Consider the following 273,446-nt stretch of genomic DNA (forward strand, 5'->3'; position numbering starts at 1 on the left):
AAAATTCAGTCAGCCCGCATCCAATCCGAAGAGAGTAGTCTGTGACGTCAGTTGGTCTATATAGATTCGCTAGCGCTTGTGTGCAGTCAGTCTATGCGACAGTGATTCAACATGACGGAAATTCAGAAAACGATCCATTGGGGTGCACCAGCAGGGGAGACCACCCAAGGGAACCCGGACTTATTTTCAGAAGAGGTACATTGGGATTTTGTGGATTTTCTTACCTCGCAAGAATTTGTTCCGGAACCTTCGTCTCATTCTTCATTACCGCAAGTGGAGAATTTTAGACAGAGACAGAAAGAAGAATTGGAGAAATTTATGCAACGACAAAAGGAAGCGGAACAAGCTTTTCTCCTATATCAACAGCAACAGCAACAAGAAGAGGTAAGAAGAAAAAAACAGCAACAACAGCAAGAAGAAGTAGCAGCAAAGAAACAAGAGGGTGAAAATCAAACGGCTACGGTACTGTTGGACATTTTAGCGGAGTTAAGAAGTCTGAAACAAATGTATCAGACTTCTTTATCACGACCGAAGAGAATACGACCTTCCCCAGCTAAACACGCCAACCCTGTGACTAAGCCTATCGTACCACCCTTAGTGATTTCAACCCAATCATCAGAAGTAGGCCTTGGCCGTGGCAAAGGCTTAAGGCAGTTAAAGTTGATTGGTTAAACTCACTCCTACACCATAAAGAAAAAGGGCCCTTTTCAGGGCCACCCACATTTCTCGAAAAGAAATACAATTTCAATTTGCCAATAACTCAAAAATAAACCCCACCCATTTTACCCTTATAGTACGTGTCTGTGTATGAGTGCGTGAGTGTAGCTTCTTATTTTAAAATCAAAACTCAAAGACACTTACCTTATATCATTAATGTATTCTTTTATCCATTTTTTACAATCCAATTCACAATTCACAACAGAACACTTTTATTAAAAGTTCATTGACTTCTTCTTTCTCCTTGTTTAGTCTCTCTGTTTTTTGAATTTCTTCACCGTTTTTTCCTCATTTTCTTCCCTTCTTCTTTTCTTCTCCTGTTTCTTTGCCTCTTTTAAATAGAATTGTCTTCTTTCTTCCTCTTCTTCCTCTGAAGAATCCCTCTCTTCTTTCGAAGAATCCCTCTCTTCTTCTGAAGAATCCTTCTTTTCTTCTGACTCCTCTTGTTTCTTTTTTGGGCAATCTGGAGACCAATGTCCTTTTTCTTTACAATAATAACAGGTATCTTGACTTTTGTCTTTTTTAGCCCCTGTTTTTGTTTTTTTTGACGGTCTGGACACTCTGAAGACCAATGCCCTTTCTTCTGACAGATATAGCAAGTATCCTGACTTTTATCTCGAAAGGAAGGAGAGTAGTCCGTAGGCTGGTCTGAAGAGAATTTTCTAATGACCCCTCGCAAAGCTCTGACGAAACGTTCCATCTGGGTAGTCTCTTCCATCGTTGTGCTCGGTTTGAGAGTGAAATGAATAGTGAAAGGACAAGACACACACCCTTTTATATACGCTGGTTTGTCATGACTATAAATTTGTCTATGGTGTTTAAACTTTAGTCATTTGACGTTTTGCACTCAAGATGAAACGATCCTATTCATTCGAGAAGAAAGAAGAAGAAGAAAGTAAGAGGCAGAAACGTGATCTATCGCCTCGTACCAGGGCTGAAATCTTGGCACAAATTCATGCCAGTGATTTTGAAGAGGACATGAGTGAACCAGAATCAGAACCCTCTAAACCAAGTTCACCACCCTTAGTCAACCCTGAAAAGTACTATTCCATTCGAGAGACGGAAAAGCGCTCCTCTAGAAAATTTAGAACCACGGCTTACACCTACACAGTGAAGTTTAAAGATTTCAAGGCCGACGTACCCTTGGAGAAAGCAGAAGGGTTTATCACCGAGATGTGGGATTCTTTGCTCACCGCACTCAAGCGACAATGTCAACCCAAAGAAGACGATCGCTTGACACTATCCATAGATCACGACGGTTTGAAATCCCCTGTTTGGATCGAGTTTAGCAGACCCGCAGAACTAACCCCTTCCAAAGTCATGGACAAGATTCAACACGTACAACAATCTAATGACCAGTTTGACAACACCGATGGTAAAGCCACACTGAAAATGGCCCACGTCTCTCCTCCTCAAGGGACAGGACGCAAAAAGGTCTTATTGGTGGACGACCTTCGCAACACCAAAACAAGTCTCGTCCGAATTAACAACCCTCAAGACCAGATGTGTTTAGCTCGAGCCATCGTGGTGGGACGAACCTATGCCAACAAGAACGACACGGTAGAATGGAAAAGAGCCTGGAAAACTATTCGACAATCGGACCGAGCCAAACAACGAAACGAAGCAGAACTCCTGTTGCAACAAGCTGGTCTGTCCAAAGACACACCCTGTGGCATTCCTGAGATGCAAAAATTGCAAGATGCCCTAGCTCCACGCTACACCTTGAAAGTGCACCCTCAAGAAATGCGCGGACCTCTGTTGTTTCGAGGCCAAGACTTTAAGGACGGAAAATACATTCATGTTTATTATCACGATGACCATTTCGATACCATTACCACTATCACCGGATTCCTGGGATATGTTTATTATTGTGAGAAATGTGACTATGGTTATAATAATCGAGAGCAACACAAACATTGTGGATGGAAATGCCCAGGATGTTTGGCCTCTCCACCCTGTCTGAGCGAAGAACCAGTGCCTTGTTCGACTTGTCTGCGCACGTTTGTCAGCCCTACCTGTTACCAACAACATTTGAAAACACAAGGTTCACAGAAGAAATGTGCTTGTCAACTCCTGAGATTGTGCCCTACGTGTAGACAAGGCATACGTACCAACAGTACCAAGGCACACGTATGTCGAGGAAAGAAAAAATGTCACATTTGTCACCACATCGTCGACTTGGAACACCAATGCTACGTGCAAAAATACCAACCCCCACCAGAGAAAGAGGACGGTCACAAGAAGAAAAGCAATTTCATCTTTTTTGATTTCGAATGCATGCAAGAGACCGGCATTCACATTCCTAATTTCTGCGTGGCTCATCGAGCGTGCGAGAAGTGCATTCAAGAACCTATCTTCGGTCATTGCCCTCACTGCAGCAAGATTCCTGGAGGGCGTGAAAAAATCTTTCGGGGACCGAACACGTTAGCCGATTTTGCCCAATGGGTCTTAGACCCCATCGACAAGACGTGGAGCCAAGAGGACATCGAACGTTACGGAGATTGTCATCGTCATGCCACGGTGATGGCTCACAATTTCTCCGGATACGATGGACAGTTTCTTCTCAGATACTATACGGAACAAGGCACCGAGCGTCCTAAAGTGACTTTGAACGGAGCCAAAATCATTTTCATGCAAGTGGGACAAGTACAGTTTAAAGATTCGATGAGTTACTTGGCCATGCCTTTGAGTCGAATGCCTAAAACGTTTGGAATGACAGAAATGGCTAAAGGGTACTTTCCTCACTTTTTCAATACGGAAGCCAATCAACACGCCGTTCTACCCCATTTACCTGAGGCTCACTATTACGACCCCGACAACATGCGTACCGAACAACGAGAAGCTTTCTACGCTTGGTACCAGGCTCACGCCTCGGACCCCTTCGACTTTCAGGAAGAAATGTTAAAGTATTGTCGTTCCGACGTGGACATTTTACGACGTTGCTGTGGAAAATTTCGAGAACTGTTCATGGAACACGGAGGGGTCGATCCTTTGAAAGAAGCTTGCACCATTGCCAAAGCGTGTTCCTTAGTGTACCGCCAACAATTCATGCCTGAAAAGACCGTGGCTGTCATCAGTCCTCAAACGACTAACTATGTCAAGCGTCAATACTCGGTCAAAGCCCTACGTTGGTTACATTACTTGTGCGACAAGGAAGACAAGTGGATTCAGCATGCCCGCAACGGAGGGGACGAAAAGACCATCGGAACGTATTCGGTCGATGGCTGAGACTTAGAAAACCCCAAGATCGTGTACGAGTTTAACGGTTGCTTATTTCACGGATGTCCCGTCTGTTACCCTGACCGTGACACTAAAAATCAGTTTTTACAACGGACCATGGAAGACCTGTACCAGGACACTTGTCAGCGACGCCTAAAGTTGGAACAGGAAGGATACCAAGTGGTGGAAATGTGGGAACACGAGTACGATCACCGTATGAAAATCGACCCCGAGTTTAAACGCCTCGTGGAAAGTTACCAGTTCATGGACCCGCTGAACCCGAGGGATAGTTTGTACGGAGGAAGGACCAATGCCACCTGTTTGCTGTACCAAGCCGACGAAGAGAAAGGAGAAGAAATTAAATACTTGGACGTGTGTTCGCTGTATCCCTACGTGTGCAAATATTGTCGCTTTCCGGTAGGGCACCCGCAATTGTTCACGGAACACATCGACCTGAAAAACATTCGACAATACGAAGGCTTGATCAAGTGTAAAGTTTTGCCTCCCACGAACCTATACCATCCCGTCTTACCTCACCATTGTCAAGGCAAACTGATGTTTCCCTTGTGCCGTACTTGTGCCGAAACGTGCAACCAAGACCAACCTTGTCAGCACAGCCAGGAAGAACGGGCCTTGACGGGAACCTGGGTCAGCGTAGAATTGTTCAAAGCTCTGGACATGGGATACCAACTGTTAGAAGTGTACGAAATTTGCCACTTTCCCAAGACACAACAGTACCACAAGGGTGATCCCAGTCAGAAAGGCATTTTCGCTGACTACGTGGATGCCTTTTTGAAACTGAAGCAAGAAGCCAGCGGCTATCCTTCCTGGTGTCACACTCCCGAAGACCAAATACAATTCAAAGAGAAATACTACGAACACGAAGGCATCTCTTTAGACCACATCGAAAAAAACGAAAGCAGGCGATCGTTTGCCAAAGTGATGTTAAATTGCTTGTGGGGTAAAATGGCACAAAGACCGTGTTTACCCAAGACGGAATATTTGACACAACCTTCCCGCTACTTCCAGATGATTCACGACAAAACCAAATACATGAAACACGTGGACGTCGTTCGAGAGGATTTGATCTTGGTCAATTACGAAGAAGATCTGGACTTTGTACAAGACGACCCTTTTGGAAATGTCATCATTGCGGCTTACGTGACAGCTCATGCTCGCTTAAAATTGTACGAAGCTTTAGAACTGTTAGAAGAACGCGTCCTGTACTTTGACACGGACAGTTGCATTTACATCCATCACCCGATTCACCATCACCCTGACATCGAAGGAGACCGTTTAGGAGCCTGGACAGACGAGCATCCCGACGACAAGATTCTAAGTTTCGTCAGTGGCGGTCCCAAAAATTACGGCTACGAATACCGTGACAAACAAGGAGAAGTGCACACGACGTGCAAAGTGAAAGGACTGACTCTGAATCATCGCACCAGTCGAGTGGTCAACTTTGGGGTATTGAAAGAAGCCTTGCAATCGGGAGAGGATGGAAACTTTAAAGTGACCACCTATCAACCGAAAAAAGATTGTACGTTTATCCACTCACCACATCGTCAGTCGGCCCCTGGAAAAAGTCTATCAAATCGTCTACCAGAAGCGAGTGCGACTTCCCAATCATTTCACCTTACCGTACGGTCACGTCGGTATTGGTCTGTATATAAAAAGGAACCCTAGGCAAGATCGATAGTTCATTGGGACTACCAAGACCGAGCGAACAAGATGAATACTTTCAGAGAAACACAGAACAAGTTGTTTAGAAAGGCACAATTCAAGTGTGAGGCTTCGGAAGTGGAATGCGATTGTGAGCCTTGCGATGGGTACGATGCTGTACCTTGTGACCTGAGCGATGCCGTAAAGCATCATGGGAACTTTAGTGTCACTACCCCTATCATGGAAAGGGATGCTGTGCGTGTCAAACCTGTGGGATGCGAAAGTGATGCCGCTCGTCCTCTTGGACATTTGACTGAGTTTCGTTTTAAAGGGGAATGTTCACCTTCACGTCTACCCCCCTACGGATGTCATCCAGCCCTGAGCAAACTCCTGTTCATGTCACCCAACCCTCATCGAAACGAACCTGTGAAAGACGAATATTCGTTTCCTGTGCGTTTGTCGGAATACTGCGACTTTGAAAATCGTCTTCAATCGTTCAAAGGAAAATGGCCTAAGTATCTGGGAGGACCGACCCCCGAAGAATTAGCCAGAGCCGGATTTTTCTACTTGGGCGAAGGAGATAAAGTCAAGTGCTTCAGTTGCGGTGTGTCACTTCACCACTGGGAACCGCAAGATTCGGCCTACGTAGAACATGCTCGATGGTCACCGAATTGTCATTACTTACCCTTAGTGGGACCGAGACATTGAAGTAACTTACCATGTCGTTGACGAAGAAGAAGAAACCAGATTGGTTTGGCTTGGATCCAAGAGGTGGCCCAGTATGCACGAGAGTTATTCAAGGAAAAAGTTACTTTTCAACCCGTGTTAGTGACAGTGCCAGAAGAACCCGTCACCCAGGACAGGACTGTCGTGGACAGGCCTGAAAGACCCTTTCGGGAGGACACTTGTGTGACCTTACCCCCTACTATAGAACTGGTTAGAACTTTACCCAAAACATGTGGTTGTTGTACACACACTTGTTTTTATTCCACGTTCATGGTTATCATGTGCCTTTTATTCTTGTACTTAAGCCTTTGGCTTTTATGTATTTTTGTCTTTCGTATTCATGTTTAAAAAAAAACATTCAATAAACGTGTTCTGAAAAAGTATATAAACTCTTGTCTTGTTTGTTTTTCGTGTCACAAGTGACATTTCTCACACAATGGCTACCTCTGCTGTCTCTGCTCCCTCTTCCTCTACTGTCAAAGTCATCGACGAACACTTAGATCGTGCCAGTTGGGAGGCTTTGTATCTTTGCCATCCCTTTAACATGCTCATTGCTGGACCTAGCGGTTCAGGCAAAACCGAATTCGTCAAACGTTTGATCGAACATAAACATCATTTGATCGATCGGCCACCTCAACGGATCGTGTGGTGTTACAAAGAGTGGCAATCGGCGTACAGCCTCTAGCGAGAAAGTCAAGGCGATTCCATCGTGTTTGTGGAAGGCATTCCTAAAGAAGACGACGGCATCGTCTCTGACTCCCGTCAAACCCATTTGGTCATTTTCGACGACATGTTAGGAGAAGACGAAGAAGAAATTAAACTGTGGTTCACGCGCAAAGGGCATCACCGTAATGTCAGTGTCGTTTACATCACCCAAAATTTGTTTCAACAAAGTAAAGCCCATCGCACCATCAGTCTCAATGCGCATTACGTGGTCTTGTTTAAAAGCCCTCGAGATAAATCGCAAGTGCAAGTCTTAGCCAAACAGTTAGGAACGCCTTGGCTGACTCAGGCGTACGACGATGCCACTCAAACGCCACACGCCTATTTACTCGTCGATTTGAAACCTGCGACTCCCGAGGATTTGCGATTTCGTACCCACTTGTTTCACCACTGGTGCCAAGACGGAGGGCCTGTCCTGTACACGTCTCCGTCCTCGACTTCATTTCACTCCCCATAAAAAAATCTATAAAAACCTCAGACCCTTTTTCGTCTGTCTCACACAGTGCGAACATGACGTCCCTTCAGTCGCATCTTCCCGTCAAATTGATTCGTGCCTTGTATGGCATCAGTCGAGAAAAAAATCCACAAACACGAGCTCGTGTCTTAGAAGCTAGTCTCAAAGAAGTCTTACGATGGTTCACGGTGACGGCACGTCAATTACTCCAAGGAATCATTCAGATTCCTCATCAAACCAAACGCTTTTTCGATCGAAACAAAGTCGCTTTGGTCCAACTGGCCGATCCCCGCATCGACACTCAAACCAAAAAACAAATCATTTTGAAACCTGGAGGGAGCGGTACTCTAGGAGGGGTCATCATTCGCTCTCTCTTAAGATGGGATCCTAATGCCCCCAAAGTTATCCCCAAGACAAAAGTCCAACGAAGCCCCAAGAAGAAAAAGACCAGGTCCCCAAGGAGAACTTCTCCAGTGGCAGGACCCTCCTCTTACCAGACACCACCACCCCGGAAAAAGAAAAGAAGCCCCCAGAAAAAGAAACAGAGAAAAAGTCCCCAGAAAAAGAAAAGTCCACAGAAGAAAACTAGTCGCAAGAGAGGCACTTCGGCCAGGACGCAACCTTACACTCGCAAACCACGACCTGCCACGGCAGTGACTGCGACTCCGGCATCCTCACGTTTGTCCACTTCTCCGTTGATGACACCAGGAACTGAAGAGTACTTGGAGACGTTGATCACACCAAGAACTTCTCCGTTGATGACCCCCAAGAAGAACTTCCCCAGTGGCAGGACCCTCCAATTTAGTGGCAGTGGCTGCTGCTCACAAAGTACCTTCTCCCAAAATCAAAGTCCATGAAAGATCGGGCATGTTACAAAGTTTACTGGATTTGTCCAAGCAAGAACTGGCTCGATTTAGTCCGTTGCGTACCCCTGCACGACGTGTCATGCCTGTCCTCAAACTGATACGACGTAAAGACAATCAGTGGCGACGCGTTCCAGTATAAAAAAGGCCTGTGACCGAGTAGGGTATCAGTGTTTTTTTTGGTGCTCCTGAAGACTCAAAGATGTCACCCTCCAGAAAACCCCAAGGAAAGAAAAGGAAAGGACTGCCACCACGTTTAGCCAAACATGGGGACATGTTATCTGTCCTGTCCAAAGCTTCTCCACCCCTACGAAAAAACTCATTCAAACAGCCTCCAAAGAGGTCATCGATACCGTGTGCGAATGTTGTTTGAACGTTTTGAAAGGCACGATCCCTTTGTCCAAACACCAGAAACAATGCTTAGGCAAACATCGTCACGTTCTTCGCCAAATGGTTCAAAAGAAAATTCCCATTCGTCAAAAAAAGAAGATGTTAGTGCAACGTGGAGGTATTTTACCTCTCTTGTTAGGCCCCATACTGAAAGGAGTCTTGGGAACCATGTTGGGAGGACTGGTGGGAGCAAGATAAAAAGGCCCTCGGAAGTCCCAAGATCTCAGAATCGACCGCTGACAACCCCATGGAAGGACGAAAACTAGCTTTAGTGCCTTACAAACGATGGATGGAATACCATCGGTGGCAAGAACAACGCACCCCGCATTTACCTCCCAATCCCAATTTGAGCGAGATGTCCCAGTTACAACACGAACTGCAGTCCTTGATGGATCGCCAAGATTTGTCCGAAACAGAAAAATCGCAAAAGTACGGTCAACTCTTGCAACGACTGCAACTCTTTCACCAGAAAGCTTTAGACGAAACAGCTTTACCCATTCTGAAAGATTTTAAGACCTTGATGAAAAGTCCAGCACCATCATCATTACCACCACCACCACTACTACCATCCCCTGGGGTCACCAGAGATGCTACCCCACGAAGGCCTGAGGAAGAAGAGATGCGAGAAATGTTTCAAACACCGTCAGCAGCTCCCATTTCGAGTAAGATTGCAGCATCCTTGTTGACCCCGTCCCCCACACCCCAACTAGAAGAAATGAAAGCTTGGGTTAAAAAGATGATGTCCACTCCTCCTTCGACAGAAGTGAAAAGGAAAGAAGGGAAACCAGAAGTGAAAAAAGAAAAGAAAACCAAAGCCATTCCATTGCCACCTCCACCATCACCACTACCTTCGACTTCTACTCCCGTAGCCCATCGGACACGTAAATCCGTTTCCAAACCACCCTTTCGACCCACCCAAAGTAGCATCACCGAAGAGTGGGTGACTTATTAACACACCAAAAAAATGGAAAAAGTCTTAGCCAGCATTTACTACGATCCCTCCCATCCTGCAGGTTACGCAGGAGTTCAAAAATTGTATCGTGCTGCCAAAACTCGACTGAAAAGTCTCCGTTTACCTCAAGTGCAACGATGGTTACAAGAACAAGCTACCTACACTTTACACAAACCCATTCGACGCAAGTTTGCCAGAAGTCGCACCCGAGTGGAAGGCATCGATCATCAATGGCAAGCCGATTTAGCCGATGTCTCTCATTTGGCCAGCTACAATCGCGGCTACAAATATTTGTTTTGTATCATCGACGTCTTTTCCAAATTTGCCTGGGTCGTGCCCTTGACTTCCAAATCGAGCAGCGAGTTAGTGCGAGCCCTGCAACGGGTGTTGAAACAAAGCGGTCGTCACCCTCTTCGATGGCAAACGGACAAAGGTACCGAATTTCTGAACCAAGCTTTCCAAAAAGAATTTAAGGAACGTGACATTCATTTTTTTACCACCGAGAATCCCGAAACCAAAGCCAGCATCGTGGAACGTTTTCAACGCACTTTGAAAGAACGCATGTGGAAATATTTTACGCATCACCACACTCTGAAGTATATCGACATCTTACCGCACCTGGTGCAAGCGTACAACCAATCTTACCATCGAAGCATTGGACGTGCCCCGCAAGACGTGACTCCCGAGAACGAAGTGTTGGTGTTTGAGCGCCTGTTTGGTACGTCCCCGACGAGGGCTGTCCCCAAGAAAAGTGGAGAGTTGGCCGTAGGAGATTGGGTGCGCATTGGCAAAACCAAACGCACTTTTGACAAAGGTTACTTACCTAACTGGACGACCGAATTGTTTCGCGTCACTGGACGAGTGCATGGCCGTCATCCTGCCGTCTATAAATTGGAAGACATGAACGGAGAAGTGCTCAAAGGAACGTTTTATTTGCCCGAGTTACAACGTGTCACCAAAAAAGAAGACGACGTGTACGACATCGAAAGCATTCTCGAACGCAGAACCCGTAAAGTGGGCAAACGACGTGTCAAAGAAGTCAAAGTACGTTGGAAAGGATATCCACCCAGTTTTGATTCTTGGATCGACGCTTCGCAAGTCATCGACTATAAAAAGAAGTGACCATCATGCCTTTTCACACAGACGCAGCTACGTCGACCACTCCTCCTTTACCTAGTTCTTCTGTGCAAGATTTACAAAAACAACCCTTGTGGGTGTGGTGTGGAGAACGTGTGCCTAAAACGCAAATCGTCTTTTTCTGCCAAATCTTCGTGGTGTATTGTGTCATCAGGGCAGCCATCGCCAATTTGAGTTTGCAACAAGGAGACAAACAATTGTGGACCATTTTATTGAGCAGTTGCATCGGTTACCTGCTTCCCAATCCCTCCCTGAAATTCTCCTCGAACGGGAACCCCGGGAACCTTGTGTCCAGTGCCAGTGTCAGTCACCACTCCAACAACCACAACCAGAACCCCATTTTGGGCGGAGACACGCCTCTGACGTCCAGTAATATCCCCTCGGACAGCCACAGAACTCTGGAATTATGAGTCACCAAAACCAATTTTACTTAACCTTACCCAGTGACAGTTCCATGGAGGTGTTTCCCAAGAACACGTTGTGCTGTTACACGGACAAATTACCTCAGGCCATCCCCTTAGATCACGAAGCCCATTGTGAAGTGGCTTTAGTAGAAATGATTCACCCGACCCAAGTCCTCGATGTCCTTCCCAATCAAAATTTTTTTGATGTGGAAGTTCATGACGAGCAAATGCAACAGTGGATGGATAGCAATGTCAAATATGACAAGAAAACCCGTACAAAAAAGTACGCCACCTATCACTTGTTCATTCCCCCAGGCTATTATTTTAGTGGTCAACATTTGGTCAGCACCATAACCTCCAGGTTTAATGTCGTGTTTCTGAAAGCTTTGGAGCATGTCAACAAAAGTGTCACCCTGGAGTACCACAAAGCAGCTCGTCGCTTCTTGATGAAATTTGAACGAAGTAAAATCATGTCCATTTTATTTTGTCCTGAATTGTTTGACATGTTGGGCGGAGACATGGACATGAGAAAGACCATGATGAAGAAAAACGAATTACCCATCGTTTACGACAACGAGTCTTTTAGCAAGTTATTTCGTGCCCCAGTAGAACTGAACCAAGGACTGAATTTGATGTTCGTGTATTCCGATGTGGTGGAGTACAACGTGGTGGGACACACCTCCGTACCGTTACTGCGTGTCATTCCTTTCAAAGTAGATTCTGCCACGAACGCTGACGAGGAAGGTGGAAACACTTACCACGTCCACCGCGAATTTGTCCATCCTCACTATTTGCCTGTCAGCAAGTCGTATTTGGACACGGTCAACATTGCTATAAAAGGAGATTTGGGACAAAATATTCCATTCACCAAAGGAAAAGTCACGGTGAAACTCCATTTTCGAAAACGGTTTTCTCACGACTCTTAAGTCATGTATCCAGTGTACCGAGGGGTTGCTCGACAGCGAGGACACGGTTTAGGAGATATGTTAAAATCGGTCTTTCGTTCGGTGGCCCCGGTGTTGAAACCGATGGTGACACGCGGATTGCACGCCTTGAAAGATGCGGCACTGACGCAAGGCAAAGAATTTCTCCAAAATGTCATCATCGACAAACAAAACCCTAAAGAAGCCTTCATGAGGGCAGGCAAAAATGTCTTGCTGCAAACGGGCAAAGACATTTTGGGTCACCGAGAAACACCTATAAATGCTCTGCACGCTACCGAGTCAGGCATTCAGCAAGGACAAGGCAGAAAGAGACGACGCAGAAAACACCCTTTCACCAGACTTCAAGCTAGAAAGGCCAAGAAAAGAAGAACCGTTCGAGACTTAGACGTTTTCGATTATTGAGACATAGAGAAAAAAATGATGCACCGAGAATCTTGCGCTTGTTCCAAGACGGAACTGGACCTGTTTGCCATGCCCCCCACCATGATGACGATGCAAGAATCCCAATGGGTGGAATTTCACCCCGTCTCCTCACTGACCGATTCCGCTCCCATCGAGTTTGAAATCAAAGGACAGCCCGAAGATTACATCGATCTGAATAGCAGTTACTTGTACCTGAAAGTCAAAATTCTAGATAAGACTGGAGGTGCTATAGACGATGAAGCAGTAGCTCCCGTCAACAAAACATGCATTCCTTGTTCAGTGGAGTGGACTTGTACTTGAATAACAAACTGGTCAGTAGCAGCATGGATACTTACCCTTATCGTGCCTACCTGGAAAATCTCTTGACGTACGGAATAGATACCAAGAACACTCATCTCAATGCCTGTGTGGTATGGGAAGCTGACGAACCTACCAAGTTTGAAATATTGGAAACTGATGAAAAGAAAGACAACAATGATGGATTTGTAGAACGAAGAAAGAGAATCACGGGAGTCGACACAAGTTTAGAACTGATGGATCGTTTGCATTTGGACATGTGGTTGCAAGAAAAGTATTTGCTGAACGGGGTTAATGTCCGTCTGAGACTGAATCGGAGCAGTACCGCTTTCCATTTAATGGCTGATAGTGACGGTTACAAAACCAAAATCCAAGAAGCCAGACTCTACGTACGCCGTGTGGAAGTGTTACCTAAAGTGGGAAACGACATCAGTCAGACGTTGAGCAGAACGACCGCCAAGTATCCCATACGACGCGTGGAAGTGAAAACCTTCACCATTCCCAAGGGACAGCGATCCATGATCGAAGATCATCTGTTCCAAGGACAGTTACCCAAACGTTTGATCGTTGGTATCGTCGAGAATACAGCCTTCAACGGAGCTGCCGAAAAAAATCCTTTCTACTTTCAACACTTTGGCGTGTCCAAAATCGAAGTCAGTCGCGATGGCAAGACCTTGTGTACCCGACCTTTCGAACCTGACTTTAAAAAGAAGAATTACTTGAGATCGTACTTGTCCTTGTACGAAGCCACCGAACAGTTAGGAACCAATACTAGTCACGGTATTACGTACGAGGATTATGCAGGAGGCTATGCTTTGTGGGCTTTTGATTTCACTCCAGACCAAGGCAGCGACGAGGGACATTTCCACCCTACAAAATCCGGCCAGATTCGTGTGGAAATTCAGTTTAAAGACCGAGACCCTGATGAAACGGTGAACGTCATCCTGTATGCAGAATTCGATAATACGATAGAAATCAACAGTTTGAGAGAAGTCATCCTAGATTACTAGAAGCCATGGAAGACTGTTATCCCTCTTTACCTAGTGGAGAAACTTTGGACATGAAATGTGAGGAGACTGTGGAAAAAGAAGAAGTGATCATGATGAACTCAAGATGGCCAGAACAAGAAGCTCATTTAGTCTCCTGTTTTGCCAAACACTTGGTCGAAGAAATGACGGAATTGATCAAGAAAAATTGTTATGGATGTCAAAACGATCATCCCAGTCAAATTCAACACGATAAATGCCTGATGTTAAGTCAAGAAGAAAAATTGGACGAGTATCTGGACGAAGCTTGGAGTCTCATCTCGAACAAAGACGTGTTGCACCAGTGGTACAAAGACTTGCGTGAACATTCTTGTCCACCATTAACCACACAAGAGATCCATCGTATCGAAGCTCTCCTGAATCAGAGTGAGGAAACAGAACGAATAACCGTTTATTCGTCAGACATTTTCAAGCAAAAAGTCAGGATCGAATTGACGACTTATTATTACCTGTGAAGAAGAAAAAAAGCACACACAAATCAATGGATACCTGGGAACTTTATTACCTTTTGAACCACAGTTCGTATACGGCTTCTTGGAATCCTGTCGTCTGTGCTAAAGATGAACTCCCTCATCGCAAACCTAAAGACCATCAAGCTTACGTGATCAACACGGACGACAGTCATCTCCCAGGAACCCACTGGGTAGCCGTCTACTTTCCTCAAGAAGGATGTGTGGAATATTTCGATTCGTACGGATTGCCCCCTTTGGAAGACGATATCATCGACTTTATGAGAAGAAATGCTCAAGCCACCCGATTCAATAATGTGAAATTACAAGGCACAGATTCCTTGGTGTGCGGACAGTACTGTGTGTATTTTCTGCATCATCGCAGCCTGGGCTATTCCTTAGAACATTTAGTGACTCATTTTGATCCTCGTTCTTCTACTAGGAACGATGTGAAAGTAGATCGATGGTTTTGTGACCATTATGCTTATCTTTTGTCTCAAGCTAGGAAACGTAGTGTCCATCAATGGCCTAATGATTTCCAACAGTGGAAATCACAATTTCATTCACAACGTTGTCAGCCCTGTTTAAAGTAGATTGTAAAATTGAGAAAAAATGTTTGTGATTTGAAAAAAAATTGTTTGATGTTATCGTGTTGGATTATTGTTAAAAAATGTTAGAGTTGTTGTTTAGTGTTAAGTGATTTTTGAATAAAAAAAATGTTGTGTTTTGAAAAAAATGCCTTTGTATTTTGTTTAGCTATAAGAATGTTGGATTGATGCTCTTTGATTTCTTACTATCCCTCTCATGACACTCACTGAACGTTGCGGCTCGAAAACCGTGTGGGGGATGTTTTCCTTCACGTCCGCGCTTTGACTTTAAGAACCGGGGTTGTTTCCAGTCTAACCATCCATTGTCGACTCATCCTCCTAAGAAGATGTGCTCAAAACTAGCTAAGCTCAACGAAGCCTACGTGAATTTGCATAGGGTCAGACACAGTCTGATACCGAAGCCAGAAGAAATAGAGAATGTGAGAATGTTAAAAATCACTGAAGACCTGATAGAAGAGCTCTTCAGAGAAGAAATGAACAGGGAAAAAGAAGAATGGACAGAGAAGTACAGACTTCAAAGACAGCAGCAACAGCAGCAACCTGAAGCTGACAGAGGCTTTGTCGATTGTCGTATCGACACCAAAGAGTTCTTCTTCTCTTTCCGAAGAAGCAGACCTATCGCCAGAAAGTCTATCCTCAGAGGACATCGCATTCTTAGAAACTAAAAAAAGAATGCCATAGCAAACAAAAAAAACAGCCCTTTTCAGGGCTACCCCAATACTCTAGAAAAGAAATAACAATCGATTTGCCAATGTGTGTAGGTAGAGTAGTGTGAAAATAAACACTAACTCTTTTTTAAAAAAATGTCAGGGTATGTGTTTGTGTGTTTGTGTTTGTAAGTGGTTAAGTAGGTTGGTATGGATAGTAGATTAAAATGATGTCTTTTTTGGTGTTTGAGGTGTAGATTAGGAGTGAGATTGGATTGCTTTGCGTATGTAAATAGTCTTATGAAGAGATTTATAAAAAATTTTAAAATAGTGATGGGTAGCATAAAAAAGTGAGTGAGTGTTTCTTTTAGGTCGGCGCGTTGTTTTATGGTCATGATCTAGGTAAGATCAATTTTATGTTTTTAGGGGATGTTTTCGTTCACGTCCGCGCTTTCACTATAAATTGAAACTCGTTCGGCAGTCCAGCTACCCTTGTTGATTCATCAACACCAAAAATGAACACGAGACTGGAGAAACTGTTGGAACTTCATGTGCATCTGGAATATGCCAGGTGCATATTAAATGAACTGGCCGCGGAAGCCATTGTGGAGGAGAAAAGGATAAGAGAGGAGGAGGAAAGAAGAAACAAAGAAGAGGAGGAGAGAAGATATAAAGAAGAAGAGGAAAGAAGAAGATACAAAGAAGAGGAGGAGGAGGAGGAGGAGGAGGAGGAAAAGGAGAGAAGAAGAAGAAATTTCAGAATCCCAGAAACCGAAAATTGGGATTCTGAAGCCACATATCCTGCCTCTGCTCTCTCCCCCCAAAAGGTAAAAAGTAACTGGGGGATAAGATGTGTATGTGGCGCCAGGCCTGGAAGGTGTCACCATTAACCAGGTGTCCATGAAGTTCCAAACAAAAAAAACAGCCCTTTTCAGGGCTACCCAATACTCTAGAAAAGAAATAACGATCAATTTGCCAATGTGTGTGTAGGTAGAGTAGTGTGAATATAAACACTAACTCTTTTTTAAAAAAATGTGAGGGTATGTGTTTGTGTGTTTGTGTTTGTAAGAGCTAAGGTATGTTTGTGTGAATAGTAGATTATGGGTTTATTTATTGTTTCTTAGCGTATGTGGAGAGTATAGTTCTGGTTTTATTATATGAAATGAGAAAGTAGGGGGATGTTTTCCTTCACGTCCGCGCGTTGTTAGGCCATGATCTAGGTAAGATCAATTTTATGTTTTAGGGGGATGTTTTCCTTCACATCCGCACTTTCACTATAAGAACCCATCACGTTCGTCTTTGGAACCATTCTACGGAATAACCCAAGAAAAATGAGTATTGAACTATTTAATGAGCTAAAGGATAGTTGGTACTGGATGACAGATGCAGCCTATGTGGTGGAAAGGCTAGAGAAGGAATGGATGCATGAAGTTACTAAGGACTTTGTCAAACGTCAAGTGACGAGTCTAAAACTTGCCAGGGTTCTGATTGGGGACATGACTGAAGAGGAGGTTAAAAAGTTAAGAGGCTTCATACAACTTGACTATGTGAAAGTAGGTAAACTGAAAGAGGCCCTTGATTATGCTATTGAAGTGAGGTGTTTTTTAACAGATATTTTGGAGTGGACTGAGTGGTCCTATGTGAAATGGGGTTTAAACCAAATGATGAAAGCAGAGGAGATGATGAGGAAAGTGATGAGAGAACAAGTCAAGATAATAAAAGACATTTGGACTGTAGAAAGGAAAGAAAAAGAAAACCAAAAGAAAAAGGAAGAGTTCGAGAGGCTAAATAAGAATTGGATGAAAGTCCAGGAAAAGTTTAGAGCCTTGGGCCATCCAGACTGGATGCCAGAGGAGAAAAAGAAGAAGAAAGGAATAATGGAAAAAGTGAGGACTTGGTGGAAGAAGTTAAGGAGTTAGAAGAAGAAGAAGAAACCCAAAGGCCCTTTTCAGGGCCAGCCATATTTCTCGAAAAGAGATAGCCTTTCCATTGCCTACCCTTTCTTAAATTTAAATTTAAATTTAAATTTAAAAAAATTATAAAAAAAAATCCCATGTTCAATTCCCCTTGAGGCTAGAGTGGCCCAGGGTTTTTTCTCCATGTTCAATTCCCCTTGAGGCTAGAGTAGCCCAAGACTATTTCCCATGTTAAATTCCCCTTGAGGCTAGAGTGACCCACGATTTTTCTCCATGTTAAATTTCCATTGAGGCTAGAGTGACCCAGGGGTCTCTGTAATGCTAATTCCCATTGAGGCTAGGGTGACCCCATTTACTACTTTTATAGTAATGTCTTGCACTGGGGGATCATGCCGCAGACATGTAGCATGATGTCCCACCCAGTCACATTATCCTGACACCAGGCCGACCAGTCCTAACATCATCATCATCATCATCAGTCTCGTAGTCTGGTAGACCGTTGTGGTACCGCACAAGACTGAACAACCAGCTTCCTCCATTCTTCTCGATTTTCCATCTTTCTCAGTGAGTCGCTCAATGTCAAGCCTGTCCACTCTAGAATGTTATCTTCCCACCTCATTCTTTGCTTGCCTCTTTTTCATCTTCCTTGTACAGTGCCTGACGGGACTGTCTTAGCAAGTCCTGATAATCGTGAGACATGCCCATACCACTGCAGTTTTCGTTTTTTCACTGTGATCAAGAGGTCATGGCTTGTCTTATCCTTGGCTGTAGTTTTTGATCTTTGGATGTGACGCCGAAGATATTTCGGAAACATCTTATCTCTGTGGACTGTATCATTTTCTCCCAGTCAGCTGCTATGGTCCATGATTCGCAAGCGTAGAGAAATATGGAAATCACCAGTGAGTGCATCCGTCTGTCCTTTGAACTGAGTGAGATATTCTTGTCGTTCCAGATGGGCGTCAGTTTTGTTAGTGCTGCTGTTATCTGTGCGATCCTGGAAAGTACTTCATGCTTCGATCCTTCATCTGTTACAGTTGTCCCCAAATACTAGAAGCTGTGGACTGTTTCTAGCTTCGTAACTTGGGCCCTGATATCAGTGATAATGCCCTTGGTATTGTTGGTCATCATTTTGGTATTCTCTATACTGATTTCCATGCCGTAGGTTGCAGTGGTTTTGTCGAGGCTCTCTACTAAGCTAGCTAATTCATGCTCATTTCCTGCTAGTCCATCAATGTTGTAGGCAAAACGTAAGTTGGTGATTGTTCTGCCTCCAATGCTGACTGTCCATTCATGCTTTTCAAGCGCGTCTGCTATAATTCTCTCCATAAAGATGTTAAACAGTGTGGGAGAGAGCAGACAGCCTGGTCTGACTCAGACTGTCGTTCTGAACCCGTCCCCTATGCTGCCTTGAAATATAATGCACTGGTGGCCTTGTCATAGATGTACTATATTACTGTGATGAGGTTGTCATTGATGTTGTACAGTCTCATGCTCACCCATAAGGCAGCATGCCCTACCCTGTCGAATGATTTCTTGAAATCCACGAAGATGTGGTACAGATGTTGCTGGTCTTGGAGGTACTACTCGAAATATCCTGAGGTTGAAGATCTATTCTGTTGTGCTGAACCCTGCCTGCTACTCGGCAATGATCTTTTCAGTCTGTGGCTTTAGTCTGTTCAGCAGTATCGTTAACATGACTTTGCTTGGATGGCTTATAAGACTGATTGTAAGGTGGTTTTGACACTGTTGCAAGTTGCCTTTTTGGGGAGGGTGACGAGCAGTGATTGGGTCCACGGCGATGGCAATACTCCTGTTTGCCAGATACTGTTGCATGTGTTTGTGAGGGCGCTAATCATTGCTTCTTCCCCAGCTTGGGTTAGTTCTGCTGAGGTGTTGTCCACTCCTGTTGACTTCCTCTTTTGCAGCGATCTCACTGCGGCTTCTACTTTTTCACGTAGGATAGGGTGGTTGTCGTTGTTAGTTGCTGGATGGACGTTCAGTACCTTTGGATCTATTGTGGCTCGGTGTTTGTAAAGTTCTGCGCAGTAATCTGTCCATCTTTCCAGAATATCTTTTTCTTCTGTGAGGCATTTTCCGGCTTGGTCCTGTAAGGAGGTAACCCGCCGTTGTTTTGTGCCGGTTAGAACTTAGATCAGTTGGTATGCTTTCCTGTTGTTGTTCCTTTTTTAAGTTTCTCTCAATGTCTTTGGACTGTTCTTCTATCCAGTTCTCATTTGCTTTTTTTTCATGCTTTTTTTTACTTCCCGGTTGACTGCCTTGTACTGTTCTGCCCCTTCTGTTTTGTTCTTTTTCATCTTCAGTGCCCTCCTCTTGTCACACAGGTTCAGGACCTCAGCTGTGACCTAGGGTTTCTTTATTGGGCAATGTCTACCAAGGATCTCGCTGGCTGTTTCGGTCGTTGCTGTACTGAAGGTGGTGATTAATGTGTCCATGTCGGCATTGTCAGCATCGAAGATGGTGAGCGGTGCAAATTTCCCACCAATCATTGCCCGGAAGGCTTTTGCTACTTTGGGATCCTTCAATTTCTCGAGATCAAATTTTATTCTTGTGTGGCTCTCTTTCGTGACCTTCTTTAGGTGTAACCTGAAGGTCATCATCACCAGATCATGGTCACTTCCTATGCCCGCTCAGGGAAAGCTTTTAGTCTTGGCGATGTTTACATTTGACTGTACGCGCCTCTTCAACATGATGTAGTCGATATGACTGTGATGGTCTCCACTTGGGCTGAACCATGTCCATCTTCTGGATACTTTGTGTTGGCCGAAGGTATTTGCCAGCATAAGGTCGATGTAACTAGCGAATTCCGAATTCGTTCGTGTGTGCATTGCAGCAGCGCCCGGATGTTTATTTCCAGTTCATGCAAGCGTCCTCGGCTATCTTGGCATTCCAATCGCCTTGCACAACCAGAATGTCTTTTTTCGGTGTTTTATCCACAACTTCTTGTAGCTGGTCGTAGAAGTTTTCCACATCCGCGTTATCATAATCTGATGTCGGGGCGTATGCCTGTGTTATGGTGATGTTGAATAGAGTTGCCCTGAGGCGGATGGTGATGAGCCGGCTGGAGACTGGCCGACATCCCGTGACAGTACTCACGCTGTCCTTGTGTACAAGGAGCCACACTCCCTGCTCACGTTTGTCTTCTCTGCCACTGAAGTACAGTTTGTGGCCTTCCAAAGTAGATGTTTCTCCAATGTTCTTCCATCGTATCTCACAGAGTCATAGGACGTTTCATCGGTATCTGTTCATTTCATATGTAAGCTCCTGAAGTTTTCTTGTTGCTCTCAGTGTTCTCACGTTCCAGATGTCAATGACTATGTTGTTCTTGACAATAATCGTGATGCTCTGATCACCAGTCATATACTTTCCACCTCCGCCCTGATACACGAAGAAACGCGGGACCCTTGTTTAACCGGGCGACGACGAGCCGGTATGGGATGGGTAATAGCTGTAATTTATCGTGCGGTGTGTCTAGGGCAGTTGGCGCCTGGTGGAACCCAACCTTCTCCAGGCCTGACCACCGCCGATTTCCTCCAACTTGGTGGCTCGCCTTGGTCACGAACACGTAGCCGTTGAGCTGTTTCACAGTCCTAACACTAAACTCTTAATGCTGATGGCCAAGCGAGGCAGCTGTTAGTACCATTTTTAAAAAGAAGTATTTGGTATGAATCGGCCGGGCTTCGAACCTGCGACCTCCTGTATCAGAAGGGGACGCTCTAACCACTAGGTCACATGAGCGATCAGATTAAATAAGAATTGGATGAAAATCCAAGAGAAATTTTTAATATTGGGTTATTAAGATTGGATGCCAGAAGAGGAGGATTAGAAGGAAGAATGGGGAAGGAGTCCAACGAGCCGAGTTTTAGTATTGTGGTCTCCATAAAGACATGGCTTAAACGATGTGGAGCTTGCGGGGCTCGACCACGTACCCAGACTGAAACGTATCCCAGTCAAAACGTACCCAAACCGAAACGTATCCCAGTCAAAACGTACCCAAACCGAAACGTACCCAAGTCAAAACGTACTCAAGTCAAAACGTACCCAAATTAAAACATTTCGTATTTTATTACTGTAACTTTGCGTGCCATATTTTCCACTGCGTATTTTAGTCATACCAGAGCAGCAGGGAAGTTCTACAGACCAGACCCCCAGACCAAAATAAACCTTTCTACGAGAACTTTCTCCGTAGAAGCCTCAGATTTCAAAAATAAGCCTTCCCACGAAAAATAATTTGCGTAAATTCGTCACCGATTGCAATTTTTGTGTGCAAAAATCATTGATTTTGGACAGCAATTTTAGGGGGGGGGGGGGTAGGAGAAATTTATTCCATCGATGAAGTTTGCGAAGATTTGGCTGCCGATCCTAATTTTACCTCGCATTAAAACAATATAGTTGAAAATAATATGAGTCCGAAAGCTAGTAGAGTTGGAGAGCCTCATTCTGCCAGATTAGCGCGAGAGCAATTAGCGGCAGTGAAGAAGCTTATCCCGGCAAAGCAATTATTTAAGAAAAAAGTTCGTGATTACGAAGACTCGCAATATGGAATTACTGAGATATCGTCAAAGTTGTTGAGTCCAGTTACTGGAGCGATCGAACAAGTCGCATATGGCGATAAAAAGGAAGATAAGGAACTCAGGAAGAAGGGGCTTATTCCTATGACGAGAGACATTGAGCAACACACTCGATTATTGCCGGAACGAATAGTACAAACACAAACACGAGCACAAGCACAAGCACAAGCACGAGCACGAGCACAAGCACAAGCACAACAAGAACAAGCACAAGCACGAGCACAAGCAGAATTGAGGACGGGGCAAATTCCTGAAGAATTAGATGAAGATCAAAAATTACGGCAAGAACAAGCGCAAGAAGAAGAACAAGAGCAAGAGGAAGAAGAAGAAGAAAAAAAAGAGGAAGATAAAGATATTCAACCTCGAGATATAATAAAAAATTTTTTTACCGAGGACGGTTGGAAAATACAAAAAATACAAAAACAATTTGACTTATTTGGTAAAGATACTAAAATATTTGCTATATTTGCCGAAGATTCCTTTGACAATAGAAAAGTTTTTTTAACGGAGGAGGGATTGAAAAAAATTAAATCGCGTGAATCTTGGTATAATAATTTATTTCGAGCTAAATATAATTTACCTGAGGCGAAGAAAACAAGTTTTCTTTATAGTGATTTTCTGGATCTCGCAAAAGCAAGAAAAGAGGAAAAAAAATCTTCGGGGATATCGCAAAAATCAACTCAACAAGAGAAAGAAACTGCGAAGTCCGACTATGAAAATCTTCATAAAGCTATCGGAAATGTTTTTACCCGTGATGTGCATGAACAAATCGCAAGGGGAGAAAATTTAGTAGATATTGCCGCGGATTATGATGATAGGGATAAATATTTTAACCCCAGTGTTCGTGGAAAACCTCTTGAAAAAAGCAAATATATCGAATGGATATATTTTGCTAGTAAAAAACCTCCTTACAAACGTGATGACGAATATTTTAAATTTATGGAAAAAGTAAAACAAAAAGAAAAAGAAAAGGAAGAGAAGGACGTGTTAACGGAGTGGTTTAACGAACCATCAACACCAAAATCAAAGACAGGAAGCGGATATACTGTTTGCCCTGACAGTGTTGTCAACGATGTATCTCGCCTTGAGGTATTAATCGGAGGAAAACGAGCCGGAAATAACTCTCGTGAAGTAATCAACGAGGCCTCAGATATTTGTCAGCGATTATTCCGCGGCGGTGTCATCGACTCTCACATTTACAAGGAACTTGTCGATGAACTCATCGATTAAAACAACACAATTGAAATAACATGATTGTTCACAAACATCAGCGCAGACCCAAACAGGTCCGCGTAGTAAACTCTCGATTGCCCGTATACAGATATATCCACGGCAATGGATTCGGCGATATCAGTGGAAGTCTCTTTACGCGAATAATACCTAAAATTGGACCCGTGATCAAACAGCTCGGGTTAAAAGCAATAGGAAAAATTGGCGAGACTGCCATTTCTGGTATCAGTAATTTGGCCAGTAAAGGCTTCAATGTTGTCAAAAGTAAAATATTAAATTTAATGCGTAAAAAACAACCCGTCAAATTGCCTATCACCAGAGAAATGCCACCCGAAATCAGCAAAGTCATAAACGACGCGGCAAATAAAAAAATAAACGATCTAGCGCAGGAAGTTGCTAAGACAAATTTAGCGCAGGAAGTCGCTAAGACAAATTTAGCGCAGGAAGTCGCTAACACAAATCTAGCAAAGGAAATTGCTAAGACAAATCTAGCAAATACAAGCTTCATTTCAGGTAGAGGTCTTCGTTTTAGATGATATTCTTAATAATAAATGTTCGCACAAGTGTCAAATGAAGTGTTTGACATGGACGAGCCTGTAGGCAGAGATACATCCGTGCGAGATTTCCAGTATTTCTCGTACGACGCAGTTGACCCAAATACAAATAATCGCTTGGAAATTCAAGTTCACGATACAACGAGATATTTTCTTCCATCTGAGGCATATATCGAGGTTGTTGGGAGAATTATTAGGACAAACGATACCAACTTTGGCGAACATTTTAAAATCGGATTTGTCAATAACGGCATCATGGCTTTATTCAAGAGCGCCACTTACATGATCGATGGAAGAGAGATCGAATCAATTACAGATAACGTTGATATAGCAACGACGATTATAGGCCTAGCGAGATACTCGGATGATTTTACCAGATCAGCCGGTCCTAGTATGATGTTCGCCAAGGATAATTCTGATCACGCTGATCATGCCCAGTATATCGTCAGGAGACCGAGAAATAACGCTAATACTGCTGACGCTGACGTCGAAAGCATGATAATTAACACCAATGATCATTACAACCTTGGATTTGCCACGAGAAGAGCTATGTTGACTAAGAATGAACTAAGATTTTCCTGTGCAATTCCGCTATCTCACATTTTTGGATTTTGTAGGCATTTCAGAAAAGTTATTTACGGAGCAAAACACACGATAACTTTCGTTCGAGACGCTGCTGGCAGTGACAAAGCCATCTGGCGAGAAGTAAGCGCGGATGTCGCTAATGTCGGTAAAGTAATCCTAAACAAATTTACCTTGTGGATGCCAGCGATAACCCCATCGATACTTGAGGAAGAAAAATTATTATCATTCATGAATCAAGGCGGAAAATCCGTCATGTCCTGGTTGACAACGATGACCGACTCCTGCGATGTTAATATCAACGGAATATTTACCTGGCGAATTGCGTCACAACAAGGTGTTTCGGCACCTAGACACATCTTTGTTGCTCTTCAAGCCGCAAACAGATACGATCAACTTCACAGCCATATGATATTCGATCAATTCGCGGCAACAAACGTTTCACTGAGAATAAACGGCCAGCAAGAGCCATCCGAGGAAATAGCCATCGATTTTGAAAATTTTTCGACAACCCGCGCGTATCATCGCTTGCTAAGTTTCATGGGCCGCGATCAAAATATCGATACCGGATTGCAAATATCACAGCTAGATTTTAATACTCGCTATCCTATCTATTACTTCTCCCTGGAGCATCTCGATTTGGTAAAACAATCCGTTGTCGATATCCATTTCAAAGCCAGAATTAACACAGCCGGAGCAGCAAGAGCCATCGCGGTAATCCTCAGCGATAGAACAATGATCTTGGAAGGCATTAGCGGCAGAATGAGAGTCATCGATGCTCCTGTCGAGAACATGTGACAAATTCCAAATTTAGATTAAGCGATTATTAATATGCCATACGAGCACGTCAGTGTAACTCTGACCCCGGGTCAGATAAAAAAGCTCCAATCAGCGATATCAAAGCGATGCGGTATGAAATTAACTTTGAAAAATGATCAAATTCACGGTGGACCTAACAAACTATCGCTAACTAGAGGTCAACGTGAACGATTTTCCAAGGCCAAATCAGCGAATTCCGGCGTTCATGTGAGTCTCTCCATAGGCGCCATCAGAGACATGGTCAAAACGGGCGGCATTTTCCCGTTAGCTGCTCTTCCGGGACTACTAGCTGGGATTCTTCCGACAGTAGCAAAAATAGTAGGATTAGGTGCGCTCGGAGGGGTAGGTTCCCAAATAGGTTCCACAATAACAAGAAAAATTACCGGAGGAAGATACCGTAAAAAAAGGGAGGATTATTTCCCGCCTTCTCTCCCCTAATCGCGAAAATGTTGCAAAAACAACAAAAAGGATCAGGCCTTTATCTAAGACGACCCCCAATATACGGATCCGGCCTACGTCGAGTCTACCAGCCTCAAATTTAAATCTAATCAACGAAGCAAGGAAAAAAAAAAATTTTTTTCAGAGGTGTATTTATGCGGGATCAACTACCAGAAAAACCAAACCCTACCGAGACAGGAATAATAAATCTCGATAAAAATACCGGCCCTGGCACGCACTGGGTTGCCTACGCAATTAATCCTCGCGAAGTCGTTTATTTTGATTCGTACGGATTAGCACCGCCAAATGAATTTATCAGCTATGTGTCAAAACTAAATCTTCCGGTTTGGTATTCGACACTTCCAACGCAGACATTAGCGGATCCACCGATATGCGGCCCTGAATCAATTAACGTCCTCGATGCAATTTCAAAATCATCCGGTCCGTATCACAAAATTGTATTTGAATACGCCGTAGATAAATATCATGGTTGATATTTACGGTAGATTTATCTACAGGAAGGAAAAGGCAGAAGTGACTGACGTCGATCTATCAAAGTTCGCAACCAAGAGCGATATTAACAATCTTCTATCGCTGTCAGAGGTGGACCCTGGCGAAGTTGCTGTTTTTCAAAATACCGAAGGAAGATTACAAACCAGCAACGTCAAAATAACTGATATAATCAAGCGAGACGAATACCGCGATCATATCAGTCAATTTACTCGTCAATCGGAGATGGTATTAAAATCTATTGCTGATATCGCCGATATTATAGCGAAGTTACCCCTGAAGGCCAATATCGCGGATGTGGAAAAATCCGACAAAGAGTTATCAGCAACGTTGCTTCTGAAGGCTGATAAAGCATTACACGACGATCTTCAGGACAGAGTGACAAAAAGATTTACCAAGCTAACTAACGATCTTAAAAAACTAGACGATACATCAAAAAATCTCAGTAAAAAACTCGACGAGGATATAAAAAAATTCATCGAAACTTCCTCAATTACACACGGCGATCTCAACGAGAAAACAAGAAAAATAAACGAAGATATTACCCAAATCAACAGAGAGATTGAATCGGCACGTGCATTAATATTTCAAAAAGCCGATAGAACATCACATAACGATCTCATCGAGAAAACAAAGAAAATAAACGAAGATATCGCCCAAATCAACAAAGATATTGAATCGGCACGCGCATTAATATTTCAAAAAGCCGATAGAACATCACATAACGATCTCAGCGAGAAAGTAAAATCCATCAACGAGGAAATTACCAAAATAAATACCGCGATGGGTCAGAAAATCGATAGAACATCACATAACGATCTTACCGAGAAAACAAAGAAAATAAACGAAGATATCGCCCAAATCAACAAAGATATTGAAGCGGCACGTGCATTAATATTTCAAAAAGCCGATAGAACATCACATAACGATCTTACCGAGAAAACAAGAAAAATCAACGAAGATATCGCCCAAATCAACAGAGAGATTGAATCGGCACGTGCACTAATATTTCAAAAAACCGATAGAACATCACATAACGATCTCAGCGAGAAAACAAGAAAAATCAACGAAGATATCGCCCAAATCAACAAAGATATTGAATCGGCACGCGCATTAATATTTCAAAAAGCCGATAGAACATCACATAACGATCTCATCGAGAAAGTAAAATCCATCAACGAGGAAATTACCAAAATAAATATCTCGTTAGGTCAGAGAGCAACAATCGACGATATCAACAAGGAAATTAATAAACTCAACGATCTTGTTGTTCCCGAATTTACCAAGGGGTTTAACGCGATACGTGAATCGACAGATGAGAAAACAAGAAAAATCGACGAGGATATTACTAAAATTAACGATGAAATTAACGCGGTACGTGAATTAGCGCGTCAAAAGGTTGATACATCAGCGAACGATGGAAAAATTCAAGAAATCAACGCGAAACTTCTCGAAGCAACTACAAAAATTAACGATATTAACTTACAAATATCATCGTTGGATATTCCTGCGTTGGCGCGTATTTCGATACCGGATGAGGCGGTAACAAATAATTTATACTGCCCTGTGATATTTCTTGCTAGATCATTAAATCCCATTTGGACCCCCGATAATGATTCTTTTAAATTTACCGCGTCAGTGTCTGGTATATATCGAGTTTATGTTATATCCAAGATAAAATTCAATATAAAATCGACTTTTTATGAAATTTATGAATTTTACCCGGGAATTTTCTTTATTATGTTAGATGATGGTAACATCGCAAATTTCACACTAGAACCACTAGACAGAACCAACATGGGACCAGAGTATTATTTTGTAATTTTCGAATATTTACCGACTGGGGGTACAATCGGTCAACCCAAGCCGGTCGCAGTTGACGAGGAAGAGAATCACGAGTCAGTTTAAAACGGAAAACCTCGATTTTACAAAGAAATTGACTAGATAAATAACTAATAAATGACCGCATCGGATTACCGTTATAATCAGGCGCGATCATGGCAGGATTCGCTAAAAAAACTACTAGACGAATATCAAACAAAAATAAAGAAATACCAGCGTAGATTAGTTATCATTGACGTTGCTGTGTACACTGTATCCGCGGTAGTCGCCGGCGCGGGAATAATTTTATCCGCGGTAACAACAATCGCGCCGATCGTAGCAACGATAATAATCTCGTCAACAACGACAATCGCTGGTGTTCTCAATATCGTAGCGAAAAAGATATCCTCGTGCACGAGTGAGAAATTATCGTTGTACAAAAACAAACTATCCAAGGTCAACGACGCGTATTCGAAATTATCATCGCTGCTTTCGGAGAGTCTCAACGACGGCGTTATCTCCGATCTAGAATTTTCGGCAATGATCGGTATTTACTCCGAGATTGAACAAATGAATATTAATAATGTCCGAGCTAGCCCAGATCGTGACAAACACGACACCGCCGACAACAACGTTAATATCGTTAAGCTCAACTAAGCCAGAATTTAGCATCAATTTTCCAACACCAATCAGCGTCAAAGAAATTGCGTTAACACAATTGCGTGTCTATAACAGCTGGCCTAATGTTAGATCGACATCATTCGGTAAATTATCATCGAATAATTCGCTTGTTTTTGCCAACAAAAACAAACCCGATGGAACGCCAGATTGGATATATGTCGGTATACCAACAGGTAGTTACGAAATTGATCAGCTGGATAAGGAATTTACTACCAGAATATCAAATATAACCGGCGATGCTACTCCGGGAATAAAAATATCTGCGCACGAACCAACACTATCATCGATGATAGAAGTGAAATCACCTTACATGGTAGATATTTACCAATCATCGATTAGGACCATATTAGGTTGGCCCGAAATTCCTCCTGTGGAAACATCGGATGATACAACTCCCGGGTTTACCTCGTTGGATTTACCAAGTACATTAGAACCAAAAAAATCCGACTTTGTCACCGACGAGGCTTCGGGATCATTCCCTACATCTAGCTTTGATATAATCAATAAGGCTGTTGATCTCATGGAGCAACATAAACTTGGTCGTATTGTGTTTTCTTTTAATTTTAGGGGGGGGGGGATATATTTCATGGTTGGCTCTTCCCAAAATTCTACCCGCGGATACAGTGGTAGATATTGGTGAATATAAAAAAATTATAATAACCCCAATAGACGGCGATTATGTAAAAAAAACCATCAGTGAATTTAATAGAGTACATAAAATGATGTTTTCTTATTTTCAATCATTTTTCAATGAATGTATCGAAAATAAAACAGGCTGGTGTGATTTACTCCCAAGGCACGTGAGACGCTTGAATCGAATTGCGAACGATCTTGAATATTATCATAAAATGCTCATTCAGGCGATAATCGACGATGTATCAATCGGCGATTATATTCTTCCTATTATCAAATTTACATTGATCAAAAATTCAGGAAATAAGAAAAAATTCATGGAATTACATAAATTAACCGAGGAAACGCTTCCAAATTTCAAATTTCCTGGTTATGACATTGATAAACTAAGAAAATCAGTCACTGATACCATCGATGAGTTATTTCCAAAATTACATGCCGCGTGGGCAGAGAAAAAACAATTAGCGCTGTTTCTCAGACACGATAATGATCCGAACAAAGGCGGGCGACATATCTCGCCAGGTATCGTCAATATAACAGAAGTTATCGCGATTTATCTTCACGCGGATGTTGTCGAGGGGAGTTACAATGTTGATTCGTCAGAGTCAAATCAAGCACAGCAGGGATTTATCTTGTATTCGTTTTCACCTAGCGCATCTCCGGGGTTTTTGATAATAAAAGAACCAGTAAATCCGTTTTACCTAAGATGTCATAATCGATTATTGTCGAGGATAAATTTCAAACTAACAGATCAGAAAGGAAATTTGCTTGATATACGCGGAGAAACGATAAGTATCAATCTGCTGGTAAAATCGTGAGAGTCTCTGACTCTTGAATTTTCAAATCTGTCCACCAGGGAAAAATGGGCCAAAAAAATAAATAAAAACCGGGGAAATTTTCAAAATTAGTAAAAATTTTTAATTTTTGTTTTTTTTTGTTCACGGAAATATTCAGGAGGATTCAGGAATTTCCTTGGCCTTGCTCTCATCGACAAGTTTTTTCAGTTGTCTGACGCGTGAGCTTGTAATTTTTCTTGATTCATATGCGTCTGATAAAATCAACCTAGCTTTTTCCACCAGCGTCGATAATTTAACAAAATATTCGATTTGACCATCGCTGACTGTAGCTAGCGACTGATACATCGCGATTTGGATTTTCTTTATTAATTTGTATTCGGATGGTAGCGTGTATTTGTATTCAAGTTTCCCCTGAACAATCGTCTCGAATTCGGATCGAATTTTATTCGTGTCTAGATCCGATGGGAGATTTATATTTTTTCTCAGGTCATCGATGGCTTCGATGATGTTATTTATATTTTCTTCGTCCATTATATAATTTTTGTAATATTCAATTATTCTTCGTCGGATATTATCGGAATATAGTAAAACTCAATCCACTCGCAAAATTTGTAGGAAAATGCTGCGTTAATTTTTTTTTCTGCCGCGAATTTCACCGAGCGTGATTCAATACTGAAATATTTTGCGGCGGCGCTCATCGACGTGAATATAATTTCTTCATTTGTCTCTTTATTTATCGACTTGACCGCCTTCGCATACTTCGGATATTTACCGGTATTACCAGATCTGGAATTTTCACTCTGCGTTACCGCGCGAAGATTGGATAATTTGTTATTTAGTTTATTTCCATCGATATGATCGATAACAAGGCCTATCTTGATAGGTCCTTTGTGACACTCGTATATAAACCTGTGACAGAAATAAGTCGTACATCTTCGTTTTTTATTCTCGCCGACAGTAAATCTGAGATAACCCGTATTATCAACCTTACCAACATTTTTCTTCGTTCTGATATGTCTGACAACACCATCCGATGAAGCCTCGTAACCCTCGATAGTTGGATGCGATTTATACTCGTGTGTGATTGTCATTGCAGGAATCGTCTATTTCATTTCCATATACAATATTCTGTTTGTTTAAATCGTAATTTGCCTTGAATCGATTAATATAATCTTCTTCGCAGGTTATTATCGAGGAAGATTTCTTTTTGTAATATCTGAGCAATTCTCGATAATTTTTCCCTCCACAGGACAAACACAACCGTGTCTTTCCTCGAGTGCCAACTTGACAAACTAAACATCGCTGTGGTCCTTTACTGCCTCGTCGAATCGCGTATATATGAGCGCCACAATAATCGCCTCTGCAGGATTTGTCGCATGATTTTGTTGATCCGATTGGTATCCACGAACATTTATTCATTATAATTTAGATATTTGTCTAAAATATAATAATGGATATTTTTGATCTTGATGAGGCAGAATATATCATTCCTGAGGTTGATCGCGCCAAGAAGGAATTCTTCGATGATGGAGCGGTTCACACTTGGTCGACATGGAAAACTAACTCTGTTGATGCTACGATGAATCTGGAACGGGCCAAAAAGATAATCGAGCACATAAAATTCGAACACAAGGAAGAACGGTTTATCTTTGGAATAAAATTCATCGCACAAATGCCTGACGACACTTGGATTATTCGCGATAAACGAGATCCAATACGTGGCAGTAAGAAAAACGTCATCCTTGATAAAAATTCGAAGCCAGGATTATTATTGGGAATCGATGGTCCTTATTATGCCAGGGCGTATCCTTCTAGCGCTGTTGTCTATGGAATTTATCGGCTGAATAATAATCCTGACATGAAAAATCTACCTGCGATGAAAGAATCGCCGATGATAAATTGCGTTGCCGAGCGTGTTATCGAGCACATGAAAAACGCTCGTCGTGGATCTGGTCTGACTCAGTTGAGGTTGGATAAAATTAACGCGTGGGCGAAGACAGTTGTTGATGGCGCATCGATTGACGATGTTGCTGTGTTGAGCAAGAAACTTAAATTTCCTATCACGGTGAAAACGCTATCGGGAGAAATATTATATTCATCGCCGTATAGATCTCGAGGAGTTCCAATCGAAATTGTTGATCATAATTCACATGCGTGGTCGCAGTCGGTAATGATATTTCCGCGGAATCGGGTTGTTAAATTTTATCCCGTGGAAGGCGCCGATGCCATGTTCCGATATATCAAAATATTAGCCGCATCTGATCCGATATCAGTTTGGTTATTCTCGAGTGAAGAAAAATATGATCAGTTTATATTGCCACGAGGAGATATTTACCGAGATGAAAAATTACATGAATCTATGAAAAATATCGCGGTGAAATATTCGTCAAATCCTGATCAGTTATTAACGAATTGTTTTACTGTTCCATCTGTTGCTGCTCATGCTGCCAGAGAAAGAAATTCGTGGAAACCTACAAGGAATGAATTTCTCACTGATATTCAACTTAGTTGTATCGAATACGGCCATGGCGGATTGTGAATACCAAGTATTATTTCGAAGACATGATATCCGTTGATATGAGCGCGTGCTATCCTGGAAGTTTCCTCGGATACGGCGATTGTGCAGATTATTTTGCTAAATTTGGTCATCCCACCAGCGAGATGACAAGGGTAGCAATTAACGGGCCGTTACCTGATTTTGTCATGACCGGATTCGCTTGTGTTACTTCATTTGAGTTTGCTGAAAATTTACATAAAATTTGTTATATTTGGTTTGGTCGGCATTTATCGCAGCGTCGTTGGGTCCCTATAGTGTTGTTGAGGTATATGCTGGATTCGTCAATGTTAGTATCGTTGACGGTGAGCGAGGCGATTATATCATACAGGAAACAAACTAAGGTGTGGTTGCCGACGGATTGTGAAAACGCGAAGGATATCGGAAGAAAAATAATTGGCAAATTTACTCAAGGAGGATCCGTTGATCATAAACATCGACACGCTAGGTTGTTTATCAACGATGCCGAAATGGACTTTATTATTGCCGATACGGTATCGCGAGGAATATTCTGCAACAGAGAGAATATTATCATTGACGGAGTAAAGTTGGGTACCGTAATTAGTTACCTTGACGGAGAATCAGCGCAGTATACGCATTTGAGATCATCGATGCTCGCTTATGTGAGTATAAATTTACTGTCGATGATAAATAAATTTTCTGATATCGCGGTAAGGGTCGCAACGGACTCGTTTTATATCGATAAGAAATACCAGTATAGGCTGGATAATTTAATCGCCGATGGTTCTTGGGGAACTTGGAGGATAAAAAACGAGGATATCCTAGATTACTGTGAGGACGCCGATGTCGAAGATTGCGATAAATTTCATCGAGATAAATTTGAGGAAATATCGACGGCTGCATCTGCATTTGACCCGATTTCACGTAGTAAATTCGTTTACATGAATGGTCCTGGTGGTAGCGGGAAAACAACGCGAGCGATAAATTTATTTGCGAAATCTGATATGATAGTGTTGACTCCAACTCACAGATTAGCGCGAGAAATAAAGCAACGCGGCGTTGATTCTTGTACGTATCAGTTATTTCAAATACAGCGGTGGATTGTGGGATTCGGCTCGTATGGGAAATAAATATATCAACAGAATTATAATATTTGATGAAATTTGCACAGTAAATTTAGTTGTATTAAAATCGTTCCTAACCTGGCTGGAGGAGAAAAATACCGCCGTGATAATGTGCGGAGATCATGGCCAGCCTGATCCGATTGATGGTGAATCTCCTCACGAATGGCTCAGGAACTTTGTTGACTATTATGAGGAAATCGACGCTGATTATAGATCCGATGATATTTTACTGACTGAATTTAAGAAAATAATTCGATTACAACCGAATAAAATTCAATGCGATGTGATGAGAAAAATAATCGACGAGACTCCGATGGATATTTTTCTAAATTTGTGGCGTCCCGATCATTTGATCGTTGCTAGTAGGAAAATTGTTCGCGATGTTATTCAGGAAATGTTATTCAAACTGCATTGCGAGAAATTTCCAACATTACAGGTGCCGTTGTGTTACAGGCCCGCTGATACCAGAAAACAAAATATCAGTGTTACTTTACCCTGCGGAGAGGAAAAGATTTTGGTACTGAACGATATTATTCTTGTTGATATTAATCTTGTCAATGGCGCGATAAACGCAGAAAGATCGCCATGGAAATTAGGCTACGCAACAACGATACACTCATCGCAGGGATTGACCGTCGATGGACAAGTTTGGATCTTCGATGATAGAATTTCCTGGTCAAATTTGGTGTATTTAGCCGTGTCAAGAGTAAGAAAATTATCTCAGTTAGGTAGAATTCGGTTTCACATTAATGACGCTGGCGGTAGTTGAGTATCTTTCGGTATTATTTGTAATTCCTCCTTGGTAAATCCGCGTTGTGGCGCTAGTGAATCTAGGAAATAAATTGCTGGTCTTCCTGACGATCTTGTTACGGCTGATATTTTATGTGTTGTTACGCTCCAGGTTGGATCGGTTGCTCTTTTTCTTCCTCCTTCAGCCTCGCCTTCTTTATATAAATACCTGACCGTGACGCTACCTAGCACAGGCGGAATTGTGGAACCTCGCTTTAGGGGTATATTCGGTTTTGTAATTGCAATTGCGGGTTTCATTGCTATTGTTCGAGTTACTTCGTTATTTAGCGCGTTAATCACGTGAGGTAATCTTGTTACCCAATCATGAGATCGATTATCTTGAATAAATTCGCGCGCGTACTGATATCCGAATAATCGTTCTGCAAGAGTTTTGTTGAATCTCTCAACGATAGCTTGATTGTGATGAACACCTACAATACCGCGACGGATTTTAACATTATTCTTTTTCATCAGTGAAGTAACCGCGCCAAGAAATTCTCGACCTGGATCAACCTGGAGAAGCTTCGGCCATGTTAATGGAGATCGTGAATAAATTTCGCTAAACGCCTTAGCGATCTCCGTTGCTGTTTTATTCGATAACGGCTCGGCTTCCTTGTATCTGCTAGCGATATCAACGACTGTCAAGACATATTTATATGTGACTCCGTCGACGGTATCGTAAGGAAGAAACATTAAATCAGCTTGATGAACTTCATTAGGGACGCTGACTGAGAAACTCGCATACGGTATTCTCTTAGGCGGAGGAAGATAAATTTGCCAGACTGCCTGTTTCGATAACCACGATTCAGCGGTGGATTGTTTTACTTTTGCTGCCTTGGCGAGTTTGGCTATTGCTGATTTTCCTCGCCAAAAACCTCGCGGAGAATAATATATTTGCTCCATTATTATTTACCAGCGCCGAGTACTAATTTACCTTTCATCGCGCCTTTTATCAACCAAGTTGCCAATTTTTCTTTGAAACTTTTGTCAGGAATCGCGTTTAGTGCGTGAATTAGCCTAATATCAGCGAGATGTCTTTGTTGTAAATCCCCACTGCGATACGCAAGATCGTGATAGTAACACGCGTTATCGATGGCGTTTACTGGATCCTCGCCGGGATTTGGTTGATCATTATCGTTGAGTCTTATATCGAGCCTTGTGCCGGGTCCGCAGTAATTGTATCCTGGAAGATGTTTTTCTCCGGGATATTTTGCCCAAGGCAGTCCAGGTAGATTTTTCAAGGAGGCGGCAATGTCTCCTCCGGTTCTTCTATTTTTTTTTTTACAAATTTAAACTTGCGTGTCTTACAAACTTCGCATTCACCTTTGATTGCGTTCCTGTTGTTGCGTGTGACAATTTCGATTAGATTTATCGTAGCTGTGTGAGTGCGACACTTAACACAATATAGATCCATGTATTTTAGTAACATGAATGTAATTGATTTTTCAGCCACGAAGCGACGCGAGCAGGTGAAACACAACGCGGTGTTACCGAATTCGATAAGGATGATAATCATTGGCCCGTCCGGTTCTGGAAAGACGCAGTTGTTGCTAAATTTGATAATGCGATGGTTAAAATGGGATAAATTGTATTTGGTTGCACCGTGCGTTGATGATCAGCGTTGTTATCAAGTACTAAAGGAATTTAGCGACAATACCGACGAAGGCACAATCGAATTCATCACAGACATCAATGAAACTCCATCAGTGGAAAATTTAGATGGCGATGTTAATAATCTTGTTGTTTTCGATGATGTTATGCTGGATAAGCAAACTAATCCGGCTAGGATATTCTCGCGTGGCCGACACAAGAACACCGATGTGATTTACGTGACGCAGCGATATACGCAAATTCCAAAAGTAATTAGGGACAATTGTAACATTTTGTCGGTGTTCAATGGCGTCGATACTCACACGTTGAGAAATATTCATCAGACTTGGTGCAACGGCGATATGGACATAAACAAATTTAAAAATTTCTTCAGCCGCGCTCAGGCAATACCGCATGGTTTCATCACGATTAATCTTCATGATCCGCGTAGTAGATATCGAATCGGTCTTGATCAAATTTATTCATGAAAAGGCAGCCAAATCTTCGCAAACTTCATCGATGGAATAAATTTCTCCTACCCCCCCCCCCTAAAATTGCTGTCCAAAATCAATGATTTTTGCACACAAAAATTGCAATCGGTGACGAATTTACGCAAATTATTTTTCGTGGGAAGGCTTATTTTTGAAATCTGAGGCTTCTACGGAGAAAGTTCTCGTAGAAAGGTTTATTTTGGTCTGGGGGTCTGGTCTGTAGAACTTCCCTGCTGCTATACCAGTTTGAATCATCGTTAATACTTTTACTTCTTTTTGTTAAATATTATTGATTTTAAGGAGTAATATAAATTTTTTAACTGCATTAAAGTCCATGTATTCATGCCAAGTTTTAGATTAATGATATCAGCTGAACTTGATCCAGTGGATCGTTCGGTGAGATGCTAACTATCATCAAAAATCTCATTGTCCGACAATTTTCTTGCATCATGTGCTCTTGCATCTGTTTGCACGGATGTCCATAAAATGCAGTTATTACATTAATCAAATCTATCGCTTACGGGCAAGTGAATTGGAAATAGGTGCTGACTCACATGAAAAAAATCACCTAAATCCAGTTTAATTTGTGGTGATTCTGTTCTCGGTATTTTTGGGGTATTTTCTTTGTATCATGAGCAGTTAATTGTCACAGAAAACGAGTATTACTGTACACTCACATAGCTAATGACCTTCAGAAAATGTAGACAACGATGAAGGAATGTTTATGGCATTATGTCTGAGAGTAAAACTTGAAAGAATGTCAAAGCTGTGAAACATTTAACATTTTTGGAAAACTGATGACTCAGTGACCTACTTTCGATTGCATGTGCATTCCAATCAATCCCAGCTGTACAATATTTGTACCCAGATACTCTCGTGCGAGATTAATTTACGCTAACTACACTACTACGTTTTAACGTACTTAATTCGGATTAAAGGCGCTTATCGGCAATAACTGTCAGGTGCGCCTATCCCCTATCAAAGCCAGGACAAACTACTTGCTGCATGTTGTCTATCAGTTTCCTTGTACCCTGCCATCTGTCACCTAATTAGATTTTATCAAAGCTATTCACCGTTGCTAATTTTGTGAGTTCGGTCCCTGAAATAGTGATAGTCATATATCCGAATCGAATATTTATGAGTTTGAATTTTACTGTATAAACAGAATTTTATTTGTGATACACTATACTTATTTATTTGTATTCCGTAAACGTATACCTACGATAGGGGCTTGAAGTGGCCGATTGATTTTAATAATCTTAATCTGGGCTCACGGTCGCCGAAATCAGAGTTCACCCTTCACCAGCATGCCGTTTACTTATATATATATATATATATATATATATATATATATATATATATATATATATATATATATATATATATATATATATATATATATATATATATATATATATATATATATATATATATATATATATATATGTGTGTGTGTGTGTGTGTGTGTGTGTGTGTGCGTGCGTGTGTCCGTGCGTGCGTGCGTGCGTGCGTGTGTTTCAATGGGATTTGCGTTTAAAGGCGTGCAATGCGTATGCTATATTGATAGAAGAAAGCTCAGATGTGATGTTTTCGGACTAAATTTTTCAACCCGTTTTCTTGTAGGCATGCTATAAGCTTATGCTGTGTGTATATATAAATGAATGTTTGTGCTGTGTGTATCAACATTTATAAGAACCTTTTTTAAAATTGTTCCTGTCGAATACCCTCTTCGTCTTCACAGCTCTTTCGTCGTTCCCGCTGTTTTTTGTTTTTTGTTTTTGTTTTCCTTAAACATATACCTTCGTCGATGCCTGTGAAAGCGTCTACCGTCTATATTGGTGCCGTGAGTGGCCGAGTGGTCTAAAGCGCTCACTGTTACGGATCACTGCCATCTCACCTCTGTCTGCGTTCGAGTCTCAGGTTCGGCCAATGGGGGTATGTGAGAAAGCTTGCTACTAGCTACTAGCTTCTCGTGGGTCGGTGGTTCTTTCCGGGGTTTTCCCGGGTTCTTCCTCCACCAATAATACTGGCTGTCATGTATAGCCTATCTTGTGCTGAAAAATGGCTTTAAGCCTACAGGACACACGGTACTAATGGTATGGAAAAATGGGAAGCAGCCTGGAAATGGATGAACATAAAATAGAGTATATATGGGTTAGGCTGACCAGGATTGGTTAATAATGTAAGTTATGGTGTAGAAAAAAAAAAGAATCTTTTGAGAGCTTATCCTAATTGTAAGTGGGGAAAAATAGAGACATTTTTTATTGGTGGAATTTCAGTCCTTTAAACACTCATTACTAAAATTAGCATCTGACTCTTTGGTGCGGAATTGAAGGAACATGTTTCAAACACATGCAGGTCCAGAAAATGCCGCGGCTCATATCCTTTCCTCTACACAGAAGCTGACATCCAGATTTCATCTATACTGATAAATATAGGTTTGGTCATGATCACTCAAAAATTTTAAGTTATTGAATTTTTCATATAACTGTGTTTGCATAGGTTTACTATGGGAACTGAATTAGTACCGTGAGTCCTACAAGAACAACAACAACCGTGTGTATTCAGGTGTGTCTTTTAGTTCACATTTAATTCGCGATTAGGGTGTGTTGTTAACCTTGGTAATGATTTCAAAGAAATTGATCTTACGTGTGCGTAGATATTAGCAAAACGTTTCGGTGGTGCTTTAGGTCGAAAAATATTCTGGTCACAAGCCTAGAAACCAATATAGCTTATCATTCTAGTTAACGCATGGGCGTCCGCAGGGTGAAGAGAAGTCCAATCCACCCTGTGCAGTATATACGGACTCTCATGATCGCATTTTTTTCTGTTACTGAGTATACACATGCATATTCAATGTAAATAAAATCGTGGTTGGATACAAATAGCCCTGACGTGTATTTATAGCCTATTTTTTATATCCCACTGATGGGGTTTCGAATCCCGCCATAAGATTCACTCGGAACTGCGACAACTGTGTTTCTGGGCAAGGTGTTTTGCTCCAATTGCCTCTTCACTAAATGAACATACAGTGCTACTGTCCATTTAAAGTCATACATAACCAATTGTTGTATATAAACTATATAAATGTACTCTCTAAAGCAACCATCTTATACAACCTTATCAAATGAACTCGGATTGTGTTACTGTCTGACTTATCTCTATGCACATCGCAGAATTAAACATGTTCGTGTGCTTTAAAACTCAATCACATTTATTAAATCGTGTACCCACTGATTGACCTCCATTGCATTAAATCTAATTCACTTCGTTCATCCAAAGAGAGATCTCAGATTATAAAGGGACAGAAACAGATGAAGATAAATTACAACACAGGAAAACGTCAATTATCCAGACGCCTCTGCAGACGTTTATTTTATGTCCTGATTTAAAAAAAAAAAAAAAAAAAAAAAAAAAAAAAAAAAAAAAAAAAAAGCATTATACAGGTTTTAGGAAGTATATTAGGAGAACACTTCTTTTGCTGTTTGATTTTTTTGTACCCTGTGTTCTAACAGTCGAGAAAAGAGACATAATGGACAATTTGTTGTAAACTTCTACAGTTTTGTGATGGTGCAGCAGAGAGAGAGAGAGAGGGAGAGAGAGAGAAAAGGAGTTGGTTGTTTGGTTAGTTGGTTTGCTTATCGGAAGTTGGAGGGAGCGGGTTGCTTTCCGGATGTTCAACGAACAGTCACCTTCTAAAGTTCAACCCTCAGAAGAAGAATTACATGTATGTAGGTTTATGAAAAAAAAAAAACAATCATAAATTCAAGTTCCAATTATTTTGATTTATTATCTTTGTGTTTTCTCTTCTTGTTTATCTTTCCGTACCGGACATAAGAATGCCCCCCAAAAAGCATGAACTAGGTAAATGATGACTTCATTTCTAGGTCTAGGACAAAATCCGCTGCAGTTAGTCACTTATTAATGAATTCATTTACGGTAAGCAGTTGTTCAAATATAACTGCGCAAGATGCCAAGGGAAATACCCTTCAAGTTTCCCTATGATTTTGTGATGGCATCAATGTGTGTGATCCACCTGTTGACCCGTGTTGTATGCTATTGTGCGAAAAATCTGGGGCATCCGGGAAACCATATCATTACTTATTATTCAGTACCAAAATATATGTTTGTTTCATACAAAAGCTTTCAGTGAATGAGACTTTATTTCAGAATGCTTATCTGCCTCTAAAGTGGTTTATGTAAAGGTATCTCAACACCCGTTCTCACCCCTTCCCAGTTTATGATGTAAAGTTATACAAGTTTACTGTCTGAAAATAAACAGGCTTAACACGAATTAGTCTTTCAAGTTATCAGCTGTTCTTAAATCGTAATTTTATTTATAAATTTTTTCGCAGATATTTTTTCCTTTCTCAAATATGAATCGCTACTAATAATCATATCTGTCTGGGTATTTAGTATGCTGGACACGTGACCCAAAGGTGTGGGATCGAATCCTACCATAGAATCAGACAGGCCCGGACCTAGGGCAAGGCGAACGAGGCAACCGCCTTGGGCCCCGCGCTAACTCGCAATGCACTTTTTTTGCTTGGGGCCCTGCGCTCATCGCTTGCTGCTTTGGGCCCCGCACATACTAGGGCCGAGCCTGGAATCAGATCGGGTCAGCTACGGATGCGTGTCCCTAGGCAAATCATTTTAATTGCCTTGGCACTAAATAACCTTCATGTGCTGCTGTGCCGTAAAACACCAAACCAAAAGAAATTAACTATTTGTTTCTTTTATTGAAGGATTTGTACCTGCATGAACACCACCTACCTACCAACCAACCTATTTGCCCATGACGTATGTATGTATTTATGTATGTATGTATGTATGCATGCATGCATGCATGCATGTATGTATGTTGTTATTGTTATTAATGTTTTAGGGTTTAACGCCATTTTTTTTAAGCACAAGGTAGGCTATATATGGCGGCAAGTGTAACTGGTGGAGGAAGAACCCTGGAAAACCCAGGGAAGAACCACCGATCCACGAGAAGCTACTGGCAGTCTTTCTTACGTACCCAAGTTAGTCGAGCCTGAGACTCGAACTCACGCAGACAGAGGTGAGATGGCAGTGATCCGGAACGGTGAGTGCTTTAGACCACTCGGCCCCCATGTATGCATGTATGTATGTTTGTATGTATGTATGTATGTATGTATGTATGTATGTGTGCGTGTGTGTGTGTGTGTGCGTGCGTGCGTGCGTGTGTGCGTGTCTGTATGTATGTATGTATGTATGTATGTATGTGTGCATGCATGCATGCATGTATGTCCGCCTGCAAAACGTAACTCCCAACTCCAACATAAATAAAAGAAATCCATATAAGGTGTTTATTTACCAGCTTTTACCTTTTAAGTTAACTCGATTTAATTGCCTCATTTCCAAATTAAAATTTGGTATTTGTTATTAGACTTGGTGAAGATTTCCCCCAACACAGGCTTTTTACTTTAAAATGGCTTTTTATAAAGGTGATTTACACAACTGGGCCCAAATACAATTTACAGTTGTTTTCGGCGATATTTTTATTTGTAATCTGAAGAAAATAATCCTTTATACATTTTAAGAATCTGGAATTAGTGAATCGAGATTTCAGATTAGTAAACCAAGATCTCGAAAAGAAAGAACGTGGAGCGTGTCTATTCAGGGTTTCCGTACAGCACAACTGCACCCAGATTTTCATTCCCAACGTACTTTGCACTTCGTTTTTTATGACATTGAAAACAGCTGCACCGTAAATAAATTTACGGAAATTGACTTGGTAACTTTCGTCAGAATAAAAACCACAAAATTGATGCGTTTCGGGCTAATTCATCAATCACAGATACAATTAGAGAGACAAGTAGATAATCAATCTAGATAATCAGATATACATATCGATAGATAAACAGTCTGTATGATTTTTCGAATAACTCGATGCTTTAGTGTTAATTCAAAATTATTGCATTGTGCCGTATACCGTATACATTGTACATAACAGAGTGCCTCGTGAGAGATTATAGTTCGTTCGTTCAGCTCAGCATCGCGAATGATCTAATTATCTGCATGACAGTTAATGTCTTAGTGAGTGTCTCAAAATTTAGCTAAAATTACATCAAATTCACGATGAAAAAGATTGATTGTCTACATTTACTCCGTAATGTTGGTCCTGGTTGTTTTGGAAAAATTCATATTTGGTAAAGGACTGAATTATGGGAACTGTCGCGTGACACTGGTAAACAAACATTGTCTACTCATTATGAAATCGTAAAATAATAAAATCATTAAAAAAAAAACATTGAGTAGAAATTTAAAATAGTTTAGTGACAACTAGATTATACAGACTCTTCCATAACTCCAGGACCAACATGGCGGGCATACATGTACATAAAACACTCTTATTCAGAATTTAGAGAGTGAGCGATGTTGGACTATATCTCGACACAAATGATGTTGACATTATTCGTGCGCGATACCAAATTTCGGTACATTTATCAACATTTTCAGTTGCTAGTAGTATAGTAAAAGCGGTTATGAAAACACCATATTTTTGCCATGGTCAATTTGCACTTTTTCTGTATAATCTGAGGGCGCCGACCATGTTTGCTTTCTTAGGAGATAGGTGGCGCTGCAAGGAACCCACACAGAATTAAAATAAATGTCTGCAAATTTTGTTATCGGAAATAGCTTAGAGGAGCCCATGAAGAAAGAAAAAAAAAACACCCAAAAAAAATAATAAATAAATAAACGCGCCGTGTTTTCAACAGTGGATTTTTTTTTTTGTCCACAAGAATGATAGCAGTATGATAGTCACAAAATGATTACAGGAAAAAATGAAGGTCAGGTAGGTCTGAGAGATGGCATATGGTAGTTCTGTAATGATTTTACATAAAACTGAAAACTTGGCTAGCCGAAAAGATGGTGACAGATGGCAGCTATATATTTATTTTACATAAAACTGAAGGCATAGCTCGTGGATTGACGATGGTAGCTTACACTGATTTTTGCATTAAAATGCAAGTGATTGTGCACTTAGACCGAGAATGATAATTATATATCATGGCGTGGGGAGCGCACCCAGTCTGTATATAGCTAACGAGAATGGGTATGGCACTCGCGTCTTGCAACACCAACTTCTAGCAAACAATCAGAAGTAATCGCGTTTATATTCCGATAGCTATGAAGATCTCTGAGGGTATTGAATACACATCGCTTTATTTATGAGTGTTGGCCTTGGTATGATAGCAAGAGACATCCTTATGGATCATGTCAATGACAACAAGTTGGATAACATGATCGAGAACTTAGAAGAGGTACAACGACATGCAAAAAATCTGAGTGGTAAAGTAGGACAACAGGCGAACAAGAAACAAATCAGCTCAATGTTTCGCGCAGAAAACGCTCTTGGGACCAGCCAGAGTACTAACATATGGTGTTGCTATGGGTATGCGAAATTAATCTCACGCTCCAGTTCACGATTTCTGTTTTTAGTTTTCGTTCACAGATGCGGCATAATTTTTTCTTTGTTGTTTTGTAATATATCTCTACTCTTTATTTTATTTTAGTTTTTGCTTTGTACCAGATTCAGAACGCTCAATCAGAGACCAGATTGTATTATGTAATGGCACGTAACAAGCATCCCGTATTTGAGAACTACAACGCAATTAAACTTGGTACAATAAGGTACCTAAGACAATGCAGGCGCATAGGTTCGATACAAAGTTTACCATGTGACCGCATCACACATATTTGTTTATCTGTAAGCAACCTTTTCGTTAAAAACCTCATCTTTTCAATCCATGGATTTTGCAACTGCTATATTTCAAGCCGTTTTGTTGGCGACACCGCAGTAAGATCCAAATGAAATATTTTGATGGTGGGATTTCTATGTAATTTTATTAGTCTCGAACAGTATTTCTGGCTTCTCCAAGTAGACGTATTATGACCACACGATCTATCATAAATTAGCTTACTGTTTGCAAAGATTACTCAATACAAACTTGTCGGTGTTCAAAGTTAGCATCGCCCTGAATTCGAGTAGAATGTTTAGCGCGGATTTTCCTTGGCATCGTGATCTAATAAAATAAATACAAACATGACCGCCGTTTGAGCTATCCGCATGCTGAATTTGTGATGAATTATAAATACAAGTTTGCTTGTTGTCTGAAACATATGTTCTTATAGCGTCAGATGGTGACAGACCAAACCAGTTTAAAAATTCGAAGTCTTTAGTATTTTGCTTATAGACTATGGCGACCCAGTCTGTTCCAAAAACCTTCAAAACAATTTTCTATTTTGATAATGCAGTTCGCTTGGTAGCTCAGAATTTGAGAGTATGTCGCGAAATGATTTGATACCACTGAGCCCTTTCTCTGCGTCATAGTTACTTAGCGGCGTTGTGATCCAGAAAGTGTCAGATCAGCGCCATGCCATCGGCTCCAGCAGCAAGCAGCGGCAAAAAAGGTATGATGCCACCTTGTTTTTTTTTTAAAAACTGAGCTTCATACAAATAAGTATGGCGCCTTTGCCAGCTGCACTTTTGTTTACTCATTTTGCCATAATGGCTCTTTGCCACCATAAGCTTGTCGCAGGCAGATGACAACTGCTGTGCTGAAAGTTGTATTGATAATGGGCTGCCTCCAGAAGCTACATACGCGATTTTCGTACATTGCACTTCAGAGAGAGAGAGAGACAAACAGACAGAGAGAGAGACATTTTAATACGGCATTTCTATGTAGAATGTTTATGTGTCTATGCAAAACACTAACTAAAACTATTTTGCTTTTTTCTGCGTCTACGACTGCTGCGACATACTCCTTTATGCATGGCACCTGGTATTGAACCAGAAGCGGCTGAAGCTCCTAGCCATTCAAGTGCTGAAAAAAAGTCTTGAATCCCAGGCCGCAAGCAGAGGTTATGCTGTTGGAAAATATTTCCCCATGCCAAATATTTTCTCGGCAGACAACTTTAACTTTAGCCCTTTGTCAGTGATCTTAGCTTTGATAAATTTAATGTGATGATTATGTTTCGGTTAGCGCGTGAACATGCCGTCCTTGGCGTAGCTGACTGCTAGTTAGTTTGCTCGACATACTTAATCATTTTTTATGGGCTGTCTTTGCTGACTTATGCTGTGCTAGCACGAAAATAAAGCGTAATGGCATGTAGCTCATTACATGGTAGGTTTTGATAAATTTAATGAAATCAAACTGTTATGTTTTTAACAAACTTGTATGCGCTATTAAGCAATTTTATATCTTGCACCATCCAGTCGGCGTCTTCAACATTCAAGCCTATTAGAACTTTTACTTGGTATTTTGTTCGCGATCGTTGGCTGCGATTATTCTGCTTAAGTCCAAATTACACGTTATATTCTATGCATTTTTTTTTCTTTAACAAATTCAGATACAATTTTGTCGCAATTCCGATATCGCGCGCTGGGATGTCTTGTCATAGCTTGGCACGCGAGTAAGATAGTTTTACGCGCAACTAGCTTACTTTCAGGATATATTTTTTGTGACGCCATCTTTTACAGTTATAATATAATTTGGTTGTTCTTGGACACTCTTCATAAAGCAGTTGTATTCTTATGGAAAACATTTCTTCAGAAACAACGACTGCTCCGCTTCAACAGATTCGCCTAAGTCAACAAAATCATTTTAGTCACCAAAGAATCCTATGATACAGAAAGATATCAAGTCCTTTTCATAGAGGCGGTATTCTTTGTTATGATATTTCCTATCATACTCCGGATAAAATCTGAGTTGACCCAGAGAGCATTTGCAACAAATCTTGATTATTCGCAGGCTGCGTGATGTAATAACTAAGACTTCTAAGCCGGATAATGCTTGTGGCGAGTAAATATCAGGAAGCTTGATGACGTTTCTTACAAAGGGACCCTTAAAATCCAGAAGCAAAAGTGTACTGTCCACTACTATGTAACCATCTAGACTGTATCTGAAGCTGTCGACATTTCTGATGCAAATATCGTTGCTTACTTTTTAGCCTGTGGCAATCTTACATATACTTTCTGATCACGGGCTCAAATTAAGTTCTACAAAGGCAAAGCAAGGTTACTCGTGATTGCTTCTTGCCAAGTGTTTTACTATATATGCCTTCATGTGAACCAAATGGGCAAATACCAAGAACTGTTGCAAGCCGTTACCGATTAAGGCCATCTCATCTCTGTCTGCGTGCTTTCTAGTTTCGGGCTCGGTTAATGTGGTATGTGAAAAAGCTTGCCAGTAGTTTCCCGTGGGTCGGTGGTTCTTCCTGGAGTTTTATCAGGTTCTTTCTCCACCAGATGTCATGGCTGCCATATATAGTCTATCATGTGCTGGAAAAAGGCGTTAAACCCACAATAACAAAAGACTAATATATAAATATATGATGGGATCATAGGTAGATATAATGATGTATGCCGTGTATATATCAAATACTTTTTTATAATGAGGATTCAATTTTGACATGCAGTTTTCGTCAGCGAATAATAAAAATGGATTGTTCTTTTGATTCAGCTTGTCTTTTCGTGTATGTTTATTTCTAACACGCATAGTCTTCGCGTCATAAATACTGCAGTAAGTACAAGAAAATATTCATAAAACAATGCAGTGATTGCACATCAATAAAAGGCATATATTTGGATTGGGATAAAACTAAATAACACAGTTATTACAACTGAAGAAGAAGAAGAAAAAACAGATATAAAGGAATATGTAAATCAGACTTTTACAATGTCAAACATTAGATAAAAATAATTTAAAAAGAATATCGTAATTGACCCCACCCCAACTCAAATCTTTGTTAACAACGAAGCCTAAAAATAAAATCAAACTTTAGAATAGTACATATCTCATGAGACTGTTACAGTCTCTATCTGAGCATCATGATTTCAAAAGCAAACATGATGTATATAAAACAAGGTAATATGTAACAAAGAAAACAAAGGACTAAAATATTTAGAATGATGCATCTAAAGTACAAACTGGAGTTCATACCAAAGCAATGTAGACAATTCTCAAGGATTATTTTGACTTGTTCCTGTTTAAAGAAGCAGCTTCCCTTTGGAACTCAATATGTTCAAAAATTATTTCATTGTTCTACATAATGCCAGATATATTACACTTGATCTATATGTAGTTTATATAGCTAGAAAAAATAGTCAAGACCCCAGTAGTAGGAGGTCATCTCTGCTACATAAATTATCTTGAAACAACGGTAAAAATCGAAAAGTTTTTTTTTATTAAAAAAAAATGCTCTAGGTGAACTTCTCCACATGTACTGCATACAAGTCTTAATTCGAGTTGTGGCTAAAGCGTGTGCTCTACCTAGTACGATGATTGCCCTCTATATAGATTGCAACGGATATCGCAGATTTAAAGAAAAGGCGAATAAATACATTTGATGGAAAAATAATCTAGAATTACATAGAAAATTACCACTTTTAAACCAGGTGTATTGGTCACATTCCTTCATTTAGTATTTTAACTCTTCTGACGCGTGAAATGCTTCAAAATCGATAATCTATTCATATTTAATATTTACTTAACTATTTTATTTATATTTAATATTTACATAACAATTCTGTGAGAAAGTGTGCCAGTAGCTTCCAGTGGGTCAATGGTTCTTACCGGGGATTTTCCTGGGTTCTTCCTCCACCAATTGGCCGCAGTGTATAAGCCTATCATGCCTTGAGAAATGGCGTTTAATCCAAAACAACAACTAAATAACCATTCTAGTTATATTTAGTGTTTATAAAACCATTTTAGTTTCAGGATTGTTATGTTCTCTGAGTAAAATACCAAGTTGTGACGTGATTGGTAACTATATGCTAAAAGGACAATGGCATGCAATCTTGAGACTGTCATTTTACTCTTTTGAAGGGAAACAGCTGCTCATTCGTTTACTTACGAATTAAATTAGATCAAACTGTACACTATGTATTTATAGTAACTCAATCTTTGATTCAGTTTTTGAAACTTTAAATTAAGCTTCGTTATGCAGACATAACCATAAGAACACTAAAACCCGTTGTGGTTGTGATTTGGATTTTTAACGTAGCTTTAAAAATTTTTCAGTGATATCGCTACGATGTCTGCAATGTGGCAGTTTATAGTGATGTCTATCACTGGGGCATCATGCCGCAGACATGTAGCATGATGTCCCACCCAGTCACATTATCCTGACACCAGGTCGACCAGTCCTAACGCTAACCTCTTAATGCTGAGCGCCAAGCGAGGCAGCTGTTAGTACCATTGTTATAAGTCTTTGGTATGACTCGGCAGGGGAGCGAACCCACGATCTCCCGCTTCAGAGGCGGACGCTCTAACCCAGAGGTGGGCAAACTTCAAAGTGCAAGTGCCGCATACACAAATTTACACCTTGTCGCGGGCCGCATAGTTCATTAGGTAAAATAATTAATATTTGAAATAGCAAAAACAAAAGGTTTTTCTAAATAACATCTAAGTAATTTTCAGTTGTTAATATGTTGTTAATAATTGAAAACTTAAACTTAAACTTCAAAAGAAGCACATTTATTTGATAAACAGAGTAACATAAACAGAGTCAGTGCGAATGATGACTTGTTCCTAGGCCGCATGATAGCCCTTGGCGGGGCGCAGTTTTCCCACCCCTGCGAGTCTAACTACTAGGCCACCGGAGCGTAGTCCAAATTCGTTCATTGCAATTATAAATTAAAAAGAGGTATTTGTTGATTATTATTAATTTTTTTCAGGACAACTTCTCTATAAACAAGAGTCACTCGAAGGGACTGGCGCTCTACTGGGCGAAAAGAATTTCTAGGAATATAAGATAGGAACATTTCTACCTTTTAAATGATCGGTGAAAATCCCATTTCAATATAAACATTCATGCAACTGAAGTAGTTACAGCAAGATTTTCAGCCATATTGAATAACCATTGACACCATTTTCTCTTAGGACAAAATTCGTATCATAAGAAGTCTATTGGTGAAAATGATTTAACAATTCATTTAAGAGATGCAAAGATAACACTATCTGTAAAATGGCCACCATGCTGGCCATGTTGAGGGTTAACTTGCATCACTTTTCATTTACACCAACCAGACACCACAAGAACTCTTCTTACGAAAACATTATGTCAAAATAACTTTCCATGTAAGTGGAGTAGCCACCACAATATTTTCAAGTTGACCACCGAAGTGACTAAATTAGATATCAGATCAGAACCATTTTAAGTTATGACTAACAAGATATTATCAAAAAGCTTCTAGTGAAAACCCAAATTGATATAACTAACCTTTAGACGTGTAACAACAAGATTTTCAAGATGGATGCCATGGTGGCCATATTGGATATCACATGTGCACCATTTCCATTTAGGACCAACTGGACATCATAAGAAATCTTCTAGTAAAAGCAAAATGTCGATAAGGCTTTCCATCTAGAATAATTAGCGATAATACAATTTTCAAGATGGCCGTTGTGGTGGCCATACTGGCGATCAGATTGGCAGCACTTTCATTTACGATCAACTATACATCATAAGAATTAATCTCAGTCAAAACCCTGAACTGATAAGATCATTGATTCAGAAGAAGTAGTGATAGCAAGATTTTCAAGATGGCCACTGCAGTTGACATATTGGCTATCTGAACGGCACCATTTTCAATTAGGATCACCTAAACATCGTAAGAAGTAATTTAGTTAAAATATAGTTTGATATAATATCTATTCCGAACGAGTAGCGAAAGCAAGATTCTCAAGATGGCAACAGTTGTACCCATATTAGATGTGTGAGAGGCACCGTTTTCATTTAGCACCAGATAGACAACATAAAGTCTTCTACTGAAAAGCCGATGTCAACATGTTTAGGTGTGTTTTTTTAGGATAAGAAGCAACACGATTTTGTCAGACGTCAGATAGGGATGTTTTCCATTCAGGATCAACTATATACATCATATAACGTCTTTCAGTCAAAATCCCATGTTGGTATGAATATCCATTCAGGAGGAGCAGCCATTACAAGATTTTTAAGATGGCCGCTGTGATGGTCATATTAGACAACAGATCGACACCATTTCCATTCAGGAACAACTAGAGATCATTAAGTTTATGGAGAAAAATTAAATGTCCATATGAATTTCAATTCAGAAGGAGTAGAGCTTCTGGCGGAAAACATGTCAATATGACCTTCCGTTTTCAAGATGACTACAGTGGACGTTAAATAGGCACCATTGTCATTTAGATCCAACTAGACATCGTAGGAAGTCTTTTAATGAAAACCCCATATTGATATGACTATCTATTCAGAATGTGTAGCGATAACAAGATTTTCAATGTGGCTGTTGTGGCGATCATATTGGATGACCAAGCGGCACCATGTTTATTTAGAACCAACTACATGCATGGGATGAATGAGTGTGTAACGTTTCACGGCAACCCTCCAAGTAGTTTAAGAGGAGGAGAGATAACAAACTTGTGAGAATGGACTGCCGATCGACGTAACTCCATCCCAGAAGCTCGTCTGATCTATGACCACTGGATCTAAAAATACTTGAAAAAAAATGGTATATTTTCAAGGAGCAGGATATGAGAAGAAGAGATCGATAAGGAGTAAATCTAAAGAAAAACACGGATTTTTTCAGCTTAAATGTAGATGGAACCATATTTACGTTGTCAAGTAATCATAACAACCACTTTATTAAACTTATTTTCAAATGTATTTGATACATGATGACAAATAAATAATAATAGTAATAATATGAATGTAAATATGAATATGGTGGTTAAGAAGCAAGTAAATTAATGGTAACATCCGGAGTTTCATCGCATGAAGTAACCTTTTCTTACGTATTCCTTAACTGCTTAAGTTTAAAATAGATTTATCCATGGATTTCAGAAGTAATCTTTATACTGATACGAATATCCTTTTTCTGCTGCTTAGATCCCTTCATTTTGGCCAAAATGTCAACCTTTTTAACCTGGCACTTTCCAAAACATGATCGAACCATCAACATGATGCTTTTTGGGCCGTTGCGATTGTCAAGATATTTAATGACTTGTAGAAAGTGTTCATGCTCTCATTTTATGACTACTCCATCTCAAGTAAACCTCGATGGAATCCATCCGTTCTCTCGTTGCAATTACGTTTAATAAGACTGTATATTCCAGTCCCACAACAGACTGGTGCATCAAAGACAACAAAAACAAAAAACGAAAAAAGGGGAGGGGCAATGAAAACTACGAGTATGATATATTAAATGTTTTATGCCAATCAGGACCCAAATGGATATTGATTTTCCCAGACACTGCTCATTGATTGTCCCACGAAATCCTTTAGAATTTTAGCTTTATTCGGTTCTAATCATGCTCTGTGTTATGTGAGATCTGGTGTCCCATCTGCAAAAGAAAATCAATAAAAAATAACTCATAGTAAATTATCAAGGGATCGATTAATCAATGTAAGTAATTTGTCTGTTCAAAATGACAATCACTGAACAAGCTATATATCTGGCATGACTATGGCAAATAAAACTGTACTTTATTTTATTCATCAGTTATAGGAATGTAGGACGCAACCAGAGACTTTATTGTGGTAATACATGACCGATAACGCACGCAATGACCAGACTAACAAATAGATTACTTAAGTGCGGAAACTAATTCATGAAATTCAAGGACATTTTAAAGAGTTGTCCATAGGCTTAATGATGTCGACAAATTGTTTACATTTCATAATTTATTACTTAATCCCCACTCATTTCTTGCTACTAACTATAATAAAATGGATATATATATATATATATATATATATATATATATATATATATATATATATATATATATATATATATATATATATATATATATATATATATATATAGATAGATAGATAGATAGATAGATAGATAGATACACACACACACGTGTGTGTGTGTGATAAACTAAAAGTAAGGGTTTATGGAATAATCTATTGTGCCTGCTGCACTGTCTGTAATCTTGAACACTAGACATATGCAACACTTGCACATAAATAAATAAACGTCTTTGACTTATAGTTACGATACTATTATCATGAAGACCACCACCACCGTCAATTAAAAACCCAAAAAACAAAAAACAAACAAACAAATGCGTCTTCAGTATATGGAGAGAGAGAGAGAGACAGAGACCCGATCGATCGATCGATATATATATATATATATATATATATATATATATATATATATATATATATATATATATATATATATATATATATAACACAAGGGGCCGACAATTTAACTTCTGGAGGAGATTACTGGCTCTTTTTTTAATCAAAATTGCTTTAAAAATAAGTTTGCAGTAATTCGTACAATAATTAACGTGCTTTATACAACAATTTTGTAAAAGCAAAATTATTTTGAGATTTAAAAAGAATACTCCTGGTCCGAGAGAAAACCTTAGCTTTCCCCTCCATTAAATGGTTGGTCCCTACCAGACACTACACTGTCCCAGCGCTCTATACCCATACCCATAAGTGAACCATCACCCTTAAAACGATCAGCAGCATGTTAGTAACTGTTGATATGATAGCAATATGGTGTCGTATTTATATTAAATAGAGAAAGTCATTTTATCGAGCTTATTAAACAGAATTCAAACAGGTACAGAAGGCAAAGTATGCGGTACTTATACGCTGTTTGCGGCTAATGTAAGAAATGGCTGACCCAAATCAAGGCCGATAAACCAGCCTTTCACCCGTGATGATATCGATTTTCGGGTGAGGGGATGATATCACCTATTCATTAAAAGCTGCAATTATCTGCATCCAAATTTGGCTGCACACATCGGCGTACATTTTAAATACTTACTGGTATTTTTCGTGGCTGTGCAGCTACCGCCGGCTGAAGGGTTCTTTTGGTGACATGTAGATTATATTTCCTGAGCAAATCATATGTTTGGTGACTTGTAAAGCAATCTGGAATAGCTTAACCATCTGTCCTGTGGCCATTTTGAATTTCGCGCTTGATGTGGCTATTTACAATTACCGTTATGTGTCTAAAGTGTACGCGGGTTTGTTCCGGAATGATCTGCATGCAAGAAAATTGCACATATTAATGAACAGGTGACATCATACCCACAACATCGTCCATCAGTATCACAACACAAATTTGTGGGATTGATTTATCAGACTAACCCAAATCAACCAGACATAAAACTTTTGCATCAGTAAATTTTCGCAAATCTAGTACATTCTGCGTAATTTTGCGACGTACAATCTTCGCTAACAAATAATAGACCAGTTTTGTCCCATAATGCATTACATTCTTCACGGTGAATATTCTTCTGCTCCCCCAATTCTGCTAAATGTTATTAAGCTCGTCAAAAGTTTCTAATTTACAATGGATTCTTTTGAGTGTACGATCCCATTATACAACTTAAATAACGTACCTAGATCAATTTGATGCAAGGACGTATATAACACATTCATACAATATTTGTCAGCTGTCGATCTTCGATACGCTATCGAGTATCGTCAAAGAAGTTTATTAAAGGGTCGTATCAACGGAAGATAACGTTTTTGGGGAGGTGCGGGGGCATTATTGGAAGCAAGAATGGAAAAGGTGTATATATTGCTTTGGTCATGTGTGCAAATGAGGGGTTTGAATGTTAAATTCCTGTTCTGACCCAGATTTATGAAGAGACGATAATTGTTATGAGAACTAAATGAAAATATGTTACAAAGAGGTTTGCCAAAAAATTGCAGCGAAGAGAACTCAAACAAGAATTTAAAGGTCAAGGTGCAAATTAAAATAAATCAATTTTTTCATAACCGACGGTTATCGAATTTCTCAGTAAAATATACAGTTTTGAAGAAAAGAAAACAAATTTCGGCAGTGCACATGAAGTCAGTGTTCAGTGTGGTTCAGTGAACCGTCTCCCGAAAAAATACTAACATCCATGGTGCAACCAGTACCATAAAACAAAATTTGCTCAAAGCTTGTCAAATCCTATCAAATAGTGACGCAGAGTTCTGTACAAAAGTGCCGAAACTGCCAACACATATGGTCAAGTAATTTTGTGTATATACATGAAGAAAATGTCCTTTAATAATTGTAATTTTCCTTTTTTTTTTCCTTCCATTTTTAATGATGGATAACTTTCATGACCGATTGAGTACTCAGTGAAATATACATGCATGCTTATTACATTCGGAGCACCTCGCATGAAACCGTGATACAATAAGGTACGAGCTTGTTCCATTTATTCAAGCTGCTTAACATAACATTGCTTTCGGTTTCCCAAAGACAAAGCTTAACGGTAAGGTTGGATTCCACATGAAATGTTACAACTGTTATTTTGCCTGGATCATGTATAATGTTTACCTGAATGCGACTACTGGTACTCGGGTTATCATACTTTTCGGAAGTATTACTTTACCATAAAATCAATGTGCAGAAATTATTGAAACCCAAATTCCACAATTTTCTCAATGGAAAACCTCAATGAAGTCCTAAAAGAATGAATCCTCTCCTTCCTCATCCTCATCGGCCTCCTCCAACAGGTTTCTCCTCTGTGCGAATGACCTAATAAATGGGCTTGAAATACACATGATACAAATTATCTAATGCCTATGTTTTTGTACTCGCTTATAAGCCAAGTCAAACTGCAAACAACAAAGATCCTAATCTGCTTTATCATAATGCGCTTGCAGATTAGTTCAATGTTTTTGTTCTAATGATTACTCCAAACAAACTGCACAGACTCAGATCTGCGGGTGTATTATGCGCAGGCAGAACTGTACTTTGGAGTTAGACTCGCCTTATAAGCGAATAAAGATGGTACTGCATACTATTTATCATTATCGCGATAAAAGACCACAACATTCGAGGCGGCGAGCAAGTTGTTTAAATACGTTTTTATTGCGTTATTATACAAGGCCAAAGGGTCACACTCTAGCTCCAGCAACTTAGTCTGGCACCCACCCACGCACCCCAAAAATCCACCCCCACCCTATCTTAATAAAATTGATATTAATATACAAAATGTCGATATGATGTTTATATGGGAAGGACGAGCGTACTTGTGTAGACTAGTGAGACGGAGGCGCAAAGTGTAAAATGCTTATTTGAACGTTTAATAGCTTTTTTTACACCGCACTTCTGGAAAAAAGTAAACATTTTATCACTGTCTTTTTCGACGTTGACCAATTTAGAAGAGTGCTTTTTATAATATTTATACATCATTTTAGTATATGATATATTCAATACTTATGTTACCCTTAATGGATGATGGGTTTTCGCCCTATAAAATTGGCGAATCACCTAAATTAAAAATTTAAAAAAAAAAAAAAAAAACAGATGTAAGAACCGTCCCAAACGTATTATTGTAAATTAATGTAGAGTATGACTGGTAAACAAAGATTTCCTCCACCACCGAAATCTTACAGCTTTGAGAAGAGAAAAATATATTACAGCAAAGGATGACTAGACGAAGAGAACACAGAAAAAAGAGGGGTGAAATTTTGCATATACAATAAACTGGGGCAGTTCACGCCATCATTTGTCTAGTGAAGTACCGTCCTCGTTTGTAAGTACAGACCAAGTGAAAACTGCACAGACCCAGACCTGCCGTCACACAATGTAACATAATAACAACTGTTCGGAGTAATTTGTAAAACAAACAACATAGACCCTAATCTGTTGACGCATTATACAACGCTAAATCAATTGCTGTTTACATGTGGAAATGCAAGATCTGGCCATTCCCGTTATTATTGGCTGTGTGTTTAATTTCTATTAGGTTGTGATGTTTTACGTCCAAAGATGTTCGCCTGCAAAAAATCATGCAACAAAAAAGAAATAAATTTTTTTAAAAATATATTTTAAAAAAATACAAATGTGTCAATATAACACGGATGACTCCGCCAAACTGGCGAAAACTTATTTTGACAAAGATCATTTTAATGTAAAGGCTTATATACATTTTTGTTTTAATCTACGCAGTCATTCAAAATTAGAGACGGAAATTTGTGATGAACGTGACGGGAGGATCAGACATGCATTACACAACATTTGTGATGAACGTGACTAGAGGATCAGACATGCATTACACAACATTTGTGATGAACGTGACTAGAGGATCAGACATGCATTACACAAAATGATCCCGCGGTAGCATACAAAATCCTCTATACTTTTCCGGTTTATGTTGAAAATTTCAGCTTAATGATAAACACGTCAAACTGTTTTTCTACGTTTGATATACTGGAAATATTACGTAAAACTTGTGACCAATTTGAATTTTTGTCAGTTTATATGCAGGTTGCACTAAAATGTAGTCGATAAAACTGTTGAACCACACTTAGCAAAAGTGCTCCACTTCAGCTTCAATGTGTAATAGAAAACAAAAGCTGGCTTATGAAATTATATCGTTTCTCTTTTTAAAACGCATTTTGTCGGTCATACTTGGATCTTTACACAGTACAACTCAATCTTTGTATCATGTTCCATCTTTGCAATGACAGGCAAATTGCATGCTTAATATCATATCCTGATTTAACAAAGGAGAGCTCAAGTTTCCAATGGAAAATTTTCGAAACTTAATATTTTACTTTCTGACACTTTTAACTCTGAATACCTGAAATCACCACAGACACGAGATGCGTATAAAATATAAAACTAGTGATTTGTACTGTGTCATACAAATGTGTCATTTAAAAAAGTACGGACAAATTAGGACGATTGTTACTTGTATAGTTAATACTATATTATTTCTTTTTAATTTGCTGACTATGGCGTCAATGTTTGATTTTTTTAATATTAATTCAAAGAATATCATTAGATACGTGAATCGTTACAAACTGACATGCAGTGTAATATCACCGTGACAATTAACTTTGAAAACCATATAATGAAAGAGTATCACTTTCATTCTTTTTGCCCTACTTAATACGTAAAAAGGAAGTTCGGAAAACGTAAGATCTAAACGCTGTTATTAGTGGATAAATTTTTGGAGCTGTTTTACTGCATAAAAAGGAAGACTTAAAAACACCCAAAAAAAAAAATCGTGGGATTTATGCGCAAATGTTATGCGCCTGAATATGCAGTTCCCTCATAAAAGTTCACCCAATAGTTCGAGAACCAGCATGGGTATGTGAGTAAGCTTGCCAGAACCGTTCTATGGGTCGATGGTTCTTCCCGGGTTCTTCCACCAACAAATATACTGACTGCCATGTATAGACTATTATATGGTGAAAAAATGGCGTTAAACTCAACAAAAAAATCAACACTTCAAGTAGCAAGACTTAGAAATATTCCTCGAAATTTACATCCTTTTGATTGGGCTGAATATTTTCGAATAATACGGAGTCCAACAGACTTTTATGTCGGAGGGTCATGGGCACTTAAAGATTTTACAATTAAAAAACATGGGACAATGTTATAGATTTATCCTCATTCGCGCCAGTTGGAAAGTGAAGTATTTCAATGCGAAATTACAAGTCCAATCTACGAGTCTTATCATTCCTTTGGTACGTTTTCTTTATGCGTGGCCTCAACCCAAACATGCTACGGATAAAAAAAAATTCTGATGTAATCGGTGTCACGAGAAACTGTCCCAATATAAAAGGCAATTTCTCCCATTTCATTCTGAAGATAAATGTGCATTAATGGTGAGGATTATACCCTTCTTTGTACACACACGTGTGTACATGTATGTGTGTCTATGCATTCACGTGCATACGTAATTACGTACATCAATTTTTAAACATAAAATAGTTCATAATTGTTTTCCGTAATTCTTCTTATATAGCATTGTAAAACTTGAATAGTGAGGTATGATTCAAATTTAGATTGTAATGAATAATTCAAAAGTGAATGCAAGTGTTTAAGTTCCAAATCAAGCAAATATATCCATATTAGTATTGTATTAATAATAATTAATACTACCTTTACCAGAAAAACAAAATACATGGTTGATTATGTCATGTTCAGATAACTTAATTCTTATAAAGGTAAATTCAAGTGAGTGTTAGTTAGGAAGAGTTCAAAACCGAAACTATTAGTCGTAAAACGAGAGACGTCTCATTTTCTAGACGGATTTATACCTGTATCGTTATCGCTTTAAAAAAAGAAATGCGAATAAAATTAACTGTAAATCTTCAAACAGGCGAAAAGGGTGAACAAATAAGAGTATTGTGTGGATGTAGTATAATTCACTGGGTTAATGTGTTACTACAGCTGGTCTTTTAACTGGCCAGATAACTTCATTAATATGCGCAGACGGCGCTCGTTACAACACCTGCGACTTATTTGATAAAAGCATATACACGAAGCCTATTCAAAATCTCAACAACAAACATATACAAATGCTAAACGTGATTACAATATCAGAAAATCAGATGCAGAGATCATGACGATAAAAGCTTACATACTAAGTTGTATCCAAGATATTCAAATTCATGATTTTAGAATGCAAAAAGAGTCAGTCTATCGATGCCAGAAAAAGACCAATCTTTATTTATATTCGCAGATGTCTTTTGTAATCGAACTTATATGAAATCCTGATATACTAGACTATTTGTCAAGCTGAGAAAAAAAAAACATGTTTGTAGATAAAGTCTCTAGAGACTTTTGACGGACGGACGACGGCGTACGCAAGACGCATGCCAGATCCAAACTTAGCCTAAAATGGAAGGCTCTAAAACTCATAGCTTGGTGACTCACCAAATGTCCATATTTCTTTGTAATGCGATTGTGCCAATAAAAGGATGCTAAAGTGCTAGTGTAACTAATAAAAATTTTCATGGTTCTAGACTTTTAAAGCACGACTCAGACGCTAAATTGCTCCATAAAAATAGAGACTATGAGTATCAACACTAATTCTTATTTGTTTTTTGAAAATTCATATTTACTTATGAGAATTACAGGTCAGTACCTCAGGGTAAGGGGAAAGTAATGCAATTACCCTACACACATACACACTAATTATATGTGAAACTTCGTACAAAGTGTAATTACTCTACACACACACACACTAACTATATGTGAAACTTCATACACAGTGTAATTAGCTTGTACACATACACACTAAATATATGTGAAACTTCATACACAGTGTAATTAGCTTGTACACATACACACTAAATATATGTGAAACTTCATACACAGTGTAATTAGCTTGTACACATACACACTAAATATATGTGAAACTTTGTACAAATTGTGGATTGTCTTTTCTACTTAGAATTATTGTTAGATGAGAGCAAAGCAAATATTGTAAGCACTATATGATATAATGAACTAGGAATTCTTATAGCTAATTTTTACCTGTCTCCTTCATCCCTGCTTAAAAATAGAGATGATAATGATTCTAAACATGTACTGACCAAACACAATGTCATAATTGTCATTTTTAAGGACGCTTTTGGAAAAAAAAACAAGTTATCTCTTTTGAATACTTGTAAAATGGGGCAATCAGTTTTAATTATGTCTAAAATAGAAAAATTGTTGTGAAAAATGAGTACGGTATTGGGTGTAGTGAAAATTATAGGATTGTAAATATAAAGACAAAGAGTGAAATTGATACGACATATCAACATAGGCAATCTCTTTTGCAGATTTTTTCGTGGTTGGTGATATCGTAAAAAAACTTTTAAAAATGGATATATATATATAGAGAGAGAGGGAGAGAGAGACAGTGAGACAGACAGACACACAGAGAGAGACAGAGAGACAGAGATATATTTGGATTTTTAATGTAGCTTTAACAAATGTTCAGTGTGACAGTTTATAGTGACATGTAGCATGCTGTCCCACCCAGTCGCATTATCCAGACACCAGGCCAACCAGTCCTAACACTAACCTCTTAATGCTGAGCGCCACTGCTAGTACCATTTTTATAAGTCTTTTGTATGACTTGGCTGAGGTTCAAACATGCGAACTCCCACATCTGACGCGGATGCTCTAGCCACTAGACCACCGGAGCAGTCAATGGATGGATGGATGGATGGGTGGGTGGGTAGACAGACAGACAGACAGGCAGGCAGACAGACAGACAGATAGACAGACATTATGCTACCTATGTAAGAATGACTAATGAAATTACCCTATGGTTCCACACTCCCAATTTGTATACTATTTATGCTAGTATCCTATGGTCCAATACTCAGTTTATATACTTTTATGTTACAATTTGTGTACCAGATAACATAAAAATATACTGAATGATGAAAATTCTAAGTACCAAAAACCACTTTTATGAACTTCTATCTTTTTATGTGTACCAATTTGTAAGTTTGATGTTTAGTCTCCAAACACATGTGCAAGTACTACAAACTGCAAATAAATAATAAGACCTGGAAAGGAATAGTGGTGATATTGGTACCTGAACAAGTCCAGTACAGAATAATTTGAGAAAGAGTAAAGATAATAGCAAGGATAATTCTCAATACGAAACTATGGGGTGTGCAAGCATGTTCCTGAGAAGACTGGTCATGTACAGATTATATGGCCACTACAATCATCATGGAACAAATTCTTAAATGAAATTCCTCCCTCTTCATCACATTCATTAACTATGAAAAGCACTTGATATTGTAGATCGGAATGCCTCATTGAAGCTTATGGTACTTTATGGGATATCAAATAAATACATCAGTATAATAAGAAACACATTTGAACACTCATATGGAGTGGTACACACAATAGGTCACTCAAAGAAACATTTAAAGTGAAGACAGGAGTTGGACAGTTTTGTCTGCTATTTTCTCTCATGATTACCTTTGCGGTAGACTGGGTTATCCAACAATCCAGTAAATGACTGAATGTGCCTTTATAACAGACTTAGTGGTCACAACCAACCAAATGACTTAGACTTTACAGGTAACAGTTCTTCTCTCTCTCTCTCGCAACATCCACCAGATTCAGAGCAAGATCGCCATACAAAGCAACGCAGTGGCTGAAGTAACATCAACAAAAACAAAGTTGTGCCCATAAAACAACAACAAAGAAGACAGAATGGTGTTGGGCAGTAAAACCCCTAGAGCTGAAAGGTTTACATACCTTGGAAGTATCATGGGTAAAGATGGAGTTACAGAAAGGGATGTATAAACTAGAGTTGGGAAAGCAAGATTAATCATTCCTAGTTTTTAATCGATAATGGAATTCCAGTGACATTTCAACAGATAAAACTCCGAATTTTGACACAAATGTGAAATGTGTACTTTTACATGGAACTCGAGCATGGAGAACAACAAAGACCATAAAGGAGAAAATTAAAAAATTTGCCATTAGTTGTCATGGACAAGTCAGAAAATCTTCTGGCCTGAAACTGTAGGTAATGAAGTCAGAGAGAAAATAACAGATGGACCAACAAATCAACCCATGTAGGTGGAGCTAGATTGGAATACACTTAGAAGCAGAAATTGGTACAGCAGGAATAGATCAGTGGATGCTGAACTAAATCTGATTGGATGTAACTGGAAAGAGAGAAGGTTGCCAGGAGCAGAGTGCAATTACTGAGATTTGTAGCTGACTATAGCGATCCACAGGAAGTGAAGAAGTTCAAGTCAAAGTTATTAAAATGGATTCCTATATTCCACAGGAAGTGAAGAAGTTTAAGTCAAAGTTATTCAAATACATTCTAATAATCCACAGGAAGTGAAGAAGTTCAAGTCAAAGTTATTCAAATGCATTCCAATAATCCAGACAGGTGTGCATGCATATGTCATGTCAAATAACTCCTATGTTGTTCACATCAGAAATTTCAGACTTTGGAACATGACTGTAGATGTGCACAACAGATTTAGATTGGCAATGCTACCTCTGAGAGTTGAGTTAGAAGGGCTGGGACACACACACACACACACACACACACACTACAAATATTAATGTTTAAAATTGTGAATTGTGGGGGATAATATTGCCTTGTCACATAACTGATCAATCAATTATCATTTAACAGAAATTGCAATGGACCACTGACCCATTCTATTCCCAGCTAGGTTTGAATCATTGCATACTTGGGTGTCCAGATAAAAACTTGCATGACCAAGTAGGGCAAACAGAGGACTTGTTTCAATCAATGGGAAATTGTTCAAAACGTAAAAGACCCATTTTGAAGAACCACACACCAATGAGTAGGCGGAGCATTCTCCATTCCTCTCAGGGGTCTAGTCTAAAATACAAAAATATATCAATACTCTTGAAGAAAAACTGTTGAAACCCCATGACTGCATAGATATGACTTTCAGTCTGGACGTACTTTATAATGACTAAACGTACATGCAGCTCTTCTAAAATGGCAAGAAAGCAATTACTGCATACTACTTGTTGTAGCAATCAATCTGTACTTGTTAAAACCCACTCCTCTGCTACCAATCGCTACTGCTTGCTAAATAATATTGCAGAATGGTTAAAACAAATTAATTTAAATTCAAATAAATTTAAAGTTTCCTTCTAACTTAAACTCAAGGCATTTGAATGAAGACTGTAGTCAAATAAACTTAAAGGTTCCTTTTCACCTAAACTCAAATAAACTTAAAGGTGTCTTCTTGTCTAAACTCAAATAAATTTAAAGGTTTCTTCTTACCTAAACACAAATAAACTTAAAGGTTCCTTCTTACCTAGACTCAAATAAACTTAAAGGTTCCTTCTTACCTAAACTCAAACAAACTTAAAGGTTCCTTCTTACTTAAACTCAAATAAACTTAAAGGTTCCTTCTTACCTAGACTCAAATAAAATTAAAGGTTCCTTCTTACTTAAACTCATGTAAACTTAAAGGTTCCTTCTTACTTAAACTCAAATAAACTTAAAGGTTCCTTCTTACCTAGACTAAAAAAAAATTAAAGGTTCCTTCTTACCTAGACTCAAATAAACTTAAAGGTTCCTTCTTACCTAGGCTAAAAAAAATTAAAGGTTCCTTCTTACTTAAACTCATGTAAACTTAAAGGTTCCTTCTTACCTAAATTCGAATAAACTTAAAGGTTCCTTTTTACTTAAACTCAAATAAACTTAAAGGTTCCTTCTTACCTAGACTCAAATAAAATTAAAGGTTCCGTCTTATCTAAACTCATTTAAACTTAAAGGTTTCTTCTTACTTAAACTCAAATAAAATTAAAGGTTCCTTTTTACTTAAACTCAAATAAATATAAAGGTTCCTTCTTACCTAAACTCATGGTTTTTAAATGAATACTATTTTCTGATACTTAGCCCACAATACTCTAATGCTACTTTCTGGCACAATATGAGAGTGGGGATAAAAGTCACATGGAGTATATTTTTGTAGATGTGTGCACTGTTACAAAAAAACTGTTACCTAAATTAAAGTAACTGTTCATTTTATCAGTCAGTAACTGTCTTGACTCCATGTCAGAATTGCTTCACCCATTGACTTCACACATTTATTTCTTCCTTTTGGCTTTAACCAAGACATCATTTAGTAGATCTGCAGTACCTTGAAAAATGAAATTTATCTTGTTGTTTTTCCTTCAAGGCTCTGGTCACACAATAAGGAAAGGGACTGCACCCTTTCTTTAGTCTAAACTTGGATTTCATTATCCTGATCTGATTGGTCCCTAGACATTGACAGCTACCTGACACAGTGATTGACAGGTGAAGCATAACAGTTTCATGGACCATCTGTCAGCACTAACCATTAATTGACCATACCATTAATTGACTATCCATAAGTGTTAACCATTATTTTGACCATCTGTCAGTGTAAACCATTAATTGACCATACCATTAATTGACCTTCTGTCAGTGTTAACCCTTAATTGACCATCTGTCAGTGCTAACCATTAATTGACCATCTGTCAGTGTTAACCCTTAACTGACCATCTGTCAGTGTTAACTGGCTACAGAAAGAGACTGATTTTCCTGGTAGTATTAAGTAGAGAATGAGATTGACCAATAGGTGTTTTCTTATTTACACTTAACATATATCTAAGTTCCTGACCAATCAAAAAATCTGTATGCAGCCTAAGCTACCTACCCACTAAAAGCAATCAAATGGAATCGAACTATAGCATTTAAATATAATAATCTAACAATACAGAGAGTAGCTATCTGCTAACAAGCTGGAAGAAGTGTATTCTAAATTTATTAATATGCATATGCATGATGCACTTGGTCCCCTTTTGACTAGGATGCTTAAACAAAATGAGAAAAATAAATTTAGAAACAAAGACTGCAGCTCATGAGACACTTTCCTATGTCGTAGTAATGAAAATATGTATCTCATTAACACGGTATTTTTGTCTGGTACGAAGAGGCTGGCATCTTGTAAAGTAAATATGGCTTCCTACATCATTTCCTTCTGTTTCGATGTTCTACTTATACCCTATATAATCATTTACAAGCCAGATCCAACTGCAAACTGCACATACCCATTTCTAATATTGCATCATGTGCCAGCAGATTTGGGTCTATGCAGTTTGTTAGGAATAATAAGTAGTTCAAACAGTGAAGATCCTGGTCTCCTGGAATAAGCAACAACAGCTCTGAGTCATTGTTGATTTCAGTTGCAAGGCCGTATTATCCAATAGGCCCAGTAAGCACTGTGCCAAGGGGCAATATTATCAAATAGTCCCAGTAAGCACTGTCCATAGGGCCATATTATCCAACAGACAAAAAAGGCACTGTGCCGAGGACTATATCATCCAACAGACCCAAAAGGCAATGTGCCTAGGGCCATATTATCCAACAGATCCAGTAAGCACTATGCATAGGGCCATATTACCCAACAGATCCAGTAAGCACTATGCATAGGGCCATATTATCCAACAAAGTAAGCACTTTGCTTAGGGCCATATTATCCAATAGATTTAGTAAGCACTGTGCATATGGCCATACCATCCAATAGACATAAAAGGCACTGTGCCTAGGGCCATATTATCCAATAGACCCAGTGAGCACTGTCCCCCAGGGCCATATTATCCTATAGACCCAGTAAGCACTATGCCTAGGACTATATCATCCAAAAGACCCAAAAGGCACTATGCCTAGGGCCATATTATCCAGTAGACCCAGTAAGCACTATGCATAGGGCCATATTATCCAATAGACACAGTAAGCATTATGCCTAGGGCCATATTATCCAATAGACCCAGTAAGCACTGTCCCTAGGGCCATATTACCCAATAGACACAGTAAGTACTATGCATAGGGCCATATCATCCAATAGACACAGTAAGCATTATGCCTAGGGCCATATTATCCAATAGACCCAGTAAGCACTGTCCCTAGGGCCATATTATCCAATAGACACAGTAAGCACTATGCCTAGGACTATATCATCCAATAGGCACAGTAAGCACTATGGCTAGGGTCTACAAAACCATATTACTGAAAAGTGTATACACAAAGAGGCACAGTCATGTCATAGTCCATCATTTTATTCAAGACATGCCTATGGCCTACAAGGACCTTAAACTGGCCATATGCAGATGGACAAACCTGATTTATGTGTGAGTATAGAAGGTATGTATTTTTGTCTATAGGAAAATTGTATGTTATTGCAAAAATGCTAGAAAATATAATGTCGTCAATTCATAAAATGCAGTTTTAAAATACACATTATGTGAATGAAAGAGAATTAAAATGAAAATGTATACAGTTAAATTGATTTCATCAGATACCATATTTTAAACGTTGCCTGGAAGTTTGAAACTTTTGTATTAGAGGCATGGAATTATAAGATTTTGGCATCTTTAAAATAAAAAATCTTTAAGCTCAGCCTTCCCCATTTTGTCATAGGAAAGTGATCATGTTACTATGTGGGATTCAATATATGATTTGTCATCTATTCACACAGCTCTGAATCGAGTTCTACATTTGCATTTTCAAAAGATAAAGAGAAAAAGAACCTGCTGGGAGACATACTCATCCAGTTTAATTTGTCTTTGATTTCTTTAAAGATGTGAACCTAGAAAATACATGTAGATGAAATCAAAGACAGATTTGAGCATTTCTCTGACCATTAACTTTCATTAACCTTGTGCTGTTATAAAAAAAAAAACATTTAATTATTTTATCCTAATTAGCAGTAGTTCATAACATGCTGAAAGCTTCTCCGAGATCCAACCCTAGATTTGTGTAAAAAATATTCACCCCAAACATGCAAAGTATCTCTCCTGCACACTAAAAATATTAGATTTTCATGTGTTTGATTACAAATTAAGGCCTATCTACATTCCATTAATGTCCTTGGTTCTTAATGTGTGCATGTGTGTGTGAACACGTGTTTTATTTTTCTGAATATCTTACTCTTTTTATTGCAGTAAGCCATTATATCTATTTCTGCTTATTTTTGAGCATCAAAGACTCTTATTATTAAAAAAGGGAAGTAAAAATACATGCATATTGTTGGAGTATGTGAACAGTTTCTTAACCGCTGAAAAAAAAGACTATTTTATGTAGTCCAGTTTTCACTTAATTCTATCTAATATGAGAAATAATAATTGAAAATTGGGCTAAAGATATACTGACTCTAGAAACTTAACGTGTAAAACTTCTGAATATTCTGGGCATCATGGGAATTAAACTCTGAACTTGAGAATTTCTGTTTAAAAGATTCCCAAAAATTTCCTTACAATAGATTTTTAAGACTTTTATTGTAAGGGCTGTAGATAAAATTTGAAGTATGGAAGTCTTTAAATTTATACTTATATAACCGAATTAAATGTAATTAAAAATAATAATAATAATAATAAAGCAAGACCTCTTGAGACAATAGAACCCCCTATGGACCAAAAGTAGTTTGTTATTTTTTGCTTACTGTGATGTTCAGTTGTCACCTAAGAATGTGATGTGATTAGTTGAACTATTAAATATAAGTAAATATTTTTTTGTTTTGACAAATAGGAATAGCCAGTACATTTTTTAAATTGATATTACCGCATATACTCACAAATGAGTTGGATACAACTGCAAACTGTACAGACCTAGATCTACCATTGCATAATGCACAGGCAGATCTGGGTCTTTGCAATTTGTTAGGACAAGCAACACAGATTCTGATCTTCTGGTACATTATGTTATTGCAGATCAGGGTCTATGTTGTGTACAGTTGGATCTGTCTTATATGCAAGTAAATATGGTAATTGTAATTATGATTTCACTGCATTAGTATACGTTTCTATACTTTAGTTTATTTTACTTTGTATAGCTATAGTCTGTTCAAGACTTACAAAATTGGCACTAACAGCTACCTCACTAGGTGCTCAGCATTAGGAGGTTAGTGTTAGGACTGGTCAACCTGGTGTCAGGATAATGTGGCTGGGTGGGACGTCATGCTACATGTCTGCGGCATGATGCCCCAGTGCTAGGCATCGCTATAAACTGCCACACTGCAGACATCGTAGCTATATGGCTGAAAAACTGTTAAAGCTACGTTAAAAATCCTAATCACACATACAATGTAGTCTGTTCAAAGATCATTGGTAATGGAACAGGCTCTCATCAATTTTCAGTTTTATGAGGTCAATTTTATTGTGAAATTGGATACAAGGGACTCAGTTTCTTGTTGTTTAAAGAGTAAAAGAATTTTGGTTTACTGAGATTATGTTTATTGTAATTAAAAATGGAAAATTTTAGAACAAAAACCATCACATCGTCTCACTGGGATTTTATTTTCCTGAGGTCTTGAGAGATTTCACTGTATTTTCTTGAAATCTATCAATGCATGGTTTGCTGGGGACTTGTCATAATTTTTAACTCTGCGAACCCACATAATACCTTTAAATCATTTGCAAAGAAATGCGAGGAAATTATATAGACTTAAAAAAGTAAATGGGGCTTAATTTATATGTACAAGACTCCTGATAATGAGTAACAGAACCAGAAAATTTGGACAATATAAGATATAAAGTACCAGTAGTTTTAATTACTTGAGCTTGAACCATCTGATCGTAAATGATAGTTTAATTCAAGTAATCCTCACATCAATTTTTTAGGATCAATTAAAACAAAGAAAGCTGAGGATAAATATTGTGGAAAAGTCTTCTGAAATTGTTTATGATTGGTAACTAATGACAGTTTTCTAATGGGGTTGCTTAGAAAAAGAGCATGTGTGTGTGTGTCATCTGGATTGTTAACATAGCTTTAGCAATTTTTCAGTCATATCACTATGATGTCTGCAGTGTGGCAGTTAATAGTGATGTCTAGCACTGGGGCATAATGCTGCAAACATGCAGCATGATGTCCCACCCAGTTACATTATCCTGACACCAGGCCAACCAGTCCTAACACTAACCACTTAATACTGTGCAACTAACATTGCAGCTGTTAGCACCATTTTTTATAAGTCTTTGGTATGACTTGGCCAGGGTTCGAACCTATGACCTCCTGCATCTGAGGCAGATGCTCTAACCACTAGTCCACCAGAGTGGTCACTTAGAAAAAGCACACTGTGGGAAACTTGCCATGTATACTTACTTATAAGTCAAGTCCAACTGCAAACTGCTCAGACCCAGATCTGCCATTGCATAATGTGCCAGCACATTTGGGTTTGTTCAATTTGTTAGGAGTAATCAGTAGAACAAACAACACAGACCTGGTCTTCCAGCATCTTATGCAATGGTAGATCAGGATCTATGTTGTGTGCAGTTCAACTTATAAGTTTACATGGCAAGACAAGTTATTTCTGGCATACTGATGTTTTATCCAATAATAATATATAGGAATTCTAACCAGCATTTAAAATCCAATGAACTATGACCAAAATTAATAAGCAATCCAAGAGTATGCCACATGAACTTATGGTGGCCCTTACTGGCCTATATTTTTGTGTACATGTCAAAGTTGAATAAATTTCCTTCCAAGTTTCTAAAATCAACCCCTAAAAATAGTCCATTTCAGCTCTAAAGCTTGAACATATTTTTAAATGGGCAATGTGAATGCGAAACAAATTCTATTTAATTATGCTACGTTCGGTCCTTGTTTGTATTACATGTTGAAGTCCTATTTAATAAACTGCTTGCATGAAGGTACCAGTCCATTCTACATGCATTCATGTGTAAATTGTGTATGTTTACTGGCTGATACATTGGTGCTATATCAAGACATGGACAGCTATACTGTACTGAGGTGACTTGAGTCAAGCATCTGGCCCAAAGACATGACACGGCCAACTTGACCTGGTCTGGGGAGGAGCTTAACCTGAATGCCTCATGTCATGAACCCTATGCACAAGAACTGTGCAAATGCAGCTCCTACATGCACACTTAAATTATGAAAGTGCTAAATATGTTGATTAAAATGTATATTAGATTTCTATGTAATCCATGAGTTGTCATGAAGTATGACTGAAACCAATGAAAGTAAATTTTACATTCTCTTGACCAAGTCATCAAAATCATTTGAGATCTTGGTGAATACACTCTCTTTATCCAGTTTTGTCTATAATGGAGTAGAATATATGCTACTAAGTGACAGAAACAGTTGCCTGTGGAAATCAGACAAATACTGATTTGTGATTGATCATGAATACAATGACAACTGCATGTACGAATCTGATCTCAAAACTATTAGTGCAAAAGAAAACAAAACACAAAAAAGACAGACAAACATTAATGAGCAAATTTCCCCATGAAAACATGGCTTTAACAATATAATTTCAAATATTTTTTCAACTGGCAAGATATATGTTCATAACCATTTAGTCATTTTTTGACATGTGATAACAAATCAAGCATGAAAACATATATAAAAACAGTTATCATAACAGATGGAATGAACTTTGAAGTAACTTTGTATCATACATAACTTGACTGGATTTCTAGTAAATTAAGACATAAAATTCATTATACAGGTAAAGATAAGTATATTTAGAAAGCACCATGCTGAGTACAAGGAACATTAAAAAGATAGGAGGAATACATGAAAGATTTAAAATAATACAAAGTACTATAATACAGAGAAAGAAAATCTACAGCTTCTTGCAAAAACAGATGAAAAGACAAACATTTAATTGCTAAATGAAATGAAATTGTTATCATGGGCAAGAAATTTTCAAGAGTACAACAAAATAAAACCAGTCTGAATGTCAAGAATAATCCATATATATTGTTAAATTCAAGTAAAGGTATTCACTGTTAATCTAGTGTGATTATTCTTTTGTGACTTTTAAATAATCTTTTATATTTTTTACATTCCTGGTAACTCAAAATGAAATCAATTTAAATTTTTTCAGATTAAGCCATTCTTTTTAGTATTTCAGTATAGATGCAATTTTACATCAATTTCATTCTAATCAAGTCATGACCAATTTATCTATCTTTTGTAAAATATAAGTTTTATAAAGGATGTGCAATATGCTACTTTACAACAACAAAATCAGCAGTAAATCAGTATGTAAATTTGAACAGAAAAAAACAGTCACATGTATAAAAGTTCCCATTCTGTGTATGATATTCAACAAAGAATGTAAGAAGCACTACTATTGAGAATTTAATTCAAACAGATGCATAGAAGCACATAAGGTCTTTGTAAAGAAGAATTCTACATCAGTTGCTTCAGACATGCATCTAATGGTGATGTTACACCATTCCAAATCTGAAATCACATTCAACTTCGAATCTCAGTTTCAATGACAACCCCTCCCTCCCCATTATGTTATAGATACAAAATCTAAGAAGTTTTATAATGACAGCATATCCACCTTATACAATAAAACCTACATTAGCAGATACAACCACAGAGAGGACACCTCACAGAGGACAACATTGATGTGTTTATTTTCTTACATCAATGATAATTTTTAAACTCAATGTAAAGGACATCTTTCCCGTCATGTAATCTGCTACACTCTTTTATCATTTGTGGTCACCTGACCAGAGATTTTTTTAATTTCTCATGAATATGCATAAATCTGCTTATTTAATCACCATGAGTGTGAGTCAGTTTTCATGCCATTGTAACCAAACATGACTTTTCATGCTGTTTGAATAAGCCAATCAAAGTTTTTCTTCAATGCACAGTCACTTTAATAAAACTGGCACTTTCATTATTGTGTTAGAGATTGCTGCATTGCATTGTCTATGACATATTTTTGTTTATGTTACTCAAACAAAATTGAGGAAATTTCAGCAAAGATGGCCACAGATGATAAAAGAGTGTAGGGGATTATTACCCATGGCATTCAATAACATATCTGTCCATACAGAATTGGGCTGGTCTCTGGAGTGTCCATTATTGGCAGGATTTGATTGTACTGACTAAATATTGAATGGATGAGATCATGCTGTAAAACATTTGTTTTGTGCATCATCTAATTCTGAAAAAGGTTTGTGCTTTAGATCTTGTGATTTTCAATTTTAGTGCTAAATCAAACGGGGCAAACTTTAATTTTAATATAAATTATACATGTTTCATTTATCTATTTCGTAATGTCATACTTTGTATACAAAATAGATGTTTTAATACGACATGTAAATTTCTGCATTTACAAATAAATGCAAAAAGTCCAAAAATGTAATATTTCTCATAGCTTTTCAGTTGTAGCGAATCAAAGAGAATGATACATTTGAAGCTAATCAAAATAAAAAATAATAAATGATGTGGTTCCAGATTTTTTGAGATGTTATTAAAAAAAATCCACACAGTTTTTGTTAGTAGCAAAGCGATGTCACATCACATACTTTGGTTTTGGCTCCTTTTTCACTTTTTCTCTCTTAGGTTTCCTCAGTTTTATGAGCAGGAATGCTGGGTCCAGGTTTCTTTCAAGGAATGGTGGGTTTGTCACATCATGTACTATTAACACATAGTCACCTGAAAAATAATGCTGAATAATCATCTTTCAATCTAGGAAGCATAAACAATTATCATAAATAAATAAATATCCAAAAAATTGCATGTGATGACTACAAGAAGGGTACCCTTATAAAACTTGAACATTTTCATTGACACAAATTCAACTTTTGTGTACAGTGACCATGAATTCTAAAATTCTGACCCAAAACCAATAGGGATCTGCCTTCACTAACGGGGGTGGGGGGGGTGAGGGGGGTGGCTGAGTGGTTGAAAGCACTCTCCGTTACGGATCACTGCCATCTCACTGCTGTCTGCATGGGTTCAAGTCTCGGATTCGGCCAATGTGGGTATGTTAGAAAGCTTGCCAGTAGCTTCTCATGGGTTGGTGGTTCTTTCCGGGGTTCTCCTGGAATCTTCCTCCACCATTAATACTGGCCACCATGTATAGCCTATCATGTGCTGAAAAATGGAGTTGACCCTACAACAACTACAACAACAACAACCTTCACTAACAGGAACTCAACTATGGAAACTGATAAGAAATAGCAAGAGAAAATGTATCTATAATATATTTTGTATATATCAAACTTTTCATACCTTTAGTGACCTTTGAATTTTTAACTTTCAAATCAATATGGACTGGCTATACCTAGTTCTTGGCATCCATACAATTTAAAAACAAAATGTTTTTTTGTGTGGCAACCATCCAAATAGTATAGGAGTCATATCTATAACATGCATGAGTTGAAGGAAAAATACACAATGTGCAAATGGACGATGGACAACAGACCATCCCATAAATTTCTCAAGCCTATGACCAGTAAAGCTAATAAGCATCCACCATAGACATTTATCTGAACCTTGTTGACCATAGCAATCCAAATCACATACATATGTTTCTGGCTTTAGACCAATGTAAAAGTAAAATGATCAAAAGAAACTCCTCTACAGACACATTGGTACTGTAGAGAAATGTCATATTTGTCCATGTAAAATGCAGACCCAAGTGCAAAAATTTGAGACCCAGATCTGATTGTTACATAATGTACTGGCAGAGCATGGTCAATGCTATCCATTCATGATTTCAAGAGTAGTGCAGACCCTGACACATTATATTTCAAACGATGCTACAACTCCAAACTTTAGTCTGGGATTGAGTTTCCACTATCTGCCAATCAGAAATGACCTTACCAATGCAACTTCTGCTATGATTGGTCAAAAGAAATTTCAGGATCAAACTCAGTCTCAAGAGTTTGATGACTTCCAAGGCCTGATTCTATATTGTGTGTAGTTAGATGCATTTTATAACATGATAAATACAGTAGCAACTCATTTTCTGACCCTTCTAGACTTTATCAGTCCAAGCCACATATATGTCCCTGGCTAGAGTAGATTATGCAGATCTGATTTAACAACAGTCCTTGATATTTATCATGTTTCACAAGGACTTTGGATAAAGGGTTGTAGCAAATAAATCCTGATGATATTAGACATCATGGATACTTCATTTACAAAGACCAATAATAATTTTAATTTAAGGGAAAAGAGGAAGAAAATAAATGCACATTAAACTGCATTGAAGACTAAAATTTTCATGGCATCAATTTGTTTGAAACAGTTTTAGGACTTTGTCACAGAATACAGGTAAAACCCATTATAATGCGATTTGTTATAATGTGACGGCAGCATAGCTCTTATTTTTTAATTTAAGGTGACCTCTCTTTTAAACATCCTAAAAACATACTCTTGGAAAAGCCGATTATTCATATTGATAGCAGATTTTTAATCCCAGCACTGCAAATTAATGTTGCCTTAACTTCACTGTGCGCCATTTCCACCATATTGTCATGTATACAATTCAGAACTGAAATATATCTGATGTCGGATGAAACCCGTCGAAGAAAACAAACAATATTTGATCAAGGGATTAGTTAAAACTGATGTCATTGAAATTTCAATGCACATTTTCTATTGGGAAGTTTTTTCGAAAAATTTGTTAATGCAATCCTGCTTATACCGCAGTGTTATTCTTTGGACCCCGAGCATCACATTATAACGGGTTTTACCTGTATTTTTTAGTGACAGAGTGTCATAACAATAAACTATGTTTGTTAGGGGGATATCTTGGACTGACAGAGGGTCACATGCATAGATAGCTCTTTAAAAGTAATAGTTTTTAAGCTCTTGTATTAAAATTCAAGTTCCTTCCTATTGGTAAAAAAAAGACTGCTACTTGCCTCTATGTTGCAGCAAATCTGACCTTTATTATTTAGGCTTTCATGTTTGACCTTGATGATGTTAAAGTGCATCTGCAGTGGATGGCTAACAATATGGGAACTGAGAAAGGAGGTGGTGAATTTAAGTCAGTAATTCAAAAATAGAGCAAAAGTTTTCATATTTTTAATCATATTTTTAAATATGAATGTTCTGTATTATAATAATCCATTAGAGAACTGGAAAATTTCATTGGTTTTGATACATTAGAAAAAATCTTTTGTAATCATGCCACCCAGAGTCAGATCCACATGAAATTTTATATTTTGACTAACAACACTCCTACATTCACACAGATAGATTTAATATTGATAAATTGTGCAATCTGATTCAACTGCAGTTTCAAAAGAAAAATGTCTGAAATTTATTTTGAAAATGTTCTGACCTTAGATAACAGAACTCAAGCAGTTCTTCCTTAAATTTCCTTCTTCCCTCAGGTAATTTACCCAATGGTGTGGCATACAACATACTTCCTTCTTCCTCCATAATACTTCCTCCATAACACTAAATTCAAACCATTCTGAAACTTTCAATTTAGTTTTAGGGTTATTGATATGACTGTTGCTAAATAAATATTTTAAAGGCAGATATTTTGGGATTTTAATAACAGTGGTTTATACACTGTCCAATAAAAGAGATCTGCATGTACATGCAAGAATTTTCAGTACAGAAAACAAAAAATGGAAGAAATGTTACCTGTGTTAGATTTAGAGGTCGTTTTGTGGTTCAATAGCCCCTCACTTTATCAAAACATACAGTGCACTTTTCAATGAAAATAAAAAATATGTTATTCATTGTAAGCAAAACAATCCATTCCTCTGAAAAATCAAACTTTTATAGATAAAATTCTGGATTTGGCCCTCCAAGAATCTTCAAAGAAGAAAAATAAAATTGCATAAATCCTTAAAATAATGTCACTACATATTATTATTTTGCATCTATAAATGGAAACCATAATGAAAACCAAATATAACTTTACACCAACAACAAAAATGGTACCTGAATTTACAATGCCAGTACTCACCAGTTCTTGCAATTCTTGCATCATCTATCTTCTCCCTGTTAAGTCTTTTAGCTTGCACTGTTAACCGGGAAACAAAACTGTCAGTAAATGTTGTTTATGAAGTGCTGGACATTATTTCCAATAAAAATCATAAAGTATGCTTTTTATCTAAAAATATCTATAAAATCTGAATATAAAGATGTCTGGTAAATCAATTAAAACAAGGCATATGACTGATTGTTCAATTTTCAAATTAAATCTTGCAATTAATTGAAAATCTTTTTTTTAAGCTTCAAAGTGTTACGAAATAATTTTTCCCTCTCAAAAAAATAACTTGGATGTCAGTTATGCTTATGATGAAAATATAATTAGGGACAAGGAAAGATGCTTTATTTTGACTGTTTAATTAAAACAAAATAGCAATACAGAAATGAAGAGAGTTAATACATTGTTACTTTTTCTGTGAAATTACTAAGCTAAAATTGAAAGAAGCTTTACATTTTCAATTTTTAAGTATCATTAACAATTCATTTTAATATACATACTGAAGACAAAACTCTGTATTTCCCATGACAATTTACAAATACAACTTGTTTACAATCCTTGATAGCTAGTGCATTCACCATTTGTGTCTAGTGCAAGTGGCACAAATGTCACCATCACCTTCAGCATTACAGACAGTGCTGTACAATTCCAGCAGTGCTTAACAATTTTCAGAAAATGTAGATTTGAAAGTACCATAACACCTTACCTTATCAGAAGGATACAGTTTAAATAGACATTAGCTTTTTGTGAAAAGGTAAGCATATTTGAAACAAATGACAGAGCAAAGAGGGTAAACAACTCAAACCATGATGGTCAACTATTATAACTACTGTTTTATACAACAAAAATATGAAGGAGAGACAGTGAGTGATTTCCATAAAATTAATTTGATTATAAGTTAGAATTTGCACAAATGGTTTTGAGTCCTCTCGGAGTAAACAACTGCATAGATGTGTTTAGAAAATTTCTTAAACATAAATTACAGATGGTTTCAACTGATAAAATATGATCATAAACCATATTACATTTACATCTACATGTACCACCATTTCAATTACCAGATTTTGTAAAAATAGAACTTTAATATGCTATATTGCAGGAAATGTCACATAAATATTTAACATGCCTAAGCAAAGATTAGCAGTTACAAACCATAAATTACCATACTTAGGATCTTGGGAGTGTATTACTATCAGGATATGAGAATGGATTTCTGCTATTAAGGATTGAACCCAGGATGCATAATACCAAAGTCAGGCAGATATGACTGAAACAGACCTATATTCTTGCTGATTTCAAGCTTAAGGCTCTTTTGTTTGAATGGAGAGTGTTCATCATAAATATTTGTTCAAGTGAGTTCAGCAATTAAGCCTTTATGTCTATAGTATGCAGCCTTTTAACTAAAAGGTGAGCCAAGGTCCCGTGGAAGTACCCACTTGTGCCTTTTTAGAATCAAAAGTGGGAATTTAAATTTGCCAGAAAGGGGTAAACCCTATAGATAGCTACTGAGACCAAGGTTCTCAATATAAAAGGGGAGGGGGACAGACCACCCACTATGTTTCCTAGCAATGCCCTGACCCTTACTAAACATCTCTGAAACCACTTTTAAAACTGTAGCCAAGTGAGGAAGCAAAAAGAGGTCTGGTCTAAAGTTAGCCTCAGAAAGTTTCTCCAGGCTGGAAAGAATTTTAGTGTCATTGCAGCCTGAAGGCTTGTTGCACATAGCACAGGGCAAAAGATGGTAAACCTTGTTAACTTCTTTGTCAAAAGAAGACATCTCTTCCTCTTCTGCTGCCTTGACTGACAGATGGATGGAGGCAGGGGACCTGAAGGGAGAGGGTTCCACCTAAGTCTATTCTGTATCAAACTTGTGCAAATTAAAGAGAACAGAACGGATCATGCACTCCATCCTGATCTCACTCCTACAAGACAGAACTATGTGACCTAATGTCTCTGATGTGGGCAAGACATGCAGTAAGAGGGACCTTTACTAATAATTCCTCTCACAGAGATAACATTCTGTCCCTTTTTGACCCCACTCTTTTAAGATGAATGACCACAAACTGCAGCATTGACCTCTCCACCATGTGGCCAAAGACCCTGAAGTCCATGGCTGCATGCAGGGCCAATCACTTCCCTGCAGTGGAAGGTCCCATTCCCTTCCCTAGTCTGGCATCTGTACACTGATTCTCAATCCACATCAGGATGAAACTACATCCCAAGAGAAGAGGTCTCAATATGATCTCTAACCTCATATCGTAGGGGCTCCAATGACTGCTGACCAGTACACATAAGCTAGGGACTGCTCATTAACCAGTCAGGAGACTCATATCTGTACCAAGGCCCCTACTAAGAGCTGATAGATTTATGTCAAAGCTCTTTCCTTACCAGGTTCCCAATCCCTCTTCCATCAATGGATCCCACTGACTAAGAAGGAACTGCTCCTGGTGACCCCAAGGGTGGGACACAACTCTCTTTTGGCCAGCACCAAGTTGCAAGCGAGTAGCTCGTCCCACACTTGGCAGTGCAATTCACAAGGGGAGGGTGTGCAACTCAATCTTTTCACTTCTGAATGGAAGAGGGTATTACTCATCCATCAAGGGATGGTGGAACTAACTCTCTGTCTTAGTGGAACAGAGTGGGTCTTTTTTGCTAATCTTTAATGGGAGGGATCAATTCAGTATCTGCCCTCATGAAATGGGGAGAACGCTACACTTCTCTAATGGGCAGGAACGACTCCACCCAATTATTACCTTCCTTTGGAGGGGACCTACTAATCCTAAGAATCTCGGGAGACAATGATAATCCTTCCTTGTGACCCATGGGACTCAGAGAAAGAAAAATCCCACAATTCTGAGGAAGACATGGAAGGAACTTTTTTACTTTCTTTTTAATTATGTCTGTGTTCAGTGTAGTCCTGGACCTCGTCTGACCATGAGCTGCACAAGGGACAACCATATATCCTTTGCAGCCTGTACAAGATGGGCAAGTGGGGTGGGTGTCCATAGGCCTTCCTTTGACTACATCTACCCACACCCTGCTTAGCCATTGTTGCAAGAAAACGTTGCAATGAAGATTTACAAAAAGTTCTATGTAAGTACATGTATTATATAAGAATGTATTTACATGTACTAAGATTACAATGGCAAGACCCCATCTTTTCTAGGTGTTGTCTCAAAGAATACAAATATTTACTTATGTTTAAATGCAAAAAGGTAAACAATTCTAAGCTGAATACTGAATATTAAGCAAAAGGACTGAAGATAAATTGAATATAATGTAAAACAGGCTTATTCAAGAACTATGCAAGATGAATAATTAGCAAACATAAACCGAGCTTGGCAAGATTGTTCATAGTAAGAATAATATCAAGGAACACTATCCTATACTAACTTTTGGGAATAAACTGAAGTTTGATCATTAATGAAAAACATATAAGGAAAAACTGGTGCACAACCTGCTTTTCCAAGGTAAAAGTTGCACAAGTCACATTAAAAGGAATGTGAATTCCAATGACTTGTTACTGTAATAAAACCATAAAACATGATCAAGATGAGTCCACAGACCATTTTCAGCAATCATGATAGTGATAACAAAAGCTAGAAGATAATTTTCAAATGATAACAGTTATACTAACACTCCTGTGGAATAAGAATCTAAATGCAAAGTTATGCAAAATGAAATCAGACAAATTGCAACTTGATACAGAGCTAAATTTGGACAGCAAGAGTAATTCCATGCTATCTCTAAATGACGCCCATAAAGAAAATGCCAGAATAGTGTCTTTTACATATGATGCAAAAGTGATTTCTTTTTTATGTAAATTTAAGCAACAGTCACATCTGTGACTGGAAAAAATATGAACGATAGTGATCATGGGCAAGCTGGCTATAGCTTGGACTACGAGAGATGTGGAATTCTAGAACTTACAAGTTACCCAATGGAGGACAAATTCTCGTCATAGGGTCAGAAAAAAGAATGAGCTACACAGTAGCAACAGGTTACATATTACTGCTATTAATAGACACTATATCAATACAAATAATAGAATTTCTGGAAAAACTATTAAAATTTGCCTGACTACCACTGTGATGTCAACACAAGTATTCAGGGATGAAACCAACCTAGTATGACCTTTGTAATAGTGCTGTATAGTTACAGACATATAAAGTAATTAAGTTTCATGGTTCTGTCTCATAGGATATTTAAGTAAAAGTGAGGGGAAGAAGCTCATTTGTTACCTTGACCTTGTATACGGAGCCTTAACTATAATACATGACATGTCATCAAACAGATAACCATAAATCTACTATGGAACAATCATGTGACACAAACAAATTTTGAAGACATAATGCAGAAACTAAAGCAACCATAAATTTTAGATCTCATAATACTGAAAAGCACTGACAACAATTCATTTTAAGGCCTCCTGGCAAACATATTTTTACAACTTGGAAAAAATATCTTCTGACTGAACTTTATCACTTTAATAAATGTTAAAGATTTGATCTGATTGGTCTATTGATAGGTCAACAGAACATGACCTTGTATTGGTGTCCATCAGATTTCTGTTACGTTACAGACCTTAGTTATAATTTGTGTGCAACTTCTAGTAATAATGTATAAGTTTCCCACATTTGATCACTAAAGCTGATAGAGTTCTAATGTTACAGAGTGAAAGGAATGTGTGACAGAAAATTTAAACTATTGAACTGTGACCTTGACATTGGAGATTGAGCTGTGACCTTGACATTGGAGATGAGGCCCCATTTAATGCGACTCCTCTTCTAATGATGATATTTAGGCATACCAGGCTTAACCCTTAACCTCTGACAGCCTTAAATTTAAACAGCAAATGGAAAAAAAGTGTCATGGAAAACTTCAAACATTAACCCATGACCTTGGCACTGAAGACAGGACCCTCAGTGTGGTATATTCCACACCTTCTAATGATGATGTATAAATCTGAAAAGTTTTATTCCATACAGTTCTAAAGTTACAGTCGAACAAGAAAAGTATATGGGAAAACTTCAAATATTGTTCTGTGACCTTAACCCTAAGGACAGGGCTAGCAATGTGATAATGCAAAACATCTAACAATGACGTTCAAGTAAAAAAAACTTTCATCCCTAAATCTAAAATGGCTTAAGTTATAGAATGGAACTAAAAGAGTGATAGGAAAACTGTTTTAGAAAATGATTGATCTTGACCTTGAAAATAGGATTGCCACTCTAATGTATGACACACCTTATTAGGATTATGTATAGTAAGTTTCAATTCTTAATCTCAAAATAACTTTATAGTTACACAGTGGAAATGAACATGCAATGGATGGACAGCTAAATAAAAAAAAAACAGATGGATCCTGCACTTTACATAAAATACATGGGAGAACTAAATTTCAGACATAGATCAGAATTGAGATGAATTTTAAAAATTTGGTAAAGTACCCACTGTCCACTAGAACAGATGTAGAATAAAAAGCTTTCCTCATTTATAGATGACCCAGAAAAAAGTTTAAAATGAGCTATTTCTTAATCTTATAAAAGGTATAATCCATATCCCAGGTTTACAGTTAAGGCTTAGCTAAATTAAACTAAAATAGGTCATACATGAAAATAAGAAGGGTTTACTTCCTATGTAAATTTCATTGTCTACTTCTGGACCATCATTTGTTGAGGCCTCACCATCTATTGCTGTAATGGATATAGATGATGAGGATTAAACATTCATATTACTCTCTGAATAGTTACTTAACAAACTATGGTACCATATTTCTCTGTGTCGTGTTGTTGTTGTAGGGTTTAACGCCATTTTTCAGCACACGATAGGCTATACATGGCGGCCAGTATTAATGGTGGAGGAAGAATCTGGGAAATCCCCGGAAAGAACCCCCGACCCTCGAGAAGCTACTGGCAAGCTTTCTCACATATCCACATTGGCCGAATCTGAGACTCGAACCCACGCAGACAGAGGTGAGATGGCAGTGATCCGGAGAGCGCTTTAGACCACTCGGCCACTCGGGTCCCTGTGTCATGTAACTCAATCTGTGAACAATGTAGAACCCAAACTAAGCCATGTAACTCAGTCTGTGAACAGTGTAGATCCAGATATGTGTTATGTAATTCAATCTGTGAACAGTGTAGACCCAGATCTGTGTTATATACATGACCAAAGGTATTTTTAGTATGGGAAAAAGTAAAATATACAAGATTGCTTCACTCACATCCATCCCAGATATTCATATATTTCCCAAATTCTCACACCCAACATATTACTGGTTAGAAACCTGATATTGGTGCTGCTATTCTATTATTTCCTGCCCATACTAACTTGTATATTTTACTTTTTCCCCCACCCTAAAAATCTATTTGGTCATATATAACTCAATCCGTGAACAGTGTAGCACCATTTCTGTTATGTAATTCAATATGATAACAGTGTAGACCCAGATCTATTATGTAACTCAATCTGTGATAACAGTGTAGACCCAGATCTATTATGTAACTCGATCTGTTATAACAGAGTAGACCCAGATCTATTATGCAACTCAATCTGTGATACCAGTGTAGACCCAGATCTATTATGCAACTCAATCTGTGAACAATGCAGACTCAGATCTGCAGTCACATACTGTGAATTCACTGCTATTTATAGGGTACCAATTTCATGATTGTTATAGAAATCACCAATTTAAAGACCCGACGAACACCAATGAACAACGACCCTTCTGTAGAAATTTCAAAACAAAACTTTCCCTAATGCACTAATTTAACTGCAGTCAAGCCTGCCTTAATGGTCACCATTGGTGTGTGTGTGTGTGTGGGTGTGCTTGTGTGAACTGATTACTATACTAAATGTATTCATCTGAAAAGATTAAAAGAGATCTAATTTTACCCTGAATTTGCTTTTGTTAATCAAATCTGACCTATCCAACAATTTCAAGAAGTTTATATTGCATAATACTATTATGCGGACTGTGGTAAGCTCTTCCTGTGTATTGTTTTATCATATGAAATATGAAATTCAGGTTTAATATGCTCATTTCTGCCAGAAGGGTTGTCATAATCGTAAGTAAAAAAAAGAAAGAAAGAAAAAGAAGCAAAACAAGAAACCAGTTGAAGTATTGTAATAGCTTGGAAAGGCCTGGAAATAAGTTTTATGCTTAAAATGCATTGTGGTCTGACAAAAGCAAACAGATAGTTTTAATGTACATACCAATCTTCATTAAATAGGCATGTACTCATTAAGTTAATTATGCGTATTTTAATTCAAGAATTGATGATGGACAAACACTAGAGTCACTATTTCATTTAAGATACTACATATACTTGCTTATAAGTATCCTGATCTGCTGTAGCATAATGCATTTGCAGATCAGGGTCTATGATGTTTGTTCTATCGATTACTACTAACAAACTGCACAGACCCAGATCTGCCAGTACATAATGTGCCGGCAGATCTGGGTCTGTGCAGTTTGCAGCTGGACTCAACTTACAAGTGAATGCTTATGGTGATCTATTAGTTCCAAATTTTCAGGATATGCTATGACAAATTCTGAAGGAACACTGAGCTCATGAAAAAAATACTCCTGCACATTTGAAATTAAATACATGTGGGAACAGTGTTTCAGCATAAAATGAATTACAAGTCTTTGAACCATGGTGACCTGTCAATCATTGGGTTGACATTTTCCATATTTGGCCAACAAGAAATACAGTCCAAGGGAATGCTAGATGAATCTGAATAGGAAATTAGTCTACCTGGCTATTTCTGTCTGGTAATATCTGCAAGTATGCTAATCTATCAGTGCATTTCTGTGACAGCAGATATGGATCAATACTGTTTGCAGTTGGGTGTGCCACATATACAGGCATATATGGTATTTATGAGTTGTAGATGAGTCAATCACTTTATTTTCTAAAAGTACACATTGATATCGATGTCTTGTCAATTTGTTCATAGAATACATTATCTAGACATATATCAAATTACACTGTGCAAGAAAATCAAATGTATACTATAAAACAAGTCAAAATACATTCCTCAGTAAGAGCAAGAAATTAATAAAAATCAAAGTAAAATCAACGATCATGTCTTGAAAGCCACCAGCACAAGTCCCACTAAAGGCACACAATATGGCTGTAACTGCTTCAGTAATAAGGCAAGAAATGTGCCTGTTATTACTAATTTAATTATATTTCACCTGACTGAACCTTACAAGGCATTCAAGAATGCAACTCATCACTGCTTTCTGCCTTTCTGTGATCTGACACTCAAACTAGGCACGTGTATCATAAGTGATTTGCTGATGATTCATTACTTGGAAAATAATTACTGAATTAATGTATCGCATTTACTCGCTTATAAGTCGACTCAAACTACAAACAACAAAGATCCTGATCCTGCAGATCAGGGTCCGTGTCATTTGTTTGTTAGGAATGATTATTATTATTTGTTCTCCTGATTACTCCTATAAAACTGCACAGACCCAGCTCTGCTGATGCATTATGCGATGATCAATCTGGGTCTGTCTGTACAGTTTGCAGTTGTACTTGACTTATAAGCAAGTATAGATGGTACATAGTAAGTTGTTGTTGTTGTTGTAGGGTTTAACGCCATTTTTCAGCACACGATAGGCTATACATGGTGGCCAGTATTAATGGTGGAGGAAGAACCCGGGAAAACCCCAGAAAGAACCACCGACCCACGAGAAGCTACTGGCAAGCTTTCTCACATACCCACATTGGCTGAATCCGAGACTCGAACCCACGCAGACAGAGGTGAGATGGCAGTGATCCGTAACGGAGAGCGCTTTAGACCACTCGGCCACTCGGGGCCCCGTACATAGTAAGAAAAAAAAGTAATGAATGGAGTTGAATGCTGTCAAGGTTATACATAATCTTTATGTGGCTGTGACCTTTGAGATATACAAATGAATGTGGAAATTTGTATTGCTTGTTTTATCATAATGCCTCTTTCTGTTGCCTCTTTCTGTTACTGCAATTTACAAATACAGGCCGGAAATTTAATTCTACTTTTCATGTGACCTTAACCTTTGAACCAGAACAGACATCAATACCATACTTATCCAATGATGAGATCATGCTTGATCATAAGTCCCTCAACCCAACCCCTTCTTTTTACAAAAGATTTTGACAAATATTTACAAATATACTCACTTATAAGTTGAGTCAAACTTCAAACAACAAAGATTCTCATCTGCAATAGCATAATGTGCCTGCAGATCAGGGTTTTGTTATTTCTTTTACTTATTACTCCTAAAAAATTGGACAGACCCAGATCTGCTGGTGCATTATGCAATGGCAGATCTGGGCTGGGTTTGTGCAGTTTGCAGTTGGACTTGATGTATATGTGAGTATAGACAGTATCTTTGTTGGAAAAAAAGCCCACCCCCTACTATTTGATAAACTTATTTGGCTGACCACCTGGTCCTATCATGGGAAACTATTTTTCATTCTCAGGACTCAAATTCTTTGGCAAAGTGACTTCTCTTATCCCTGCATGAACAGGGTGAAGTGCATGGAAAACAGGGCAAAGTGAGGATAGTCAAAAGTTAGAATGTTTACAACAGTTACTTAAAACTGAAGTTTAATCAAACTTTCAAGTCATTGATTATAAAAACAAAGAAATGCTCATGAAACTGTAGTTTACTTTAATAAAATTGTTATGTACTTTGTTATTGCAGAATAAGGTAACCTCAAAAATGGGTTACAATTGAAACTGGGTGACTTGTATCCAGTTTCAAGTCCTTTTAATAGTTCATATATGATATAAAATTATTTACCTGTGCCAGCAATCAGTCTATAAATAGCCACAGTATTAATGCTATCATGACTGGGATGTAAATGCATGAAATTTCACCTGCATCTTCAAGTTTATACAAATAAATCTTTCCCATACAAAGGTTTCCAAAACTCAGAGTCCATTCCCCATAAGGGAAACATAGGAAAAGGCAGGGTATTGAGTTGGTTCCAAATTACTGTAGACTGGTTATCGGTGCCTAAAATCAATGCATGGTACCCAGTGCTTGGTGACTGGTAACTGTCACCTGTGCATGGTATATGGTCACTTGTGACTGGCACTTGGTAAATGTCATTTGACAAATTACACTGGTCAACAGTGAAATCATTACTGACTTGAAAAGGCCCTAATCTGTAGTATTTTGGTGTGCCGAACACGAATATAACCGTGAAAAATTTGTATTGGCTCTCGTTTTGAAGATATTCATATACCTCATTTTCTATGTTTCACTGTGTAAATTTCTCCAGTAGGACTGCAGCAACATCCGGAATAATGATGTAACATTGCATAATACCATCATGCTCACATCATCCACAGTTGATTGCATCATTTTCTGATGCAATGCAATACTAATGCCATGCGGCTGCTGAAGTAAGTTGACGTCAGCAGTGTACTATACATGTGTAGGCCTATTATACTAATGCCAGGCGGCTGCTGAAGCTGACGTAAGCAGTGTACTATATAAAGCCCAATCAGATAGGTTCAGCATTTAAAATATTTTAGACGTTGTGCGAGACAGTTCAAGCTACTGTTACATAAAACTTATTATTTTATCCATTTACGTACAATAAAGAACAGTAATGCCTCGAAAGTGTGTTAATACCGCGGACAATTTTTGCTATATTTGTGGGGAAGTGACATTTGCCAACCAGAAGAAAAGTATCAATTCTCAAGTGAAGAAGGCATATCATCTTTACTTCGGATGCAAGGTTGGTGACCAAGACAAGCCTTGGGCTCCGCATATATGCTGTGCTACATGTACAACACAGCTTTCACAGTGGTTGAATTGCAAAAGGTCATCAATGCTGTTTGCAGTCCCAATGGTGTGGAGAGAGCCAAGCAACCACCTAAATGACTGTTACTTCTGCTTGGTTCCTCCTCTTTCCGGCGGAATAACGAAGCGAAAGAAGTCGAGAATAGTCTACCCAAACATTCCGTCTGCATTGAGACCAGTTCCACATGGTGAGGGACTTCCTATTCCAGAACCTCCAGCAGAATATTCTCTTGATTCATCTGACGAAGACAAAGGTGAGTCGACCTGTTCTTCTCCTGGTCCATCAGCATGCAGTGATCCAGATTTTCACTGTGGTGCATCATCAACCCCACACAGAATAACACAGGAAGAACTAAATGACCTGATTCGTGATTTGGACTTATCAAAGAACAAGGCAGAATTGCTAGGATCAAGACTCCAACAATGGAATCTTCTAGAAGAAGATGTCACAATTACTGCATATCGAAAGCGCCACCAGCAATTGGAGCCTTTCTTCAGAAAGGAAAGTAATCTGATATTCTGTTCCGATATTGAGGGCCTCATGAATGCTTTAAAAATCACTCATGACCCACGAGAATGGAGACTATTTGTGGACTCTTCGAAACTGAGTCTCAAGGCTGTGCTTTTGCACAATGGAAACATTCTTCCATCTATTCCAGTAGCGTATGCTGTCCACATGAAAGAGACATACGATAACTTAAGGCAGCTACTGAATTCCATTGAGTATAACAAGTACAGCTGGCACCTCTGTGGTGATTTGAAGGTAGTTGCCCTTTTAATGGGACTGCAGCAAGGATATACAAAATACATGTGTTTCTTATGCGAGTGGGATAGCCGAGCAAGGGAAATGCACTACATGAGGAAGGAATGGACTCACAGGCAGAATGTAGCCATTGGAGAGAAGAATATCCAACACCCAGCTCTGGTTGAGGCTCAGAAAATCTTGCTACCACCCCTTCACATCAAACTAGGTTTGATGAAGAACTTCGTGAAAGCCATTGACCGGACTTTGCCAGCATTCCGATACCTGCATGAAAAATTCCCTCGACTCAGCGAAGCAAAGATTAAAGAGGGAGTTTTTGTGGGTCCTCAGATTCGAGAGCTTTTCAAAGATGACCGGTTCAACAACTTGCTGGAAGGTGACGCGAAACAAGCATGGAATGCTTTTCGCCTAGTTTCTACAAACTTCCTCGGAAATGTTAGGGCAGAAAACTATAAGGAACTAGTAGAAGACATGTTGATGAAGTATAAGAAACTTGGCTGCAATATGTCTCTAAAGATTCACTTCCTTCATTCCCATTTGGATTTCTTTCCTAGCAACTGTGGTATTGTTAGTGATGAACACGGCGAACGTTTTCATCAAGATATCGCAACAATGGAACAAAGATACCAGGGAAAATGGTCCACTATAATGCTGGCTGACTACTGCTGGACACTCCTCAGAGATGCTCCCGAACAGCTGTACAAGAGACAGGCGAAGAAATCTAAGATGTAGTCAATGACTTGATTTTTTATAGGTAGGCTATTACAGTTGACCTTTTACTATTGGAATGCATTTCGTTATGTAAACATTAATTTCTTGCAGATTACAAAAAAACTAGAGCCAATTTTGCAATTTGACTGTCATATTCGTGTTCAGCACATAAAAATTGATAAGAATTGACTAATTTTATTTCAGTAACATGACTTTTGTAAAAATTTGTTGTCCAGTGTTATATGGTGACTAAACCCAGTGTCTGTTGACCAGTTATGACTTTAATTGACTATCACTTGACACACTGTATGTGACTGCTGGTACCTGGTGCCTAAGTAGCCAGTCAACAGGCAATGACTGGTCAAACAATCTCAATATTAATTGGGATTCTGTTCCTAAACCTGACGTCTGACAAAAAAGATCCCATCAAATTAAAAACAGGCACACAGTGAGAAGAAGTCAGTGCTTCCCTTGCATTAGGTAGGGTTATAGCAACTGCCTTCCATTTATTTTAGTTATCTCCCTTTTGTGGCAGTGGGCAACTTCCGTGCCCATTAAGAGCCATGGACCCCTCCGTTATGGAAGAAAATGTCCCTGGAAATGGAAATGTCTTACGCCCCTCCTGTGAATAGATGGTCTTCCAGTGATGACAAGGAAAATGCAAATCCCTTCTTTTTGGTCCTAAGGGCATGGCATTACTTCCCTATATCCCATCTGGTCAAATCAAAGACAACTGTGTACTCATGCTATGCACACTAAGCAGGTGGGGCATGTGCCCAAAACTAGCATTTTATATAAAAAGACCACCTTTACCCACATCTTGCAGCATACAGGGAAAAGATAAGGCAAATAGTATAGTAGGACTGGGGAGAAAATATCAAATACAATGAAATAAAACGATACGATTGACAATGGAACTGCCAAATGACAACATAGATGAAGAAAACATTGAATGCCCAAGAGATACATGAAAAATTAATATAGACTAAGGAAGAGAAGGGTGATATTCTGAATGATGGAAATTGACTAAGGTGTCAGACTAACTTCCTGTTGTTTTGTATTCAAGACTTTCAAATACACAATAATAATTAGAAGAGGGAATAATTACCATGGACTGGGGACTAGAATCTTCAAAAGAGACAGCAGTGCAATAATGGCATGTAAAGTATTACTGACATTAAATACCATGTTTCATTCCTAAGCCTCAGACAGCTTTAAATTCATTGAGCTGACAAGAAAACATGATGGAAAACTTAAAATACAGAGCTGTAATCGTCACTATAGAGATAGGACACATAAAGTGGTGTGCAACACACCTAGTTCAAGTCAACGAAGTTTCATCCATTAAGTGGCTTCATGGTAGGGAAATAAAATTATTATATGCTCATTTTGTTCCCCATTAACTTTACATTGTCAGAATTGTTCAGTATTCCCCAATACTGAACGCGTGTGACAATACACATATAGCATTCAAGTGCATAAAGGAACTACTTTCTAATGTAAACAAACAATGGACGTTTACATTGCTCATTGAACAGATAAAACAGACAGGAATTAATTTTGTGCTCATTAAAAAAGAATTCAAAGTCCTGATAAAAAAAAAACGTGTGTCAACTTGAAAATAGGCACAGTCAGTTTGCTTTCTCTACATGTTTGGGTAAAATGAAAAGCACTGGAATGACTATTTCACCTGAATCACCCCCTTGCATTGACCTTGGGAAGAAATGTATCCTATTTATCTAACTTTGACAAAAAAAATGGAGAATCTACATAAATAAAATGATTAAAACACACACACACACACACACACACACACATATATATATATATATATATATATATATATATATATATATATATATATATATATATATATATATATATATATATATATATATATATATATATCGTAAAGCAATGTTTCCTGAAATATCTCGTCCTGGACAAATTAAGTAATGGGGAAATGGGGAAACCAAATATTTTATTTATTTATACTATAGATGGACAGGATTGTTTTATCAATAATAATTGACTTTATTTGGATAATCGATTTTTAATCAAAATCTGGAGACTTAAATTTGGGGCCAGGGTCATGTTGGAAGTCTGTAGAAGTGTTTAAGAATGGGATAAACAGCAACTGGACATCAAGTATTCTGCTGTACCCTCCAGTTGTACAGCAAAGGACACTGAAAATGGCTTGCTCTTAGCTGGCTTATTCCATGTGAACATTATGAAGTTACTTACATATCTAGTCTGACGATATCCATGCATTTCTCAACAGGGCCTTGACAAGAATTAAAAATATGGCTGCAGTGTTTACATGTGTTAATGGCTGGGTTCATTTACTGCCTGTAAACGTTTACAAAATTTTATGCTGTGTACATGGTTCATCCAGAGTTAGCCAGTGTGCATCATTGACTTTTTCCATCATGTACATACTGTCACATGTTATCAATAAAGCCTTATGAAGTGAATGTTATCATATTAAGAAGTAAAAGATGTACAACAAATGGAACAATTGCAAGTGAAGTGAAGTACAGCATGCGTTGCTTACATATAAATAACTGCCAGGTCTAAGTATAACATGCAGCACAGGGAAAAGTTGAGATTTGAATTATTTTGACTAAACTGCATTATTGATGTTATTGTATACACATAAATGCATATAAATTTGGGTAAATGTTGTAGCCTTATTACAAATATGATGACGTATGAAGGAATGCAGATTTCCAAGAAAAATATATTACATCAAACACTTTGTAGTCTCAAATTCCTGTCAACAGAAAATAGTTATTTTATCAAAAAGTTAATTCTAGTAGATGGCTGGAACAATACTGCATATGTACCAAACGAAAACAAGAAGTACTTTTTTAATCTTTCTCAGTTATAAAATACATACACATTAAGTAGCTTATAGGTCCAGTAAAACTGCAAATAACAAAGATCCTGATCTGCTGTAGCATAATGCACCTGGAGATCGGGGTCTGTGTTGTTTGTTCTACTTATTACTCCTAACAAACTGCACAGATCCAGATCTGCTGGCACATTGTGCAATGGTAGATCCGGGACTGTGCAGTTTGCAGCTGGACTCAATTTATACGCAAGTATATAAGGTACATAATGGTCTTCCTCAATTAACTTGTACGTCTAATTCTGCGAGTTATTTTTACATTTTGTGAATTAACTAAAGTATATACAAACCTGTAAGTCAAGTTCAACTGCAAAAAAAACAGACTTTGATCTGCTGTTGCATAATACACTGGCAGATAAGGATCTATGCTGCTTGTTCTACTGGTTACTCTTAAGAAACACCCAGATCTGGCACATTATGCGATGGCTGATCTGGGCCTGTGCAGTTTGCAGTTGAACTTGTAAGCAAGAATCAATGGAATTCTGGTACCAATTATCTTGGATTTCATCATTATTACAAACTGTGAATTTAAATATGCAACTAACAATGATCCTTTCTTGCAAACAATAGCATCCTCCCCAAATCCTTGATCTTAATTACCAACAAACACATAATTTTTCACAAAAATAAGAACACTGATACCCATGAAAATAAATGTACTGTATCTGCATATCATAGTTATAAGCAGTCTAGGCTCTTCGTCTTTTGTATAATGTCCCTAATTCACTATTCCCTTTTAGTGTTTTTTATATATAAATATTATATGTTCTAATCTGTTTTAAGCTTAATCTACACTAGGCAGGTGGTCTGACAATATCAATTTTTTAAAATTTCTTTTGTTTTGGGTTTTTTCCTCAAGTTTCAGTCAGTCTATATGTACCATTGTACTTCAATACTCAGGATGTATGTGCTTAGGGTTAATGGGTCATGGTGAAAAAGACAGTATTCATTCTGCCCTACCTATGCCCATCTGGAAATAATACATGAATGCACCTTGCATTGAAAAGGAAAACAATTTATTCCTGAATGCAAAAAAAATGTTTGTAATATATTGCTGAATATATTTGCTTTTACATGTATTAAAAAACTTTGCAGCATAAATTGTTTTTAAAACAATTTACTGAGATTTATTATCCTTATTATTATTATTTCTAAATTAATTGTTAAAGAAATTACATCTTTTACTGTTAGTAACTTCAAATGGAAATTTTGAGAATTTAATATATTACAATTAATTGCATTCAGAAAGGGCATTACATATTCAAGAAATGAATGTTAGCAATATAGTTTTGGATTCCATCACCATGAAATCAAAAAGGTCAAAGGTTAGTATGAATATACATCCATGTAGATGATTTTGAAGTTATGATAAAAAAACATACAGTAGCCTGCAACTGATCGTTTGTAACCAACATCAAGGGAATCTGAAAATTTTCACAAGAGTGTTTATTTTTTAACTAGTAAGAGGCCCAAGAGTGTCTGAGATCACTCACCTGGATGACATATGACTAACAGCAAATACAAATGCAATTGACCAGGAAATCTGAGTCAGCAGAATGTTTTCTATTGAAGTTTCTTCTGTGTTGTTTTCTGCGTGTTATTAAAAAATTGTTTCAAAGTTTTGTTATATTTGTATCTTCATCTATATTTGATAGCACATAAGTTCATTTGTCCAATGCTGAAAGGCCATTTAGGACACTTTGTATCAAAGTTGGTAAAAATCTATTAAGCTGTTGTTTTTTTCTTTTAAATGAAGTTGTGTAAAAAAATGTTGTACATTTTACAAGTGCAGCAGCAATATTTGATTCTGGAACCACATCATTTGTATAAATCTGAAAGATGTTCAAGCTAGAAGACTTTTGTCCAATATAATCAAGTCTGTTAATTGGTTTTTTGAAGAAGTTATTCAAGATTTTTCTATCATTGGTAACATCAGCCATATTTGGCAGCAGATTGACATCATTTCTATATTTAAAGACCTTTGTACCAGAATGTTTTCTCTCAAATGGTGTAAAAATCATATTTTATGATAAATCAGAATTATTGCAAAATGTTGAAAGCCTTTATTTTCTGTCAAGCATGGCTAATTTCAGTTTTTCTGTTTCTGAGAAGTCATTTAAAGTTTTTCTATTTTTAGTAAAGAGAGTGATATCTGATGGTTGGTAATATTGATACAGATTTGAAAGCTCTTTACACCAAGGATACTTTCTGCAAAGTTTGGTCAAATTCTGTGGATCAGTTTTTCCAAAGAAGCTGCTAAAATATTTTTCTTTTAGCAACAGTGGCAATATTTTAAGCTGAGTCACAGTGGCAATATCTGAAGCTGAGTCATCACCATTTGGAAACCATCTGTGCATGGACGCTTTCTATCAAATTTGGTAAAACTCTACTCGGAGGTTTTTGTGAAGAAGTTGTGTAAAAGTTTTATATATTTAGAAATGGCAGCCATGGTTGATGGCAGATCAGAGTCTGTTGTAAGTAAGCTGCTACATCATGATGTCTCCTGTCAAATTTGGTCAATTTCAACTGACAGATTTTGAGAAAAGATTGTTCAAAGATTTTTATTTTTAGAAATGGCAGCCATACTTTTGTGACCAAATTGGCATCATTTGCATAAATCTAACAAACCATCATGCCAAGATATTTTCTGTCATGTCTGGTCAATTTCTATTCAGTAATTTTGCAGAGAAAGTCATTTAAAGGTTTTCTATTTTTTGCAATGGTGGCTATATTTTACAGTGGACTAGTATCATTCATAAAACAATGAAATGCCTTCCAGCTAGGATGGTTTCTGTCAAGTTTGGTCAAGATTAATTCAATTGTTTGAGAGAAAAAAATCATTTAAAATTTGTTCTCTTTTTAGTAATGTCAGCTATATTTAATAATGGATTCGCATCATTTGTACAAATATGATAAGCATACATGTCTGCAAGCTATCAAGCATGACCAAATTTGGTTCAATAATTTTTTTGGGAGATGTCATTCAAAGGTTTTATGTTGTCAGCAACAGGGATGGTGGATCTGTCAGCATTAGTTGCACATATTTTGTAACAAATTTGGTTGAATTCTAGTCAGAGGTTCGGGAGAAGAAGTTGTTTAAAGGTTTTTATACATTTTGTAATAATAGTTTTACTACTTTTAGCAATAGTAACTATATTTAAAGGTGAATCAGCATCATTTGTAAAAAAAAATATTAAAGGTCTTCAAACCCAATATGATTTCTGTCAAATGTAGTCAAATTCTTTTCATTAGCTTTCATTAGCTTTTGAGAGGATGTCACTTCATGTTTTTTTCTTTGATATATAGTGACAGTGACCATATATGATCGCAGATGAAAATAATTTTGTACAAATCTGAATCACCTTCATGTCAGGATGCTCTTTGAAAAATTTGGTCAAAATTGGTCTATTGGTTTTTGTGAAGAAAAATGTATAACAGTAATTTTTTATGGACATGCATGCAGGACCATGCCATAAATTCACATGGTCTTACAACCAGGCAAGCTAAAATGAAACAGTGACAACAGAAGAGCTGACACTACTGCAAGCACTTATTTCATAAGACATTTATGAATCGAGTTCAATAACATTAACATTTTGCCATAAAGACCGAAATTTAAATTACCCATTTTTGAAAACTTCCAAGGAAATAAAAGCAAATGTAAGGTTCTAGCTATCACATGATAAAGATCGATTTTCAAAAATAAACACGTTACAAAATTAAATAAAAAAATCTGACACTAAACCTTCGCATTATGTGACATCAAGACTTCATGCATGATGTCCCAACATGATTTTATATGCTACAATAGATACTAATTCAATAATTTCAGGTGATAAATGTATCACTGCTGAAAATTAAATTCCTCATGAATTAATTACAAACTAATAAAATCTGTACCAATTTGTAATGAGATGTGGTAGATACACAAGACTTATCACATATTAGTTCTTTGAGTTTAGGCTAAACACTTATTATTGTATTAAAAGCCAGTATGTGTTGCTCAAATTTCTAAAGCAGTGTTAATCGAAATGATCTGACTAACCATTGGTAAAAGTGAAAAAATGCATACTTTGTGATTCACATTTCCAGATGAGATTCCTAAATTATATATTCTATGTCAGCTGAAACAATACAGAATTCTTTAGCAATGGACTAATTACTTGAGGACATTTTTAATCTGAACTGGCATATGACACATCTGTGGATTGCATCATCTTTACTAGTCAAGTGATGAATGTTAAAAATGGAACTTTTAGAAATATAACCATTTTTTGGTCAATTGAACTTTCTGACATGAAATTTGTAATGTAACAATGTGTGATCCTGGAATTCTTAGGAGACAAAAAAATATGCAGTAAAAATTAGTATAAATCAAGAAATTCTACAGTGAAAAACACACACTGCTTGAAATTTCCTGCAAGCTTGAACGTCAGAAGTTTTTTTTTTTAAGCAGCTGATGGAACTTGAGCATGCCATATAATCTAGAAAAAAATGATGAACATGAACATATACATGTAATATAGAGTTGGTGTACACTAAATAGCACTAACAGAAGCATAGTGGAATCTATATGACCTCACCCCTGACTACGGCCATAAGATGTACTGACTGGATGATTGATTGTTTAATGAAACATCAATATTGTCAGTACTTGGTAATATTTTGAGTTCAACTGCAAAGAACACAGATCCTGATGTGCCACTGCATAATGTGCTGGCAGCTCAGGGTCCATGTTATTTGTTTCACTGTTTACTCCTAACAAACTGCATAGACCCTGATCTGCCAGCACATTATATGACAGTAGATTTGTGCCTGCTCAGTCTGCAGTTGAACTCAACTTTTAAGTGAATATATATGGTATATGAAAGATGGTATCATGGTGGGGCATTTGGAATAAAAGAGACAAAGAAACTGTCCAAGTCTGGCCTGTGCAGGATTTGATCCTGCAACTTAATGATTGTGAGATTGGCATGTCTACGAGTTCAAATTAGTCACTTATAGTGGATTCATTAGAGAACCATCTAGCTCAGTGTCAAACAGGTGATTTGCCACTTACAAGAGTTATGTCTCTTACGAACATTATGTCAAGAGTGATTTCTCTTCCATTAGGATAAAATGGTTCCTATCTTTTTGAGTTATATGACTGAATCTACCATTGAAAGGGTTCACCTGCATCAGCCTTTGTCAAAATTTGATGGCAAATTTGTTAACAGTGTACTACATGAATAAACTTTTGATAGCATTTAATGACAATGATAAATTGTTTTCAGTCAAAGAGCAAATTTATGAAAATGTATTGACCACTTTTCAAAGAGAGGTATTTTAATCTCATGAAATATTGGCATCCGGCTGGTAATTATAAGTGGTCTAATGGGCTGCATTGTATATGTTCCACTGTATTAGTTAAGGTTATTGTTATATTGGACCGCACTGTCTATGTTCCAACATATCATATAAAGATATTGTTATATTGTGCCAAATTGTATATGTTCCATCATATTAGATAAGGATATTGTTATATTGGGCCACATTGTCTCCACATTATCTATGTTCCATCGTATTTGATAAGGATATTGTTATACTGGGCCACATTGTCTATGTTCCATTGTATTGGATAAGGATATTGTTATATTGTGCCAAATTGTATATGTTCCATCATATTAAATAAGGATATTGTTATACTGGGCCACATTGTCTATGTTTCATCTATTAGAAAAAGATATTGTTATATTGGGTCACATTGTATTATGTACCATTGTGTTGGATAAGAATATTTTTATACTGGGCCACATTATGTTCCATCATATTAGATAAAGATATTGTTATATTGGGCCATATTGTCTATGTTCCATTGTACTGGATAGGATATTGTTATATTGGGCCACATTGTATATGTTCCATTGTATTGGATAAGGATATTGTTATATTGGGCCACATTTTATATATTCCATTGTATTAGATAATGATATATTGGGCCACACTGTATATGTTTCATTGTATTAGATAAGGATATTCTTATATTGGGCCACATTGTGTATGTTTCATTGTATTAGATAAGGATATTGTTATATTGGGCCACATTGTGTATGTCCTATTGTATTACATTAGGATACTGTTGCATTGGGCCACCTTGTGTATGTTCCATTGTATTAGATAAGGATATTGTTATATTGGGCCAAATTGTTATGTTCCATTGTATTAGATAAGGATATTGTTATACTGGGCCACATTGTTATGTTCCATTGTATTAGATAAGGATATTGTTGCACTGGGCCACATTGTTATGTTCCATTGTATTAGATAAGGATATTGTTTCATTGGGCCACATTGTGTATGTTCCATTGTATTAGATAAGGATATTATTATGTTGGGCCACATTGTATATGTTCCATTGTATTAGATAAGGATATTATTATGTTGGACACATTGTATATGTTCCATTGTATTAGATAAGGATATTGTTGCACTGGGCCACCTTGTGTATGTTCCATTGTATTAAATAAGGATATTATTATGTTGGGCCACATTGTATATGTTCCATTGTATTAAATAAGGATACTGTTGCACTGGGCCACATTGAGTATGTTCCATTGTATTAGATAAGGATATTGTTGCACTGGGCCACATTGTATATGTTCCATTGTATTAGATAAGGATATTATTATGTTGGGCCACATTGTATATGTTCCATTGTATTAAATAAGGATATTGTTGCACTGGGCCACCTTGTGTATGTTCCATTGTATTAGATAAGGATATTGTTATACTGGGCCACATTGTTATGTTCCATTGTATTGGATTAGGAAATTGTTATAATGATAATGATATGCTCAGGTATTAGATAGCAGCATATCAATGATACTTACCCATTCTGTCTTGTTTTTCCTTTGACTTCTTACTGTCTTCATCCAGTGCCACAAAAGGTCTGTACATTGGAGGTGGAGGGGGTATGAAGAGACTTCTGAAGTGGCATTCCCCAGCCTCTGTCCTGTGACTGGGTACTTGAGGAGGAAGGGGTATGGCCTCTTTGTCATCTGTATCTCTTGCATTTCCTGCCATTAATGGAGGAACTGTAAAATTAAAGTCCACACAGACTTAAATTACATTAATATTATTTTTTTTTACTGCGATTTCACCACATTTTGTGGTGTGCCAATTTTGTGTGGATTTTATGGTCATTACAAAACTAAACAATTAACGATCCACAAACAATGACCTTTTTGACCCTTTTGTGAAAACAATAAGAGCCCTTTGACAAAACATTAATTTAAGCACCAACAAATATGCCATACTATGCAAAACCATGAAAACTGATAACAATAAAAATGAATAAATTCACAGTGTTTGTTTTAAAATGCTATTGAGTCTAGAATAATGAGATGGTAACACAATTGTTTTACACCTCTGTGGTATAAGTTTTGATCCTTCAATAAGTGGTTGCCAATCAAAGATTGCTGGTTTCTTTTGGGATCAATCATTTTCATGCAGGTAATTTCATAACAAGTTGCATCTTTGAAGAAACCTGTGGGTGAAATAGAGTAAACACAGTATGCATCTTTGAAGAAACCTGTGGGTGAAATAGAGTAAACACAGTAAAAATACAGGTTATGAAAATTAATTAATAACAAGCAACATGAGGTAATCAAACTCTATACAAACAACCTGGAGGAGGTGGAAAAATTCACTCTTGTCAGCCTTCTGTCAGTAAATGAAGAGCAGAAGATGTACAAATCAGGATCAGAAAAGCCAGACATGCTTTTAATATGCTCTCTAAAAACAAACTACAGTGTCAAAGCAGTGGATCTGAGACATAGAGTCTCAGTTGATTCAACCAGTGGTTCAAGCAGACTGCAGTAATTTGTCAACAAATGCCTCCATATATATTCAAAACCAAATGGCCAGAACAATCAGGAACACAAAACTCTAAACTAACCTACCAGCAACATATCACCATGGAGACAGCCAAGAGAAAGTCAAGTTGGACAGCACACACACCAAGGAAACCAGCAGATAACATCACACATCATGCCTTATAGTGGAACTCTCAAGGCAGGAGTGTGTGTGTGTGTGTGTGATTTAGATTTTTAATGTAACTTTCAAAAAATTTCAGTCATATTGCTATGATGTCTGTAGTGTGGCATTTTATAGTGATGTCTAGCACTGGGGCATCATGCCACAGGCATGTAACATGATGTCCTACCCAGTCACACTATCCTGACACCAGACCGACCAGTCCTAACACTAACCTCTTAATGCTGAGTGCCTAGCACGGCAGGTGTTTACCATTTTTTTATTATGACTCGGTTGTGGTTTGAACCTGCAACCTCCTGCATCCATTAGGCAGATGTCGCTATAACCACTAGGCCACTGGAGTGGGTGAGAGAAATGTGGACAGGCCACAGAAAACATAGAAATGCTCAAATGAGTAAGAGATAAAGATGGCAGGAACCACCTGGGAGAAGTCAAGAAGGCAGCACAAAATAGAGTGCAATCGTGAAGTGTTGCCAGGGCCCAATGTTCCAAGAGGAGCCCTCAGGCTTGATGCAGGGTTCATGCTACCAGGCAAAGTGGGCAATTAAGTCACCTAAAATTGTAAACTTTAGCTTCTTCTGATAGAAATGTGAAGAAAACTCTGCCCTTATGATCTTATAGACCTTCATTGAGTGACAGTAGTTTAGGACTGTTGAGATGCTCCTTGACCCAGCCAGGAGGTTACACTGTTGTGGTATAGCCTGAAGCAAAATGTATTGCATATATCTATAGCTGGTATTGGTATCAACTGTACTGACAAACTCTTGCACATTCACAGGCATGTGTGTTAATAGCTGAATAGTCCATTAGCCCTATCCCCCACAAGTTATCACTACCCAATTTCTGCAAGTTATCATTTGATGATGAAAACATACCAACTTGTGTTTCTAAATTTAAAAAATCAATATTTAAATAGGAATCTGTTTTTAAAAAATAAAATTGGTGAAGAGAACTTTCTAAAAAATACATTTTGTAAAGATTTTAAGATCAGTATTTGCATTATTTTCTTCACAAAATCAGTTTGAAATCATAAGTGAACTTGTCATGTAGTAGTAATGGCAAATATCGCTGTATCATTAGAGTGTCTGTTTTTGTAATTCATTGGACACTTAAAGTAAAGCAAGGGAAAAATACAACTCGTAGAAAGCAAAATCTAAATATTTTGTGATAGAAGATAAACCTAAAATTAAAAATATGTTGGTCATAAATTTATCTGACAATGTCATGTTGTGGAATTCAGAAAATTCTGTACGGTAAGGTTGTTTTCTTATGGCACTTATTTTTTTACAAATACAAAAAAAAAGCAGTGAAGCAAACAATATCTAACCAATACACAATGTTATCAGTTGTTTTCTAATATGGCACTTATTTTTTTACAAATACAAAAAAAATCAGTGAAGCAAACAATATCTAACCAATATACAATGTTATCAGTTGTTTTCTAATATGGCACTTATTTTTTTTAAAAATACAAAAAAAAGCAGTGAAGCAAATAATACCTAATGTTATCATGAGTATGTAGACAAATATCAAAACCATAAATAAGCAGTTGTTTCCAGAGATAGTTGTAACAAAGCTTGCAAGTGAGTGGTCATACTAAGAAAAACTCTTGGCTGTGTGCCAAATTGATTGCAAAGAAGAATCTAGTTCATTCATATATCAACTTTAATGCTTCAGTTTAACATCAGTGAATAGTTACAGTGATGTTTTATAAGGAAGAATAAAATTCCATATTAAAGCTTTTATGTTATTATACCTTTCTTGGTCTCTACACCCTGTATTTTGGCCATATAACTTTACAAGAGCACATTAGAAACTATATACAGTAGAACCTGTCTTGAATGACCACCTCTTTTGCCAAAAAATTATGGTCTCTCAGAACAGGTGGTCTCTCATAACAGGTCACAATCTATATATAATCAATAAATTTGTGCATTGAGAATGTGGTCTCTCAAGACAGGTGGTCTCGCATAGCAGTGGTTTTTCAAGACAGGTTTTACTGTATTGTAATTAATTCTAAGTAATAGGAGTACATGGTTTACATCATTGAAATTAAAATTTTATAATTAATTCATTAACTGCCACTGCCACTAGAACAAGCAATTCGATTTTTATTCTTTTTGAAACATGTAGTTGTAAAGTTCAGGTTACTCATCTATACCATTAGTGACCAATTTGGTTTGAATGGATTAACATTATGGTGTAAGGACACCTGTGTACATGTCCTCATGTGCATGTTATAACGGTGGCTTCAAACTAGTTTAGAAATGTTTCTGACAGCCATTTTCAAGTAAAGATTTAGAAAGTAAACAAAAAATAAATTGTCTTGTTTAAGTAGTACATGATTAAGCAAAATTACAAAACTGTAATCAGGTACTCATATCAATTAAAATTAATTACAATGTATAGTTTCTGCTGTGCTCTTCTGTCATATGGTCAAATACATTGCATATTTCTCACCATCCAAAAACTCATACACTTTCAACTTTGAATACACTGCATATAAATATGATGAATTCACACATTTACTAAATGTTTTTATAATATACATACAAACAAAGAGAATTTTCTATTTGAAGATAAAGTATTGCTTAAAACCAATGTTAACTCATTAACCCCTGGCACTGCGTTTACATGGCAGGAGGTAGTAGCCTACTGCTGAGCTCTGTAACATCAAGGTCATGTATGATACACTGAAGTGGGTGGTATTATAGAAAGGTAGACAGATGTTGCTCTAAAATGATAGCAGATAATCTGGAAGTTCTAGTTGCACTACAAAATACAGAGGGAAAAACCTAAAAAAATATACCCAATTTTTTTCCACCCAAAATTTGTCTGTGGTCGGAATCTGATTTTGTGTCCGGATTTTAGACTTTTTGGTCTCAGATCTAAGGCAGAATGGTCTGAACTGCATACAAACAGATGAACCTTTGCAAAAAGTAGGACAAGATGGGCATTTGGAATAAAGAGTGGTCATGTATGCAATATATTCTATGCAAGCTGCAACAATAACGCATATTATTGACTTTGGAAAAAAATCTACCCTAACAGAACTGACTGAATTCTCACAGAATTGACTAAAATCTCACATGAAATTAAGACTCAACAGACTAATATACCCTTCTGTGGAAACAATGACCACTTCATTCTACAAAAACCATGAACAGTCTGTACAAACTATGAAATTAAGACCATACACACTAATACCCTTCAGTGTAAACAATGTACAAACCATAAAATTAAGACAAAACACACTAATACCCTTCTATGGAAACAATGACCACTTCATTCTACAAAAACCATGAACACTGTACAAACTATGAAATTAAGACCAAACACACTAATACCCTTCTGTGTAAACAATGTACAAACTATGAAATTAAGACCAAACACACTAATACATTTTTGTGTAAACAATGTGCAAACCATGAAATTAAGACCAAACTCACTAATACCCTTCTGTGAAAACAATGACCACTTCATTCTACAAAAACCATGAACACTGTACAAACCATGAAATTAAGACAAAACTCACTAATACCCTTCTGTGGAAACAACATGCAAGCCATAAAATTAAGACCAAACACACTAATACCCGTCTGTGGAAACGATGACCACTTCATTCGACAAAAACCATGAAGACTGTACAACCATGAAATTAAGACCAAACTCACTAATACCCTTCTGTTTAAACAATGTGCAAACCATGAAATTATGACCAAACACACTAATACCCTTCTGTGGAAACAAGGTGTAAGCCATTAAATTAAGATCCAACACACCAATACCCTTTTTGGAAACAATGACCTCTTCATTCTACAAAAACATGAGCACTGTACAAACCTTGAAATTAAGACCAAAACAACTAATACCCTTCTGTGAAAAAAATGACCACTTCATTTAAAAAAAACCACAAACTTTGTCAAACCAAGAAATTAAGACCAAACACACTAATACCCATCTGTGGAAATGACGACTACTTCATTCTACAAAAACTATAAATAACAATAATAATAATAATGAGGACTTTGTATAGCGCCTAATCTTTAGAAGCTCTAAGCACTTTACAACATTAGACAACACCGATAAGATAAAAAATATATAAACAATATATTACAAAAACAAACACAGTGAAATTAGAAAACATATTTTTTTTTTAAAAATTTAAAAATGTACAAACGATGAAAGTAAGACTAAACACACTAATATGAAACTAAAAAAAATATTTTCAATAACTAAATAGTTCAATAAAAAAAATTAGAATAAAATTAAAAAGAACAAAACCTGGCAGAAAGAAAGCTGCACCCATAAGCTATTGTGATGTATAATTTAAAGTCAAGGAAATAGTTACTTTTTCCCTACTTAAATGTCTTTAACCATTGATATATGGTCTTGACTACTGCATGATAATGTGTGGCGAACCTAGGTAAAATTACATCAAAATATCTATTGGTGTTAATGAGTGACAGACTGGATGAGTAAACAGGCCACTCTCATATATTATCCTTTTTATGACCTTGACATTCAAGGAAGAGAGCATGGCTGTGAATATGCAATTCACTGTCAAGTCAAGATATATAACAGGCAAAAGTTACAGTACCATATCTTAGTTGGTTCAAGGTCAAACCAAGACAGGGGCAGAGGTCACTGATTTAAAGTTTCAGTTGATATGGGCATGATAAATACCTGGCTAAAGCTTCATTCAAATAACTTAATTGGTTCAAAGGTTGTACTGTAGACAAGGAAATAAGTCAAAGAATTACTGATTGCTTTTGCCTTGACCTTCACCTTGATGCATATAGCTTGGCTAAAGTAGCTTATACACTGTCTAGTCCTAATATATATATCTTCAGGCAAAGTTCCATTAAATTATCTTTTCTGGTTCAAAATTTAAGCATCCAGACAAGGATACAAGTAACAGAACTGCATTTTCCCTTGATGTGATCTTGACTTTAAAACAAAGATGTAACAATGGAATTGATTAGTCATAATATATCTGCGCAAAGTCTCAAAAAATCTCTCCAAACAGTAAAAAGTTATTGGTGGGACAAGTCAATTTAACAGATGCATGAATGGATGATACTATATCATAATATGTGCAACTAATAAAAAAACTGCTTACCTTTTAACTCAATGGAATATGAGTTAGCATAACTTATAAAACACTGGGTGTAATCAAGGACAGAAATTTGCTCAACGTACAGCTATTATGATGAATATTCTTTCTCTGACCAGACTTTATGAAACCTTCTTAATTATTAAACTCATGCCAGATTTTATTGGCCAAATTTGGGAAATATAGAAAAAGGAATTTGATATGAAAGTGTTGAAAAAAAATTGAGTTGCATACTCTGCGTAAATGAAGGACAGTGACTCTAATAAAGATCAAGAAAATTTTCTTAACTATTATTAGTCTCATCCAAGAATATGCTATGATAAATCTTCCAGCAATGTTTTTATCAAAATTGAATAGATAATGTACATGCCAGAGTTTGGCAAGCGCTAACCATCTGACAGGCCAATGCAGTCATGCCAGAGTCTGACAAGCATCATCTTTCTGACAGACAAATGCATGCATGCCAGACTTTGACAAGCTATTTGGCTGAACCAACTATCTGACAGACAAATGGGTGCATGCTAGTGTTTGACAAGTACAAACTATCATACAGACAAACACATGCATGCCAGTGTTTGACAGGTACCAACTATCAGACAGACAAATACATGCATGCCAGTGTTTGACAAGTACCAACTATCAGACAGACAAATGCATGCATGCCAGTGTTTGACAAGTACCAATTATCAGACAGACAAATGCATGCATGTCAATGTTTGACAACTACCAACTATCGGGCAGACAAAAGAATGCATGCCAGTGTTTGACAAGTACCAACTATCAGACAGACAAATACATGAATGCCAGTGTTTGACAAGTACCAACTATCAGACAGACAAATGCATGCATGCCAGTGTTTGACAAGTACCAACTATCAGACAGATAAATGCATGCATGTCAGTGTTTGACAAGTACCAACTATCGGACAGACAAAAGCATGCATGCCAGAGTTTGACAAGCCATTCAACTGCACCAACTATCAGACAGACAAATGCATGCATGTCAGTGTTTGACAAGTACCAACTATCGGACAGACAAAAGCATGCATGCCAGAGTTTGACAAGCCATTCAACTGCACCAACTATCTGACAGACAAAAGCATAAACAAAGGGATGGAAGGACAAGTTGATGTCTATTTTTTCTATTTTTGCCCAAACAAGATAAAGTGAAGAGAAAAAAGCAGTCATGAAAATAAGGTCAAATCAACTTAGGTGCCAATTGTGTCTAATACCTCTTGTAAAAATGAAGACTACCTAGACCAAAAACTTGCAGTAAGAATGAAGATTGCATGGCACACTAATTTGCAGTAAGAATGAAGATTGCATGGCACACTAATTTTCAAAAAGAATGAAGAATGCATGGCACAATAATTTGCAATAAGGATGATGAATGCATGGCACAATAATTTGCAATAAGGACAATGAATGCATGGCACACTAATTTGCAATAAGAATGAAGATTGCATGGCACACTAATTTGCGATAAGAATGAAGAATGCATGGCACACTAATTTTCAATAAGAATGAAGATTGCATGGCACACTAATTTGCGATAAGAATGAAGAATGCATGGCACACTAATTTTCAATAAGAATGAAGAATGTATGGCACACTAATTTGCGATAAGAATGAAGAATGCATGGCACACTAATTTTCAATAAGAATGAAGAATGCATGGCACACTAATTTGCAATAAGAATGAAGACTGCATGGCACACTAATTTGCAATAAGAATGAAGAATGCATGGCACACTAATTTGCAATAAGAATGAAGAATGCATGGCACAATAATTTGCAATAAGGATGATGAATGCATGGCACAATAATTTGCAATAAGGATGATGAATGCATGGCACACTAATTTTCAATAAGAATGAAGAATGCATGGCACAATAATTTACAATAAGGATGATGAATGCATGGCACACTAATTTGCAATAAGGATGAAGAATGCATGGTACACTAATTTGCAATAAGAATGAAGAATGCATGGCACACTAATTTGCAATAAGGATGAAGAATGCATGGCACACTAATTTGCAATAAGAATGAAGAATGCATGGCACACTAATTTGCAATAAGAATGAAGAATGCATGGCACACTAATTTGCAATAAGAATGAAGAATGTATGGCACACTAATTTGCAATAAGAATGAAGAATGTATGGCACACTAATTTGCAATAAGAATGAAGAATGTATGGCACACTAATTTGCGATAAGAATGAAGAATGCATGGCACACTAATTTGCAATAAGAATGAAGAATGCATGGCACACTAATTCAAAACAAATTGTAGAATACCCAGACTACTAAGTTACTATAAAATTAAAGAATCCATGGCCCACTAATCTGCAATAAAAATGAAGAATAAATACCTACATCATTAATTTGCAATAAAACTGAAGAATACCTGGAGCACTAATTTGCAGTATAAATAAAGAATGCATAGCCTGCTAAGCTGCAATAAAATGAATAATGCAGGGTCAACTTATTTGCAAAACAAATGAAGAATGCATGGCCCACTAATCTGCATTAAAGATGAAGAATTCCTAGCCCACTAATTCATCCTAATATAAAGAAGGCAAGGTCACAGTGGCCCTTTAATTTGCAATAAAAATGAAGGCCTTGTCCATTAAATAGCAATAAAAAATGAAGGCCTTGTCCACTAATTTGCAATAAAATTAAAGGCCTTGTCCAATAATTTGCAACAAAAATGAAGGCCTTGTCCACTAATTTGCAATAAAAATGAAGGCCTTGTCCAATAATTTGCAATAAAAATATAGGCCTTATCCACTAATTTGCAATAAAAATGAAGGCCTTGTCCACTAATTTGCAATAAAAAATGAAGGCCTTGTCCACTAATTTGCAAACATGTTTCTTGAAACCAAATCATGATGATTCACAGAGGTCTTTAATGTGCTGAAAATTTCATGAAAATTGGAGAAGAGATGTTGAGGTTATCAAGATTTAAAATTATAGTGGTTAACAGTAAATAATCGCAATGCCAGTAGCTGGTAAAGGAAAATAACATTTCCATTAGTCAGAATGTTACCATGTGATCAAAATGAATTGCATTTATTTCTGTATGAACTGTAAGGATAACTACTTTTCTAAGAATACCCACTTCTATAAATAGAGTCAGGTGTACAACATAAGATAAACACTGCCAGTGAAGGCAAACATGAAGTAAGCATTAAAGGGAAAGAACATTCTAACAATTTGTAAAAAAAATAACTGAATACATTTGGCTACCATTGGATGAAGGACTAGTATTATGATGACTTTATTATGATTAAGCAGGACAATCCCAAATGCTATAAATAGCTACATAACAGAAAACCCCAAACATGTATTACTATGCTCAATTAAGATTTCTTTTTTAATGATGCAAACAAAATAACATAATGAATAACTTAAATTTCAGTTATAAGAGTTTAATGTTTTTTCTGAGTTTATTGTGTATAAACTGTCAGTTGCCGACTCACACAGATTATATTATGCCCTTCAGGCATCATTTTTGCATGAGTCGGCAACTGACAGTTTATACCACGATAAACTGAGAAAAAACAACGTTAAACTCTTAAAAGCCCGACAGTGTGACCCACTGGGATCCTGTCTAAGTGTCTCACTGTGCAATACGAACTTATGAAGCAAAAGCCTGATAGGTGACCAAATGGGATTCTAACCATCTCACTGACCAACCCAAATATATGGAGTGGAATTACAATTAAGTAAATATTCACACTTACCTGAATGATTAGACTTGTTAGCAGGCAATTATGATATCTGTTATGCAATAGCTGACTGACAGCTGCCATGCTTGACCATAAGGTCAATTACTTATGTTGGAACCCCAATTATTCCAGTCCTTAAAACAATGATACAGACAAAAATTAATCTTTCTATCTGCAGCACCCAGATAAGTGAATTCCATAAATGCAGATTTAAGTGACTTGTTTCTTATTTGTAGTTGTGGTAAAATAAATATTTTATGTAATTTCTAATTACATATATTAAGTACCTGTGGAAGTTGAGCTAACACTGTTTCCTGGTTCTTGTGTGTTCCCCGTGGAGTCTCTTCCCTGACGGTTTCCTACAGGGCCATCTGTTGTCTCCTCAGCTATTGGTTCAACTTTTTCGGTATCATCTCCATCTGCCGTCTCCTCATCTTCTGGATATACAAAAAGAAACCTTTTTGTATTCTTTTACAAGTACAATATATATATATATATATATATATATATATATATATATATATATATATATATATATATATATATATATATATATATATATATATATATATATATATATATATATATATATATATATATATATATAAAGAGCAAGGTATTTGCTCAAAAAATAGTTTTAATAGGTGAACCTGTGTAGAAAGACCTCTGTATAGAAAGACCAGCTTTGTCTTTTCCCATGGGTGGCCACTTGACAGCTTTGATGAGCACACACACACACACAAACACACACATACACACACACACACACACACACACACACACACACACACACAAATGGCATAATTGAATCTCTCCTTGAAAAGACATTAGACCTGCCTTGAAAATGTCTTGAAAAAAAAGACTTGGACTTTTCCCTGTCAAAATATTTATATTATGAAAACTGAAGAGAAAAAAATAGATAGTCTTTTAATGGAAGAATTACACAGTCATATAGTTAGTGACAACTAATTTATACAGTAAAATGTAAGTAGAACCTTGAGCAGGCATACCTATTTATTTTGATATGGTGGTCAGTCTTGATGATTTTATCTATACTATCATAATACACAACCCGTCTGAAACTTTTTAGATGTTTTAATTAATATCATCACATTGCACAACCAGCCTGAAACTGTTTACATGTTTTTATTGATATTATCACACTGCAAACCAGTCTGAAATTGTTTAGATGTTTTGAATGTAACTTTTAGACATCTATAATTATACAAGTCTTAAATATGCATAATAATATGTAAAACATGAAAAATACATGCCTTCTACAATATCAGCTGAGTTCTTCTGCATTAAGCTGATTGAGTCTCGATGCATCACACTCCCTTTTGTTATGTCACTTGAGCTCCGATGTACGATGCTTTCCCTGTCATCATCATTGTCTTCCTGCTTGTCTGTCAAATCCTCTGACTGATTAGTCAATGGATACGACACAACCTCATATCCACTGAAGTGATAAGGAAAACAATACTGAACAATAAATGTTTACATAAAAACAAATAAAACAGGGCATATTGAATATGACAAACCTACAATTATTTTCATAGAAGAACTAAGTGAACAAAAAAAACACAACAAAGTTTGGGATATAAAGCAGAGTTCATGTTACCAGGCAAAGTGGACAACTAAGTCACTTGAAATATGTAAACTTTGCCTTCTTCTGTTAGGAAAATGAAAATGACTTCGCCCTGTGATTTCTTTTAGAGGTACATTGACTGTCAATACTTTTTTAGATGCCCCCTCACCTTTAAGTCAGGTTAGTTCTAGTGTTGTGTTGTAGCAAAATGTATTCATCAAGCCATCAGCAGCTAGGCTGCCTAGTTTTTATATCAATTATGCTGACAAACAAACTCTTGCACATTCACAGGCATGTGTTTTGATAGCTGATCATTAACACTTTCCTGAGTAAGTTAGCAACTATTACTGCCCGATTTCTGCCTGTTATCCTTTGATGTTAAAAATACAAACTTGTATTTCGAAACTTTAACAATAGTATGTAATTAGCAATTTGTGTTTTAAGATCAGAATCGGTGATCTGGATATTTTAACTGCCTCTTGTACACTATTTCATCATAAAATTAGTCTGAAACTATAAGTGAACCAGTAATGGGGAAATAACGGTGGACATTGCTAGTCTGGGAAATACAAGGTTATTAGATTGTCTGTTTTCGTAAATCATCGGGCAAATATATTCAGAAAAATATACAATTCATAGAAAGCAAAACCTAGGTATTATATTATTTAAGATTGAACTTTAAAATACAAATATGTAGATCAAAAACAATGCTATGTTGTGGAATTCATGAGAAGCATTGTAGGCCCGAGGTCAAAGTTTTCTTACTTGACTCATATTTGTTAAAATACAGAAAAAAGCAGCGAAGCAGATACTATTTAATCAATGCCTAAAATTACTACAAGTACACTGACAAACAAAAAACCATAAAATTGCAATTCTATCAATGGACTATTGTAATGAAGCTATAAGTAATTACATTATGAAAGCCCTTCCTTCTAAAAAAGTAAATGAACTCACGTCTGTGTTGATTTGGTTGGAAAGAAGAGTTTAGTTCAAATACTGACTATATAGGAGCCATGTCTATAATTTTATACATGTGTGTTATGTATGAATAGTTACAATAATGTTTTATCCGCAACAAAGAAATGAGGATGAACAGTATGATCTGAATACACATGTGCATTTGCCCTCATGTACAAGGTACACGTTTCAAACGGGTTTAGAAATCTTTGAAAGTGCCATTATTGTGAACTTTAAGAAAGTATTGTAAAAAAATTAAAAGAAAACTTCATTAAGGGTAGTTGATTAAGCATTTTTACTAACTTGCAATTACAATAATGTATTCTGTTTACTCAGTTAAAATTTGTTACAATGTAGATTCTCTTATTCTCTTTTAGGGTCATATGGCCAAAATAACTTCAAAATAAAGTATTGCTTAAATCCAATGTTAAATGCAAATATGAATACTTGGAAATAGAGGGCATAATTCAAATAAGAGAATACACATTGTGTGTATATATACATATATATATATATATATATATATATATATATATATATATATATATATATATATATATATATATATATATATATATATATATATATATATATATATATATATATAGATTGTGATCCTCCATGGCGCAATAATATGCATATATAAATATTCTCACAATCGTGTTGATTCTAGATCAGTTATGAATTTCCACACATTAATCATTAGTTACACATGAAAATAATGATAAAAAGTATTAATAATCCACATTTCCTAAACAAATTTAATAATATTGGTACACAATTTTATTGAATCCTTTCTACTTTCTTTCCCCTCTCATGCATAATGGACAAACTATGCAGAAATCTGGAGTAAGAGAGAAAAAGAATTAGGACTGGATGAAAACCTGGAAACTGAACTTGCACCAAGTAACCTACACGAATCTGGTTTGTCATAGCCGTATGTGTGCACTTTCCTTGGGATTTATCTATAGTGTTTATATAATCAATGATACAAGGTTGCAAACCCTGTGGACATTATATGGTAAATTTCTCGGTTACGTAGTACACATTCTGTGATGTATTTAATGTTTTGTTGTTGTTGTTGTTGTTTCTTAAACCTATTATAATGTTCTAAAAATTGATTATTACTAATTACATATGAAAATGTTCAAAGGCCGCCCCTTCTCTCTATCTCTCTCTCTCAGGTCCATTGTAGCAAGATACGGGTGAGTAGAGGATTTTTGCTTGTGCCATTCCACAATGTCTCTGGACTTATGAATGCTGGTAAAAGTTAAGACAAACCGATGAAAGGATGAGAGAGAGACAGAGATAGAGAGTTTAAAAGTCAAACTGACTAGAAAGGGGGGGGGGGTATTGTTGGTAGTACTGTTATTAATGCAAAATAATGACCTCTATCAACTGAAAATATATTGAAATATTTTAGTTACCTCTTGTTAATTCGTCATTTTGCTTAGTTTCTATTCCACATTAATATCCATGTGCCGGTATGTGAATCGCTTAGCATGTATTTGAATGGTGTAGCTAACGATGTGTTTGTATGCTCTACTTTCTTCATTAAAACCATCTTTCATGTTTAAATCATAAGTGTGTATTATACTGATTTAATCAATGTGAAGAAAAACAGAATTTCAAGAAAAAAGACAATCAACTTATCAATATGCAATGGTGATTGTGAATAGCCACAAAAGGTATAGAACTACATTTTGTAGAGGACACACTTGGCAGGATGTTAGGAGTTCATTCATTCAGTTAATACATAGTTGCCTGTACTAAATCTTAACTCCATTCAAAGGGCAAATATATGTATTTGTACATGATATGTAATGTATGTATGCTGTATCAAACATATACGACTGGTTGTATCAATTTTTCATTAAAAGGAAACTCAGCAAGCCTTGTTTCTTTTGAATGAAAAATGAATACATCTCATGGTATATCACTGATACAGCATACATACTATATATATATATATATATATATATATATATATATATATATATATATATATATATATATATATATATATATATATATATATATATATATATATATATATATATATATATTGCATTTCTTGCTTTACATCCGCTTCTCCCTGATGAGCTCTCAACTTCTCCCTGTTCTGTCCAGTCTAACTGGACCCCTGTAAAGTTTACTTTTTCGAATTTTTTATAAATTCCTAAATAACTGATTCGTCTGATTATTTAGCAGTTTTATATATTTATCTTGTCATGCATAATTCTGCCCATTCGCTTTTGCTGTCTTTCCTTCTTAACATTTCGTTATGAATAAATAAATATAGACAAAAATGTATATGAAGTTTATTAACAAAATAATCAGCACATACACTTATTATGTATATTTTAAAGTAATTGCAATTTTAAGTCTTACCAAAAATTGTTTCAATCCTTTCTTCGTTTTGTGCTCTCCTCATCAGTCATTAGTTTTTGGATAGCGGAAAAACCAAAGAAAGCACCAGGACTGATGGGGAATTCAGTGGTCAAATCATTATTAGAATTAGCAGCATCCATTTAAGCCAGTGCCTTCTAATGGTTACTGTACCATGCTAATTGCTTTCTAACGATTAACTATAAGAAGCCAATGCCTACTAATGATTACTGAGCCAAGCCAAAGCTTTCTAATGATCACTGTACCCTACCAATGCCTTCTAATGATTACTGTACCCTGCTAATGCTTTCTAATGATTAACTGTACCCTAACAATGCCTGCTAATGATTACTGTACCCTGCCAATACCTTCTAATGATTAATATACCCTACCAATGTGTTCCAGTGATTAATGTGCCATGCCAATACTTTCTAATGATTATGGTACCCAGCCAATGCCTTCTAATGATTACTGTAATGAACCAAAATGCCTTCTAAAAAGTACCGCACATATTAATGACTTCTTTTGATTACTGTACCATACCAATGTGTTTTAATGATTACTGTACCCTGTCAATGCCTTTGAATGACTACTGTACACTGCCACTGCCTTCTAATGATTTCTATCCCTGCCAATGGCTTCTAATAATTACTGTACCTTGCCAATGCATTCTAATGATTACTGTACCATGAAACTGCCATCAAATAATTACAGTACCATACTTATGCTTTCTAATGATTACTGTACCCTGCAATGTCTTCTAATGATTACTGTATTCTGTGAATGCCTTCTAATGATTGATGTACCCAGTCACTGTCTTCTAATGATTACCATACCCAGTGAATGGCTTCTAATGATTACTGTACATACCAATACTTTCTAATAATTACTGTACCCAGCCAATTTGTTCTAATGATTACTATACTTTACAAATGAATTCAAATGATTACTGTATGCTACCAATTCATTCAAATGGTTACTGTACCCCGCCAATACCTACCAATGATTAATGTGCATGCCAATACCTTCTAAAGATTACTGTACCCAGCCAATGCCTTCTAATCATTACTGTAATCAACCAATTCCTTCTAAAGAATACTACACATATCAATGCCTTTTCATGATTACTGTACCTTGCCAATGTATTATAATGATAATTATACACAGCCAATGCATTGTAATAATTGATGTACTCTATCAGTGTGTTCTAATGATTAATGTACCCTGTCAATGCATTCTAATGATTACTGTTCAATACCTATGCCTTTTAGTGATTACTGTATTGCACCAATACCTTCTAATTATTACTATACCCTACTAATGCTTTCTAATGCTTAATGTACCCTACCAATGCCTTCAGATGATTGCTGTACCCTGCAAATGCCTTCTGATTATTACTGAACCCTGTCACATACCAGTGACTTCTAATAATTACTGTAACCTGCCATTGTGTTCTAGTGATTATTGTACCCTACCAAAGCTGTATATTGATTACTTTTCCCTCCCAGTGCATTCTAAATATTACTGTACCCTGCCAATGCCTTATATTGAAAACTGTACCATGCCAGTGTTTTCTAATGATTACTGTACCCTGCCAATAGGGATATACTACAGCTGCAAAGTTCTTTTGAGGATGTGAACTTTAGTAAAATCAATGTTTACTTCTCAACTCAAAACAAATTTTGTCATTACATGATTATATCATCTATATGACATCACTTGTTACCTCTGTGTGTTACAGCACTGTTACCTCTGTGTGTTACAGCACTGTTACCTATGTGTGTTACAGCACTGTTACCTCTGAGAAAGATTCAGAGCAAGAGGACATAATACCAGCTTCTGACTCTTGCTTAATAACAAACAACCAATTTTTATATATAAAAAATTTAATAATCATGATAACAATACTGTGTAAGAAAATTACAAAGTCAATGAAAAGGATATGACACCTCGTTAAGTCATCTGCAATTTATGACCTGCTGTAAAACAGCTTCACAGGATTTCTGTGCCAGAATTTCATTGGGATATCAATAGCTGTATAATATACATAAAATTCATTCTTGAACATTATCCTCTTCTCATTGTATCATGTACATAAAATTCATTCTTGAACATTATCCTCTTCTCATTGTATCATATACATAAAATTCATTCTTGAACATTATCCTCTTCTCATTGTATCATATACGAATACTGTGTGATCTTAACCCTATGCAAATCTAGTTCACTTTCAAAAGCTATTTACACTATCACTTTATGGACAGTAGTTGATGAGACACTGTTGCCAATACTACTGTATGTAATGGCCAATAAATTGGATAGATATTAAACAAGTTTAGCACAAAAACATTTGAATCAACAAATATATTTTTCAGAGTTTTTGATTGTGTGGTCCCTTAGCTATGGATATACATACATTTTTCAACAGTATAACTTGAACATTTCATAAAGGATTATTCTTAAGCTGAAGAATAGGGTATTTTTTATTATGCACAGTCTCTATAAAGAGAATGTGCTTAAATATGTGTTAGGTATAATGCAATATGTTCTAAATAGTATAACAATGTTGCATATGTACTCACTTAAGTTGCATCTAACTTCAACCAATGGAGACCTTGATCTGTGATCACATAATGCAACAGCAGATAAGGGTCTATATCATTTGTTTGACCAATTAATCCTAACAAAATTCACAGATCCATATTACTGGTGTACTTAACATATCTGGGTCGGTGAAGTTTGTAGTTGGACTCAACATTAAAGTGAGTATATATTGTACACACTGTTTTCCACAACTGTAGCCACAATAAGAGCATTGAGTTTGCGTAATAATCATTTGACAATTGTAAGCATTTGTAACCAAAAAAAATCTAAAGCAACGGCTGATGAGAGAAACTATGGGAAAGTGAGTCCATGAAGGCAAGAACTCTTGTATCCAGTACTTATTGTGCAAAAAGCTCCAAAACAACAATTGCCCTTGGCTTCAATAGATCTCTATTACCAGAAGGTAAAATGTCTATTGCAGCAACTGTAATGGATGAAGTTTGGCATGTGTGTGTGTATGTGTGTGTATGTATGTATGTATTTATATATGTATGTATGTATATGTGCCTGTATATGTGTGCATGTGTGTGTATACATGTGCATGTGTGTGTATGTCTGCATGTGCATGTGTCTGTGTGTGTATGTATGTCTGCACATGCATGTGTGTGTCCATGTCTGTGTTTGTCAGCATGTCTCTGTGTGAATGCATATGTGTACATCTGCTTACTATGGAGTCTGTATAGGTTTTTCTTCCACATCTTCAATCATATCAAACAGAGCTGATCCTTTCTTTGGTTTGATGTTTTTATAACCTAGAGTAATCTGTAATTCTCTTCCATGCTCTAAAAAAGAGGAATAAATTAGTTTTGAAAATTTATTAATAACAGGCAACCATAAATGCATGTCTCTTATTGCAAAATGTATGTATTTACAAAATAATGTGAAGTGAATTATGTTGTGACCAGTTTGAAGAGAAAATTTATTATAAAAGAAAAAAAAAAGAAAAATATTTGATATATTTATGAATAGAACTAGAGAATCACTAGACAACAGACACCTAATTTTATCAGACCATCTTTCATTAGCTGGAAAGTAATGAACTTTTACAACGGGCAAACAATAAGGCATGGAAGGACAGGTAAATGTATTGACATGAAGATACTCAAGTGAGACAGAACAGATTGATGTATAGACATGAAAACTCCTAAGTATTTGATGTGTCTTCCTTCTGCCAAGGAAGACTCGGCAAACAGATGGATATACATCCAAGGCAGACACAACAGATGGATGCACAGACATGAAAACTCCTCAGTAGATGGCTGTATGAATGAAGACCAGACAATGTACCTAAAACACTGTACACCACCTTAAAACCATACTTCAAGCCAACATAGAACCACACAATATACATGATAACTGTGCCCTACTTTATCAATAATACTTAAAACTGATATAAAGCCACAAAATATACCTGATATAGTATGCACCACCTTATAAACCCATCCATAAAGCCAAAATAGAACCATACTACATACCTGATATACTGTGCTCTATCTTATCAAACATACTTCAAGCCAACATACAGCCACACAATATACTTGAGTGTCTGTACTCCACCTTATAAGCCATCCATAAAGCCATCATGGAGCCACACAATGTACCTGATATATTATGCTCCACCACTATAAACCAATGGTTCCCAAACTTATCTGGCTACCTTAAAAAATAGTCTCTCTGTGCCACATGACCACATTTCCATATTTTGATAAGTTTTGACACCCTCAAAATAAAATCCTACCAACCCCCTGCTACCATTCAGATGGACCATGTGATCCTGTTTTGGGTTGTAACCTGGGGGTTGGGAACCACTGTTATAAACCTTTCTTAAAGCCAACATCGAGCCGCAAAATGTACACAATATATTGTAGTCTACCTCATAAAACAAATAAAAGAATATCCATAAATAATTGAACCCCACATACACAAGTGAATGCAAAGTAAGTTTTGGGAATTTGTTATTCAAATGATGTTTCAGAGTTGAAATTTAAAATAATGAGTCACAAAAATGCTTGTTAAATAAAACTTAAAATACTGCAAAATAATAGTCAATAGCTAAAGAGACACAAGATCATACCTTCTTTCACCACTTGGTCATTTTCATCCCGACACTCAACATGGATGTCAAATGTCTGACCTTGTTCCAGTTCCAAGGGGTCTTTGTCATGAATGATGACCAGTTTCACAGGAGTAGAGCGAGGATGACCACTTATCCAGACTCCACTGTGAACTAGTCCAGAACAGTGTTTTAGTACACCTTCTCCAGAGAATAAGTCTTCTTCAAATTGACCCTGTGATATAAAATGGTCATGTGCTGAGTATACACTATTGCACCCAACTACTTAAAGCTGGAAAGAAGAGATTCTGTGCAATTTCTGAAACCACAGGAATAAAATGTATACAATGAAACCTTACAAAGAAGACACCTCCATATAAAGGAAACATGCTCATAAAGGACAGTAGGTTTGGTCCTTTGATTAATCTTCATAACATGTTCACCTTTAGATAATGGACACGTGCATATAAAGAAGGACATTTGTTATGCTCCGTTTGTGTATTCTTTAAAAACAGTTTTAACTATATATGGGGAACTTTCAGCTTTGTTGCATTTTTGCAACTTCCCAATATTGAGAAACTTCTTTTGTATAATTGGAATGATTTATTAATTTTTCAGTTAGAGGACTCATTTGAAATAATCACTTTTAATCCCCAATATATCACAAGACTAAATGTTCGTAGTCTTTGAACTGGTAGCAAAAATCACAGACAACTACAATGTTAAATATGTAGCATTCTTTGGTAGATCACAAAATTAATATATCAACAATATTATTACACGAATTCATAGTACACCAACACTTAGCTCTGAAGCTATTCCATATCTATAGACAAAATATCATTAAAAGAATTCATATTATATTGACATGTCTGACATGTAAATCTGATGCTACTCCATATCTAATATTATTACATAATTCATACTGCACTGACATGTTTGACATTTAACTTTGATGCCACTCCAGATTTAAAGATAAAATATTATTACAAGAATTCATACTGCACTGACATGTCTAACATGTAACTTTTATGCCACTCCAAATCAATATACAAAATATTATTGCATTAATTCATACTACACTAACATGTCTGACATGTTACTTTGATGACACTCCATACTTAATATTGTTACATGAAAACATACTGCACTGACATGTCTGACAAGTAACTTTTACACCAGTCCAAATCTATAAATAAAACATCATTTCATGAATTCATACTACAATGACATGTCTGACATGTAACTTTAATGCCACTCTATATCTACAGACAAAATATTATTACATGAATTCATATGACACTGATATGTCTGGCATGTAACTTTAATGCCACTCCATCACTCCATATGTATAGACAAAATATTATTACATGAATTCATATGACACTGATATGTCTGGCATGTAACTTTAATGCCATTCCATCACTCCATATCTATAGACAAAATATTATTACATGAATTCATACTACAATGACATGTCTGACAAGTAATTTTGATGCCAATCTACATCTATAGAAAAAATTGTCATCAGATGAATAGCTGATTCCCCATCTCATGCCCTGTCTAACCATGGCTATTACAAATTTAACCCTGACTTTTGACATATTGATCACTGATTCAGTAGGAAGCTACCATTTCTCACATGTTATACAACTATCTGCCCTTCCTCACATGTAATGCAGCTATGAAGTTGATAAAAATTGGGTATGGGAAACTTTAGAAACATAGAGCTGCCATGTGTAACTGAACATTACAAATTAGTTCCTTTAACTTTGAACTTTGACCAAGAATGTACTGCCTATGAAGTTTGATGAAAATTGGATATAGAGAAACTTTACTTATTGAGTGGAAACTCTTGCAATGTTGGCCCCAGTGACCTTCAACTTTCTCCTGTCTTGGTCAGAATAAATAATTAACTGCACATTACCAAGTGTAGTCTCCCTAATAAGTATGATAAAAATTAGTCCATGGAAACTTGATTTATCATGCAAAAAGAAAAATTACATTTTCAGCTTTCTGTGACCTTGACCTTGGACCTAGCAGCCCCAAAATCAATAATATACTGACTCTGTGGGTAAGGCACATATACAGCTTGACAAGAAAAGAACATGGCAAAGTCAAGTTATGTTGTGAAAACGACCTTGTCAATGGACAGATGCATAAAAGTTATGTTGTGGAAACTGCCTTGTCAATGGACAGACACATAAATGTTATGTTTTGGAAACTGCCTTTTATATAAACAGACTGATGAAAGTTATGTTTTGGAAACTGCCTTGTCTCTGGACAGACATATACAAGTTACATTGTGGAAACTGCCTTATCTATGGACAGAGAGATAATAGTTATGTTTTGGAAACTGCCTTTTCACTGGACAGAAATATAATGTCTGTGTGTGTGTGGGGGGGCATGATTTGGATTTTAAACATAGCTTTAACAATTTTTCAGCCATATTACTATGATGTCTGCAATGTGGCAGTTTATAGCATGATGTCAATCCCAGTCACATTATCCTGACACTAGGCCAACCAATCCTAACACTAACCACTTAATGCTGAGTGCCTAGTGACAAACAAATACAAGTTATGTTGTGGACACAGCATTGTCTATGGATAGTCAGATAAAGGTCTGTTGTGGAAACTGCCTTGTCTATGGACAGACAGAAAAAATGTTATGTTGTGGAAACCACCATGTCTGTGGACAGACAGATGAAAGGTATGTTGTGGAAACTGCCTTGTCAATGGACAGACATAAACAGATAGATGGACTTTACTATCAATGCATTCTCCGAGCAAAGTAAAGCATGTAATTCAAGAACATCACTGCAACTGTCTGAGCACAGTAAAGAATGTAATTCAAGAACATCACTACAACTGTCTGAGCACAGTAAAGAATGTAATTCAAGAACATCACTACAACTGTCTGAGCACAGTAAAGTATGTAATTCAAGAACATCACTACAACTGTCTGAGCACAGTAAAGAATGTAAACAACTGTCTGAGCACAGTAAAGAATGTAATTCAAGAACATCACTACAACTGTCTGAGCACAGTAAAGAATGTAATTCAAGAACATCACTACAACTGTCTGAGCACAGTAAAGTATGTAATTCAAGAACATCACTACAGCTGTCTCAGCACAGTAAAGAATGTAATTCAAGAACATCACTGCAACTGTCTGAATACATTAAAGGATGTAATTCAAGAACATCACTGCAACTGTCTGAGTACAGTAAAGAATGTAATTCAAGAACACCACTACAACTGTCTGAACACAGTTAAGAATGAAATTCAAGAACATCAATGCAGCTGTCTGAGCACAGTAAAGCATGAAATTCAAGAACATCCATGCAACTGTCTGAGCACAGTAAAGAATGTAATTCAAGAACATCACTGCAGCTGTCTGAGTACAGTAAAGAATGTAATTCAAGAACATCACTGCAACTGTCTGAGTACAGTAAAGAATGTAATTCAAGAACACCACTGCAACTGTCAGAGCACAATTAAAATGAAATTCAAGAACATCACTACAACTGTCTGAGCACAGTTAAGAATGAAATTCAAGAACATCAATGCAGCTGCCTGAGCACAGTAAAGCATGAAATTCAAGAACATCACTGCAACTGTTTGATCACAGTAAAGTATGTAATTCAAGAACATCACTACAACTGTCTGAGCACAGTAAAGAATGTAATTCAAGAACATCACAGCAACTGTCTGAGCACAGTAAAGCATGACATTCAGGAACATCACTGCAACTATCTGAGCGCAGTAACGTATGCATCATTATTTAAAAAACTTTCTATTATGGACTTGGAGAAATTGTGTAATCTTGTTCCCAGTTTCTATTTACATGAATACAAAATCATCGTTTGAAAATCAGTTGAGTGTATGTGACTTTTAGAATTTATAGAAATGAATAGCATAATTCGCAATTTGATAATATGCAAATAAAAATTAATCTTTTTAATGACTAATCTACAAGCACTTAGTTATTAAAATTTACCTTAAAAGCCAACTCGTTTTTCTGGTACAGAGACTTCAGATAAGCTAGTCAGTCCTAGTCTGTGTCAGTGTATGTGTCAAGTATGTTTTAAACTCATGAACCCTTTGGACATTTTCTCATCAATAATCTTTTATTGCTTATGTTAATTGCAAATAATCTAGTCCAGCATGTGTCAGAAATTTAGCAGCTAACATTTCCAAGTTTGAAGTGAGTTTTGGTTTTATGGGGGGATTTTAGTTTAAATTTTCATTTGGGATTGAATATTTTGTTTTAGTTTTTAGAATAGAGAGGTTTCAGAAAAAAAGATGATGAAAAAAAGGAAAAATTCAAGATGCTCTCCATCAAATTTCAATCTTGATGAGATTCCACTATAACAAGGGTCTGGTTATGAAGGGTTTCCCTCTATCTCATTTGGGACTGGATCAGTATTTTATAGTTTATTTTAGAAAATGTGATGAGTGACAATTTTTAAGCTTAGGACTAAAGATTAAAAACAGTAAATTGAGCCAGTGTCTACAAAAAAGAAATTTTCAACTATCCTCAGCATCATCAATAATTCTGATAAACTGGTGACTTTCTCATTCACATCCTTTACCTCAAACAATAAATATCAGCAACACCAACATTAAATTCACACAATCAGTACAAAACCTAGGTGTTACTCTGGACAGTACTCTGACACTGCACCAACATGTCATGAACATATGCAAGGCTGCATATCTTGAGCTGAGACGCATTAGCTCAATTCGCAAATATCTTTCAGTTGATGCCACTAAAACACTTGTGTGTTCATTAGTACTTTCAAGACTGGATTATTGTAACTCAATTCTGTCTGGTTCATCTCAATATCTACTTCAGAAACTTCAAAAAGTTCAAAACACAGCTGCTCAGATCATACTTAGAGTACCACAATCAGAGCACACCTCCCCACTGCTCTGTACCCTACACTGGCTATCCATTCGATCCAGAATCAAACACAAAATTTGTTCTCTGTGCTACGTTTCACTGTCGGACTCTAATCCAACATACCTATCCGATCTCACCCATGTGTACACACCAGCAAGATACTTACCCTCCTCTTCTGATAATCGTATACTCATTATTCCCACAATGAAAACAAAGTCATATGGACAGCATTCTTTTGCATACCAGGGCCCAGCAATGTGGAATGAATTGCCCACTGAACTTAGAAACAAAGACACAGTGATCACATTCAAGAGGGCTCTCAAAACTCAATTATTTAGACTGCAAGAACAAACTTAAAGACCTAATAATGTTTCCTACCTTAAATATTTTCAGCATGTTTTTTATTTTTTAATGTTTTTCTAATTTCATGGTGTTTGTTTTTGTAATAATATTATTATATGTTTTTTATCTTATAAGTGTTGTCTAATGTTGTGAAGCGCTTAGAGTTTCTAAAGATTAGGCGCTATACAAAGTCCTCATTATTATTATTATTATTATTATTATCCTAATGGAAATATTCTTGTGTTTCAAAAACCATGATGTTGGTGAAAGACACTTCACCAACTGTTAAAGTGTCTATCAATTTGCGATGATATTTCATTTGCTAAAACTGTTGAGCATCTTACCCAATATCTAGTTTCTTGTCACTCGTGCCATAATTTTACTGTCTTCTAGATTGGTCATTTCTAAAGTGTTCAGCATCGACAATTCTTATCAACAAACTTCTTGCAGCTGTCATTTTTCAGACTCGTCAGATGGCTAAGGTGTTCTGAATGAAATTTTCTCCTGTGTTTTACATATGCATGGAAGCATCAGGCAAACCATACTGTACTAATAACCAAACAGCATTAGCAGTACAAACATATATTCTGTACCATACATGCTGTACTAATAACCAAACAGCATTAGCAGTACAAACATATGTGCTGTACTAATAACCAAACAGCATTAGCAGTACAAACATATGTTCTGTACCATACATACTGAACTAATAACCAAACAACATTAGCTGTACAGACATATGTACTGTACTAATAACCAAACAGCATTAGTAGTACAAACATATGTACTGTACTAATAACCAAACAGCATTAGTGGTACAAACATATGTACTGTACTAATAACCAAACAGCATTAGCAGTACAAACATATGTTCTGTACCATACATACTGTACTAATAACCAAACAGCATTAGCTGTACAAACAGATGTACTGTACCATTTGTACTGTATTAACAACCAAACAGCATCAGCGGTACAAACATATGTACTGTACTAATAACCAAACAGCATTATCTGTACAAACATATGTACTGTACTAATAGCCAAACAGCATTAGCTATACAAACAAATGTACTGTACTAATAGCCAAACAGCATTAGCTGTACAATCGTACTGTACTAATAGTCAAACAGCATTGATTGTACAAACAACTGTACTGTACTAATAGCCAAACAACATTAGCTGTACAAACAGAAGTACTGTACTAATAGCCAAATAGCATTAGCTGCACAAACATAAGTACTGGACTAATAGCCAAACAGCATTAGCAGTACAAACATATGTACTGTACCAATAACCGAATAGCACTAGCTGTACAAACAGAAGTACTGTACTAACAACCAAATAGTATTAGCTGCACAAACATTTGTACTGTATGAATAACCAAACAGCTGTAGCTGTACAAACATATGTAATGTACTAATAACTAACATGATTAGCTGTACAAACATATATACTGTACTAATAACCAAATGTCAGTGGGAAGAGAGACACTGCTGACAGTGGGAGATTTGTCCTTTCTAAAACCAGCATATGAGAGTTTTCAAACACTGATGGGAGGGAAGAGATACACTGCTGATAGCTGGAGAATAGTCCTTTGGCTTAGCAGGTTCAGAAGTATGAAAGACACATTCAAAGGGAAATATTTAGACATAAATATTGTATGAGAGATAGATAGATATATACATATATAGCTAGGTGCTGTACCTCATATACACTGCCATCATCATATTTCATGTCTCCCTTCCCATGCCTTTTATCCATGACCCAGTCACCATTGTAGAGATCTCCTTTACTAAAAAGAGAAGTGCTGGTTGTTAAAAACTGATGCCTATCATCATGCAACTGAATCAAATTCAATGGAAGAAACTGAATATTACAGAACTCTGACCAAAGTATAATCACAAAATCATCATTATATATATTTTTAATTTTGCACAAATTAATATGGATCTCAAAGTCATTATTGCACAATAACATAGTTTATGTAAAAATATATAAGTACTTAAACTAATGATACACAATTCCAGTGGAAGCTTAAGATTGCCTATGCATGGGGAATAATTGATATAAATTTAGCCAAAGCTGTTGCACAGTTACATAAACGATTTTACTGTGATGAAAATGAACATTCATACTTGTCAGTGTACAAACAAATTCATACAATGAATTAAAGATGCAAAAGAGGCAAATTGGATGCTGATTTAACTTTTTGTTTTGTTTTCAATCTATAAAATTATAAGATGACCGTAATTAGATCATGGACATGAAAGAAATCATACTGAGGTTGAAATCTATGATACACCACATGCATTACTCCCTCATTATAGAGCTGTCCATGTCAGTCATATAGTAAAATGCCTTATGGAAAGACCACATTATAATTAAGTATATGTTAAGAGTAATCCCTCATTATAATGTTGTCCATGTAATATGTAGAGTATACTGCCTTATGGATAGAACACATTATAATTAAAGTATAAAATACATTACTCCCTCATTATAATGTTGTCCATGTAATATGTAGAGTATACTTCCTTATGGATAGACCAGATTATAATTAAAGTATAAAATACATTAATCCCTCATGTAATATGTAGAGTATACTTCCTTATGGATAGACCACAATATAATTAAAGCAAAAAAATACATTAATCCCTCATTATAGTGCTGTCTTTGGAGGTCATGTAGTATAATGCCTTACTGAAAGACAATGGTATAATTAAGTATATGATACAGTACTCCCTGATTATAATGCTGTCCATGGATGCCATATATTAAACTGCCTTAAAGATAGACCACATTGTAATTAAAGTACAAAATACAATAATCCCTCATTATAATGCTGTCTATGGAGGTCATCTAGTATACTGCCTTATGGTAAGACCACTATATAATTAAGTATGTGATACAGTACTCTCTGATTATAACACTATCTGTGTAAGCTATAGATTATACTGCCTAATAGGTGAGAAAACATAATAATGAAGTACATTACACACCATTCACAAACTATAATACTGTCCATGGAAGTCATAGAGTATACTGCCTTATAGGTGAAACCATGTTATAATACACTCCCTCATTATAAAATGGTTCCTGTTGTATGGTGAGTATTATGATTGATCCAAATTCATAATGCAATTATAGTAAAATTATATGATGTACTACATTACATGGCAATCTTACTTTAAGACAGAATACTCTGTGGACAGTGCTATAATGAGGGAATGATGTACATATAATTCTACTAATGATAAATTGGGATCCATTACTATATCTGCTTTATAAAAGCACTGTATAGTACTAAAATAACTTATAGTGAAGGAGTACTGAATCATGTATGGTGAAAGTTCAGACCAATTTTACTGTAATAAATACCTTCTTCAAATAAAGTCATTTTCTTGGTCAAAATTAAGAAATAAGTGTGCACTAGTATTTTTTTTATAAGCTATTGACTCTTTGTGATATCAATTTTTTAAATGCAAAATTTAGACTGACATGTAAGAATTATACATTTTGGAAGAAACACCTATTCGATGAATCAGAGGAGATCAAGAAATCTTAAGAATGTTATATTCTATAATCCTATCATACAAATTCTCTATCAGATAAATACTTATTAAGTTGGTCAAAAATGGTGAAAAAGTAGCTTATGGTCAACAATATGTACTTATTATATACTTAAGTGTGAAATACAGAGAATTATTGGTGAAACAATTTTTATATTCTTTCATCCCTATGTTTTCACATGTGAAATATAATTATATTATAACAAGTGAAAATATAAGATTTCCCATCATGCTATGCAATGCATGATTGTGTGTGCCTACAAAAGTTGTAACCACAGCAACAAAAACAAGTAATCTGTGAGCTAGAACAAATAAATAGAAACTGCCTTACATTAAAAATATAGAAATTAATCACTGATAAAGAAATCTGACCAGATACCATTTGCATCTCTCTGAAGTTATTTCCCCTTACTTCCTTGACAACAATGATAAACCCACTGTGATGCATTGCTGACTCAGATTGTGTTTTCAGATCAGGTCAAATAGTTTACAAAATAACAAAACTGTAATTTACTGCAACTTATTAGGTCAAACAATCCTGCTGTTTTCTTAAGTTACATATATTTATATCATCAGCCTATGAAAGTGAGGTGAATTTATGAAAAGGGGGTTTGGGTGTGTTGTGCTGAAGAGTGAGAATGATGTTGTAAACCTTGATTCTGGAGCAAGTCTGGTACATAATAAAAAGAAATATTTTCTTTTCCTATGCTAACACCAGATATATTTCATCTTGGGGTACCAAAAATGATATATTGTAATGAGTGGCAAAGCCATTAATTAAAATATCATGTTTTGGTACCACACAATGAAATATATCTGGCATTAATGTAGAAAAAGAAAATATACTGTTATTTTTTTTATTCAGAAAATATGTGTCTGTTAGAAAAGGGCTCCATATTATATAAATGTAATGCAGTGAAAGATGGCTAAGAATACTATAGGAAATATAATAAAATGTGAAAACAATTCTAAAGCTAATATGCTGAAGCAAATACTTACAAAGAAAAGCTTTACATGTTGCAAAAAGCTCTCCAATCCAATCTAATTAAATTCCACCACCACTAGTAGAAAATATTAAATTTCACCACCAACAGTAGAAAAGAAATCTATCTGACAGGTTATTTCACTTTTCTCAAAATAACAGATACATACATCTAATGATCTGAACTATGAATACTGATTTGTTAACATGACTTATAAACATTCAATTTAATCCAATTGGCACTTTTTACAAAATGCTTTTATTGACAAGCTTATATTTCACAGATGACTTTAAATGTGTTCAAGAGTTAATAGTCTAGAACGATAATATAGTGAGCTGGAAACTTTAATTTTTTCCTTGAATTGGCCTTGTTCCAAGCATCTGTACTTCATTTAAGGCAAACAGACTTGTTCCAAGCATCTGTACTTCATTTAAGGCAAACAGACTTGTTCCAAGCATCTGTACTTCATTTAAGGCAAACATACTTGTTCCAAGCATCTGTACTTCATTTAAGGCAAACAGACTTGTTCCAAGCATCTGTACTTCATTTAAGGCAAACAGACTTGTTCCAAGCATCTGTACTTCAGTTAAGGCAAACAGACGTGTTCCAAGCATCTGTACTTCATTTAAGGCAAACAGACTTGTTCCAACAATCTGTACAACAGTTAAGGCAAACAGACTTGTTCCAAGCATCTGTACTTCAGTTAAGGCAAACAGACTTGTTCCAATCATTTTAACCCTCAGATTCAAATTGGACTTACTCCAAGAATCTGAGTCTCAGTTTCACACAAGATAACCAGACTTTGTTCCCAACAGTTGAGCTTCATTTTAATACAACCAGTCTTGCCCTGGGACTATGAGTCTCAAGATAACCAGACTTTTTGCCCAACAGTTGAGCTTCATTTTAATACAACCAGTCATGCCCCAAGAATCTGAGTCTCAGTTACACACCAGTTAACCAGACTATTTGCAAACAGCTGATCTTCAGTTCAGGACAACCAGATGTGCTCCATGAATATGAATCTTAGTTCAAGACAATCAGACATGTTCCAAGAAGATAAGCCTCAGTTTATGACAACCAAACTTGCTCCAAGAATGTAAGCCTCAGTTTCAGAAAACCAGACTTGCTCCAAGAATTAAGCCAAAGTTTTAGAAAACCAGACTTGCTCCAAGAACATAAGCCTCAGTTTAAGGAAACCAGACTTGCTCAAGAACACAAATCTCAGTTTAAGACAACCAGACTTTTTTTTGCTCCAAGAATATGAACCTCTCTACTTGTCCACCCTCTCCAACCTTTCAAGCTAAGATAAAAAATAACTGTCTATTAATTTGTTTCATTTTCAAATTTCAGTTATAAACATTAATGTGTAGTTAGCAAACGTTTTGAAGGTAACCATAACAAACTCATCAGCAGGCACTGCTCCCATCAACTAAAATCAACTGGCACTAATGAATGAGATAGTAAAAAGGAAATACTTGCATCTCCTTCCACTCATTTAAGTATATTCCTGGTTGAAACAAATCTTTACCATGTAAAGCACCTTGATTAAGTTGCTCATAAACTCTTCAGACATGGAGTCTAGAAATACTTATGCATAAAATAAAATATACAATGGTAATCTGATATTTCCACAGATTTTATGCATAGATGTTGTTCATGAGCACATTTCAATGTGTCTGTTTCACATGGATTTGGCTGCCAATTCATTCAAAGACTCAAAATTTGGGATTCAAAGTGTCTGTTTGATATGAATTCGACTACCAATTCATTCAAAGTCTCAAAATTTGGGGATTCAGGTTAAGTTCAGTAAAATCTGTCTTGACACACCACTGTTTTAGAAGACCATGTGTCATAAAAAGTCCAAATTTGACCTGCATGTATAAAAGTTGTATGTTATATTATTACTTAACATGAGAAACCACCTATCTTAAGAGACCATGTTTTGTTGGCAGAAGGGATTGCGTCGTCTCCTAATATAGGTTTATTAATGTATTATGTATTAAGTGAATTAGACATTTTAAGATTTACTTCAATACAAACTATACAGGTACAATAAGAGGAGACAACTCCCATTAATCTCTGTTGACAGGTGCTCGTGATGTAAATCAATCAATAGAACAGTTGACAAAATGTGTATTATGTGAGATCAGAATTAAAGAAGAGAAGAAAAAAGATTAGTTTGTTGAAAAGATGAAGCTGGATTAGCATTTGTTGAAGAAGATGGAGGTATGAGCAATCACCTCTCAGCATAACTGGGAAACTCTATAAATAACCTACAAATTAGAGAGTATAAATCTCATTATCAGAAATGGGAAACTCTATGAATGACCTACAAATCAGAGTGTATAAATATCTTTATCGAAACTGGGAATCTCTATAAATAACCTACAAATTTAAGAGAATATAGATATCATTATCAGAACTGGGAAACTCTATGACCTACAAATTGGAGAGTATAAATATTTTTATAGGAATGCTATATATTAAAAGAAATTAAATGGCTCTCGGAATGAAACCATATCTTGATTGTATCAAATACCATGGCCTCCTCTCAGAATGAAACCATATCTTGATTGTATCAAATACCATGGCCTCCTCTCAGAATGAAACCATATCTTGATTGTATCAAATACCATGGCCTCCTCTCAGAATGAAACCATATTTTGATTGTATCAAATACCATGACCTCCTCTCAGAATGAAACCATATTTTGATTGTATCAAATACCATGGCCTCCTCTCAGAATGAAACCATATCTTGATTGTATCAAATACCATGACCTCCTCTCAGAATGAAACCATATCTTGATTGTATCAAATACCATGGCCTCCTCTCAGAATGAAACCATATTTTGATTGTATCAAATACCATGACCTCCTCTCAGAATGAAACCATATTTTGATTGTATCAAATACCATGGCCTCCTCTCAGAATGAAACCATATTTTGATTGTATCAAATACCATGACCTCCTCTCAGAATGAAACCATATTTTGATTGTATCAAATACCATGGCCTCCTCTCAGAATGAAACCATATCTTGATTGTATCAAATACCATGGCCTCCTCTCAGAATGAAACCATATCTTGATTGTATCAAATACCATGGCCTCCTCTCAGAATGAAACCATATCTTGATTGTATCAAATACCATGACCTCCTCTCAGAATGAAACCATATTTTGATTGTATCAAATACCATGACCTCCTCTCAAAATGAAACCATATTTTGATTGTATCAAATACCATGGCCTCCTCTCAGAATGAAACCATATTTTGATTGTATCAAATACCATGGCCTCTTTTAATCCATGAAATTGTGGCATACTATAAATATTCCCTCACATTCATAATAACGCTAAAAGTTTAGTTGCAATGGAAAAGATATATCGACAATACTTGCAATGCTGAAAATAGTTGTATATCACATTCATGCATTCGAACACAAGAAGTGAGTAGTCACCAAATTATGCTGCTCAAAATACATCTACATTGATAAAATGCATCCCAAACTTAAGTTCATTACCAAAGGTATGATAAGTATTGCAAATGCAACTTGGACATCGAATTACAATTAATCTTCTGCCATGTGAACCAGTGTGAATCACAGAGTAATTCAAATATAGTGTGCGACATTGTTTAATCATGAGACACACACACACTGCAAATTAACTTGATGGACAGAGCTGAAATGGTTCCAATAATTCAATCTCATTGGAAGTTGAAGAAAATTGTACATATGGAGAGTATTTATTAAGTTCTGAATATTTGTGCACTGTAAAGCAAAATTCATCCCCTCAAGGTACTCTCCATGCATCTCTGTACTCTTTTCCAGTCTGATTATCCAATTATTAAATGCCATTTACTATTAAACTATTTGGCACACCATTCATACATTGGAAAACTACACTTCCAACTTCATGGCAGCTTTCAAATTGTCTTCCCCTGAGTAAAACGTTAATAACATGACTCAGCCAAAAATCACTTGGAAATAAATCAGTTCAGTATGAAGGATATCGAAATAAATCAGTTCAGTATGAAGGATATCGAAATAAATCAGTTCAGTATGAAGGATATGGAAATAAATCAGTTCAGTATGAAGGATATCGAAATAAATCAGTTCAGTATGAAGGATATGGAAATAAATCAGTTCAGTATGAAGGATATCGAAATAAATCAGTTCAGTATGAAGGATATCGAAATAAATCAGTTCAGTATGAAGGATATGGAAATAAATCAGTTCAGTACGAAGGATATGGAAATAAATCAGTTCAGTATGAAGGATATGGAAATAAATCAGTTCAGTATGAAGGATATGGAAATAAATCAGTTCAGTATGAAGGATATGGAAATAAATCAGTTCAGTATGAAGGATATGAAAATTCTTTAATGCTGTGCTCCTTCAGGATGTCTGTCACTTCATGAAAATGTATGTGTCCATGTATTGTCATGAAATAGACAGATAACCTGGTTACTGATATGTGGATGGGTGGCCTAGTGTGAAACAACGTTTGGCAACACTTTGGGGGCATAAAAATGTACAGTAACATAATAGCAGAGTCTGGCCCATGATAAAAGAAGTATCTTTCATTGTGTATTCAGCATCTTCCTGAACTGTCTTCTTCACAGTGGCATCTTCCTGCTCACCAATCGCTGACAATGTTCTTCCAGATGTGGGTCATCTAACATGGATTTGCAACCATTTTTAAAAACAATGATATCACCTCAAAATTGTTGGATATTACTGAGAATTACATCCATACATTATCTAAGTTGGCCATAGTATGAGTCAGAGAGTGCCCTAAGAGTACCCAGATTTTACACTTTATCCAAGTTGGCCATGGTATGAGTTGAAGAGTGCCCTAAGAATACCAAGATTTTACATTTTATCCAAGTTGGCCATGGTATGAGTTGAAAGGTGCTCTAAGAGTACCCAGATTTTACATTTTATCCAAGTTGGCCATGGTATGAGTTGAAGAGTGCCCTAAGAGTACTCAGATTTTACATTTTATCCAAGTTGGCCATGGTGTGAGTAGAAGAGTGCTCAAAGAGTACCCAGATTTTACATTTTATCCAAGCTGGCCATGGTATGAGTAGGAAAGTGCCCTAAGAATACCCAAATTTTACATTCTATCCAAGTTGGCCATGGTATGAGTTGAAGAGTGCCCTAAGAGTACCCAGATTTTACGTTTTATCCAAGTTGGCCATGATATGAGTTGAAGAGTGCCCTAAGAATACCCAGATTTTATATTTTATCCAAGTTGGCCATGGTATGAGTTGGAGAGTGCTCTAAGAGTACTCAAATTTTACATTTTATCCAAGTTGGTCATGGTATGATTTGAAGAGTGCCCTAAGAGTACACAGATTTTACATTTTATCCAAATTGGCCATGGTATGAGTTGGAGAGTGCTCTAAGAGTACCCAGTTTTTACACTTTATCCAAGTTGGCCAGTGTATGAGTCAGAGAGTGCCCTAAGAGTGCCCAGATTTTACAGTATGCTCTTGGCACAGTAAGAGAATTATTCTTTTTCTCTGACATTTATAGGTCACTGACATATATCTCCTGGTGTCTGGCATGCTGCATATGCAACTGCAGATCATTTTAAAGAACATTATTTTGTCTAGCATGAGCAGTAATTTCCTGACAAGTTCAAATTTTAAAAAATATTCAGAATTTTTCAAATATCCCTTATACACTGATACAAATATATGGACGTAGATGCACAGTGCAAAGCTATATACAGTACTATTCTGAAAAGGATGGAAAACAGATTGGCAATCAATAAAAGAATTCATTTTAAATAAATAAACTAAAAATAAGAAATAATACAAATTCCTAATCAGCAAACATTTATATTAGTCAAAAAATTTATGATAGGTCAATGCAATCTCTGTAAAGAAATAGCACTTCTACATTGAAAGAATTAATTTCTATGTTCACAACAGAACATTAAACATTCAAATGGATCTAGGACTAAAATCATCACAGATTTTCCATTGCAAAGTGAAAGCTGATGAAAATAAACTTTCCATTTATAAATTTTGTTTCTTTTTTAATACAATCTGAATTAAAGTCATTATTAAAAATTCAATACATGTATTTTTCGATGTTGAATAAATCTGGCTTTTGAAAAGAGAACTGGAATAAGTTTAAAACTCTCATGCCAGTATAATACTCTGTACAAACTACTTTTGGGGTGGTATTTTGAAGCATTTGCTTTCCGTATCCAGAAAGTCAAAAAATTGTCACTGTGAGGTTCAACCACTTTTATTTCTTAAAAATGGTTTATGAAAAATCAGCCTCCATTATAAAATCTTAGAATAAAAAGTGTAAATATCTTGCAAAAACAAACAATATACATCAGAGTACATTGCAATGGTATATTTCTGAGATGAAAAGATAAACAGCTGAAACCAAACTTCCAATGCCCAAGTTAAAAATACATGCAAAAATATACAAATATGCAGCAAATCATGTATACCTGGCCCAGGCCAAATGTTTTGTCTTCAGGCAACTCAGGCTAGAAAGACCACACATTATCAATGTCAAAATTAATAAACATGTAGTTCTAATAAAGAGGTTTTTGTTTTTTTGTTACTTATGGGTGACATTGAAATGCATAATTTAACACTGTGGACATTTATCAAATAACCCTTCCATCCTTGAACAGTTATAAGGTATATACACCAAAATATTGATGAAAGATGAAAGATGAAAAAATGTACTGCCTAATTATAGGTTGCATTCACATTTATGCTGTTAAGTTTTAACCTTGACCTTTTAGCCTACTGTCATCCTCAGGAAATTTTGATCCTCATCCTTCTGATAGTGACCTTGCTAGGATCTTGAACATCTTCTGGTGAACATATGTGCATACGTATGAGCTATTATTAATCTGAATTACAGATACATGTATTTTTTGTTTCAAGTTTTAACAGTTTGATACAAAACAGACTCATATTTCAGAGTAGTAAAGCTTCACTGCATTTAATTTTATAAAATGAAATAATTTTGTCAGAAGCAATGAAAGAATTAATTTTGCATACATTACTAAAAGTTGAATGGATACCTTTCTCCCCACTTTTTATCAAGACCTAAGAAGAGTTACTAAATTGTAGAAATGAGACCACCATTTTGTCTTTACTTTTACTGTACATACTCACAAGTTGAATCCAAATGCAGACATAGACCATGATCTGCCAATGTATAATGCACCAGTAGATCAGGTTCTATGTTTCTATGTTGTTTCTTCAAACTGAATTGACCCAGATCTGCTGGTGCATTATGCAGCACTTGGGTCTGGCATCTGCAGTTGGACTCAAGTATATATCACAAATTAAATAAAAACATGTGTAGCCCTATGTGAACTAAACCTGAAAAAACAGGATGTCAACATTGTATCCTTAAACTTTGGTTCTTAAGATAAAAATGAATTTATATGCAATCGATAATAGAAGTTTTAATCAAGTTAAAATTACAGTACAGCTAAATAAATGATGACTATATATAACATTCGTGAACAAGAGAGAGAGAGAGAAATAACACAGACTTTTATATAATCAGACTTTAAGTAAAAACCCATCACATACTGCTTACTGGCATCAATACATATGCTGTATAAATGACTTTCCCTGAATTATACAGATTATGTATGTAAATATCTAAATATATGGATATAGTGCATAATATTAAATATATAATGATACAATAAGGAAAGTAATCAAGGGTGAAAAAGCCCTAATACTATGGATAAAATGAAAGCCGATACATGTATGGTTACAAATGCATTTGCATTGTTTTATAAGCTGATATTACTGAGTATAGAATTTTACTCAATTGCATGCAATGTGTAGACTAATGTTAAAATTGTGTTCATGACATACTTGTTCTGTATTCATAAGTAATGCATGCATTTTTTGCAATGCACTGTATAACTGTCCCTAATTAGGAAAGAGCACTTGCCAACTATCTTGAATGCAATGTCATAGTATAAGTAATTTTTCATACACTTTTAAAATTATTGTTTAGGTGTAAAAATAGTTTTATGAAAATTATAAATGCCATTTTCTTAGTTCCTACAATTTTCAAAAAATTTATACAAAAAAAGAGGTGATACAAAATAAAGGACAAAAATATAATATATATATATATATATATATATATATATATATATATATATATATATATATATATATATATATATATATATATATATATATATATATACACACACACATATATATACATATATATATATATAATGTTTTAGTGTATGAAAAATTACACAAAATACAGTATATTATTCAGAAAAAAGTACAGTATACATGTATATAACTGAATGCATCACAAGTACTTAACATAACATAATACATTATACATTAAGGAATTAGGTATAACAGAGAGTATCATGGGCACTTAATATTTATACATTTAGAAATTAAGTGTAACAGAGAGTATCATGGGCGCTTAACATTTATACATTTAGAAATTAAGTATAACAGTGTAACATGAACATTTAACATTTATACATTTAGAAATTAAGTATAACAGAATGTATGATGGGCACTAAATATTTATACATTTAGAAATTAAGTATAATAGAGTGTATCATGGGCATTTAATATTTATACATTTAGAAATTAAGTATAATAGAGTGTATCATGAGCATTTAATATTTATACATTTAGAAATTAAGTATAATAGAGTGTATCATGGGCACTTAATATTTATACATTTAGAAATTAAGTAATAACAGAGTGTATCAGAACAGTTAACAATGTTACATTTAGGAAAGTGTAACAGAGTGTATCAGAACTAAATTGATACCTTTAGGTTCATGATTTTCTAGATATAATGCACAAAATCAAGTAAATGATAAATATATTATTTTGATGATTATGATGAAAATGATGATGATAATAATAATGACTGGATGTGAATGGAAGGAAAAAAATTGATAAAGCTTTAGATACTTACGGATAAATCATTGTTCCCTGTCCATGTCTTTTATTGTGGAAGTAACCTCCCTTGTACAAGAGGTTTTCTGTCACAGATTTCATTGCACCAAATCCTTTGAATAAAAGTAGAAAAATTAACAATGTGGTTTTAAAATCAGTTTAAGTTCAATTACCATTATGGTATTCATAAGCAAAATATTTGACCAAAAAGCTGAGTTTATGTATTTCATTTTTTTATTTTTCTATGAAATATACTTTCTTAATATTTCAAAGGCATCATTAAACAAACATAATTACATACATCAAAGAAATTATATTTTAGTCAGTTAAATCACTGGTATAGGGTATAGATTTGGAAAATATCTGGTGTATTGTATTATATCTTCTAGGAAACAAAAGAACTAGACTACCATTCACAAACTTACTTAGTATTTTCAATCAAATTTACAGGTCACATAACCCACTGACAGCACATAAATGTCCATATCTGGATTCAAAGATTTCAAGGGTTGAGATCATTTATAGCATTTTTTACAGAAAAAGTGGCTTATCTTTCAAATTTTCAAAGGTGAAATTATTTGAATAGATGGCAATCATTTAGGCAATACATTTAATTGCAACCAAGAATTTTTATGCTATAAAAGAATCTTGATATTAGAGTTCACTCGAATCAGCAGTTCCATGTATTATTAGAATCCGAGTCACAATTATGGTCAGAGATCAATTTCAATTGATGACTGACACTTGTTGGATTGTAATCAGTTGATTTTGTTAATAGTTTATTCCATTCAAACAAATTAAGCAGCATAACATGTGTCATGGTTAAAGAAATTTCCCAGAATTTACAGCCATCGAAGTAACTATTGAGCACCAGTCACTAGGGATATTTGGGTATTGTACACAAACAGACAGACAAAGTGTTACAAATAAAATGAAAAGCAAAAATTTGTAACCTGAATTCTCTATTGTTAAAAGAAAAGACTGAAACAGTATCATTCAGGTGTTCTTCATTGCCAAACAAGAATATACAGAAACCTAGTTTACCTGTCCCAATTTGACCAGCATGGAAGTTTTGGGGCACATCAATACACAATCCTGACATTAGAGGTTTCAACTTGTCCAGTACATCAATATATGATCCTGACATTAGAGGTTTTAACTTGTCCAGCACATCAATATATGATCCTGACACTAGAGGTTTCATCGTGTCCAGCACATCAATATATGATCCTGACATTAGAGGTTTTAACTTGTCCAGCACATCAATACACAATCCTGACATTGGAGGTTTCAACTTGTCCAGCACATCAATATATGATCCGGACATTAGAGGTTTCAACTTGTCCAGCACATCAATACACAATCCTGACATTAGAGGTTTCAACTTGTCCAGCATACCAATATATGATCCTGACATTAGAGGTTTTAACTTGTTCAGCACATCAATACACAATCCTGACATTAGAGGTTTCAACTTGTCCAGCACATCAATATATCATCCTGACACTAGAGATTTTAATTTTTTAGACAATATATTCAGAAAAATTGATAATTTTCATTAGCACACAAATGATCAGTCAGGAAATCTGCATTTTAAATAACAATATTCAATGTAATCAAAATCTGATTCATGCATGCACACAGACATACATACACAAACAAATATATACAATTCATTATATATACATTGTGTACCTACCCTGCCGCCTGTTATGAACAAAATCTCCCTCATATATGGATCCATCTGGCCAGACCATCCGTCCCTTACCATGTAATTCTCCCAGGTGAAACTGTCCCTGATATTTAGCTCCTGAGTCTGCAAAATAGCGGAAACCAAAGCCATCGATTTCTCCATCTTTGAAACTACCCTCATAGTAGCTTCCATCTGTCATAACCAACTTTCCATGACCTGAAAGAGAAATTGAAAATACTACTAGTGTAGAGCATGTAATTCATGTTGACTGGGTAATTAATGAACACGTGAAGAAACCTTAAAATTAAATACAAGCAGTGGTCCATAATTAAAATAAAATTCACTATTACACACTCTAGGATATCAGGAAAATTAACTTAGTCTACTTGTCAGTCAGATATTAACACCTTGCCATCAACAATGACCTACAATCAACCACTATTATCTCTGATTAGGCATAAGTGTTATGTAACAACAACCAGGCCAAAGGCCTGTAAGCTGGTTGCTCAGAGCAGCTCTTTTATGATTGCCACTATACAACATATGGAAATTCAAACTAGTAACTCCAACATTTCTCATTCAGTTTTTTCAAAAAATTCTATATTATCTGAAATTTAATTGCAAATATTTGGAATTTCAGGAGGTGGGTCTATCAGTGATCTAGCAATCCATCAAATGCAAAAAGTGTAGATCCAGATCAAATGCTCCATGATGCCAGGCAGATCAGGGTCTAGAAATTTTGCACTTGTTACTGCATGAAAATAGTTACTGCCTGATTATACTTTTTCTAAATTTTACACAGTGTTTTGATTAGTTGCAGACACTTATGTAATCTTCATTACCTGTCATATTTTTTTTTACACTCTGTTAGTTCAAAATATAGTGCTCAAAGTCAAGAATAAGTGAAGATCATAACTGGATTCATGGATCAATGGATAATTTCTTCATATGTGCTACAACAGGCTTGATGCTCATATCTGGTAGGTGAAAACATTTTGTTTACTCAGGTCTTATCCTTCATCTTGCCTTACAACATTCTAACTTTGTCATCATAGAATTTCTCAAAATGAATCTGGAAAAATTATGGGAATACACTTCAACATGGTATTGGCTATAAATATTTAGTTATAAAACAAAAAAGCAGTCAGGAAAGATTTTCTTTGCCATTAAAGACAAAGATTTAAAAGCATAAAAAACACAAGTCATTCATCTACTCGAATGAGAAAGATAGTGGTGTTTTATTACTTGAATGCAAGAAATGACATCAGTGTGAAATTATCAATTAGTGGAGACCCTCCAATATCTGCAGATGAAGTATATCAAATGGCTCATCTGGATCATTGCTATTCCCTGAGCTTGCATGGCTGTTCTAGATTAGTACTATTCCCTGAGCTTGCATGACTGATCTGGATCATTGCTATCCCTGAGCTTGCATAGCTGTTCTGGATCACTGATACTCCCTGATCTGGATCAGTGCTATTCTTTGAGCTTGCATGGCTGTTCTGGATCATTGCTATTCCTTGAGCTTGCATGACTGTTCTGGATCATTGCTATTCCCTGGGCTTGTATGGCTGTTCTGGATCAGTGATATTTCCTGAGCTTGCATGACTGTTCTGGATCAGTGATATTTCCTGAGCTTGCATGGCTGTTCTGGATCAGGGCTATTCCCTAAGCTTTTTATGGCAATTCTGAATCACTGCTATTCCCTGAGCTTGCATGGCTGTTCTGGATCACTGATATTCCCTGATCTTGCATGGCTATTCTGGATCAGTGCTATTCTCTGAGCTTGCATGGCTGTTCTGGATCAGTGTTATTCCCTGATCTTTTCATGGTTGTTCTAGATCAGTGATATACCCTGAGCTTGCATGGCTGTTCTAGATCAGAGATATGCCCTGAGCTTGCATGGCTGTTCTGGATCAGTGCTATTCCCTAAGCTTTTCATGGCTGTTCTAGATCAGAGCTATGCACTGAGCTTGCATGGCTGTTCTATATCAGTGCTGTTCCTTGAGTCTACATGGCTGTTCTGGATCAGTGCTATTCCTTGAGCTTTTCATGGCTGTTCTAGATCAGTGCTATTCCCTCAGCTTTTTATTGATGTTCTAGATCAGTGCTATTATCTGAGCTTTTCCTGACTGTTCTTGATCAGAACTATTCATTGAGCTTTCCATGGCTGTTCTAGATCAGAGATGTGCCCTGAGCTTGCATGGCTGTTCTAGATCAGAGATATGCCCTGAGCTTGTACGGCTGTTCTAGATGAGAGATATGCCCTGAGCTTGTATGGCTGTTCTAGATCAGAGCTATGCCCTGAGCTTGCATGGCTGCACTGAATTAGTGTTACTAGTGATTTTGGCCTCAACAAATGTACTGTGGATAGATTATGTACTTGTAAGTACTCATTGATTAGCAAGTGATCTTGGCAGAATTAACTAATTAAATAAATAAGTAAAAACACTTACCATGTTTTTTGCCATTTTTCCATTGTCCTTCATATCTGAAGAATTTATTGCTATATTCAAAGGAACCATGACCTGCAAGGAAGCAGTTATTGTATGTTAAAAATATACAAGGACATCTCAAAAGATGATTTTTGTTTCTTCTAGCATAATAGCTCATATAAAATGTATACATGTATTTGCTTTATATTAATTTAACCACTTGATGCACAAAGGATAAATATTATGGCATTACAATAATGGTGTGATATTTTTCAAGCATCAAAGTTTTACAGATTATTTCATTATGCAGGATTCTTCCAAACTTCATATATTTGCATTTACCTGAAATATTATTAATTTTGTTCATATTCGCTGCTAACAGACATTTAATGAGGTTTTGATTGCAAAGTATATTAATACAATAATGAAGAAATTATCCTAATTACATTTACTACATATTACTTACATACTAACCAAGCTATATCTTAACACTATATTTTTCCTACAGTACTAATCAAGGATACCAGAATAACAGCAGTTTTAAAAAATAGTGGTGGGGGGGGCTTGTAAACAGACCAGCACATCTTAAATAAATATTTGTCAAATTTTGTAAAAGTGATGGGCTTTTAACAGCACACATGGGGCCTATCAACAAGCATGTACTTATCATCAAACAAGGACTTATCAGCAAGCATGGACTTATCATTGAGCATGAGTCTATCATCAAGCATGGACCTATCATCGAGTATGTGCTTATCATCAAGCATGGACCTATCATCAAATATGTGCTTATCATCAAGCATGGACCTATCATCAAGTATGTGCTTATCATTAAGCATGGACCTATCATCAAGCATGGACCTATCTTCAAATATGGACCTATCATCAAGCATGGACCTATCATTAGGTGTGTGCTTATCATCAAGCATGGACCTATCATTAAGTATGGACATATCATCAAGCATGGACCTATCATCAAGCATGGACCTATCATCAAGCATGGACCTATCATCAAGCATGGACCTATCATCAAGTGTGTGCTTATCATCAAGCATGTACCTATCATCAAGCATTGAACTATCCTCAGTCAAGTAACTATCATCAAATATGTGCTTATCATCAAGCATGCACCTATCATCAAGTATGTGCTTATCATCAAGCATGGACCTATCATCAAGTGTGTGCTTATCATCAAGCATGGACCTATCATCAAGTGTGTGCTTATCATCAAGCATGGACCTATCATCAAGTATGTGCTTATCATCAAGCATGCACCTATCATCAAGCATGTGCTTATCATCAAGCATGGACCTAGCATCAAGTATGTGCTTATCATCAAGTATGGACCTATTCTCAAGTGTTTGCTTATCATCAAGTGTTTGCTTATCATCAAGCATGGACTTATCAGCAAGCATGGACCTATCCTCAAGCATTGAACTATCCTCAATCAATTAACTATCATCAAGTGTGTGCTTATCCTCAAGCACGGACCTATCATCAAGTATGTGCTTATCTTCAAGCATGGACCTATCATCAAGTATGTGCTTATCATCAAGCATTAACCTATCATCAAGTGTTTGCTTATCATCAAGCATGGACTTATCAGCAAGCATGGACCTATCCTCAAGCACTGAACTATCCTCAAGCAAGGACCTATCATCAAGTATGTGCTTATCCTCAAGCTTGGACCTATCATCAAGCATGGACCTATCATCTAGTATGTGCTTATCATCAAGCATGGACTTATCAGCAAGCATGGACCCATCCTCAAGCATTGAACTATCCTCAAGCAAGGACCTATCATCAAGTATGTGCTTATCATCAAGCATGGACCTATCATCAAGCATGGACCTATCATCAAGTGTGTGCTTATCCTCAAGCATGGACCTATCATCAAGTATGTGCTTATCATCAAGCATGGACCTATTCTCAAGTGTTTGCTTATCATCAAGTGTTTGCTTATCATCAAGCATGGACTTATCAGCAAGCATGGACCTATCCTCAAGCACTGAACTATCCTCAATCAAGTAACTATCATCAAGTGTGTGCTTATCCTCAAGCATGGACCTATCATCAAGTATGTGCTTATCTTCAAGCATGGACCTATCATCAAGTATGTGCTTATCATCAAGCATTAACCTATCATCAAGTGTTTGATTATCATCAAGCATGGACTTATCAGCAAGCATGGACCTATCCTCAAGCATTGAACTATCCTCAAGCAAGGACCTATCATCAAGTGTTTACTTATCATCAGGCACAAACCTATCATCAAGTATGGACCTATCATCAAGCACAGACCTATCATCAAGCATTTCCTTATCATCCAGCATGGACCTATCATCCAGCACAAACCTATCATCAAGCATGGACCTATCATCAAGCATTTCCTTATCATCAAACATGGACCTATCATCCAGCATGGACCTATCATCCAACACAAACCTATCATCAAGCATGGACCTATCATCCACATGGACCTATCATCAAGCACAAACCTATCATCAAGTATCGACCAATCATCAAGCACAAACCTATCATCCAGCATGGACCTATTATCAAGCATGGACCTATCATCAAGCACAAACCTATCATCAAGCATGGACCTATTATCCAGCACAAACCTATCATTATACATGGACCTATCATCAAGCATAGACCTATCATCCAGCACAAACCTATAATCAAGCATGGACCTATCATCCAGCACAAACCTATCATCAAGCACAAACCTATCATTAAGTATGGACATATCATCAAGCATGGACCTATTATCAAGCATGGACCTATCATCAAGCACAAACCTATTATTATACATGGACCTATCATCAAGCATGGACCTATCATCCAGCACAAACCTATCATCAAGCATGGACCTATCATCCAGCACAAACCTATCATCAAGCATGGACCTATCATCCAGCACAAACCTATCATCAAGCATGGACCTATCATCCAGCACAAACCTATCATCAAGCATGGACCTATTATCCAGCACAAACCTATCATTATACATGGACCTATCATCAAGCATGGACCTATCATTCAGCACAAACCTATCATCAAGCATGGACCTATCATACAGCACAAACCTATAATCAAGCATGGACATATCATCCAGCATGGACTGATCATCAATCATTGAAAAATATTGTATTATAACACTTGATTATGACATTTTTATTCACACTTTAAAAGTCATCGAATTTATCATGTTAACAAATTTAACAGGAAAAAATCATAAGAAATGTATTATTCTGCAGGAAATTAAGCTCACAAGTTTAAAATGTGAAATGGCTTAAACTTCTAATATAATTCATTTTGTAATTTATTGTTTTTTTCAGGAATTTTGACATATTTACTTATCTTTTATATTGCAGGGCTTTATGCTTACCTTTATTGAAAGGGCTTATCTTCTTAAAGTTAATTTAACAATTTTTACCTGTACATTTTTAGAAGTAAACTTTTAATTGGCACTATATAACCAGTACTGTGCAGACATGCCATTAAACACTAAAATCTTTTTCTCAATAACTGATGATGGCATCAAACAACATTGACCACAGCATAAATAAAGAGGACACTTACTGAGATACTGCAAATTTTGGATCTCACTCCTCCATAATGAGCCCAATCTATTAAGTTTTTCATTCATCAAATAAAACTTTCTGTTGGTTCCATTGCTATCCTCAATCACATTAATGAATGAATGAGATAAACCATTGATTAATGTTAGCTCATATAATGATATTAAATAATATTTAAAACTGTATTTGATTGGTCAGTTAGAATGACCTGACCTGATCTCTAGCTTGTACACAAGTAGGATTTGCATCCTTTTTAAAATGTTTCAGTTCTACCCATTTAAAGTATATAATTAAAGTGACACAAAAGAGATCCAAGTCTAACTGATTACAGCAATACAACAAACACTTTTTCAAGTCACAGATCAAAATACAGTTGGTACTTAAACAGAATCACATGAAAACACTTGCAGGCATCACTTTGACAATTGATTAACAACTTTTCATGTGTTATTTACACAAGGACATATATCACATTTATGATGATTACACTGAAACCAAATCAAAAGATAAAAGAGAAACAAAAATTTCACTTGACAATATTTCATTATCTGGTATTTGTTTCTTAAACTCTTGCTATAAATAAATGTTACCAACATTTCATTGATACAGATTTTGTCATATGTCATTATTTGCAATGTACTGATAATTGTTTAAAAAGAAAATTTAAGAAAAAACACAAATCTTTATAAAAAGGTGTGAATTTCATAATACTGATTTAGACAATAATAATATATCATGGTTTCATTTACCAAGTTTAGTTATCATTTTTTTCATTTTCAGAAAATAGGGGCCTATTTTCTGTGTACTGACTGTAAGAAGAAATGGAATGCATACCTGTCCTGACATCAGGTTCATGAGTTATTCAGATGCCCAAAAATGAGGGAGGGGTGTACACACACACACATGAAAGAGCAAAAAATGTAATTCAAACAAGGAAAATGCTTTCTACTATCATTATTACTTTTGTTGTCTTTATTTGGAGAATTATAGTAACTACTGAGCATGCATGTTCCCATAATGCATCATACACTAAAGGCTCTTAATCTGACAATGTCGTACCATATTTAGTTTAAAGATTATACCAATTGTAGACATGTGTTCTCTACTCCATACAAAATCACTTCTTTACCAGTCAATGTTCTGACACTGGTATATTGATCACATATCTACATATGGTTAACAGATCAGTACCTTGGCCTGCAAAAGGCTTTGTTGAAGTTTGAATGAACTGATTAAGTACTGCAAACTGGTAAAATAAATTCACAAAAAATTAAAATATATACATCTGACCATTTTGACTGCCAGCCAGGTATGAATCATTGCCTTAATATCTACCTATATCTGAATTTATTCAAATATCATCCAATAATATTGATTTTAACCTATGCTGATCCTATTATCTTCTTATCTAACTCTTCAGCAAAGGAAAAATAATTAATTAATTTATTTAGGATTAACACTAGTGCTTGAGACCAACTTTCTGATCCTGCTTAACGTAAGACCATCACTACTTAAATGAATTGCAAAATGTTAGGAAATATGCTTAGAAACCTGCCATTCGGCAGCAATCAGATAGGTGGTCATATTAAAAACCCTGTACATTTCAAAATAAGCAGTGGTATATACTATTAATTAGCAAGTTTTGCTTGGTTCATATTTTTAGGATGGCTTTATTTTAAGGCATATTTTCAAGTAAAAATTATGGTAGACATGGTTCAAAATAATTCATATGTATCTGAAATGACTGATGCTTATTTCAATAATATGAAAGAATTTGTATATGCATACTTTTCAATGCATCATCAACAGAGAACATGTTAATTCTGTGCTAAATTATGCATGACTTTACTATTAGATTGTAGCATAATTTATAAGATATGTGTTTCTTGAAGGAAAACCTGTCTTTCTCTCTGTCTCTGTATCTGTATGTGTCTCTCTCTCTCTCTCTCTCTCTCTCTCTCTCTCTCTCTCTCATATGTTATGGTATATGCATTCCAAATCTTAGCTTAAAAGCAATTTGGATTTTGAGATATTATGTTTATTTATGAAGAAGGTTTAATTTTGGGGGGTAGGTTACTACCACATATGGTCCAACTTTTTCACAAAGAATTCTCAGCTCTGGTCAATTGCCAGACAGTGACAGTTTATTAATGCATATACGAAAATTCCCCAGTATATAAAAGATAACACAAAACAAAAGATGTGGTTGCAAAAATCTTAAATGTTTGATTTGAATATGATGTTCTATTTTTCTAAAATCTAATGAAAATTTTCATTAAGGTAATACAAAATACAAATTACAATGAATATCATTTCAAATGTTTTCTGATGGCACTGAATGGTTACATTTAAAAAATCTACAGTTTATACTTCCATATAAGTCTAGCTCGTCTGCAAACAAAATGGACTCTGATCTGCCATCGCATAATGCAATTGCAAATGAAGGTCTATTCTTTATGTTCTATTGATTACTCCAAACAAACTGCACAGACCCATATCTGTCATCACAGTATGCAACAGCAGATCTAGGTCTTTGGAGTTGGATGTTGGACTCATCTTATAAGTGAGAATATACAATACATATGAATGGTGTAAGTTACATGAAATTGTGAAGTACTCATGAAGTGCTTGTGAAATAACAATGCCAATACCATTGCTTTTATCAATGATTGATCATATTCACTGACAATCAGATCAGATCATATCTTAAGTTCTTAACTATCATACTATTCTGACAATTTCTGCATGGACAATAAATGGTCTGGCATATATTTCCTTTATCAGCAAGTGGATCTGATTTGGATAAATAAAACAATATTGTGTATTACAGTTGTTTGAGTATGTATTACATTACGTGTGAAATACTTACCTGGTGTATACTACACCTGACTGAGACACCTTAGGTATAATAGAATGATATGGTAGGTATAGTAATTAATTAATCATATCAATACAGTATTTCTTCCATGATAAGACCAGGAAGTCAGTCTAATAATTTTGTGAAAAAGGAGCTTATAAATTTATCTTCAGACAAAGATTTCTTTTGTAAATGTTTGTCAAAATTTTTCAAAAATGGAGGTGGGCTTATTATCAAGCATGGTTTATTATAATGGTAGCTTTAAAAAAGTTTGATTTATACAGAAAAAGGCAAAGTTTATTTACTGAATGAATCAAAGTTTAAATTTGCTGTTATAAATGATATCTTTATCTCACAATCTAGAATTAGTAACCAGTAGCATGATCAGTGATGTAAAATACACCTTTCCAGTGGAATCTATGTAGAAAATACTTCTCTGCCTTCACACTGGACTAGATCTGGTGAGGATTAAACATTATATAAACTATGGAATATCTTTTAACAAAATATACCATATGCTGATATCCAAGGCAAAATAGCAAGCCATTAATATGACAAAAGCTTTTTGGGATATTAAAATTGATATATTCATATTTTAACTTTAAATATGTAAATTATTAAATAAAGACTGATACTGGAGGTAAATATTCTCAGATTCTACAATAAAGTTTCCAACCCAAGAAGCATAAATCTCAATGACTTTAAATTTTGAGGATATATATGTTGTGTGCATGTGTGTGTGGGGGGTGTGTGTGTGTGTGTGTGTGTGTCTCCATAATTTGTCATTTGTACCTGACATTTTTTGAGAGGACATTGTTAAGCCACAAAAATTGGAAATTGGAAATTCAAACATGATAAATAATTGTTTGAACAGAAACTCAATATTAATTAGATGAAATGCTCAAGTGGGATACAAAATATATTATTGGGTGGGGCAATGGAAAGGCTATTGAATTAAAATTAATGTCACTTTAGCAATGCATTTTCTGTATCAGTAACTTTAGAGTCCCTAACCCTACATTAGCACATCAAAAATAAAATTGTCAGCGCCATGATGTGACAATATCATTATTTGCACAATGGCATTAGACAGTGCCATGATGTGACAATATCATCATTTGCACAATGGCATTAGACAGTGCCATGTGACAATATCAACATTTGTACAATGACATTAGACAGTACTATGATGTGACAATATCAACATTTGCACAATGGCATTAGACAGTGCCATGATGTGACAATATCAACATTTGCACAATGGCATTAGACAGTACCATGATGTGACAATATCATCATTTGCACAATGGCATTAGACAGTGCCATGATGTGACAATATCATCAAATGCACATGGACAGTAGACAATGTTCTGATGTGACAATATCATCAAATGCACATAGACATTAGACAGTGCCATGATGTGACAATATCAACATTTGCACAGTGGCATTAGACATTGTTGAAATGACCTACATCATTTTGTCACATGTTTTTTTGATCATTTTGAAAGCACAGCAGGTAGTAAAGGCAGTACCTATCGTTATGGAAATTGTTCAATAGAAATGCATGCAGTATTTAAGGAAACTTATTTTATTGTTTGATATGTAAATTTGTGGTTCCATTGCTGAAAGAAAAATGTTATCACTTCATCTCCTGATGGAAAACTTCCTTGGAAATGCAAAACTTTCTCAAGTCTAATCTAAATTGACATATAAATATTACATTACGTTATTTTGGGGGCATTCATATTGCGCTACAAAAAGGTTTGGTCCTTTATGCCTGAAATGTATTGCAACAATAGTCAATACAGGTGAATGTGCTAGTAATCAATAGATTACATGCATGGAGCAATAGTTATGAAGGTTAGTGTAATTTTCTTTCTCACATTATTTCAGTTTTGTCTTTTTGTAATTTGAAGTTTTCTTTTTTTGGTTCATTTATTGGATGGCACATAATATACAAGCAATTTTCAATGTCTGCTGGATTGATTTTAATTTACTTTGTCTCATTATAATCTGGATTTGTCCTCATCTCGATTCATTAGGTCTTGTTGTAATTTTATGTTTTCTATCATTGTTCAAATAAATGTGAGCCATTTTCAAATATATAGCATACCATTTTACTCCCTAAATTAACTGATTACAAAACTTGATCTCTGTCTCTTTCTCTCTCATTGTGATCTAGATATATTTTCCCAAACATTGCAGACAATGTCTTATGTCATTAATCAAAATCATGCTTGGTAACATCCATGGAATACCAGCTTAGATTACATCATTAAAAAAAACCAACAACAAAATATAGAAAAAGAATATTTTTAAATAGTATGCAGTAAATTTTTTAAAAATGGATTAATTTCACATAATCAGGGTTCACACTAGTCAACAAAACAGTGCCAAGGATCTCAGGTCTAGTCATGTGGGCAGTTGGCCACATATGAGGCACTCTACACCTGATGACTTAGGAGGTGCTCACCAGTTAATGTGTACTTTTGAGAGAGTGACGTATGTAAGGTGAAGTAGTTCGCATTTAAAACATGCACAATGGAGAGAATGTTGGCATACCTATATGCTACATTAATGTAATGTGGATGATATTTCTTTGGATATTGTACTTTTGGAAATTTTACATGATTTAAGCACACTGCTAACTAAAATGACTGCTCCCTTGAGTTAAAAAATCAGCCTGAATTAGTCTAAAGTACACTATACATAGCAGCTATTAAAATAGGGAAAATGAATTTTGCCAGACTAGACAATATCAGCTTCTGAAACTGCAATGAATGAATTACCAAATATATAAAATGTAAAAAAAGTCATCGGCTCTTTTTTATACAATTTACCTCTGAAGTTCAGGAAGTGAAAATGACCAAGTAGAGCTAGCACTTTTTTGAAAGGTACACATCGGAAGTAAGGCCAAGCTGTATACTCTATAACCCATAGTACACCCATCAATCATACACCAAAATAAAGGGAATTAAAGGTTCTTTGAATTATGCCTAAGATATACAAGATCTTTTTTAAAATAGCCAGTATAACCAGTGAGGAAAGCCAGGAAAATTCTTTTTCTTTAAAATCCTCACCCTATGCAAAATGCGAAACTGTAGAGCACCACCTTAAACAGCCAGTGAAAAGAACAGTTTTGTTGTCATTTAATACACATAGTGATACTACAGATACTGGAAACAAGCTTGTGAATAAAATGTAGATGTATTAAAATAATGAAAATCATTTGCTTCCAGCAGAAAATGCTTTTCTCAAGACAGGTTTTAAGCATTTTGATATTTTGAAACTTCAAAAGATATATATATATATATATATATATATATATATATATATATATATATATATATATATATATATATATATATATATATATATATAATTGCAGGAGATAATGTTAATATCTCCAGAAATGTCCATTTTCATGCAGTCTATCAACATAGTAATCCATTTATTTCAACATCAGCAGCTGAAAAAACATTTTCATTGATTATATTCCAATGAGGAATTGTGCAGTTATCTACACAAAATTTGTGATTTATAATAGTTTAGAATTGTATTTATCAAACTGTGATTTTTCATTGAGTTGAATATTTCAAGGACTAGCTGCATCTTAGGCCACCACTACCAGCCAATAGAATGCTGGATGCCAAAATGAAGATATCTAACTACAACAAGATGTATTTATAACTACCTGTAACACTCAGAATGTCAAAATCTTAACATTTATCCCTGACAAATACATAACTTGCAGTAATTTATTCCAAGGTCATTGAGATAAATTAGAGAATAAGCATAAGCATTTGTGCGTTTCACAGAACAAGAAAATTAAAAAGTGACATGCACTTGACATGACAAATAAGACAAAAACTTAATATGTCAAATATTCACTTCTAAGTAGGATTAAGATGTTGATGCCCTAAGAATAAACTCACACACTTGCATGATGAAATTAAAAAAATACAAATGGCTCAAAATGATATCAGACAAATACAAAATGTCAATTTCTTTTTTTTAATAAATATTATGGTTAATGACAAAAAAACTATCTTTAAAAAATGATATTATGACAAATCTAAATGCTAACCTCAAGTTTTTTAATAATTAAACAAAGATGAGGAATTCAATTAAAACATGCATCATCACTGATGTTAACTTACATATCACATCTTCACATAGGTATTTTGATAAAAATTAGAATCTCTAAATAAGTTCTCAGTTAATAAATTTTCTGTAGTGATGTTTCCTTTTCCACATTACTAATTATTATCCTAACAAGCTTTTAAAGCTATGCATAGCTGAAAAATATTTATGTGACTTCATATATATAACTGCAAATATTTTTTTACTTTGAGTAAGACTACTAAATGAAAGGTTAATGTTTAATGGATGCCTATGGTTTTTTTGTTAACTATTGTCATTGCAAAACTGTATGCTTGTCTAAAATTTAGCTGATTTTATCAGATTTTTTTTCCAAACGGCTGATGGTTCAAGCATATGGATAATATTGCTCATAGCACAATTCTGTCTCATTTTTAAAATAATCAAACTTCTAAATGCAAACAAAATTAGTCCCAAAATCTGTGTTTACCATGATTAGAGATAAAGTAAATAAAATTGCTGGTGAAACATATTTATCAGCTTAAGATCATGGCACATGGCAACAAATTGCAGCTAAGGTACTTGATACAGTTCAACTAATGATCAATGAATGAATATTTTCGTCAGGGAAGGTGGCAGGTTATGATGTCCAAATGATGTCTCAGCAAATCCATGAACTGCATTTGGGCTGAGATGTGATATTTCTGTGGTTACTTCTGGGCAACCATTTTGGTTCAAGCCAGCATTTCTACCAGAAATGAGATTTTAACAATGCAGTCATACTTAACTGTCATGTAGTTATATACTGAATGATTCAAATTCTTTATTTTGGAGAGGAGACAATTTCACACTCAGATTACATACATAAAAAATGTCAGATGTATTCAGTGTAAAATCATGATTCTTAAAAGTTACCAATAAGCAACCTTGTACTTTTGATACACTAGCTGATCTAAATTTGGATAGCCTTTTTTTATTATCATTGAGATCAAGTGATTTTAAATTACCATTGTCACTAGTTGTTGGGGTTAGCTGTCCATTGCAAACACTAACTGCCACATATTCCTGTATATTTGTAAATCACTCTGATAGCCAAATTAAGTTCATGCATATCAGGTACTTGCCTATTTAGTATATATATGGAATAGATTTTTGTTATAATTCAGTGTATTGTACTGCACTGTAGAAAAGATGTCCAAAGATTTGAATAAAATACATAATACATCCAAATCAAAATTAGTTATAATTGTATGTAGTTTTATTTGTTATGCATGCAATAATGGCAAACATCTTTGAAATGACAGCTGCTGGAGATAGGGAGCAACAAACCTAAATTTGGAGTACAGCACAGTGCCTAACCCCATTTCCCAAGGTCTGTATACAAGGAAACACAACTGAACATAAAACATCCCTTCTTCTCTGGTGATTTGGGGGGGGGGGGGATAAGTACAATGAAATGTGAAAAGATTGCTTCAAATGACAAGCACTTCCATTTTTAGCTGCCCAGTGGGATACTTTATGCGAGTACGCCACTCTTTTCATGGGCTGTACATTTTTGGGGTGACACACATAATTTAAAAAAAAACAATTTTGGAGCTGCCATACCATAAATTTAGGTCAGATAACCACCCTGCTACAAAATGTCATTAGCACGTTATAGTTGATAACATAGCGGTCCATTCCCCTATAAAGACACGTTGGTTTTATTTGTGTGATTTGAGTTTGGCTCCATGTCAAACCCATCATTTTAATTACAATAATCTACATTCCTCTTAAATGTATTATAGAAGTTTGGAAGTGTCCGCCTATAAAATAGTAACTCTCAGTTTTATTAAATAACGTCCGCTTGTGAACTAGTCAGAATTATACAAAACTATTCTTGCGTTTTTAGGACCAGGCCTATAGTGAGGTAGTGTCGAGAGGTATCCCTTGTCGTGTTGATAATGACACCTGTCGGAAAATGACTGATAAATATTACAAATGAATGAAACTACTATATTTTCTTAAAATCATGCGTGATAGAAAACTATATTTTCTAACATAAATAATTGATACAAAAAAATACTTTACCGTCTCTTTGGGCCTTTTTTGTTTCACCAATGTAAGGTTCCCGTCGAGATCGCTCTGAAACGGCCGCCATGTTGTTTTCACTGACAACCATTCGGTCGGGTTTACATGTCACATATTACTCTAATACTCACCACAGCCTGTTGCATCCGGCTTACTTTGGATTATATCGCAAAGCAATCGAAAGCCAAATTCCCTCAAATCGAGCATGCATTTGGGCCGCTGGCTGATACCTATGATTAGTACAAATGTAGTTGGAAATATTTAAACCAGTCTTATTATTTGACGCTTCTTGGATCTTTTCCGTATCAATGAGCAAAGTGCCCGACAAACCACTTAAGGATGGCGACGGAAAGAGGAATGTCAATTTTTCTTGATGTATGTAAAGTTAAACTTAGATGCATTCTTAAACTTATTTAGCAAGTTTCACCTTACTTATGCAGCGCGATGCCATATTTTGTTTCCTCTACCTCTCTTTGTAAACACTTATAGTTTTATTTCCGGTTCCAGGACCACCCTTGCACACTCCCGTTTGTTTTTATCCCCCTACCGATTTTTTTATAAAAAAAAAAAAAAGAAACGGATAAAGAATAATAAAATTACAAAACCTTGTCATTTCATTTGTTGATTTATGATTTCAAACATGATCGGCGCCAAGGGATCACTAAGACTGTCGAATTATTAGCGTTTCAACCCAAACGAAGCTCCCAATGTAAACAAGCAGCAGACTGCTGGCTGTCCATTTCTGGTTTATAGAATAGTCTATTTCAGTAACAACTGTGTTATCTACATCCTACATTTGCAGTGTCTTCTTTTAATATTTCTAAACCAAATTGATCAAAGATATAAGAGAACTCTTGTATACATGTGTTGAAAGAGATGTAAATCTAAAATTTACAGATTTATTGTGATTTTCAAAGAGGGTGAACTACATCACATCTGTTGCTTGAGAACAGACTGGCCCAAGCAAATGTGGTGACCATGTTGCAAAAAAAACTCAAGTGTGATTCAAAATGCCAACAAGTTGACAGTGTTTGGGACCTCCTGGTGAAAATCATGTTAGAATGTATTAATCTATAAGTGAATTGACTAAGTTTTGTGCATTTTTTATATCCTTGATGCCTTCTGTTTTAAAAATTGTTGGGGTGGGGTACAAACAAACTGGATGGTGTGAGAATACCATAGCAGAGTCAGCCTACTAATGAAATCGGACACATCGGAACATTATGCACTAGAACTAACAATCGGACACATCGGAACATTATGCACTAGACCTAAAAATCAGACACATCGGAACATTATGCACTAGACCTAACAATCAGACACATCGGAACATTATGCACTAGACCTAACAATCGGACACATCGGAACATTATGCACTAGACCTAAAAATCGGTCACATCGGAACATTATGCACTAGACCTAACAATCAGACACATCGGAACATTATGCACTAGACCTAACAATCAGACACATCGGAACATTATGCACTAGACCTAACAATCGGACACATCGGAATATTATGCACTAGACCTAACAATCGGACACATCGGAACATTATGCACTAGACCTAACAATTGGACACATTGGAACATTATGCACTAGATCTAACAATCCATGATTAATAGCTACATGAATTTGATATCTTTTGTCAACAGTCATTTTATGGGGGGGGGTGTACAAATCTTTATATGCTTATTTATGTTCAGTATCAAATTCAAGCGCAAGTTATGTAGACTTTCAGCACCATGATTTTACTGGAATTTGGTGACACATTTCCTTTAAATTATGATTATTTACTTTATTTTAATCTGTCATAATATACACACTCTACAAAATACATCTGGCAAAATCAGTGCTAAAGTACTTAGATATATTTTTTATAGACCAGCCTTAAATATGTGATTCAGGATAAACAACATTGAATGTTGCTACATGTTTTAGAAGAAAAAAGCCAACATCCCTGATATCCATTACGACAGATCCAGTGTCTGCATTTATTGACTTGAGTTTAGTACCTGGTAACCATTTCAAAAGTCCTTTGCCTTCAGTAATTTTCATCTGAGTTATTTATGACATTTAAGGTGCAGAGCATTCAACAATCAAAATTGACTTTAATTAGCATTTGTAATTTCTTGCATTTAGGGAGGGAGGTATACTTTAAACACTATTCATAAAAGCTGCCCAATTAGTTCAGTCTCGATTTTGAAAAAAATCAAAAAAAAATCAGTGCATTACCAGTGAATTGCTCAAATGAGTTAACATTAATAGTTTCTGGGATCCTCTGTTTTGTTTACTTCGTCAGTTAATTGTTAGCTGGTATAGTCTACATGTTTTGAGTTATTGAGAATATGAGTATCAATGCCAGCGGCTGGCAGTCTTGATAATTTGATTAATGACTATTTCCAGTTAACCATTTAAGACTTATGATATATACTCAGTGTGTTTATAGCCCCTGATGTTTTATTTGTATACATCATCACATTTAAGTTTGGTTTTTCTCATCTTTATTTCTTTGGTACATACACATGTTGACTCTCCTGTCATGCAATCTTCCTTGGTAATATTGTAAGAGTGCATAACACAGTTTTCGAACCATTGTTATGAGCAACAGCATAATACAGTATGTGCCACAAAATACAAAACTGATTTTATTCTTTTCATGGGGCAATACAATCGCAATGTAGCAATGTGTAAAATATTAAGTTGGTAATTTCTATAAATAATCATTATGGGATGGTCCTGGCTTTTAAAAAATTGTTGCCAAAATAATTGCCAACCTTAATATTTTGTTGCCAATTTTCAAATGATGTTGCCAGAAGAAGAAGTGAATATTTTTCCAAGTCTATTAATGTAATAGGCAATGAAAATTGAAAAAGATGGGATAGTTAATACTTTATTGACAGCAAGCAATACAGCCATAATATTACAAAATAAATCATTACATGACTGTTTTGCACTACTTCCATGGCCTTTGCATTCCACATCACAGTGCATAGGTATGACTGTTGTCACCTGAAATAAATGCATTATCAAATGTATGATATCTGCTTTCCTGACATCTACAGTCTCTCGTTTTTTTAAATAGAAACATCAGGTATTAAGCAAAGCTATAATATGTTTATTATTTTCCAGACAATAGTTTTGTAAGGAATTTTAGTTAAACAAAAATTGTGTACAAGAAAAATATGTATAGGAGCCACACCACAGTTGTCTTGTATTATTCATACGTGATCTCTTCCCCAGACTGATAATAAACTCTATAATTTATTGTCTGGTTCAACTATTTCCTGGTTAATAGAATGACAACTGTATATAGATTAATTCCTGAATGCATGAAATCTATGGATTAATTCAGTAATAGTTTACATTATATCACCCAGTCACATGCATCATTGGAAGTAGAGCATCAGCTAGTCACCTTGTAGACCATTGCCATAGAATCTTGGCTGAATGTATTATTTAGTATGTTTTTAATGGGTCTGGTTAGATCAGGGTACCAGTTTAGTTTCTAATGTAACACATAATATTTGAAAAATTGTGATATATTCTAGTATATTAGTCCTCCTAGAACCAAAATTTGACTCTTTTTTTTCTTTCCTTTCTTCAACACTACTTGTCATTGTATTTCCTGCTGTCTTCTGCATACCTGAAAATCTTCCAGGCAGTGTTGGAAGTGGGTGAGACTCAGTAGTGGTCCCTAGCAAATGTTTTATAATTGAAAATTAAGTTTCAATTAAAAAATAAAATATATCTGAAGCATTTTATTAAAGACATTGCATTTTAAATACAGAAAGTTTTTGTCTTTAAACTTCATAAAAAAGTGCAGTGCTTAAAGAAAAAATTCAGAGACACACCTAGGGCTGGTGACTAACAAAAAATCACAAGCACAAATTCAAACATCCACAAGCCAAGACTCCAGTCTCTGTATGTCCAAAATTGCCTTTTTTAAATATTATATGTCACATTGCAGTGTTTTCTTTCAGGTGCTGATGTCAGCTATTGTCTAATTGCTTTGTCATTGTCTTTCTTACTCAGTGGATCATTTGTGTTTATGTTCATTAGTATCATAAGCATGTCTTGATTTATACAGTTTATACTTTTGATATTGTTTATTGGTGCTACTTAATAGTTTAACCGTTGTTGCATTACACTAGTGTAATTGTGAACAATGGACAGCTAAATTATTATTCATTAAACTTTAACGTGAAATATCTTGATTAATGCAATAGCAATTAAACAAGAACTTTTGTGTCTTTGCTGATATCGGTTTTTAGTCGGTTTTTCATTTTTATCTCCACTTTGCCAAAGGATTTCTGATTTTTAATCAAAGTCTTAATAGCCAAAATGACCACATTCGATCCCCATGTTACTATTAATACCTTTTAAAAATCCCACATTTAGCCTAAACTCTCCAGATTATAACAGTAAAGTAATCAATTAACAGCCTATTGTGTATACATATTAGCCTTATTCACCTTACACAGCCATGTGTCACTGCATCCTTTTGCAAAGGACCACTCCATTGGCCTAGTGGTTAGAATGTGCATCACAGCTACAGGAGGTTGCAGGGTTGGTGGTTCTTTCCGGGGATTTCCCGGGTTCTTCCTCCACCATTAATACTGGCTGCCATGTATAGCCTATTGTGTGCTGAAAAATGGCGTTAAACCCTACAACAACAACAACAGGAGGTTGCCGGTTGAAACCCAAGCTGAGTCATACCAGATTTATAAAAATGGTACTAGCAGCTGCCTCACTTAGTGCTCAGCATTAAGAGGTTAGTGTTAGGACTGATCAGCTTGGTGTCAGGATAATGTGACTGGGTGGGACATCATGCTACATATCTGCAGAATGATGCTTCAGTGCTAGACATTACTATAAACTGCCACACTGCAGACATCATAATGATATGACTGAAGAATTGTTAAAGCTACATTAATAATCCAAAGCTCACACACACACACACACCTTTTTCAAAGATTGCACAAACTGTTTTGGTACCAATTCTTGCTGGTTTTTATACTGTACATAAATATCCCAAACTGTATTTTAAGATCATATGTATGTTAAAGCCAAGTGAACACTAGTTATGGGTAACCCAGGCAATATGTTCCCCATTCATAGGTCACATGCTTCGATTTGTACACAAAGTTTATGAATCAGTGCCAAGTTCCAGAGGCTGGAAGAGACCCAGGGGACGATTCTAACTGCAGAGATTAACACCTCTTTTTAAACAAACTGAGTGTTCATACTTTAAGTGTGGGCTACAAACATTTCAAAGTTATGACTCAATACCAAGTTCCAGGTGTTGTGAGAGACACAAGGGACAATTCTGGTTGTATTAATGACTATGTATATATATATATATATAGAGAGAGCGAGAGAGAGAGAGAAAGAGAGAGTGAGAGATGGTTTAGGAAGAAATATAAATGACACCAGCATTAATTGAGAATGTAGCTACTATGAGCTCCAAGCTTTTTATTTCTATTCTACAGCTTAAATATATGTGTAAATTTGTATTCACAGGTGAAATGTCAACTACTTAAGTGGTTGATATCAGGCCCACTTAGGCTTCTTGTTACAATCCAGTACGGTTCAATACATCCTTTTCTTTATGGCAGTACATGGGCAGACAAACATTGCTAGTCTGTGTATAAAAATACTACTTGTAAAACATTTTTGCTTGCAAGATAAATTTGTGCTCACATTTGTTTTTTATTATAGATTTTCAGAAGAGCAGATAAAAATGGTAAGTTTTTCATGTGTCTTATTTTTTTAAATTAATTGAAAAGGTTTCTTCTTTACAGTTGAAGACTAGGTGAAATCTTTGAAGAAATGCTGTAGAAAGACTAGAATTGTACAGAAAGACTTTCTCATTAAAATGTAGCACACATGTTAACTTTATGTAATGCAAATCAATGATGCAAGTCAGATTCATATGAGATGGGTGATTATTTAAAAAGTTTTAAAAAGGCAACAAAAAACAACTGGATATTAGTAACAACTTTTGTGTCTTGTAAGTTGTTCTTAGTTTTGCAAGTTTTGATAATTAAGTTAAGAATGATAATTAAAGTCTTTCCATTTTATAACAATAATTATGAAAATGTAATAAAAGTCATAGGAACATTGGAAATGTCAAGTATAGTCCTTCCACTTTATAATAATAAGTGTAAGAGCTATGAAAATGTCAAGTACAACCTTTCCACTTTATAAAAATAATCATGAGAGTTATGGAAGTAACCCTCTTTATACCCAAGGTATGCTCCGACGAGGCTGTACAAATAATACCCCCCACACCACAAGGTATTTAAAACAGCCCCACCCTCCGGGTATTTAATAATGTAAAAGTATAGTATAATTAGAATTACTGGTAAACAATGACAACATGCATAATTTTACAAAGAAACTGCATGTATTGTATTATTTTTATGATAATTACTCATGTGTTTCAGATTATGAGATGGTGTAGGGAAAGCTAACATATTTAATGATTTCTTCTGCAAACTGTATAAAATACAGATTGATAATGTAGCAAAATGTAAACTTTCCAAAGATGTACATCAGTCACTCTCTTGCATCAAGCTTAGTGAAGCGTTATTATTGGTTTAAATCAATCCAGATTTATTGCATCCCAAGCTACTTAATACAAGTTCAGTTACGTATCCACTGTGTCACATTTTTAACATTTCTCTTAATATCTCAAGATTTCCAATTCTTGGAAGTTAGAAAATGTCTTCCCAGTATATAGAAAGGATATAGGAAACTACTGCTCTATATCACTCTATTGTATTTGTCTATTTGTCCAAGGTGATTGAAGAGTCACATGTCTGCAGATATTTGCATAATTATATTGTTTGGCATAATTTGATTGCTCCTAATAAATTGGCTTTACAGACAGTAAATCTACAACAAATCAATTGTTATAGTCTGAATATACCTCCCTGTTTATTTGTTGTTGTTGTAGGGTTTAATGCCATTTTTCAGTACATGATAGGCTATAGATGGCGGCCAGTATTAATGGTGGAGGAAGAACCCAGGAAAACCCAGGAAAGAACCACCGACCCACGAGAAGCTACTGGCAGGCTTTCTCACATACCCACATTGGCTGAATCCGAGACTCGAACCCATGCAGACAGGTGGGATGGCAGTGATCTGTAACTGACCACTCTGCCACTCTGGCCCCCTCCCCCATTTGTTTCTGCTGATTTAAAAAATGAAAAGCATAAATGAAATAAAAAATGCATAGAACTTAGTTCATTCATTGATTTATAATTTCAATCCTGAATATGACCAATATGACACTGTTATTGTCTGAACATTTCATGTCAAACAGAAGTCTAAGTTTAGAAGACAACCTTGCTCACTGGTCATTTTCAGTTCCAGGACAAGTCCATTTTCATTGAAGGGGTGGATGCACAACTATGCATGTATGTTATGTACATAGAAGGTAAATACTATGTTGTCTGCTTCTGAAATTTACAATGTCGAATCAAGCAAAGGAAAAGAATGACAACTAAAAATTTGCCTTTCACATGGATTTAACCGTGGTGTAATTTTTATATACACATGTGCAAAGGGGTATAACTCTCAACTCTCAACCTTATGGTAATTTACAGAATTATATGGCAGTTACTCAGTAGGATGAACTGCATTACTCTGTAGTCTGAGGAAAATTGACTCGCCCATAGTATATGCAATATGACGCCATGTTAGTATGGAAAGTCCATTAAGCATGAAATTTGCAGAGTATGACAGAGTAAGGACCGCCCTGGGGTACAAACAAATGGTGATTTATGCAAGAACTGTAGATATGTATGATATGATTGTCTTAGTTCTAGAATGGGGAAAGGAAGTTAGAACTGTTTTCTTTGACATAAGCAAAGCATTTGATCATGTTTGGCACTCCTGATTAGACTTAGAAAGATTATCATTCAGGGTAGTTTACAGTTGTGTTAAAAAAATTATCCATTATTAGAAAAGCTAAAAGTTGTCCTGAATTCCAGATTCTCTTGGACCATTATTATTTCTGATATCTATATCATTAATGATGCACTTGTATCCCTTTGACTATTCATTGATAATAATGCACCATATATATATATATATATATATATATATATATATATATATATATATATATATATATATATATATATATATATATGTGTGTGTGTGTGTGTGTGTGTGTGTGTGTGTTGAAAATCAAAATTAGATTGGACATTCCAAAAAAATTATATGGATGATCCTGTCATTGGCTGGTGACCTTTAACCCAGGTAAAATAGAGTCAATGCTTATAACATGAAAATGTAATTTTAATAACTACCTGTTACTTACTTGTCCTGGAAAAAAAATATAAATCTTACATTACACCTCCTATGTTTGAATCTTACATTACAGGATAATTTATGTTCTCATGAATAAATAATTTTCAATACACAAGTAGTGTAGAAATGCCAGGATATGAAAGATGTAATACAAACAAGTAGTGTAGAAATGCCAGGATATGAAAGATGTAATACAAACATGTAGTATAGAAATGTCAGGATATGAAAGATGTAATACCAACAAGTAGTGTAGAAATGGCAGGATATGAAAGATGTAATACCAACAAGTAGTATAGAAATGCCAGGATATGAAAGATGTAATATCAACAAGTAGTGTAGAAATGCCAGGATATGAAAGATGTAATATCAACAAGTAGTGTAGAAATGCCAGGATATGATATATGTAATAACAACAAGTAGTGTAGAAATGCCAGGATATGAAAGATGTAATACCAACAAGTAGTTTAGAAATGCCATGATATGAAAGAGGTAATAACAACAAGATACCCATTTATGTCCATTAAAAGAATCCTTTTAAAGATAAATACCTAGTTTTTATTTTATTCAATGGAATTGCATTATGGACCATGCAGAAACTTTACATAAGCTTCTTTGTAACAAAAAATAATAAGTTAATTGAAATTTGATACTAGTGATGGTAAGTAAATTAGTATAACTTTACTCATCAATATACATGTAATATTACTAAATATAAGCTACCACTTGGCTTACTCTTTTCTCGCCTTGACCTCTTTTTCTTTTCTTTAACTGCATACAAATTTTTCTGACGACCACAGGGGAAGGAATCCACCTCATCCTCCAATTTTTCCACACTTATTGCTTTTAATAAATTAAGCAAAGTTCAAAATGTAATGAAATATACATTTGCAGGTCCATAGGCTTGGCTGGGGTTATTGTTTTCACTTCAAGTAAATATGGGTATGACCAGCTTTTTATTCTTTTTAAGATGATGGCAAGATTTCCTGGGAGGAGTTCATTGCGTTCTTTGCCGATGGTGTGATGGGCAAGGAGGAACTTCTGTCCCTTTTCGAGGAGATAGATACTCATAAGACTAAGTATGATAGCAAAAGATTTTTAGATGTTATGTATTAGAACCAAATGTAAATGCTCATGTATAAGCTGAACAGTTTAGGAAAAAATAAAAGCCTAGAAGAAGGGAGATTGGATTATCTGTAGGAAAGGTCTAAACTTGAAAATTCTTTAGCTTTTTTGTTTGGTACATATTGTTAATACAGATCATTGAAGACAAGATCACATACTTGAACCACCAGGACCTCCTGTACTCAGCGTTCCTGCTACAAATGACTTAAAATGATTCCCAACCATTGCCAACCCTTTTCAGACCAAAAAGTAAAAATACATAGACCTAACATTAACTCCCGAAGAGGTCAGATATACTAAAGTTTGACCTGAATGCAAAGGAACAGTGAAATGACCATCTAAAATGGTTGTAATAATGAAAATTGAAGATTTTGTTCAAGACCTTTTAGTCATTTTTCAATTTTTCCAGTCAGTAACAAGATTTTTCAATATGGCTGGGTTGGCTTATGCATTTGTTAATGGTTTTCTTAATTTTAGATATTCAGTTTGAGAAGTTGACTTATATGGGCTTAGACACAGATGGGTTTATTTGGGCTTAGACACAAACGGGCTTATATGCTAGTATATATAGTACGCTATTCTTCAAATTGCCAACAAAATGCTTCGTTTTACACAACTACAGTGCACTCTTTGGTGACCTTGTGCATGTAACAGAAATATGAAAGAAAGGCTTCAGAGCAGTTATCCTTGGTTACAGATTGTAGATTTCTTTTCCATATCTTTTTCTACTAAGATGGACACTGGAGAGCAGTTTTACTGATTTTTGATTATTATGTGCTGTTTAAAACTGAAACAAAAGTGAATAATACACAAGTGGCATGAGATTGCTTACACATATCACATCTCCAAAACGGCCTAGTACATGAGTACTCCACTAAGAAATAATGATTTGTAAGGTGCTTTAAATTTCTTCGGATTCTTTTGATTGGTTTTTAAAAAAAAATATTTGAAGGTTTCTCAAATATTTTCAGCCATCTGTGATGGCAGATCAGCACCAGTTGTATAAAATTTAATTGATTTTCAGACTTGGATGTTTTTTTTTCAAGTTATCAAGAAGTCGGTTATAGGATTTTCTATTTTTAGTAACAGCTTTGTTGGACAATAATAGATCTGCAATAATCACAGAAATGTTAAGGCCCTTATATGAAGATGCCTGTATTTCCTGACAGATTTTCTCAAATTCTATTGATCAGTTAATGAGAAGATGTCGTTGAGGTTGCATTAGCATGAAAGAAACATAGCATTCATGTTTCCAGTGGCAGCAACAGTATCAACGGTTTTGTTAAGGTGTGTTTAGAGTTTTTTTTTATTTGCATACATTTCCCCTTGATTCGTCCTCATCATACATTACATGAATCATTAAGAAATAAGTGATACAACATGCTGACTGGCCCATGTTTCCTTTGGGTAAATAATGCAGTTATATAAAATTTGTGATTGTGTTTTGTTTAAAGTTTATTCATTTGAATGTAAACACATAGATAGAAGCTCATCATGTTTGGTATTAATCATTATGAAGCTAAAACAATTCATTGTGGAGCACACTTATTTGACACTGTGAACTAGGGATCAATGTCAGTCATTGAAAATTTTGCTTTATGGTTTAACTTGTTGTGTTTTTTCCTTTCCTTATATTTCTTAATCCCCTTGATGGGTTTTCTTCACACTTGAGAGAACCCTTATGAAGCTGTGGCTAATTATTTGGTAGCATGCATGCTTGACCCCTTGGACTTTTTCATCAAGATTACAGTAAGAGAAAATCTGTATTATGGTTTTGGTTTAAAAAATTAATTTGCATATAATTCCAAGACTCTTTGATTGGTTTTCTTTATGCTAGGAATGAATCATTATCAAGTTTAGGCAATTTATTTGGTGTGATACAACCATGCTCATTTGACCTTGGGGTCATGGTAGCAGTCATACAAAATTTATATTAGAAGTTTTGGTCATAATTATTTGCTTAAATTTCCTAAATGCATTCAGTTGATGACTTTTTTTAATCCTTGGGATGAGTCATTATGAAACTGAGACAATCCATTCGGTGCCATATGCTTTTGCTCATACTCAAGGTTACATAGAAAAATTATGGATGCTTTAAGTCAAATTCGGTTAAACTCTGTTAAGGAAGTTTTTAGAATAGTTGTTTGAAGGTTTTTCTATTTCTATCAACAGTAACCACATACAGTGCGTATTAGGATCATTTTTAGACTTTTTGGTCTCAGATCTAAGGCAAATCAGTATGAACTGCAAACAGACAGATGAGCCTTTGCAAAAAGTAGGATAAGATGGGCATTTGGAATAAAGAGTGGTCTCAATACAATTATAATGGCTGCATTTAACAACAAAAAAAACCCCCAAAAAACAGAACTCGAGCTTTTACCAATCTGCTCATGCGCGAGTCAAATAGCCAATGAAAACCGATGTTTCTAACACAACTAGGCAGTAAGTATGTTATTGAAAGATCACCGGGGATTTGGTGTTTTCGGATCTGTTCAGAAATAGCTTTCAAAAGGTGTTTCCTACACAATTTTCAGGTGAAAATGACAAAATCCTCCAAGGGTTAATGTGTTAAATTTTGTTCCAATTTTGTTGAAATTGGTGTTTAGATGGAGTTTTGAGGGTTTTTTTTTTCTTCTTTTCTTAGTGATGTTTGATGGGAGATCAGCATCATTTGTATAGACTTGAAATGTCTAAATGCCAGAATGTTTTCTTTCAAATATAGTCAAATCCGTTGTTCTTTTTTAGAAATAGTTGTTTGAAGGTTTTTTTATTGATTATAATGGCAGGCATATTTTGCAGATCTGCACCATTTGTAGACATTGTAAAGGTCTTCATGCCTAAATGCCCCTGACAGATTTATAGACATTGTAAAGGTCTTTATGCCTAAATGCCTCTGACAGATTTATAGACATTGTAAAGGTCTTCATGCCTAAATGCCCCTGACAGATTTATAGACATTGCAAAGGTCTTCATACTTAAATGCCCCTGAGATTTATAGACATTGTAATGGTCTTCATGCCTAAATGCCCCTGACAGATTTATAGACATTATAAAGGTCTTCATACCTAAATGCCCTTGACAGATTTATAGACATTGCAAAGGTCTTCATACCTAAATGCCCCTGACAGATTTATAGACATTGTAAAGGTCTTCATACCTAAATGCCCCTGAGATTTATAGACATTGTAATGGTCTTCATACCTAAATGCCCCTGACAGATTTGGTTGGAATTGATCCAGCAGATTTTAAGAAGCTAGAAATAGCAAATGTTGTCAGATGACATGACAGATAGAAAATCATAAGTTCACTGTATTTTTTTTGTACCTTCTCAATAAATAAACTTGTGTCTGTATGACACAGATTCCTCTGCCAAATAATTAAAATTTACATAAAAGGGTGGAAGTCAAACTTGACCTTGATCTTTTATTATTAGTAATACCATACCAGGTCCTATTATATAACTGATACTTTTCTTGGAGGAAAATACCCAGACCATAAGACAAACATTTCATACCTGCCAGATACACTACCAGAAAGTATTAAGTATAGAAAGGCAATTCTTCAAATCATGGCTGGGTCATTTGACCTGCTTTGGTTCTCATTTCAGTGCAGTGGAAAGTCTAACCAATGCCTGGGGACAAAAAAGAAAGTAAAACAAAAATGAGATGTCATCATTTTTGGAGCATTAGATAATGCCATGAATATTTATGCAGTGAGTGTAGATTAAATTGTTCAAAACTAAAAATAGTTTGCAAAGGGATATATTTAAGGCAGACAAAAGCTAAATTTGTATCAGGAAGAATGTTGTAAGTTTGTGTACTTGGTATGCTTGTGTGATACCATTTTTGACATTATGCTGCTTATGACAGTTGCTTGAAAACTGTTCATCTGATGCAAACAGTCTGCTGGGGGTGGGGTTGGGCACAGTTCTTTTTACTATCATTTCCCCCAACTAATATCTGCAAATTCTTTGTGTAGGTACAGTCTTGGTAGGCAGACTAATAAAGTCAATGGTAGATTAAAACAAGGGTTGACCCTGCTGTGCTGGTATTATGTTATTGAAGCTCTGGGTCTACATTGGATTCAGTTGTACCTGCATCTTACACAGTATGGTACTTCAGAAAAGTATCATGACAATACATCAGATTTGTTCTACTCTTTCAGTAACATTGACACCGGAGAGCTGTGTGACTATTTTTCCAAACACCTAGGGGAGTTTCAGGAGTTGTATGGGATATTGGAGGATTTGAACAGGAAAATCAATAGCCTCCTTACATCAACCTCTCAGGTATTGTTGGGAAGAGCTCAGTTTTCAAAGTGTATGGGCAAGGGAGTTATAAAGAAAATGTCAGATTCCCATTATGAGTGCAAACATAACTTGTATGTACAGCCTTCTCAAAATCATTTACAGCATTCACCCACCCTCCCAGCATTTTGTACTACCCCTCAATTTTCAAGATGAAAATCGCAAAACATAGTCATTTCACTCATTAATTTTAATTTCTAACCTGCTTGTCACTTGGGGTCCTCTAACACTGCCATCTCCTTCACATTTCAGAATGGAAGATTCTCTACTAAGATGGCCACCATATTTGCATGGGAAAGTCTGTTTAAGACAGCAGGAGTGATGTAGTTCATTAATTTCTATATCCTCGAAATAATTCTGTAAATTTGGGAGTTACATCCTTTAAACATTGACTCATTTTATTGTAAACTAAACATTACAACTGTTGGATACAGATGATGTTTTTTTAACCATTTAGTCTGTAGTTCAAGGAACCTCATCCTTTCACTGAAAATGGACTTTTCCAAGGTCTAGAAAAGGACATTGAACATGCTGGTTTTTCATTTATTTCTTTCCTGTGTAAACTCTCTTTTGATTGAAATGAAATCAAAACAAAGTGTTAGAGCCTCCCTGGCAGTAATTAGGTTAGAAATTGTAAATTGATTAATGAAATGATGAAGCTTTTGCATGTTTTGTATCCTTGAAGCCTTTTGTTTTTAAATCGATGGTGGGGGTACAAGCTGTCAGGAGGGTAGGCAAATACTTTAGTTAGTCTGGAATGATATGGGAGATGTTTATTTGGTTATCTCTCAATATGGAGGTATAGTGGCCTTGGATGGCTTTCAATGGTAACAGGCAGCCATGTGGTCTAAAGCGCTTGCCATTGCCATTACTGATCACTGTCATTTCACCTTTGTCCGTGTGGGTTTGAGTCTCGGGATGGGTTGGCAGTTCCTACTGGAGTTTTCCAGAGTTATTTCTTAAGCAGTTGTACTAATCACCATCCATGGCCTATCTTGCATTGAGAAATGATGTTAAAGCCAAAACAACAACACATGCAGGTATAATATAATATTCAGGGATGGTCCTGGCTTTTAAAAAGCTGTTGCCAAAAAAATCGCCAACCTCAATATTTTGTCGCCAATTTTCAAAAAGTGTCGCCAGAACAAGTAGTGTACATTTTTTGAAGTGTTAATTTAGTCTATTAATGTAACAGGCAATGAAAATTACAAAAGATGGGTTAGTTAATACTCTAATTACAATATGCATTAACAAAATGTTACAAAGTGTTATATGAAGATCCGTCGCGATTTTAGGGCTGCCAACTTGTTGAATGCAGTTTCAAAGTCTAATTTTTCACATCTGTACATGCTGATTCTCATTAAATTCTCGAGAGATGAGATGCAGAGTTTATTTCTGATGTCAGTTTTTATGAGGTTCATCTTACTGAATCCACGTTCACAGTCTACAGTGCTGACAGGTGACACCAGTAGTCTCTCAGCAGCCCCCCCCCCATAGTTAGCTTCACAAAGCTTGAAGTGAATTGCTTCCTAAATCCCAAGAATGATCACTGAATGCTGTATAAATTTTCTCGACAAGCAAACTAGGATCTCCATTCCCACGAATGAAACTTACATGAGTCAACACCTGGCAATATTGGACCGTATATATAAGCATAAATTCACCCCTATTTAGGGATTCTTTCACTCCTGTATTTTGAGAAATAAATAATTATTATTAATTATGCAAAACTGTTTTTGTTTTTTTTTTTGCTATTTCTTGTTGCGGAGTTTAAGTCTCTGCAGCCATAACACGGATTGATGGCAAAAGGAAAAGATCAATGAGTAAAATGCTGCACTGGCGACAGATATAATTGTGATTGAGATTTTTTCCATTTGCTTTGTATTTATACGCAATAGTCGGTACTTCAAAGGTTATCAGTTTTCTATGAAGGTTAAGCAAAACTATTGTATTGGTATATATATATATAAAAAAAAAAAAAAAAAGACAACAACAGAAGGATTAGCCATTCAATTAATTGTATCTTTTCTATTCCCATCTTCAGAAGTCGGTCAGTTGTAGGTATAGTTCGGCAGCATGATTGACTGTATCACAGCATACAGTACTCAAACCAGATATCAGCATAAGCAGATTATGATGTAACAATGCACTGTAAAGATGGGGTTGTCAATGCGAACAAAGGATCGTTTGTGTAACAGATTGATTCCAATGCATTGCTTAGTCAAGTTTGTGGCTTCCTTTCATTCTCCCTTTTAATTTATCCTGTCAAAATCCATAATTGTATGTACAAATTAAATAACCAAAAAGTCTGTCGCCAAAAAAATCACCAGATGGGATATTTTTGTCGCCAATAAGGAAAAAAAATCGCAATTTGCGACATTGGCGAAGCCCAGGACGATCCCTGAATATTAGTGTAAAGCTTGGGAAGAACTTGGATCTATTTATTCATTAGCATAGGGAGAATCCTTCATGTCTGCTACTGTATTTATTATTTTCTGATCATAATTTAGGATTGGAGAGCTGGTAATTTGGCTTCACCTAACTTGCAGGATATTTCTCCTTCTTTGTTATCAGAAAGTATTTCTGGACATAAAGAAATTAAAAAGTATAGATGCAACAGTAAAGGAATACATGATCATAGAAATTTGTAATTGTACATCAATCCAAGGGGCACTAAATAATTAGGTCAAAAATATTTAATAATAGTAAAGGTGAGAAAAAAGATGAAAGAGAGAGATGATACTTTGAAATAATCCCTATTAAAACCCCATGCCAATCAGGATTTTGAGCAGGAAAATCACAACTTGACATATTCATTCTCCAAAGAAATACCATTTGTACTCACTTGTAAGTCAAGTCCAGCTGCAAACTGCACAGACCCAGCTTTGCCAGCACATAATGCACTGGAAGATCTGGGTCTTTGCCACTTGTTAAGAGTAATCAGTAGAACAGACATCATAGACCCTGATCTGCAGGTGCATTATGCTATGAAAGATCAGGATATTTGCTGTTTGTAGTTTGACTTGACTTATAAGCAAGTATAGTTGGTATGACAATACCCATTCATAGTATAAATCAGTGGGAAATGCATAGTAATCTTCTAAAACATAATTACCTTATGCCAGAAGTTTGTGTATATTTTAATCAAACATTTAAAAATAAATAGGGGCTTGTTCTTGCAATTCATATTTTTTGGCTCATTCCAGAAAGGAAGCCATGGTAGCTCTGTCGGTAGAGCATTAGGTTTCTACTTGAAAGGTTGCAGGTTCAGTCCTGCCCAGGCCAAGCCAAGTGTTCCTTAGGAAAGGCACTTAACTTAATTTCTCAGTATGATATTGGCATAAATGTGCAAAAGTGATGTTAAAACAACAACAAAAAAACAATCATCCGGGAAATATGTGTATTAATTGTTGTGTGAGACCTTAGGGAATACCATGTCCATATATAGGAACAAGCCTTCACAAAGCATGCACTAGTTCTCTTTTATAATGAGTACAAAATAGAAATTTTCAAAAATTTAAGTCAACTAAATAGTGTTTACTTTTTTGAAGGCTTACAGTTTTGTAACCTTTTAATATTTCTCTCCAGAGTTATCCCCAGAAGTCTCGAATAGACAAATTTATGACACGTTTTTTGATGTCAGAAGTTATCAACCAAACTTCTTCTCTACAAAAGCCTCTTGAATCTGCTTCGGATAGTCTTGATGAGCAAGCACGAAAGGAAAGGTAAAAGATTTACAGTAAAGATTGTTTATAAAGAGGACTGGGATTTTAGAATGTTATACCCAAGAAAAGTTCTATCCAAATTCTTTCATTTTCCAGACTTTTTATGTATTTGTCGAAGTTGATGATGTTGGACAAGTAGTAAACAATTTATACTGGTATTATTCCTGTCAGAACTCATATGTAATCATCTTAAAATTATTTTTGAAAAACACTGTACATTTGGGTAAATACATGGTATCGTAAAGGAAAGATATGATAAATGAGAAACTTTTACCAACTGATAAAGTATCAATGTGAACAGCTCAATTATTGTTCATTAAACTATAACTTGAAACATCTTGAACAGTGCAATAGCAATTAGAAAAAAAATCAAAATATTTACAAAGTTTATCTGCCGAAATTATTATTTGATTGGTCTTTTCTTTTTATTTCACCTCCACCAAACTAAAGCTGATTTGTAATCAGAGACTCAAAATTTGTTCCCTCTATTACTTATAACACCTCAAAATAAACCATCCTGCATTTGGTCTCAGCTCTCCAGATTATAACAGTAAGGTAGATCAATTAACAACTTGTTATGTACACATGCTACCCTTAATCCCATTACTCAGCCACACATCATTGCACGGGTGGCACTGACTACTGTAACAGTTCAGGGGATTGTATTCAAAAGAGAAAGCCAATTTTTCTAGCAAATTGTTTCTCCAAGAATACTTAACTGATTTCATAACTTAAAGACCCTCCAATTCACCCAACTATGCAGTCAGCCTTATTGGCAGTTTGAACAGCTTTAAAATTGGTGATACCTAGAGTTGGCAGGTGGAGGTAATGGGCATGAGTTATCAGTCTTTGTCTACATGATAAAGACAGAAACTTCTTTTAGTAGGACTAGATTCAGGAGGTTGCTGGCTTTTATCCCTAATGTTAATATGATCAGGTGAATATTTTCTGGAAAATTTAATTTAGTAGAAAAATTTGGTTTCTTTTCAAATTAATAAATCGTTAATTAAATTACATTGTATATTTGCATAAATTTAGTCTCTTTTGTCATTATTTTAGCCATAAAATAAATTAAATTTTCCTTGCCATAGGGTGACTTTAACCCAAAAATACATTATACTAGCAGCCATCAAAGACTTACTGTTGTGGCTCAGTTTTTTAGCACAAACCTTGAATGTTTTCCTTACCAGATACATTGTTTTAAAAGGGATTTTCATTACAGTTTTTATCATCTCAGTAAACTTTGTTGCTGATGCCAGGATAGATATGGACAGTCAAAGAGGAGTTGTCTGCCCATTTTTAATGTTTTTATGATGACAAAGCATGCCTAGATGCACACTGGGTCAAGATTTGGGGACATAGAAAAAAACATAATCCCAAACTCAAGGTGCAGCACTGGCAAATTATATTGGTAATTTCTAAACTAAAGTTGCAACATTGACAAGTTATACTGGTAATTTCCAAATGCAAGGTGACAACTTGAATTGGTAATTTCCAGACTCTAGGTGCAATGTTGACAAGTTGTACTGCTAATTTCCAAACTCATGGTGATGAGTTATGCTGGTAATTTCCAAACTCTAGGTGCAACACTGATAAGTTATGCTGCTAATTTCCAAATAGCATGTAAGAAACATAAAAAAAATTAATAGTTAGGGTAAAATGAGTTTCTAGATTTTACTGTAAAACGGTAGCTTTCTGTTTATGACTGATGTCCTGAAAGTAAATTGACATAAGAGTCATTATTTCTGCTTGAAATAAACAGTGTAATTGCTGAATAACAGTTGGTACCAATGATGTCACACTAATAATGGTAACTTTACTTATCTTGACTGAATCTCGTTTGCGTTTTCCTCATGTGGTAGACAGTCGCTGTTTAAAATTGTATGTAAACTGCAATTTGTAATTTGGTCAGTTATAAGTGTTAAATACTTTTACTCATATTTGTTACAAAAAAATTTTCATTAAACTTGTCCAAACTTTACCTTTGACAGTTTCATAACATTGTATGTCTTAAGAAGGATCTATAATTGTATAACATATATGTTGTGGTTTTAAAAAATAAGCTGAGATATAAAAAAAATGTATTTCTTTGTGTATCTTTTGGAGTACACCACTAGGACATTGCTGGAGGCCTATAGTGTTACCTATTTCTATCCATGTGTATGTCCATCCATACACCTACATGTCACACCTATGTTAGGTTTTGATTTAGTTCATTTTCCAGGCACTGTAGTTGGGCATCCTAGTTCCATTAATACATTCCTAATGTTACTTTTATCGTTATGGTTAGACCTTAATCCATAAAATTGACACATGTACTGTCATATTTTGAGGAAAATATGGTCAGCCTAATTGTTTGCAAGTATTGGAACAAAGCCTGGTTTCAATAAATAAGCCATTTAAAAATACATAGTTATTCTACAGCAATACCTCTCAAAATAAATGTTCTAATTAATTTAGTAACTACTTTTCCTTTCAGCAACATTACACCAGTTCACATATCTGACATTATAATAAAGCCAGATGTTGCTATTGTGCCAGGCCGTGTTGTACGTAGGGCAAAGAGACAGATTAGTGGATTAGCACAGTCCGCAAGTGAAGGTATGGTCATTGAGTACATTAACATTATTTGTTACACACTATTTGCTTGTGTATGTTAAGTGTACTATGCAGCTACCAGTGACATAGTATGTTAATTTTTGTTCATAAGCTTTTCAAGAAAAAAGAGCAACAAAGTACCACCCTTCATCAACACAGTTCTGTGTTTGATGTGGTAGTACTATGGACCTTTTTATCAATTAAAGAAGCTTCTAAAATTTAAATCATCGGTACCTTTGTATTTTCAAAGTTAGGAATTGCTGAAAATGGTTTTTAAAACCTGTCTTGTTATCTAATACCTAACTGTTGTAGTCAGCCCCTATCAGCTATTGTAGAGACACACAAAATTGCCATCAGCACAATGCCCATCAGCTATTGTAGAGACACAAAATTGCCATCAACACAGTGCCCATCAGCTATTGTAGAGACACACAAAATTGCCATCAGCTATTGTAGAGACACACAAAATTGCCATCAGCACCCATCAGCTATTGTAGAGACACACAAAATTGCCATCAGCACAGCCTCCATCAGCTATTGTAGAGACACACAAAATTGCCATCAACACAGTGCCCATCATCTATTGTAGAGACACAAAATTTCCATCAGCATAGTCCCTATCAGCTATTGTAGAGACACACAAAATTGCCATCAGCACAGCCCCTATCAGCTATTGTATAGGAGACACAAAATTGCCATCAACACAGTGCTCATCAGCTATTTTAATGACACACAAAACATCATCAGCACAGCCCCTATCAACTGTTGTGTAGACACAAAAAAATTGCCATCAGCACAGCCCCTATCAACTATTGTGTAGACACAAAAAATTACCATCAGCACAGCCCCTATCAGCTATTGTATAGACACACAAATTGCCATCAACTCAGCTCCTATCAGCTATTGTATAGACACCAAAAATTACCATCAGCACAGCCCCTATCAGCTATTGTATAGATACACAAATTACCATCAACTCAGATCCTATCAGCTATTGTATAGACACCAAAAATTACCATCAGCACAGCCCCTATCAGCTATTGTATAGATACACAAATTACCATCAACTCAGCTCCTATCAGCTATTGTATAGACACAGAAAATTGCCATCAGCACAACCCCTATCAGCTAATCAACTATTGTATAGACACACAAAAAATTACCATCAGCATGACCCCTATCAGCAATTGTACAGGCCAGGAGACGTTGCTCCAATTGCCTCAGTACTAAATAACCTACATGTCTTGCTGTGCCATAAGACATCAAACCAAAAAAGGACTGAAAAATCCTACAATTTTTTACTTAAATGTAAATTATGAAAAATTTCTTGAAATTGCGCAACAATTAAAATTTGTTGTCCCATGTCTGTATATTTTTTCAGTGCAAGTGGTGATATTTTACATGCCCTGAAATTTTTTCAACTGTGTGAGTTGTTAGATAAAGGATTTTTTGTAGCCCTACATATGGCAGATGTGTGAAGGCAAACAAAAGCAACAATCTCTTTTATAAGGCCCTTGTAGGACTCAGATTATTTTTTTAAATTTCAGCATCCTTTGTCAACATGAGATTGGAGACACAAGTTGACAGACTAGCAACATTGCTTGACAGAATGGAGAACAGGGTTAGTTTTGACATTTAAATATTGTTTCCCTGTAACAGAAAAGAAGAAACACTTGTGAAACAGGCTAAAATATTTATATTTGAATATCGTCAATACTAAAATATTTGTTTTTGAGATTTATCAAGAAACTTCAGTGTGTCTTTATTTAAAATGAATTTTTTATGAAATTAGTCTAATTTCGTTTAATTTCATTAACCTGATCTCCATTTATCTTATATATTTATCTTATGTATATATATATTTTGCAGTGCATAGTTAGCAAGAACAATTTAATAGAGTTAAGTTAAAACAGTGTGACTGTTAGGTTTAGCCTACACTTGTTGTATGTTGAAAAGAGTTTGCATCAGATGAAAGGGACGAGACTATATGCTAGGGATGTAGAAATGGGTTCTGTCTGAACAGTTTGTATCAGATGAAAGGTACGAGACTATATACTGGGGATGTAGAAATGGGTTCTGTCTGAACAGTTTGTATCAGATGAAAGATACGAGACTACATACTGGGGATGTAGAAATGGGTTCTGTCTGAACAGTTTGTATCAGATGAAAGGTACGAGACTATATACTGGGGATGTAGAAATGGGTTCTGTCTGAACAGTTTGTATCAGATGAAAGGTACGAGACTATATGCTAGGGGATGTAGAAATGGGTTCTGTATGAACAGTTTGCATCAGATCAAAGGGACTTGACTGGTGGGGAATATAGAAATGGGTTCTGTATGAACAGTTTGCATCAGATGAAAGGTACGAGACTATATACTAGGGGATGTAGAAATGGGTTCTGTATGAACAGTTTGCATCAGATCAAAGGGACTTGACTGGTGGGGAATATAGAAATGGGTTCTGTATGAACAGTTTGCATCAGATCAAAGGGACTTGACTGGTGGGGAATATAGAAGTGGGTTCTGTATGAACGGTTTGTATCAGATCAAAGGGACTAGACTGGTGGGGAATATAGAAATGGGTTCTGTATGAACAGTTTGCATCAGATCAAAGGGACTAGACTGGTGGGGAATATAGAAATGGGTTCTGTATGAACAGTTTGCATCAGATCAAAGGGACTTGACTGGTGGGGAATATAGAAATGGGTTCTGTATGAACAGTTTGCATCAGTTCAAAGGGACTAGACTGGTGGGGAATATAGAAATGGGTTCTGTATGAACAGTTTGCATCAGATCAAAGGTACGAGACTATATACTGGGGATGTAGAAATGGGTTCTGTCTGAACAGTTTGTGTCAGATGAAAGGTACGAGACTATATACTAGGGGATGTAGAAATGGGTTCTGTATGAACAGTTTGCATCAGATCAAAGGGACTAGACTGGTGGGGAATATAGAAATGGGTTCTGTATGAACAGTTTGCATCAGATCAAAGGGACTTGACTGGTGGGGAATATAGAAATGGGTTCTGTATGAACAGTTTGCATCAGATGAAAGGTACGAGACTATATACTAGGGGATGTAGAAATGGGTTCTGTATGAACAGTTTGCATCAGATCAAAGGGACTAGACTGGTGGGGAATATAGAAATGGGTTCTGTATGAACAGTTTGCATCAGATCAAAGGGACTTGACTGGTGGGGAATATAGAAATGGGTTCTGTATGAACAGTTTGCATCAGATCAAAGGTACGAGACTATATACTAGGGGATGTAGAAATGGGTTCTGTATGAACAGTTTGCATCAGATGAAAGGTACGAGACTGGTGGGGAATATAGAAATGGGTTCTGTATGAACAGTTTGCATCAGATCAAAGGTATGGGACTATATGCTAAGGGATGTAGAAATGGGTTCTGTATGAACAGTTTGTATCAGATCAAAGGGACTTGACTGGTGAGGAATATAGAAATGGGTTCTGTATGAACAGTTTGCATCAGATCAAAGGGACTAGACTGGTGGGGAATATAGAAATGGGTTCTGTCTGAACAGTTTTTATCTGATGAAAGGGACTTGACTGGTGGGCAATGTAGAAATGGGTTCCGTCTGTTAGTCCATCTGTCACTTACATAGTTTACCTATTAATCAGCACCTTATAGCCATTATTGTACTGACATGTTAAATCATATTTATGTGTAGGACAAATGGTTTGAGAGAATCTCTCTCTCCGTTTAAGACATGGGTATAAAATTTAGTACACTTAGACCAGTTGTGTTAATATGCATTTTGCTATTTAGAGTTCATCAGTTTTCATCTTTTTGTCTGTTCATCCAACCATCATTGACACTTTTGCTGCTGGAGCATAACTCCCAACCATCTCTTGATATCTCTGAAACTTGGTATGCATTTTAGACTAGTAGTCTAAATTGGACTTTTTTCTTTTAAATTTATTTGTTTAATTTGTCCACACTTCAATTTCTGGGGGTTAATTTAAAAACTTGTTAATATATCTTTGAAATTTGATACACATTTAGACCACTGATGAAGATGTGCCTTTTGCTATTCACAGTTTTCAGATGCAATATTTTTAACAAAAATTTGTTTCATTTGTTAATCCATCTGTTCATTATTTACACTTTCTCTTCTGGAGTTAAACTCATAATGCCTATCAGTTCTCAGTATTATTTGTAAACACAAACTGCAGATGACTCTGTTTTCTCATTTTGGCTGTAGGTGAATTTTGATGGTGTGGTGGATGAGGAAGTGGATGCTGATGCTGAGAACACAGTATGTTTTGTTATTATACAATTTATCTGATTGTCTATAAAATGTGATCAGCATTATAACTTGCAGTTAGATTGGTCAAGTCAGCAAAGTTTAGTTGTTTTGTTTTTGTACGATTAGATTTTGATTTTTTTAAAAATGAAACAGCACCTATACAAGTCTGTTCAATTGATCAAGTCAGGTTGTTTTTTTTAAGTTTTGTTATGATTTTCATTTATGGATTTTAACTGCAGTTAGATTGGTTAAGTCGGCATATATTTGAAGTTTTGTTATTGTACCATTTATAAATTTAGATTTTCAGTTAAGTGAAACGTAAGCATTATAATTGCAGTTAGATTAGTCGTGTAGGCCGATTTCCTAATAACCCATAAACTGTAGTATGTCAATGCTAACAATTACTAAACTAGTATGTCAATGCTAACAATTACTAACTGTAGTATGTCAATGCTAACAATTACTAAACTGTAGTATGTCAATGCTAACAATTACTAAACTGTAGTATGTCAATGCTAACAATTGCTAAACTAGTATGTCAATGCTAACAATTACTAAACTGTAGTATGTCAATGCTAACAATTTCTAAACTGTAGTATGTCAATGCTAACAATTATTAAACTGTAGTATGTCAATGCTAACAATTACTAAACTGTAGTATGTCAATGCTAACAATTGCTAAACTAGTATGTCAATGCTAACAATTACTAAACTGTAGTATGTCAATGCTAACAATTACTAAACTAGTATGTCAATGCTAACAATTACTAAACTAGTATGTCAATGCTAACAATTACTAAACTGTAGTATGTCAATGCTAACAATTACTAAACTAGTATGTCAGTGCTAACAATTACTAAACTAGTATGTCAATGCTAACAATTACTAAACTGTAGTATGTCAGTGCTAAAAATTACTAAACTAGTATGTCAATGCTAACAATTACTAAACTGTAGTATGTCAATGCTAACAATTACTAACTGTAGTATGTCAATGCTAACAATTACTAACTGTAGTATGTCAATGCTAACAATTACTAACTGTAGTATGTCAATGCTAACAATTACTAAACTGTAGTATGTCAATGCTAACAATTACTAAACTGTAGTATGTCAATGCTAACAATTGCTAAACTAGTATGTCAGTGCTAACAATTACTAACTGTAGTATGTCAATGCTAACAATTACTAAACTGTAGTATGTCAATGCTAACAATTGCTAAACTAGTATGTCAGTGCTAACAATTACTAACTGTAGTATGTCAATGCTAACAATTACTAAACTGTAGTATGTCAATGCTAACAATTACTAAACTAGTATGTCAATGCTAACAATTACTAAGCTAGTATGTCAATGCTAACAATTACTAAACTGTAGTATGTCAATGCTAACAATTACTAAACTAGTATGTCGATGCTAACAATTACTAAACTAGTATGTCAATGCTAACAATTACTAAACTAGTATGTCAATGCTAACAATTACTAAACTAGTATGTCAATGCTAACAATTACTAAACTAGTATGTAAATGCTAACAAGTACTAAACTGTAGTATGTCAGTGCTAACAATTACTAAACTAGTATATCAATGCTAACAATTACTAAACTAGTATGTCAGTGCTAACAATTACTAAACTAGTATGTCAGTGCTAACAATTACTAAACTGTAGTATGTTAGTGCTAACAATTACTAAACTGCTGTCACTATAGTAGTTGGTTAATGTATGGTGGGATTCATAATAATTAAACATCATTAAAATTTTCAACTACTCTCGTGGCCTAAGTGGTTAGCACGTCCACCTTGGATGGGGGAGGTTGTCTTTTTCAAACCCTGACTGAGAAATACCAAAGACTTATACAAATGGTACTTGTAGCTGCCTCACTTGGTGTTCAGCATTAAGAGGTTATCATTATTACTGGTCAGACTGGTGTCAAATAATGTGACTGTGTGGGACATGATGCTACATCTGTGCAGCATGATGCCCCAGTGCAAGACATCACTATAAAGTGCCACACTGCAGACATCGTAGCGATGAATGAAAAATTGTTAAAGCTGCATTACAAAGCCTACTCACACACATTACATTAAATTTTCATGGATCAAATCTATTCACAAAATCTGTGATCTTAAATTTGTGCAGATATGCACTGTTATTAGTAATATGCAGGTTATATATGTGTGTTGTTTTAAAATTGGATACAATTTCACATATATAAATCTTTTGTTATTTTTTGCAGAATTGTATTAAACAAGAACATTGGAGGATACAGAATACAACTTACACCCAAGATTCAAACCTCTGTTGTCAGCTGTACATCTTTATCCACCTACTGTTGTTGTATTTTAACTTAAGGATCTTGTGGGTTCATTCCGAGAGCGATTCAACATTTGTCATTGTCAATTTAATCAGTTTGTAATGCTGAGTTTGCTTTTAACATAATTTGTTTGCTTATTTGAAATCCAAAGAGGTAAACTGTTTTAATTTTAATGTTTAAAACACCTGTAATTATTCATATTCATATAATGTCCAAAAATACAAACTGTGTTCATTGAAACAACAAAGCATGCTTTGCGGAAATTGCAGAATTTTTTCTATGGTTTCTGTTAGTACAAATTGATTGCTGACATTCATGCAATTTTCTCATGCAGCTGCTGTTGTTACAAGTTGATATGGATGTTAAGGCAGACAAGAAGGAAGATTTTAGAGATGCTACACGGGCCTATATAGAAGCAGCCAACAGTACTCCTGGATGTCTGAGGTATATTTCAGATAGTTCACACAGGAAGCAATAGGTCCGTTACATTTAAACATGTCACCCATGGAAAGCACTTTTTTAAAACTATATTACCAGGTAACTCTAATCACTTAAAGAGTTCCTATGAAAATGTTGAAAAATTCTGAACTGCTTCTTGATCCCAAGTATGTTTTATTGGAACAGCCCTTGGAGGAAATGTTTGTTTTGTTTTCAGGGAGTATTTGGAATGATGTAACATACAAGAGTCAAGGACATTAAACGAGTCTTGAAAATATTCTAATATATACTGGTGCATAAAACATAAAATTATATTATCTAATTTTTTATTTTCTGGAGGAGATGCATATTTTGTTAAGGATTTGGTATAATTATAATGTTACCATCAGCACAAGAATACATGGATTTGGTATAATTATAACATTACCGGCATCACAAGAATGCATGGATATGGTATAATTATAATGTTACTGGCATCACAAGAATGCATGGATATGGTATAATTATATTGTTACCATCAGAACAAGAATACATGGATATGGTATAATTGTAATGTTACTGGCAGAACAAGAATGCATGGATATTGTATAATTATAATGTTATTGTCAGCACAAGAATACATGGATTTGGTATAATTATAATGTTACCATCAGCACAAAAATGCCTGGATATGGTATAATGATAACGTTACTGGCAGCACAAGAATGCATGGATATGGTATAATTATAATGTTACTGGCAGCACAAGAATACATGGATTTGGTATAATTATGTTACTGGCAGAACAAGAATGCATGGATATGGTATAATTATAATGTTACTGGCAGCACAAGAATGCATGGATATGGTATAATTATAATGTTACTGGCAGCACAAGAATACATGGATTTGGTATAATTATAATGTTACTGGCAGCACAAGAATGCATGGATATGGTATAATTATAATGTTACTGGCAGCACAAGAATGCATGGATATGGTATAATTATAATGTTACTGGCAGCACAAGAATGCATGGATATGGTATAATTATAATGTTACTGGCAGCACAAGAATGCATGGATATGGTATAATTATAATGTTACTGTCAGCACAAGAATACATGGATTTGGTATAATTATAATGTTACTGGCAGCACAAGAATACATGGATTTGGTATAATTATAACGTTACTGTCAGCACAAGAATGCATGGATATGGTATAATTATAATGTTACCATCAGCACAAAAATGCCTGGATATGGTATAATTATAATGTTACTGGCAGCACAAAAATGCCTGGATATGGTATAATTATAATGTTACCATCAGCACAAAAATGCCTGGATATGGTATAATGATAATGTTACTGGCAGCACAAGAATGCATGGATATGGTATAATTATAATGTTACTGGCAGCACAAGAATACATGGATTTGGTATAATTATGTTACTGGCAGAACAAGAATGCATGGATATGGTATAATTATAATGTTACTGGCAGCACAAGAATACATGGATATGGTATAATTATAACGTTACTGTCAGCACAAGAATGCATGGATATGGTATAATTATAATGTTACCATCAGCACAAAAATGCCTGGATATGGTATAATTATAATGTTACTGGCAGCACAAAAATGCCTGGATATGGTATAATTATAATGTTACTGGCAGCACAAGAATACATGGATTTGGTATAATTATAATGTTACTGTCAGCACAAGAATGCATGGATATGGTATAATTATAATGTTACTGGCAGCACAAGAATACATGGATTTGGTATAATTATAATGTTACTGGCAGCACAAGAATACATGGATTTGGTATAATTATAATGTTACCATCAGCACAAAAATGCCTGGATATGGTATAATTATAATGTTACTGGCAGCACAAAAATGCCTGGATATGGTATAATTATAATGTTACTGGCAGCACAAGAATACATGGATTTGGTATAATTATAACGTTACTGTCAGCACAAGAATGCCTGGATATGGTATAATTATAATGTTACTGGCGGCACAAGAATACATGGATATGGTATAATTATAACGTTACTGTCAGCACAAGAATGCATGGATATGGTATAATTATAATGTTACCATCAGCACAAGAATACATGGATATGGTATAATTATAATGTTACTGGCAGCACAAGAATGCATGGATATGGTATAATTATAATGTTACTGTCAGCACAAGAATACATGGATTTGGTATAATTATAATGTTACTGGCAGCACAAGAATACATGGATTTGGTATAATTATAACGTTACTGTCAGCACAAGAATGCATGGATATGGTATAATTATAATGTTACCATCAGCACAAAAATGCCTGGATATGGTATAATTATAATGTTACTGGCAGCACAAAAATGCCTGGATATGGTATAATTATAATGTTACCATCAGCACAAAAATGCCTGGATATGGTATAATTATAATGTTACTGGTAGCACAAGAATGCATGGATATGGTATAATTATAATGTTACTGGCAGCACAAGAATACATGGATTTGGTATAATTATGTTACTGGCAGAACAAGAATGCATGGATATGGTATAATTATAATGTTACTGGCAGCACAAGAATGCATGGATATGGTATAATTATAATGTTACTGGCAGCACAAGAATACATGGATTTGGTATAATTATAATGTTACTGGCAGCACAAGAATACATGGATTTGGTATAATTATAACGTTACTGTCAGCACAAGAATGCATGGATATGGTATAATTATAATGTTATCATCAGCACAAAAATGCCTGGATATGGTATAATTATAATGTTACTGGCAGCACAAAAATGCCTGGATATGGTATAATTATAATGTTACCATCAGCACAAAAATGCCTGGATATGGTATAATTATAATGTTACTGGCAACACAAGAATGCATGGATATGGTATAATTATAATGTTACCATCAGCACAAAAATGCCTGGATATGTATAATTATAATGTTACTGGCAGCACAAAAATGCCTGGATATGGTATAATTATAATGTTACCATCAGCACAAAAATGCCTGGATATGGTATAATTATAATGTTACTGGCAGCACAAGAATGCATGGATATGGTATAATTATAATGTTACTGGCAGCACAAGAATACATGGATTTGGTATAATTATGTTACTGGCAGAACAAGAATGCATGGATATGGTATAATTATAATGTTACTGGCAGCACAAGAATGCATGGATATGGTATAATTATAATGTTACTGGCAGCACAAGAATACTTGGATTTGGTATAATTATAATGTTACTGTCATCACAAGAATGCATGGATATGGTATAATTATAATGTTACTGGCAGCACAAGAATACATGGATTTGGTATAATTATAATGTTACTGGCAGCACAAAAATGCCTGGATATGGTATAATTATAATGTTACAGTAAGCAGAAAATGCATGGATATGGTATAATTATAATGTTACAGTAAGCAGAAAATGCATGGAAATGGTATAATTATAATGTTACAGTAAGCAGAAAATGCATGGATTTGGTATAATTATAATGTTACTGGCAACACAAGAATGTGTGGGTATGGTAAGTTATAATGTTACTGTCAGCACAAGAATACATGGATTTGGTATAATTATAATGTTACTGTCAGCACAAGAATGCATGGATATGGTATAATTATGTTACAGTAAGCAGAAAATGCATGGATATGGTATAATTATAATAATACAGTAAGCAGAAAATGCATGGATATGGTATAATTATAATGTTACTGTCAGCACAAGAATGCATGGATTTGGTATAATTATAATGTTACTGTCAGCACAAGAATGCATGGATATGGTATAATTATAATGTTACTGTCAGCATAAGAATGCATGGATTTGGTATAATTATAATGTTACTGTCAGCACAAGAATACATGGATTTGGTATAATTATAATGTTACTGTCAGCACAAGAATGCATGGATATGGTATAATTATAATGTTACTGTCAGCATAAGAATGCATGGATATGGTATAATTATAATGTTACTGTCAGCATAAGAATGCATGGATTTGGTATAATTATAATGTTACCATCAGCAGAAGAAGGCATGGATATGGTATAATTATAATAATACAGTAAGCAGAAAATGCATGGATATGGTATAATTATAATGTTACCATCAGCACAAAAATGCCTGGATATGGTATAATTATAATGTTACTGTCAGCACAAGAATGCATGGATATGGTATAATTATAATGTTACTGGCAGCACAAGAATGCATGGATATGGTATAATTATAATGTTACTGGCAGCACAAGAATACATGGATTTGGTATAATTATAATGTTACTGGCAGCACAAGAATGCATGGATATGGTATAATTATAATGTTACTGTCAGCACAAGAATACATGGATATGGTATAATTATAATGTTACTGCCAGCACAGGAATGCATGGATTTGGTATTATTATAATGTTGCTGTCAGCCTAAGTCAGCAGCGAATAAGTATAATTATAATGTTCCCATTAGCATAAGTCAGACATAGATTAGATATAATTAAGACCAGACATCATAGATTTGGTATAATTGTAATGTTACTGTCTGCATATGTTAACGTACATTAGATGTAGTTATAAATTATTTCACATTCTTTCAGTATCAGTGTCCGCAGCTATATCGATAGCACCAAATTCACAATGTATCAAGTTTGGACAACAGAGGAAGAACAGAGGAGGTAGGATTTGATTGATTTAGCTGTACAAGTTTTATACAAGGATATTCTATCAAATCATTAATATTAAAAACTCAACGTTTTTGGGCACACTGTGTTTGTGGTTTAGATTTTAATGTAGCTTTAATAATTTTAGTCATATTGCTATGATGTCTTCAGTGTGGTAGTTTATAGTGATGTCCAGCACTGGGGCATCATGCTGCAGACATGTAGCATCAGTCACATTATCCTGACACCAGGCTTACCAGTCCTAGCACTAACCTCATAATGCTGAGCACTGAGCAAGGCAGCTGCTAGTATTATTTGTATAAATCATTCATATGACTCTGCCAGGGTTCAAACCATGACCTCTTGCATCCAAGGCAGACACTCTAAGCACTTAGGCCACCAGAGCAGTCTTGGGCACAGTGACCTTTCCCTTGCCAGAATAGGAAACATTGGGGGGAAATATAAAGAAGTGAGCATAGAGTGGGCAGAGTTTAGAATGTTTGAAACTGTTGCATAAAACAGTAATTTTATTAAAGCTTAGGACCAATAATACTGAAATAAAAAAAATACTTATTAAACTTCATTTTAAAAAAAATAATTTTTTCCCAAGTTTCATTCAGATTTGTTCTTTGACTTTGTTTTTGCAAAAATGGTAACCTTGAAGATAGTTTTACTGTCAAATTGGGTGACAGCAAGGTAAAAGTTTCTCTTCTTCAGTTCTTGGATAAAATATGAAATAAACATGTTTACCTTTAATAGCAATCAGCCTATAAACCTCCACAAAGTATTTACACAAGATTAGGCTACAGATGCATGGAAGTTCACTTAAAGTTTTATGTGTAGATTTTTGGTAGGTAACTTGCATTGCAGGATAATTATAAACATTAATTATTATGGTTCACAGAGGTTTATCACAAGCATGAAAATGCTATGTCATAACAGTTTTACACTGCTCATTTAAGAGATAGAAAAGACAAGAGTTGATATTGTATTCCAAATGCTAAAGGACTTCTTGGGAAATATGGGGGGAGACAGCGACTCATGAAAGGTGAAGTCAGCTTTGCTTTCTTTACGTATTTGGGCAAAATGACAGCTACTGGGATAACTGTTTCACCCAAATTGCTCCCCTGCCCCATAATATATATGCCTCATACATATGTCTGCAGTATGGAAATAATTAATGCAGGATTATATGTAACTTTGTAAGTCTGCCATACTTTGAATGATGAAGTACAGAACTTTACTTTTGTATTGGTTTCATAGCATCATGTACTGTGAATTAGCTTATTTTCATGGGTATCAATTTACCTGGTTTTGGTGAAAATTACATTTTTCTTGATACTAAAACTCTGAGAAGAGATCTTGTTGTTTCTGTAGAAGAAAAATTGTTTCTTGAGTCTAAAAATGTATTGCAAGCATGTGCACCCAGAAATTGGTGAATTCAGTATTAAATATCATAGGTCACAAACTGGCATGATACCATATGGTATGAACTGCCGAGTCTTTCAGTTATTTGCTGAGAATATTTTGATCTCATTTTTTATTTGATTTGAAATTTATGAAAATGGCTGAAAATGGCTGTGATTCTGGCATAACTCCTCTCAAAGTTTCCAGACTTTTAGCTGGAGTATCTTCCCCTAAATGTGTCAAGAATTGTACAGGGCCATAGGATTAGAAAGAAGTGCAAACAGTTGACATTTTAATTATTGATATTCTTGTGTTAATCAAGATATATTATAATGCCTATTTAATCATTTTAAATATTAATTTCATTCTGTTAAGGGATCCCTAGGTGGTAAAATGGTCTATGGTTCTTGCCTTTACGGATCACTCACATCTCACCTCTGTCTATGTGGTTTCCAGTCTTGGCTTAACTAATAGCTTTCCATTAGCTTCCTGTGGGTCTGTGGTCTTCCTGAGGTCTTCTTGGATTATTCCTTTGTCAAATAGCCTTGCTACCATGTATAGCCTATCATGTGCTGACAAATGGCATTAAACCCACAAAACCAAACCAATCATTCTGCTAGCATAATGGAGAAAACAATTTATCATGTTGTATACAGGTTTGTTGGTCTGCTAAAATAACGTCAGATCCTTTGCAGATTTGGATTGGTGGTGGTTGTTATGGGCTTAAAACCATTTTTCAGCACATGATAGGCTATACATGGTGGACAGGATATCTCCTGGAGAAAGAACCAGGGAAGAACCAGTGACCTATGGGAGGCTACTGGAAAGCTTTCTCAATTACCCACATTATCTGAGCCCAAGACTCAAACCCACGTGGATAAAGGTGAGATGAAGTGATATATAATGATGAAATCCATATACTAATGAGTAACCCAGACCCTCAATTTTGTTGGTATAATAATGTGTAGGTTCTTTGAACATCATATGTTCTGATACATGTTGAAAAGAAGATTGAAACTGGATAGGAAGGCAGGTTACTCACAGAATAAAAAAGGTACAGTAATTATGCATTCAGCAAGAAAAATTCTTAATCAGCATTAAGACTAATTGATTGATTAATTGGTGTTCAGTGGAACATCAGCACATGAAATACCAAAATCCAAGGCAGTGCCTTGATCAAAGACTTATCACAACAGCAGATCATTATTGCACTCCAGCTAGTCGCTCAGTTCGTAGATCTTATTTCTTCTGGTCATTACAAACTGAGTAGACCATTTTGAATCTATTGTACTCGTGACATTTTAAAAATATTTTATTCAATTTGTGCTTTAGCTATATGGGATCTGATGCAAGTTGCAAGTATGAAGAGAGTCATCAAGAGAACCTGGCATCACCTACCCAGACCAGATCTGTGGCATTCCCTGGTTAGTTGACCTTGTACTGTGAAATAATCAACAATTACTTTATGGGCAAGACCAAACTATTTTCACCAAGGTGATGTGGGTGGGCAGGGATTATGTGGCCCATCACTTGAAACTGCACTTGCTTGTGTGCTGCAACAAGCAGAAAATAGTTTAAATCTATTACCAACATAATTATAATAATAATTTATATATTTGTTGTTTAATCAAATTCACCCATTTAAATTTAATTTGAATTAAATATTATAAGCAACAAGGAAAAAAATTTAAAAAGCAAAATTCAATTGATGTATATGTACATATATGTGAAGAGTTTCAGCATTTTTGAACCTCATCACAGCTGGTTTAGACATGTTCTTTTTGATAAAGCTTGCAGTAGGAGAGTTATAAGTTACTGCTTTTAATTCCTGGATGACCATTAGGAGCTTTGGTTTTAATGTCTTTACTTGTTTTATGGAAGTTTCTGCTTTCCATTAGATTGAAGACTTATCATCTGTGTACATGACCCCTCCCCCACCAACTCCCCATCTTCACTAGCCAGGGTTCAGTTGTGATGATCCTATCTACACCTTGGCGCATTGGGCAGATATTTCTGTGCTTTGTGTATTGGAACACTATTCAAGGAGAGCACACAACTTGAATGCACTGATAAATAAGCAATTTTCCACTGCTGGTCTGTGTTTGCACAAATACCTTTCACTCAAATAGACCTGTAATGGCTTCCGTCTGGTACATAGTCATTCTTTTGATATTAAACTTACAAAGTATCCGTTTTAGGTCAGTTGCCTCCACCATTTTTGGTCAGTGTTAATGCACCACATTATTGGTTTGTTGGCATCACAGACTAAGGGAGGTAACTCATCAAATCCAATAGATGTCGCTAGGACAAAGCACCATTATATCTGTTCAATCTGCCAAGGTGTAGATAATGTTATCATGTTTGAACCTTGGCTAGCGAAGATGACCCACCACCACCACAACCCACTAAATGTTGAATCAAGGTTCCTTGACCTTAATAGACAGTTGTATTATTAATGTTATCTATGATTGTGCCACAGTTTGTAAAACATACTGAATATACTCTCTTATAAATCAAATCCAACTGCAAACATGGCAGTCTCTGATTTTCCATTGCATAATGCACTGGCAGATCAGGGTCTAATTTTGTACTTATGATTACTCTAACAAACTGCATAGACCCAGATCTGGTGGAAGTTAATGCGATGGTAGATCTGGGTCTGTGCAGTTTGTGGTTGGTCTTGACTTATAAGCAATTATGTATGGTAGCTTAGGCATACAGCTTGTTTCCATGACAACCTGCTTTACCTGCCACTGGTTTCTGATTTGGATTTTCTGTTGCATGAAGTTGTTTCCTGGTTTAATTGTGAGGGAAAAAGCTTGGACATTCTTTGGAACACAGAATATTTTATTGCAACTAATACATTGAATTCATAATAAAAATGATTCTTCAGACAGTGGGAGTGTTTATCAACAGTGATCTATCATGATACACAAGCCTTGATTTGTATCCCAATACAAATGATACACAAGCCTTGATTTGTATCCCAATACAAATGAGCTTATTTTTATTTTGACCAACCATCATGTATGCAAATCAGTATCTCCTTAATAGTATTTACTTTTTAAAAAATTTAATAAAATGCAAAGTGTATTTTGTCATCAAAACTGGATGTAATCTGACAGATTTCAGGGAGAGAGAAAAAACCAAAGCAGTAAATAAATTTTCATTTTCAAGCATGACTGAATTTATGAAATTGTATGGTTAAAATCCTATTTTTGGCAATACAGAAGTGTCAGTATGATATCACCTATGAAAAGTAGCAAGTGTCAACACTAGAGACTACAGCTTTCTAGCTACACTGTTGATATAATCAGCAAGTATCAACACTAGAGACTACAGCTTTCTAGCTACACTGTTGATATAATCAGCACTTCGTTACGGATCACTGCCATCTCACCTCTGTCTGCGGCGGTTCGAGTCTAAGATTCAGCCAATGTGGGCATGTGAGAAAGCTTGCCAGTAGCTTCTCGTGGGTCAGTGGTTCTTTCCGGGGTTTTCCGGGTTCTTCCTCCACCATTAATACTGGCCGCCATGTATAGCCTATCGTGCTGAAAAATGGCGTTAAACCCCACAACAACAACAACAACATAATCAGCAAGTATCAACACTAGAGACTACAGTTTTCTAGCTACACTGTTGATATAATCAGCAAGTATCAACACTAGAGACTACAGTTTTCTAGCTACACTGTTGATATAATCAGCAAGTATCAACACTAGAGACTACAGCTTTCTAGCTACACTGTTGATATAATCAGCAAGTATCAACACTAGAGACTACAGTTTTCTAGCTACACTGTTGATATAATCAGCAAGTATCAACACTAGAGACTACAGTTTTCTAGCTACACTGTTGATATAATCAGCAGGAAAACTTTAAATATTTTAACCTGGGCAAGATATTTATCAGAGATTGCAAGTAAACATAAAACATGCTGACTCAACAAAAATTAGAAAATATTTAGTGGACTAGAAAATTATGCAGAATTCAAAGAGAAAATAACAGCTGTCCTAAAATTATTGGCCTTGTAAATGAATACATTTACTTAATTTTTAACATTAGCTAATAAAAAACTAAACAAATGAGGATTTTTTTTCTTTTTCTGTGCCAAATGTTTTCAGAAATTGGATTTGGTCTGAATATCTTTCTTAATATCCAATTCAGTGCCACTATGTTGAAATACCTGACTCATGTTAAACAGGTGATGAAAGATATCATTATGTTTATAATATTCAAAGTTTCATTTTAATACAGCTACAATTTTTTTTATACAAAACTTGAATTATTTTGGCACAGAAAATGAAAACCTGTTTTCAGTATTATTCAGTTCTTAAACAGATACTTAGGAATTCATGTACATTCCTTACAGACAGAAACTACAAAAGTACTAGTTATAACACATGCACATCTAGTAAATGTTGTACTTGTGTGTGCATTTAATTGTCTGTTTGGCTGGTGGAGGGGGTTGGAAAATGAATGCTTTAAAATGTACTCAAGTTGAATAGCTAAACTTGTTTTAAGCATTCACCTGTGCGAATTTGAGTAAATAACCCCTTCTGTTAGGTGGTTGATTGAAAAGTGTCTGTTTTTGCTATCATTATGTTCCAAATATTGAAAACAAAAATTGTTTAAGACAGGTAGATGCTTAAAAAGGGTCTGTTTTTGCTATCATTATGTTCCAAATATTGAAAGCAAAAATTGTTTAAGACAGGTGGTTGCTTAAAAAGATGACATTTAAGGCAGACTTGAACATAATTGATTGAAAAGTTACAATGAAAAGATGTACCTTCAGATTTTTGCCTTACTGTCTGAAATCGCTGTGGATGGCACAGGAAATTGTATGAAATTTTTGGCATTTAATCTTCTCATTTTAAGGCTTGAACTATGTCTTTTATTAGCAAACACACATAATTATGTTTTTTATTAGCAAACATACAGAATTATATTTTTTATTAGCAAACATACAGAATTATATTTTTTATTAGCAAACATACAGAATTATATTTTTTATTAGCAAACATACAGAATTATGTTTTTCCTTATCTGTTGAAAACATTTTCCATTGTTTGAGTTGTGTTTAATTTGCATAAAATCAAATTGACTTGCCTTTGAACAATATGGGGAATATGCAATCCTGCCTGCGTTTTTGTTGGAGGGAACACACTTGCAAGGTGTTCTTGTATTTCCTCTTCACTATTTTGACTTTAAACCATGGGATTTGTGGTGGGTGAGTTGAGAGTCTTTTTCCCTGGAGACAGATTATTGTAAAAAGGGGATGGTTTGAGGAATGAAGAATGATTAACATCAAGGAATCATGCTACAATGCCACAGATTTCTTATTCATAATGTTTTAAAAGTTATTAAATTTCTTTTATTTTCAGCCGTCTGGTGGAAGAGGGACTATTAATTAAGACCTTTGACAGAGGATGGAATTAATAACTGAAATATTTAATTTCCTCCACACCACATGGAAAGAGAACAAACTGGAATTTAATATGATATATATAATATATGTATATATATATATATAACTACTAAAATGCCTAGTGCCATACAAAGAGTACAAACACATAACCATTTTTGTTATCATTTTTGAGTTTATATATTTTAAGGATGATTTTATTGAATAATTGGAATTTTAAAGTCATTTCGTAATATTTTCCACCTTTTAAGTTGAGCTTGCCTCGGCAAAAGCATGAAATAGTTATCACTTTGGTGTCAGTGTGTACGTGTCCATCCATCACTCTTTACCAGCTGCAATGTTTAACTTTTTTGCTTTCCTTTTTTTTTAAAAGTACAGTAGAGCTTTGATTATCAGGCACCTGATTAACCATCAGTCTCTGTTAACTGTCAGGGTATTGTACGTCAAAATATTAAAAACAGGTACATGTATATATGTAGATATTATGACATTTTTGATGACCCAGTCTGTTGTATAATACTTTTAATCTACATTTTCTATTATCTGTCTATTCTCGTCTCCATCATGGTGTTGGTCCTGCACCCTGATGGATAATCAAAGTTCTACTATACTGTTTTATTCCACCACCTTTTTTATTTGGATTTGAAATACAGCTCATGGGTGGCCTTGACATGCTGCTATGTAAAAACAATTCTTCATGATTGTTATTGGACGAATTGTTTTATGAGCGAAATATGTACTGTACTAAAAACGTTTCATTAGTACACCCACACATTAAAAAAATGGTATGAAATTTCACTATGGGTTCATTTAAAAATATGTAGACAGCAATTTGTAATTAAGTTTCTTGCCTGTGTTTGCGTTCATTGGCGTTGTATTGAAAGCTTTATAAATACTGCTTTTCAAGAATTATTGTGCTTACAAATTTTGTTCAAATATGGCGGGGGAGGGGATTTGAAAAGAATTGCTAAATTTATAAATATTTACATCATGGTGATTCAACACAGTACTACTAGATTAGTATTCCTCCACCATTAGATATACCCTTATTAATAAATATTTACATGACCAGAATTAAGCACATTACTCCATACTAGATTAGTGTACCTTCACTATTTAGATATATCTTAATTTAGAAATATTTACGCAACCAGAATTGATCTCTACTCCATACTAGATATGGCCCTGTTTGGCCAAGTGATGTAAAAGCACTCACCTTTACTAATTACTACCATCTCACCTCTGTCCATGTAGGTTCAAGTCTCCGGTTCTGCCAATGTAATTATGTGAGAAAGCTTGCCAGTATCTTCCTGTGGGTTGGTTGTTCCTTACCAGATTTTCCTGGGTTCTTCTGCTACCAGTTATCTTAGCTGCCTTGTATAGCCTATCTTGTGCTGAGAGATGGCATTTAGCCAAAAACAACTACAACCATACCAGACTAGCATCCCTCCACCATTTAGAGCTATCCTTATTATCACAGAGAAGCCTATAGTATTCAAAGAATGATTTAAATGCTATTTTTATGAGATTTAAAATGGTTGCTTTTTTTGTATTTGTATGTAGCCCTTGGCAGAGAGATACCAACTTTTGGATATATATATATATATATATGGTTATAGTAACCCTGCAGAATAACCTTTAAAGCGTCTCAAAATATTTCTGCAGATTTATTTCTCATTCTTTCATAATTTGTAACATGAATGGTGTATATTAAAAACTTTTGCACCAACATTTTTATTATTCTCAGATCTTTTCTTTTGCAGTGTTAAATTTGTGCTCAAGAGAAGGTAAAATAGTATCAGGGCATTGTTATATTTTGTGACAGTCTAAACTATTATTTGAGCAGTGGGGCCCTGAGTGGCCAAATGGTCTAAAGTACTCACCGTTATGGATCACTGCCATCTCACCTCTGTCTGCGTGGGTTCGAGTCTCTGGCTCGGGCCAATGTGGGTATGTGAGAAAGCTTGCCAGTAGCTTCTCCTGGGTCGGTGGTTCTTTCTGGGGTTTTCCTGGGTTATTCCTCCACCATTAATACTGGCTGCCATGTGTAGCCTATCTTGTGCTGAAAAATGGCGTTAAACACTACAACAACAACAACTGTGAAACAGTCTGAGAGTAAAGAATAAATTTGTTTGAAAATTTCCTTTTACACAGTGTAAAACTTGACCACAAAGATATTTGTACATTAAACTGTGCTTATAACAAAATCCATCAGACAAAAACATTGTTTACATGAAGAGTTTATTGTACCTGAAAGCCCAGTTACAGTGTATGGTCAAATTAAATTATAAAATACAAAACAGGCGTTTAATATTTACCATTTAGCACAGTTTGAAAGTTTAGGTCTTCGGGCACCAGAAGTCATTTTATTAGCTGGATAAATTTTAAAATATTTCAGATGTGTGAGTTTATGAATACTTGATCAGTTATTATTCCATCAAATAAATATTTTTTATAATTAAAATTCTGGCAGTCGGTAATGTTAAGACCATTTTTATGTGCTCACAGATGATTTGTTCCATCCGAGTATACTGCACTATCTCCAACCAGCCAGAGGAGCTTATCAGCATGACTGTGCAGAAACTGTTGAATCTTAACAAATAAAATTTGTATATGTATCCATCTTTAGATCTCATGATTATATTTTCATTAGAGTAATTTTTAGTTTCACACCTATTTGTAATTTCTCAGATTTGAAAAACCTTGTTAGTACAAATGAGCAAAACACACTTGAGGTTGACAATAGAAATTTGTCAAGTATATTGTTATTCTGATATGGATGGCCTGCTTAGATTTTAAGACTTTTGAAGCCAATTTTCAATTTTTACCCACTTTTTGAAAAAAACTTTTTGTCTAAATTGCAGTTGGGACACACATGTCTTGCAAACATAAATGTAGTTACCAACTAAATGGGATGAAATTCAGAATAAGTCATTTATTTATTTTGTTTTTGGTGACACTAATATTTATTTCACTTTGCAAAACTATTTTTTCAAAATGGATAAATAACTGTTTATCTTATATAATGCAAAAATGTGTTTGTGTATATGTGTGTTTGTGTGTAAACAACTTGGACATGAACAGTTTTAACATTCAAAATTAATGCTCTTGTTTACAACCACCACAGTCAAGATCATCTATACGTTATACTGTGTAATAATAATAACAATCTGATTAAAATCAGATCTCCGCTGTCCTACATGAAGATATGACAGCGACCGCTTAAGGGTCATGTGACCTTTGAATAAGCCAGTGGAACTCTGAAAGTGAATCAGATCATTCAGTACACATTCATGCTCTTCATCCATGCTGCTCAGTCTCCAAACACAGAGATATAAGACTTTGTCTGATTGGTTCATAAAATTAGCAATTATGGTAATAACATAGGTTACCAGAACATGACCCCTAAGCTGTCACTGTCAGATTTTCATGTATGAGTGTAGATCTGATTTTAATCAGATTGTAATAATAATAATGTTTTGCATTTATGTGATGATAGTAGAAACAGTAGTTAGTGTCTTTGTTCATTTGCATAGCTGCCAACTGTCCCGTTTTTTCCATATTTGTCCAGTTTTTTGGACCTGAATACGGGTGTATGCTTTTTTTTGCAAAAATACGTTTTTTTATTTACAAAAATTATATAAAACAATTCCTTGCAATTTTCAGTTTAAAACGGGCACTCTGTTCCATTCTGATAGAAATGTATCGCATGTATATAGCAATACAGTTCTACAGTATGATTGGTTCATTTGAAATCGAGGCTACAATGCCTTTCTTTATCCGCCATATTGGATTTTGCAAACAGTTACCGCTGTCACTATATCTCATCTTCGTAGTAATCAACTTCCTAATCATGTTGAGTAGGAAAGCAGAATATTCAGAATTTTCTCCAGGAAAGACAAGAAAACAGAACTGGAAGGACAATTGTGCCATCTTGTTTAGATTTGTGAAACTATCTAGTAAAGGAGGAAACTCCACGTTTTGCAAATTGTGTAATGTGATTTCGCTATTGGGCATGGAGGCTTCTATGAAATAAAGAGCATGAAAAAGCTAATAAACATCAGCTTGCTGCATTATCATACACAACTCAGCCTGAACTTAGGACGTATATAAATACCAGAGAGAACCTTGATGTAATTCGATCGGAATTCGGTTAATTTAGTTTCTTTTGGAAATTAACCTTCCTCTTTCAGTTACTAGTGTTGCTGGCGATTTATTTCGCACACGTTTTCCAGACAGTAAAATCGCAATGGATTACTCGTATGCTCGAACAAAACCAGTTCAATAAGAAAATCACACATAATTGAGATCATCAATGAAAGTTGATACATTCAAATTGATAATGATTGGGGAAAAAATAAGGTGTGGAAAAGGCTATTATAAACAGCCTGTGTCTGAGTGTGTTGCACTCATGCACCTTCTGAATGGGCATCCGAATGGAATATGGTACAACACATGCATCTTTGACATTAAATAATTATGTAAAGCACTGTCCTACTTTACTGATGGTTGTATATGTTGTAAATAGTTACATATGCATTACAATTTTAAAAATCAGTATTTGTTCCTGAAAATCAGTATTTTTGTCACAAGCAGTCAGTATTTTTTTATTCGGGGGTTGGCAGCTATGCATTTGTGTTGAAATTATTTTCATGACTATTTTTGCAGGGTGTAAACTATCCATAGTTGCTATAAATATTAGAAATGTTGCCCTGGAGTGAATATCAGAAACTTTATATTTGACCTGGGGATTTAAGGAAAAAAAAGACCGTAAGCAATAGAAAGAAATGTGAAGAGTTGCAATGTGTGAAATGAGACATTGCTATTAAAAATCATGCCCTCAGGGTGTTGATCATACCTTGTATTATGCAGCAGTTAACATTAAGTAAAATCATTATAAGTATAGATTCAGTGATGAAACATTGAAACAGGGCACCAACTGGGCCATGAAATACACTTCATGACAAATGGTATTTTTAAATAATATATGGGTATTTTGGTCTTTACAAAACATTTATTTAATTTCATCCTCATATTTTTTTATATCTATATATATATATTCTACTGAATTTCATCATGCAGTCATATCCTAATACTTAGTAGCTTACACTGTTACAACCAGTGCAGTCACATCTTATTTTATCATCTTAAACATCTGTTGACTCATTTTTACATTATGACTATAATCTTCCATGTTGTTCATGTGCGTTTTTTATAAAGCATCTTATACACTTGGTCTTCTGTGATGTCCCTTCATCTGATTTGACACCAGTTTTGAAAGACTTTTTAATACCAAATAGTGAGATATTCCTTTCTTGTAGTTGTTTTGATAACAATTTATTAGTGTGTCTTTCTTTTGGGTTTTGTATGTGTCTGTCTTTTACTGTCTCTTACAGATAAACTAAATTTATCTTCAACTTGCGTTTGTTTTTCAGGAACTTATCAAACCAGTATAATGAGTTTAAATTATATTTTCTTGCTCTTTTTATATCATTTTTGGAAGGATTTAAATTCCGCTTGATAGCATAAAAGAAGCACTTGCTTTCAGTTTTATACATTAATACAAACTGATTATTTTTATGCATTTGGGAAAATCAGTGTGCAGTTTGACAATGGGTAATAACTATGTGTTCAAAATTGGGCATTCATTTCATTCAAAAACCGATTAAGGGCTTTCAGAGATTTTTGTTTCAGATTTAATGTGAATGTCATTGAACAAAGTGTCAATGATGAAATATGTATGTATTTTGTAATTGCCTTAAACCCTGTTGAATGAAAAATCCTTTTTTCTTCTCATTGAAGAAATGTATTCATTAACACTAATTGCCTTTGTCTGACCATAAATACCATTTTTAATGAATACTTATTAAACTGCTTTTGATGATAATAGGACTTTGTTTTATTATGTGTTGCTTATCTAGTTGCCAGAGTTGTTGCCTACATTGGTGCTCATTGAGTTTATGACATCGAACTTTTAAACTTTCATACATGTTTTCCCAAGTTGAAATTCCTTGTCATGGTTGTCTTTGCTGTGAGGAGCTAGTACAATGTACTTTAGGGGCCCTGGGTGGCAGAATTGATCAAAGCATGTGCATATAGCAATCACAGCCATCTCACCTCTGTCCACATAGGTTTGAGTCTCTGACTTCGCTAATATGGGTATGTGAAAAGGCTTGCCAGAAGCTTCCCTAGGGTCAGTTGTTCTTACCAGGACTTTCCCAATGTCTTCCTCTACAAGCTATACTGGCCAACATGTATAGCATATCCTGTGCTGAATAATGGCATTAAACCCAAAACAACAACAATCTACTTCAGTTGTCATTCAGGACACAATGCAGCCTGCTTTGTTTTGCAGTTTAAGACATTGTGCTTTGATGTTCAAGTCTGTTCTTTTGGTTCCTGGTTCTTGAGTTTTGGAACGTCATTTTCATTGTGCCATGCTAAATTGTTGATCTCATTTCTTATTATCATCTCCATGAAGATTATGGTTTTGACAATCCTTGATAATTTGAATATGTAGGATAGTATGATACCAAATGAAAATGTTAATCAATTGTCAGTCTATCGTCTATAGTTTGTTTTTTGTGTAAACAAGATCAGCAGGTGTACTTACAAGATTTGAAGTTGTTAACACGAAAAATTGTTTGAACTATTAAGCTTATTATCTGTGTCTAATAAATCCTGATTTATGTAGCGAATATTTATCTACTATTGGCGTAAAAAACAACTTGAGAGATTTAACCATACCCATCTCTGTTTAATTCCCAGATTTATAATGTGAAAATATCTTAAATATTGTACAGATTAGCTCATGGAACTTTTTAAACTGAATTATCCTTAGCTGTTAAATCTTTGTAATTCTTTTCAATAATACCATGAATAATATCTTCGAACTTGTAACTGTACCAATCTCACTTAAATCTACTAATTTACTATACTGTAATGATTGGAAGAGATAATTATTATTTTCATGTCCCAAGACTTATATGCATGTAAAACAAATAACATTTTAGGTGTCCGAGCACTTACCGTATATACTCACTTATAAATCCAGTCCAGCTGCAAACTGTACAGACCCAGATCTGACGTTGCATAATACAGCAGCAGATCTGTGTCTGTTCAGTTTGTAAGGAGTAGTCAGTAGAACAAACGACCTAGACCCTGATCTACAGGCGCATTATGTGACGTCAAATCAGGATCCTTGTTGTTTGCAGTTTGATTTGACTTATAAGCGAGTATAAAAGGTATAAACACAAAAATATGGCAAAATTACCAAGATTACCTTATCACAGAAGTGACCAGCTCTTGCTCAGTTGGCATGGCAATTAATTGTTCAAAAATATTATGATCATTCTTTGTTTTGTAAGTGCATATTTTCTAATTTCTCCAATATGAAATCAAGGCAAATAAAGATTTGGGAATTCATGGGTCACTTAGTTGACTGAGGGACCTATACTATAGTGTACAGTACTTACCCAATGCATGTCATGCTTAGAGTTGACTGGGGGACCTATACAATAGTGTCAGAGGTCTTGCTAGGATTTTAAAACTAGGAGTCCAGGACTCCCATTTGGTAAAAATAGGTGTCCCACCATCAAAATTTGCAGTCCTTCTTTCCTACAGAATCAACACAGACGTGAGTGCATCTATTTTTAGATGGAGAGGTTTACATAATGTAATCACTCACTTTAATATAGCTTCATTGCAACAGTCCATTGACAGGATTGCAAATTTATGGTTTATTTATTTGTCTACGTCCTTGTAGTAATTTTAGGCAATGGTTAAATAGTATCTGATTTGCTGTTTTTTTTTCCCCGTATTTTTGCATATACTTTTAAGTCGGAAAACAGCTTAGACCTTAAAGTGCATCTCGCGAATTCCACAATATAGCATACGTTTCTGACCTACATAATTTGCATTTTAAAGTTAAATCTTTGATAAAATAATACCTTGGCTTTGCTTTCAATGATTTGTATATTTTTCTGACAATATTTGCACGATGATTTACAAAAACAGACAACCTAATAAACTGGTACATCCCAGACTTAGCGAAGTCCGCCATTATTTCCCGTTAGGCCTACTGGTTCACTTACAGTTTCAAACTAATTTTATGATGAAATAGTGTACAAGAGGCAGTTAATATACATCCAGATCACCGATTCTGATCTTAAAACACGTCTGTATGTTTTATCATCAAAGGATATCATGCAGGAAATTGATAGTTGCTACCTTACTCGTAAAGGGTTAATGGTCAATCAGCTATCAAAACATATGCTTGTGAATGGGCAAGAGTTTGTTTATCAATGTAATTGATACCAAAACTAGGCCTAGCTACTGATGTATTGATGAATACATTTCGTTACAACACTAGAACTAACTGGGCTAAGGTGAGGGGCATTTGAAAAAAAAGTATGGTCAGTCAATGTACCTCTTAAATAGCTCTTGTTTGTCCATCAGAGTGATACTAAATTTTGTCAATCCAAGTAAGGGCTTATTCCAAACACTAAGCTAGGTATCACACACTTTCTTACACTTAGCTACTGTTCTATCCGAACTATCAATTTTAGCAGCTTTAGCACTCTTCTGAATCTCGTTACAATCTTCGTAAGTTTGCCGCTGAACCCCAAAATGCTTATCCAAATTTATGAATGGCATTTTGTCTAAGTCTCAACATGTCTTGATTCTCGTGCACTACTTATTCCGATACATTCGGAAATGAACACAATAACGAAAGCTAAAGTTGTTTATTTGATGTACTTTTATAATTGACCACATGTACATCTCTGGGTCTTTCTGACTCTGAATTCAGTCACTATAAAGATCAGTACATTCTTCACCTGGCCGCCAGTCATAGCCTTTGATCTTGCCACCCAGCTATTGCATCATGTTCTTTTTCATGTACTCTTATAATGACAGCATGTATGTACATCAAGGGGTCTTTTAGTCACTGAATTCTGTCATTGTAAATATCAGCACAGCTAATTGATCAACACATTTTCCCACAAAGCAGGTGGCTGAAGCAGGACTGGCAAGTCTTTGAATTTTGCTGCACACCTATTACATGCGTATGGAGGACTCCTGCCTCAGTGATTTTCTGTGTCCCAGATAAAAAGTTGGCATCCAAATACGCATAATTAAGCGTTTCCAAGATCTCTGAGTGTACCGTACTTACCCAATGCATGTCATGCTTAGAGTTGACTGAGGGACCTATTCTATAGTGTACAGTTCTTACCCAATGCATGTCATGCTTAGAGTTGACTGAGGGGCCTATACTATAGTGTACAGTACTTACCCAATGCATGTCATGCTTAGCATCATATATCCTTGTTTATTCTTATAAATATTTTGCAGAATTTTTATTATTCATTATTTGTACCAAATTTCATTATTCCAGATTATATCTTTGCTACATGTTCATAGTTTTTTTTATTGATTTTGTTTCATGTGTTTGAGAGACCTATTTTAATTGATAATAAGCAGTCATGAAAAGTGATGTCATGTATATGAAAAGAGAACATGTTTAATAAATATTTTTCAAATATAATAAGCACATAGCCGGAATAACTGTTGTATGTTCATAAAGAAAATGACCATAACATAGGTTTAAGTTCTGAATGTGGATAAACTAGATCATCATTTAACCATTTTAGTTTTGTATTTTGGCTTAACATGAATTAAAAATTTTGACATAAATTTATTCCACTTGTGATTTTGGCAAACTGGTTGCTTAGGCAGCTCCATTTGATTATAATTGGTGGATTTGTCCTTTTTTCCTGAAGATAAATCCAAGCCAGTTAATTGATTAAACGATGAAACTGCTTGGGTAAAGAGTGGCTTTTGTCTAAAGGCAATACCATTACCCCTTTGTTTTACAATATTAAACCGTTTACTATATAATATTAGATTTTAAGAGTTAAGTACTTTTTATTATATAATAATGAGTTGAGCATGTACTTATTTAAGGCTGCTTACATCAAACCACACTACAACTGCATTACATGTATTATTGCAGTTATTTTCAAAGCATTATTTCAGAGACTTATTTATCATATTTTTTAGATATTATTTAAGTTCAGTATGGTGATGTCTGTGATTTGAAACTAAGATATGTATTTTATTCAGTACAAGTTAAAATCTTTTTAATATACATGCAGTGACATCATTATGTAAACAAGGTCTCTATTAATCAACCAGACATGGTTTTTGTTTATTTGTGCAAAAAAAATTCTTCAGTATTAAAAAGATTAGTTACTTGACTTTCCACGTACTTGCTTATAGGTTCAATCCATCTGCAAACTGCACAGACCCAGATCTACCATTACATAATATGCTGATATTCTGGCAGATCTGGACCTGTGCAGTTTGTTAGAAGTAATCAGTAGAACAAACAACAGAGACCCAGATCTCCAGGCACATTATGCTACAGCAGATCAGGATCTATGTTGTTTGCAGTTGGACTCGACTTATAGGCGAGTATATACGATAACTAAAAGTACCAGAAAAAGTAGCTACCAGAAAGTGACTTTTATTTTGTGAATGTGATTGCATAAAGTACTTTTCGGGAATTTTAGTGAGAAATAGTGACTAAGTACTTAAGTAAAATATTTTTGGCCCACTTAATTAGGATGCATAAACAGTGCTCTTAATGATCTCACTTGTCAATTGACACATGGAATCTTTCACAACATGTTTAAAGTAAGCAGCCCAATGACATATATTAATTAAGCCCAATGACATAGATTAATTAAGTTATATTTGATCAGCAAAGGAAAGACCAGAAGAAAATATTCAGCAACTGTATATGCATTTATTTGGACTTAAATAATTTTACGAATTAACATTTAGTTTTTTCCACGAGAAAGTAAAGTGTCCATCAGTGTTGTTTACCATGGATATTTGCTAGTAAGTATATTACTTTCATTTTTGTCTAAGTCCAAACAACCTGTATTTGTGTTGTATTTTTTGTTTTAATGTATAAACACTGTTTGATACAGTTAATGTTTTGACTTGATTTATATTTTCCTTTTTCATAAGCCAGATCTAATTCCCATGTGATATTTCCAAAGTTATCTTCCAGTGTAGAGGGGTCGATAAGCCCCATGTTTACAAAAGCTACACCCAATTGAACAGTTAACAGTCCTTTGATTGAGCCACAAATTTGATACTTGTTCATTGTCAAGTAGAATCCTAAAACTACTTGTGATCTAATTCCTTAGCTTATATAGATGGCACCAACTGTGTTTTCCCAGTTGAGAATCATTTGATGAAGCTGCAGATTTGATACTTGCTCCATGCCAAGAAGAATGCTTATTTGAACTCCCTGCTGAGCATGCTGCACAATTGAAACCTGTTCAGTTGCATCCTTTAATAGATTTTACGGACTATATGATCAAAGCGCAGCTTAGAGAGCTTCATCTCAGTTCCACATAAACACCTGCAAATGACAGTAAAAAGGAGGATTTGGAGTCGGACAATGTTTACCATTAAGGCAACAATGGAGGATATCAGAACATTATTTGGTGACTCAGATTATGAAGTTAAATTCTTTTGTACCAGAAATTATACAGTGACATTTATAGGATAATGTGAAAATGTGTGGACTTTTTTCGTTGTTTGAGCCCCCCCCCTCCCGTGGCCAAGTGGTTTAATGCGCTCACCCTTTACAGATCACCAATTCCACTGTTCATGTGGATTCAGGTCTTGGGCTCAGCCAATGTGGGTATGTGAAAAAGCTTCCACTAGCCCTTTTCTCAGAGGTCTGGTCATGCATAGCAGATGATTGGTGGGTCCTCACAGCAATAAAGGATGAATACTGACTTCCCTTCCATGACTGTCCTCCCCTTGTAAGTACCCCAATGCTTTTCTACCAATTCTGGTGCGGTTATGGAAAGAGGTGCACACACTTAAACAGAAGGGTGAAGTAGTGAGGGTGTTTAACAATCAGTCTTGTTTTAATCAGATTTTTTTGGATTCAGAAAAGGCAGAAAGTTTGGCCGACTATTCATCTTTTCACATTAAAGTAGTTTTTAAGTGAATCATTCAGGAGGGAGGCTACAGCTTCAGTGAAGAATGCCAGTAGGCCCATCGACTGGGCAGTCTCCATTGACCTGTAGGTTTCTGGGGTTTCCACCACCACCCCGCTAAAGAAAGGAAAAGATACATACACAAACGTAAAGTCATTATCATTTGACTATTGCTATATTCTTGTGCATTATGCACACTTTGAATAAATAGTCACGACTTTTGCTTTGGTGACATTATGAGGACAGTCAGAACCCTTTTGAAGTTTTTGACCCACCTTCCCCCACCAACTCTATCCCCACCAACACTTGACCTGATCTGGCCCTGAATACAAGGAATACTTTTAAGTCGGGGCATTTGCTAGAATATCAGCATCTTTGGCTATTCCTGGAATCATACGGTTCTTTCATTATATTTAGGGAGTAGTGAAGGGGGATGATTTACAGACAACGGGAATTAGCATTACAAGACACACCCCTGGGATGATACATGGACAAGATTTATATGGCAAAAGTTTGGGATTGTATATGGACAAAGGAAATTTAACATATGGAATGTATTGGGCCTGTACCTCAGTTGGTTGGAACAGTGTGGCAAGGGGCTGACCTGAATATGCGTTACACTATGGACAAATAGAGACATAGACATAATGACGTGGTTTGAGACAGAAAAAGACATAGAGACATAGTTAGAGATATAGACAGAGACATAGATATGTTACACATAGGTTTATGGACATAAATCTATCCAACAAAAAATCAACTAAAACATTTTTTAAGCAAGAGAAAATTGGCATATTTTTGAGACAATGGAGTGGCTATGAATAGTGGCTTTGGGTTTCTTCTTTTCTTCTTCGTCTTCTACTTCTTCTTCTTCTTCTTCTAATTTCTGTCTTGTCTTTTTCTTTGCCTACAGCTCCTTATCTTCTCCACTACATTCTTCTTCTTGTTTTTCTTCTCATCCTTTTCATCCTCCTCTTCTTCCTTCATCTCTATCTCGTCTTTTTTTCTCTTTCAGTTTTCTTCTTTTTTAAGTTTATCATTGTAAGCTCTGATTTGATCTTTTTCCTCTATATCCTATTTTTCTTATTTTTTCTTTTTGAAAAGCGCTTTTAGTGTTTCTTAAAATCTTCTTAAATTGTTGATTTTCTTTACACAATGGGGGGTTATAACACCAATGCTCAAATCTCACCAACATTTCCTTCACCATTCCCAAATCCTCTAAGACCTCCTACAGCTTGTTCAATTTCTCCAATATATTGCTGGCCATCTTTGTTAATCAGACTTGAATGGTGCTAATTATCATCATTATACTTAAATTATTGTCGCTTTTGCCCATGCGGGCATGCACGACAGTTTTCTGCCTGCATAGCAGGCTAGTTAATTGATCGTGGCGGTAAGCAAGAGAGCCTCATCCGCCATGTGTTTATGCACTCAACGAGTGATCATGTGTTTAGCCAATAGATCGGGGGACAATAAAGTCCCATATGACCTGTATGTAAGGCTATCACAAGTGGGAATAGACCCAATACACACTCATGATAAAGTATTTACTGTCCAGATGCTCACTGGGAACCGCCCATTTGTAGCGCTGCCCCACTTCCATGATAACACGCTCATTGGGGCACCTGAAACATTTAGACAAGTGGAAATAGTTAAACATTCCGTCTAGTGAAACTGTCGGAGTGAGGCAGGAGACGAGGGACCCTGGAACAGGCACAAGTGCAGTGGAAGGCTGAAATGCCAGCTCATACTCAAAATCAAATTCAGTCCAGTTATTCTACTGGACAATTATAATGAACAATAATGTATAAGCCACCTATGCAGTTAGCCTAATTCATAAAGTCGTACAAATTTCATTAACTAATTCACCTATGTAATTTGAATTTTGTGTACAAAAGCATATCTTTTAATTGCAAAAATAATTGTTATTATTCGTGGAGAAAAATGAAGGAAGGCAATTGTTTAACAGAGTGATGTTAAATTGCATGTGGGGTAAAATGGCACAACGACCATGTTTACCCAAGACGGAGTATTTGACTGAACCTTCCTGCTACTTCCAGATTCACGACAAAACTAAATACATGAAACACATGGACGTCCATCATGAGGACTTGATCTTAGTTAATTACATAATAATAATAATAATAATGAGGACTTTGTATAGCGCCTAATCTTTAGAAGCTCTAAGTGCTTTACAACATTAGACAACACCTATAAGATAAAAAATGATATGATTACAAAAACAAACACCATGAAATTAGAAAACATAAAAAATCATGCTGAGAATATTTAAGGTAGGAAACATTATTAGGTCTTTAAGTTTGTTCTTGCAGTCGAAATAAGTGAGTTTTGAGAGCACTTTTGAATGGGATCACCATGTCTGCACCTATGTTCAGTGGGCAATTCATTCCACGTTGCTGGGCCCTGGTATGCAAAAGAATGCTGTCCATATGACTTTGTTTTCATAGTGGGACTAATGAGCATACGATTGAAAGAAGAGGAGTACAAGTCTCTTGCTGGTGTGTACACATCGTTGAGGTTGGATAGGTATATTGGACTAGAGTCCGACAGTGAAATGTAGCACAGAGAACAAATTTTGTGTTTGATTCTAGATTCAATGGATAGCCAGTGTAGGGTACAGAGCTCTGATCGTGGTACTCTTAAGTATGATCCGAGCAGCTGTGTTTTGAACTTTTTGAAGTTTCTGGAGCAGATATTGAGATGAACCAGACAGAATTGAGTTACAATAGTCCAGTCTTGAAAGTACTAATGAACACACAAGTGTTTTAGTGGCATCAACTGAAAGATATTTGCAAATTGAGCTGATGTGGCTAAGCTCAAGATATGCAACCTTGCATATGTTCATGACATGTTGGTGTAATGTCAGAGTACTGTCCAGAGTAACACCTAGATTTCGTACTGATTGTGTGAATTTAATGTTGGTGTTGCTGATATTTATTGTTTGAGGTAAAGGATGTGAATGAGAAAGTCTTTGTGTTGTAATCAGAATGGCCTCAGTTTTATCATCATTCATCTGCAGCTTGTTACATGTCATCCATGATTTCACATCAGAAATGCACCTCTCTACACCTTGGATGGTAGCATCAACTTCAGTTGGGTGGCTAGATGTGTATATTTGGGTGTCATCAGCGGACAATTGGTGAGACACTGGATGATGATCTATGAAACTTGAGAGCGACTGAGTGTATAGAATTAAGAGAACAGGTCCAACAACAGACCCCTGTGGAACACCACAACATAGATCAACTGGGCTGGAGAGTATTCCATTTACAGATACAATCTGTGTCCTGTTGACCAAGTAGGACTTGAACCACAATAAAGCTGTATCATGAATGCCAAATACATGCTGGAGACGGTGAAGTAATATATCATGAGCTATTGTGTCAAATGCTGCAGACAAATCAAGGAGGGTGAGGACTGTAATCTTTCCACTATCCAACGCAGAGAGAATGTCCTTAACTACTTTTAGAAGAGTAGTTTCTGTACTGTAGCAAGGGTGATATGTAGATTGTACATTGTTGAAAAGGCTGTTTGAATTCAGATGAGATACAAGCTGGGATAGAACAACCTTTTCTAAGAGTTTTGAAATGAAATGGAGATTAGAAGCTGGGCGGTAGTTCTTTAAATCATTATGGTCTAGTGTTGGTTTCTTCAGCAGAGGCTTTACAATGGCAGTTTTGAAAAATGATGGGAATTCCCCGGATGAGAGAGAGGTATTAATAACATCAGTTAGTGAAGGCAATACTCAATCTAAACACTCAAGCAGCAGTGATGTTAGAATTGGATCAAGTTCACATGAGTTTGGTGCACAGGATTGTATGTCAAAATTCATAGAGACAGGTTCAAATACTTCTAATGGTTGCCGCTCAAATTCTGTATCCCAACTGTATGGTGATGATGAGTCAATTGAAAATGTGGTAACAAACTTATCTCTAATGGTTTGTACTTTGTCACGGAAGAAATTTGCAAACATGTCCGGAAGGTCGACTGGAGAGAAGGTAGTTGGAAGTGGTGTAGATTTGTTCCTTGACATTAGCTAAAAAGCAATCTCGAAGACCTCTTTGCAGATGGAACTTTCCATCATCTTAGTAGTGTAGTGGGCTGATTTCGCTGCATGGACTTTATTTGTGACATTCTTCTTAGCAGCTTCAGAGATTTGCTTATGAATAGTGAGTCTGGTGGAAAGCCAAAGCCTTTCAGCTTTACGGCGGTCTCTTTTAGCAGTGCAAAGCTGGTCCCTAACACTGCTATACCATGGAGAACACCTTTGAATTGATACTCTGCACTTGGTAGCTGGGGCATGTTTGTCGAGCAATGAACGCAGGCAGTTATTGAGTTGTTCTGCTGTAGGAGGTAAGCAATTTGTTAGGTTTACTTGGATGTCGTGCATAAGTTTGGTTCTATTTATCATAGGGAAGTTTCTCTTAGTAGCAGATAAGAGGGTTAGGGAATGATACGTCAAGATGGCATATAATGCAGAGATGATCTGATGCAAGGTCATGGGATACCAGGGAGGACCGTAGAATGTTATCATCAGGTCTATGAAGAATCCAGTCTAAAATGTAACCATGTTTATGGGTGGGTTGGGTAATTGACTGAGGTTGAAAACATTGATGGAATCTATGAGTTTTGATGTGTTTGGGTTTCCAGGACAGTCAAAGTGAAAGTTGAAATCTCCAAAAATAATCAGGTTGCCACCTATCGAATTTCCATACTACAGGAGATTCGGAAACTGCTCCAAAAAGAGAGATTCAGCAAGCTTGTTTTTTTCTACTAGAAAGAGGACGGTAAAGGCAGAAAAAATGGACTGACCTTTGCTCCAGTGTGAGTGTGGTTTGGACTAGTTCAAATGATGTGTGGTCGAAATTGAACATTGTAGTGTGGTTAAGACTTTTGATCATGGTTTTATTTAATAAATGAAGCAAATAGAACAGAATATATCCGAAAATGTGCATGAAATATTGGAAGCGACAGACAATATATTTGTATCATGTAAAAATGATAAAACTATATCAAACCCATTTGAGTAACAGAAATAGAGAAAAAAGAATACACCTTGACATGCTGTTTATGTTTATAAGTGCTGGTCATATCAAATGCAAAGATCGAAGATATCATTGCTTCTGAATAAGGGACGTTTTAAAAAATTTATCTTTGTAAATTTTTGGGCGTTACAGATAGAAACACATATATAAAACAAATAATGCTTCAGTATATTATTCTATTACACCAGACAAATTATTAAAATATGAAAACCCTACAGTAGTATATATATATATATATATATATATATATATATATATATATATATATATATATATATATATATCTGTGTGTGATGTTGAAAATGGATTCATATTTTATTTCCTTTTTAGGATTTTGTAACAATCATTCAAAAGGATGCAGATATATCAGGATAAAAATTGCAGTTTATTTGCTTGATACCAGATAATCCAAGAAGGGGATATATAACACAATGTCACCATTTTTTTATAAGTTTTAAAATCGTTCCATATTCATCCACAGTTTCTGTATTGTTGTTGTACTTTATAGCTTTCAGTTGTGAAATGTACTTTCCTGAAAGTCTATTTTGCTCTGCTCCAATCAACATTGTTTCCATATACTGTGGAGAAGGAAGACGATGACATTCAGCCTTTGACGTTTTGACCTGGTATGTTCTGCATCGTAGCGGATGGCCTCTTGAGAGAAAGACATCCACTTTACCAGACAAAATATTGTTGATATAAGACAACGAGAGGCCCAAGTGCTTCTGAGATCTCAACCTGGGTAATATTTTCCTAACAGTCAAGAACAGCTAGCAGGCTGAGAAATCTGCATCAGTAGAACGCTTTCTGTACAACTTTTTCACATGCTGTGAATTGCATACGTTTGCAAACAACTGTTAAAGGTTCCTAGTTATTCTGCAACTTCATCAATATTTGACAGTATATTGGCATACTTTGTCAAATACTAGATCTTTGACCACTTGACCGCCAAAAAGATAGGGTTCTTCTTCAACCCAAATACAATCCATGCTGTTGTTGTTGTTGTGGGGTTTAACGCCATTTTGCAGCACATGATAGGCTATACATGGCGGCCATTATTAATGGTGGAGGAAGAACCAGAGAAAACCCCGGAAAGAACCACCGACCCACGAGAAGCTACTGGCAAGATTTCTCACATACCCACATTGGCTGAATCTTAGACTCGAACCGCCGCAGACAGAGGTGAGATGGCAGTGATCCGTAACGAAGAGTGCTTTAGACCACTCGGCTACAATCCATGCATAAACGTTCAAATATTTTTTTAAATTGTTGAGCCAAAATAAGGGAGATGACTGGAATTCTTCCTCCTGTTCTACGCCGGCCAGCTTTGAAGCAATGTTTCTTTTTTTCCCCTTCTGTTTACATTTAGATAATGATGAATGTAGTCCCAGTTAGTCTAGTCTAGAGCACAATGTAGAGTGGAGAGCCAAGGAGTGATTATTTAAAGCAATTAATGAGGGTCCATGTGATGGCGGTTTATTCAAAAACAGTGGAGCAAGACAGCTGAGAAAAAGTCTAATTGTTCTCGTTTCCAAAACAAGGAGATGACGAAACACATATGAATTGAACAGCCAATACATAATGAACACAATAACATAGATGAAGACAGGCAACAAGCACAAGTGTCATGAAAAGGGCAATAAAAAACAGAACAGCTGCTTCAAGCCGTTTAAGCGATAGTGGCCATCTTTTTTCAGTCATATATAATGATTCAAATAAAGAATGCAAACGACTTATGATAGGTTCTTCAACTCCTTGTAACAAAGCTTGCATAAGCGAATTCTGTGAACTTCACTTACAAAGTGTACGGAGAAGGAGTTTATGACCTAAACTGTTTTGAAATGTTGTGTTGAGGTGAAAGAAAAAACAGAGTTGTGTGTGCATTGTGGTGGTAAAAAGTACAGAGAACTGAACAGATATTATGATATTAAATAAAAACAATACTGATCATAATGACAAAGTTAAAAAAAGCACAGAAGATTATTGGGCTAGATTTTCAAAATAATCACTAGACAAATGATATTATATAAATGGAGCAAAAGTTACAAAATTCGTATCTCTCTCACACGCAATTGAGAAAATTTTATCAGAATAAGCTGACGAATATGAGAAGAAACAATTATTAACACACATGTGAGGCAGTTGAAAACTTTTGTGTCAGATAACAGTGACAAAAGTGAAAGTAGTGAAAATGTTACTGACAAAAATGAAAATTATGGCAACTGGTGTCGTGGTTAATTATTTTTTGACTTTATTCTACCTGAGAAATAAATATAATTTGTTTTAAATGGGCAATTTTTTTTCTCGATATTTTTTTAATATACCCATGAAATCATTAAGATTTAACGTAGAGATTTATATTCAGATTTTCATGTCTTAAATCTATTAAGTATCCGGTCTGGTCAGTAAGTTTGAAATGTATCCTTTATATAATCGGATTATGACATCTCAAATAGACTGGATTTATCGGTTCTTGTAGAATCAAATATCCAGGAGGTACTTGACGTGTAAATGTGTATAAAATATATCCTTGCTGTGCCTGACTAGATTTTTCAAGATCTATTTGATAGCTGCCATCAATTGCATCACATATAAGATTGACTGCGATTGTTGATGTGATATTTACAATTCCTGGTGAAATAGGACGACCTTCACCATGCGAATCATTATTATATTTGAGAATATCTGCTGGTGGGGCTCTTTTTCTCCATGATTAAATAATTTTAGGAAAGTTTTCATTGATAAGATCATTTAGTGAATTTTTTAGTCCGTCGGTTCTAAATTCTAGTATTACAAATTTGGGTACTTCTTCTTCGGTGCTTTAGTAATGATCAGCAAATATTTTTCTTAATCTAGTATATATTGTTTTATGCGGATAAGTGTCTGGAACATATCCGTCAATAAGATCTTCACTTTAAACAAGCTTCTTCAACAATAAGATAGTTGACATATTCATGGTCTGATACAATTTGATTTAAATGTTGTATTGTTTCAGTGATCTATTGTTTTACATCGTTACTATAATACTGTATAATACTTGTAAATAAATTCTGTAGATTATTAAGTACGCGTGCATGTTCAAGTTTGATTAATCTAGGATATTGATTAAGAAAAACTTCATCGTCAATATAATGACGATTGGTTTCTTCATTTACATAATATACTGTTCTACCAAATCTTTTGACTATTTTACCATCAGTCGTAGTAAGAGTGTTCAGAATTTGGGCCTGAAGCAGTTCTTCTTCCTGTTTCTACATAATGTCATCAAATAGTTTCTCGATATTTTGGAGTTGTTAAAAATATATTTATCTGTAAGGAATTCATTTAACTTTGGTTCTGGCGGTCCTTTGTACTCTGGTGCCATTTCAGGCCATCCTAAAACAGATCTGATTGACGATTGATATATATCTACAGCGTAATCTTGCGAATATATTTATATCGCAGCTGATTAAGTTGGATCGTGAACTGTGATAGCTAATTTTGAATCTCTTCCACTTATAGATTTGATTCTGCGCTGGATTTCATCATTGATTTGTTCAATCTGATAATTACCTGTTTGAATTCTGACAACGTGCCAATCAGGAGTTCCATCATCGTTATTTTTAATTGCAAATACAAGTGAATTATTTGCTGCCAATCCACCAAATGATTTTGGTCTAATATTTGGCCAGCTGTAACATACTTGTAATTGTGCTAGCGCTATTTCTTTCGCTGAAATTACACTTGGAAAGTTAGCACTAAATTCTGGATTAGTTGAGCTTACCGATATCATCGTTGTTTTTGCCGGACTTGTGTTAACGACAATCTGTTTTAGTAATTTATTCGGCGTTGACATTGTTTAAATCACAATTTTCTAAATTAGGAGCGGATTATATCACAGTCATAGCTTCTTTGTAATTTTAATCATCTCAGTGAACTCCAAATCTGATATATAGTGGTTAGAGCGTCCGTTTCTGATACGGGAGGTCGTGGGTTCGATCCCTGACCGAGTCATACCAAAGACTTACAAAAATGGTACTAACAGCTTCCTCGCTTGGCGCTCAGCATTAAGAGGTTAGTGTTAGGACTGGTCGGCCTGGTGCTAGGATAATGTGACTGGGTGGGACATCATGCTACATGTCTGCGGCATGATGCCCCAGTGCTAGACATCACTATAAACTGTCACACTGCAGACATCGTAGCGATATGACTGGAAAATTGTTAAAGCTATGTTATAACTCTAAGTCACACACACTGATATTTTTCCATCACTAAGGTTTGTTAATAATAACGGGGATCATTTTTGGAACATGCTAGCGTCGCTGTGTGTAATTTTATTATATAATCATGCAATTTTGCATTTGTGTATGTACATAATTTTTTGCAACGATATTATGAAGACCAGCAATTGTTGTTGCAGCTGAAACACAAATTGTTACAACTGCTGGTACCATCACTAGCGATGGTGTTATTGTTGATAATAATACCGCGATAACAGCGATAAGAATTATGTCAACAATTACACGTCTGCGATATTTCTTGTTACTTTTGCTGTATATTCGTCAACAACATTTTTTAGTTTTGTTTGCCATTCACGTGCTTGATTGTATCTAAAACGTTGTACGTTGATTGGAAAGCTCATTATATTTTAATTACTTTGTAATCAGTTGAGGTGTTACAGCGACAAATTCCAGTCACCACAAGGAAGACGCTGCGGTTACAATTATCGGATGATTCCAGCATAAAAGTTTCTTTGTGCCCTTTATTTAACAAAATAAATACGGTTCCAGAAGAGCTATCGGTTGAATGACGCCAGGGATACGTGGTAAATATGCTAAATTTTGCACCGCTGAACACGGACAGCCTATAGACACAAGTGACTTGTGCAGTATGTTTGATAGTGTTGTTTTGCTGTGACCATGTGTATGATTATTATGACACTGTGTATACCTCGTTGATAATCTGCTTGTGGGGAATTTTAATCATATTACAATTTTTATCGATTAAAGGGATTCCACTTATAACATCTAGTTTTTTCCTAATATCATCGATATTACTCTTCGCTATCGCGATTAGCTCTGAAAATGATTTAGGATATCTGATAACACCTAATCGAATATTAATCGTTGCAATGTCTGACATAGCTGTTTTAATATCACCGAGTTTTACATCAACAGTCAACGGACTTCCAAAGAAATCATCTGCGATTTTATTGAGTTTTTGAAAGTTTCTACGAAGATTTAAAAACATATTTACGTGAACGTCATACTCAGCTCGCAGCTTGGTTAATTTAGTATCTACTGTATTATAGTTATTGTCTACATATTTTTTGTCGCGGCATCATCAGATGTTGGATCTCTTAAAACAACTTTTTTATTTCCATTCATGATGAGTTCACCTGTTATTGTATCACCGGTAGATTGTAAATTAGCAACACTTTTTGTAATTTCATTTCTAATACTTGCGATTTATATATTTGAGTTTTTGATTCTACCGCCGTCAGTAAATATTGGAATGTTATCCGTAGTAGCACCGAGAACTCTACCAACTATGTCATTCCATTTAATATTACTCGTCTTTAAAAGACCGTATTTATCCTGAAAAATAACACCTTCATCTTGGTCAACTCCAGAGAGGTTCATAATATCGGCAAGTTCATCTTTAGTCGCGTAATTTGACAAATCAGTAGCATCTTTTTGATGTCTTTGATAGAAGAAGATCTTCCGTAAATATCAACCATTATACTTTAAGATCTGTTTAAAACGATTAGCGGTTACCTGTGTAATCGTGTATGACTTTATCAAGTGGTAACGTTGATATAGCGTCGAGTACAGCAATTGCTTCACGCTCGCAATTTGGCGGATCGGTTATTGTTTGTGTTGGTAACATTGCTTTATCGCTGAGTATAACTGCAATTGCTCTATAATTAACACCACCAGCTGGGTTCACGCGAGCTTTAAAATGAATATCAATGACAGATTGTTTCAATAATTATATTTGCTCTAATGAAAAATAATAAATTGGATATTTGTAAACCAGTATCTATATTTCGATCACGCCCCATAATTGTCATTAATCGATGATATGCACGTGCTACGTAGTTATTTTAAAAATTTAAAGTTATACTTTCAGATAGTTCTTGACGTCCATTTATCCCCGTAAATAAACTTCACTATGTTTGTCAAATATCATGTAACTAAGTTCTTGGTTATCTAGTCGATCAGTATCTTGTAAAGCGATAAATATATACCTCGGTGCAGAAACTCCTCGTTGTGATGCTATATGCCATTACAATCCATTAATATTACTTTGAGTGCGTCAACCATGATTACAGTGATTTTCCGCCTGAATTCATAAAACTAATAATTCTTTCTTCTTCACCAAGTGTTGAAGTCATTACTGCATCCACAGTGAAAGTTTGAATAATATTACTTTACCAGCACCAGCAGCGGCTGGTCGCCAAATAGTAGCATTATCATTACCCTTTCTCACAAGTGCAACTGTACATTTCGCTCCAAAGATAACTTTTCTGACATTTCTAAAAAAAATCCAAAAATATGCGATAACGTAATTGCGCATAAAAATCTTCTACGATCTCCTTTTAACATTTTAAGATTTACGTATAGCAAATCCTAGGTTATAATCTCGATTGTTTCCGTGAACCACCGGCCACACATCAGCATCATTGGCGTTACCAAAGTCTCTTGGTCGTCTTAAATTATACGGTCTTGGATCAGGATGGTCAGTGTTATATTTAGCAAACATCATTGATGGACCAGCTGATCCTGTATAATCATCTGAATATCTAGCCAAATTTAATATCGTTGTAACAACATCAATGTCTTTTTGAATTATTTCAATAATTCTTCCATCAGTCATGTACGTAGCGCTATCAAACAACGCCATAACACCATTGGTAACAAAACCAACTATGTCATTAGCTCCATATGGTGTATTAGCGACGAGTCTGTTACAATTTCTCCCTCTACTTCAATAAATGCTTCAGCAAGTAAGAAATATCTGCTTGTATCCTGAACTTGTATCTCAATTCGTCCACGCTAATTTGGTACACGTGCTTCATAAGAATAATACTGATAATCGCGAACAGATTCATCTTTAAGAACCGGCGCGTCCATATCAAACGCTTGAACATATTATTATAACTATCTTCGTCTTACACGAATACCACTTCCTGAAATAAAACTTGTATTTGCCGGCATAATTTCATTAGTCAACTTTGCTGATTTTCCATTAGTCAACTTTGCTAATTTTTCAGTATCAACCAACTCTGTTGGTTTTTTATTTGCAGCTTGATTTATTATTTTACTGACATTTGCAGGCATAATTTCAGTGCTGGGTAATTTTACTGGTTCCGGTTTTCTTCGTACTAATCGAGCTAATATTACTTTGATTTCTGAAAATGCTTTACCGGCAACGTTACCAACAGCACTGATACCTTTATCGCGAATAGCGTCAATAGCTTTCATTCCTAATTGTTTTACAGTCGGTATTGCTTTTGGAGCTATTCTCTGAAATAAACCTTGAACAACATCAACAAGTCCATCTCCTTAAATCGCTTTGTACGTTGGCAATCGTGAGTTTATTACCCTAACTATTACAGGCCCACGTTGAGCATTGTGTATAATCATTTTTTTAAATTACATGTTGATTAATTAATTGTTTTCTGTCGCTATAATAATTATCAACAATTACATTAATGAGAGAATGATAAACATTACGATCCACGATAACGGCTGTAAATAATCTTCGGCAAATATCCTGCGCGTTTTCCTCTGATCAGAGCATTATAATCGTTCAACATCGGCAAGAACACTGTCAGGACAAATTCTTAATCTACTTCCGGTATTTGGTTCAGGAGGTTCTATTCAGCTAAAAGGATCTTCTTCTCGTTTAAATTGTTCTTTTCTTTCATCTATTTTATCTTTAAATAGTTGAAGAAAAAAATCATGTTCATCAACAGGTTTCATCCCAGTATTGGCAAAATATATATTTTAAACCAATCTTCTTCTGACAAAGATCTATATTAAGGTTTTAAATAATTATCTTTTTCATTATATTTTACAGCATTATCTTTTAGTTTATCATAGGATTTCGGTTTTTAAATAGTTTCTAAACCCTCAGGTGTAAGTTCGCTTCTAACTTCAGTCAATTGTTGTTGTTTTAATTGTCGTCGTCGTTGTTCTTGTTTTAGATATTTTGTGGTTGTTGTGGTTCACGTTGAGGTTGTTTTCTTGTTCTTATTTCTTTAAGTTTGTGAAAATCAGGATCATCAGCTTTGAGAGAACTTTGTTTAGTAAAGATGGGTTATACATCTCTAACCCAATCATCTTTTGTTCAAGATTTAACATATTTGATTCTTACATATTTACCTATATTTTCATATTTTGCAGCAATATCATAAACTTGTTCTGCTTTTGCATTCTCGATAGCATTAAAACCTTTAAAACCTTTAATCGTTATTTTTCATTAAGAGCAATTTTTTTACCTTTTTTTCACGTTTAGGAGGTCGAGCCAATCTTTTAGATTTAAAATATTGCTCTATCTCTGAATAATAATTATTTATTTCATCTAAATATACCATATAATCAATATCATCATTCCTGACTCGCTTACCTCCCTTTTTTATTCGAACTGTTCATTTGAACCAGTTTTCTTTTGACACCGGTTTAGTAGCATATTCAGGTTTTAAATATCTTTCTCTGTAACTAAATATCACAGCAGCAAATGCAGCAAAATGTTTTGATTTTACAAATCTTTTTACTGTATTAATTGTTTTTGGGATAAATTTATCAAACAATTCTTTTTTCTTTAAGGTTTTGGTTCTTCACCAACACCGCCTTCAAGTTCTTAATCAAGTTGAGGAGCCGGTGGAGGTTGAACGGCAGCTATTTCAGTTGGAAGATCTCTTAAAATATTTTTTTCTGTTTAGTTCTTCTTGCAATCTTTGCAGTTTGCTCAGCAGTTTGTAATTTTGCTATAAAAGACCTTCACTAGCTTCTGCAACTCTTTCAGTAACCTTTGTAACAGTTTTTTTTTTAAAAATATTTTAAATTCTTTATCTTCTGCATATTCAACTTGTACTTTCTGGCGTTCTTGCAGTTTTTGTTTGAGAGCATCACGAACAGTAAGATATCTTCTGATTGCTTCTAATCTTTCTCGAGCTAATCTACTAGTGTAAGATTCCATTATTGATATTATAATGATTTAATTACTCACACATTTATAGCAGCAGAGAGTGTGCGACCACAAATAAGTGTCACGGTGGGTAAACGAACGCACATACAAATTTAAAAAAAACCCAAGCGACAAAGATAAAGTAACAAAAAACTAACCCAATTAGAGAAACTCTCTATAAGTTAGAGGTTTAGGTTTGACGTTATTGACCTTATATTTTCATTTTTTTTCGTATGAGGTTTTATAATCGTAAACGGACTTTCAAGCAAGTGGTCTGTTCACCGTCTCTGCTGCTCTAAATAATGAAACCTAAGGTACCAAGAGGTTTGTGTGTATCCTATTTCTTATTTCCCGCCCCCCTTGAACTAAGTCCTCGGCTCATTTATCACCTCAAACTATGTTCTTAAAACATTTTGTCTTTCCCAATTTTGTCTCTCCCGACAGACGCAATATACACAAGCGGTGGACACAGCGTATTTTGTTCCCAAAAGCAATACTGGCAGAGTTAATCCCCCTGGTCAATTTATCTTCATTGGAAGTTAGATAGGAACTAGTTGCTATGACGTTGTTGAAAAATGGCGGCAGTTTAGTTATGTATTATATCCCTAGTGGTAGTTAGCGATATTTTAGAGGCTCGTACCAACTATCAAAGGTATAAAAACCAAACTCTTAGTTATTTAGGATTAAAAAAATATGTGGCTGATGGCTGTATAGGGATATAATTGAAAATTCAGTGGCATCGGAAAGAAATGCACGTTGTGCTAAAATTGACGTCTTACCGTTGTAAATTGATATCAGAAATGTACTGTGTGGTAGGTTTCTGTGACATCGTGGATTATACAGTATCATTGTATTCGGGGTTTTCGTCGTTTTTCTGCATAACGCTACCTATCCCCCTTTTTTTCTTTTTTTTACCTTACAAACACGGTTGACCCAAATTTCTATTTCATCATCGCCGTTTGATCTCTGCCAGTGTCCTTGAATATTGGTGATTACACTGTTTTAAAAATGAATCCATGAATGTCAGTCATGGCTGCACCCCTTATTACAATATATAGTCGATATCTTCTCCAAATTAGCGACACTAAATAATCTGTTAACTATTTTGGCATCTGATAATGTCCAATGATGTCTTGCAAGAGCCAGATCACATGGCTACATTATTTGTTAGGAACCAAGAGATTGATTCTACGGTATCAGATAAGAGTCAAAAGTATGGATGGTGTTGTTTTCTGGTGGCTTTGCAATAGGCAGGTATTTACTTTACATCTTTGTTGTACACGATTTATTACTTTTCATTGGAAGACAGGGAATTATTTAAACATTCTGAAGTCGACTTGTACTTTCTTGCTCTTATTGGTGGTCCATTTTCAGTGACAATCCTGGCACTACCCACTCATCCCCATCACAGGTGGTTACACATGCACTTATTTAATTCTTTTTGATAAGTTTCTGTTGGATGGCACAGGTGGCAGAATGATTGCCATGGAAGTAGCATTAATTTTTCAAGTTGATTTACACTCTGTGCAGCATATACATGAAGAGCCCAACGTTAGGACAAATATGTGCCATCATAAATATATTTTTCAGTATTACTGTGTTATCAGAGTAACTCCCCATACATAACATGGAATCATTATTGTGTCTGTTTATTGAATGCTTCCCAGTCATCTAATTTATTATGGAAATCAGTTGCATTTTAGTACAGAGCAAAAAACAATAAATATTTCCATTAGTTTGTTGCATAAATCTGATGTTGATTTTACTGGGCATCAGAATATGTGGATTCAATCCCATATTTCAGCCTGCCCCCCCCCCCAACTCAGGATATTTTTCTTAATATTCTAAGCAAGCAATGTCTGAACAGATAATGAACTTGACAGGTGAATGCCTCTGTAAGCTAAAAAGTGGAGATGGAAAGACAGATATATACTTGAATTAAAAAAAAGAACAACTGCAAAGTTTAGTGAATATTTATTACAGACATTACAGATCGTAACCTTACCTTGATGTTCCTGGACTGGCTGCTTAATACCTGTTACACAGTGTACATAAATGCAGAATGTGCTATTCATGATAGTCTTGTTAATTTAAGGTACAGTGTGAAGTTAAGTCTACCACTTTGTTTATTGAATAATGATTGATAATGTGATCAAGCATATTTCATGCATATGACACCAATGGTACTATGTTCCACAGTAAGGGAAAAGTTACTTTATAAGTTGAATAAATCCCACAGTGATTTCATTAAATGAGGTGGAAACAAAATTTTATCTCTATGTCAAAATCAGTACTCACATTAAAAAATATGATCTGTGACTCATCTTTCACACCATAATATCATAATTCTTATACATCCTATGTATTTTTTACCCAATCCTAATTAATAGAGGCATGATATATGAATGAGATACGAGTCTTCAGTACAGTGAGAAATATGATTGGTATACATGTGCTGGTAATATTGAAATTTAAATCAGAAATTAATCCCTTTTTTCTTTTATTTTTCTTGTTGAAGTTAAAATATATTTAAAAATGGCAGAAATAATTTAAGCTTAACAACAACAAAACATAGGTCCTTCAAAAAAAAAAAACAATGAAGAAAGAAAAATTATAGTTACAGTCAACAATTTGATGAGAACTTTTATGTCCAGATCTTTACAGTCTTCTTTCTCTATAGAATTTGTATTAATTTATATATTAGAAGAAAAGCTACACGATTAAGTTTAAAATTAAATATCATATGGCAAATCTATGTTTTAAAAAGCCATTCACATATGATAATAATCTTTTCATTCAAACAGTTGATATTTTTTTCATAATTTGTAAACAAACAATACAAAAGAAACAAATATTGATGTGTATAAACAGATAAATGCATAACTTTAATTAGATACTTGAGAATCTTTGTTTTATGGCTAGAGTGGGATTTTAAGTGCTTTTGTCTGTTATATATTTAGTTGGAATGGCAGCCAGCTGGGGCAAACGAGCTGCAAATCGAATTGACCGTACCCAGTTTGAGAAGGATGAGCTACTGAAGTCTCTTGGAAGTCAGTTTAATGTGGACTTTGCTGATTATGATAAGTGGACAAGGAAGACAGTGAGGAGACCTGTTGCTCCAAAACAAGCTGCTGATGGTTATTTTGGCACACAATATTTGATTTCTTTGAGAAAGCATGGAACATTAATTTGCACTATTCATATCACAATATTAAATCATGATTGGACAATATTTCTAGACCTTCTTATATGTAGTTGGCACAGTTAAATTTTATTATATGTTTTCCATCAGTCAGTTTATCAGCTAATTATAATAGTTTACAATTTTAAAGAACATTATGTATAACTCAGATTCCTTGATGATGCTCTTAATTCTTTTAGGCTATATTTTGACATATGTAACCTCCCAACTCTGATTGATTATAGTGGCACAAAGGACAGTACAGTCTGATATAAGGGAGTTAAGAGGTAAAAATAAAAAATTTACAAAATAAGCATTTTCAGTATTATGAAGAAAGTTGAGCTTTGGAAAGTTCATTTTCATTGTCACATATTGATGGTTTCAGGATCTGAGAATCACATCTACTCTAACTCACTTACTTTACCTATATTGTTGTAAACACCGTAGTTTGTAATTACAGGTGATCTTGCAGAACACTTTGTTATGTCTTCTCAGTGAATTTATGGTATCCACATTTTTTATTGTAGATTCATTTAAATTTGACCTTGTTGGGCCAGGCCCAAGTAAGCGGACAGTTTCTGCTGATTCCTGTAGGCATGGTGCTGGCCAGGGATTGTCGTTTCGTGAAAAGAGGATGGCCATCAAGCAGCAGGAACAAGACAAAGAAAAAGCAGAAAGATTGAAGATCTTGGAAGTATGAACTCATGCACAAATATAGTGTCAAATTCAGCTCAAACCATTCTGATTATAAATGTTTCTTTATGACCAGGTTTGAATTTTATTGGCTTTAATTAAATCACTCCTACCAATGCAGTTATGTAAGCCAATAGTGAAATATAAGGAGGTCAGATAAATAAGTTTACAACATCAAATTATTTAGTAAAGTGTTGTTCAGATTAATTTGAGAAACCTTTACCAAAACGTTTTATTTCTAAAAAGGTAATTTTAAATTTTTTATTTATTTTCCATTGAATACATTTTCTACATCTGGGCAAAAATAGTTACTAGTAAAATGTTTTGATTATTGTATGTATAGCTTTATCCATGTATGCATAGTTTGATCCTTGTATGCATAGTGGGATCCATGTATGCATAATGTGATCCATGTATGCATAGTTTGATCCGTATATGCTTCTGGGAAGAAACAAAAAACTAAAAAAAAGAAAATATCTAGATGCATATTCTAAGTATGTTTTTAGCTCACATAGCTGCAGATCAAATTAGCTTACAGTATTATCCTGTATCCAGTGTGAATCATCTGTTTTGTGGTATCTGTCAACATTGCTTTTGTCAGTTTCTCAAAAAGTGCTGAGCCAATTTAAATGAAGCTTGGCAGAAGTCTTCCTCATGATATGATGAACCAAAATTGTATTAGGTGTGTCTCCCCTTGGAATTATGTAGCTTTCATAGGAATCAAAATGGAAAGCTTATTTGTGACTCACCCAGAATGGCTCAGGTTTTAATCGTACCTGGCTGGAATTTTTTTCAGCAATTGATCCATCAGAGGTTTGTCTGGGGTGGCTCCTTTAGCAGTTATGTGGCTCCCCTAGCAACTATGTGTACAACCTGATTTCAAAATCCACTCCATAACAGTTGAGCCAAGTTTCCTAAAACTTTGCAGGAATATTTCTTTGGACATGCTAAAGACTATCAAAATTGTGCTTGGGATTACTATGCCAGCAACAGTGTGGCCTCTTTAGCAACCATATGGAAAACTTATTTTTGACTTTAGAATGGCAGAGCCAGTTTCAATTAAACCTAATAGAAATGTTGCTAGGACATGCTCAATCAATGTTATTTTCCAGGGTGTCTCCCCTAGCAGTGGTGTGGCTTGTGTCAAAACCATATGGAAAACATCTATGACTTCTTAACCGTTGGACATACTCTGTTAAAATGTTGTCTTGATTAGCTCCCATTCCAATGATGTGACTTCCATATCAACCATGTAGAAAACCTTATTTTCAACATCTTCTCCATAACAACTTAGTCAGATTTGACCAAACTCTGTAGAAATGTTTAGACAGACATGTTCATTCAGAAATGTGTACAGAGTGATTCTTCTAACAGTAGTGTGGCAGAAAGAATTTTGATACAACTTTGTAGGAGTGTTGGATATACTTTATCAAAAGTGTGCCTGATATGGCTTCCCTAACAATTATGTGGCTGCCATAGCAAACATATGGAAAACCTATTTGTGACTTATTGAGATTGGCCAAGCCAATTTTAATCAAACTTGCTGCAAATCTTGCTTTACCTGAGTTGTGTTTTAGTCATGATTCATTTAGTGCTTCATCATTATGACATTTTTTACAAAAGATTTTATAAAAATCTGACTACTAATTTTAGAAAGGTATCAAGTTCATTTTCTGAAGATTCAGCAGTTGTGATTAATATTTGTGGTAAAGAACTCCAGTTGTTGATTGTTTTTGGAGAATAAACCTAATTGGTAACTTTCATTTAGGGTTTTGTATAGGTATTTATGTTGATTTCTGCAGGTGTATTTTGATTTGATCAAATTACAGCAGGGTATTTAAAGAAAACATTAATCATTTTTCCATTCTGTATTGATTGAATGGTTTCCAGGACAAATTATTCAGTTTTGAGGTCTTATTTCTTGAAGTATGAGGGTCCCAAACTGTACAAGTGCATTCTACAATAGTCTGACTAAACCCTTAAATTAAAAAATAAGCAATGTCATAATAGGTTTAAAGTAGGATTTGCTTTGATACGTAATTTCTTGAATTTGAAGGTTCCATTTAAGAGCACTAGTAATTGTAATTCCTAAATATTTTATGTGATTGAGACTTTCTAAAGAAGTACATTTCAAGAAAAATGACAGTGATTTTATGGGATGTATTTTTTATCATTTGCATTTTGTTGCAGTTTTAAGTTGAAATCACCTGCCCTATTTTCATGCCCACTGTCCTAGTTTATTAATGTAATTTTGTAGTATTTGGGGTACATAGTCATCTACAAAGAGATGAATTTCTTAATCAGTTCCAGTCATGATGTCGTCAGTGTGCAAGGAGAAAAGCACTTGTCCAACTGTTGTGCCTGGAGGTTCACCAGAAGCTACACTAGACCAATTAGATTTAAGACCATTTACCACCACACATCACTCTCGGAAATATAAAAATATAATATATCCAGAGTAGAGTTTAGTCTGCAATTTCATATTCTTTAACAATTTATGGGGGACAGTGTCAAAAGTTTTTCAGAGTCTAGTACAAACGTATGTACCTGGTCACCTTTATGTAAATGTTTAGCCCAATCATTAACAGCACTACACAGCTGTGTAGTTTCTGGAAGGTGCATTGTTTTTGAGATATGATAGAAAAATTATCTAAGTGTTACAAGATGTAAGAATAGATAATATAAGTACTTTGCAAAGTAATGGTAATTACTGGCCATCACATGATCACCTTTTATGAACAGGGGGTATATACTTACCAAAGACCAATCCTTTCAGATTTTGCAAATATCCAAAGATTCTTGAAAAAGGTGTGTAAGTACTTGTACCATCTTAAGACAGTTCGATGAGTATTTTTGTATGAACATCATCAGGACAAAAACCTTTTGAAGGATTTGAAACCTATAGCAACTTTTGAACTTCTAAACACATTACTATTGTATTATTGCTGTTTTTGGTACTTTTGTAAATATACACTGTGAGGTAGTGACACTGGAGTGGATGAAAACACTGCAGAATCGGCTATGTTTGGGGTGGTTCTGCTAGCAATAGCATGACTTCCATAGCAACCAGGTGGAAAGTTTGAAAATGATACTTATCTTCCATCAGTTATAATGTTTGTTACTAATGTATAAAAGAAGGATTATAGAAGGACATTCATTGTAAAACTGACCATATCAAACCAAATACAAAGGTAGAGTCCTGGCATGAACAGATTTCACAGATGTCAATGCAGTTTGCATTCATCTAGTCCAGCTGAAGTTACTCCTAGTAAAAACGCAGTTCAGCTATATGTAAAATGCTTCCAATTTCTACCAGATAGCTGTAAATTAGTCTGGCATGGGTGTTATTAAACCCAGTACACCTGAATTTCTTGCTGCCTTTGTTTTTTTCGATCAATATATTCCAGGTGAGCAATATTGGTTCCACTAGTGCCTCTTGTTTCCCTTAAGCTTGTCTTGGTCCGGGTATTTTATGGAATGAAGTAACAAATTGATTTGAAAGGTGTAAGTTTTGTGATTGCTCTGAAATATCGTGTCAAGTTGTATTTATCTGTAAACATGTACTCAATGAAAAAGTATAATAAATGTTCCATGTTGATAACTATTTATTTTTATTTGCTAGACTGGTAACTTTGATAATATATCTAAAAGCACAGCCAATAGTTTTAATATATATATATATATATATATATATATATATATATATATATATATATATATATATATATATATATATATATATATATTCAGAAAAAGAGAGAGAGATGACATTAGTATAATGCAAGTGTCTGTTTAGTACTGAATTTGTTACTCATTTTCTTTCAGTTGAGAATTCGAACGAGAAGGAGGACATTGATTGAATATGAAAAAAGAGCAGCAGAATTGTATCCTTATATATGTCCAACTTAATTTCAAGTTTTAAATGACAATATAAATTGTGCGCAGTCTTTTTAGAAGACAGCCGAGTTCTCTGTTGTTCCTGTAAATCATTGTTAATATTATTTTTGAAGATTCTTGTGTAAATTATAGGCCCTCTAATTGTGTTCAGTATATTCCTTTTAAAGTGTATATGTTTTGAGATGACAGTCTTTAGCTTCTTGTTATATACTGTATTTACCTATGGAGGGAATGAGAAAGGTCAGGGTGTGTCAATAACAACAAAAATAACAACAACAACAACAACACAATAATAATAATAATAAATAAATAAATAAGAATAAGAATAATTTTATCGAGGTGTAAAATTTTAGCATTCTGAAAAGACCAGGTGCATGACTTTTGTTATATATTTAACACTTCAACTTTGTTTACTGCATGACTTGCATAATCATAGGTACAAATACATGTGACGCAAGGGTTCAGAGATTCATGGCTCCATAATATTGTGGTCATAAACTATGAATAGTTAACACACCCATCAATTTATTAAAACAATGGATATGTATTTCATGCAGGCTTAAAAAGAGTTGTTTGATTAGATCCAGCAAAAGTCACCCATTCTGGAAGATGTTCATTTAGGCATATTATGTTAATTATGTTCTTAATGGTTTTAAATTATACTAATTGTACAACAGCCTATATGTAGTGATGTGAAATACATTGATGGCTTATGTGGCAGCATTAGAGATCTCTTGACGTCAACTGTGGAATGTACAGAGACAACCACCAGACAACCAAAGATACTAGCTGTAGTGCATACTGTAACCAGAATTCAAATTTAGGTCTGCAGTAGTGCATGTATGTGTGTTGATGACTAGACCTGTGTATTGCTATGATCTTTTTAGTACTATGGCATTGCATGATAACAATCATTAACCACACTGTGGCACAACACTTAGTAACATCACATATTACTTATTGGAGTAATATAAAATCCATAACATTATGTTATACATAAAATCTTAAGCTTTTGTTCATCTGACCTTCAGTTTTAAAATTTGCTGTAAGCAGCTCATGTCATATAATAGTTAAAAAGCTCGATAAAAAATTTCATATCTAATGAACTCTTGTGTAGGATCCTCTATATACACCTGGCAATTGCTATTCAAGCAAGCTATGATTAACTTGACTTTTTTGTTGTGGCATTTTGCCATCTTAGCAATGGCTCTCTAACAGTTTGAATAAAAACGGTATGTAATTCTAAAAATTTACCACAAAATGACAAATATTGAAAGAAAATTATAAAATATATCTTTAAAAAATAAAACAGCATGCAGTCCAATAAATCCGTCTGCAAGTATCAGATTTAACAAATTTACATATTTACATTTAATTCTCATCTTGCTTCTTGAATATGAAAATACAGTGATGGCAGTTTACTGATTGTACTTGTAAGTTAGATACATACTGATCTGTTATATAATGAGCTGGTCGATCAGGATCTATGTTGCTTATTCTACTGATTACTTCAAACAAATAGCAGAGACCCAGATCTGCAAGCACATTATGTGAAAACAGATTTGGATCTATGCAGCTGGACTTGATTTATAAATGAGTATACAGTACCTGATATGTTTGATGTGCTATTAGAAAAGTATTAATCACAGTGTAGAAGGCACTTTCCTGCATTTCCTTGACTGTTTTTACCAGACTAGAACAAAATGTTATACTGAAGGGTGGCATTGACCAGCATGAGCATAAAACATTGGATCAAGTCAAGGGCCTGCTCAGGAAATATGAAAAATACAGGGTATGTGTATTAATTGATGGTAAAGTACTGAAGTTTTAAAATGTTTATCACAGTCTTTTGTAAAAGGCATTTAAACCTTATAATAATCACATCTGTTTGTATGTCCCGCTGGCTGTACATCTGTCCATCCATCCATAGTTTGGATTTATTGAATTTTTGCTAAATTTGGTAAGCAGCTTTATATTTATAAATTCTCAGAAGAGTTTGATTTTCAGTCTTATATGCATTAATAGTATCATTTAGAGCAGTTATGGCCCCTGATTATCCATCCGTCTAACTTTCATTTCTGCAGCTTAATTATACTGAGGATTGATGGATTTCAACAAAATTTGTTTTGTAGGTCTATATTATTGAAACCGTCAGTGTTTCACAACATCAGTCAAAAGGAATTTACCTCTCTGGTAGCCTAGTGGTTAGGGTGCCTGCCTCAGATGTGGGAGGTCATGGGTTTGGACCCTGGCCAAGTCATACCAAAGACTTATAAAAATGGTACTAATGGTACCATTCTTGTGACTTTGGTTTCCACAAAAACTAAGTTTTCAAGAATTGATGGGCTTGAACCAAATTTGGCACATAATTTTGTATTGATGAGACAATAGTGAAGTTTGATTTCCATTAATCTGCAGTGTCAGTTAAAAGAATTATATCCCCTGACTTTCTGTTCTTTTAACTTTGGTTTCTGAGCATAACTTTACGATTTTAATAAAGTGAAAATCGTGTCCACTAAAAATATTGGATGAACCTAAATGTCGGATAAGTAGGTTTAACTGCATAATAATAAATCCTGAATGAAATTTTGATTAACACAAGTCAAACAAATGAAAGTAATCTGTATTTTATAATGACTACTTCACCTTATTAGATGACTGGTAGAGGCCTTGCATCATTTACTGTAGTGGAGGTTGGTTAACTGTAATGACACTTTGAGTATTTTGTATGGCTAAATCATGCCAAGGCAATGAGAGCTAACTGCCTTTCCAAAGACACATTGAATTAGCCAGCTCTGGGTGACCTGAACAGGTATTGAACCTGTGATTCGGGGATCACAAGGCTGGTGCTTTTGTAGCTGAACCATCATGGCTACCTATTCTATTGGAGGACTTTGAAACTCATATTCCTCTTTGATATAATACAGAATGTCACCCAGTTATTGAAAAGTGTGCATTTTATGACTATTTGGAGTGCTTTTACAAACTCTATAAAAATTAGGTTGCCCTGGGCAGGCTGACTGGAAAATTGAACTTACCCTTGGTGGATTTGACTTGCCCAAAATATGATGAAATATCAAAACTAAAGTGAAAAATATATGGTAAAAATAAAATATTGGATGTTTTAATGAAATCACAATATATTTATTAAACAAATAAGAACTTTCATTTTGATTTTTTTCATTGTTTGCATGTTAAAACCATATGTTGCTAATTAAAGTGATCATAACATCTAAATAGTACATGCAGATAGATTTGTAAATAATGAAAATTAAGAATAGTTGGAATGCAGATACAGCTAGAAGAGCAAAGACATATACACACATATAGAACTAAGATAAATGGATAGGCAGACAAAGGTTATGGAATTGGCTAGATTTAAACGAGATAAATAGACCTTAAACTGAAAAATTAAACAACCAAGAACAGAACTGTGTTGATTTAATTTTAATCACTTTTCAGTATGTAGCATTTTTATTTATCTACATTTCTGCTTAAAGATCAGTTGATAAGCATTTAATCATCCATACAGTAAGAAAAACAAGTTAAAATGAGTCCCTCAGTGCAATAATCCAGTGTAAAGGAGTTCATTCTTTACTTTTTCTGGGGAGTATTATGTTGACTCACATGTATACTCCCACTTCCACATCATCCAATTTTCACCCTGAAATCAGTATTATGCATCTAAACAATCTTTTACAAACCAACTTTTGAGAATGGTTTGGTTATTTTTATCCATTTAATTATTTGCCAAACTGTATGTATGCATCATTCTTATGCAATAATCACATACGCAATAAATGCAAAACTCCACTTATATGTGCTAGATTTCCAGGTGGCTAGTTGTTAGAGATGCATACATATTACTTCCGAACACACCTGTCAAAAAAATCTCATCAGCTATATTATTATCAACAGTCACTTAGTCCCCTTGAGATTGGTTACTGGCATCAGAACAATCTTTGATATGCTGATTGTTTAGAATCAGCAATCTCAGCATATGCAAAGCTCACAAACCGCCTGTGGCTAGGTTAGGACTTGAAAGTCATTCAATACCATATACGGAGAAATATTGCAATTAAAATATAACTGATAAATTCAAATATATATATTGATTCCCATGTGTCAAAGCCTGCTTTAAATAGTAAATATTCACACTATCATGTCTGTACAAGAAAATGTGAGACTGACCTTGACACTATCTACAAGACGGAAATGACAGACTTTGACAATATCTTGTGTTAATTAAAGGATTGAAAGATGAAAGAAGCTGCAGGCAGTTATGTAATTGAAGAATGTGGTTACATTTACATGCAAAATAAAGGTACTATTATATGTACAGTAGCAAAATTGCACAGCATTGACCATAAAGCATTACTCTCTCTCTCTCCCTTCTACCGACTTTCTCTCTCCCTCTCTCTCTCAGAGTTTCTTGAACTTGCTTGTGGGTATGTACCTTGTAAAGTTGAGCTTATTCAACACATGAAATGGGTTTGTGAAGTCCAACTCTTTGACTCCTTATAATTCTGGTATAATGAACTTGGATTAAATTGTGATAATTGATCTTGCAGGAGATAAAGGTAATCTAATTTATATGGAACCTTGAAGCTGTTCATTGGGGCACATAGTGGATTTCTATAGTTATTAATTTAAGTTAAATTAACTCATTTTGATTTCAACATCTTTAACATTTGTACCTACTAAAAATTAAAAGGTGGAAGAATCATAGATATATTCTCTGGTTATTTGGTTTGTAAAGCCTGTTTTATAATTATTTGGTATGTAAAACTCATTTTATAATTATTTGATATGTAAAATCTATTTTATAATTATTTGGTATATACAGTCCATTGTATAGTGCATATGTTAATATTTTCTTGCCATAGTTTTTATGTGGTATTGCCAGGAAAGGGCTTATTTGTGTGCTGCAAATTCATTATTTTTGGTGAGGTACCAATTTTAATGGATTTTGTGGGAGTTTTAGACCAAAGATTCTAATGCCAATTGAAATGTGTTCTTCCTTGAAAGAGAATATTACACCCATTGCATGTCTGCAGATTTAAGTACCACTCCCCATAAAATTTCATATTTGTTTCAAAACCACAAAAATGTATATGCCCAAAAATAAATGAATTCCATATGCTGGTAACTGGGAGCTCTGTATGCACCAGCTTAGGATCTTGTAGAACTTGTATGTTTTTATATTGGTTTTACATGTAACCACAACCTTGTAGAAATTGATTGACATAAGGGATTATACAAGATTAACTCAAAGAAACCCAGTACTTATTTTTGAACAGTTTTGTCAGTGGATGAATTTTGTCATAGTGGCTGATATTTTGAAGCATTTTACACTCAGTTCACAGCCTTCTGACAGCAGTAGTATTTTTTTGAAGTCAAGCTTGATCAGTATTTGTTCAGTTTAAGGAAATGCCGTTTGGTGACAGTTCTTTCATCAATACATCATGGTGTTTAATGTCTTCTTGTACACCCTGGATCTTTTATGTTTCAGTAATGTCATACATCTTATATCTAAGATTGTTAGATTTAAGTTTTCAGCTTTTTTGTAATGTCTAGATTTCCTAATTTATGCATTGGCCATACTCTTCTTTAACAGTGCACCAAAAGTTTGCTATATTTACTTTTCAAGAAAGAGAATCTAAATGTAAACACAATATTACAAATTTGAGCATAAGTAAAGAAAAGAGAACTAAAATGCAAGAACAAATTAAAGACTAATAACTTTTCAAATAAAGTTCAAATAAAGGCTTGGCCAAAGTTTTTTACTTTGATAGATTTTGTCTTAAAAAGGGTCCAACATCAAATCCAACATTAATTCAGAATTTTTGGTCAAATAAAACAAAAGAAACAAAACAGATTATGCAGAAATGTTCCTCACATTTTTTATTAACATAAATTAGGAATCAGTACTCTCACTATAAGGTGTACCATTATAAGTCATCCCTCACTGTAAGGTGGGTTTAATCTTGGGTTCCATTTCATTATTTAATAATAATATTATATATATTTAATAATAATATTATATATAAAATACCTCAATATAATGTGGCCAGTCTATTTTTATGGCTTCTATCTACAGTATTATAGTGATTGAGTACTGTGTTATTTTTGTAAAGGGTATTTAAGTTTGTTATATATTTTAACTCCTACTATTAGTATGAAATTATGTATTTATTATTACACTTTTAACTTTATTATTTTTCATTTTTACACTCTATCTTTACCCTTATATTATAAAATGCTTTGTTCTGAATATTTGAGCAACAATTTTTAGAATGCTTTGACAATATAGGATTAGGTAACATTAATTGACCAAGTATATCGTTGTCAAGTACTTCACCTTGCATGCATTTAGAACATGGCTACAGAGTTGTATGTGATATTGTAAACATGATCATCAATTTTTTTTAAAAAGGCCAGAGTTAAGTTTTCAGCATGATTTTAGGGATCTCAAATAGAGAGCAAAGTTTATGGTTGACAGTCCACTCAAACCAGATAGTTCTGTCAGGTATGTATTAGTGCTGTCAACATGTTTCTAAAGATCTGTGGTTGTGTTAGTTTAGATAATTAAGTGGAAAATGTAATTTTTCAGGGAGGAATCACAACTTTAAATTCACATTTCCAAAAAGAATATGAGGCAGCCAAGACAGAATTACAGGAGACAAAGAAGAGAATTGGAGCCAGACTGCATGGTAATGTCTTTTTATGTTTGACTCTACAGGATTTGAATTGATTGACAATTTTATAACTTGATTACTGGTCAAACATTTTGTAATCATTAATTGATGGAGGTTTTCCACAAGAGTAAATCTAAATACAGTGAAATTCGGTAATAACACGCTTTGTTATAGCATTACATCAGATATGGGTGAGTTGCATGTAGCTAGCTACTAAATGTTTTTTTTACAAATTGAATGGTTTACTCCTGGTTTTGTTGAAGCCATTGTAAACCTGTTGAATTGTTCATCTCAAGTACATTACAATGTCAGGACCCTTGATCTCATGTATGAACTTCAGTGACAGTACTTTTCAAAACCTGCTTCAAGTTTCTTTTTAGAAACTCACAGTTTCAGACTTATTCATTTTTTGTTGGTCAAAACTCAGTTCCATTTGGACACATCCAGCACATATGAATATTTTTGGAAAACAGTGTTTCATAAGTTAATGTGAATGTATTAGTGAGAAACATAGTATTTGCATTTGAAATCAATCAAGAAGAGAAGTTCTATAAATTAAGTTTTTTTTTGCGTGTGCATTATTGATGGCAGTTACTGTTATGGATACAGTGAGATCGACTGGTGAGTAAATCTACTCCGACTATTTACATTATTCAGTTTCCTATTTTCTTAAATATGAATATATCTATTAAAGTGCATGGTTCTTGACCAAATATAAATATTAAAGATGTAATCATAGCTTTATGGTTTAATAGGCTATAATTTAAGCTTCCATATATACATGCTTATAAGATGAGTCCAACTGCAAACTGCACAGACCCAGATCTGCTGTTGCATAATGTGCTGACACTGGTCTGGGCCTGTGCAGTTTGTAAGGAGCAAACAGTAGATCAAACAACATAGACCCAGATCTGTAGGTGCATTATGCTACAGCAGATGAGGATCTATGTTTTTTGCAGTGGGACTTGACTTATAAGTGAGTATATATGATAACTACATCACTGAGGCTTATAGTTTTGTACCCCCCCAACACAGATCTTATATAGCTAAGAGGAATCTATACACTAATAATAATTTTTTCAGTTAATTAATTTCATTGGATATAGCATGATATATTACATAGCACAATGGGAGGTCATGGTTGAACCCCGGCAGAGACATACCAAAGACTTACAAAAATGGTATTGACAGCTGCCTCGCTTGGCACTCAGCATTAAGAGGTTAGTGTTAGGACTGGTTGGCCTGGTGTCAGGATAATGTGACTGGGTGGGACATCATGCTACATGTCTGCGGCATGATGCCCCAGTGCTAGACATCACTATAAACTGCCACACTGTAGACATCGTAGTGATATGATTGAAAAATTGTTAAAAGCTACGTTAAAAATCCTAATCACACACACATAACACAATGGCACATTTTAAATCCTGACTACCATCATACAGCAGGGTTTCACTTAGTCCTACCAAAAGCATAAATATATCAGGTTAGGCGTTTTACATAGTAGGAATTGGTTTCACTATATACTTTATGATGCAGAAACATATGCCAGCCTTAACAGGCCTCAACATTTTTTCAAATTTGCACTTACCTTCCATTTTGTTTTCCCTGTGACAATAATTTGTATTGCTTGTTAAGAAAAAATGCACTTTTCCTTAATATCCACCAACCACTTCAGGACAAGTAGATGATTCATTTTTTTAATCCCTGGTTACAGACTACTTTAGAAACAATTACATATACATAATTATGGCATTTCACATCAACTGAGCCTTTTGAAAAATACCTATGCTATTTTTTAGTTTGTTATTATCTGTTTTAAAACTTTCAATTATAGTGTCCCTTTGCAGTCAGTTATTGATCATACTTTCATAAATTTGTTTTTTAAATTTTAGTTTATGAACAAGTTGATGATCTTGAACTATTGTAGGTGCACATTGCCAGTGTTGCAGTGTGGTTAGTCTGATAATTACCATTGAGGGGACTGCTCCGGTGGCCTAGTGGTAGAGCATCCGCCTCGGATGTGGGAGGTCGCAGGTTCAAACCCCAACCAAGTTATACTAAAGACTTTTAAAAATGATACTAACAGCAGCCTCGCTTGGCACTCAGCATTAAGAGGTTAGTGTTAGGACTGGTCAGCCTGGTGTTAGGATAATGTGACTGGGTGGGACATCATGCTACATGTCTGCGTCATGATGCCCCAGTGCTAAACCTCACTATAACAGTCACACTGCAGACATTATAGCGATATGACTGAAAAGTTGTTAAAGCTATGTTAAAAATCTAAATCACACACACACACACACACAATATTGAGGGAGGAATTGGTGGTATGGTAAGATGATGTAATGCCAAATTATAAGGCTTAGTCAGTAGCTAACACTTGGATAGGGGTGTTGTACATGTACCTTGAAATTGACTGTTATTAGCCTCTTATGTTATTATACACACTGCATCAGAGTTCACCCTAACTGACTCCTTTCTGCTCAGGAACAGTTGTGTACATACATTTAGTATCATGTGCTTTGGACACCAGTCCTTCCAAATGGATTTTCACATTCCAATCTGGCATCCTCTTGGGGGCTGTCATTTGATATATTTTAATATCAAGTTTGATATGGCATTTTTCCCCAGTCAGATACTCATAAGTTATACTAATAATGTAAAGGTCATGCCCATTAAATACATTTCTTTTGCAGTCTTAAACAGGAAAAAATAAAAATATTTTCTTCATGCCAGGATCAGCCTAGCTCTATTCCACGAATCTGGGATCAACCCAGAAAACACTTTTATGTGGGGATCAGCCTAGCATAGATTTAGTTAAGATGGGATCAGCCCAAAATACATTAGCATGCTGGGATCAGCCTAGCACATAGTCTACTTAAGCTGGAATCAGCCTAGAATACACTTGAATGTTGGGATCAGCCTAGCACAGATTCATCTTGAGCTGGGATCAGCCTTGTACAGTCCACGGAAGCTGGGATCAGCCCAGATGACACTTTAATACTTGGATCAGCCTAGCACCAATTATCCTTGAGCTGGGATCAGCTCAGAATACACAATGCTGGGATCAGTCTAGCATAGATTTACTTGAAAATGGGGAAATCCCAGAATATACTTGAATGCTGGGATCAGCTGAGCACATATTTTACTTGAGCTGGGATCAGCCTAGCACCAATTCTACTTGTGCTGGGATCAGCCTATAATACACTGTAATGATGGGATCAGCTTAGCACTGATTGGGAATTAGTCTTTTACATTCAGATTCTAGCCCATGAGTAACCCCCACAGAGAGCCAAATATTTTTAAAATATTGAAATTAAGTATTGATGTTATTTTAGTTATGAGTTTGATGTCGTAGAATATTGGTAATAATGAATAGTGGCATTTTTGAGAGAAAGGGAGAGAGTGAGTGAGAGAGATGAATGCATATACTCATGTATCCTATATTTCTTACAATGCATGTATTAAATCATTTCTCATAGAATTCAGTATTGTTATGCTGTGCATAAGTGGAAATTATCCTTGCTTGACAGTACATAACCTCGTCAAGTACATGGTGTGGAATTATTGTTGTGCAACTGCATGTACCCTTGTCAGGTACTATGGGGAATTATCCTTGTCTGAATGCAGGTACCTTTGTTGAGAGCCTGAGGTACATATTCTTGTTTGACTGTATAAACCCTATTTAAGCACTAGTGGAAATGATCTTTGTCTGATTGCAGGTACATGTACTAGTGTCGGGCACTATAGGTAATTATTGTTTGACTGAAGGTGCCCTTACCAAGCATTAGTGGTAATTATCCCTGTCTGGCTGTAGGTAGCCTTGTCAGGCATTATGGAGAATTATCCTTGTTTGATTGTTTACCCTTGATGAACTCTATTACATGGTATTCTTGTGTCACCTTAGGTATCCTAGTTGAGTATGAGTGGAAAAAATCCATGTTTCACTTTTGGTACCCATTGTAAGGACTCATGTAATTATCCTGGTTTTACTGTAGGCATCTGTGTCAGGCACTGGTGGGAGTTAAGCTTGTTTGACTGCAGGTACCCTTGTCAAGCACTCATGGAATTGTTTTACTAAAAACACACTTGCTAAGCAATTGGAGTAATTATTCCTGTTTGACTCTTACCGGGTTGGTAGCAATAAGGGGTATCATCCTAGATTGACAATAGATAACCTTGTAAGCTGATTAGGAGGAATTATCCTTGTTTGACTCCAGGTACCCATGTCAAGCACTAGTGGGAATTATCATTCTTTGACTGCACGTGCCTATGTCAGATACTTGAGGGATATATCCCTGTTCAATTTCAAGTACTCTTGTAAAGTGCTAGAGGAAATTAGCTTCGTTTGACTGCAAATACCCTTATCAAGCACTAGTGGGAATTATCCTTGTTCAGGTGGCTTTTGTGTATTGTATATGTATCTGTTCCTGTGGAAAACTGTGTATGTCTAATGTGGTTTCAGTAATCAAGGTAGTTCATAACGTGTTTGAATTTATAAAATAATGCAAATAAATGGATCTGACACAGGTAATTATTATTTCAGAACTTGAAAACAAAGTTGCTGATCTGGACCAGCAGCTAAAAGTAAAACAAGATGAGCTTCACATTCTCATGAGCTACAAGGTAAGAATTCCATTGATAATCCTGGAGGTCATGCCTTATAAATCCCATTCTCTTGACCTACAAGGTAAGAATTCCATTGATAATCCTGGAGGTCATGCCTTATAAATCCCATTCTCTTGACCTACAAGGTAAGAATTCCTTTGATAATCCTGGGGGTCATGCCTTATAAATCACATTCTCATGAGCTACAAGGTAAGAATTATGTTGATAATCCTTGGGGTCATGCCTTATAAATCCCATTCTTTTGACCTACAAGGTGAGAATTCCATTGACAATCCTTGGGGTCATGCCTTATAAATCACATTCTCATGACCTACAAGGTAAGAATTCCATTGATAATCCTGGGGGTCATGCCTTATAAATCACATTCTCTTGACCTACAAGGTAAGAGTTTCATTGATAATCCTGGGGGTCATGCCTTATAAATCACATTCTCATGAGCTACAAGGTAAGAATTCCATTGATAATCCTGGGGGTCATGCCTTATAAATCCCGTTCTCTTGAACTATAAGGTAAGAATTATTTTAATAATCCTGGGGGTCATACCTTATAAATCACATTCTCATGAGCTACAAGGTAAGAATTCTATTGATAATCCTGGGGGTCATGCCTTATAAATCCCATTCTCTTGAGCTACAAGGTAAGGATTCTATTGATTATCCTGGGGGTCATGCCTTATAAATCCCATTCTCTTGAGCTACAAGGTAAGGATTCTATTGATTATCCTGGGGGTCATGCCTTATAAATCCCATTCTCTTGAGCTACAAGGTAAGGATTCTATTGATAATCCTGGGGGTCATGCCTTATAAATCCCATTCTCTTGAGCTACAAGGTAAGGATTCTATTGATTATCCTGGGGGTCATGCCTTATAAATCCCATTCTCTTGAGCTACAAGGTAAGGATTCTATTGATTATCCTGGGGGTCATGCCTTATAAATCACATTCTCATGAGCTACAAGGTAAGCATTCCATTGATAATCCTGGGGGTCATGCCTTATAAATCACATTCTCATGAGCTACAAGGTAAGAATTCCATTGGTAATCCTTGGGGTCATGCCTTATAAATCCCATTCTCTTGAGCTACAAGGTAGGAATTCCATTGATAATCCTGGAGGTCATGCCTTATAAATCCCATTCTCATGACCTACAAGGTAAGAATTCCATTGATATTCCTGGGGTTCATACCTTATAAATCAAATTCTTATGAGCGACAAGTTACGATACAGAGTTTCTCCAGTGATAATCCCTGGGGTCATGCCTAATAAATCACATCTCATGAACTACTAGGTAAGATACAGTGTTACTACATTGATAAACTTGGGAGTCATGTCTTATAAATCACAGTCTCATGAGCTACAATGGTGTTACTTCATTGGTAATCCTTTTTGTTGTGCCTTTTAAATCACATTTTCATGAGCTACACAGTAAAATAGAGTGTTACTTCAATGATAGTCCTGTGGGTCATACCTTATAAATCACATTGTCTTGAGGTGCAACGTAAGATGCAGTGTTTGTCAATTGATAATCCTGTTGGTCGTCCCTTATAAATCACATTCTCGTAAACTATAAGATCAGATACAGTGTTTTTTCACACTTACTAGCTTTCTGGTGTTCTTAAACATTGCAGTACACAGGTTTTGAATTCTTTCATTGGTATCATTATGGAATATATCACAGCACAGCACAGGCAAAGGAACTTTGGAAGACATTCTATAAAGCATAAGAATTTGTTACTATGACCCTGTCAGTGTAATTTATGTACATCAATAAATTATTTAACAAGTATCCATATGCAGATCAGTTTTTTAAACACTGTTTTCTGTTCAGAAATAAAATATCGTTTTCGGATTTGTCATTACCAGAACAAAATGCCCATCACAAAAGTGAGTCGGTAAAACTTAATTTTTTTATCATTGTTATTATTACTGTTATTATTATTTAAAGAAAATACACACCATTTGATTCATTACATTTTAAATTTGGAGTCTTTTTTCTTCACTGCAGGACAAGGAGTATCCAGTCAAAGCTATGAAAATTTCAAATCTTCAAAAGGAAACACAGACCCTGAAGATATCAAATGAGGTAAACTATCTGGATATACCAATTTATTTTTCTTCTAATGTCCCAACTTGTAAAAATTTAAGCAATTATAAATAAGCGTAAATAAGTGGGGTTTATTGAATGCTTGAATCTTCTTTTTCAAATAAATCTGGTATTCAGATTTTTTAATTTACACAAAAATTACCTTATTGAGATTGCCAAAATGCTTAAAAATTAAAACAGGGAAAATGTTTATATGTTTTTATCTTCCCTGGTAATCCTTCCCCTCACCAATCAAATAAATAAATAAATTCTTCCCAATAGCCTGAGTAATGACTTGCTAACACTGACATTTGTGACTCTCATTTTTCCATTGGCTTACTAGTCAGTACTCATTTGAAAATTCTCCAGCATGCTGAGACAGTGACATAGTGTAACTCAGTCAACTTATTATCCAAGCTTTATTTGAAAGCTAAATAAGGCTCTTGTATTCTTTGCCGTGTCTTATCTTTCATTAACATTACTCATGGGTGTTTACTTGCTCGATACAAACAGCTTATATGAAAATCATGTTTATTGGTCAGATTAAATTTATTCAGGAAAAAGAGTTATGTTCCCCAGAATTTTTAAATGCTATAATTTTAACACATATATACTGGTGCCACATATATCAATTAGAACCATCTCTCTCCCTTTCTGTTATTTGTCCTTATAGCAGAGCCACTTAAAATATTTTTTTTAATACATGTGTTAAAGAGAGATGATAGTAACTTACATAAAATTGTTTAATACTAGAACAAAAATAAACCACAGTACCTCTCCAAGGTAGACAAACATGGATATACCAACTGAGGGTTGAAATGATGATCAATTTTCTAAAATATTTTATATTTCTTCCAATCTTTATTTCCAGGAAGATCAAGAAGAACTTGAACATATAATAAAAACAGAACTTGGAAAGTATGAAAAAGAAAGAACTGTTAGCACTAATCAAATTGTAAAGTCCATAACGGAGGTAAGATATCATACAAAGAATATCTCTTTCTTGCAATCAGTAGTTTGTTGAGAACCTGTTCAAAATTTTGAGGCAGAATAACCCGAGGTATGAAGTAAAATTGAAAGACAGCACTAGTAATTGTTTTCTCAGGGAACAAGATTTTAGACTACAAAACAAAGCTTGCATAATAAAAGTAAGCTTGTGGTTTTTTTAATTTTAAAAATAGAAACTTAACAGGAATAACTTTCATTGGCAGTTTGGTTTAGTCTGCATGTGTGGCAAAAACTTAACTCAGTATATGGAATGTGAATTGGTACCCTTTAATAAACAGAAGTCCAAAAGTACCCTTCTGATGTCAGTTTAAGAATTGGCTTAATATCACAAAAACCAAACATTTGTATAATAGAACAAATATGTAGAGTATACTACAACAACAATAGAGACGAAGCTGCATGTAACAATCCATTGAAAGAATCTTGGAAGGTAACTTGTTTTCAGTATGGTTTTTGTTTGGGTTTTATAAGGATATATATAAACAATGACCAAGAATGTTATTACATTAAACTTCATACATAACAAAGTTGGATGTAGCAAAATGTAGGATATTAAAAATTGCTGAGGCCTATTCCAGCATTTTTTGTAAACTTCCTTGGTTCTGATATAACAATACAATTTTTTACAGTGTGATTGGATATACACGATAATGTGATACTGATCTGACATTTTTTATACATTGGTAAATTCTGGGGATTACTTCTGGTTTCCAGTCAGTTTCCAACTTTATTTATACCAATGCCTTACACCATAATAATAACAACAAGCCCCTCCCCCCAAGATTTCCAGTAAGATTTTGCATCCTTTGATTAAAATCACTGATTAGAAGTTAAAACAACATCTTTCCTGCACTCCATCACTCTCCCCTTTAGCCCAGCTCTATATTCATAAAATATTGTATTTTCTTTCAAGAGTATGTTCAATTATCTGTTATTAAAGGTCAAATGACAAACAGGAAATCTCACTAAAAATGGACATGCTTTTACTTTTGAAAGATCAAATTGCATAGAATGCAAGAACAACTAATGCTAAAACAACATATGCCATATGCAAGCATAATGTTGAAAGAAAACAAAACAAAGAATGACAAAAGATCAGATCGATGCTATGACCTGCTCTGACAATCTACCCTAGAGTACTATACAACATTTATTGATCCTTGGCTAGCAAAGACTTTCCTTGGTATTCTGGCACAGTGAAAAGCTAATGAAAGAATTCTGCAGGTTACCTGAAATCAAATTACATGGTAATTAAACATGCTTAGCGCTTTGGTTATCCAGTTGAAACCAGACTGAGGGCAAGCATGGACAGAAGAAGTCAAATCAGCGAGGCTGCCAGTAGGGATATTAGGCTCTCTTTAGGGAAATGAAAATCTGTAAATGAGATATTGAAGCCGTTGTCCATACAGCAGATGTTATAGGGACAAGCAATCATACGCATTACTTGTTATTCGAACTCGCCAATAATAATAATAATAGTGGGCTATATCATAGAATAGATTTGCAATAAAATGTTAATTATATCCAAGTCAAAACAGAACAAGCACTTAAAAGATAGTGTATTATATATATGAATCGATTTTTATGGTTTGTATGACTATAATGAAACAATAAGACTAGTTGACCAATGGTCTGTGGTCTTCACTTTAGCATGTACTGAGATGTCATTTTTGTTGGATAAGAAAACATCAAAGGGCTTCCAAACTCGTTTTAAAATGATGTTTTCTTACTGTGTTGGACTTAATAAGGAGAACTAATTGAAGATAATATTTAAAGGTATGGTCTGTGAAATCCTTTGTCAATTTGTTAATGAACACCAGTTGATATTGTAATGACAATAAGATAGCTTATGTACATGGGCTCCCACAGGATTTTTTGTGGGGGGTGGGTCAGGATTTTTTGCAAGGGAGGTCAGTCAGTCACAGCCAGGAGAGTTAATATAGTAAGCAGTCTGAAACTAAAGCTGATATTTACTAAGCATTTTGAACTGAATCTTGTGACATATTTTCAGCTTCATTTGCTTGATTAAACTTGTCTTTATATATATATATATATATATATATATATATATATATATATATATATATATATATATATATGCAGTATGATTTCAGGCAGGTCATGTAACCCCCCTTGACCTATGGTGCGGGCATCCATGCTTATGTATCAATCATTGTATTTTCTCACAAACAATTAATTATTAATTTTTGTAAAAGTGAAATGGCAATATGGTATTTAAAATCCTTTTTGCAAACGTAAATCTTCTTAGTAGAAATTTTATGTCCAATAATTTAATGGATTTTTTCGAAAAATACAAAGTGATATGTACCAAAAATTATGATACATTTAAATAATTCTTATTTTGATAATTGGATTGTGTACGAACAATTAAAGGGTATGAAAAAATACATGAAATATGTACATAATATATATCACTGTCCAAGCTAGAATTTACACAGACATTATGTTGCAATGATGTTGGGCATATAAACACTGTAACTGGTACCGATTACTTTTGAAAATACCATGCTGACTGAGTGAAGCATTTCATTACCATGTGATCACAAAGAAGTATCAACTACTCTGATTTAAGATGAAATAGAAAAGAAAGAACCAAGTTTATTTTCCAAAGAGAAGTAAATAAATTACCATATTTACCTAGTTAGTGTATTGTTCTTAGGCCTAGCACATCAAAACTTTTGACGTTGCTGATTATTGTCACACCCTCCCATTTGTTTATACCCACTCCCTATTGATTTTAAAACAAAAGCATAAAGAACATAAAAATGCACAAAACATAGCTATCCCATTCTTCAATTCATAATTTCTAACCCATTTGTTACCAGAGGGTCCTGATCACTGTTAAGTTGTTGCCAGTTCTAATCAAATGAATTTCTTTAGTAACACAGTCACTATATTTGCATGGGCGAGTCTTTGTTTTAGAGCAACCAATGTGATGTAGTTCTTCATCTTTGATAATCTCAATAATTCCATAAATTTGGGAGTTACATTTCTTTAACATTTGTATTGAAGAGTTCCCTCTTTTTATTGATCAATTTTTTTTTAGATATATTAAAACCAGACATTGCAAATATTAGATGCAGATGATGCAGTTTTTATTGCAATAGACTGTTCTATAAATCAGAAAAAGACTTTCTGCTTGTTTATTTTGAGAGCTTCTGCTTGGTTTGAAATGCCAGTAAGTTTACAGGTACCGCTCCAGTGGCCTAGTGGTTAGTGCCTTGGATACAGGAGGTTGTTGGTTCGATCCCCGGCTGAGTTATACCAAAGACTTATAAAAAATGGTACTAATAGCTGCCTCGCTTGGTGCTCATCATTAAGAGGTTAGTGTTAGGACTGGTCAATCTGGTGTCGGGATAATGTGACTGGGTGGGACATCATGCTACATATCTGTGGCATGATGCCCCAGTGCTAGACATCACTATAAACTGCCACACTACAGATATTATAGCGATATGACTGAAAAATTGTTAAAGCTAGATTAAAAATCCAGATCACACAATAAGTTTACAGTATTAGGGACACCCTGGTGACAATCAGGTAAGAAATTATAAATTTATAAAAAATTAAATGACAAGGTTTTTTGCATTTTTATATCCTTGATGCTTTCTGTTTTTTTTAAATCATTAGGAGGATACAAACATGAGTGTGTGAAAATGCTACAACTGGAAACACAATGCTGTGTCAATGAGACATTAATCACTGTATAGCCTCAAAGAAATACAAGTACACTATACTGTGATTTAAGATGAGAAGTAAAAGAAAAAGTGACGTTTATTTTCCTAAGAAAAGTGTATTGTTATGTATATCTGTATTGTGTGTATAATTTTTATCCATGATTGTAGATTGTAAAGGTCATTTTGTAAACAACATATTACTTAACCCTTTACCTCATGCAAGTGCCTTTGGACACCTCTACTCCATTCATAGTGGAAGCGCCTTTTGACGCCTCTACTCCATTCACATTGAAGCGCCTTTTGACGCCTGCTGTAAACATCAGCCATTTTGAGCTGGTTTTCGTAGTGCCACCTTCGGGGAAACCCCCCATTAGATACTACATTCATTTCTGTGAATGACAATTACGTCAGAGCACGTGGTCGCTGTTTATGCACTGGTCAATATCTGCTATTTAAAGTAACTGGGTCACAATCTCCACTCTCCATAATGGCAGTCATGGATTTCATTCAGTACGTACAAAGTTTTCACGATTAGAATCACAACCATGAAAGATTCAATAAATTAGGTATAGGCTCTGATATTGATGTAGGCAGCAATTAGTTTTTATAAATTATCAAATTCAGATGACTTAGTGATGTAGATGCAAACGAAAACCTTGTAAATTTCGAGTATGGGAAATGGCAGCTACAGTTGGTCATGCAGCCTCACTGACATGATGGTGAATGAGTTCTCTTAAATTTTTCCACATATAATAGATGTGTACCAAAAATGTAAAATGGTTAAAATTGCTGTTAAACATAACATACACTACATTGCTTAACAGTTCACAGGCAACCGTATGTGTATGGAGTTGACTAGGTAACAGGTGTTATATTTATAGCGTGCTGCACTTTGTCACTATGCTCTATGAGGTAAAGGGTTAACTAACTTTTTCCATGATTGTAGAATAAACTTTAAGATAATATTTGTAAACATGTCTACTTGGATTTGAATTCAGGATATTTGTTTATCCCTTGGAAAAAAACATGGTCTAGCTGATATTTGTCAGGTTGATTTGCTAAAACAGAGGTAAACAGACTAGGCCTTGTTTACAGTTTGTGGTAATTTGTAAGTGGGATGTATATAAAGTAAAATTATTCATTCCTAATTTAACATTAGTCAGGTGGAATCAGTGTTTAAGTTGTGTTCAGTTGTAATTTGAGAGGATTTATTTATTTAAATTATTCATTGGAATTACAGATTGCTTATAGACTTTTGGACTAAATAACTAATTTGGGATTATTGTACATTCATTCAAAGACATTCTGGATTATATCATTGTGATACATGAAGAGTGTTAGCACAGTCAATACTAGAATTCATTGAGAACACTCTATCCTTTTGGACTTGTGATAGAACTAGTATGACTGTTTGGGATTTATTTCACCATACTGTAAGCTCTTTTGAAATTTTCACTTCAAGAGAAATAAATTATTTGTTGAATTTTACTAAACTTGTTGGTTTCACTTCTTTCTGTTACTTAGTTTAAGTCCATAGAGTCCTAGCAATATAAATGACAAAATTGATACAATATCTTATTCTTTAATTTAATGTTACCATTATGCAATATTTTGCACAGTAAGAAAGTATTCATGACAGAATAGAAAGTGTTCTTGACAGGGTAGATGAACACATTACCAGTCTGTTATGTGTATTTCTGGTTGAGTTACTGAAAAAAAAACTACACAACAATGTGAAATGAATTGAGTTTATTAACATAAGCAATCAAAGAACAAGATTATCAAGGCTTGTAAATTTTAGTTATTTCTTAAGGCTAGTCACCGTGCAGTTATAATTTAGTGAATTCATTATTTCACAGGGACATTATATGTGTAAGTAGCCATGCCCAGCCCTAGGATGTGTGGGGCCCAAGGCAGAAAGCGATGAGTGCAGGGACCTGAGCGAACAAATTGCATTGCGAGTTAGTGCAGGGTCCAAGGCGGTTGCCTCATTTGACTTGCCCTATGGCTGGGCCTGTAGGCAGTTTTAGTTCTATGGTTCTCCTGTCATGTCAGACCCACAGAAAACTCTTTTTTGTTCTACTGTAAAAGGTGACTTCCTCCTGAAAATGGAAAAATTAGGTATAGAAAGTTTGTATTATTAATACCAAAATGCATTAAATCAAATTTTTATGAAAGTCTTGACATTATAAAAGACTTTAGAGGGCATTACATTTTTATTTTCTTGTTCTTAAGCAACCAAATTATAAATGATAAGTTTAAATATTTTTCAAAGTCAGTTGTATTATTCAGTATTTGAATTTACTTTATTTCAGAAAGCTATATCAATGATGCATCCTAGTCTGAAAGACATGGCACTTCAGAACATGGTTATGCAAAAGGTAAGCTAAAAAAAAATCATTAATCAATTAATTATATTTTCTCTTAATCAGCAGTGTAGTCTTTAGATAAGGTTAGCTGTTTATGGTGTGGTTTTAGAGTATATTTCCTGCTCCAAATAAGACACATAATTTATTGATGGTTAATTGATAAAGACATGTCACTACTAACATAGCAGTCAAATGTCCTAAAGCACTTCTTGAGTATATATTGCTAAAAACAAGAAACATAATTTATTGATAGTAAATGGATTAAACTAAGGACATGAAAATACTGATGCCAGCAGTCAAATATCCAAAAGCATTTGTGGAATATATACTCTGCAAACAAGTTAGGCCTTGGTTACACCTCTCCTTCAATAACTAATGCATATTAGGATCCAAAAACATATACCACAATATAAGTGAGGGTGTGAGTTACTGAAGGAACTCTGAAAATTTAAGAAGAAGATGATTTTCCAGCTGGAAATCGAGAAGAAGATGATTTTCCAGCTGGAAATCGAGAAGAAGACAATTTTCCAGCTGGAAATCGAGAAGAAGACGATTTTCCAGCTGGAAATCGAGAACAAGATGAGGTGGGAGCTGTTAATGGTGTAATACTTGTTTTATAATTGTGTTAGGAATGATTGTGATTAAAATGTTTTTTTCTGGTGAGGTGGCGCTATACAGTTTCGCATTTTGCATAGGGTTAGGATTTTAAAGAAAAAGAATTTCCCTGGCTTTCCTCACTGGTTATACTGGCTATTTAAAAAAGACCTTGTATATCTTAGATATAATGCAAAGAACCTTTAATTCCCTTTATTTTGGTGTATGATTGATGGGTGTACAATGGGTTATAGAGTATACAGCTTGGCCTTACTTAAAATGTGCACCTTTCAAAAAAATGCTAGCTCTACTTGGTCATTTTCACTTCCTAAACTTCAGAGGTAAATTGAATAAAAAAGAGCCGATAACTTTTTTTACATTTTATATATTTGGTAATTCATTCATTGCACTTTCAGAAGCTGGTATTGTCTAGTCTGGCAAAATTCATTTTCCCTATTTTAATAGCTGCTATGTATAGTGTACTTTAGACTAATTCAGACTGATTTTTTAACACAAGGAAGCAGTCATTTTAGTTAGCAGTGTGCTTAAATCATGTAAAATTTCCCAAAGTACAGTATCCAAAAGAAATATCATTCACATTACATTAATGTAGCATAGAGGTATGCAAACATTCTCTCCACTGTGCATGTTTTAAATGCGAACTACTTCACCTTACATACGTCACTCTCTCAAAAGTACATATTATCTGGTGAGCGCCACCTGAAAGTGTTATCTTTTCTGTTTAAATTACCTTTATTTTATGGATAAGCAGCCTTTGAAAGATAATTTTAAAAAACTAATTAAAGCAGTTTTGACACATATTGCATGCATACTTCTGAAAACATCACTTTGGGGGTGGTATAATCGAGTGCTATTGTTGATTCACAAATAAGCAAGTTTTCCTTTCTTCAAAAACTAGGAACATTTCATTATAGAAACAACAATTGTTAATGTTGAAACTTGATTTTTTGCACATTGTTCTATTAGCAAATGCTGTGATGAATAATAGTGAAACTTTTGCTCATCTGTGAGCAAATCTTTCAGTGCCAATTTTAAGTTTACTGCAGACTATGAAACTCTATTCTCTCATACCCCATGTAGTCCTTTGGTTTGCTTCGCTTGCTATCCTTGATGACATTTGCAGATTAATATGATAAACTACTAATTAATGCTTGATACTTTAATTAAGGTACCTACTTAATAGCATTTATGTCTGTGTGCAGCTGGTAAATTGAAATGGGTTGACATGATACATTGTATCGTGAATGCCTTTTAAGTTTCTTTTCAATTATTTCACCCCCTTTATTTGATTTGATACAAATTATATCATTAATGTGATAATAAAGTAAGTCTACTTTTAATTTATAGCAACAGTACAACAAACACTTCTACAACATGGAGATCAAAGTAATTTGGTTCTCAGAAATGCTTGTGATTATAGCTGTGATGGCAGATTGACACTTTTCATGATTGAATACCTGAAGGCCTATAGCATTTATAATGATTACACTGAAATCAAGTTGAAAAAATAAAACTGAAACAAGAATTTCACTTAACAAAACTTATTTAATCTGTGTTTATTTTTCAAAGTGCTTCACCAGAAAGCATTACTGACATTTTCATGGATCAAAATATTGTCAAATAATGTTAATTACAGTATACTGAGAATTTGTTTTGGATAGAAAAGTTTTAAAAAATATGACTTCTTATGAAAAGTTGCAAATTTCTTTATGTTGAATTACATTTCTGGACACTATCTATCATTTTAGACAATAAAACAAGGGATATATCAAAGTTTCATTTACTAATTTTGATGATGATTTCTTCACCTTCAACAAATAAGGGCCAATACTTTTTGCATTTTCTAGAAAAAGTAGGATCCACACTTGCCCCTGCATTATAATTGGGTTTGCAAGTTATCGAGGGAGATGTGTACTTTATTGATGGTAAATGGTTAAAGCTATGGACATGACACTACCAATGTCAGCAGTAAAATAGACTTAAGTTCATGGAATATACACAGCTGACATGATTAATTATTAACTGTCCTCATATTATTTTTGTTTATATTGTAATAATCAAATTATAGATGAGCAGAAAATAAAGATGTGAAAGTCTTGTTTATATGTTTGTACAATTGAGTATAAAAGTGAGAGACTGAAATTTGAGGAATTAAAGAATTGTGTTTGCATCATGAAATTGAAAGGTACACCTACCTATTAGTATGAGAGAAAAAAATTAATACTACACCACTTCTTTATTTAATGCACCCTGATAACTTTCAACCTACTGACTGCTTGGAAGCAAGTGTGGATACTATTTTCTTCTCATAGAAAAGGCAACAAATGTACTCCGTTTTGCTTACAAAATTACAATCAGAACTGGTAGATATGCATTATTTTGGAATTAACATCATAAAATTAAAGCATTTTAATAAGAAATATATTTTTAAAGATGTTTTTTAACAAAAATGTCATGTGCACTGGTGGCAGCACTGTAATGTTGGGAAATGCCCACTTCTGGCAATACTGTAAGAAATAAATACCAATTTGAGAAGTACTTTCAACTGACTTTCATGTTTTCATTTTTGTTTTTTTAATGTGACATTGACTCATATATTCAGACATGAAAAAGTGAATTGACTTTCACAATGATGCCAGCAAGCACTTACATGAGAACCTGAATTAATTGCTTACCCAATGGCTAGGCTCATTTTGACAAGTATTGAAAACTGAATGGTCCATTCAGATGATAACATGAGCTAAGTAACTAATTAACAGATCAGATTGTCTCAACCAATTACAGTATATGACAGATGCCAACATTACAGTAACATTTTTGTGTATGGCAAGCCTAATTTCTTGTCAAAATCACACAACATAGACACTTCCTGGGTTGTTGCTTTTTCCTTATGTTTGTATTGCTAATTTGCACTGATACATTTGTAAATAAATTGCAGGTTCTAATAAAATGCTCACATTTTTTTTCTCTTTCCATTAGATCAATATTTTTTTCATACTTAGTGCTTCAGGATAGATGCTGGCTATCTTGAAAATATTGTTATCTCTACTCCTCCCAAATGGATGGTTCTGTCAACATTGGTTTTTAACCCATAAACATATTACAATATCTAGTTGGTCCTAAACGAAAATGGTGCCAATTGTACATCCAATATGATTGCTGTGTGGCAATTGCTATCATGAAAGTCTTGCTTTCGCCCCCTCCCCTCCCCACGGTGGATGGTAATAAATATAGGGTTATCACCTAAAGACTTCTTATGATGTCTGTTTGGTTATAACTATAAATGGTTCCAATCTGACATACATTATGTTCACCACAGCAGCTAATCAGCTCTCTGCAATTAGGAGGAAGAAGTGGTCTTATCTTGAACTTATGGAAATTCTTTCTACCCAATAGTGTGTCAGTCCATTTGAAGGACTGTTGTCATACGCTAGTTCATGATAAGCCCAATGTTTGTCTAGCTTGTTTTTAAAACTATTTACGGTTGGGTACTGATATGATTTCCTCTAGAACATTGTTCCCAATTGAAGTAATGCTTATTACAAAGCATTTTATTTTATTGCAAATGTATCATTCTGAGAGTAGATCTTTTACATGTTTTATCCAACTCTGGGTCTAGATGTTACATATTTCCATATATTAATCAATGATCAGGTTTCTCTATTGTGTGTTGTGTACTATTTTGCATAGTTCTGGTGTGTCCATAACTCACTGCTGGTAATTTAAGTTTCGTCAGCCTTTCCATAAACCTCAGGTTTTTCATCCCTGGAAGTTGTTTTGTTAGTCTGTATTGCACAGTTTCTAGTTATTTAATTTGTTGTATATTATACAGGGACCAGTATGAGCTTTCATAGTCCAGGTGGATCCTCACTACGGTTTTGCATAGTGACATTAATGTTCATGAATTAAATAGTTCTTCTAAGTAATGCAAACATTTGATTGGCCTTGTTTTTTTGTGTGTGGCTTATTTGGTTTTCAAAAATACCATAAATAGTAACAAGCCAAGCACATATCCCTGTGATATTCCTGGTGTTAAATACAATCAGTCTAAGTATTCACTATTATTGACAACTTGTTGATATCTGTCTGACAAGAAAGTTGAAATCCTGTTTATAATTTGGTCTTTCACGCCATAATCCTTTAATATGTTGATTAGCCATTTATATGGGACAATGTTGAATGTTTTAGATAGTCCTTGTTTATACAGTTTATGGCGTATCCCAAGTCTGTGCTTCATCCCAAATATCAATAACTTCCAGTATTATGAATGAAGTTGATCTTGTTAAAATTAAACCATAGTTTTGGCCAGCAAATAGATTGTTCCTTCTCATATAAATAACAATATGTTCTCTTTTAAGGGAATCAATAATTTTATAAACATCTGTTGTGAGACATGCAAGTTGGTAGCTTCCTGCTCACCACTTGTATCTTTTTGTAGATGTCACTGATCTTTGCTTGTTTTCAGTCATTGATACTAAATGTAGATGTAATGACACATTTAATTACTCTGGTAGACACATAATATTTTAAATTTCATGATTTCCATTCAGAATTGCTGTTATTGCTGTCTATGGATGATAACAGTTGCTTCTAGTCTATTCTAGTTATCTCATCATTCATATATTTATGATGTGTTTTTTTTCATATGCTTCAAATATTCTAAATTCTTGTAATGTAGCAGTTAAAATTAAAATGTCACTTTTGCCTACTGGACTAAGATATTGGTACTCTATGGTCACTTTTGGTCATTAGACTAAGATACTGGTACTCTATGATCACTTTTCCCACTGGATTAAGATAGTGGTACTCTGTAGTCACTTTTCCCCACTGGACTAAGATACTGGTACTCTGTGGTCACTTTTGCCTTTGGAATAAGATACTGGTACTCTATAATCACTGTTGCTCACTGGACTAAGAAACTGGCACTATGTGGTCATTTTTGCCCTTTGGACAAACATACTGGTACTCTTTGGTCACTTTTGCCCACTGGACTAAGATACTGGTACTTTTTGGTCACTGTTGCACACTGGACTAAGATACTGGTACTCTATGGTCACTTTTTCCCACTGGACTAAGATGCTGGTACTCTTTGGTCATTTTTTGCCCTTTGAACTAAGATACTGGTACTGTATGGTCACTTTCACCTGTTGGACTAAGATAATTGTACTCTGTGGTCCCTTTTGCCCTTTGGACTAAGATGCTGGTACTCTATGGTCCCTTTTGCCCACTGGACTAAGATACTGGTACTCTGTGGTCACTTTTGCCCTTTGGAATAAGATACTGGTGCTTTATGGTCACTTTTGTCCTTTGGACTAAGATACTGGTACTCTATGGTCACTTTGCCCTTTGGAATAAGATACTGGTACTCTATGGCCACTTTTGCCCACTGGACTAAGAAACTGGCACTATGTGGTCACTTTTGCCCTTTGGAATAAGATACTAGTATTCTATGGTCACTTTTGCCCACTGGACTAAGAAAGTGGCACTATGTGGTCACTTTTGCCCTTTGAACTAAGATACTGGTACTCTATAATCACTGTTGCTCACTGGACTAAGAAACTGGCACTATGTGGTCACTTTTGCCCTTTAGACTAAGATACTGGTACTCTATGGTCACTTTTGCCCACTGGACTAAGAAACTGGCACTCTGTGGTCACTTTTGCCCTTTGGACTAAGATACTGGTACTCTATAGTCACTGTTGCTCACTGGACTAAGAAACTGGCACTATGTGGTCACTTTTGCCCTTTAGACTAAGATACTGGTACTCTATGGTCACTTTTGCCCACAGGACTAAGAAACTGGCACTCTGTGGTTGCTTTTGCCCTTTGGACTAAGATACTGGTACTCTGTGGTCACTTTTGCCCACTGGACTAAGAAAATGGCACTCTGTGGTCACTTTTGCCCTTTAGACTAAGATACTAGTACTCTATGGTCACTTTTGCCCACTGGACTAAGAAACTGGCACTATGTGGTCACTTTTGCCCTTTAGACTTAGATACTGATACTCTAATGCTGGCATCATATACTCCTCATTAGTCAAAATTACATCTAAAATGTTTTAGGTGTAACATCATGTCCATCTTGATGGTTTCCTATTATTCATAATCTGAAACAAATAATTATCATTCAGACAGTCAATAGCTCTTGAGTTTCTGACCTTAAGTACTTTTACTGTTCACATTCCTAGCATGCAAGTCAATGTTGGGATGCTTATTGTATGTGCAAGAAATTCGACATTCATCACTTAAAAGAAGCAGTTTCCATTATATTATTCTCATCTGTCCCAATCTCAGATCTCTATATCAGACCTATAAGTAAAGAACTCCCTCACTATAAGGCCCTTCATTATAACAGAGTTTCTGTTATAAAGCAATTGTGGCCATAGATACAATTTCATAAACTAGTAGTAAAATTATATGTACCATGTACTTCATTATAAGGCTGTCTTACTATAAGGTGGCATACTCAAAGGTTTCTATGGACAGTGTTATTATGAGGGAGTGCTGTAGTTTACCCTTCCCATTTAACTGGATCTCCATGGATAGATATTAATTCAGATTTTGCCTTCAATTTTATTTCTTTAGAATGTAATAATTTGTCTATACATAGTATTTCCCCTCATTACATTGTTGCCGTCATTATTTCCTGAAATATAGTGTGGGATCCAATTGCATTGATTGAGAACTGGATTTGGCTGATTCTTTCAATTCTTTGGTTTTTCTTCAGTGATTCCATTAATCACAGGTTTATAATATCTGATTTTTACCAGAAATTTAGTACATTTGTTTCAGGATTGCTGTGCATTTTTGTGTAAAAACAGCTCAAATTGTTAAAAGCCTTGAACACACAATATATAATTGTCAGTATTAGGCTTTACTTTTCTCCTACTTTTGTTTCCATTTGTTTTGTACTCTTTTTCTTTCCTGGGGTGGGGGGAGTCTGATTTTGAGTAAACATTTCTTTGAGGAATTTCCTTCCATATACTGCCTTATATCTTAGCTCATTTTCTGTTTACACTTATGCGGTATCATTACTGATTCTTACTGATTCATATTTCTCTTCCTGGTACATTCTGTAAGAATTAGTCAATTTTACTTTTAAATTATTTTCTGCAAAATCCTTTTTATTTGGTCCAGTGAAAAAAGTGAAAATTTATAGTTTCAAGCATGATTAATGATGTGGAAACTAGTAAATGCAATAGATTATTATTATTATTATTAGTAGTAGTAGTAGTATTAGTATTATTATTATTAGTATTATTACTATACCGGTATATGTGTATGTGTTTGCCATATACTTGCTGTAGCCTCTGTGTGATCTACATTATTGTAAGCTTTGTGTGTGTGTTATTTACATAAACATATGTGTGCATTATCTGCAGTGTTGGAATCTCTATACTATCTACACTGTTGTAAGCAGTGTGTGTATGTGTTATCTACATAAACCTATGTGTGTGTTATCTGCAGTATTGTAAGCTCTGTGTGTTATCTACATAAACATGTGTGTGTTATCTGCAGGGCTGGAATCTATATACTATCTACAGTATTGGAAGCTGTGTGTGTGTGTTATCTAAATAAACCTATGTGTGTTATCTGCAGTATTGTAAGTTCTGTGCATGTGTTATCTACATAAATACATGTATATGTTTGTGTTATCAGCAGTATTGGAATCTATATACTATCTACAGTATTGTAAGCTCTGTGTGTGTGTTGTCTGCAAAAAACTATGTGTGTTATCTGCAGTATTGTAAGTTGTGTGTGTTATCTACATAAATGTGTGTGTTATCTGCAGTGCTGGAAATATATACTATCTACAGTATTGTAACCTCTCTGTGTGTGTGATCTACCATACTGCAACCTTTTTGTAATCCTGGTTGTTCATCACCCAGTACTGGGTTTTGTGAGTCTTTTACTCAGAATAATAGTAAGACTTTACTCATAACCAGTAATACTTGTTCCTTTATAATTATTCAGGTCATTGTTGTTGTCTTATTTATGAAGTGGAACAATTGTAGCACTAGTCTTTTAGAAAGTTTGAGATACTAAAAATTGCATTTAATAAATACAGTGTATTTAAGTAATGGAACTATGTAATCTTCAAAGGCTTTTAACATCCTGGTGCTTTCCCTGATTGCATATATATATTGATTTCCTTATGTCTTCAGTAATATATGCATCAAGATCATCACATGTTGTGTTATTAATAGAGTATGGTTTATCAAATGTGTCAAGAGTGAGGATTAAATGCTCTTGGAAAACAAAGAATAAATACTGTACTTTTGAAAAATGACGATTACATACAATTGGAAAATACTCAAACCATCTTGGTTTTGAAATCTGTTCTTTGCCGTAACATGATATTGATCTTAGTATTTGAAAGAACAGATTTTTGTAATGTAGTGTCATATTGATTTCTGAGACTTTTCTGCAGTTTGCTTCTTCTAACTTGTTTTAAGCTGTGTTATAAGTTTCCAAGTTTTAGGCAGATCTAATAAACCTAAATTTTCTTTTGACTATCACTACCATTCTCTTAGCATTTTTATAATCCTCACAAACCACTACTGTTTTTGTATAGTCATGGATTGATGAAAAGGCAAAGTCTTGACACTTCTCTTCAACCAGTATCTGTAACCAATTGAATGATTAGTACTAGAATCAACTGCTCTATCAAACTGACTGTTGTTATGATTCTATAATTTTAATTAAGTAACGGAAAAGAGCGAAAACTAACAAGTTCTGTAAAATTCAACAAATAATTTATTTCCCTTGAATACAAAGTGAAAATTTAAAAAGAACTTACAGTATTGTGAATTAAATCCCAAACCATATAATCCAAAGTTCTATCACAAGCAAAAAAGTATGATATTCCAATTGAATTCCATTGGTGTTCCAAATAAATTCCAATATTGAATGTGTTGATATGCTTTTACTGTTGAATGTGCTAATGTGTCAGTGGCCTAGAGTTTGTTGATGTGCTAACAGTCTTTTGCTGTATCGCAATAATATAATCAAAAATGTTCTTGTCTGAATTCACAATAGTGCAGATTAATGTTTTAATCCAAGAATATTATTGAGCACTTTGTAATTCCATTGAATAAGTAATTCCAGCAAAATGAAAAACTGAGCACAACAATAATAAGTCTGATTCTGCTTCAGATGTTAAGGCAAGAATGAATAATTTTTCAAATAAACAATGCTATAAAAGAAAAGATACGACACAATAATAGAACCAGGATGTAGATTAGTCTCTTCTATAAAAGATTCAAAGTTGTCAACAAGTTTAGGAATTTCCAAGTGAAAAACTTAATGTCCTAGACTCAGATTCAAGTAAAAATGTTTACCATTAATACTGATATCTATTTCTAATCTATAATCACAGAGAAATATTAGTTATGTCTCATATTGTTTACAAAACAAATGTCGCTGGTACGGCACACCATTAACTTGATTTTGTGCAAGGTCAGGTATAAAACACAGATGTACATAACATATAATCATTAAGAAAAGCCAAGAAATAATACAAATTAAATATGCATAACACTGTTATCAATTGTTTCAAAATATTGATTATAAGAGAAGAATAAAAAGAGGCAATGCAAGCATGTTAATTACAAAATGGACTTATGCGATCATGTAAAGTTATATTATTTTGTATTACTGTCATTCCTCACTTTTATCCTCTTAGAATTTAGACTAAGATTTAATGGATGTTGTATTGATTCTAACCACTCTTAGATCAGTTCATTGATTACCTCGATTTACTATCTGCCAGAAAATCATTAATAAAAAAGCCCACCGATAATATGTTAAGAACTGAAACAACTTTTTCTTTTTCTTATTTTTATAATGCAAGTTTCTTGCACACAAAATTTCATCAAGATTTTGGCACAGGGGCACTAAATTTGTGAAGAATCCATTATATTTATTTGTTCTAATGATTACTCCTAACAAATTGCACAGACCCAGATCTGCTGGCACATAATGTTCTGTGCAGTTTGCAGTTGGACTTGAATTATAAGAGAGTATAAGTTTATACTGTTAAGTCATTTGTGTGTCCAGAATAATTAATAAATAAGCATATGTGTGTGAGTGCTTTGGATTTTTAATGTAGTGTTACACACACTGGGGTATTTAATTGACCGAGCGGTTGTCAAACCCTAGCGCAGTTCTCACTAGAAGTCATAGGTTTACCCCAACTTTCCAAAGACTTCCATACAACTTAAGTTGTAAATTAGAAAGCCCGACGTGTCCATTCTATACCTAACTTTTACTCTAATTAATGTAAGTCGACAGATAAAACAAACTGCCCAATATATATCAACTGCACATCTGAATGGCTTATCTACGTCATGTTTCCATACCGCCTACCATTTGTGCCTTATAAAATGTACGAGTATCCCCTAACACTAGGAACTATTTTAACTCCGCCACCTTAGGCCAGTCAGTGTATGCTTTCCAGGCACATTTCACCAATATAACTGCACCATATTTGCCCACATGGCGACATAAACAGTATCTGCCAAGTCCCTTCTTATTTATTCCTTTGTGTAATTTACTGGTTTCCTACCATAAATACTGCCACTACACTCACACCACCAATGTACACCACTAGATTTTAATATGGACTATCTCCAGAATTCACTACTAGTGAACCTTGGTATGGAAACTCACTAACACTTCACTCCGTGATGTTTGCTTCTAATAATTGGATAATTATTTCAGGCTAGGAATATTTCCATTGTGCTGAATTCCAATAGGTAATCACACAAATCTAAAAATTCCTTAAATGGGGTGCTATAACCAAATGTGCATACTCCATATTTATTACAGTAGCTTTATCAATTTTTCAGTCATATTGCTATGATGTCTGCAGTGTGTCAGTTTATAGTGATGTCTAGCACTGGGGCATCATGCCACAGACATGTAGCATGATGTCCCACCCAGTCACATTATCCTGACACCAGGCCAACCAGTCCTAACACTAACCTCTTAATGCTGAGCGCCAAGTGAGGCAGCTGTTAGTACCATTTTTGAAAGTCTTTGGTATGACTCGGCTGGGGATCGAACCCACGACCTCCCACTTACAAGGCGAATGCTCTAACCACTAGGCCACCAGAGCGGTCAACTGAACAGGCATAAACACTAAAAAGTGCATGACCCGCATAAAGCCGACCCACAACTCCAAGACATCGCAAGATGCAAGAGGCGTGTTCTAAATGCATTTATTTAGGCAAACTTATATTAATAAAAATTACATGTATACTTATCTTGAGGTTGGCGTGCATGATTATTAAAAAAAGAAATGGTTTCAAACTCTTTTGAAAAGTAATCTATTTAATTTTCTGTTTTCTTATTGCTTCTGCCTAATTTAGATTTGTGTATATTTTGATCAAACGATGACAAGACTTTAGTAATCGTGAGTTGCTGTAACACTACCTCTTTCTTTTGACTCGATTATTGTTTGTTTATGCATTATTGCATTGGACATTTTACATCAGTGCACCGGTAAATATGTTTTTACTTTGCCTTGAAATTGTAAATACCTAACTCATTAAAATGTAATCGCAGCATGACAACGTAACGAATAACAACAATACAGTTCAATTCAATGCTCACAATTAGGCTACTGAATGTATTTATTTAATGGCGCCACCGCATGTACATTGTAGGTTTGATTATGTGCTTAATTAATTACATTACCGGTAATTAAGTGCCCCAGTGGTAGACACTATAAACTGCCACACTGCAGACATCATAGCGATATGACTGAACATTCTTAAAGCTACGTTACAAACCCTAATCTCACAAAACATATGCACCTGTTCAGTTTTGGGGATCGGCTTATACACGAACTGGCGTATACGCGAATATATATGGTAATTAGAAGTACCGGCTTTTATGCAGGTCTGCTTTTATGTGGCTCATACACATTTTAGTGTTTACGCATGAAATATTCTTTATTTAAATTAAATGATTTTTAAAAAAAAACATTACCAGAGTTTTTTTATGGAACCAGTTTTGCTTGTAAATTTCATCTCAGTGGATGATGCAGAATAGGTATGACAGCAATTTCAAGCTACAAAAGTATGAATTAGGGCTCATGGTGTCAATCATTGGAAACAGAAACTGTTTTTGAAATACACATGATGGGCAGTAGATAGTTTTATCAATTTAAAATTAATGTTTCAATTTGACAAGAATTCTGAGTAGCCAGAGTTTTGGTTTGTCAAGTTTCATTGCAAATAGAATGTGCATTTAATAGTAGTAAGCTATTCCCATTTAGAGGATAAAGTTGATTGTACATAGTTACTCTTCTAATTCATGCATCATGTATGTAGTTTTGTTTTATGTTGAGGTAACCTTGTATATATTGTTTTATGAACCTTTTGTTTGAATACAAAATTTCACTGATTTCAGGAGATTGAATTCCACAAGAAGGAACAGGAGGAGTTAGAGATGGCAAACCAAGAGTTGGACACTGAAGTTACAAAGTTGCTACGTGATCCAAAAACAAATACACGCTTTCAGATGTTTCCAGAGTTCTTCCCATCACAGCAAAAGTAAGCTGGGTTTCCTTAATGAAAATTGGCGAGGATAAGGACCATTAGTATTGCAAGCATTGCGATGACTATTTCAGTAGGCTTAACATATACAAGTACTAACTGCAAGCATTGCGATGACTATTTCAGTAGGCTTAACATATACAAGTACTAACTGCAAGCATTGCGATGACTATTTCAGTAGGCTTAACATATACAAGTACTAACTGCAAGCATTGTGATAACTATTTCAGTAGGCTTAACATATACAAGTACTAACTGCAAGCATTGCGATGACTATTTCAGTAGGCTTAACATATACAAGTACTAACTGCAAGCATTGTGATGACTATTTCAGTAGGCTTAACATATACAAGTACTAACTGCAAGCATTGCAATGACTATTTCAGTAGGCTTAACATGTACAAGTACTAAATGCAAGCATTGCGATGACTATTTCAGTAGGCTTAACATATACAAGTACTAACTGCAAGCATTGCGATGACTATTTCAGTAGGCTTAACATATACAAGTACTAACTGCAAGCATTGCGATGACTATTTCAGTAGGCTTAACATATACAAGTACTAACTGCAAGCATTGCAATGACTATTTCAGTAGGCTTAACATATACAAGTACTAAATGCAAGCATTGCGATGACTATTTCAGTAGGCTTAACATATACAAGTACTAACTGCAAGCATTGCGATGACTATTTCAGTAGGCTTAACATATACAAGTACTAACTGCAAGCATTGCGATGACTATTTCAGTAGGCTTAACATATACAAGTACTAACTGAAACCTTGTTTTTCCGGATATCTTAGTGTTTGAACAGCAGTTTCTTTGAAAATATCCTTTTTCATTCTTTGAAATGATTGATACATTAGGATTTCTTGTATACGCATGCAAAGAACTCAGGGCTTGTGTGTCTGAATTACTGGTTTCATTGTAATTGTATTTACAGATACAGTGCTTTTATTTGATAATCTAAATCTAAAATTGAAGCATGTATGTAATTCATTAAATAGTGTTCTGTTTATATTAGATGATACAACAGTTTGTACAATTAACAATAAATAATTTGCTAGTATGTAATTTGCAAACTTTTGTTATGAAAGTTTTAAAACCACCTAAATTATTAAAATATGGTGAGATTAAAATATTATAATTTGCATTTGTCTTGCTACAGTACTGTGTGAAATCAGTATCTCTTTTACTTTGTGTTTTGTAATGGCACTCCATAAATATGGAATCAGTATATAATGTTATCTATATTATACGTCAGTTGATATTTTAGTGAATATTTCTTTCTTTGCGTTGCAGATGTACACCAGACATGGATGTGGTCTTGGATATACCCACACAAGAGTGGCTTCCCATCTAGTGGTCTTCTCTTGCTCTGACAGCAAGTTCACTGCCAAGGTGCTCCATTTTTTCAAACGCTGTTCTGACTTTTGATATCTGACCTTCTTCCCATCTCTGGAAACAGGAAAGAAAGATTGCTGCCAGTGCATTGCAGATTCACTCCTTCTTCAGAATGTTTTACAAATTGAAATTACATAAGTCCTGATTTATGGCTGTGTGTGACCTTAGGGGCAGGTATTAGAAGTAGGTTTGAAGTTTTAAAATCATGTACCTGCTTTGTATTGGTTATTCTTGTCATACTATGTGAAGACAGTTGTTACTACAAGTATGCGAGTCAGATTTGCTAAAATCACTTTTTAAAACTACAAAGAGTCCATTGTAAATGGATGTATGTTGTCAGGTCTGCAAATAAGTAATGAAACTCCTTTTATAGCAGGAGAAAAATCCATTTGTTGTAAATGCAGTGAATTCTTCATTTGTATATGGTTGACTGGTTATCTTACTGTAATATACTTATAAGTCATTTCCAACTGCCAACTGATTTACCATCACATAATGTGCCAGTAGATCTCAGTCTGTACAGTCTGTTAATAGTTATCAGTAGAAAAACAAAATAGACCCTGGTCTGTCCTTGCTTTATGTGATAGCAGATCAGGATCAAGGTTGTTTGCAGTTGGACTGGACTTATAAGCAAGTACATATGGTAAATGAAACATTGAGGATAAACTGGCTAATGGATTCTGTTCCATGCAGATTTGAAAAGTTCAGACCATCAGTATTAAGATACCAGAAAGTAATTACAATAAAACACAGCTGAATTAGTCCCTTGTGTGCCAACCTATTTAGTTTGAATTGATGAGGAATGTGGATTAAAAGATTGGTTCAAAGAATACATCTGAAAATTATTATACCATGACAATTGCTTCAGTGTATTTCGAAGAAATATATAAGGAGTATTTGCAAGCATATAACTGTATTGCAAAAGATAATAATTCTAAGCTGGATCATGTTCTACTACAGATTTGAGAAGTCACAGTATTCATTGGCATTCAAGATGCTTATGGAAAGATATGCAAGCATATGGTCATGCTGATTTGTGTATTTCAGTCAGTAGTGCAAGTTGTTATAAATGAGCAGCATGTGTCATATATTAGTACCAAATATTCCCATTTCACTAAGGGTAGTTTTAAAAGAGCTGTTTCCTTTGTTGGCCATGTTTGAGGGTCAATACTATTTCACATAATATGTGAAAAATATTTTTTTACAAATGTGAAATAGATGTTTTTTATATTTATTTTGAAATCATTTTTCACATATGTAAAAAGTAAAGTATTTAAAATGCAAATATATGTATCAAGAATTGAACAAAAAGCTTTAGGAAGATAAATCTTTCCAAATGAATGTTAAGACAAAGTACCACAAGATGAAGGTTAAGAAAATGTAGATTGTATCTAATAATGGTCTTACAAATATATTTTTAAAATCTTTTAAAATAGCATCAGTTTGCATTTCTCATAAAGTCTAATATTTTATCTGATAGTACATCATCATAACATTCCATTTTACACCATGGAATTTCTTTACACTTGTCTTGAATATATCCCACTGCCAGTGGATACTAACAGGGTAGCACTCAGGTGGAGGTTCGCCCTTCCAAAGGCCATTATGAGTCAGGTATGTGTGTCTGCTATGCGATTGGCACATTACCACATATACAATGGTACACATGAAATATTGATATTTAAGTTACACGGATTTTAAATTCAGTAATGGCAAAATTATGGAAGATATATAAAGAAATGTCACACAAAGCCTAGTGCTATTTCAGTTCCACATAATATAGATGGGATTTCCAGATTATTAATTGTGTTTAGTGTATTCATTCTGTGACTATCAGTCCTCAGTAATATAGACATGTGCCTTACCTGACAACAAGAATTAATTAGTTGTCTTTAATATAGAAATATGTATTACCTGAAAAATTAAATATGTAAAAAAAACTTTAATTTTTATTAAGGTTTTATTTTTAACCAGGAGTAAAAGCAAAATGATTACCGGCTTTTGGACACAAAGATTATTTTAAAAACAATTTGGGTGCATATTATAGGATGACCTTAGAATGTCTTTTCTGTTTTAAATGGCCTCAATTAATTGTGGTAACATACATATAGAAAATTCAAAGAATGCCCTATCAGGCAAAATAAGAAGATTATCACCTGAATTATGACATATGTGAACTAAAATAATGGACACCATAGATGTATCAAAATGAGATGTACAAAGAAATTGTATGCAGAAAACTTTGAAAAAATTTTCCTCTTCTTAATATATATATATATATATATATATATATATATATATATATATAATCAAACATACCAATGATGGTTGTATTTTCAACTAATGTGACCTTAAATCCTTAAATTTGTGTTTCATAATTTATATTTATATGTGATGAATAAACTTGTGTAAATAGTAATTTATGAACATTTGCTGTCCCTCTTTATTATACTAGCCAGATGATGTTGACATGTCAGGTATATATGTTTATATAGAGTTTTTATTTCTCCAGTCCATTTGAAAAAAATGATAATGTTTAAAAAGCTTTTGTCTATACACATACAGTCAATAAATGTATTCAGACAAAATACGGAGTTTATTTATTTACTCACAGAATTCCTTCACTACAATCTGGCTTGATGTATTTTCTACTTCAAATAGGGTAGTATATGCTGTTTTGTTTTCCTCTTCTTATTTTGAAAGTACCAAACTAAAATTGGTTAAATGGATCAATAGACAATTTTAGTTATTATTTACAGTAATACCTTGAACATTTGCAAGGTTAGGTTCCAGAACCAGTCGCAGATCAGGAGGAATCGCGAATGTTTGGTACGAGTCACAAAAAATGCTAATAAGTGCTTATTTCTAGGGTTTAAACCCTAAATATGACCCAAATCATGCTCCCAAAGCACTTTAATTTCATTTAAAAGTTAGCTTAATACATTACCCTTAAAAAGAGAAATAAATGGTTGACGTAAAAATAGAGTACAGTATCGCCTAATGGGTATTTGCCACACTAGCGCATTTACAGTACGGTACATGTATACTAATATTACCCCTATACTAATTCATTGGCTGCCGTTTTCTTTTGCACTCACAGTAAGGTAAAACCAAGTAACGAATGGGACTGTAAACTTAATGACTGACGTTTTCTTTGTCATTGTCAGGAAGGTAAACTAGGTAAACTTCATATGTCACAGAAGTCATATAACGAAGGTACAATTCAATAAAATAAAGAAAACATGTACATAGAGGGTACCAATGAAAATTTCGCGAATCCATGAATTCGCAAATCCAGAAACGCGAATGCACGAGGTATTACTGTATTGATAATTATTTTGATGATAGATATCTAAGGGTTGATTCTCATAATAGATTTTACATAAATGTGATACATTGGGAAGTTGCAAACAAAACCCTAATTACTCTTACAAATGAATAAAATTAAAATCATTTGTACACTTACACCCATTATTAAAACTAAGCCAAAATTGGTCTGAAAAGAAATACAAATCTTTGTTTTATTTTGGTATTTCACAGTTATTCCAGTATTTATTCTGGTAAATACTTTTATTCCTGATAATTTAGCAACCAAAATAAACACTGGTCAATTTCACACCAAAATAAAGGGAATTGAAAGTTATTTTAACAATACCAAGATATACAATGTATTTTTTTTTAAAAATAGCTACAATAACCAGTGAGGAAAACATGGGAAATTCTTTTTTTATACAAATTTAAACCCTCCCTATGCAAAGTATGAAACTAGAGCACAACTATTTTCAGACATGATGGCATCCTTTGGTTTTGCAATGGGACATTAATCCCTTGCATCTTGGATCTAGCTAATACCAAACTTGCAACTTGTGTTATGCTACATTGTAACTTTTGGTATGGGAATGTTATACCAGATTGACCTCTCCGGTATAAGTCTCTGGTATGACTTGGATGCAGGAGGTTATGGGTTCAAACCCCAGCTGAATCATACCAAAGACTTATAAAAATGGTAACTAGCTGCTGCCTCACTTGGCACTCAGCATTAAGAGATTATGGTTTGAACTGGTCAGCCTGGTGTCAGGATAATGTGACTAGGTGAGACATGATGCTACATTTCTGTGGCATGATGCCCCATTGCTAGACATCATCATAAACTGTGAGACTGCACACATCATAGCAATATGACTACAAAATTGTTAAGCTATGTTAATAATAACGATCACATACACACACACACATGCACACACACACACACATATGTTGAACAATGTATTTTAAAAAGAAATCTCAACTGCAAGAAAAATTTTGAATTGGAAAGACTAAGTTCAAAATGTTATGTTGTGAAATTTCAGAACACAAATAAGACACAACCTATAACCATATGGAATTTTTAAAAATCTACTTACATTATAGGAAAGTTTCCATTTCAGAACATACGTAATATGCAAACATGGTATGCAGAGTTTAACAAACAATCTACGACGCATTAAATCTTCTGCCTCTGCTATTGTAGATGGCATAACTTTCATAATCAATTAAAGTATTGCAACCTCATCTGTCCCCAAAATATGGAAAACTGCAAAAGTAACTCCTGTTTACAAATCTGGTTCTAAGGATGATGCTGATAACTAGTGACCAATCTCAATACTACCAAACTTGTCAAAATTGATTGAAAAACATGTCCATGACTCATTCATGTCGTATTTAACCAAACACTTGCTGTTACATCCTAATCAATCATGCTTTAGACAGAAACATTCCTGTGAGACTGCCTTGATTTCCCTAAATGATAAATGGCTTCAACCACTTGACCAAGGTAGAATAATAGGATCTGTATTTGAAGATTTCAGGGAAGCTTTGACATGGTGGATCATGAAATCCTTTTGAAGAAACTGAAAATCTACCAATGTGTTGAAAGAACAATTAGATGGTTTACGTCTTACTTAAGTGAAAGAACACATTTACATAAATAAAGTTCTGTCTGAACCTGGAACAATTAGATATGGAGTACCACAAGGCTCAATTCTAGGTCCATTACTATTCATTTTATTTATTAATGACCTACCACTTTTACTAAGAGACTCAGTATCATCTACAGATCTCTATGCAGATGACACAACATTGTCAGACATCCAAAACACAAAGCATGAACTCGAAATTTCTTATAGAATTCCCTAAACAAACTGGAAAACTGGTACACATGCAATGGCATGGAGGTAAATACTGGTAAAACTAAAATATTCTTTATCTCAACATGGCAAAAAAGGACAAATCTTGATAGTGATAAACTATGTCTGACATGGAAGGATAAAAATTTGCAAATGGTCTGTCGTGATAGACTACTTGGTGTTCTGGTAGATAATAACCTATCATGGACTCAACATACTGGTACTAGGACAAAATGGTAGCAGACAAAATGGTATGGACAAAATGTTAAGTGGACAAAATGGTACTGGACAAATTGGTATGGATAAAATGGTGCAGACAATATGGTACGGACAAAATGGTATGGGACAAAATGATACTAGGATTAAATGGTATAGACAAAATGGTACGACTACAATTTTATTAATACGAAATGTAAAAAAACACAGACAAATTGATTTCTGAAAGCAAGAAAGAGCATGGAAGCATAACACAAACACTGGATCAAGTTATTCCTAGGCTTCATGGTAAATGCTTAATTTCAATACCAGAAAGCCAGTTTGATGAAGGTCATCATAAAGTTAATTTTAGTTGTCTGATTTAAAAATGAGACCAACATAAACTCTATCTCAGATGATATGAATAATCATTGTCTATTAGTTTATGTATGGGTTGAATGCACAGGTACATTGTCATAAATTGCTTTTAGGTAATGAAAGACTGATTTTGTTGATTCAAAATTGTTGCGAACTTTTTCAGTCATTAAAAATTAAAATTGCATTGAATTACTATTTGGCATCGTTGCATTTTGTAGATTCGGCATAAGTTATTTGCAGGTTCACTTGAGGTTTTTTTTAAAATAAAATACAAGTAACATTTCAGAAGTTACACAAATTTAATAAAATTCATTTGTATTTGTTTCTTTTTCAGTTAGTTTATGGATGCATGAATATTTTAATATAATAATAAAATTTAAATTTGATTATGATTTTATGTAATTATTATTTTAATTAGCAAGCAAAATTCTAATATATGTACCATATGTCCCATACCATTTTGTATGCAACATTTTATCCATACCATTTTGTCTATACCATTTAATCCTAGTACCATTTTGTCCCATACTATTTTGTCCGTACCATTTTGTCTTCTCCATTTTATCCATACTAATTTGTCCAATACCATTATGTCCAAATAACATTTTGTCCATACCATTTTGTCTGCTACCATTTTGTCCGGCCACCAACATATCAAATACATCAGTAAAGAAGTCAATTCAAGTTTATGGCTTCTCAGTAGGATAAGACATATTCTCCCTGAAAGGCACAGAAAACTATTTTATAACAGTTACATACAACCCTATTTAGACTACTGTAATACAGTATGGGGTAATTCAAATGATAAAAACATAGCAAAGCTGGCACATCTTCAAAAAAGAGCATTAAGGCTAATATTAATCCTGAAAGAAAGCAAGACAAATTTAGCTGGTAAGTTAAAAATATTACCTATTAAAAACTGAATCTGTTTGAGAAAAGCCAAATTAATGTACAGGATATCCCATAATAGTTGGTAATACTCCCTACATGCGAACCATGTCTACCAAACAGTATAAAATTCCCAAACCAAATAAGGAGTTATTTTTAAAAAGTTTCCAATACTCTGGAACTCTGCTCTGGAATAGTATCCCAGTTGAGATTAGAAATGCCCACTCTATTTCCTTCTTCCAAACCCAATATATCCAGTGGCTTTAGAGACACAGCTAAAATAAATAAATTCCTTTGTATGAGGGTCTCAAGGTAGATTAGTTCTTAACTAATTGTGTTACTCTCTTTAAATAAGGTCATTATTATTATTATTATTATTGCCTATAAAATATTGACTACCAAACTTGTTCTGATCTTATTATAAATTGAATTTTGCAGATTGAATTAAAGCTCCATTTACTTCTTCTTGAAAAATATCTTGATACTGTTCTTTAAATAAAGCGAGACAGCAGTTCCCATTATCCACCCTATGATTCATCCAAACTTTTCCAATCTGTGTGAAACAATATATTTTTTTATCCTGATTTACCCAACATTAACAGAGTTTACTCCAATCAACTGCAGATTATCCAGATTATCCTATCATCTTTAAAACTCTGAACCAATTTCTAATTCTTCTATTTGATCATACTACCTTCATTTTCTAAGGTGTTTTTTTTACTGCAGTATTATCTGTAAAGACTCCATTAAACTTGAAAATACTGTGTTCTCTTCCTTCCCTCAATGAAAAGGTCAGTCCCAAAAGTGATATATATTTATACCTACAGACCTGGGTTCGAATCTCCGTAGAGTACGAATTAAAAATTATTTAACCTCTATGTTAGTATTATTTGTATTAAATTATTAATTCTGCCTACCATTATCAAGCATTCTTCTATATGAATCCAGGGATATATATATATATATATATATATATATATATATATATATATATATATATATACACACACACACACACACACACACACACACACATGTACTTTTTCTACTTTGAAAATTCTCGTCAGAAACTACATGTACAGCAGAGCTATCTTGTGATTTCATAATAAGGCAGACTGAATGGAAAAGGGGTGTCTGGCAAATTTACAGCAAGGCTGTGCAAATTTTCATCTTTTCCAATTGACTTAAATGTTTGTCATCAATATTCTCTTGTTTATGTTGTTGTTGCTATTATTATTATTATTATTATAGTCTGAAAACTATTTCTCAATTTGCTTGATTTGTTTACTGTGTAAAACCGGCTTGGTGTATAATTTTAAAAGTTCTACTGAGTGCGGCCACCACCATCACCAATTAAAATAGAATAAAGGAACAGGAAACCAAGAGCAAAGAAATAATACCAAGAAGAGGAAACGATTAGCAAACCGCCAAGCCGTGAACAAAGGAATTGAACAGAACAAAGGAACTATCAAACAAAGGAACGATAGGAACACGTAACAGAAAACAAAGGAGAGACTTCTAGCAGAGGAGCAGACTGGGTTAGGACAAAAACAAAAGATAAGTCATTATTCAATGCTATACGCAATTTAAGTAGAAGAATGCAAACTAGGTCCAAACAAATGGCTCTATTCAATCCAAACACGCAAACACACAAACCACCAAACAACCCTATCAATAAATCAGTAAAAATATTGGATGTATCACAACTCCAAACAGCACCAATAAAGCATGTAAAACAAGCAAGATTAACGCAAGTAGTACCAACCACAGTAAACTCGAATTCAACCAACATCACACTGGAACCCCAAATTCTGGTCTCAAACACAGACCAAACAAACCACAAACCAGCAGGCATAATTAACACACCCCCACCCCACCAACAGAAACTACTAGAAATACAAAACTACACTCCAGGGAACAATATAAATACAATGCCAAGACTATCGCCAATCCTCTTCAAGGAAGCGGAAAAGCCAAACACAAATCAAGATATAGACACCACTATTCCAAACCTAACAAATGAATTTGACAGTAACCTACATACTTAAACTCCCCACAATTAGACCACATAACCATGACCAGCACCCCAAAATTCACCAAAAATGAAATAACCAATTCCAGAAGCATGCAAACAAACCAACAACAGGAAATCAAGCAAACAACAATAAATCAAAACATTAGGAAAGAAACTAGACACTCAAGCCAAACTCCTGGACCATCTGGGATAATAACAGCAAGGGAACCACCAACCTATGGGAACAAATCCAATGAATTAGACACTACAAAACGACCCAGCAGCATCACTAATATGGCAACCCAAAGACCCGAAACAACCCAAAACACATACCTAGGCAATGGCAAGGGCCCGCTAAAACCCCAAAACAACCAAAAAAAAACCCCACAAGTAAGGTTAACTCAAAACAGGAAATAAAACAACAACCTAACCCCCAAAACAAAATGTACAGTTATCATTCCATCGAACACAACATATACATAAGCAGCAGGTGCAACAGAATTATTAGTCTAAGTACCAATAGTATTATGACAGCACTGGCCAAAATTCACACTGGACAATTCAAACTGATAAGACCAAGGCGAAACTACCTCATTATCCAATGCAGCACAATTCAACAGGTGGAAAAATTCATCCAAATTGAAACTATAGGCCCAATAAAGACCAAAGTAGAGAGACACCATAGCACTCAGAGGAAACCACGAGTCACTTCGAACTCCAAACACAGTGAAACCACAACTAATCTGGCTGAACCCACTAAAACCACTATCTTTAAAAAAGTAATAGCACTAAACGGATACAACAAGGACATAAGCAATGAACTCCTACTTCATAAACTCACAGCAAATGGAACACAGACCACCAAAGTATATCGTCTTAAAAATCACAAGGGACAAGGAACAAACAAATCAGTTATAGAGGCTACCGAGCCAATACCCTCAATAATAAAACTAGGACAGTCAGGAGTGTACCATAAGCTGGAAAACTACATAAATAGGCCAAGATTTTGCACCAAATGCCTGCACTGGGGACACTATGCCCTCAGATGTAGATTCAAACCAAGATGTAAGTACTGCGGAGGTCAACACAAAGGAGAATGCCACACAATTAAACAAAAATGTGCTAACTGTAAAGAAAACCATTATCCTAGATCGGCAGAATGCAGATTTACAATAAAAGAGAAACAAATAGTGGACTTAATGAACGAAAAACACCTCACCTACCATTCTGCCAAAAACATTATTTGTAAAAACAACCCCAACACACCAAAATCTACCTCAGAAACAATCAATGAGCACCAAAACTCTCCACGCAGAATCAGAAGGGAAAACATTGCACCACAAAACATACCCTCGAATCAGGAAACAAAAGAACCAAAAACTACAACCCACATTGTAACAAACCATGACCACCCTGATAACACTCCAGATACAAACAAAACTGTCACCCCAAACATCACCAAATCTAACACACATCCCAACGAAGAATTAATACAGGAAGTAATGAACCTAACAACACCAACCATAATGCAAGACCTCAGTAGCATAATCAGAACCCTCAAAACCATTTTCACCATACTAGCTGATTGGACCACAAGACTAACAGATAAAGACAACGTCAAAAATGAATAGTACAAAAAATAATAAAATCACCATCTGGCAATGGAACTGCAGAGGAATCTTTAAAAACCTATCAGAACTGCAGAACAAACTGAATAATACGGCCATAAAACCAGACGTAATCTGCCTACAGGAAACCCTCATAACACAAGAATACAAACGCCTGCCCAAACTACAAGGCTATACCCAGGGAATCTTTAAAAACAGACCCATGGGGCAGAAAGGGGGTGGACTAGCAATTTTTTTAAATAGATACACTAATCTACTATGAAGTAATAGAAGTACCCCCTAACCTAAACATCAATAATAGCATCGAAATAATGTCAGTAATGATAAATATAGGAACCACAAACATTCAAATAATAAATGCATACGACCCAGGGGGTACCTTCTGCCCTACCAACCTAATCTCACTAAAGGCAATCACTAATAACAACAAAACAATCTAATGATCTGTGGCGACTTCAACGCACACAGTGAATTATGGGGAGGTAAAAAGAAAGATCAAAGAGGAAAAATGGTTGAAAAATGGATAACTGAGAACAATCTGGTCATCTTAAATGACGGGTCGAACACTAGATTAAACCCTGAGGATGGCACTCTCTCAGCCATAGACCTAACCATCACTACCCCAAAATTGGCTCAAATCACAAATTGGTGGGTGGATCAGGAAGATACGTTAGGAATTGACCATTTTCCCATCACAATCAATATTCAAACAAAAACTCAACACATTCCTAACGAAACCCCACCTAAATGGAGGTACCAACAGGCAGACTGGGACCAATTCCAATTATTACTAGCTAGAGTAAATCCAGATAACTTAGAAAGCCCAAGTATTGACATGTATTATGATAACATAACAGACACAATTATAGAAGCAGCTAACCGATGCATACCAAAGACAACTAATATCCAAAATAAAAACCCTGTACCATGGTGGACTAAACAGTGCACTATAGCACATAAAGACAAAAAAAAGGGCCTTAAATAAATATAAACGCACCAAAAATTCTATCTACTTCCAGCAATATAAAGATAAAGAAAAAGCACTAAAACAAACTATAAAAACTGCTAAAATTAATCTATGGCAAACCTTTTGCTCTAAACTGAGTCTAAAATCAAACTCAAAACAAATATGGGACAAGATAAAAGCCATAAAAGGGAAAGCAACTACCTCAGCCCCAAAAATTATAAATGCCATAACAAATAAAGATAAGGCAGACCTCCTAGCGAAGCATTTTTCGAACATGAGTAGCAACAATAATCACACCAAAAACTTTCAAGAACACAAAAAACTAATGGAGGGAACCCAACCTCAAATGTTTCAAGACCAAGGAACAAAAAAATCTCACCTAAATACATCACAGTACATGAATGGAAGATAGCCCTACGATCCAAAAACGAAACATCCCCTGGTAAGGATCAGTTAGGTTACATTATATACAAAAAACTACCTATCAATATAACAATAGCCATAATCAGAATCTTTAATAGGATATGGGATAAAGGCCAACTGCCCACCAAATGGAAACAGGCCATAGTAATACCAATCCCCAAGCTAGGTAAAGATCCCAACAACATAAATTCGTACCGACCCATCTCCCTTACAAGCAATATTTGCAAAATAATGGAGACAATAATCGCAAATAGGTTAAAACACCACCTAGAAACCAATAACCTACTCTCCATAAATCAATGTGGCTTTCGGAACAAACGGTCCACAACTGACCAACTTCTCAGATTGGAAACAGACATCAAACTCGCTTTTAACGCACATCGGAAAACCGATCGCAACCTCATAGCGGTTTTTTTAGACCTAGAAAAAGCGTTCGACCTAGTATGGACTAATGGCCAAATTAAACCAGTTTGGAATAACTGGACGCTTGTTCAACTGGATTGGCGATTTCCTCACAGGCCGGAAAATTACCACAAGAATAGGAAACACCTATTCGGAAGAATTTTCACTTGAAAATGGAACACCGCAAGGCAGTGTAATAAGTCCGTTACTATTTAACCTAATGGTAAACGACCTTGACCTCAATGTAGCCTCCACAAAAATAAACTTGTCACAATTTGCAGATGATAGTGGCATATGGAGGAATGGGAATCCTGCCAATAACACAGTAGTTAAAGATATCCAGCAGAGCCTAGACAACATAGGGAGATGGGCGGACAAATGGGGTTTCAAAATATCTCATGAAAAAACTGTGGCAATCATATTCACCCCCAAACGAAATAACAACCTCGTCTATCCAAACTTCTATATACAAAATTAATTAATCAAATACGTAACAGTAGTAAAATTCCTTGGAATGTTCTTTGACAACCACCTCACATGGAAACAGCACATTGAACAACTCACCCAGAATTGTAACAAAGATCTCAATTTACTCAGGAACATCACAGGGACTGACTGGGGATCCAACCAGGAAACCGTCCTCACGATATATAAAAGCCTAACTAGATCAAAACTGGATTACGGTTGCCAAGCATATAACTCGGCTAAGCAGCCTGTAC

General features: G+C 35.4%; 3 protein-coding genes across 13 annotated transcripts; 2 read left to right on the forward strand and 1 right to left on the reverse strand.

The window, feature by feature from the left end:
* Positions 1–51,345: 51,345 nt before the first annotated feature.
* Positions 51,346–153,037, reverse strand: LOC149780843 (MORN repeat-containing protein 1-like). 10 transcript variants are annotated; one of them, XM_089937923.1, is made up of 17 exons: positions 152,941–153,037; positions 140,344–140,415; positions 137,894–138,103; positions 136,214–136,307; positions 133,719–133,757; positions 124,391–124,478; positions 117,456–117,669; positions 116,049–116,163; positions 109,116–109,300; positions 108,129–108,278; positions 97,826–98,029; positions 92,339–92,380; positions 75,729–75,785; positions 72,319–72,448; positions 60,007–60,021; positions 58,785–58,798; positions 51,346–52,093 (listed from the first exon to the last, which is right to left on the reverse strand). In XM_089937923.1, exons 1-17 carry the CDS (start codon positions 153,029–153,031, stop codon positions 52,071–52,073), a joined length of 1,743 nt encoding a protein of 580 aa, XP_089794049.1. In that variant the 5' UTR covers positions 153,032–153,037; the 3' UTR covers positions 51,346–52,070. The 10 variants fall into 10 exon arrangements, with proteins under 10 accessions (XP_089794049.1, XP_089794048.1, XP_089794044.1 ...); XM_089937922.1 differs by having other exon boundaries at positions 60,007–60,024; XM_089937918.1 differs by lacking the exons at positions 58,785–58,798; positions 60,007–60,021; positions 133,719–133,757 and adding exons at positions 55,179–55,275; positions 129,479–129,511.
* A 191-nt stretch (positions 153,038–153,228) lies between these two features.
* Positions 153,229–202,558, forward strand: LOC149780844 (N-terminal EF-hand calcium-binding protein 1-like). 2 transcript variants are annotated; one of them, XM_089937928.1, is made up of 12 exons: positions 153,232–153,315; positions 158,662–158,686; positions 162,230–162,338; positions 166,549–166,672; positions 170,279–170,415; positions 172,895–173,016; positions 174,561–174,634; positions 177,242–177,295; positions 179,938–180,047; positions 184,671–184,748; positions 187,473–187,564; positions 191,525–202,558. In XM_089937928.1, the coding sequence occupies exons 1-12, from the start codon at positions 153,280–153,282 to the stop codon at positions 191,548–191,550; spliced, it is 987 nt and encodes a 328-aa protein (XP_089794054.1). In that variant the 5' UTR covers positions 153,232–153,279; the 3' UTR covers positions 191,551–202,558. The 2 variants fall into 2 exon arrangements, with proteins under 2 accessions (XP_089794055.1, XP_089794054.1); XM_089937929.1 differs by lacking the exon at positions 158,662–158,686 and having other exon boundaries at positions 153,229–153,315.
* A 15,829-nt stretch (positions 202,559–218,387) lies between these two features.
* On the forward strand, positions 218,388–263,086 carry LOC149780845 (uncharacterized protein C20orf96-like). The gene is made up of 12 exons (XM_089937930.1): positions 218,388–218,480; positions 220,789–220,965; positions 221,537–221,703; positions 225,528–225,586; positions 227,292–227,391; positions 232,213–232,312; positions 236,847–236,926; positions 238,932–239,009; positions 239,881–239,982; positions 246,031–246,096; positions 259,117–259,259; positions 260,566–263,086. Exons 2-12 carry the CDS (start codon positions 220,794–220,796, stop codon positions 260,624–260,626), a joined length of 1,128 nt encoding a protein of 375 aa, XP_089794056.1. The 5' UTR covers positions 218,388–218,480; positions 220,789–220,793; the 3' UTR covers positions 260,627–263,086.
* The last annotated feature ends 10,360 nt before the right edge of the window (positions 263,087–273,446 follow it).

Source organism: Sinohyriopsis cumingii, chromosome 16, assembly GCF_028554795.1.
Source record: "Sinohyriopsis cumingii isolate HCF-2022 chromosome 16, ASM2855479v2, whole genome shotgun sequence".
In the NCBI taxonomy this organism is placed as follows: Eukaryota; Metazoa; Mollusca; class Bivalvia; order Unionida; family Unionidae; genus Sinohyriopsis; species Sinohyriopsis cumingii.

Coding starts and splice junctions, on each gene's coding strand:
- LOC149780843 (XM_089937917.1), bottom strand. CDS start 153,031: ATGGTTGTCAGTGAAAACAACATGGCGGCCGTTTCAGAGCGATCTCGA. Junction 140,416..152,940: donor AAAAAAGGCCCAAAGAGACG/GTAAAGTATTTT, acceptor GCTTCCTTGCAG/GTCATGGTTCCTTTGAATAT. Junction 138,104..140,343: donor GAAAAATGGCAAAAAACATG/GTAAGTGTTTTT, acceptor TTTCTCTTTCAG/GTCATGGAAAGTTGGTTATG.
- LOC149780844 (XM_089937928.1), top strand. CDS start 153,280: ATGGCGACGGAAAGAGGAATGTCAATTTTTCTTGAT. Junction 153,316..158,661: donor GAATGTCAATTTTTCTTGAT/GTATGTAAAGTT, acceptor TTTTTATTATAG/ATTTTCAGAAGAGCAGATAA. Junction 174,635..177,241: donor TTGACAGAATGGAGAACAGG/GTTAGTTTTGAC, acceptor TTTTGGCTGTAG/GTGAATTTTGATGGTGTGGT.
- LOC149780845 (XM_089937930.1), top strand. CDS start 220,794: ATGGCAGCCAGCTGGGGCAAACGAGCTGCAAATCGAATTGACCGTACC. Junction 225,587..227,291: donor GAAAAAAGAGCAGCAGAATT/GTATCCTTATAT, acceptor TGTTTTTACCAG/ACTAGAACAAAATGTTATAC. Junction 259,260..260,565: donor TTCTTCCCATCACAGCAAAA/GTAAGCTGGGTT, acceptor TTTGCGTTGCAG/ATGTACACCAGACATGGATG.